The 282,382-nt window shown below is 36.5% G+C and overlaps 10 protein-coding genes across 29 annotated transcripts; 5 read left to right on the top strand and 5 right to left on the bottom strand.

The window, feature by feature from the left end:
- Positions 1-81,246: 81,246 nt before the first annotated feature.
- LOC117419795 (protein kinase C theta type-like) lies at positions 81,247-101,557 on the top strand. 3 transcript variants are annotated; one of them, XM_034032914.3, is made up of 19 exons: positions 81,247-81,386; positions 82,179-82,314; positions 85,925-86,067; positions 89,797-89,996; positions 90,356-90,416; positions 91,381-91,543; positions 92,150-92,181; positions 92,260-92,345; positions 92,784-92,913; positions 93,035-93,144; positions 94,273-94,393; positions 94,760-94,911; positions 96,163-96,336; positions 96,714-96,805; positions 97,387-97,449; positions 97,705-97,843; positions 98,039-98,227; positions 98,516-98,644; positions 100,573-101,557. In XM_034032914.3, the coding sequence occupies exons 3-19, from the start codon at positions 85,950-85,952 to the stop codon at positions 100,750-100,752; spliced, it is 2,139 nt and encodes a 712-aa protein (XP_033888805.2). In that variant the 5' UTR covers positions 81,247-81,386; positions 82,179-82,314; positions 85,925-85,949; the 3' UTR covers positions 100,753-101,557. The 3 variants fall into 3 exon arrangements, with proteins under 3 accessions (XP_033888805.2, XP_058841935.1, XP_033888806.2); XM_058985952.1 differs by having other exon boundaries at positions 84,295-86,067; XM_034032915.3 differs by lacking the exon at positions 82,179-82,314.
- A 20,580-nt stretch (positions 101,558-122,137) lies between these two features.
- Positions 122,138-138,410, bottom strand: LOC117420055 (6-phosphofructo-2-kinase/fructose-2,6-bisphosphatase 3-like). Of its 7 annotated transcripts, none has more exons than XM_058985951.1 (17): positions 136,216-136,357; positions 133,034-133,159; positions 132,498-132,591; positions 132,339-132,405; positions 132,023-132,097; positions 131,620-131,676; positions 131,177-131,301; positions 130,379-130,586; positions 129,955-130,101; positions 129,625-129,729; positions 127,966-128,095; positions 127,794-127,856; positions 127,518-127,582; positions 126,942-127,115; positions 126,612-126,634; positions 125,713-125,764; positions 122,138-124,564 (listed from the first exon to the last, which is right to left on the bottom strand). In XM_058985951.1, the coding sequence occupies exons 1-17, from the start codon at positions 136,220-136,222 to the stop codon at positions 124,514-124,516; spliced, it is 1,569 nt and encodes a 522-aa protein (XP_058841934.1). In that variant the 5' UTR covers positions 136,223-136,357; the 3' UTR covers positions 122,138-124,513. The 7 variants fall into 7 exon arrangements, with proteins under 7 accessions (XP_058841934.1, XP_033889453.2, XP_033889456.2 ...); XM_034033562.3 differs by lacking the exon at positions 136,216-136,357 and adding an exon at positions 137,953-138,410 and having other exon boundaries at positions 122,139-124,564; XM_034033565.3 differs by lacking the exons at positions 129,625-129,729; positions 136,216-136,357 and adding an exon at positions 137,953-138,410 and having other exon boundaries at positions 122,139-124,564.
- Positions 138,411-142,940: 4,530 nt separating this feature from the next.
- On the bottom strand, positions 142,941-148,801 carry LOC131697415 (uncharacterized). Of its 2 annotated transcripts, XR_009307253.1 has the most exons (3): positions 148,582-148,801; positions 143,437-148,470; positions 142,941-143,325 (listed from the first exon to the last, which is right to left on the bottom strand). XR_009307253.1 is itself a non-coding variant. In XM_058985947.1 (2 exons), the coding sequence occupies exon 2, from the start codon at positions 148,051-148,053 to the stop codon at positions 143,521-143,523; it is 4,533 nt and encodes a 1,510-aa protein (XP_058841930.1). In that variant the 5' UTR covers positions 148,054-148,470; positions 148,582-148,801; the 3' UTR covers positions 143,392-143,520. The 2 variants fall into 2 exon arrangements, 1 of the variants encoding a protein (XP_058841930.1); XM_058985947.1 differs by lacking the exon at positions 142,941-143,325 and having other exon boundaries at positions 143,392-148,470.
- Positions 148,802-149,783: 982 nt separating this feature from the next.
- Positions 149,784-160,360, bottom strand: LOC117419585 (splicing factor 45). Of its 4 annotated transcripts, none has more exons than XM_058985948.1 (13): positions 160,237-160,360; positions 158,948-159,091; positions 158,438-158,554; positions 158,021-158,187; positions 157,406-157,509; positions 157,162-157,218; positions 155,229-155,373; positions 154,706-154,857; positions 153,963-154,019; positions 153,399-153,475; positions 152,923-153,021; positions 151,440-151,512; positions 149,784-151,001 (listed from the first exon to the last, which is right to left on the bottom strand). In XM_058985948.1, exons 2-13 carry the CDS (start codon positions 159,068-159,070, stop codon positions 150,898-150,900), a joined length of 1,275 nt encoding a protein of 424 aa, XP_058841931.1. In that variant the 5' UTR covers positions 159,071-159,091; positions 160,237-160,360; the 3' UTR covers positions 149,784-150,897. The 4 variants fall into 4 exon arrangements, with proteins under 4 accessions (XP_058841931.1, XP_033888357.3, XP_058841932.1 ...); XM_034032466.3 differs by having other exon boundaries at positions 160,211-160,358; XM_058985949.1 differs by having other exon boundaries at positions 153,963-154,016; positions 160,211-160,358.
- Positions 160,361-162,837: 2,477 nt separating this feature from the next.
- On the top strand, positions 162,838-178,575 carry LOC117420067 (interleukin-15 receptor subunit alpha-like). Of its 3 annotated transcripts, none has more exons than XM_034033584.2 (8): positions 162,838-163,272; positions 166,573-166,761; positions 169,607-169,654; positions 170,260-170,475; positions 173,205-173,519; positions 177,461-177,508; positions 177,603-177,672; positions 178,449-178,575. In XM_034033584.2, exons 1-8 carry the CDS (start codon positions 163,179-163,181, stop codon positions 178,573-178,575), a joined length of 1,107 nt encoding a protein of 368 aa, XP_033889475.2. In that variant the 5' UTR covers positions 162,838-163,178. The 3 variants fall into 3 exon arrangements, with proteins under 3 accessions (XP_033889475.2, XP_033889476.1, XP_033889474.2); XM_034033585.2 differs by having other exon boundaries at positions 162,840-163,272; positions 169,607-169,666; positions 170,338-170,475; XM_034033583.2 differs by having other exon boundaries at positions 162,844-163,272; positions 169,607-169,666.
- Positions 178,576-178,879: 304 nt separating this feature from the next.
- fbxo18 (F-box DNA helicase 1) lies at positions 178,880-196,840 on the bottom strand. Of its 5 annotated transcripts, none has more exons than XM_058985945.1 (22): positions 196,549-196,840; positions 195,736-195,798; positions 194,674-194,835; positions 193,782-194,287; positions 193,268-193,398; positions 192,342-192,474; positions 191,672-191,862; positions 189,551-189,640; positions 189,231-189,322; positions 188,917-189,085; positions 188,365-188,590; positions 186,926-187,013; positions 186,355-186,441; positions 186,028-186,164; positions 185,841-185,937; positions 185,490-185,611; positions 183,596-183,671; positions 182,592-182,789; positions 181,690-181,815; positions 181,234-181,340; positions 180,833-180,967; positions 178,880-180,216 (listed from the first exon to the last, which is right to left on the bottom strand). In XM_058985945.1, the coding sequence occupies exons 2-22, from the start codon at positions 195,752-195,754 to the stop codon at positions 180,049-180,051; spliced, it is 3,060 nt and encodes a 1,019-aa protein (XP_058841928.1). In that variant the 5' UTR covers positions 195,755-195,798; positions 196,549-196,840; the 3' UTR covers positions 178,880-180,048. The 5 variants fall into 5 exon arrangements, with proteins under 5 accessions (XP_058841928.1, XP_033889471.3, XP_033889470.3 ...); XM_034033580.3 differs by having other exon boundaries at positions 193,782-194,281; XM_034033579.3 differs by having other exon boundaries at positions 193,782-194,335; positions 196,549-196,733.
- A 399-nt stretch (positions 196,841-197,239) lies between these two features.
- Positions 197,240-203,086, top strand: ankrd16 (ankyrin repeat domain 16). Its single transcript, XM_034033582.3, has 7 exons — positions 197,240-198,045; positions 198,381-198,601; positions 198,815-198,857; positions 199,384-199,492; positions 199,850-200,011; positions 201,732-201,810; positions 202,203-203,086. The coding sequence occupies exons 1-7, from the start codon at positions 197,639-197,641 to the stop codon at positions 202,361-202,363; spliced, it is 1,182 nt and encodes a 393-aa protein (XP_033889473.2). The 5' UTR covers positions 197,240-197,638; the 3' UTR covers positions 202,364-203,086.
- A 424-nt stretch (positions 203,087-203,510) lies between these two features.
- LOC117420127 (rab GDP dissociation inhibitor beta-like) lies at positions 203,511-211,975 on the top strand. Its single transcript, XM_034033673.3, has 11 exons — positions 203,511-203,707; positions 205,641-205,748; positions 206,204-206,303; positions 207,205-207,339; positions 207,714-207,912; positions 208,133-208,264; positions 208,368-208,467; positions 209,461-209,632; positions 210,005-210,149; positions 210,323-210,377; positions 210,920-211,975. Exons 1-11 carry the CDS (start codon positions 203,663-203,665, stop codon positions 211,070-211,072), a joined length of 1,344 nt encoding a protein of 447 aa, XP_033889564.1. The 5' UTR covers positions 203,511-203,662; the 3' UTR covers positions 211,073-211,975.
- Positions 211,976-213,796: 1,821 nt separating this feature from the next.
- On the bottom strand, positions 213,797-248,682 carry LOC117419802 (uncharacterized). 2 transcript variants are annotated; one of them, XM_058985942.1, is made up of 22 exons: positions 248,103-248,682; positions 246,759-246,907; positions 246,581-246,676; positions 246,361-246,433; positions 235,734-235,825; positions 234,207-234,344; positions 232,428-232,555; positions 232,306-232,325; positions 232,076-232,181; positions 231,499-231,599; positions 230,053-230,156; positions 229,835-229,907; positions 228,859-228,930; positions 226,818-228,704; positions 225,876-226,647; positions 223,647-224,208; positions 219,634-222,411; positions 218,752-218,877; positions 218,414-218,567; positions 217,905-218,010; positions 216,802-216,983; positions 213,797-216,131 (listed from the first exon to the last, which is right to left on the bottom strand). In XM_058985942.1, the coding sequence occupies exons 1-22, from the start codon at positions 248,137-248,139 to the stop codon at positions 216,043-216,045; spliced, it is 7,845 nt and encodes a 2,614-aa protein (XP_058841925.1). In that variant the 5' UTR covers positions 248,140-248,682; the 3' UTR covers positions 213,797-216,042. The 2 variants fall into 2 exon arrangements, with proteins under 2 accessions (XP_058841925.1, XP_058841926.1); XM_058985943.1 differs by lacking the exons at positions 246,361-246,433; positions 246,581-246,676; positions 246,759-246,907; positions 248,103-248,682 and adding an exon at positions 235,932-236,033.
- Positions 248,683-249,890: 1,208 nt separating this feature from the next.
- LOC117420102 (ankyrin repeat and SOCS box protein 13-like) lies at positions 249,891-256,585 on the top strand. Its single transcript, XM_034033623.3, has 3 exons — positions 249,891-249,918; positions 252,581-252,763; positions 254,576-256,585. Exons 1-3 carry the CDS (start codon positions 249,891-249,893, stop codon positions 254,701-254,703), a joined length of 339 nt encoding a protein of 112 aa, XP_033889514.2. The 3' UTR covers positions 254,704-256,585.
- Positions 256,586-282,382: the final 25,797 nt, after the last annotated feature.

Here is a 282,382-nt window from a genome sequence, read left to right as displayed (position 1 = left end):
TAACCATGCTTTGATTGTAACAGAGATAAATGGATGAATGAAACTGATGCTTATTTTAAGAGACTGCTTGTGTTGACATTTTTCTTGCATGCAATAGCAAATATCTTAAGCCGGTTTTCCTGTTACAAAACTGCAGTGCCTGTATCAAGCAAGACGCAAGACATGTGCAATGATTTACCAAATGAACTCCATGAATACCATTCCAAATAGTATTTGAGCCAAATAGTTTTTTGCAACAGTACTTGATGCACCGTGTATGCCATGCACTGACAAAGCACACAGTACCAGTCATGTGCATAGGCCACTAGACCAGCTCTAGCCTGTTACAAATGAATTACCATTAGAACATAATTTACAGTACAGTATATCCCCAAACTGATTTTTTAGCTTGTTCATTTAAGACCCAGGAATCATTTTCAATTATTTTTGTGATTCAGAATAATTTAATTAACTGCTAAATAGGGGGGAACTGTACCCTTTTCAAGACTTGCCAAGCTTTAAAATCTACCTTTCTGATTAATAACAATGTCAGCATGTTTATACAGTATATTTCTATTAAATATGACTTTAACTTTTATAAATACCATGATTAAGTTCTGTTACATTACCAGACACATGTTCTAAAAATATATTTTTAAGTAAATATACCTGTACATTAAGGTATATATCAGCATTAATGTTTTTCTTGGAGTAAATAACAGCTTCATAATGAGTATAAAGCTGCTGCTATTCTGAAAATCATGCAATGCAATACATATTTCACCTTCTTTGTTATTATATAAGGGCAAGCAAAATGTAACATAGGTTAAATCATGAGACTTTTACAACATGCTGTAGGAACAAATGAAATATCATATCACAGTATTTTGTATATATTTGCCTGTAACGAGTCAAAGTAATTTGATACATCACTGGGCCCCTGACATGTCATTCAGAAAACTAGACATGCATTTACAACAGTGTTAGTTCAACAGAGTTGCTAGGCAACCTTCATTTTTAAACTCTGGCTTTGCATAAGAGTTTAAACACCTGTGTCTCTCTAAACTGGTGAAGTTATGATGTTAGGATATAGACAAGAGAATGCTAAACAATTTGCTTCAGTTAAGATGTAAATACGCTTGCCGGGGCAGCAGTGTGGAGTAGTGGTTAAGGCTCTGGACTCTTGACCGGAGGGTCGTGGGTTCAATCCCCGTGGAGGACACTGCTGCTGTACCCTTGAGCAAGGTACTTTACCCAGATTGCTCCAGTAAAAACCCAGCTGTATAAATGGGCAATTGTATGTAAAAATAATGTGTAAAAAATAATGTAATTGAATGTAAAAAATAATTTGATATCTTGTAAGAATTGTAAGTCGCCCTGGATAAGGGCGTCTGCTAAGAAAATAATAATAATAATAATAATGCTGCTGATGACTTACACAACCACTTTAGTTCTTAGCGTAATGCTAAATGCAGAAAGCTTACACTGTGAAGTGACTTTGCATCAGTGCACAGGCCTTGACATTTCCCATCGGTAATGGCACTGTAGAATTGTACCTGAGTATAAACAAGGAGGGAGTTAAACCTCATTAGTTGGAATCTTAAGGGAATAACAAGAACCATTCTTCATACAGTGTATCTGTGGCTTCTGCAAGAGAAATGTCCTTCCAGTTTATTAAAACACTAATACTTGCTAATGCTATGCGTTGATATTTTCAATTACATTATCCATTAGTTGTTATTGTTTTTTTTTTACAATCAGGGTTGGCCTGTTGTGAGATATACAGTAAAACAATATAGAAAAATAATCACAATTAAAAACAAAATTAGAACATGCCATGTTTAAAATGAACTCTTATTGTACACATGAATGTTATCAAAGTAGTCTTGCATAAAAAAAATCTAAACATTGTTCTACCTATTTGTAAATGTTGTTACTTTATAGGTCTACATGTATCACCTTTAAAATAATGACAGTAAACTATATCAAACGCCATTTAAAAAAAGAGATTATTTTTTGTTGACATTTTTTGTTGCATCCCTGAGCTACCCTGGGAATGTCAATAATGCCAATAAACTAGAAACCCAAGTAGGCATTGATTTATGATATAGCAGCATGCACAAAGGGTGAATTAAGTGCTGTTGAATTGCATATTGCGGGACACGGCCTACTGAGCAATTTAGTACTGTTATGCACTTTCACAGTTATCTTAACTAATATGTGTTTTTCTGCTTAAGATTCACTTTGCATATAATTTTCCACTTAAATCATCACATTCTGGTTGCTTCTTAAAAGAATAAAGCTTGCGGCCTCAAATGTGTTCTGTCTCGAAATCCAGCTGATACCAGATAGAATCTTGTTTATTAACATCCCTTAATACATACTGTGCATAAATGTGTATTATAATTATATTTTTTAATTATTTATAACACATTTTCTGAAAAAAAAAAACAATTGGCCAGGAATACCATGAGCTTCAGGACTAATGTGAGTACTGTAACAACAACAGCAGTGGAATGCAGAATCTGTAATATAGCATTGTTCATATAATAACTAATAGTTGACTCCTTGCAGTACTACTGCTATTTTACTCAATTACCCTGTTTTAGATTATTGCTATTACGACCATCTGCTTATGCAAGTCTGAACCATGCATAAATAGCTGAGGAAATACTCTGGAGGGATTTAAATTGTGACTGAAAAAAAATGTCCTGATATTTTTGAGAATGCAGCCTGACCTACAACAATAATGCATGGTTATTACCTAATTCTGAACATCTCTCTCTCTTTCTCTCTCTCTCTCTCTCTCTTTCAAGGACTCCACTCCAATGTGCATCCACAAAAAAGACTATGCTTTCGGGGTCAGGCCTGCAGTAACTAAAAATAGAGTAGTGTGGTGGTGGAAATAACTCTGAGAGGTGTGGTTATTTACAATCGAAAGTCTGATGACAAAACGGCAGTAAACAATAACAATGAGAAACAGACATTACAGCGGCGTGTATTGCACTGTTTTAATCTATGGGTTGGTCCCGAAATAATAGACCCAATCTTATACACCCACATGTAACACAAAACACAAAGTCCACAGTGAGTGCTAAAGTGCTTGTGGTGCAAATACAGTTATTCGTGAAACAAAATGCAGCATAGTCCGGGTTTGTGCTGGCCTCTGGTGACAGCTCCGGATCGTGTTAGCCATCTAAATAACAATAAACAGTATATTTAGTAACGACAAAACAAACAAAACACTCACGATAATAACACACATATTTCCTTCCGGTTCAGCTTAACCATAACAAGGAATAGATCATTTCGCTACGTCCCCTTTGTACCGTCAATCATCACCCATTGGTTAACTAGTGCAACCGCTCCTCCAATCCGCAGCTGCCACGTCATTTCCCTTCGGGGTCAATGATTTAGTGTATCGTAGCTCCGCCCCCTTTCTAGATGACCAACTTCCTTCTAACCCTGGGAATGAATTCTCTGGCCATCCAGTCCAGGGCATTCTGTTCCCTTTACACAGCGCCCTCACAGGTCGGGAGAGAGATTTATCACCAAGAATCATTCTGTCTCTGTCACACTCCCTAACCCACGGGAGTGTCAGAACTAATACGATGCTCCCTTCAGAGTCCCCAGCAAACACTGGCCTACTTCCAACAGCCAGGATGCAAACCTGTGCTGTATGACCACACGGTTGTGCTTCTACAAGGTGAGCCACTCAGGAACCACGTATAGCATCTATAAACTAGACGTGTACCTGGAGATTATAAATTAAGAAAAAGCTTGTATAAGTTTGGAATGCTTATATGAATATCTTGATCTGTTTTCAGTTGTCCGAACCTCCACATCTATTCACTGTATCTCTTCTACTGATACAAGTGTTACCAGATACAGGTATACAGGTGCTTTTTTATTATTGTAACTGGAAAGGTTTAAATTGGCTTTAGTTCTGATGCTGTTATTTGTCCTATTTTTACTTACTCAAAGGGAACATCCTGTAACTTGCAACTAAGCAGCTATTGTGCCATAGGCATTTTCTACAAAAGCTTTCATTGTGTTTGATTTACAGTATATGACTGGAACCCCTAGTGCATTGTGAACAATTCCGTATCTGTATCTGTGTGTGGACTGATGGTACTGGTCCAGCATCAAATCTGTTGGCAACCATGCTTTTTGCAGATTTAGATATATAGCCAGGGGTGAAGGGGTGGGGTGGTGGGGGGGGGGAATTATTATTTTAAGTCAAAAGTAGAATATAATGGTTATACTTAAAGTATGAGGTTGGATTTCTGCAGCCCTGAAGTGCAACCTTCTGTCATGTATTCCATGATGATTCATCTGGCTTTTGTACAGAGAATGACTCAGTCAACCTACAAACATGCATGATGTTGCACCAGTGAACTTGTTACTAACCCTGTATCACTCTCAGCTCAATCAAGTGACCACCTCTCCACTGATGTCATTATTCTGAAAAAATTTAATGGCCAGAAAAGTCAATATTGACTTCAAAGTTCGTAGAGTACTTTGGCTTCCAGACAGCAAATCATGCCGATAGCAACCAGACGATCTTCATTACTCAAGCGGGGCTTGGTCGGATCTTTCACTGTTCTTGCGTTAATTAAAATCATGTCTTTTCGAATGGCTATTTATACAGATTCTTAATCAACTCATTTTGGCAATTTTAATTAAATTCAAATACCAAACACTGAGCACCTGGCGTTTTTATGAAATCACAGGACTTGAGCTCAGTATTTTGTTATCCTGAGGAACAATACCACTCAAACAATCAACACACCTATCGGCTCACTGTTTAAACGTAAATAACATTATATATTTTCCCAGTGAGCTATTGATGTAAAACCTAGACTGTTGCGTTTTCAGTGTGGATCAGTATAGTTAGCTGTGTATTAAATGTGTATGTGATACTTGTGTGTGTAATTTGTGTAAAATGATCGTATTTGATTAATATTAGTCATCATGAAAAAGTTGTGGTTCTTGAATTAAATATTAATTAATTTCAGGTAAACTTTATTTTAAAAATGTAGACTGTCTATATGTAAATAATACATATTCATTGTCTGCCATATTTCCTAGGAGATAGGAAATATTGTTTTGGCATATTTAATATCTGCTGATTTGCAGCACAATGTCAATCGACACAATCAACTAATTAGCAATCGTTAGGGAGAAGGCTGATTTCCTATGACAGAATAATAAAGATGGACTGATAATAATAATAGAATAATAAAGATGGACTGCTGTTACCTTGGGAAAGATTCTGTCAATATTCTTTGTATGTCCTTTTTTCCATGGTGTTAAATTTATGTTTCTACGTAAAGCCTGGTGCTGTAAGGAATATAACACATTGTATATTCTAATTATTAAGACATTTAACAATTAGTATTCATTACAGTACAAAAGTCCTTCATGATGTCATCCGCTGACATCAGGTATCAGATTTATGTGCATAACAGATACAGTACTTGATTCAAGTTCTGCCGTTAGGTTGATATATAAACAAGCTTGCAATTGAGACTATTGAGTTTTGTTTAAACAATAATGATTTATTCATACATGACAAAACAAACAATAAACAAGCATGAAGGCAATGCTTCATTCCTGAAATATCTGATTCCCTATCTAAGATATGTTCCACTATGTGACAAAGCAACGTCTATAGTATTACATATGACATTCTCAGAAAATGACTTAGCAATGAATACAATGAGTTACAATAAATTACAACGAGAACTCTTTTCTAGTTTCCCAACGACCGATTGGACTGAACACAATCAGATTAAAGAAGTACCTTAATTATTTCTAGAACAGCTTTTTCAACTAACATTTATACAGAAAGATATTTTTTTTTATCTCACCACATGCACGCAGAAATTGCAACTCTGTATCATGGCTTACATCTCCTTTTAGATAGTTTTAATGTTTTAACCTTATGTAATACTTGCATGAAATTTCCATTGTGTAGTTAGTATCCTGTTAGGTAAAAGCAGTAAGGACTTCTTAAGGCAACAAGACTGGGTTCCTCCTGGTACTGACAGCTTGAACAGCCGTTGTTGAAGACAAATTTCTATTGTAACGTCTCATATATATATATATAAGTGAAGGTGTTAAGGCTTATCCTGCTTATTGTTGGCTTTGGCTGGCTCCTGAAAAAAATATATTTTTCAAGGAAACCTTTAGTCAGGAGACTAGTCAGAGTGTATCCAATGTTGTATGTTATTCTAATTACTTAGATGGCTTATTTTCTGTATTATCAATGAAGACAGTATGGCCTACAATGCCAAGGTGGTTTAATGCACGAGCACATCTGGAACCCTAATTCAAGTCCAGTCTGAGGCGCTTTCATTCTGTTGCTCTCAGCATATGTTCTGGTGGATTCCCACCATCACAAGACTAAACTGACACGCACACACTCAGAGATAAGGATTTGGCAGAGGTCAGAACACATAACGGGATCATATAAATCTGCCCGTTACACTCTGATTAAACAGATGAAGGCACTAGCATTAACATTTGTCTGCTTGAGTTTGGGGTTAATTTGATCAATTTATAACACACTGAATTACTCATTTTACGGAACTGGTCAATCCCCTGTATTTCATCATTGTCACAAAGACGGCCGGAGTGGGTGGCGTCAGACCAGATGGAGGAAATAAATAAACAGAGAGATGTGGTTTGGTATAAGCTGGGCGCGTGATCGCGCTCAGCATTTAATAAACAGAAAATAAAAGGGTTTTAAACACAAAAACACAGGACACGGCACTTGTAGCCAAAATAAAAAGACAGACAAAACGGACTAACACTAAACAAACGGTGCACGGATAGACAAACAAACACGGTGAGAACAAACTTATCTTTACGATCTTTTATATTTACTTTACTCCTCTCTCTCTCACCCGTTCTCCTCTTCCGAACACCCAACCCTTAGTGCAAGAAACGTGCATCTATATATACTGTTGTGCTGGGATTCAATTACTAATTAATTACTCACTTGAATCCCAGCACGTGAATTCATTACGTGAAACCCCGTGTTCACATATTATATTTTAAATGCACGTGCGTGATGTGCAATCCCGTGCCTAAATACAAATATACAATTTAAACACACGTGAAACACAGACCCGTTTATATCCCGTGTACCAATCTATACACCAACATTTACACACGCAACATACAACACAAAACACACAATTGCACACAGGGGCGGGGCACATTGCCACAATCATTCATCTGTTTTTAGGGGTAACCCTTGGATAGCCATGGATATGTGTTGGATGAAACCCAGGGTGATTCCCCAGTGATGTAATACAAATACAGACATTGAAATTGTTAATACACTGACCAGTAGTTCATGTGTTACAGCAGGATTTTTGGGGGAGTATTTTAAAGCACAGGGGAATCAACCTGGATTGCATTAACCAACCTTTTGGATGACCCCTAAAAATAAGTAGTTGATATAATCTGGCTGGACTTCCTGTTGCTGCAAAGTGTTCTTAAAAATCCAGGTGTTGCTTATCTCACCAGGGTATAGGTTGATCAAATTAGGCCCTTGGTTTCTGATTAGCTTTACCTTTACGATTGAGTGCTTTTGAAGTCATGGATGAACCTCTGTCTTTGAATTCACTGCCTACAGCTGAAAGCCTTTCATCTTCTCTGCAGTTTCAAAAACAAGAATGTCCTTTTACCTACACATATTCTGCAAGTGCTTATTTTTAGTGTTTACATTTTACCCGCTCGTAATTTTGAGACCTATGTGTTTCCCTGGACGCTCTTGAAAATAAGCAGTTGAGCATTGATGTAAAAAGAGGATTTACTTGAAAAACATCAAAGAAAACCCAAATTAACAGCACTTATAGTAACAAAGTTCATGTTAACTGTTCACCTCTATTGACTAAATCAAATTATATACATACAGTATATACGTTCACTGATACCTAATATCTCTACAATGCATTTTCAGTGTAAAATTAGTTGCTTCCTCTTTTGAGTCGCTTAGAACATTTTAACTCAAGCTATCCCTTTGGATTTAGAAATTCATTAATCTGTTATGCTGCCTTACTCTTCTATTGAACAAAATATAACAAATGGCTTTAGATCTGCAATGGTATTTAGTGCTTAAACAGCATTAATAAAAAGCCAAACCCAGTTTGATGAACTATCACATGCATATATTCTTGGAAATCTGTCCTTTCTTTCTGCACAGTTGAAAATCCCAAACCAGTTTGTTTTCCTTACGGAGAGTTTGAATTTGATAAAATGTTTAGATGCAAACTGTATGATAAATTGTGTTTATTATTATTAGTAGTAGCCGTAGTCATAGTAATATTAGTTAATGACCCGTTAAGGAACTACTCCAGCTGTTGAGTGACAGCTGGAGAAAAAATAGGGTGCTAACAAATATGGGCAATTAACAAATTTGAACAAAATAAAGCTGCTAAAAGGACTGTAAATTAAATGTGAAGAAAAAGGGAATCAAAAAGGACAGGTACAGAGCATGCCATTTAGAGCCCACTGGTCGACAAAAGCTGTCATGTTGCCAGCGGACTCCGCATTAGTAGTCGTAGTAGTATTGAATTCTGGATGGCATCCAAACTCTTGTAATATCTTTGCAATATCATATAAGCATATGGTTGAACTACTTCTACAGTCTTTCTGATCAAAGCAGATTATCTTGAAAGGTATGAGTATAAGTATAAAGAAATAACCAATTAAGTTAACAACATGCTGTAAAGCACCAAAACATGTGTAACATTCTGAAATGAAACTATTGTAAATGCCACCACCACTTAAAAAGTAATTGCTTTTTAAAATATTTACATTAATGTTTTGGGATTTTTTACTGGAATGGTATTCCACCCACTAGTTATTAACACTTACAAATGTCTAGACCCATTAGAAACAGAAAGTTTCATGGTGAAAAAGTCTCTCATTTTATTTGTTTTCCAGAGTGGGTGTAATTTCTACAAAGACACACCCAAACACAGACCTGAATGATCTCAAACTGGTTGCAAACTAGTTATTTACAGTACATGCGTCTGTTTTCTATATTATGTTTTATATATTTTATATATATTTATATATATAGTTTTACAGTGTTATCTTAAACACATCTAAGAACCTGAGCTGTATTTGTTTTGCAGATTTGTTTTGTACAACAGATCATGCTAATAATAAAACATTCTTTTTGAAAAAAATTTCAATTCTATTCATGCTTGTGGAAAATATTTTGAGAGATACCTTCTCTCAGGTGGGTTAACCTCATAAAACAAGAAGGTGGTGCAAAAAAAAATGTGTTAAGATCAAAGACATTTTATGGAAGGATAATCCAATTGAAAATAAAACCCAACTGTTTCAAATCAAGCAACTGTTTTTGCACACAGTAAAGAGCATAATAAATCAGATCCCAGGTCTGTGATTGTTCCTGCTACCGTTAGGTTACTTACCGTAACCCTGGTTCCCTGAAAGAGAAGATAACCATCAACCAATACTTTTGGGATATGCCTGTCTTAGGTAGCTATTCGCTGAGCATTTTATGTCAGAGCTGCCGTTAGACCCCTCCATGGAGTGATGTCCTCGGTCCCGCATGCCGAGGGAATAAGTAGTCGCTCTGCGGAGCTCACTTCCTCTTTTGCATCCAACCCACGAATGCGTGTGATGCGACCTTGCAAGGTTTGGTGGTTGTCTTCTCTTTCAGGGAACCAGGGTTACGGTAAGTAACCTAAAGTTCCCTTTCAATTTGAAGACGACCACTAAGCAATACTTTTGGGAAAGTATACCAGAGCCGTCATGAGTGAGCGTGAGCGGACAGCATACGAGGGACGCTGCCAACTAGTGTTGGTGGTGTGCGCATACAACCTCAAGGACCCTTGTGCCTAATGAAGGCTTAGAGGGATCTACCACATTAAGTCGGTAGAACCTAGCGAATGTATGCGTCATAGCCCAGTACAAATGTCAGTCAATGAAGCTCCTCTAAAGAGGGCCCATGATCTAGCCACACCTCTGATAGAGTGCGCGGCCACCCTCCCAGGTGGGGATAGGCCGGCGTTATTGTATGCAGTCACTGCTTCGAGAGAGCTTGACCCAGGGTCCTTTCACCATAGCAAATGAAGAGCTGGTCAGACCGACACAGCACTTTCGTCCTATCCACATAACATCTCAATGCCCTCACTGGGCAGAGGGAATTCAGTTTCCTATTCTCCGCTGATCAAGGGGAGGGGGATGGAAGGCCTCTAGTTCCATTGATTGGTTCAAGTGGAAAGCCGTAATCACCTTTGGTAGAAATACAGGGTTCGTGCCCCCGCCGACGAGGTTTACTTGACAGCGGGGCAGGTTAGAACACAGCCCCGGTGGAAGACACACGGCTGACTTGTTGTTGTTGCTCAACGATGGGGCGGCAAGCCGAGCCCCGGTGGAGGAACGGTGTTCTCCCTGAAGGTGTAGGTTGAAAGACAACACACGCCCACACCAATACTGCACAGACATCGAGAAAATACGGCCTGTGACACAAGCAAAGCAGGCCGTGAGAAAGAAAAAAGACACTCAAATGAAGCCGCTGATTCCACAAGAGTGGCAAGCCAGCTCTCAGCACGAATGCAAGGGAACTGCAGTCGACTCAGAGAAGCTCTTTCAAAACACACTCAGGTTGGTGACACAGATTGCTTACCTTACTGTAGTGAGAGGCAAAAGAGGAATTGAGCTCCGCGCAGCGACTACTTATTCCCTCGGCAGAGGGGACCGAGGACGTCATTCCACGGAGGGGCCTATCAGCAGCTCTGACTTAAAATGTTCAGCGAATACCTACCTAAGGCAGGCATACACCAAATGTATTAGTTGGTGGTCGTCTTCGAATTGAAAACAAACATTATCATTTCTTTAAAAATGTTGTCATACTTAAGGAATATTCTGAGAAAATTGCACTTAAATAAATAGGACAATAACAATACTCAAGGCACTTAGCAGGAACTGCAGAACATAATTGAGTTGTTACCTTATTATTAAATCAAAATGCAGCTCTTCAGTAATTAGAAGTGTGCTTCCTATCCAGGCATCACTAAAATATACAGACCTCGGCTTGTCAAAACTTATAATATACTGATCATTTATTAACTTAATTATAGATAATATATTGTAACACTGAGCGTGCTGTGGGTTCCAAGCGGGAGGTTGGTTCAGCAGCGGCGATGGCGGTAAATAATGAGGCAGACAAGGTTTGAGGTTGAAAGGCATTTAAAAGCACAGTTTATTGCTCTTTTATGAACCCCGAAAAACTCAAAAAAACAACCCAAACAGCAGTGCTGTTCGTCCTAATATAGCCCAACTGGGCTCGGTCATTGGTCAACTAAGGTTTCCCCTAATTAGCATGTTAGCCCCCCAGTCCCCAACTAACTATACTCCCACCCAATCCCAGCTGTACACAGTCAGCACCCACGCACCAGTCAATCTTTACTAATATACTACACAATACAAGGCATCTAACTATGTGTTTCTCCCTCGCTCTCCCCCCCCCCAGTCCACATTATTATTATTATTATTTGTTTATTTAGCAGACGCCTTTATCCAAGGCGACTTACAGAGACTAGGGTGTGTGAACTATGCATCAGCTGCAGAGTCACTTACAATTACATTTCACCCGAAAGACGGAGCACAAGGAGGTGAAGTGACTTGCTCAGGGTCACACAATGAATCAGTGGTTGAGGTGGGATTTGAACCGGGGACCTTCTGGTTACAAGCCTGTTTCTTTAACCACTCGACCACACAGCCTCCACATCTGTCTTTGATAACCGCCTCACCACTATAATATGCTACTGTACCTATCATAAAGGAAAACTGTGAAATAAAGCTATTTAAAGCATTTTAATGCTATCTATTTGTCAGGGCAATACCTGCTCACATTTTAACTGAAGTATGAGTAGCTCAGTATATAACTGCACTTCAGTGGTTTGAAGTGGCAGTGACTTTAATTCATTACTGCATTGCTTTGTTTCCCAAACTCAACAGCACAATACTCTTGAAGAAACAATTGACTGTTGTAAGCAGGGACGAGGGCAGTAGCTTCTACACCTACTGGCAGTAAAAAATAAAAAACAACAACAAACAAAACAAAAACACGTAAAGCTTTTGTACTTATTTGTAATAACCACCTATGGAACAATACATCTTTTTTCTTCCTTTAACTCTAAAATATGCAAAACATTGGTGGCAATATTCAAAAATAGTAAAGGGTTCACTAGCTACTTTGCTTAAGCTAACTAAGTGTCCTTGTCAGGATAAGGTACAGACAGATTTTGCACCAATCCTACTGGACTGCATTTACTACTTATTTTTGGGGGCAATCCAAGTATAACTACATAACTACAAACAGGTGGTTTATGCAATCCAAAGTGATTCTCCAGAGCTGTAAATGCTCTAAGAAAAACAACTGTTAAATAATTGTACTTGCCAGTTCGTAATTTTACATTTACTGTTGTTTTTTGTTTTTACTCTTATGCAACATACTACAAGAGACCCTCATCTTTTTTAATAAGCCTATTGGGAACAACATTTGTTGTGATTTCTGGGAGAAAATTAGTTCCAGTCTGCAGGATTTAGAAATACCCAGGTGTGAAACAATAGCAGCTGTAGCAACTGCAGGGACGTGTGGAAGACAGACATCTGACACACTTCTTTTGGTGGGCTGTAATGTAACACAACTAACTTTAAAAAGTAAAGACTGAATTGACCTTCCAACAAGAAACTACTGCACATACCAATATGTACATAGCAAGAAAACAGCCTTCACCTAAACAGTTATCTGATTTAAAAAGATGCCTTAGGGAGGAGTTAGCTACAAATGTAGAACTCATGTTAAGATTGGGAGCAATTAGCCCAGATGTTTCAAATGCGCTCCTTGTGTTTATCGCACGCTGGTTGCACATTGAGAGAAAGATATTGCTCCACGTTTCCAAAGCAAAGCCATTCTCTGGACGTCTACAGATGGCATCCAGGGTCCAATCTATTGTCCCATGGACACTAAGAGAGCCTGCTCTGCCACAGAAACCCTGTTTAAGTTGCTGTTGCTGCTGTTGCCAACATGTTAAAAACTGTCATGTCATTAGCAAAGCAGCTGTTACCTGGTGCAAACACCTGTACTTCAATTCCTGTTTTTCTGCTGTAGATGGTGGGACATCCACAAATGTGATTGGTTTCTCATCTTAGTCACGTGATAATGTTGCTGTTCAAGATATGAAGCAGATCCCATATCCACCACCTCTAAGTTAGGATAAAGCTGGTGGTATCTGAGTCCGTGAACATTAGCCTTGGTTGAAGTCCCAGGGATAAAAAAAGTTAAAAAAAAACTCCTTTCCTTTCAATTTCATAGATCAATTTATGGTCTTACTTTATTCTTTTAAATACTAGTGTTTTTAGGTTTTTCATTTTGTAATGTGAGGTCAACTCCAGCACTACATTATCCCTTTCATCCTCTAAAATCGCAGCAATCCCTAGTAGCACATTGGGCACCATCACCATTAGTATAGTCTGAGTATCACTCCACCCACAGCAGATCTTTTATTTTAGCACAGTACCTGTTTGAAATAGGTTCCCACCTCCATTAGAACTCTTTGAAACAAATGGAACCACTTTAGACGGAACATACTCAACCCGACCACATCAACCCTTTGATTTTTGCACGGGGGTATGTTAATTAGGTACCCATTTAATTTGCATAACATTTCTCATAGTGCCTGGAATTAGGGTTTTTTGACTGTTCTCATCCTTCCTGGACATTTTTGATTTTTGCTCGGAACACGAAAACAGTTGGAAAGTTAAAAACCCACCACAAAAGCCCTCCCCGTAGGTTGGCAAAGCTATGATATGCAGGGTTATAATCTTGTGCGATCGATTGAAGCGAAACGGACATTTTAAACTGATAGAATTGTACAATTTATTTAGTGGTAGTAATGAGCAAACGGAAGCAGAGAAGTTCGGTTGAAGCCTTGAAAAATAGAGATAATCTTTCTTCTGATGACCCAGAATGCCAGAGGGAAAAAAATCAGTAAAATCACTGAGCTGTCTCTTTCTGACAGTAATGGTGGTGGGGCTGTAAGCGCCGAAATACGTTGGTGACATTGACTCTTAGTAGCACTGTACTGCATTATCTAAATTCTGCAGCTCTTCCAGCATTGATCATGGAAAGTGCACATTTATACAAGTTTCATTTGTATTTTAATTTTATCAGTGTCTTATATTAAAATGAATAATACATTTCCTAATCATTGCCAAGTTGTGTTATTATTATATTATAATAATAATAATAATAATAATAATAATTATTATTATTATTACTATTATTATTATTATTATTATTATTATTATTATTATTATTATTATTATTATTATTAGTCGTAGTCGTAGTGGTAGTAGTATTGTTCTTGATGTTTTATTATATAACTGACTGTTTTGTCACATTTATAGGCAATTGTGACAGAGACAGAATGATTCTTGGTGATAAATCTCCCTCCTGACCTGTGAGGGCGCTGTGTAAAGTGAACAGAGTGCCTTGGACTGGATGGCCAGACCATTCATTCCCAGGGTTAGGAGGAAGTCGGACATCTAGTAAGGGGGCGGGGCTACGGTACACCAAATCATCGACCCGGAAGGGAAGCAATGTGGTAGCCACGGATTGGAGGAGAGGTTGCAATAGTTAACCAAGGGGCTTGATTGACGGTACATAAGGGGACGTAGCGAGGTGATCTGTTCCTTTGTTTATGGTTAAGAGAATGCTAAAAAGACAAGCTAAATATTACGGTGAGTGTTTAGTGTTTGTTTGTTTTGTTGGTTCTAATTGTACTGTTTGTTATTTATTAGATGGCTAACACGATCCGGAGACTATTGGATCAGACTATTGGATTACAAATTAAAACCACCATTTCACCAGTACATTGTTGTCTGTCGTTATCTTGAACACTGCATCACCTCTACACCTGTGCACTGCAACACACTTTGCCACAGCAATGCTTAACTGTAGTAGCTGTTCTGTCTTGATGGCAGTGCTCTGTGTTTATTGATTTTTACAAAGGGAAACGGTGATACAATTTGATTGCGGTTTTCTATAGTGGCAGTGTAGGTGCTGAGAAACTCAGGAAAGAACAAAAATGCAGCACTCTGATAGGCTGAAACCCTATACAGCATCTTGATGCAGAGTCGTTATCGGCATGAGATGGGATGTCGGTGGGGTTCAATTTTGTGTACCATGTGAAAGATTTCTGGGGGCGCTCCAGACGCACATGTCCTTATTATTCTGCTAAATCTCCACAATTCAAATAAAATGACCAGGTCATTAGCAACACAATTTGGTATCCATGTTTACTAAGTGTTTTATATATTTAATTGTGTTTAATTACATATTTGTGTTTAAAATACCCATGAGAAGTAAACAATCTGCATATTTGCTGTTATTTGTCTTATTAAAACATGTCTGTGTTTTTATCTAGCAATCCAACTACAGCAGCTCATTTTATTTTACATTCAGTTCAATATTTATATTTTACCTGACATTACCTTTTCTACTAAATCTAATTACACTAAATGTAGGTTTTACATATAAACTTCATTGTAAATACACAAGCACATATGTAAATACAGTGGAATTACAATATACATAACTAGCTGCCCACATTTTCCATTTTTTAATTAAGCATGTTGTTGCATTGCAACTACTGCATGTTTAAGTACTGTGGTATTACACTGCAATTACAGTGTAGTTACAGACACTTACTACCCTTAAAATACATAAACTTGTAGGACAGGGTGGGGGAAATATATAAGATCTATAAGTCTGCCAACAGTTCCCAAGAATTCGTGTTTACAATAGGGCATTTATACCCCTCATGGATATAACCACATGGAAAAGTACGATACGGTGCTTATAATAAATAAGTATTTTAAGCACAATCTAAACAACATCCATAAACTAAACATATTATTCTGAAAGACTAATGTGAATCTTTATTGTCAGGGGTTTGGGTGAGTCAATAGTACACTCTAACCCCACAATTCAGAGTATTTTATCTAGTTTCATTGAATAAAAGAAAATATTAAAGAAACTGTAAGCAGGCCTGATTTAATATGTTTTCATAGCAACATATATTAGTGTCATCTTACAAATGAGGTGGCTAGACACACTCTCTGAACATTCCTAATGTGTCTTCTATATTTTTAAAACATAGGGAGTTTACTTTCTAACTCTCTGAACCATGAATTCTAATAAAAGTCAGTGCAGTCCCCGGAAATATCAATCGTGAACAATCGTGTGTGTCTATTTGTCCCTAACTGTAAATCAATTCCAATTGATCTGATTCTCCTTTTACTCCATGACTGTTATTCTTTACTTAGCTGGAAATATCAAACACAATCTGTCTGAAGAAAAATTCAATAAGAAAAAAGGGGATTCATTTGTTTATGGTTCACAAGGTTTTAGAGATTTCCATACTGTCTGTGTTAAAAGTTTTCTTTTTGTTAAATGCATATCTGTAGTGTCATTTGAATCAGTCTTCCATTTCTCGAAGGACACTTACAATAATCATTGTTGTTGTTTTCCTATGTGGCAGTGTGGCAGGGTGAAAGCAGGAGGTTAAATACCTCCCTGTCAGAACACGTGGGAATGTGGCTGGAGCCGTACATTGAATAAATGATAAATGATTAATTAGGGTCCAGTCACAGGTGTATAAAAAGGGTGATCACGGGTGTTAATGTTAGAGTTAATGTTGGTGATAGAGGTGGAGGTAGATGTTACTGTGCTGTGTTAATGTTTGTGAGTTTTGTAGACCTTTAGTTTTGGCCCTTGTGCTGTATGTTTTGTGAATGTGTTTTGTCTGTACTGTTTAGTACTGTCTTTGCAAATAAACGTGTCCATTGGCACTTGAACTGCAGCTTTCTTGTCTCTGAGTCTCTCTACCTGCCAGTAACAGCTTGGCTGTGACGCTACCCTGTCACACAGCTCCAGAGATATCTGTATTTTAACAAGGTGGGAAAAGCACTTTTCCTAAACATAGGGGTGAGACACATTTCTGACACACTGAATTAAAGAGCAAACAACCTGGGTACAATACAATACAATATAATGGGGGGGAAAAAAAAATAGAACCCTATGTGTTATATCCAACACTTCAAATTAAGCTTTACCTTTAAAGGCCCAAACAAAAATAATGGTGTGTTCTAGCTTGGATTAGCAATGCTATTGAAATATTTTGATGAGGTTTTGTTTGATCAGATATTCAAGGGCTTTAAATAAAGGTTACACATGTTCTTTATATAGCTGCCTTCTATGGAGCTGTCTTTTTCATTTTAGCTACATCCCTAAAGCAAATATAGAATTCAACAAAGAAAAAGCAATCCAATAATAAGATTCTGCATTCAGAAAAACACACAAAATGGGTACAATAAACACAGAATAAACATATTACCAATACCTAGTATATAATCATTTTGATGATGACATGGTACCTTTAGTAAATGTACACTATCAGAACTCTCCCTTCCATATCTCTGTATCTGACCGTTCATTTTAGTAAATGTACACTATCAGAACTCTCCCTTCCATATCTCTGTATCTGACAGAACTCTCCCTTCCATATCTCTGTATCTGACCGTTCATTTTAGTAAATGTACACTATCAGAACTCTCCCTTCCATATCTCTGTATCTGACCGTTCATTTTAGTAAATGTACACTATCAGAACTCTCCCTTCCATATCTCTGTATCTGACCGTTCATTTTAGTAAATGTACACTATCAGAACTCTCCCTTCCATATCTCTGTATCTGACAGAACTCTCCCTTCCATATCTCTGTATCTGACCGTTCATTTTAGTAAATGTACACTATCAGAACTCTCCCTTCCATATCTCTGTATCTGACCGTTCATTTTAGTAAATGTACACTATCAGAACTCTCCCTTCCATATCTCTGTATCTGACCGTTCATTTTAGTAAATGTACACTATCAGAACTCTCCCTTCCATATCTCTGTATCTGACCGTTCATTTTAGTAAATGTACACTATCAGAACTCTCCCTTCCATATCTCTGTATCTGACCGTTCATTTTAGTAAATGTACACTATCAGAACTCTCCCTTCCATATCTCTGTATCTGACCGTTCATTTTAGTAAATGTACGCTATCAGAACTCTCCCTTCCATATCTCTGTATCTGACCGTTCATTTTCCTTTGACAATTGACATTGCAGTGACATTGCAATAATACTTCCATTACACAAGGACTGGCACTGGGAATTAAATCATTATTTCATAGTATAGTGTACTATTTTTCTTCTGTTGAATCTGTTAAATTGGGAGTCACAGTAGTCACTGCAACAAATAACTTCCTATAAAGGACTGAGCTTTATGGGAAATACCACTCAAATGGGAAATTTAAACTATTAAACACTCAAAAGTGCTACATTTAGAAATACTGAAAGAAACTTAATACATCCAGTGAATGACACTGATGTAGAGCAACAGAATCAAAATAAAAAACTCAAGCCACGTTTGTTTATATAAAATAAAACAGAAGTTTGAGTAGACAGCATGATCTAGCTATCTGAAGCACTATGGTCAAGTCTGACATATCTGGATACATGGGGAACAGAGAAGTGACATCTGTACAAAAGCAATCAAGTTAGCATAAATGACCCAGCCATATAAAGATGCCATATTTACAAAAAGGACCACAGTTGGGGCAAACTTGGTCCCCACGTGTTTCCTTCATGTTGTTTAGTTCCTACTGAAAATAACATGGTGGGCCAGGATTGCCTAAATTGTGTCTTGTTTAACTTAGCAACTTGTATATTACATCTTTACAGGGCTGGCTCTTTTTTCTATATAACTTTTTTTTAGTCCTTGAAGATGGGGTCCCTTATATGTCCATCCCTCCCTCTGCCTGTCGCACTATACAAGGTGGACATGATAACTGACTTGATTTTGCTATTTATTTCCACCAAATTTTTATCATACACTCCCACCCTCCTTTAGCCATTTCGGGTTGCATTTGGCTATATACTTATAAAAACTGTCAATATCTAAGCCCCCAATATCATTAGACGCACAGATTTACAGTACTGCACGGTACGTGAAAATAAATGATGAAAAACCTTTCTATATCATGTAATGATGTATTTACGCTGGGTTCCAATGCAAAGTTTTATAAAGAGACACTATTTGTTGACACTGACAGGGATTGTAGGTCAGATGCTGAGAGTTCAATTGACATGAAATGCAATTCTTTGTGGTTGTATGTTCTTTGTTGTTCAGAATCTTTTATTTTATAGACGGTAGATATGTGTGTATTATAATTTCGTATTTATATTGCATTACATTATTTTACCATATGTTTGTCACATTGATCATGATTTCCATTACATGAGAGTAGGTGTTAAAAGTCATGCTGATATTGGACTATCCATCTGCATTTCCTTCCATCTGATGATGTAGATATCCTTCTGCCAGGTGTTGATGACTGAAGTGTAATGCTGGCTCCAGGGATCAGCCTATTTTGCCTCCCTGGCGGATCAACACACACAACGGCTGCAATGCTGGCTCCAGGGATCAACCACAGTGCGGCCTCCCTAGCGCATCAGCATGACAACCGTCTGGACTGAGCTGAGTAGGGTACTACTCTGGGGTCTTCAAGTGGGCATCTTCCATCCTTGGTGTTTCATCGATGAGCCCACAACAACTTCAGAGGGCTCAACAGTGATTCTGGCGTCCCAGCATCACCCCCCTCCATCCCCCACTCAGCTAAGCTCAGCTTACTTATCTTCCTTTACATCTCTACTGTGCTTGAGGTCCCCAACCAGAATCTTTCCGTCTCAACCAGAGCCAGTTGCTGCTCCTCTCTGCTGTTTCAGATAAGTTATTCACTGTACGTCGCAACTCTTGACCTCTGAATCCGATGTCTCTGAGAAACCAGGTTGTGGTGTGTGCCTCAAATCCTCGACAACCCACCTCCACTGGGTAAACCCGGACTCTCCATTCTCGCTGTTCCGCTTCAGCAGCTAGTTGAGTATACTGAAGTTTCTTCCTTTCATACACCTCATCAACACCATCCCATGGCACTGTTAACTCTACCAGGTGAACAAGACACGCTGATCCAGAAGAAGTATGCAACACTGGCATTTCTTTTCACTACTAGGCAACGTTTTTAGCAAAAGAGTTGCTCTACTTAATTTATATTAAAATACTTGCATAGTCCAGGCCTAGGGATAGAATAGTGTTCTATAAAGTACAGTATCTAGTATGATTTAGGTTAAGTACTGCTAACATTTTAATTATACATTTCATTTAACTATTTAACTGACCCGCATGTCTGTCTGTCTTGCACACTATATAGTGAACACGATAACTGTATTGATTTTGCACCAATATTTATCAAACTTTTATATTATTGTACACTCCTAGTCTCCTATAGAAGTTTCAGAATGCATTTCACTGTATTTTTTTGTGGACACTTTTTTGGTCTGGATGCTAAAGGAGCGTCTAACAGTAGATGAATAAAGAGCTAAAGTTGCCAAGTCCATGCAAGAAACAAATTGTTTTTCTGATTAAAGTCAACCTGATGACAGGCAGGAAACAGGAGATGAAATCAATATTTTTGAGCTTCAGTCACAGATATCGTAAGAATCTGGTGGTATTTTAGGATGTCTCAAAGTATAACTACACATTTGGTAGTTTGCAACAGAGTTATACTAAGTGTGGGATTCTAGGATGCAAAAACCCCACAAAATGTTTTAGCACCCCCACAGGAAACTTTGAAAACTTGCAAACCACCAAAGTGGGGGTGTTGGTTGCACAACTGTCACATCGATATCACATTATTTATATACTTGAATGGAGAACTGCTCATAGACAGTTGCCGTAAATTAATACATTTTTAAAAATCACAGGTGTGGCCATTCCCCAATTAGGAACCAGAAATCTTTTTTTTTTTTTGTTGGAGGAGTTTGGGATAAATGTTTGTGAACCAGTGAGTGGTTCAGTTTATTAAGGGTAGTGAAGGTGAGTGCCCAGCTTACTGATTTGTCTTTTGTTAAACCTTTTTTGGCCCTCATGCCCTGTTTGTTTGTTTTTTTTGTATTATTTGTTTAATAAAGTGTGCAACCGTGCTTTAAAACTGCAGCTTTCTCTCTCTGGGCCTAATTCCTACAGGTAAGCAGCCTGGGCCATGACGCTGGGCCATGACCCTGTCATAGTATTACATGAAAAACAGCATTGGTTAAAAATAAATCAGGAAAGATAGGGTTATATTTAAAAAAAGTAAAACAGATATACAAAACTGAACTCCTATCAGGTCGACGTGCAAAAAAAAAAAAAATAGTTCTCAGTGTGTTAATGACATCTCTAATGTGATATCTTGTAACAATTGTAAGTCGCCTTGGATAAGGGTGTCTGCTAATAAAGTATTAATAATAATAATAATAATAATAATAATAATAATAATAATAATAATAATAATAATATTATATATATATATATATATATATATATATGGTATAAGGAAGAATGCAGGTTTGGTGCATGACAAAAGTTGTGGGGTGTTGCACCCCAGTGACCCCACACCAACCAAATCCTAGTGCCACCACTTCAACATACTGTATATTATATTCTTGACTGAGATTACATTATCATATATAATGTGTGTCCTTTACAATGTTCTTACTCTCACTGTAATATAAATTTGTATTTTACTAGCATTATAATTGGGGCGCCAAAAAAGTATTCATACCGCTCCTGGGCATGCTGTAGCTTTAAATACATTTTTGCATGTGGCCAAGTCATTCACTAGGGGAAAAAAACACTAAAATGAATAATGTTTTCCCATTTACAGTATCACCCCGGTTCACCCACAAAAGCAAAAAAGTCTACTGCCATTACAAATGTCTTAGCTGATTTATTTTGTATCTGTCATAAATTCAATTTTTACTTTTCAGCAAATTCTGTCAATCATATGTTCTGCAGAGTTTTTTTTTTTTTTTCAACACCAACATACTGCTGCACAGTCTGCATTTCCATCAGTTCAGTAAAAAGCACAAATTGAGGTTATCAAAGCCTTTGGAATACCGCTTCTAGTTTAGATGTCTTGAGTGCTGAGGATACCTTGTTTTATTTGACATTTGAAAGATATAATTCAGTCCACATCCCAGTCTTCGTGAGAAACGGATTAAAAAACAAATTGTTTCTTTTTTTAGGACTAATTTTCTTCAAATTTCTACTTCAATCGTGAGTTTCCCTGTTCTTCTTTCCCATTTACCTACCTGTATCAGCAGTTTCTGAGTCTTGCATTTTTCTTGGCGATTTGCTTCTTTCTTGTGGGGATTGTAAATGCATGTTTATAAGTGTTTGGTGGCTACCTCTAATCAAGTTGAGAGCATATTTCTCACTCTTTGCTGTGTCAGGCCTGCAAGAGAAAGTACACAAACATATTATGTCATTAAAGCTAAATAAAATACAGAAGAAAAGCTGATATTAATGATATTAATGTCCTTAATCTGCTTTTATAGAGCCTGTTGTGGTTTAAACGTTTAGAATACTTTGTCATTTGACATTTTGAGTGTGAGATCTACACTCAGCGCAATTCTAAGTATAGATGCTGCTAATAGTTTCCAATGGTGATATTTGAGGAACTGGCTCAAGTGTTGGGAACACACAAAGGGGCATATTCCCAAAACATTAAGGAATGTTTTAACTAGTGTTTTTAGGGACTGTTTTTTTAAAACAGTGTTTTGAACATTTTAAATGAACAGGTTTCATGGCCTGCAAACTTGACTAAAGTAGGTCACAGTGTTTTGTGAATAGGTCCCAGAGTTACCACATATTCTACATGAAGTTGTTGCTCCCACTGATATAACCTGCCTGTGTCTAGGACACTCGGGTTGTTTATAGTAAACTGAGACAAGAAAATGTTTATAAACGAGACCCAGATCAAGGAATTTGTTATACCATTTTGGAAGATATTAGCTGTTGAATTAGCTCCCTTTTTGACCTCTTAGGTACAGTATAGAAATAATCCTTTATCATGGGACAAAGATTTTATCATTTCTATATAACCACCTCAGAAATTAATTATTAAATCCAAAGTTTAATCTACCACTATATGAATTTAAATTAAAACAGGTTGTACCTGTATTTAAATATGTAAAGTTTGAATTTGCAAAGCTTTACAGTTTTATTAGGAAACCTCCTAAGTGTAAATGTAAATAAAAACCCGACTTGGCAGTCTTGGATTACATCCTTGTTATAACGCACACATCTTGTATTCTACCCAAACACCACTGTGTATTATAACCCTACTGCTCCCCTCATATCACCTGGCATCTAAATGCCCCTTACAAAAAGGTTTTCCATCTGCTTTAGGGATAGCTGACATATTTCAATCCTACTGCAGGATATTTCCAGAGATTACTTTTTGGGGGTATATTTTATTTCACACAATGTAAAGCATGCCATGTAAATTCTGTATTTAAATAAAGAATGTACTTTTGTTACTGTCAATTATTAAGCAAGCATGACAGTGACCTTCATCCCACATTGCAGCTGTAAATTCAAAATTAGAGCTACCAATAACATGAAAATATAGATCGCCATGAACTATATCTACTCTGTTCTGATACTCTCAATAGGTTGTGCTAAAGTGTGTCCAGACCAGTTTTTATCACAATTGAGTAGCCACTTCTCTAGATAGATTTAAATATGTGTGAAATATGGACATGCAGGATGCTACCACGTGCCTCAAGATTTTGATCCTCTTCATAACTTGCTAAAGAATATCCTTTTCATCACAAAATGATAAGCGCTTCTTATTAGATATTTGTAAAAATGTGACATGCAGACAGACATACTGACGGACAGAGAAACAGGCAGACGACGTATGTCCCCCAGATCATAATACACTCTTGTGCTAAAATAGGCTCATCAATTACTTCTGCTAAAAAATGTCATCACAATTGGACAAGGGGTTCTGTAGGGGTAAATTCCAAACTCTTAAGTGTGAAATACCTATGTACGCCTTCACTATATCCTGGAAAGGGATCATAGTAATTTGCATGGGGTGCTATATATATATACTGTACAAGTTATGTGCATGGCTGACATAAAGTCACTTGGGGTATATCCTCACATGCTGTGACTTATCTAGAACTTTTGACTTGGCACAGAATTGCTCATAATGTGCGCTGTTGAAGTCCAAATCACATTGTTATTTAACTATGGCTGTTAACATCATGCTGGATGAAGGAGACTTGAAATAAATTTAATTAACCACATACACAAACTGTATGGGCTTCAACAGGGCACAGGAAATGTTGTCACTGTAATTTAGTCAAAAGTGTCACTACTGAGAAGATAATGGTTCTAATGCTGGCACGCTCAGTCTCATACTTGGAACAAGGAGGGAGCACTCTAGAATTTCAGCAGAATTCCTCCTTAGTCCTGAGAACAATGGATGATAATGATGATGATGACTTTCAGGAGCATAGCAAGTCTAAACTGTAAAGAGATATCTACTAAATAAACCAAAAATACATAACATAAAACAACCTTCAACACACACACGCACACACACACACACAATTACATCTTTTTACCTTGAAATAGAATGGATTATAATTATGGCACATGTTTTGCCATTGACATGAATATAAAATGACTGTGCAAAAGGACAAATGATAATGGGCAGCTTGAACAAAATAAGCTAATGGTTCTAATGCTGATAAATTATACAATTAAACGCTACAAATTGAATGTTTATATGCAGGTTCATGGATCAAATAGCTACATCCATGTCTGAAAGACTTTTAAAATAAATGTCAGAGTCTCCCACAGGATTATGGTATGATAGCTTTAAAAGGTAAATTACTTTTTACACATGTGTGCAAGAAGTCATATCAACTGACTAATGTATTTTAATGGGTTTCTTTTTCTTTTACTTTTATTTTCTTTGACTTGAGCTACTTCTGGTCTAAAAAAAGAGTTCAGTACAGATTGTGGGGCTGATGTAAGAATATGTGCAAAGTGATTTGCTGCTGCAAAACACCCATATTGCGTCCAAAATCAGCATTTTCGGACTTTAGCAGCCAAACTCAGCGCTTTGGGACTTTAATGGCCACTAAAAATGCGGCCTATGTAAATAATGTTTTTTCATCTGGCATTCTGCACCCGCTATCAAATTAGCACTTTGTCATCATTAAACCATTTAAATGGTATTGAAATGTATTCAAATGAAGAAAAAGAGCATAGAATTGGGCAGGGATCTAGAATACTAAGCGGGTGCAAACATTATAATGAGATCTAAGGATTTTGCCATGCACTTGGGCAATTGCTGACCCTCCAAAAAACACTGCACCTCCTTACAAGGTGCAAACCATTGTAGAAGCGAGTAATTAAGAGCTATATAAAACCACACACCTTCAGAGCTGTCATTGGCCTCAGGATGGCTGCTGTGGTACACTTCCTGATGCGACGACGCTTGGTTCTGGTTGAGGTCAGGCAGGAAAACCTTCAGAGAAGAAGGGCAAGACGGAAAAAACCCTGCATATTCAAACCCAGGGTCACATTGTTTGGTATGCTGGAGGATGTGGTGGTAAGGCATTATGGTCTCACTCCGCAGGTCATCCTCGACCTAATAGCTGAATTTCACCTTTTCATCACTTGGTTGACTGTCCTCCTGGTAATACTATAGAGGAACATATGGCCTCTTTGGTAGCATAACTGATGTTGGCTGAGGCTTTTCCAAATAACTCAATTTCATGCTGAGTGACCTTGGCCGTAAGGATTCTCAGCTCCTCAGAAAACGTTTCTTTTTTTTCCATGTGCCAAGAGGACTTTTCTGCCCTTTCTCTGACATATGTTTTTGTTTGGTTTGATTTTCGTACTCCACAAAGCTCATACAGTGTCTACTTCTCTCTGTACTCCTAACTCACCTCACCTCTGACCTGTATGTGGGGCCGCCAAATAACCCAATGCACAGGCAGCGCTCATTGCGACCCTCGTTATCATGATTTCAGCTCATTTATTTGTGCGTGTTCGGTAATTTGCATTACTCTTAAGCTTACAGTGAAAAATAATTGCCTGGCCGCTAGGCAATTTGGATTTTGTTCATTCCCAGAGGTTCCAAAGTTCCCAGTTTGAAGATAAACTCTCGTTCCTTTTGTTTCAGAGCAACATTTGTTTCATAGCACTGATTGTTAAGTGTAGGTATGAATGGTTCAAGAATTTAGAAAGCTTCCTAAACATTATTGTTTTGGAAATTAGCTTGAGCTTTCAACAAATTCATACTACTGGGTTTTATACCTTTTTTGGCAACACTGTACATTAATGGTATCTAACTATAGTTTAATTACACTGTAATAACATAGAAAGTGCATATAGTTGTGTGGTTACAATGCAACAACAGGTTTAAACAAAACAAATGAAACATTTTGGCAGTTGCTAGTGTCTTGTAAAAACTAAATATTTTCACATGTGAATTACAGTGTAATTACAATGTAGTTATAAGCATGATTTACCCAGGACAAAGAACCAGGTGCCCTCAGACGTCTAGTAACATCCCAGACGTGGATTAGTTTCCATTAAGGTAAGTTGGTAAATTCTAAATGAAATGCGATGTTGTGGCCAGAGAAGGCACTTTTGTGCATGATTTGTAAACAATGAACCGGGTATAAATAACTAATTCCATTGTACCTTGTTTTCCAAAGGCTAGAATAACCATTTCACCCTCTGAGTGATATGTATTTCCGTACATATCTTCAAATGCACCGTTCAAAGCATGCAAATTATGTTTTGTATTTTTGCCTGTCCCCAGTTTGGTTGTGCACTGCCGTTGTGTTTTACTGAACTGGAGAATCTCAGGGCAGTCATACCAATTTTAATTATATATTAGGGTTTATTGTAAAGGCTGATATTGCTTTGAGGTGAATACCCCGGAAATGCTATATCAATTCTAACATAACACTGACGTGGTCGATTCGCACAGGAGTAAAGGGCTCCGGACTCTTGACCGGAGGGTCATGGGTTCAAACCCCGGTCAGGAACACTGCTGCTGTACCCTTGAGCAAGGTACTTTACCTAGATTGCTCCAGTAAAAACCCAACTGTATAAATGGTAATTGTATGTAAAAATAATGTGATCTGTATAATGTGAAATAATGTATAACGTGGTATCTTGTAACGATTGTAAGTCGCCCTGGATAAGGGCGTCTGCTAAGAAATAAATAATAATTTTGCAGAAGGTCCTGATGTTCTGTAACTACATCAGAGGACCAAAATAAATAGAGGGTTCGCATGGGACTAAATGTCACCAGTGTCTGTAAAAATTCCGAAACCATCAGTTCGTGTGGTGATTTTATTGTCCCATGCGAATCAGGCTGTAGACACTTACGACACTTAATATAAAAAGCACAATGCTATCCTTTTGAGGGATAAGATTTTTGTTTTATGGTATGGCTTCTTTAAATTTAACATGTTCTGTTTTGATCATTCGTTAAGTTCGGTTCTTGTTTATATATTTTGAGGTTTTACAAAGTGTTATACAGAACTTTGTAAAAGGGATGTAATAAAAAAAAAAACATTATAAAGATAGTGTGAGTCTTACAGGCTGAAATACCATCTAACTTAACAAACCCTTCTTATAACAAGCACTATTTTTTACCGATCCAAGCAGCAAGAACAGTTTTTTTCAATGGAAATTAGCCCTATTAGAACGATCACTTTTACTTTTATCTACTCTGGATATGTTTTTAAAGACAAAGGGCATGTAATTACTGTACTTTTTTAATTAATTTACTGTTTTCTGTTAAATATACAGTTTAAATGTTAATCAATGTGAAGTCTTGAAAGAACTACTGTATACTGTATAAAGATGTTCAATTCAATGTGGGCGTTTCTTCATTATTCTGATAGAGCAAATTGCCAAACCCTATAATAGTGAACAACCTGATGTAACAAACATTTCTCCAGGTCCCAGGGGGGTTCGTTATAATGAAGTCAGACTGTACACAAAAAGAGAATGCAGCAGTCGACAGTGGCAAATGGATTTCAAAATGATTTGGAAGCACTCTCACCCTGGTTAGAAAAAGTGTATTGAAAGTACAATGTTAAAAATGGAAAGGAATTAATTCCTTGCAGGCCAGTTTTCTAGTGTTGTTATCTATAATGTAGTCCTTGATGAAAAAAAAAAGGTATTTACTCAACTACATATAAGACAGGTAAAAAAATATCATAAACTATAAAACTAAAACTAAAAATGCTGGAATCCCTATTTTATAGCCACCAATGGGATTGAGTGAAATGATCCAAGAAGGAAGATTTCCAGATTATTAGGTGCTGTTAAGGAACTGGTTTCATATAAAGCAGGTCAGAAGGAGAGTTTACTGTAGAACTAATTTAATAAAAAAAGATGTATTGTACTAATACTTCATATTTGAAAGAGTTCCAATGGACAAACAAGCTGTCAGTCATCCCCGTCTTAATTCATGAGGCATATACATTTTTGTGAGATGCTCCTTAAGAATTTAATAATATGTTCACTGCTATCAAGCCACATTTCTTGGTGATCTGTGTCATATTATAGTGATCCAAGTAGAATCTATTCAGAAATATTTTGTTTTACATATTTTAAATTATTGCACTTCAGGGACTCAACACCTTGGAGCTCAGTGAAATAATATCTATTTGAGCAGAATTGATTTAAATATAAAAGCTTATCATCTTCCACAGAGAGAAAATGAACAAGAGCCAATACATTTTTTTGTCAGTGTTTTGGAAAATCATTTCCACATTTCCAGTTCTGTACAGTGGTTAAGACATGTTCTTGGCAACTATCAATGTTCTTGTACACATCCAATCTGTTACATGAGCTTTTTATATATCTAGTGATTTTGGAGTCTTTGAGCTCCAAATCTTATGCAAACTATACCGCCCCAGCAATTAAAAAAAAAAGAAACGTTATCTGATTTTCACTAACTCTGCAGGTTTACCAAATTGTGTGGCTCAGCAGTTTGCTGGAGCGACTTCACTTTCAGAAGCGCAAAAGTACACCCACTGTTCACTGACAATTTAATTTACTTTCCACATGAAGAGGGTAGAGGCAGCCAGTATTCTGCTCCATCTGCAGGTGATTAAATTGGGATCTAGTGGGCAATTAGGCACGTCCAGTGGGTCTACTAAGGCCTTGAATGTGGGTATGTTATTTCCACTAGCATGGAGGTGTCGGTAACATTTTAGGTCATTTTGTTGGATTTTATTAATATGATGATTAGTTCTTATTCTCTGTAATGACTATTCTACCTCAGTATGTGTAGGTTTTATGTTCAAATTCATATGCAACTCGTATACAATATGGTAAACAGTCATTTAACATTAATCTAATTTAATAACATTAATATGAGATAATTAAGATTAAACAATAACATATCAAATAAGGAAATAGACTTTACTCGGTGTTCAAGGTTCATGCTATTAATTGTTATTCTAACAATTCATATTAATTCTATTAGTTTACAGTTGATAGCTTAATACAGATCGAAAGTAATATTTACCACATCTGGACAGATCCCCTTGCCAAATTAAAATAGTGCTTGTTGGTTGTCAAGAAATGCAATAAACAAATCCCTAATTTTGTTTGGGTGTGGTTTGTGCCTCACATTCCTGTTTTTTTGCCACACAGCCTTTTCCCATATATGGTCATTCAGCTTCCTACTGTTTCTCATGAGTTACACATACCTAACTTCCCTTCCCCAAAATATTGTTCAGCACACAGGGCAGCACCCAAACTGGTAATACAAAGCAGAGGTTTTACAAATTAATAATTGTACCAATGTGTTTTCAAACACAATCACACACGTTATATACAAAATAAATGTTATTATGAAAATATAGAAAATTAAGGTCCTATTGTAAGTGACTCTGCAGCAGCAGTTGTGATGCATAGTGCACCCCCTAGTCTCTAAAAGTGTCTGCTAAATGACTAATTACATTTAAAAAAAATTAAATTCTACACATTGCTTACCACATTTAAGGCAGATGAACCACATCCTCAAGGTCTGTTGGGCCTCATTTGTGTGGCTGTGTATAAATAACTACTACACAGTAAATTGAAACTAGTTGTATAATATAAAAATACTAATATGACTATGTTATTAGTTATTTACCTGGATATAGAAATCAATAAAGAAAAGCAATGAGTTTCAAGACATTCACGTTTTACAAGTAAATAAACATGTTTGCAGTAACATGTGCTTCTTTCAAAACTGCACATGTGAAATGCTGTGCATTGCAAACTGGTGTGCATTGACATGTACAATTGCTGGAATTATTGATTAAGCTTCAGCCACTTCAAACTCTATATTTTTAAAGGAGCACAAGGCAGAAATACTATGTTGTTATTGCCTCTGTCATTTTTGTAATATTTTCTTGACTTACCGGTATGTGTTTTGCATGAGGTTGTAGTCTGCTTACAGTATTCAAATCCATTTGCATAATCCGAACAACTATACACCAGACAGTACTGGGAATAGTTCAAATTATGAGCTAAGAAATATACGTGCATACTGATGAGTAACCTTTTTTTCTACAAGGTGAATGAATCTGTAATGTTCCTGTTCATCTTTCATTTGCTTGACTGAATGTTGGTTAATATTATTAAACTATGCCATCTACAGCAAATGTATCAAGCCATGTAAAACTGACATACGTTTTCTATTGTAAGGGTAAACATAAGCATCAAAATACAAACAAATAAGGTTCTTTCTGGTATTTAGCAAATATTTGAATGGTATTTTGTACACAAAGGTTTGTTTTTTAATTAAATATCAGAAGTATGTAGATAAGCTGTCTCCCAGGCAAAGCAAAGATTTATTCAAAGACAAAAAAATAAAAAATACAAATAAAACAGCGATATGCTGAAAAGAGACAATCAGATTTTCTGCAAATTAGATAAAATGAGTCCAGATAGAATAAGCATAATGAGGTTGTAAAAAGCTTAATTAAGATTGAGTGAATAGGTAGCTGAATATATAGACAATAGCTTAGGCAGGTCTCCTGATTGCTTACAACAACCCTTGAATAGGTTAATACAGAAGGATTTCATGTTGGCCATGTAGTGCAAAACCAAGACATACAAATAAGAAGCAACACACATGCAAGTAAGAAAAAAAAAGGGAGGAGGTCCTGCACGGAACTGCAGTGTGTAACCGGTGTGTACAGCAATTGCGCCAGTATTGCAGCTGGTTTTGTATGAACGGGTGGGTCTGAGGCAACAACCACTCAGGGCTCCTGCTGAGGCTGCTGGGGCTGGGATGAAGCCTGCTTTGGAGGCTGCCTGGGACGGTTCTTCTGGAACTGTCCCCCTGAGCACTGGTGCGCTGGGGTCCCACATCCAGCATTTCTTTGACCTTGCTGGCAGACCCAGGTATTAGCTGCCATGGAGGCCTGGAGGCGATCCCTTAGGTCACCCGTGGAGCAGTGAGGATTGGGACTGTCCGGGTTACCGTAGTAACTGCCGGAAGCCAGCGCTTTCCCCTGTCTCTGAGGCTCTGGTCACTGAGAGCACGAAGGCACCAAAGTAGTATGCAGGGGCTTTCGAACACCAAAGGTGTTGAAGCACCGAGACCCTCAGGCTCTGGAGCACTGGGAGGTGCTAATGCACCGAGGGCTCAAGGCCTCGAGGCACAGAGGATGCCGAAGCACCGAGGCTATAGAGCATCAGGGAGCTTAAAAGCGCCAAAGCTATGACATAAAGGACAAACGTACTTTGTAGACCTGTGCTGATATCATTGTCTGCTTTTTACAGACTTGCCCCATTGAGGGGTACATGTACTAATATGGGCAGCGCAAACACCGCAACTTGCATTTCTGTTGTAACAGTTTGCAAAGTATACATTTTGTTGTATGTACTAAGAGAAAATATATTAATAAAGAGTGCCACAATATACTAATTAAAATGTTTGTTGCTTCATCTTAGTGAGATCTCTAGCATTGCGAGTCGTGCAACATTTTTTCGAATAAATAATGAAAGGCAGTTTAATCCCATCAGATTCTGTAGTGGGGTCCCACCTTTACCCCCAAATAAAATAGGTGTTTCTATCAAAAAAGCTTTTCGTTATCATACAGTTGACCCTCGCTAAACCGGATATGTTTGTCCGACATAAGGAGGTGTTGGGTTTAAAAAAATACAATCAAATCTCACACACATACATTTATAGTGTTCAATGTATTTTAAATGTATAAATCATTGTGCTGAAATAACACTAATGTGTTTTGGGTAGGCTACACATTACATTATGAAAAAAATATAACTCTGTACAGTAGGCCTATACAGTATACAGTACAGTAGTAAAATCAAATGTATACCCAGCACACTTTATTTTTACTTTAGCCTGTAGGCTACTGGTAACACAAAATAAATCATGCTGCTGCATTGCACACATTGGTGTACAATGCGAATAAAAGATTATTTAAAATTGAAACTAAATGACTTTAGTATTTTTTAATTATTATTATTATTATTATTATTATTATTATTATTATTATTATTATTATTATTATTATTAACTTGGCTTACTTAGTAGCCTAGACAATTAACACAAAATAGATCATGGTGCTGCATTGACAAGTTATTATACTTACAGGAGGACAGTCAATTCTCATTAATATGAATTTCAAGAGACCAGCAACAAATTTTGCATTGTACTACTAATTCATATTATCATGAGTAGCCTATAAGCCAAATGTATACTGTCAGTGTTTATTTAAGTTAGTCAGTGGTGCAGTGATAAATTGTGCAAAATTACAAACCACCTGCATATTAATAGAATAGGTGTGTTTCTTATTCCTGTACAGATGCTCAGTATGAGCTGGAGGGGTTAGCAGCACATGTGTGCAGTTATTGCTCCCAACACGTTGGGGAAACCAGACCAGAAATTTGTTTTCAAGGCTTGTAAGTACACCCTGCTTTTAGGGAGAAATAGGTATTTGGGTGTTCGCATCAAAAATGCATTGAGCACAACTGGTAACCCCTGAGAAAAAGCGTACTGGGAAATGCCTTAAAACATGCTTTCAAAAGTTATTTGCAAATTGATGCAATTATAAGTATCGCAATTGCCGAACGCTTAAGTACAACTCATTATAATATTTGAGAGCCCTCATTTGTACTATCTCAGCCCCTTTTTTAAAATTTATGCAGGAACGCCCATAATTGCATATTCATCTAATGGTGAACAGCAAAGAAAAACTGCTGCTGCAAAGCATTCCCTAAAAGGCCGCTAACAGCATTGTGCTTGTTTAGTACATTTCACCCGAGACTTCCAACTCGTTTGCAACTGGTTGCGACTATTGCGACAGCCGCAACACTTTAGTACATCTACCCCTGAGTCTAGTTAAACCAGATACTAAGTTGGCTGTTCACTGTACAGTAGCCCACAAGATCTGTTCTGTTTTTTAACCATTTCTGGTTTCTGTTCTTGTTTAATCTGCATTTGTATGTGTTTCTTTGTTCTAATTTGTATGTGTTTTTTTTTTTCCTTTTCTTTCTGGTTTGTATGTGTTTTGCACTTCAGGGTTACCATAGATAACTCTTCTGATACCTATCTAGAAATTGGTTTATTAAAATAATCCATCTGCTAATGAAGATTACCTTTCTTAGTTTAAAGCACCAATTGTCATTATATTTCTCTAAGGGTTTAGTTTCATTTCTCACAAGCAACCAACAAAACTTTTTACAGTTACTGTAACTTTATTATTATTTGTTTATTTAGCAGACGCCTTTATCCGAGGCGACTTACAGAGACTCAGGTGTGTGAACTATGCAGCAGCTGCAGAGTCACTTACAATTACGTCTCACCCGAAAGACGGAGCACAAAGAGGTTAAGTGACTTGCTCAGGGTCACACAATGAGTCAGTGGCTGAGCCGGGATTTGAACTGGGGACCTTCTAGTTACAAGCCCTTTTCTTTAACCACTGGACCACACAGCCTCGAAAATAGTGCGTTTATAATCACTAGGCCCTCAAAATAGAATCGATCACCAACTGTCTCCCTGAAATCTTACCTTTGGAACTCGACAACTGGGTATGACTAAAACTGAGCGTACTCTATAACATTCAATTAAGTATGGCTTTTTAAAAACATTAACAAGTCTATTGAACAATTGAATTGCATCGTAGCTAATGGCAGGATTTAAAAATGAACAATTGAACAATTTGCAGTTGATTTTACAGTCAACTGCTGAACTCTTCTGTATCATGCTTCAGTATTTAATATCCGAAGGGCGTTTTAAAAAGTCTCCTTCCAGATCAGCTGGACCAAAACCCCAAAGCTGGAAGGCAATATATGGCCTATTCTGGCAGAAAAAGAGTCAAGGAGCAAAGGAAGTTGACACATGCCAGTGTCCTTGTTCTAAGGAAAGGCATATGGTCAGATATGGGAGCCAATTATCTTGACAGCTTTGACACAAAAAAGTACAAAACACTAAATGAGTCTGTGCCTACTTTTACAATAGATAGACATCACTGCCAAGAAGCACATAATATTTTGATCTTTGTTCTTTCCACTCATAATGAAACAAGTATTGTGTGTTAGTGGTTTAGGTGTCGCTGTATTATTACCTGCATGTATTTGGCAGTATCGTCTAGAATTATTATTAATAAAAAATAATAAAATATATTGTTCAATAATTAAACATTTTTTTAATTATTGTGAGTAAATACAATGATGAGGGTATTTCTGGTTACAATGTACACAGAAAAATGAACCTAAATAAAGATATACTTATTTTTTACTACTATTAACTACATATTTTTGCTCATCGGCACACATCTTACAAAAACAGTTTTTTTTTACACCACAGCACAGTTTGGTCCACTTTGAAAGAAAAGGTAAAGATTTAGTATGTTATACTAGTAGTGCAAAAGATGCAGCCAGAACTAATAGAGTTTGATCTTTATCCTGGACTTGGTACACACTTGTAAATATGTTTTAATGAACATAACAGATGATAGAACAGCATTTTATGAATAAAAAACATGAATGATGGTGGATGTGTTTATGTAATTACAGCTTAATGAATGGGTTATAAATACTACCTTAAAGTAAACTTATCAAAGGAAGTTTATTCAGTACTAAACAGTGTGTGATATATAAAGTCGATGCAGACGTGCTGGGGTGTTTCCTATGACCTGCAAATCTTACATTTCCTCTGTGGTTAAAGAGCAATGGCACACAGAACCTGGGCTCTGATCTATGCAGATCTTGTAAATTTTAACTGAAATTGTGTTGGCAGGCTTGCTGCCAAGTATTACCAAGGCAATTTGGCCTTATGCCTAGTAGTACTGTTTTTCTCCCTTAAAGCTAAAGAAAGCTTAGTTATAGATAATTTAGCCTGTTACTATACTGTATATACCAAAAAGAAACAAAATAAACACTATTACTTCCAGTATTTATCTGGTGAATGAAGGTAGAAATCAGCAATGTGGCTTTTTCTGCATTTTGAAAATTGCCATTTTGTTCATGTCACATGGTATTCTGTGAAGCATTTTCCATTTGTAATGCTCTTTGTATAAAGAAAATATAATACACACCACCACAGTATAATGTTCACCACTTTAAAAAAAAAAAAAGAACTTTTTAAGAAAGTATATAATTATCAACCAGTACCTCAAAAAGTGAAGTAGACAGTCTGAACACATGAAGTGTGATACTTCCTGGAATTACAGTTTTCCACCAACACATGCTCAGAACTCAAAATAAATACCAAAAAGATTGTAAAATATAAGGTTTTGTTTTGAGGTAATACTTATTCTTAATTTTACTTCCATTTGTTTAGTTTTGTTTGTTTGTTTGTTTGTTTGTTTTTATTTATTTTTTTTACTTTAGGTTCTCTTTAGTGGCAGCATACATTAAAAAGTGTTTTTTTTTTATAACTTGCTGTGTGTCTCATGTCTTTTTCAGTGTACACACACATTCATATACTGTATACATCGAAAGTACTGGAAACTGATATTGACATTAAAGTAACATGGAATATCTCATTTATTCTTTTATATTATTATGTCTTTGTACAAACTGGATTTCAGCTCCCTAATCCTTTTCCACTATGCAGATTGTTTTTGGCATTGTGGGATTTGAGGTGTGTGCAATCACGGAATAAATGTGACGGAATAAAAATAAGCATTGTAATAAAATACATTACTATGACCATTAATGGTCTGAGTCAGGCAGTGTGTGTAGGCAAGCATAAGGCCCAGGGCTGAAAATGCCCCATAGAGAGGAGGATGGTTGCTGACCTTTACCTGCATCCCTCACATGACATACATTTAAATCAGGGAAATGTAAATCTCATCTTCGGAAAGCAGTAACTATGCATAAGCTTATTCATTTATTCATGACTAATAAAGGCTGTAGAGCAGCAGCCCATTACAAGTAAAATACACATCATAAAACACGAAAAAAATCCAAAAGCTTGACAAACTATTCAGAAAAGACTGCATGTTATTTAATCGTGTTATTAAGAAGAAAACAATGATTAAGGTAAAGGAAAATGAAAAAGCTGTATGGCTCTTCGTGAAGATTAGTTATGATATTCTGAATTATTTCTAATACATTAATGAACTTGCTTTCAGCATGTTTTATTAACGTATGTTGATGTTGCTGGAAACTGCAGCTTTTAATGTACTCTGATAACTGCAGTGGGGACGCCAGAAATTGTGATCAGCCCCATACGAAATAGCTTAACAAAGTAAATACAATTTTGTATACAAAGTATAGATTAGTTCAATCAATATCAATCAGAATGCAGAGTTGTTCTACGTTGTCATTAAACATAAGTGTCACAAGCGTAGCACAAAAGCAAAAATTAGACTGATACAATACAGAATAAGACTATCGACATTTAGCATCCAAATTTAACATGACTACCGTTGGAAACATTTTGTTAGAGCCACAACATTGCTTCTCTATTGTAGATTTCTCTTTGAGGCTGCAAGAGGGTTTAATATTCCTTGTCCTCCAGTTTCATTTGAACACAAACACTCATTTGTGTGGGATGGATATATTTTGTTCATGGTAAGGTGAGTCATCTGTAGAATTTGCATTTGAATCACATGAGAAACCTACACAAGAGTTGCAACCTACACCAAACATTAATATAGGAAAGTAAAGTACCTTTTTAAAGAAATGCAACGTTCTGAAGAAGCACAGTTTAAAACCGTTGCTGTGCTTTGTGTAAAAGGAACATGCTATACAGTAAATACCAACAGGTATTTGTGATTTATAGAAAACACTAAGCATGTTTGCAAAAACAAGCATTGAGTTCTTGTTTGAAAAATAACTACACCTCCATGTACATAATTTTTCATTTATAGTGAATTACCAATTACCAGGACTTTTTCCAACCGCTAGCCCCAGGTCATGTGATAAACTATGACGCAAATCAAAATAATATATGAACAAATTAAATCTAAACAAATCCCTGTTCTTTACAATGTTAACATTTGCATAACAAAGCGACTACACAGAACACAGATTTGTGTAGGTCATTTGTACAAATGGATTTTAATGAAATCTACATTAACATAGAAGACTGAAGCATACAATAATACAAGATGACCTAAAGGAAAAATGCATCTGAAACAACATAATGAATTATTTACAGCTAGAATAAGCATAAGACATTTAGTTATCTTAGAAACCTTTTACCTGTTTGTGGGTTTACTTCTACTACATACCATATACAGTATATATTATAGGGTTGTAGGGCTGTATATGAGGGTCTGTTGGCATGAGTAGAAGCGGACGGATGCAGGTTAAAAAGCCAAGGTCTGTTTACATGCTATGAGTGTCGATATAACCCATCACTCCCATGATTTTGCCCTTTCAGAATGGCGCTCTCTGGCTTCTTCTGCCCTCACTTGTGAGCATCCTTGGATGCCTTACATTTTCTACCGACAGGCGATGTTACCACTGGCTCTGAATTTATCAAATTTATTCATTTTGACTGATTTATTCAGCCCGGTCATGATCCAACTTTCACTCTCTGAGATAATGTGCGCTGACAATTGTGATGCAAGCGTGATGCTGATTGGCCGATGGGATAAATTGCGGTTTGATGAAAACTGGAAATGTCCGATGTTGCGTTTTGAAACGAAAGCTGTTTTTAGCATTTTAATTACATGGCAGATATTGCATTTTGACTGAAAATGTGTACGCTAAGTGAAAAGGCTACTCTTCCCTATAATTGGAAATGTGTGGGATTGGCGTTTATCGCGTTTTGATATGCAACGCGCTCACCATCCTATAACTATTATATACTGCTTTAAAGTTACTATGTAAGTCACAAAGCTATTTCATAGCCAACTTTTATTTAGTTTCTCATTTTCATTGAAACGAAGAGAATCCAATTAAATGGGAGATTTACTCAAAAACAGGCATTTATAAAGACTTCTAGAGAAAACCTATGTTCTCTTCCCATAATGCATTATGGTGTCACACTTAACTTAAATAGATTTAACAGAAGACTTGAATAGCTAGTGGGAGATCTGACTCAGAGACTAAATTAATTTACAAATATATATATATATACTGTGGGCAGGTTTATTGTAAACCCTTCTAAAAATGCAAGTAAATGGACAAAGGTCTGACAATTGTGTAGCAGTCCCTTTTTTCTGTTGTAAACATAGCAACACACACATATATTTGTGTTAACAGTACTTAAATTTTTATTAAAAATGTGAGCAGTACATGCACTGGAATTTTTACATTCACTACATTGAGGCTTTTCAAAGGGTAATCTCGCTGAGATTTCAGTGCCAGATTTCATTCATTTGTTCATTTTGATAAGATGAATGGCTATGTTTACAACGGGGAAAATGAACTAGGACGCTATTGCCCTACCTTTGTAATAATGTAGATTTACCTACATTTTTAGGAGGGTTTACAACAAAATTGTCTGAGGCCTGAGATGGGTGTTATTCTATTTTAATTGAGGTGGGGCTATGCTAAAAGAGTTTAATTAAAGTTAAAATTAAAATACATTTGGGACATACAGTATATAAAATAAACTTACTGCAAAGTAAACTAGCATAGGTACCCTATTCTAACAATTCACTTTAATGGATGTACTGTTTATTTTTGTATCTGAGGGAGATCTCCCCATTCACTATTGAAAGTCTTCTTAATAATAGGCTGCATTCTGCCTGTGCTGTGAAGCCACGGTTTGTGGACTACCCAGTATTCGGTACGAATCATATCTCTTTATAAAAGTGCTTTTTTTAAAAACCAGCTGTTGTCTTTTAAAATACAAAATACTACCTATTGCAAAATCAGACATCCTCATACAGCAGGGGTATTCAATCACATTCACTGGAGGGCCAGATAAGGCAATATCCAAATCTTGGCAGGCCACAGGGCGCTCATGATATGCTTATGGGGGGGTAACCGCTTACAATGATACAATTTATGATTACCAAAGCACATATTTACCATTGTAGTGCTATTAAAACTGCATGCTAGTAAAAATTTGAAAAATTACTGCACAACAAGCATGCAAGTTAAGTAATGAAAGCACATCAATCAGTGGCGATGGCATGGCAGATTTGCCATGATAGACTTTCCATGATGAGGTGGAAGGGGGGGCAGAACAAAAATTGAGGGGGCTACACCCCACTTTGTGCGGGCATCCATAAAATACATTCAAATAATTTTCAGTGTCAGAAGTGGACTAGGGAGAACAGCGAGCATTTAAACAGCAAACTTAAGAAAATATGGAAGTTACAGGAGAGGAGTCATTATCTGAAGAAGTTAAATAATAGTAATAGTAAACTGTAAAAAAATGTTTTCACTGTTTGGTTATGGAGTGTACTGACACGAATGGGAATGAATGTGCATACCGAGTGTGCGACTAAACTAAAGTTTATTGATTGAAGGCAGCTTACATACAGTGTTGTAAACAAGGAAGGAGAAGGGTTATTACCAGATAAAGTGCAGTGATAATTTGTTCCTGTATTATGGCATGTTGTCTATAAATATTGCTTGGTAGGGGACACAAATACCCTGTAGATAGCGGAGACCTTTCAACCTTGCGTATCTGCAACTAGCATAAAGCAAGGACACTGTGTGGTCCAGTGGTTAAAGAAAAGGGCTTGTAACCAGGAGGTCCCTGGTTCAAATCCCACGTCAGCCACTGACTCATTTTGTAACCCTGAGCAAGTCCCTTAACCTTCTTGTGCTCTGTCTTTTGGGTGAGACGTAATTGTAAGTGACTCTGCAGCTGATGCATAGTTCACACACCCTAGTCTCTGTAAGTCGCCTTAGATAAAGGCGTTTGCTAAATAAACAAATAATAATGAATGATAACTACTTTTACAAAAACCTGCCTACATCTTCCTGAAAGAAACCATAATAAAAATTTTAAAAAAAATTAAAAGCATGGCCCCAGGACTTAATTTATCACTGCTGTGCACTAAGCTCTGTGCAGCTGGATGTCTTTGAGATCGATGCAGTTTGTGTGTTTTACAATGTCTTTGACGGTCTCAGACAAAAATCCACAGTGGAAATGGCCGTGTGATTTGCCACTAGAAATGCTAGTTTTAACTGGTCATTTTTTTTTTTTAAATTAACTGTGAACAAGTAGCTTTCTAATATATTAAATATTTCCTTTTTAGGGGTTAGTAAATATAACTTGAATATTATTATTCTATTTAGGATTGTTGTTTTTCGGTGTTTTTCCCTGACGTTTTCTTTCCCTTTAAGAATTCGATTGATCCCTGCTAGCCATTTAGTAATAAAATTGTTTTAATGTACGTGTTTTGGTGCATGCAGAATGAAGAAACTGCATGCTAACGTGGGTGCAACATTTTAATCTATAATTTTAAAAATAATGAATGCATGACACACTTTATTACAATCACTATTCATAATTGTATTAACATTAATAGAGACTAGTCCGTCAGGCCAGAGGGAAGCCTCTCCAATTGAAGAACGCTGTCATATAGGTATGCAGTGGAGGAAGGTTGCAGGTGAGATATCGTTATTAGTTTGTGTGGGCTTATGAAATACATCACCAAAAACAAAATGTGGGTGTATAACACTGATCATTATAACCCTATAAATATCCAGTTTTAACTTCCATTTTCAGGTACATTTTTGTACTATGCCACTGTTAGTGCTTTCTTCAAGAAATATAAAGGTTAGACAATACAGTAATTTAAAGATTATAAATTAGGGCTTTATTTCTGGGAGATGACATTTCAAGATGCTGGCTGATTGAAAGAGTTCCTCAAAAGAAAACAAAAATGTATTATCTGGCAACTCCATATTGGCATTTTTTTTTATAATGTATTTATTTATTTATATATGCATTTAAATAGTAATAGCCTAAAGGTAACAGTAAACAACACATAATTACATTTATAGATAATAATAATAATAATAATAATAATAATAATAATAATAATAATAATAATAATAATAATAATAATGTAAGCCTGTTCCTTGTTATGCCATGGAACACTTTATTAAAACTGTAAGTGTATTATATAAAATAGCCAAGGCAAGCAGTGATAATGTTTTTTATGGCACTTTTGAGTATTCCCAGAGGGTGCTCCTGTGAGGACCAGTGACAGTGTATTCATTAATGCAGAGACAGGCCAACTCATCTGAACCATAACCACAGTTAGATCTCAGGCTGACTGCAGGTAGATATATATTTTTTTTTTTATAGAAAACAATCATTTATATTTCCAAAAGCATGAAGCTATCTTATTCATAAAGTTTTCTATAAAGGCCTGAAATGCAATTTTTTTTTTTTCTACAAACATATTTCTTGAAGCATATTAAAAAAAAAATTCTGTCAGCATATTGGGGTATATACTTATCTAAACACTGCCGTTTTTTAAAGTCAGTATCACGTCCATATAATACATTATAACAATATCTGTAAGATGTATTGGACCTTTCTGTGCTGTTTTCTGTTCTCCCAGATCACTTGAAATAACTTTCAGTACTTTTTCGGCATTACGAACTGCTTTGGGCAACTCCGATCTATCCTCAAAGCTTGGTGGTATGTTTACATATATGACTTCAGTCCGATAATTACTGTTATCATTCTTCCCATCACAGTGCACCATGAAAAAGTCTGTCACAAGAGAGTTTCCCCATGCTGCTCAGATTGCTAGTATACGGTCTGTCAGGCTGTGTCATCTGGGATGAATGAACTCAATGGCTTATGCGTTTTTAGACATGTTTTATTTTTGTTTTTTTAGACACAAGTCTTGAAAACGTACCTCTTAGTAAATAATTTTCAAATGTTTATAACAAACATGATTTTAAGAACTTATATCACTACTAGTCATTTTAGAAAAAGCTAACTTGTGTATTATTCACCCCCCATGATAAGGTGGCAGTATTTGAATTATAGGTTATTTCTATTGTGGTCAGTTTCTAAGTAACACTTTGATGCCTGGAATTTAATTAACAGGATTTTATTTGGAAATGTATGAAGAAACCCAACAAGGAGCCAGGTTTCTCCAAAATGGGAAACAAGAGAACAGCAAAACACTGCATGGAAATGTTTTCTGGTAAGATAAAATTGTTTTTAATTGAACAACACTACAACATTTAAACTCTGATGCTTAGTCTTTAAATCATTAAAATAAGGGGACTTTGTGTAAAAAACAACTTCTCTAACATTAAACTTCCTCTTAAAAATGTAGACTCATACATTAAGCACAGTGAGACACTGCACTCTCAATCAAGGCTGAGAAGTGAGTCATATGTTTTCAATTGCTACAGTATGAATCAGGCATGACTGTCTACTTATGCAAAGATCTGGCCAGATTCTCTGAGCTTTACTTCAAATTGGCATGTTTATTTTAGTTTTATTTTCAGATGACAAAAATGCACCCGATAATGTTACCAAACCAGAAATAAACAACTCATGCATTTAGGGGCTTGTGAGTCACCTGAAGCTTATTATTATTAGTTTTAGAAATGTAAATATTGTTTTTTTTCTTTCAGACAAAAATTGCGCTAATGACAATTTGGAGTAAATAGATTTGAGAAGCCAGCCCCTCGTGATGAGTAAAAGGTTACTTCAGCCTTTTTTCAATTAATATTTTCCTTTTTATTGAGAATCTCAAGCATTTATATATGAAGACAAATTGTACTTGTTTATTTCAGTATTTCTGCATTTCAATGATGAAAACAAAGGTTTAAATCACCCTATAGTGATACATTACCACATCCAATAATATGATTAAAACCTTATTTGTGTTTGGTTATGAAAACTGAAATACATAAAAGTGTCTAAGCTCAAGAAAAATATGTGAAATTTGCATTCATTTGTCTCAAGGAAGAAAGTTAATTGATAATAGCTACTGCAGACATACAGCTTATTTTAAAGACTACAAGGTCAAATAAATTGTGTTTACTGAAGTTTATTTTATTTTGAAAGAAAGACAGAAGCCTTCTTTGAATTTAAAAATGTTAGGCACAGCATAGTAAAAGTGTCCCTCCTTCTCATTTAAAAACATAATGTTGACAGAGCTACTGTAAAATTCAAACATAATTTCAAGTACTAAACAGGTATAGCTAAACTGTGTGATACTTTAATAGTGCATGTTAAAATGGTGACCTATTCATTTGAAAAGCAAGGTTTATTAACCTCAGGTTAATTTGAATGTTTATTATTTTTCTCTTGCTAACACAGAAAATGTGTTCTGTGGTGCACTAAATGAGCACTTAGTTTGCACTGTAATCAAAACTAGATGTTAAATTATTATTTTTTTTTAAATTACATACACCTTCATTAGCCCAATAATCCACTGATTAAATAATTCTTAACCCCGAAGTTGTCAAAAATTGTAAATATTCTACAGTTACTGTAATTTCATTACTATAAGGTGTACCTGTGATAAACCTGCTGAACTAGAGTGGTCCTGCTGACACACTTATATTCTTTGTAGGATTTTAAAATCCCCAAACTATTCCCTTGTGCAGGAAAATAACAATGATAAACCTCAACCCCGCTTCCACACACAGTGGTCAGAAGTTGATGTTTTTTTTTGTTTTTTTGGGGGTGGGGGGTGGGGTTGTGCGTTCCACAGCTGACCAATCCCCAGCTGCCTGTAAACAAAACACAGCTGGCAGCATGTCACAGCATCTGGTTCTTTCCTTCAGATGCACACACACGCCCGAGAAGTCAGTGACGGTACGTTGTTCCTGTTACATACCCTCTCCCTCAGAATGGCACCACTGGTCCATTCGAATGTTCTACAGCTCTGTGCTTTCCTAAAGAAAATAATCAGCATTTTAGTGCAGTTTTCCTGCTCAGCGGATAACCCTGAAGGCATTGGGTTGCAGGACCAGGTACCACCTTGTGATTTTCACGTTGGTGTTCTTCATCCAGTGGAGCCACTTCAGAGGGGCCCCAGTAGGTAGTACCGGAGTGCCTCAACTGCATATTTTAATGCAAGACACTCCTTCTCAATGGGACTATAGTTTTTCTCTCAGGAAGGAGCTTCCTGCTGATAATCAGGATGGGCGCTCCTTCCCGACCACCTCCTGAGACAAAACTGCATTCAGGCCTGTCTCAGACCCATCTATCTGCAGGAGATATCTGCTGAAATCCTGGCTGTGCAATACTGGTTTATTGCACAGTCTAGTCTTTAAGGCTAGAAGACCCTGTGGCACTGCTTCATCCATTTTGAAGCATCTTTCTGGGTCAGGGAATTACCTTCCGGTAATAGGCAGGCCAAGACCAAAATGAAGCACACTTGGGTTTTCATGTTGTGGGTTGGGCAATAACCCAAGGCCTAGACCTTTGTAATCAGTGGTCTGATTTGCCTTCCCCCCCTATCAATATCTTGTGAAAACTAAACTGAAGTGTCAAACCTTAAGGGAACAGAATTGTTTATGTTAAATATTAGAGGAGCCCATTTGACATTGGACAATATACATATCTGATGAAGGTGTGTCGATATTCAAGAAATAAGCCCCTGGTGTCTACATTTAAAAAAAAATATCCAACCAAAATATAGAAGGCAGATAGAAACAGAAAGCAAAAACAACCACATGCTAACTCAAAGTGTTAATTGCATGTCTTTGTTTCTTTGCCTCTAAAGATCAGACTTCCACAGTCAGGTCAAGCCAGGTTTGAATTATTAGAAATGACTTCCCTTCAACTATTAAGGCTGCATGCTTTACTAGTGCATATGCTGCTAAAATCTCAAGACTGGGGAGATTGTCTGTGGTTGCTGAGGAAGAAAAATATAATAGCGCTTAAATCACAGCTGCATTAATTCATAAACATGTACCAGTATTGATCTGCAGTTTATAAATATGTAAGTTCTAGTATTTTTATTTATTTATTTATGTCTTTTTATCTGCATGATTCCCAGACCTCCATCTCATTTATACATCAGTTGCCTTCCCTTCTTCTATCTTGTGGTTTGCCACTCAGTGAAAATCTTTGCAGTTTCTCTTCACATACTATAGCAGGTCTTGTTAGAAGATATTCCCAAATCTGCCAGAGATTTCTGATTTGGACTGTAGGTGAACAAACTGCTGGCACTACAAGCTCTAAGAGTCCTGGTAATTTCCTGATTCTTATATATTCAAGAATGGAGGTGTCTACCTAAGCAGTATAGCACGACAGGTGTTGTGAGATATCACAACTTGAAAACACCAGAGGCGTGGCTTTATTGCACAACGAAACACACCCTAGAGTGCCATGTTGCAATTATGTAATGGCTTTGAGGTCATTTCAGATAAAAAATAAAACATATTTAGGGTTTCAAATCTGATGCTTCTTATCTGGAACTCATCATTATGAACCGAAATTTCGGAAAAAATGTATGTTGTTGAAAAAATTGTACATGTAAGTGTTTTTCTCTAACAATACTAATTGCAGTGGTTTTAAAATGCATACTGTGCATAAAACATGCTTGTATTCCTATCTTGTAACTGGATGTTTACCAGTGATAGGGGTAGTGAACATTGCTGCAAGAATACATTGAGCACTATTTTGTGATCACTGATCACAAACATTTTTTTCTAGTACAGTAAAACCAATGTAAAAAAAAATGTAATATGGAGGAGTCCCTGAGAAATCCTGTTTCATTATGGCTCTTATAAGACCAATATAAATGACATTTGTGCAATTCATGGGAGTCACAAAAAAATTCCTAGTTCCCTATAGAAAATGAAATGGACAGGGGCCAGATATGGATACATCTGAAAATCTAAATGGACAGAAATGGAATGAAGATATCCACAAAATTTAACAACAATACAATAAATTTAGGATCCTTACATTCTTCTATTATATATCAAATTCATATTTTTAACACAAAATATTGGTTGTAAAAATGATCTAATATGATTTAATATTATCTGAATGACTAATAAAAGGATCAAAGTCACAATGAATACAGAGATGTGTAAGGGAAAAATACTGATTTGTTTTTTTCTAATAATCTTATTGATAAACAGGAATTTAAAAGATTAGATGCACCCTGGTTATGCAATTAAAAGGGGGACCCCCAAAGTAGTCCTCTGAAGATAATGTTAAGTAGTCTGGCTTTAAGGGATGCATAATGTTTATGGTCTCCCATTCCCAAATTTGATACCCCAAATGTTCTGTTCAATGAAATGAGTTGACCTAATTAACTGCTGAATTCATTCAGCCAATTGTGTATTAACTCTGTTTATTTTTAAAAAGCATGTTTTCAGATATTGTCCACAGGACATCTGTTCTTGTTGACCCAGGCCAGTAGGAGAATGGGTACAGCTCTTTATTTCTGTGAGAAAAAATGGCATCTGATTTTCAAATACCCGATCAAATCCAAATGCAAGCAAAAATGCAAACATATCTTGAATATCTTTAACTATGTTAAATACTGGTATGTTAAATAACAAAAATAATAATCAGTGTGTACTATGGTATGCAATCACCCCACGAAGGTCACAAGCATCTCCTTCCATGTGTCCACAGTCACTGCACAATCTGTTGCCTGCAAAGTTCAATTTCAAACTTGAGAATTTTGACATGACTTTAATGAAAATGATGTACAGTACCAAGAATGTCTAGCACAGTTAAATTTACTCATGACCCTTTGGAATCTCCAGCAAACTTAAATATATCTCTGATAATCCACCCCCGCCCCCCATATCTTCATGCTTATCTCCTTAGTATTCTGTCTCAAACCGAAACTGAAACCGCCCTTTCTCTATTTACAGATTTCCATCAGAGAAGCTATAAACAAATCACCAAGGTCACATCACGTACAATAAAACTAGTCACTGTTACAAAGCAAATAAATAATTTACAGGGTGTGATTTGCTAGTTGAGGTACAGCCACTTCCGAATGGCATATGTCAACCTCTTTGTCTAAAGAGCCTAAGCATGTATTGATTAATGGATAAATGAGGATGAAAAGGGATTTTCATAACGGCTTTCTGCAGTCCCTTTATTATCTTTTCAACTCCATTTCAAATGCAGTACACATTCAGGCATTACTGTTGTTGGGACTTCCTTCATCTTTTAAATAAAGAGATTTCTGAATGAGACTATTATATGATGATGTCTGAAATATGTGAAAGGCTATGTAAAATAAAGTATTGTTTTTCTAAAAGGAGTGTTATGTTTCTAAGCATGAGAAACTTTAAAACATATCTCTTTACCCAACTCTGAATATGATGCTATAATTCTGTTTTAACTCAATATCAAGAAACTATTTAACCCACTCCTATAAAACAATGCCAATATTTTTTTTGCAGTGAAAGTGTGTGTGTGTGTGTGTGTGTGTGTGTGTGTGTGTCTATATATATATATATAAAGATGGAATTATTGCTAGTGTATACAGTGGTTTGATATGACTGCGGTACTGTATGCATTCTTTAAATTAATATGCTGCACTTTCCACCCAAATGAAGCAAAGTGGAGTCTTATTTCTTGATTATTTTTTTGGAAAGTTACTAAATGTAACTGTAAGACTAAATTATTTAAATATCTATAAATATATCCTTCAAATCCATCAACAGGTAAGATTCAAATATTACACTGTTACCAAGGTTATTGTGTCGTTTGATGAAGGTATTCTTTACAGGACTTTATTTGCTAAGATTCCACAGTTATTAAGGGTACAGGCGGGAGTCCTTTCATTAAGATTATCCTCATCCTAGTAAGTGCATTTTCACAAAGCTGTTATTTTGGAGCTTTGCCTTGGTTAACCCTATTTGTTTACCATGCCTTACCAATGTTTTTACAATGAGATACTGCAGTTAACTTATAGAAAGGTATGTGTTAAGTATTTATAGTGTTTTTTTTGTTTTTTTTTAACACATCTGTGTATTGCCTTGGGGCAACAGTACTCTTAAACATGGCCATTTGATGTGAAAAGGCTAAGCATTGTCTGAGATACAGTCAATTTACACAAGCAGTTCCAGGTTTGTGCTACATGAATGTTGTTTTAATATTGTGCATATTTTAATGCTGTAATGCTTCTATTTACAGTTCAACCTTAAAAAGTCTCTCTCTCTCTAAATATATGTATACGCAGTAGGATATACAATGTTTTATATGTGAAAACAGATCATTAAAAACAATTAATGTATCCTGCAATTCATTTTATTACATGTATTCTATTATATTAGATGTATTATATTCTTTTTACTGAACAAATCTGTCATTTGGTATGAATACAATAAATGATTGGGATGCTGAGGATTACGATTAATAATTCACCTTGTCACAGGAGATGTGTCCCCAAGCTATGCAGGAGAGCAGAGCTGAATTCATCACAGTTCTTCTTTCCCTGATGGAAATCCTACATAAGTAGATTTTTAAATGAAGTGCACTAACCAGGTTAATCACAGCCTTTCTTTGGCATACATGGTAACTGACAGCAATGCAATAAAGCAATGACTTCATTCATACCACATCTGCTTACATAAGATTTGTCAAAGCCTTTAATGCACAATATTGTTGCACTTGTGTCAAGCTTTATTAAACATTACGTTTGCCTGTTGAAAAGATCAAAGTCTCAGAAAGGGTATTGAAGACAAAAATTGCATGTAGCTGTTATGGTTTCTAAATAATTGTCATGCTCTAATAGAGAATGCAAATTCACTCTTAAACCTTACACAAGTTATAAGGTATACCCTCAGTCCTGTGTGCTTCCACACTGTATCATTGAACCCTGTTTGACTATGTAAACCTGAGAAATCACTGCCATGCAAATCATTTCACTAAATCATTTTGAGCCAAAAGGTACACCTGTATTAATCGCCTGAATGCAGTTGTCTATTCTTGATTTATGCTTGAGATAATTTGTTCACATCTGAGGTTGATGTGAAATTTCAGGTTTTCATTATCAAATTTAATGAGATGCACTTCTATGATCTGGGGAAACAAGTTATTTCAATGTATTAGTATACCTGAATATTAGATCATTATTTTTCGTAAATAGAAAAGGGCAAGTATTGGGAGTGTTTTATAACAATGTTTTATATTACACAATTCCATTCAGCCTGGTGTTATCACAAACATTTAACTGTCAAATTTTCCACTGATATAATTAACTTTAGAAATACACAAGGAGCATATGGGCTGGGCATGTGACTACAATTAGCTACATCACATGTACAATGCATGTGGGTTGGTTATCTGTTTATAGTGTACAAGTACTGTAGTTAGAACAGTGTGTTTAGTGAAGTACAGTTTGCTTAAGATTAAAGTCGACTTTTTCTCTGTCTTTTGACTCAAAGGTCAAAATTCTACAATCAGGGAGCAAACTTGTGTAAATGAAGAAATGCTCAGTGCAAAAGCAAGAATCCCACACTCTTTGCCTATGGTGCAACAGTTTCCATGGCAACCAAAATAAATGCATAATGTGCTTACTTCCTGCTGCATTATATAATAACTGCTACACTGCCTAGCTTTCTAAAAATATAGATTTTACAGTTGTTATTTATTTATTTATTTATTTATTTTTTAATGTAAACAGAAAATAGATTTGTCATTTATTTTCTTAAATGGAATTATATTGGGGGGGGGGGGGCATCAGTTTTACAAACTTTCATCATTGTCTAATTTTACATTGCATCATAAGCTAAGATGACAACCAGGTGAACAATATTCCTTTTTAAAATTTTAATTAGTATTCTAAAATGGGAAAGAAATTCACATTAATACAAACATGTATTTAAATGACAATTTTCTCTAACTGTCAAAATGGTTTTTCACTAAAGTGGTTTGGCACAACTCCAAGAAAGTGTCATGCATCTGGGGATTTCACCCAGGGGTCTAAATAATGAATCATGTGCAGAATGAATAATACAGCAACAGTATATCTCATCTGTTTGTGTAAGAGCATGGGCATTTGATTTAAGTATTGACTATACCCAATAGAAAATAGCTAAACATCTTCACTACATTTGCAGCGCATTACCTTGTCATGCAATAATTGTATTGAGCTAATTTATTTTTAATTTTAATTTTACAAACTGAGAACATTTGGGGTTGTGTTAAAATTAATACAATATGGCAACAAATTCATGAATATATTTCTGATATTTACAAAGACACACAGGGATACCTAGCTTCTGCATTTTGGGTGTAATGGCTCGTGGCATGCCATTTAATAGAAATTATGTTACCATTGTCTTAAGCTATTGTTCTTTGATAATAAAAAGGTTAATCCTTAAATACTGGAAAGGAGAGAAATGTCCAGCTTTCAGAGAATGGAGAAATCTAATGCTCTACCGGACAGATAAAGGAAAATTAAATTACTTCCTTAAAATGTGGGGCCCATTTAAAAATGAATTACAAAAACAGATATATATATATATATATATATATATATATATATATATATATATATATATATATATATATATATATATATATATATATTACTGTCAGTTTACTACAGTGACTTTTAAAAAATGTTTGTTACATTTGTTATTCTGCTAGTCCTATTATGAAATAATTATCACTGAAGGTATGGGTTGTGGGTCTAGATCTATACATTACATATTTGAGAATAAGTGTATTATAAGATTGCCAGTATGTTATTTAAAAATGTAATTACACTATTTATTTAAAAAAGAAAACAACTGAACATCTTTTCTACATTTGCAGTGGATTATGTTTTCATGCTACAATTGTACTGAGCTAATTTGTTTTGATTTGTATTTAACCAGAAGTATCCTTCCAATTATTGCTGTGTTTTGAAGTCACAGATATTTTAATAGATCAAGTAGCACTGACCTTTGGCAGAGAGGGTATGTATTTACATCTAATACTTGCTGGAGGGTAACACCAGTATGTATGTTTAATTAATACTTATATGATTTATATTACTGTAGTTATTACTATGCAAATAGGTAGCCTTACTACAGTGACTTTTAAAAAAAAATGGTTACATTTGTTATTGTGCTATTCGTATTATGAAATAATTATCACTGTTACTACTTTGTAATTACGTGGAATACAGTACCACGGGACAGGCCATTTCTATGTAATTGCACACATATTCCACCAGTAGTCACCATGTAAAGGAGTTATTACCATGTTATTACAAGGATCACTGTTATTTCAGAATCACTGTAATCTGTAAGGGTTTGGCAGTTCAAAATTGTGTTTACTGGAATGGGGAATAGGTCACATGGGACAGTAATTTGTTATGTCACATCCCAATGCATTCAGGGGCCTTTTATCTATCTCATTTTGTGCATTGCAGTGTGAGTTAAAAAAAAAAAATATTATCTTATTAATTGCAGTAGAAATCAGAATGTATTGTAGGAATGGCATTAAACAGGAGGCCCCCATGCTGAGTGAACTAGCGCAGTAAGATGCAAATATAAGTGATGTCGCTGCTTGCTGCTTCTAATTAGTTAATCATACCTGAATTTCGAATATCTTGATCTACAATGTCTGAGGCTACCGATGAAAGTGCTTTTCTAGTTTCATAGTACATCACATGTAGCCTGTGAATGTTTTTGGTGGTAATTTCAGTAAATGAAGCCTGGAATGCTATGCTTACAGAGTAACTAGCTGCTGTAATCTTTTAGCAAATATAAAAATAGCTGACTGGATTCCTGTGAGAATACTGTAAACCTCTCACAGAAAATTAAAGAGTAAGTCTCTCATAAATATTTTTAATACAAAAATACATATTTTTGTATTCCTGTTGGAAAATCTCCAAAGTTTTTATTGTGTAATAGAACAAGTGTCTTTTGAAAGATCTCTCTCTCTCTCTCTCTCTCTCTCTCTCTCTCTCTCTCTCTCTCTCTCTCTCTCTAAATATATCTCTCTAATATATATATATATATATATATATATATATATATATATATATATATATATATAAGTGGTGAAAATGTAAACAGTCGCTATCCGCCAATACTTGAAGATGTAAAAACTCTGAGAAATAAAAAAAGCAAGTCATTTATAAAGGAATTTAACTTGAAATGTTTTGATTTTGATTTGCATTCATTTTATTAGATAAACTGCTACTGGTAACATCACCTGGAAATCCTTTGAATTTATGCAATCTAATTTTAAATCCATTTTAATAATGGAATACTAAGAATGAAAAAATAAAGGTTTTGAAAGCAGTGTTTTATCTGTATTGGATAAAATACCCAGTTGTTAAAACAACCTATACAAGTCTAAGCATAATCAAACAGATAAAGCAGTGGTAAATAACACTGATAATAATGAATTAGCTGTGTTCAGTTCTTGCTCATGATAATAGCACAATAAAAATGTATATCATTAATTATTAGGGAGCCACTTCGACTATTATTGGCAATATTAACATTAAATATAGCAGTGCCAACTGTTCTGCAGTTTTATTGTTATTTCCATACATGACTGCATTTGTTTTTCCTGCTTTAAAGTGAAATAACTTACTCTTGAAAGACTACAGACAGACAAACACACAACCAAACCCAACCCAATCGACCCAAAAATAATCATTTTTGACAGTTTTAACAGTACTCCCTGTACTGTTTGCAATCAGCATGAACAGACTATAATACACACTTCCTAATATTCTGTTCTGTAAATATAATGTTTTGTTGGTAGTTCTCCTCCTCCTCCTGATAACACTAAACTGTTATATCATGAAGCATTCCACATGCATCACACTGTGATTAATTGCTTGACTGACGTAAGTCTTTTGTTTATGATGTTATTTGTTTATTTTTTATTATGATGGTATCACTTTTGAGAACTCAAAGAAGTACTTTAAGCAAGCTTATGATATTCCATTTGACATCACTTCAAATTAAGCTGATCAGTTCTTTATTCTTTGGAATTGCTGATATTAAAGATAGCTTTGGGTTTTTTAAGGGTGTTATGACAGGAAGGAAGTGGACAGGCTCAACTAAATATAACTTGAGTACAAGCCTAGAACTGTGTTGACAAGCTTTTATAACAAATTAGGTGATTGAGGGTTTTACTGTACCCTTTTAATTCATGTAATATAAGCAATTTAAATTTCTGTATAGTTTCTAATCAGCACTACTAGTAATCAATACTTATGTCCATTCAGTAGACCATAAAATGTTATTAATGCAATCATGTACTAGAGCAAATGGTTAAAACAAGTAAGATAGAATAACAATTATGAGTAAAGTACATTTTAGAATGAAGGCAGTCTAACGCTATCTTAAACAAACACATAGAAACGGTTAGAATTATGGTTGCTGCGGACATAATAAATTGAATTGCTATACACTGCAATTGCTAAATGGTGTAGAACAGCAGAGTCCACGACTGCAAGAGAGGAAGTCTGATACCACAGTAACATACATTGACAAAAATAACCTATTGCACTCTGCTCTGCAGATGAAAAAAAAAAGTTGCATCTCAGCAAATGCTTTTCAGCAAAAAACAACTAATGGAAGGGTACTGAGTACATTTATGTCTGCAGCAGAGAAGGTAAAAGCTACTCCGGGAGAGTCAATAAAACAGCACGCATTTAACATTTTATGATTCTGTCTTCAGAACTAGACTGGGCAGTCCCTCTTGGTTCATTTATAGAGATGTATTAGTCAATCAAAGTTGCCACATATTTTGCCATTTTTTCCACACAAAACGGTCTTATATCTGACCAATTAGTGTAAAACAATTTGGAATTAAATGGTGAAGTGGTTTGTTTTGCCCATACGTTTTGAATAAACAAACAGGTTGCTAATTTCCCTGAAAGTAAGAGTAAACAGGATTAGCACAGGATTAGTATTTTCCATTTCAGATTTTAATCAGTTTCATGTCACCTCCATAATCATCAGCACCATTTTTTACATTATTGGTGTTTGATAATCCAGGTTGTTATAGAAAAAAGAAAACAGTATTTAAGAACATTCGGCCCATCTTGTTCGTTTGGTTGTTAGTAGCTTATTGATCCCAGAATCTCATCAAGCAGCTTCTTGAAGGATCCCAGGGTGTCAGCTTCAACAACATTACTGGGGAGTTGGTTCCAGACCCTCACAATTATCTGTTTAAAAAAGTGCCTCCTATTTTCTGTTCTGAATGCCCCTTTATCTAATCTCCATTTGTGACCACTGGTCCTTGTTTCTTTTTTCAGGTCAAAAAAGTCTTTTAGAATTTTAAATGCTTGAATCATTGCGTAGTCTTCTTTGTTCACGACAGAATAGATTCAATTCTTTTAGCATGTCTGCATACGACATGCCTTTTAAACCCAGGATAATTCTGGTCGCTCTTCTTTGCACTCTTTCTGGAGCAGCAATATCCTTTTTGTAGTGAGGTGACAAGAACTGAACACAATATTCTAGGTGAGGTCTTACTAATGCATTGTAAAGTTTTAGCATTACTTCCCTTGATTTAAATTCAACACTTTTCACAATATATCCGAGCATCTTGTTGGCCTTTTTTATAGCTTCCCCACATTGTCTAGATGAAGACATTTCTGAGTCAACATAAACTCCTAGGTCTTTTTCATAGATTCCCTCTTCAATTTCAGTATCTCCCATATGATATTTATAATGCACCTTTTTATTGCCTGTGTGCAGTACCTTACACTTTTCTCTATTAAATGTCATTTGCCCTGTGTCCTCCCAGTTCTGAATGCTGTCTAGATCATTTTGAATGACCTTTGCTGCTGCAACAGTGTTTGCCACTCCTCCTATATTTGTGTCGTCTGCAAATTTAACAAGTTTGCTTACTATACCAGAATCTAAATCATTAATGTAGATTAGGAATAGCAGAGGACCTAATACTGATCCCTGTGGTACACCACTGGTTACCTTGCTCCATTTTGAGGTTTCTCCTCTAATCAGTACTTTCTGTTTTCTACATGTTAACCACTCCCTAATCCATGTGCATGCATTTCCCTGAATCCCTACTGCGTTCAGTTTGAGAATTAATCTTTTATGCAGGATTTTGTCAAAAGCTTTCTGGAAATCTAAATAAACCACGTTGTATGCTTTGCAATTATCCATTGTCGATGTTGTATCCTTAAAAAAATCAAGCAGGTTAGTTAGACACGATCTCCCTTTCCTAAAACCATGCTGACTGTCTCCCAGGATACTGTTACCATATAGATAATTTTCCATTTTGGATCTTATTATAGTTTCCATAAGTTTACATATAATAGAAGTCAGGCTTATTGGTCTGTAGTTACCTGGTTCGGTTTTGTCTCCCTTTTTGTGGATCGGTATTACTTTAGCAATTTTCCAGTCTTTTTTATATACTCTTAGAACACAACATAATATACAGGTCCATTTATTCTTCTTCGATAATGTAAATGTTAATGTATCTTCTTTATCAGGAAAAGCGAATTATAAATGTTTCTTTGATGTTATTTTATACAAGCTAGGCGCTTAGAGCATATAGTACAAAGACACAAAACGTTTTGAAAATATCAGCTTCTAGTAGCACCGTCATTCAAAAATACAATCAGTGTGAGCCAGAGGATAGAACTAGACCAGTGTTTGGCAAAGATCTATTCAAGAGGGTAATTGTGCGGTTTCACAATCTACCTTGCTGCTAAAAAATATCAGAACATTACAAATAATGGTTCAAAAAACAAAGTTCAGTCTTGTGACCCATTTATCAACAGAGCTAAAAGTGTTGAGGTTAATTTTGCTGAATAAAAAAAAACAGATAAATAAATAAGAATAAAAATCAATGCTCTAGAAAAGTGCCTAACCCAGGATTCAAACAGATTTTGCAGTCTGCACTACGAAAGTAATTGATCACCAATAACAGTACACACTTTACTTTTTTTAATAATTATAATTATGTTAATAGCCCTCTTTCTTGTCCCCTAAAATGTTATATTACGCTGCCACTATAACAGTCCAGAATTTGTTGTAATGTGTTACATTGTAACAGCAAATAGCAATACATGTGAATGATGGTTTAAATTGAATTTTGGAAGTGTGCTTATGTTGTGTCACTGTTAAGCTATTTTTCTAGTTATGTTATTTATTATATTGGGTTACGCCAAGCTTGTGTCGGATATTAGGTTTAATGTTTAAAAATCATTCAGGAAAACAGTGACAGCACAATAAATGAACTCAAAGCACATTGAAATATACAGTGCAATGTGCTTGGCAGCCTTGCACAATTACCTATTCAGGCTTTATGGAAACAGGGCTTTATTGCTTTTTATTGGCTTACAATGCAAGATGTATTACTTTGTGTAATGCATGCTGAATATTATGAATTGTATTGACTCCTATAAATCATAATGCATTTTTGCAAATCTCTAAATGTTACCAAATGTTAAGCACACTAACTTTTCAAATTGAAAAAAAAAGAAAAATAGTATTTAATCATTAAAACAAATATTGTAAAAAAACATTTTTTCATACATTCATAATAATAGATGGGCTAAGGCTGTGAATGCAAACACAATTTCATTAAGTAACCTTGTCTGTAAAAGTAGCAGATAAATGACTGATAGAACACTGATTACACAAATGCCTATTAAATGAATGAGTCGGCAACGATCATATCCCCCTTGGTTGCATCCATTCTATTTTCTTCTCACTTTTGAGTTGAAATGTATTGTATGATTTTACTATCATAAGGTACCATTTCTGCCAGAATGTAATACGATGTTCCATAGAATCATTTGTGAGGAAACGTTGTTTGTTTAACAGGAATCTCTTGATTTACATGTAAGTGGATCGATCTGCCATTGTGGTTTCCAGGGAACCAAGCTAAAGCAATGAATGCAGTTGCTACAATGATGATATTCTGTTGTTCTGGTGACCTTTAATAGTAAGAGGCTAGGCAATTGAGCATATTATTTATGGAATTTAAAAATGAGGCCTCTGAATTATCAGGTTTTTGTCATAAACTAAAAGCACTTTGTGATGAGATTAAACTAACAGTCAGTTCTGCATTACTCTGCAGTACACCATCTTATCACTTGAGAGAAGACCCCCATTTCCATTAACACAGGCTGGAATGAAGCCAACCCTAAACACATCACATTACTGTAGACACAATCATATTACTGTACTGGTGGAGTCGCGTGAGGTGCCTATCAAAAAGGGTATTAACCAAGGACCACCTAGTTGGGTATTGCTATACAGTAACCAAACCATATGACTCCTTGCGTGATTCTTACATTATTTGAATGGGAATCCTTTGGAGAACAACAATGGTTGCATTATTGTGTAAATTGATTGGCATTATTCAGTTGTCACAATGCTTTCTATCTGTTGTCTTCCCCTGTCACTTCTGCACAAAAGCAGATCTATCAGCGACACACTGGTGTATGGTTTCCCTATAAAGAATAAAAATGTGACTCGGCAGCTTTTTTGCGTAACATTGCTTCATGAATTTGCCTATTGCACTAGATGATAAAGAAAGGGGCCACCCCCTGTATTTGGTTGTATTAAAAATCAATCAAGATTTTTTTTTTTTTTTTTTATCAGTTAGTTATATAATACACCATTGCTTCAAGCACAGTATAAGCAAGTGTATAGTTTTAGTGGTAAACAGAAATAGATATTGGAAAACATTGTCATTACTAATAAATTGGTTTCTGGGTTTTACTTTGAATTGCATGACGCCTATGATTTTTATTACATGAGAGTAGCTGTTATTTACTTCATGCTAATATTGGACTTGGCTTTCGCCAAGATAAAATTAAAAAGAAAATGCTACACAATAGACTCTGGGACTGCCAAGTCATAGAACAGGGGTGGGCAAACTTCCTGACCCTACCAGAAAGGCTCCTCTAACCACTTTTAAGGTATGTTCAACAACCCCAGTGTGGATATTTGTGTGACTTGAGTTTGTTCCACTAACTTCTCTGAAATAAAAATAATAATCTCCTGGTTAAACTAGAGCACCCAAGCAGAGAAGACCTTGACTGGCAGATACTGTAGCAAGCCCAGTCCCCTGTCCATAGCATGTGATGAAGTTAAAATTGAAAGTCCCAATTAATTGAAAGGGCAAACCTTTTAAGATTGTATTTTATACAACACCAAAAAGCTTCTGTATACTGCATAAATATTTAAAAAGAATTCAATAATACAAATATTTCCTTATAACTATAGGAACATATCTACTGTATATATATATATATATATATATATATATATATATAGAGAGAGAGAGAGAGAGAGAGAGAGAGAGAGAGAGAGAGAGAGAGAGAGAGAGAGAGAGAGAGTTAATGTTAACAAATACATTATTTAAAGTTTCATAATGGCCAATTCATCCTAAACATTTACACAATAGATGATAAACTGCTCTATTAAAAAAAAAAAAAAAACACGCACACACACACACAGGAATTTATTTTTACACTAAGGCAGAATAATGCAGGTAGCAAAGAGGAATTCATTTTTTCATACGAGTGGCAAAACATTCCCCAGTAGAGGCAGACTACAATTTGCATGAAACAGTATTTGATGAAACATAATACTGTACTGCACATATAAAACACTAAATGTAACATATCCTGAAAAACTTGAAAAGTATGCCTGAACATTTAAAGCATGAAACACCAATGTGCTTTTCTTACGCATGCATATTTAAAATACACTTCAAGACGGCACAAAAGCAGACTTAGCCTAGGATTAATATCCAAGTTTTTGTTATTTGGTACTTTTTAAGAGCTATAGTTAAAATGTATTCCTAGGTTTAGCCAGCTTCCAACTTGTCGATGATTGCATTATGATGCTATTAGTCCAGGGACGTCCAAAGTTGGCTCTTCCACTCCTGGTCTTTGTTCCAACCCTGTTTTAAACTGTTTAATTTACCCCTTTTACCAGAATGGAATTGTTTGGTCAAAACCAATGTGATATTGTTTATGCCAAAGACGTAATTTGCCCATTTTAGGCCCTCTTGAAGTTCTATGTTCCCAAGTGGCATATAAATACATTAAAACCTGCTAGAATGTTAGGATGTACAGTGTTTAATCAATTATACTTAGATGAATTGTATACCACAGTTGAAAAGGGATTGAGAAACAAATGCATTTACAGTGAAGCAGGCCTCAACGGACCAAGAAATCCCATTTCAGTTTTGATACATAAGAAAATATATTACCCATGCTTATGCCTCAGCATCTTTTATGTCCTTTTCTTAAGACTGCAAGAGAATGTACAGTATTATTTGTGTTGATCATCATATTTTTGCTTACACAAGAATGCTCTAAACCCATTATTTTGACAGCCTACTTTTTTAAATGATTTTCATGAAAACCATACATTTTATCTATTAAGGAGAAGTACAACACAATTATGACATTTAAGTTAAGATTAAATGAACGTCGCAAAATTAGCTAAAGCTGATAGCATAGTGATAAATGGGAGTTTAGAGAATAGCAAAGAATATAAACAGCAGATTAACCCATCCTCTTTTTTTATTATAAACATTGTTTATAACATTGTTTATACAAAAAAATATGTGCTGGAAAAATGTTTAAAAGTGTGTATTAAAAAAATTAAATAATAATGGTGGTCTGTGAAACAGAGAGAGATCATTATATCTTCACACTAAGCAAGTGTGGGACAGCATGGTTTTTAATGTTTCCATTACTCACACAGGCTGTTATGAGGTGTTTGTTTGTTGACCACAGACTCTTGTTAAGTGCATGAAACATAATAAAATTGAAGTAGGTATGTGTTTGGAGAGCATTTCTAATTGGTACATATATAAGTAAACCCACTGCAGCTCATATAGAAATATTGATCTTTACATTCCCAGATTTTGCTCCAAGGCTAGAATTCTGGATATTTTGACAATGAACTATTGATTAAACCTCACAGTAAAATGATGTTCCCATATAAAAATAAATACTATAGTACCACCCACAACCATTACAGTTTCAATATTTGCTGCATATACTATAGGATAACCTATTATAATTTTTAAGGAATGCTATATACAATAGTAAAACGTTTTTGTTTGTTTTTTTAACTACAAAAACACATTACAACAGTGCAACTTAAGTGCCCCTTGTATCTATTTAATGATAAACTGCTAATGTTATAGCGGTACCGTATGTGTAATGCAGTTCTAATAATGTAATAAAAGTGAACATCAATGGCACTTAAAATGTAGTACAGCAATAATTTGAACAGCAGTCATTTTTTATTTGGCGCGCACATAGGAGCAGTCCCACAGTGGCTGCAAGGATACCCTGCAGCATGTTATTAATGACTGTGCACACATGTAGCCATGGTAGGGTTTAGCAGTTTCACACTACTGTTCAGATCACCCACTGGAAAAAATGATGAGGAAGTAAGAATGAGGCAGTTCACACTAGGAGAATAAAGATAAGCCTACAAAACCATTGAAGCTGCAACAGCCAAGAACGGTTTGCACAACAGTAAAATCAAATATTTTTTTATTTAGAAACAGTTTGGATTTCATTTGTAAGCTAATATATCTAGGCCTGGTAAACAGATAACCCCACCCATGTGCAGTCTTTGTTGGAAGTACAGCACATTGTAACCTAGCACTCAAACATTCAAATATTCTGAACTGAACTGCACATTATTAGATAAATTGTCTACATTGTGCCACATACACTTTTGTGAAGGTATAGACTATGCTATTTTTCAAGCATTTCTACTCTAAAGGGGTTCCAAAATGGTATATTTCTGTGTTACAAAAAATTTGAAGACAATGACATTTATTTGTTGTGCACTGATGCCTACTGGTGGAGCAAAAAGCTATTGCAACAAACCACAGCTACAGGTGTTATAAAGGCATTGTACTTGCATTTGTACTGTGTTGTGTTTGTTGTATTTTTGGCTATGTACTTTGATTTGTATGCTTATTTATAAAACAACTGACCCTTCATTTCAAAAGTCAAATGCCTTTGTCATCATCATTGCAGCGCCTGTCTTCATCAGTGTTTTGAGTTAATGCGTTTTTCATGTTGGTGTTTTTAAACATTGGTTTTGGTGTCAAGCCCCACCTTATGAAAATTAGGTGCAAATAGGACCCATAATTATAAAATGCACATGTGCCTGGAGGGGGCAGGTTAAGTACACCAAGGTGTGAAGAGGTGATGGTGGGGAGTAAAATAAGATTAGAAATGGCAAAAAGGAAAGCATTAGTTATAATAGTAAAGAAAATCAGCAATGGTTGTGGTAGCAGTAAGGAGTTAAAAATGTGAAAATATAGTACATTAAGGCCTTAATTTATAAAGGGGAAAAACCGAGCGCAAAAAGCCTTGTAATGTGCGTGTTCAGTACGGCCGCCCTCAGCGTCAAAATAACAACCTATTTTATAAGACTAATTAGGTGAAGCAGGCGATTCCGCAATCACAGTTTAAATACCCCTCACTGCAATTAGCGGTGGAGAATTACACACCTCTCACAATAAATAGCGGGTTTGGGTCAACCCTGCGTGTGTAGCCTACACATTCCAAAAGAAAATGAATGGCACACAGAGACCTTAGCCTGGTACAAGCCATAGTGATGAGGATGCTCGGAAGCAAAAACTGAAATTTACCAATATGGAAGTGGAGATTTTGGTACAATAGTACCTTCATGTGTTACAAGCTCAAAATACATCACCAGGACAAAGGAATAAAATATGGAATGTGTGGTGGCTTCTTAATAAACAAATGTACCACTTCAGAGTTTGTAGTCTAGGTGGCTTATACATTACAACACATCATCCAGTGACTGTGCTTCGCATATTAGTTCAACTTCTTATTTCGTATAGAATAATTTCAGGCATACAGACTTTTCAAACTTCAGAAACAATACATTTTATTTACTTACATCCATGGCAGTCAAATGGGTGGAAAATCCTTTCATTGTACAGCAATATGTTCAACAACAATAACTCTATACAGCTTCATACGAACAGTCTTCAGTTTAACTACGACTTATATCTTCTTAAAGTCCTATGCAGTTACAACTCTCCTATTTCTTATGTATGTCTGTATTTCTGACTCTATGTATGCATTTAAAGCATAGCTGTATGGTCTATAATATAGCTACATTATTCAGATGTGCCTACTACCAGCTGTACTGTATTTGCTCTAGCTACAAACTAACTGTGTCATCTGTCCCTCTGTCCTTTTTTGTACCGTTTTCTTTCAAACTCAAATTTAATAATATTGCCTGAACCAGTATTGTTAAATACCAGAATGCCATATTACAAAACATACATTCTGTAGGCATTACTAAAATAACAGTGGAGAATGAGCCCTCATTGTATTACATGTACAGTATATGAGACTTTTTCTTTAGTGCGCCTCAGAATATCGTTCCATCTTTTCTTAATCTCCTCCATCGTTCTTATAATAATGCCTTCACTCTAGTAGTAAAGGCTCTCGTTAGAACCTTGCTTTGCCACTGTGGGGAGACCTTTTTAAATACTTCTAAGAACCTTTTTTTACATGGATTCTATATTCTCTATTTGCAGATTTTCTTTTTTGTCATGTAAGCTATGAAACATGTCCTTCTTGCTGCAGACAAGTCTCCGACATCACCTTGCCTTTTATATAGCCTACTGTCTGTCTGCGGCAAATTAATGCCTGGTTTACAGAGTTCTTAAAATAACCAAGCAGTTTCAATAAATTAGACATAATATTTAATAGACCTTTCGTTCAGAATTACATATGCATACACAGAATTACATATACATCAGGGCTAAAGTGCACAGAGACATTGCCCCCGCAAATCACATCTTAATTGCATGTTTATGCCATTGCGTGTGTTTTATAAATCCCATCCAAGAATTCAGAACCCTCAGCGCCCGTTTTACGGTCGTAAAACATGCGCAATCCTGTTAATTCCAAAATGGATACCAGTCATAAACTGTGCAATTAGTTATTGTTGTTTTTTGTGGGGCATTTTGTACATGCTTTATGGGGTTAGGAATTGAATTCTGTCTAGAATTCTGTCCGCTAGAGAAATCTTCCTTGACATGCATTTCCAGCGCGTCTTTGTAAAGACTGACTCGTTCACAGAATCCTGAAAGTTCTGTTCGTAAAAGGAATTTTCTTTTCTGTTGCAATCCAGTACTCAAGCAGCAGCAATGACGCTCCCCCAGCTGGTTCAAGCCGCCGACATTTTACTCTGTCTGCATTACAGGATCCAGTAGCGCAGATTATCTTTCTACCCTTTTATAATATCTAAAGACAGCAAGCTTTAATTCAACTCTCAACTACGCCCTTCGGTGCACAATCGCCTGGAATCATTCATTATCAGCATTTACCAATTCTGTTTACTTTCTCGCCATTGCAGATGCTAATACAGCCTCGTCTCTCCACGCCCATATATCGGCAGTAGATCTCTCAATCATCACATTGCACTATTTCCATACAATCTCCCAGCTGCAGCGATCCATTGCTACTCTCTTTCAGTAAATGAGACACAAAATCATAATGGGTAGGACATTGATTTGATTCAATTCTCATTCAACTCGGGATCCCCAGCTTGTTTTGGGGGGGGGGGGGAATGTTACTCGTGGCGAAATTGTCTTGGTCTTGTATTTTGCAACGCATTCTTGTCGTTTACCCTCTTGCTTTCATGAAGTGGACTTATGCATGTTTTATCATAACCACTAGAGGGTAGTATGACACCACAAATTGCGTGTTTAAGCTACAGTATATATATCCTTGTGTAAGAACGTCCTGTATTTTCTAATCAAATAATTTATTACCCGGAGCTTGGTTTGAAATGTTTACTTTAAAAGGTTAATAATCAATCTGTGGAGCTGCCAGCAGACATTGAAGAACTATTAATATAATTGAAAGCATCCTTTTACCTCACGATGGACAATGCATTCATTTCAACAGGTTTTGCAGCAACCTCAGAGCAAACGCCTGCAGGGATACGATTCACCGCACACTTTGTATCAATCTGCCTAAATCTGCACCAACATTTGTATAATTTATCTCTCTTCAGCCCTCTTCACCGGTACTCTTTGTCACTGGTCATGCAACTTCTCTGTCGTCTAATATGGATTTCAGTTTCCAATCCATTTTATTCAAGGTGTCACTTTCCCGGTACTCATAATAACATGGCCAGCGTGTTAGCTCAGATACAGATATCCAGATTCCATCATAAAGTCTGCAGCTCATCCAACGCCTCTGGAAGCGTCGCAATCAAATCATCTATTCAACTAAATCTCTCCTTAGTAATTGCCTGGATTCAACCCAGGATACATGGCATCTACTCTCACCCTTCAACTAGATCATCCTACACCACTGGCTGGAGTACTTTTCTCAACAATTTCTATGGATTTCCTCAACCCCTTTAAATCAAGATTGGATTCTCGCTTTTTATTGTTCATTCCAAGGACTCTTTCACTGTCAAAGTCTACTTATCTGGAATCCAGCATCAGTATTATGTGATATCCATTCTTCAACACTACACTTCATTCCATTCCAGCTGTTTGTCTTCACCTGTGTGGGATCTTTAAGAGCCATCATCTACCTCTCTTGTTTGCCATTTTTTACCGTTCACAAATACTTAAATCTCTCAAGATCCAGTTTAGCCTCTGCAATTTCTAGGAATCATACTGGCACTGGGTCTTTTAATCAAGCCCTCTGTATCTAAACTCGACTATATTCGTTCCGCTATTCAGAACTTTCAGATCAAGAAACACGCACAGCTCTCTTAGCTGGACCATTTTAATTTGTAATTCGCATTTTCCCCAAGGTTGGACATTTCATATTTCGATTTACTTGCTCTTTCATAAACAGCAAAAAACTTGGATTCCTACATTAATATTTCACCAGAAGCTAGAAATTACAATTAAATGTGGTTGGCTCTCATTCAACATTGGGACGGCCAGTCTATAGTCTATGATGATTTCATTTCAGCACCTCTCAACCTGGCCTTATTTACGAACTCTTCATTTAAGCGATTTGGAGGATTTTAACAATTAATGGTTTTCTAGTTTATTTTTATTTTTTTGGTTACAATTGAAAACCTATTACTGCATCTAAAATCCACAGCTCTTCAAATATACCCAACAGTCGCAGCAGCACATATATGGGGTCATCTTTGATCAAAGAGATGAATACTTTTCATGTGCGAAAACAAATCTAAAGTTCATATTATCATTCCAGTTGACATGTTATTATGCAATTACTACAGCGATTTCCAGATTTTAGTCTGGTCCCTACAGCTCTGCCAACTCCAGCAATGACATCCCGGTTCAGCCAGCTAATTTTCAACTGAACATGTCCATCACTTGTTACTTCCATCTCCCCTCTTATTTCACCTGCTGGACCACCTATTGATGTTCTGTTCCCAAAGCAGGATTAATCTGACTCCATTTAACCAGAATTGGATCATGGCTTTCATAGTTCATGCAAAAGAATCTTTACATCTGGCACCAGCTACTATCAAATCCTATTTGTCAGGAATTAAACACCAATTTCACTTGATGTCTTTCACTTCTCCAAACATACTATGAATCACAGTTTGCCTCCTGCTCGCCTGGCTATCTCTATAGTCATTCTAGGCAACTTGATTACTTTCTCCGCCAAGGCTGCTTTTCTCCATTTGACGATTTAACTATGGAAATCATATGCCTAACAGTATTTGGTTTTTTTTTAGATGCTCCGAATGTACAGTTCCTTTTCTTTCCAGCTTTCCTACTCTAGGTATCCGCTGCAGTGACCTGAACCTCATTCAAGATTCCTATTTCATCATATTCCTTCAAATTTCAAAAACGGATCAGCTGCGGCAAGGACAATGTATTCAACTTTCAAAAATCAACTCTCTTCTGTGCCCTATACTTCCATACTGAAGTACATCGCAGAATGCAAGACCATTTCATCCTCTGACCCTTTGTTCTTCAATTCAAGTCGGTCCATTGTAAAAAAAAAACCTCTCCTCTATGCCCATATGCTTCCATGCTGAAATACATTACAGAACATAAACCCAAATCTCCTTCCAACCCTATTCATCAATGCAAGCAGGTCTGTTGTCTCAAGACATTGGTTTTGTTCTCAGCTCTCCACTTTGGTGTCCAGAGCAATTCTACATTCCGCATTCATTCAGAATCAGGGCAGCCACTTCAGCAGCAAGGGCAAAGATTAACCAACATCTAATAAAAAATATGGGAGGCTGGACCTCCTCAGCAGTCGAAGCTTACATTCATTCTTCACCAGCCGAAATAGCATCTGCCCATCAGTCTATTTCTAGTATGTCCGCAGTGGAGATGACCCATCCGCCTGGGCCACAAAAGGTTTCCTCCTAAAAAAGAAAATAAATAAAAATGAAAGGGGGTTTTTCCTTTCCACTGTGCGGAGAGTCTCACTTTCTCCAACCCTTTGTTAAGCGCCACTTAATTTACCTCTTAGAGGAGGGTTCTCCGTGAGTCAGAGGGGACCCCAGGTCAAACCCCTCCTTTAGCATGCATGATTCCTTGTCTTCTTTTTCAGGTACTGATGCCTCTATTTATGCGAGGGCCCTAAGCAGTGGAACCCTCTACTAACTTTGTTTTCTTTCCGGTTCACGAGCCTCTTCGTATGTCAGGTCATCTCAGAGACAGTGACCCCTCTTCGTATGTCAGGTCATCTAAGAGACGGTGACCCCCACTCCTATTTTTCGGGTCTCCTCAATGACAGAACCCTAGCTCATTACATTTTAACTCCTAAAACATCTTCTTTCAGAAAGAGAAGCCACTTTTGATAAAGCCTCTGCTATTTATTATATTACAATACTTCAGTTTATAACAAATAACCCCAAGGTCCAATTACCCATTTTTCAAGCCCTTAGGTAATCTTTGCAGATCATGTGAAGACAGGTGATGCAGCAGTCGCCTCTGTACTAAACTAAACATATCTCAATTTTCTTTCTTGCCTGAAAGTCTCTGGTAACGGCTAAATGACAAAGGTATTGTTTTTTAAGATTTTTAAAGCTGTGCATAAATCAAACATGTATTATTATATATTGCCTGTTTTTAAAATTTAAAATATATCCTATATTATAAATACTATGAGTTATAGTTTATAATATATTAAAGTCCATGCATTTCATTATACCTGTAAAATAAACGTATTCTACATTTTAGACGTGTTTTAGTAATTTACTTTTACAGCACATAACATATTATAACCCTACAATCAATACAACACAAAAGCATCCTCAATACACAGGTTGATTATAAAGTAAGGAAGCGAATTTGGCATGGCATAACAGCAAACATATTGATCATATGAATCTTCAACTTGCAGGACACAATAAGGGCAGCATGATTAGTGAAATCCCACAGGTGATGTATTTGGACATAGGAGTCACCACCTAAACACCCCATAGTCAGGTTCTATAAAATGAGCTGTTTATCCATCTTCTAGCAGCTGATCCTGGAAAATCAAGTGCACTTTAATTATAATGAAGGAAGTAATACTGCAGCATACTGATGGACTGTTTTCTTTTTCATCACCCTTCAGATTACAAGTATAGGAGCGACATAACTGCCTGGTATCAGTCCCTCTGCTAAAGAGCACAGTATATTAAACCTGGAAAATAGGAGCTAAAATGATTCGGCTAAAATAAATATTCTCCCCAGTGCATCCACCTCAGTATAGGACTCCAGAAAAATTAAAATATAAGGTTAGGCTATATTCGGTAATTCGGATGAACGGATGAACATATGGTTGAGATTTATCAGTGTTTTGGCTATTTGGTCACTAAAACAAATTTTAAACAAGGTTAAATAAATGATTGATTGGTTTATTGATTAAAGTTTCAATGTTTACTTTTTACCATATAACTTTGTACAATAGACCTCCACTGCCTCTTTGCTTAGGCAACTATAAACATCTGTTAATAATTGCCTTAATTAATCCACCCCACAGTTTTTTTTTGCCACTTTTGATTATCTTTTTGTCCAGCTGGTTCATTTAAATCTGTGTTGGCTCAAATCCTGGAAGGAGAAGCTTTGTCTTTTGATGTATATTCATCTGTTTTAGAGTTTTTACTTACTGGTTTATATGTGATGGAGTTTTTTTTAGGGACTAACAATAAATCAGACAATATAAAATACGTTTACAGTTCTGTGGTTAAAACAAATATGTAGGAGCATTGATGACAACTTGTGAAACCGCATGATTATACAAAGAACAGCACCAATAACAAGTGTGCATCATGTTGCAAACCCTGTCCTGACATGTTTAGTATCTGGAGATACCCAAAGAATTACAAGAAACACAATCACTTCAAAACCAGAATGAGGGCTGTTCTGAGCAGGGCACATTTTCTAACTTGGAGGGCCCTATTCAATAATATTTGGGGAAAATATAAGTTCATACTGTTAATGACACATATTGCTTGGTTTATTGTAAGGTATTTTATTTTCCTTACACACATGTTTCCAGATACAAAAACACATATTGACCAGTCACAGCTTTCAATGGCTCGATTTACATGCAGTTAAGAAACTCAAAATTATCTCTCCATTGTCATGAGAATATGACACAACACATACATTCCTCATGCTAGAGAAAGTTGCGGGCAAAACACTGTATGGTTAAAAAGAGTAAAGCAAACGGACTAAAAACTATGTTTTTTTTTTCATTGCTAGGGTAGGGTAGCCTTTCGTAGATTTACTATCAGTAGTTTAAAATGTACTGTACTAAACATTTTGTACTAAACATGATTTTTTCTATCATTAAGGTAGTGCTGGGATCTGTTCATAGACTACCATAAGGATCACAATTGCAGAAGCAGTCTTCTGTAGGGAACCCTGTATATTATATGTATATAATATTCATATAAATTTATATGCAATCAAAAAATGTTTAGTAAATAATGACTAAACTTTCATACAAAATGGTGATATTATTTATTTATTTATTTATTTATTTATTTATTTATTTAATATGTGTTATTGAGATCCATGGGTACTGGTAATACAATATTTGTGTAAATTAAAACAGCAATTATTTGACCACAGGATTCAATTTTTATCAAAGTCCATAGTATGATAATTGTAAAAAAAAGTAACTAATAATACAATCATTAACATTCTCAAACAAAATTCTAATTACATGACTACAATGTACATACATTTAAACACTTGCATTGCCTTGCCATGTGTGTTTGCATTCACAATGCCTGACCTGTTTTTATGGTTTGTAATTAGGGTGATCTATTGATCTAGGAAGATTTTTTAGCATTGCATTTGCTTATTTGATTACTAAAAGGGAAAGGTTCTAATACTCCTCTTTCGTTGCTGTTATTAATGTGTAATGTGTTTTACTACCACGCTATAAACTGTTTCCACATTCAAACATGCATGTGTGTCCGTTTACCGTTATAGTATGTATAACTAAGGCTGCAAGAAAATCGTGAATTTTTTTTATCAAGAAGTTGTGGCCACTGTGTATTAAATGTGCGGTTTTGGCATGGTCATAACTATAAACAGTGTGCACATATATATACTTGCTTTCAAGATGGATTTTTGTTCATTTGTTCAAAAATATCAATAAGAAAAAAACATACAAATAGATAACCAGAACATAAGATCTGAAGACTCCCTCTTTATCACCATTTGAAATAAAACGTTTTACACTGTGTTTCATTACAAGTTGCAGCTAACAATAATGACACATAACATACAGTACTTGCATAACAGTGAAAGCTCACTTGACTTGCTCATATGAATAATAGAAACATTGTAGTCACATTAAAAGTTGAGGCAACTATAAAAAGTTGTGGTTTGTGTTAAAAGCTGCGGTTTCTGCAACAAATTCACAGCCCGCGATTTTCTTACAGCCTTATTTATAACCCTAAAAAGACTATTCTATTTCTTACTTCATTAGAATTGATGTATTAGAAATAAAAATTAAGATGCCTGGATGTGCTCAAGTCTTCCTTTTTTTGTTGTGTCGATATAACCATATTGACCATCTTGTTGCCCAATGCAGTTGCCATTTTAAAGGTCTCTGTGGGTTTTTTTTTTGTTTTTTTAAGAGTAATTTTTTTGCCTTACTTTCATGTAGTCAGTTATAATTTACCTCAATTTTCTTAGGGGAAAAGAATGTCACTAGCTGTGTCAGTATGATAGTCATTAGAAGTAAGCAGCTGCTTGCTTAATGACAGGAAATGAAGACGATGGACAGAATTTCACTCTCCTGGTTCTATAAATTGTGCTTCTTTGGAAACCTCAGTGGTATGATTTATTGAATTACATAATTAGCTATAACCCCTTTAAATATACAATATAATTACAAGCAAGTTTGTTTAAAGCAATGATCTAGCCACAAGGTGGCAGCTAAGGCCCATGCTAAGGCACATGCTGAGGCACTTGCACCCACCCCTCTGTTTGTCATTGCTGAGGACTGCCTGTTGTGTAAACACAGTTCATTGTGACAGACACTACATCTCCATCTCCTCACAAGATATCATTTACAAAAACAGCTCCCTTGTTTTTTCACTTCTGACTTTCACTGTTAAAAAATTGCATCATAGTATGGTTACACTGTTTTTGGTTAGCTTGGGTGTTGTTTTTTGGGGTTTGTTTGCTTTGAAGGGTTTTTGTTCAGCCCTTTGTTTTGTTCCTGTGTTTTGTTTGTTTTGTTATTTGTGATTATTAAAACTGTGCCAAGGTGCTTTAACTGCAGTTTAAAGAAAACACAGGAACAAAACAAAATGCTGAACAAAAACCCTACACTCTTCAAAACAACCAAACCCCCAAAACAACACCAAGCTACCGCTATCCTGGGGTTTCTATTCCTTTTTATTTTCTCTTTTTCTTCTCTCTTTTACTCCTTTACAATCTCTCCCTTTAATACCATGTGGCTTGATTGATTTGTTCAATCATCCACTCACCACCTGCCCACATTCCACACATTTCCATTCAAACTTCAATCACAATTAATCAAACAATCAAACAATTAAACAATACCACGTGGCTGAGCAAGGGGGACCATCTTGGTTCCAGACTCCTTCACCAAGATGACCACCATCCAGCAAACTCTCTCACACACACACAGGCCTCTGCTCAGTCACAGACCCTTATACATTAAATTACAGTACAGTACTGTATATGTACAGTTAAATGTGAGGTCTTTGAGACTGAGACATATGTATGTATGTACGATTTTATTTATTTATTAAAATGTATGAATGTGTTTTTACAGGAAGTGGGTGAGATTTTTCCTGTTGACAGCTCCATATTGATAAAATGTAAAAAAAAATTACAACATGAATCAATATTTGTTTTAACATTTATTTATCAAACAAAAAACAAAAATAAACCATTGAGATTGCTATCTTATGTCCATGGGTGGTCTGGTCAAGAAGAGACTATACAAGCTCCATCAAAACTCACCCATTCACAGCCAATACAAGTTACAAAGTAATCAAAGTGCAATACACGTCAGGCTTAAAGAGGTCAACCCTTCAGGCTTACATCTCCCCTAAATGAACAATGCCTGGATCAAAGAAAAACAGTTTAATCTGTGGCACAGCAGCCTTGTAGTTACCAGCCAGAATAATTCTAACCATAAAGTCTATTATAAAATCTGTCATGGATGAGTGGCAAATTATTATTTGCTGAGTCAGAATTCCCACAACCCAGGAATGCCAGATCATATTTGAGGATATTTTGCTTGAAAGACAGAAGGCCAAGATCTTAAAGGACAGTACTGAGCCTGAATTGCACCTTCCTTATACTATATACACTGATACTAATTAATAAGCTAATATTATTACACATTACACATAGTTATTAAAAAGGAGGTCAAATGATGGCTTTGCATTTTTCCAGTAGGAATCACATCATGTCTGGCACCATCAAATTGGTCTCTAGGTGTTATATTATATTATACACTTGCTATATTATATGAATTAGCTTATACAGGAGCATACTGGAACATTTCACTCAATGAATACAATTAAGTAGACATACTTAGAGTTATGTATATATATATAGGATTTGTTATATTGGTACATATATTAAAACATTCTTTACTAATACATGTATTTCTTTTTTTACAGATGAAACACAGGAAACAGTCAAGACACATTCTGGCAAAACAGCACTGCTATATTGTCTCTATGGCTAGGTGGTGAAAATGTGGTAAAAGGTTGTTGAAATGTTTTATTTCCTATAGCTCATTCCCTGAGCAATGCTTTGTAACTATACCATTGTTAAATTGAACCAAAATAATATGAAGATACCGTACATTAAGTGTCTCTAATTACTGTGTATTTACATAGTAGTTACTTCTAAATAGATGTGTACTTACACATAATTACAATGTTATTCTGCATAGTTACAGTGTAATTAATATGTAAATACATGCATATTTTTTTTTTGCAAGATCTAACCCTAACCACCCTAACCCTTTTCTGATACACACTGATACACATTAATTACATTGTAACTATGCAGAATAACATTGTAATTATGTGTAAGTATGTATGTATTTACACATTAATTGTATTGTAACTATGCAGAATAACATTGTAATTATGTGTATGTATGTATTTACACATTAATTACATTGTAACTTTGCAGAATTACATCGTAATTATGTGTAAGTACGCATGTATTACAAAGTAACTACTATGTAAATACACAGTAATTAGGGACACCTATTTCAAAGTGTTACAGATAGCTGTAAGTGATATTTACAATTCTGCAACCACTTCAAAAAATTTAGTTGCTTTCCCTGGATTTTTGTATCCTAATGTTGACTTTCCTTGAGAATCAAGTTAAAGTATCTCAATATTGTTGGACCGCAATGTAGTTCAAACCAACATGCATTGATTTCTAACCTCTTAAACACAAAACCCTGACAACAAACCAAGACACTCTCTTTTTAGACCATACAGGAGGGTGATAGTAGCAAGCTGCAATGCTTGGTACTATAAATGAGCAGAATTTACTGCCTTCCATCAGCACAGTTTGCTCCTTGGTTCAAAAGTAATTCACAGTCTTGTGGTTTACAAGAGCATGTTATCTCTTGTTTTTAATAATTCATGTATTCAGTAAAATGTATTTTGATAACACATGTTGGGATCCATTTATGGCCAAATGCTATGTTGAATAGATTTTATATAAGCACTTACAACAGTTTCTTAAACTAAAGTGTAACCAGCATTTTAATTCCATCTCCACCTTAAAATCATTCAACACACAGTGAAATAGAAACACCTGTTTGAAGATACAGGAGTACTGTAGCAAACAGCTAGCTTAGCCAGTGCAAAATATTCCAAATACCATTCTTCTCCCCTGCAGGTTTCTACAGTCTGCACCCATCCCTGTAGAAAAGACCTTTTGAGCTGTCCAGATCAGAATCTGGCAATGCATTTCATCTTCACCAAGTATAGTTACAAGAATCAGACTTATGGGAAAAGTGTAAATTCTCTAGAGGCTTAGGGTATTACATCACTTCAATAACAAACACATTAGTCATTTCAGACTAAAGCCACTGTCTGAGGCTAGAAGTAACAGTAAATTAACAAGTTTTCTTAAAACTACGAGATGGGTTCTTGGTGGTGACTTATTATTGCAAGATGTCCTGAATTTGTTTTTCTTTAACATGACGAAGGCAGAGCTAACCGAAACACAAGTTGCTGAACACCAAAAACAGTCAATACGTATACCCTTTTTCTTACAATGTGGTTTGTTATATACATATGTGAAGGTGAATTTCTAACTGACAACACACCCAGTCTTAAACTCCCCATTTGCCAGATTTCTGATTTCCAACTCGAATATATATCTTATCATTGAAGCAGTATATTCACTATTTGATTTTGTGTGTTTATAAAACGCTTGAGCAAATTTGTTTGTAGAACGACGTAGAAGTGTAATTTTTACACAAAATGTTCTATTTGCATGGCAGTCAAAGGTTAAAAGAATGTGTCAAATGTATTAATTAATTACAAAAGCTATAAAGATAATATTTTTGTTAGGCAACATTTGAAAAAAGATTGTTGGGTTTAACATATCTTTTGGGGTATTCGTACCCCACAAATCCACACTGAAAACAGTTAAAGTATAGGTAAATACATTTAGATTCCTCGGCATTATTTATTAATAACCCAGGTGAAAAATGTCTTGTCTGAAGAATAACCTATTTTAAATCAAAATTAAATCCCACAACTTACAAATCATGCTTATTGCCTGTTAGCAAAACTTAGCTCATTCCTTCTTGTAGAAATATCTTATTAACTCAGCTTCCAGTAAAGAGAAAGTTTGTATGGGTGCAAAATACATATTATACATATTATATTTACTCACTAGTTTGAATCACTTATCCCTAGTTGGTGTTTGTATACAGTGTCAATCATATACTGACTAATGGCATGTGGGTCCATTATTAAGCAGCCTGCCTGGTCTTGTTTTGCATCAAAGACAATATCAGGGGGCTCCTGACTGGCGCATCTGGTAAAGGCACTCCTTGTGGAGTGCAGGATGCACCCTATAGCCTGGATGTCGTAGGTTCGAGAGGTTATTCCGCTCCTGACCGTGGACGGAAGTTCCCAGGGTGTGCTGCACAATTAGCCGAGTGCCACCCAGAGGGGGGGAGGGCTTTGGTCGACCAGGGTGTCCTCAGCTCACAGAGCACAAGTGACCCCTGTAGTCTGGCCGGGTGCCTGCGGGCTTGCCTGTAAGCTTCCCAGAGCTGTGTTGTCCTCCGACGTTGTAGCTCTGATATAGCTGCATGGTGGGCCTGCAGCGTGAAAAAGAAGCGGTCGGCTGACGACACACACATCGGAGGACAGCGTGTGTTCGTCTTCGTTGCTCCCGAGCCAACACGGGGGTAGTAGCGGTGAGCTGAGCCTAAAAACAATTGGGGAATACTAAATTTTTTAAAAAAAAAAGATCATATCAGTAATTTTTGATTGAGTTTGTCAAAAAACTACTACCCCCATAATGCACTGTGCTTCAAGCATGCTCCTTGCAAAAGAAAAGCCTAGATAACTGAGTTTTAATTTTGAGCAGTTTTTCAATTATTCAAATACTACATTTGCTTTGACTTTATAGATGGTTCGGTTAGTGTTTTAAACATAAATGTGGTTTGTATTTATCTTCAAGTTAACTGTCTAATTGATGTGGTTACTAGTCACTTTTTTCCACTGTTATAATACATCCTAACTGAAATTAGCTTTCTGGAAACTTCAATCTGCCTTATCAGGGACCACCTATAACCCTCTGTATCAAACTGACTTACAGAACAGAAGTTTTCCCAAGAAACCCAACAAGTTTTTAGGGGCCGTCCAAAATCATTGACATTTTCAGAAAGCGTACAAAGCACGCAAAATTATTATATTTTTATATAGCTTGAAATATTCACATGCCTTCATGCAAAAGATCTGTAGCCACCAGAAATGTATTTTTTTTGTCACATGATATTTTAATTTGGGGTAAGAAAAAGGATCCTGTTATGTTAGCCTACACAGAAGGCAATGGAGCATCAGTAAGCTCTGGTTATCTTTCTCATGTTTAAAACTTTTCTTGGGCCTATAAAGGTAATTTCTGATGCAATGCTGTTAGCAATATCAGTGTCAAGGGTGATCGTTTGAATGGTACAGAAAGACAGTACCATACAATTAAACCAAAATACAATTAATTGTTAAAAGGTGGGAAAATGTGTTTTTTATTTGTAACTGCACTACCCCAGTGTGCACAATTAATTCAAAAACATTCAATTATAATGTCTAAAATCTATTTCTCATACACTGTACCATACAAAAAAGCTTATTTTGAACAAAACCAAAAATATAGCTAGATTGAAAAATTGTGCCTGTCATGCAATACTACTGGATTTCATTGTGAAATCGGAATAGAAAACTTGTAAGCTTGCTGTAACTGATGATCATTTTGGATGACCCCTTATGATACAGACAAATGCTGAATTACACACAGTTGACATGTGTAGACAGATATGCCATTAGATACAGACTATAAAGCAGATAAAATGCTTGATGATAAACCTTTTTGTTATAAACACTTACATACGGGCAACATGAAAGACATTGGATAATCTTGCAATACTCAAAAAAGTTCCACATGAATTTGACATTTTCATGAGAATATGGCTGCCCTAAACACGGTGATGTCAGTGCCATCTGCTGTCTCTTACGAGTGCAACAGAGACTATGTCCCACGGATAAGAGTGTCCTGAAATAAAAGGAGTTTGGTGTGGAAGTGTTATTTAGTAGATGTTTCAAATTGTATTGACATGTATTGATTTGGACCAATCAAACATGTATTGATTTGGACCAATCAAAATACATAAAATAGCATGTGTTCTAAATAAATGTAAATGACCTACGTATTTTCTACGTAGGGGTCTGGTAGGTTTACAGTAGTACCTAGTCATGCCAACATAGTCGCTTGTAAGGACTTCATATTCACAGCGTAATTACAAGAGTAGCCAAACATCTTTGGGATAACATCTATTCAGACATGAAACACACTTAATCAAGAATAAGGTCAATTGCAGATATGGCAACAAAAGCTTTTCTTCTTTGGTGCAAATATAGATTTGCTGAGTGCTGCCGATTTAGAGTTACCAGGCATCCCAGGAAGACTGAGATTATCCTAGTTTTTTTGTCCTTGCTTTGTACTAACATTTTTAAAAAAGTATTGTACAAAACTATAGCGATGAATTGTTGTGATCTGCTATAATTACACCCACTGTTTAACTTTTAAATTACAAGTAGGTTATTATTATACAGTTATTTTAACTGCTTCAGAGTTGCTACAGATTCAATGAATTGAAGAAAAAAATATATGTCCCAGTTTTTCACTCTGGTAACCCTATGTCGAATTCTTGACACAGACAATGTTAACCATGGCATCATTCAGTTTGTATTAACAAGGTACCCAGACATTTTTTTTTAAATTTAATTATTATTATTTTCCAATTATAGTTATATATCGCCACAAATTGGGCGGAAATGGCAAAGCAAATGTAAGGCGATTTTTAATTGGATAATTTATTACACTTACTATTTTCTTTCAATTCAATGGCTCTTATTTCATTTTCAGAGATCTGATTCACCAAATTAGTATGTGTAATAATTAGAATTATATCACATACTAAATTAAAATTAGAGCGTGTTCTAAATATTTGAAGCGTGTCCCAGATTACGTGTTTTTGACCTGAATGGTCTTTCATACTTGTAGATACTTTTTTTTTATTTTATTTAGAGCAAAATGCAAGTTCTACTTATGAGTCACACTTGGAATGTGTATCTTGTATAATCAATAACAGATTAGGAACAGTTTTCTTGATCAGACCTCATTTATTTTTGCATACCAATTCTTCCCTTATAAATAGGCTGAATATAATGTACAAATGAGCTGCCAGACATACTTTAGTAAAAGTGAAGGGCTACATAATGCAATATATACACGATTTATACAAATACATACATATACAGTAAACCCTTGATGTAAGACACCTTACAATTAAGTCCACTTTTTTTTACACTACATTTTACAAAGTAAAGTCACCTGTCAGTATTAGGGCCACCACCTGTCATCCCAAGCCTGATTTAAAGTGATTTAACCTTTCAAACAGGCTCTAAACTACCAACCATTTTGCATAAATGAAAACTAAATAACTAACTAGAATGGTTAAAATAGTCAATAAGTGCTAACCAGATTAATAAATTGGCTAAGTAAAGAACTATTAAATAGTAGAAATCTTATGATATTTGTTATAAAAAAAAAAAAAATCTATGTACATGTAGTGTTAACGCTACCTTGATTAATGTCTGAAATATATTGAAATACAGTGTATATATATATATATATATATATATATATATATATATATATATATATATATATATATATATTGTTTATTTTGTCTGGCAAAAACAAACCTATTAGTATTCTGAACAGATAATTCTTGTTTTAACAAGTCAATACCCATGTTGTGATGCATATAGACACTTACTGGGCTGTCTAAAAAATCCCATTCTACATAGGCTTTCAAGAGGATTATAGTTGATGACTTTCTTTTATTTGGTTCCATGACTGACCTGCCTGCCAAAAACGTATGGAAGATGTGTGAATCTGCAACGAAAAGCAGGGAAACGGGTTAGACTTGGTATGGAAATATTTAGTAGTAGGTCAACAATAAATAATTAGATAAACATGAAATATATTCTGCCCTGCAATGCAAAAAAAGCTGTATTTACTACCTCAGTGTATGCTTTGCAAACTGTTAAATTGTATGCAAAATCCCACTGGTGCTGGCTCTTTCAAATGCCAGGTACAGTAATTGCATTTAGGAACTGTATTGTTTTACTGTTACAGTCAGAGGAGCAAAAATATAAACAAGAGTCATCAAGAGCACCAAACATACGCTGAAATGAAATGCAAATATACAAGGTGATTAGAAAGTAAGTTTACTACATCAATGATACGGTGCGTTGATGTGGTAAACTTACTTTGTAAACACCCTGTAAATATATAATACAAAGAACTGAACCAAGCAGATTCATTCCTTTTAAAAGAAGCACAGCAAATTGTTGCTTCACTCAAATTTTCAATAGAGTGATCTAAAGTAATATGTAAAAACTAGTGTGCACTTGGGCAAACAAAGCATTATTTTATAGATAAATAAAACAAACTCGGCAGACTCCAATAAGTGCAGCATCATTACTTTTAGTTTCTGGAATTTAGAAAGCAATAGTGATATGCAAACTTTTTTATTATTATTTATTTTTTTAAACAAAACTTAAATGTAGGCTTTAAAAGTAATGAAAATACCTTGAGATGCAGATCCTCTGATGTTTCTACATAAAAGTGCTTAATCAGTGTACATTTCTTTTAGTTTTCTGTGTGGGTGTACATCAGAGATCACACACAGGAAATAAAACATGATAAACCGAAGCAATATTTTCCAAAAGAGGTAGACTGAAAAGCTATATAAAGACTTTTTTCCACACCTCACCATCCACTGTGTCACTTAATATAAGGACTCTAAAACCGTTTAGGTATCATAGCACCCGTTCAACTTTCAGTGTTGGCCTCATATAAACATTGAACTAACAGAATCTTCCATCCGTAAGAAAAAATACAAAGCAAAACATGTTTATTATACTTCATTTCAGTTGTATTTTACGTGTTTCAACATTATAGATATTACCGTATTACCAAGCTTTAGTAGTTCAGTGTGAATAATGTAAATATTAGGGTTAACGGCATGTCACTTGGGTTTACAAAAGAGACTTTTGGGCTCCTGAATAAGTGTATTTATAATATATACTGTATATATCATGGGGAAATGTACAGGAGTTCTGTTGCTGGCATGTCACACGCCTGCTTAACATTCAAAATAAAATTGATAAAGTGTCTCCTGTTTAATTATTTATTTATTTTTAAGTACAGTTTATATAGTTTTGCTATTGGGTTTAAAAAGTACCCTGCTTTGTTGGCTAACTTTGATTGTAAAACCACAGTAGTGTAAAAATTGCCTAAGAAAAAGGGGTTTGGTGAACATAGGATTCACAGAATTGTATGAATTCAGTTCCAAAATGTAGTTAAGACAGGACTGTTTCACATATAATAGGTTATGAGTAAACCACGATGGCAAAGCACAAAATGTGTCGTTTTTTCTTTTAGCTGAGATTTAGAAATAGGGATTAGTATGGCCAGGCCCGACGGCAGAGTGTGCGCGACGGGGGGGGGCACCAAGTTGTTTTGGGGGGGCACATTGTGGAAAAAGTCGCCCGAGTCAAATAACTCACATTCACCACTACTACGTGTTACACTTCACTATGACCACAAATAAATAAATAAATAAATAGTATTACTGTGCGATACTGTGAAACACCCACACAGCACCAATTACTTGAAGTGCCACACTATACTGAAGGCTGCTTGTTTCTCAAATCGTTTTTCTTATTAACGTGCTGTATTAGCAACCCTTACTTCTGAGTTGAAATTAATACAATGAAAACAGTGTGCAGGCCCAAATATTACCAAATCAGCTGCAAATTACCAGTTGCATTTACATGCATTAATAAATAAACAAACAACCTGCAGGGGAAATGACAACAAACAATTCGCGCTGCAACATGACCCCACTCTCGAAAGGCACAGATTAGAAAACGTCAGACTGCGAGAAAAGGGGACCCTACAAAGAAGGTTGCTCATGAGGGGTATCACTGGGACTCATTTGTAAAAAATATATAACCTTTTCAAGAAATAACTGAAATTATAGTTAGATTATAGTGTTTAACTTCACTTTTATTAATGATGTGTCATACCTTTTTTTCATCTCAATGTGGGATCTGAACTGGGAGGGGGGTGGGGGGGCACTAGATCTTAACTGGGAGGCAAGGCCCTCTGAGGCCCACTCTGAGTTTTTAATTGTTTTAGTTTACTTTATGAAGCAAAATGTGTTATCTTGATGAAGACAGCTTTTTTATAATTGCTTTGGTGTATAAATAAAATAATAATAATAATAATAATAATAATAATAATAATAATAATAATAATAATAATCTGAACCAGGCCAAATTTACCGTTTCCTTCCTACTGAGATAGACAAACTGAACTGACCTAGGAAACAGATTGGTACATTGACAGATATAAAGATATTGGCACATAGACTGTCAGATATTACACTGGACCAAACTGCTGTGTTTTGTAAAATTGTTTAATAACTAGCAAAACAAATATTCTTTCTCTAGTTTCTTGATTACTATTTCTGAGAAAAACAGTCAAACAGTATCCCCCCCCACCCCCCCTCCTAAAGCTCAAATTAAATAGAGGGGCGTGGTTATATTCAAATATGGTGGGCGTGAAGTTCATAGAGCAAGTACAGGCATGGTGCAATTCTGAGCCGTTGCTCCTTGTGTATGTCGTGAGCATTTAAGCAAAATAAAAATCCTGCAACGACATTCATAAGGGTGACCTATTTTTTTGTGATATGATAGAATAGCGCTCTCTTTATTAGATAAGCATCAGATCCAAAGGTAAGATTTTTTGCTCTATTCTCTACAGGGCTTACTTTAAAAAGTTTGTTGTTTTATTTATTGCGCGTTTAGGTTGCTGGTAATAATAATAATAATAATAATAATAATAATAATAATAATAATAATAATAATAGTGCAGTACATAAGAAAAAAAATAAGAAAACAGTTTATCTACAACCTAAGCTGCATATCCCTGTTTAGCTGACTGCTATTGGTGTGTATTTGTTTCGGATATGGCTACATTGTTTAAATGTTAACTTTATATTTCAACGTTTTAAAAGAAGGCGATAGGTGGCTGTGTATTGATATGCTGATTGAAAATACAATTCGAAAGGGACCTAGAAGGCTACTGCACACAAATACGGGAACGGTATTAACTATGTATGTATCAGTTAGATGCAGGACAGGTTCTGTGGTCACACAGAAAGAAAACGCAGATTGCTACCCAATTTAGAAAGTACCTTTGGTAAAAATGTGTAAATAAGAAATCGATGAAGCCACTATAACTGTAAAAAAAATTGTAAACATGGCACTAAAAGAACAGTATATACTGAAAAACGGTGATCATAGCGTTTCGTGCTTGTATTTAGAGCAGGCGCCTTTAGTGGCAATAAAGCACGGTTCATTTTATATGAAAAAGTGTTGGATCGAAAACCCTCTGGTTCAGTATCTTTATGGAACTCAAACAAAATCAAGTTCAGTTTGACTCTGTTTTTTGTGTATTTTAATTTGTATTTTTGTAGATTGTTGTTGGTATCACACAATTTAAATTTTACAATCCTTGAATTACAGGGTATACCTGGATAGTACACCTGCTTTACAGACTTCAAATAGTTTGTCATTTATAAATTTTTTTAGGTACAGTATTAGATTTTACAGTACCTAAAACAGTAATATTTGGCACCATTTTCTGCTCCCATGATACCAGGTAAGGTTTCCTATGAAAAAGTATTTCATATAAACATATTTAGTTGATATATTAATTGTTAGTATTTAGATACATTTCTTGTTTTGTTTATTTATTTTATTTTAATATTGCAATGATCCAGCTGTAGTCTGTATGTTCATCTTCAGCCATTGCTTGAGTGAAGTGCAGCATCTCTTTTCCCATTTTGCAGCATCTTAAATATCAGGAACTGTTTGATTTGATGCTGTGTAACAGCAAACTGGAAAGCTGCAAACATTTTCACATCAGCCTTACATTTAGATTTAATCGAACACTACGACTCATAGTAGTTTGAGGTTATTGTATGAGTAGTACATACAATACTGTAACACTGTGCATCATACAATACTATAATACTGTGCATCATACAATACTGTAACACTGTGCATCATACAATACTGTAACACTGTGCATCATACAATACTGTAACACTGTGCATCATACAATACTATAATACTGTGCGTCATACAATACTATAATACTGTACATCATACAATACTGTAACACTGTGCATCATACAATACTGTAACACAGTGCATCATACAATGCTATAATACATTGCGTCATACAATACTATAATACTGTACATCATACAATACTGTAACACTGTGCATCATACAATACTGTAACACTGTGTATCATACAATACAATAACACTGCATCATACAATACTGTAAAACTGTGCATCATACAATATAACACTGCATCATACAATACTGTAACACTGTGCATCATACAATACTGTAACACTGTGCATCATACAATACTGTAACACTGCATCATACAATACTGTAACACTGTGCATCATACAATACTGTAATACTGTGCGTCATACAATACTGTAATACTGCATCATACAATACTGTAATACTGTGCGTCATACAATACTGTAACACTGCATCATACAATACTGTAATACTGTGCGTCATACAATACTGTAATACTGCACATCATACAATACTGTAACACTGTGCATCATACAATACTGTAATATGGTGCATCAGTCATATTTATTTTGTGTTGGTTCTTCATTGAAACATCATTAAAACATCTAATTGTGGCTTCATACATGATTCTCCTGATCCTTTATCCTAAATGTATTTGTGACCATGATATTGACCTAATATGGCTGTCATGTTCATGATAGCCATATTAGGTCAATATCATGGTCTCTTTGTGTTACTGGCTCTCACTGTCATTACAATTTGTATTCTATGATTCCCTCAGTAAAACTCCATTACAGGTCAATGATACAGATCCTTTTCACATATCCATTTTATTTTGATATTCTTCTTAGAATATGCCTCTGGGGATGTTTTGTTTCATATTCACAAACAAACCCTGTTTCTGGCTTTGACGCATTGGAATAATCTAATCATAGCATGCTTTTTTATAACCACTGGTGGCTATTTGGAGTGGTTTTTATAACACAGTTCTGTTTTGTGGAAAACGTTATGTAGGGAGTTCTGTCATTCTTTGAAGTTCAAAAGCCACCTTTATCAGGATGGTAGGGATCAAATGTAAGTTGTGGTGTGTGTTTTTAATGCATTGCAAGAGGCATTCCATTCCTGTGCCATAGCTCCTCCTATTCTCTTTGAAGGCATAGTGTACTGTACCTTTAAACAAAAATCATGGAACACATACAAACCTGTAAACCTTTCTCGTAATCTCTGGAATAAATATGTAGTCAAAAAGATGGCTGAAGAATAAAGCCCTTAAGCTTAAACGCCCTTTAAAAATTAGATTTTGATGGCATTATTTAAAAAAAAAACAACAAAAAAAAAACACGTTTATAAAAACAATTAGCTAAATGTTATATAAGCAAGTATAAATAAATAAGACTAAAATGGGTAGTGTCTGTTACAAAACCGTACTAGCACGTGTGCTTTTGTTTGTCTCATACATTCACATGCAAACCCCAATATTTGCTTTTTCTTATTTAAAAACTCTTGTCATCCAAAGGGTGGAAGCACTGAGGTACAATTTTAAAGCTATACAGTATCAACCTAAAAAAATGAATGGAATGTAACGGGAAACATTCCCTGTGCTCGAAGGAAGTGCTGGTTATCCAGGTACTGTAATAGGAGTCATTTTGTAGCATAGAGAAAGTGCAGTTTACAGGAATGTCACCCAGGTAACAGGACATATGTTTACTAGCCCTAGATAAATTAAATGTTTCTTTAAATTATTATATGAGAACATTTCAGCTTTAACAGGACATTTTTTTTAACAGAGTAAAAATATTACATAGTGGGTGTATTAGGTAGATCAACCAATTTAACTGTCTGTACCAAAAAATATCTGGAAAGTTAATATTTTAATTACTTGAATAACATTATTTAAATCTGACACTGTTTAGATCAATTGACTAGACCACATTATGTTTAAGAAATCTAAGTTGAAGACAGAAATGTGGGTTTTCATCTTCTGATCCAGGTCAACGTTGTGTAACTTACTGTATGTTCACAGAGGAGAGCCCACCTGTGTGCTTTTTAAAAGTAAACAAAGAACAGGAAATGTGGTTAGCATAACAGCATTCAACCTACAGGAAGTAATGGGTTAACGTACAAGTTATCACAGTAACAACTTAGATGTTCAGAGGTATATGATGCAACACAGCCTTAAAATCCATAATTTATGTATATGAAGGGCATATTGTTAGCTATCACTTGACATGAAAACTTTTAGTTTTATCCAGAAATGTAATTTTTTAAGGCCAATTGTACAGTATGCCAAAAACAAGGCCTTATTATTGAGTCCTCCCTATCCCAGAAGCAGAGTGTTCATGGGGGATGTTGCAGGTGAATTATATACTATTTTCAACCTACAGTAGAAACAGTGTACTAAGTGTTTTATAAGACATTTTATGGCTCCCCTGTCCTTTCAGTCATTTAACATACTGTAATGCCTGTCAGCATACCAGTCAAGAAAAGCTCCAGGGCTCAAGAAGCCCTCTGTTTATGTTAACAGTTTGGCACATAAAAAGTGCAGACTTGTCTTCGCATTCGAGTTTCAGGAAACCTAAAAGCTTCCACTACCAGAAATCATGCAAATGAGAGTTTCCATTGAAGAGGCTCAGTTATGACTTGAGTCGTGACTTTTCAAGGTGCAACATAAAACAGTGCCCACCTTCCCCAGACTGGTAACTATTACCCTTGAGCAGGTAAAATAAATACATAAATGAACTAGCCTGTCCTATTTGGCAGGCAAAGTTAACCAACAAAGTATATGCTTTATTTGTTTTTCTCTAAACATGTCAAGAATTTTAGAATTTAATAGAATTTTACAATGTTTTACATTATTTTAAGTTATTACATTATCCTGTGATTATTACATTATAGGCAACAAATTATTACATTATAGAGTATTATTACATTATCAGTTAGTTATTACATTAATGGTTGTTACAGAACTCTCACTTTTCAACCAGCTACACCCACCATTGGCTTAACCATAAAAAAGGAAACTGCCTGTCACTGTATTCTGGTGAGTGTTTTTTTCCAAATGTTTACTGTCAGTTAAAGATAAGATGTAAGTTATAAAAATAAGTATTTCCAAGTGTATACTCACAATGCTGTTGACTTGCATGCAGGGTGTAGAGGCTTGAAGCTACAGAGATGTCTCCCTTTCTTCGAATTGGCTTCTCAAACTTCGAGGGAGGACCCCTCGAAGTGACCCAACGGGAGGAGTTTCATCCTTACTGTGCTGTTTACATGAAAGAAGCTGTTAAAACAGGTAGGAAATTAGAGATGCAAGGCTACTGCATATGGCTAAGGTGTTTTTATTAGGCTTTGGCTATGAATCACTGGAGACCCCTACATGAAAACAACTGAAAACACATTTTACAATCTAAGAAGAAACTGTTGTGATCACTAGGACTTGAAGTCATTTTACATCATTCACCGGAGACCACTAGTGACACGTTTGTTTCAGGGCGATGTTGGATTTAGTGTTTCCTCACATTTTCTTACTGAAATTCTATTGTCAGGTCAGGAGAATGGGCTTGAAAAAGCTTTATACTGGGTTCAACCTAGACTAGCCTAGTCCAGTCAGCCTTGTGCATCGGTTCATTTCAGCACTCTGGTGGTGGCAGTATGGATTCCTCTGCTTAAGTTACTTGAACTGGAATAATTATTATTAGGTATAATCTTTCACTACTATGCAGATGATATAAGATGAAAGGCAGATATGATGTCTTAGTCTTAGTGAGGCATGAATGAGTGCGAACTGTCTAAAAAAAAAAAATTACACACTATTGGTGGGTTCTTACAAAGTCAAGTGTAAGAATAATGGGGCTTGTTATGGACCCTGATCTGTGTTTTAATTCCCACGTTACCTCTGTCTCAAAATATCCCTTTTTATCATTTGAGGCATTCCAAAATAAAGTAGAAAAGATGTTGGGGGTTATTACATCTTGCATATATTATTATTGTACTGCTCAAATCTTTGCACCTTTTAGTTTAGAGTTTAGTTTAAAGGTATGATTATTTCCTGTAAGACCCTTTGTGGTCTTGAATGTTGTTCTCTTCAAGATTCCCTATCTTCCCAGCTGGTCTTTGGGATCACAGAATGCTGATCTATTGATGATTCTAAAGAGTCGTCTAAAATCAGCTGTGGCAAGGGCTTTTAGTTGTTATCTCCCATCTTATGGAATTTAAACCCAGTTGAAATCAGGAAAGACAACACAAATTAGTATTTTAAATCCAGATTGTAACCATATTAGTATGAGTGTTCTTTTTGATTATAGTCACAAGTTTTTTAGTGATCTGATAGGATCTTTTTTATTTTAATGCACTCTTGGATGCCTTGGCAAAAATGTGTACAGTAGTGTCTGTATATTGGAACAGATAACACTTCGGCTAAGAGAACAACCTTGTTATGAAACAGATTTTTCCCATTGTAAATGCTCTGTCTAAAGGAACAGGAACTTTGCTTAAAAGAACACCATTTTGGCACCTATAGCAATTCATTTACAACTGATACAATACTGTTTTGTAACCTGATAACTCCTCTTCATCAAACTTAAATTAAAATGGTTTATTCAGTCTTTTCAGAAGTGACTTGTCATCACGAGAGTGTCTTGAGGTACACTCATTGCTTCATTGGCTAGTTTAGAATTCTGATTTCCACGAGTGAACTTCATCGCTGAATCACACAAGTCGCTGAGCAATTTGGTGTTTCCCGTTCTGTTGCTTCACCATTCTGTTAAATAATTTTGTGCATGTCTTAAATATTTTTCATATACATATATTCATAATGAATCTAGAGCTGCTGCTGCATTTAACGTGTGTTGGGGTGCTGTGTTAATTTAGTTTGACAGTTAAGGCTGCTACACACCAGACGTGATGCTGCAAGCGGAACTGTGCAGTGATGCATCAAAATGACTAGAACCTATACTTTTGATAAGTATCTTACACACCACACGCAATGCGACAGGCAACACAGGAGTGACACCAGGGCGGCACTGATTGAATCCTGTTTCTTGGCAGCAGTGTGGAGTAGTGGTTAGGGCTCTGGACTCTTGACCGGAGGGTCGTGGGTTCAGTCCCCAGTGGACACACTGCTGCTGTACCCTTGAGCAAGGTACTTTACCTAGATTACTCCAGTAAAAACCCAACTGTATGAATGGGTAATTGTATGTAAAAAATAATGTGATGTCTTGTAACAATTGTAAGTCACCCTGGATAAGGGCGTCTGCTAAAAAATAAATAATAATAATAATCTTGTGGTTTTACGTGCGTCAACTAGGGCATTGAGCAATCAGAGAACAGCTTCAGGGCACGTGGTCCAGCAGGGTGAAGCACCATCCAAAATGATGGAGAAAACAATAATACTTGTCGTTGAAAAATATCCAGAGCTTTATGACAAAGGGCATCACAATTATAAAGATACAGGTTTGAAAGATAATATATGGGAGTCCATTTCGAAGGAACTGGATAAGCCTGGTATGTATGATTTATCGCCATATGTGTTGAAATACCGTCAGAGAAGACACTCATAATTTCTACGTCATGTTGACAAATATGTACCAATTTTGATCATAGTTTTGAATAATTTTGAACAGTTGTATAGATCTGGCAGTTTTCAAACCTGTCGCATCGCCTTCTGGTGTGAATAGTCCTGTCGCTTCTGTTGTGTACGGTCATGTTGCTGCGAAAGTGTCTCGTCGGCAATTTAAAAATCGCATCGCGTCTGGTGTGTGGAGACCTTTACTTACTTTATTATTATAATTTAACATACACTATTGCTTGTCTTACTTATTATGTTCATTTCATATATTGATGCACGTGCGTCATGACAAGTAATAAATATTTATTTATTTATTGATTCATATTGTGTCTGGTGGGCAACTCCGTCTTAGAAAACATTTTGCTTGCTTCCCGAGGCATGTTCTGTTAGCCATAGACTACTGTGTTATATTGTATTGTATTATATTGTACTGTAAGTTCACAGATGGTGGGTTCATAAATTATTAGTAGTATTTATTTATTTATTTATGTATGTATTTATTTCTTAGCAGACACCCTTCTCCAGGGTGATTTACAATTGTTACAAAGTATCACATTACAGAATATCACATTGTAAAGTATCACATTACAGAATATCATATTACAGAGTATCATATTAGAGAGTATCATATTAGAGAGTATCATATTACAGATAAGAGCAGTTGTAAAATAAACAGGGCATGAATGAGTAAGATTATGCTTACAGTTTAACTGTTTGGGAATCAATGAGTTTCCTAGCTGTCATCATTTTTCAAATTGTATAGAGAGAAACAGGTATGTTAAAAATGATCTACATTTTTATCTTGCATGCTTGCATTGCATTACGTCCTGAGTGCTGGATGTGTCATTGGTGTTTTAGATAGCACAGTGCCAATAATACGATCTTATTTTCATTTTTGTCGTTCTAGCTTGCATTCTTGCTTTTTTTCATATGGCATGCAACATTGACCTGTATCATATTTACTGAACACTGCTGGTAAAAGTCTTATCAGTGTCATACTTGTATCTCTCATCATGCACATGACTTACAATGAATAGGACATCTAAAGGAATAGTCTTATCTCGTGACCAAACCTCTAACAGTTATGTGGTGCTGTTTAGAATTGGAAAAGTCACAGTTACAGCACATTGGTTCTTATTGAAGATGTGAGTTATATGGCTTTGTTTACACAAGTCAACACAAACATCTGTCACAGTTGTTTCCATTACCAGAAATGCAATGTATTCCACCTGATTGCATAAAAGAGTTTTGTGGGTTCCCTATTGGCACACCAGTGGCTCACTTAGTACAGTCAACACTGCTCAGGAACCTTCTGGTTTGAATCCCAGTCACGCTAAGTTGCTGATCTTGGCTTTTTCTCCTCTCCATGTCATAAGCAGCAATTGTGCGGTTTGTTTTAACTTGTGCAAACTGGAGTGCATTTTAAACTGATGTTTTGGGTGTCTTCTTTAACAGAGAAAGGACAGATTTATAAGCAACAGAAGCCGACGATGTACCCTCCCTGGGACACTACGTTTGATGCGCACATTAATGAAGGTCGGATTATGCACATCGTGGTGAAGGACAAAACCATGGAACTGCATGCGGAGACCACAGTGGAACTGAACAGCATGGCAGCAAGGTGCATGCAGCAGAATGGGAAGGTGGAGACCATGGTGAGAGTGTGAGAGTTTTATACTTCAAATCTCCAAGCCTTTTTCTGAGAAGTAGTGGTGGAATTAATTTAAATCAGGGTTGGTTTGTTTGCTTGTTTTTGAGACCTCCATGTGAAACATCAGTAATATGTGTGGTTATGTTATCAGTCCTTTAACAAAGTGTTTCTGATCTGCTTTCCTGACCTTCGTGAATGGTCTTGCTGCATGAAGAGTCAGCTGTCATATATAACAGAATACAGTCATGTATGGAGTACATATGTGCATGATTTCCCATCATCATTTTTGCGAATATCATTCAGTATTTAATAAGCAATGCAAAGTATGCATCTCTTAGCCCTGTCTTTTGTTTTTAAATCTAGCTAGAACTAACGCCATATGGACGAATGTTGATGAATGCTAGGTACTTTCTGGAACAGAGTGGTAAGTTTTATAAAATCTATTGTTTTTCATTTGATTCTGATAAGGCTGAATGTATTCAACTAGTAAATGTCCTGCATGTTAACAGCATATGAACCAGATATGTTTTAGAGTGAAATATATTTAATATAAATATAATTAGCTGTCCTATGTTCACCATCAAATCCTGTGGCATAAAATAAATATTAAAAAATACTGTATTTGGGGCTATAAAGCAGCTAAATAGTCTGCTTCATTGTATTAGAGCACATTTAAACAGCCATCCATAAATTGTATTTTTACTGACATAGTGTAAACTCTTCTAAATATTTCATTTACAAATGGTTTTGTTCCTGTTAATGTAATGGTATTTTCAGTTTGTCAGGATATTGGCAGCTTTCTGTAGCCCTTTAATCCCACCCCCCCTCCACAAATGTCACATTATTCGTATCACAGCTATGTAGCTATTGCAGTTGTCTGGGAGACATTTGAAGAACTGATAGTCAGTCATTCCTTGTACTGCATCACAGCAGCCACAGTTGAACTGTTCACCACTGGTCAATGACTTGTCTGGGACAGCCTCTTCTGGAAACAGTTTAGCTACAATATTTGTAGTTTACACTTCTAAAAATACATTGAACAACTTCAGTTGATCTGGAAAAAAAGTAGCTTGAAAACCAAACGATATGATACCCTGTATGTTACGCAATGTAACATAAAAAATCACAGCATGTGTGATTATAACAAATATATAAATTAACAAAAGTTGTGATAGCTGTATATACATAAAGCTGTATATATATTTCATTTTACGGTCACCCAGAAGCTTAGTGCTTGCATGTTATATGCTTTGTCTATTAAATGGGGCTGTTGAAATCCTAAAACATGCTTATAAGAGGTATTTTACCAATGTGGTTGTTCTTCAGGCAGTCAAAGGCAGCCCTGTGTTTAGTATTTCACCCCTGTATGTTTTTTTTTTCTTTCCTAGATGCTAAAGGTCAGTCTGAGACGGAGAGTGAGGGATTCTTTACGTTGCACCAGCGCAGGGGGGCCATCAAGCAAGCCAAGGTGCACAAAATCAGGTGTCACGAGTTCATCGCCACCTTCTTTCCTCAACCCACATTCTGCTCTGTTTGCCACGAGTTTGTTTGGTAATGTACCACACCTTTTAACATTTTCAAGTAAATACAAATTCATACATACCTCACCTTGAGCGCCATTATATCAACGTAAGACAGAAAAAAAACCTTTGAAAGCCATGGTTTATATTCACATGTGGACTGAAATCAAAGTAATCTTAATAAAAATTAATGTACATAAGTCACCACTGTGTGTAGTACAAATGATAAACTAAATACAGTCAGGTTATATATGATAGGGCACAGATTCTGAGGTGCCATATCATTACTGCATCCCACCTACAGCACATAAATTATGAGGTGTCCTTGCAAATTAATGAACACAAAGATGACGTTGGCTTTTGCTATAGTTTTTAAGTTAACAGCCCAATGAGCAATGTGATAGTGACGCAAGCCTGTGTTCATTTGTTCATGTGTTACAGCAGCTTTGGTTTTATTTGTGTTTCTAAATAAAATGATATGATTCTGAACTCATTTTATTCTTAGAACCTCAACAAGCACCTTGGTTACAATCCAGCATCCACTGCTGCCTCTGCATAAAGACACAGATATGAAACAGCCAATGATAAACTCAGATATGTGTAATAAAGTGTATGTATTGTTGTTTTTTTTTTTCAGGGGTCTAAACAAACAAGGCTACCAGTGCAGACGTGAGTAGATTATTTTAAATTAATATATTTGTTAACATAAAAAAAGACTGTTTAAGTAGCTGTATTTTTTTATTACAGAGTGCCATGCTGCTATTCATAAAAAATGCAAAGACAAAGTGATAGCCAGATGCACAGGGACTGCAATCAACAGCAAAGAAACAATGGTATGGATTACAAAATAGTAGAATTGTTCAAAATAATCTATCATTTCTATCTGGGGGGGGGGTCTAGAAGATCCACAGAAAGAGTGAGTTCTGTTTCATTGTGGACAAGTTTGTGGCTTACTTATATATTGCTAAAATGGATCTCTGTTTTGTTCTGGTTGTGAAATTAGCCGTATGCTTCCCAAGATTCTAGCACAACGGAAGTTCCTATACTAAATAGTTCCCCTCCTGGACAAATTACTGGAATATTCCTTACAAATGTGAACTGTGTTTTGTAATGGCGTTTTCATGTATGCCATTGCTTTTACTGACACAAACATTGTTTTTTTTTTTTTTTAAATCAACTGTAAAGTTATATTTTGTACTGAATCCTTTACATTGTGAATGCATTTTCTTTCTGTGTGTGCTCTTCTGAATATTTTAATTTTTTTTTCTCAGATGCACAAAGAGAGGTTTAAAATCGACATGCCTCATAGGTTTAAAGTCCATAACTACAAGAGCCCGACATTTTGTGAACACTGTGGAACGCTTTTGTGGGGGCTTGCAAAACAAGGGCTGAAGTGTGAAGGTGAATGTTTCCTTTTTCCAATGCATCTTTGACACATTTGTCAGTATTCTGCCATTGGTTTCTTATTTACCAGGGAACAGACATGCAGCTAGCTAACATCCCCTTCCTTTGTGCTTTATAGAATGTGGAATGAACATTCACCACAAGTGTCAGAAGAAAGTGGCAAACCTGTGTGGAGTCAATCAGAAGCTTATGGCAGAAGCACTAGCTGTGATTGAGAGTGCACAGCAGGTATGCATTGAACCCAAACTGTTCTGTATCTTACACTGATGAGGACACTAGCCAGAACTGTGTGTTCTTCATATACATTTTTATAATAAAATAAAACAAAGCAATGGCGTGCCATTTTAATGACCAATATAGTAATTTACAGACACAATGTGAAAACCATCACATACTGTATGAACTAAAGAAGTTGACTTATATTGGCAGCTGTATTTGTGAGGCTACTGACAATGATACTCCTGCTTTTGAACTTTCATGGTTAAACTTGAAACTGTTTAGTAATATCTAAATGGGTTTTTGACGAGAGATGCCAGATTGGTTGTGTACTAGTTACTGTCGTAACCATTGCGTTATTAAAAGTTATTAATGCTTTCCTGGGATATCTGTATGCTCTAATGTGCAATAGTGTTCAAGACCACTTGTAACTTTTTGTGAACTTGCCGCATCACAAACTTTTTGAACCTAGACAAGCCTCTGTAGATTCTCCAATCGGCTGTCAGTGTACTGCTGGTGATGCACTGTGGCTATCGTTAGAGAGATGCTGAGCAGTACAGAGATTAAGGTCATGTTAATGATATCACTTATCCATTTGTGTCAGAACCAGGACACTAGGACAGACAAGAAACAAGTATAGCAAATGTTATAGCTACATTTACTATCTGATTCAGTTTCAGTCTGATCAACAAGGTGGAAATGCAGACACAGGCTAACAATAAATGTGACCCGTAATATCCAGTATTCAGGAAATGTATGCTATTACATGAGAGAACATTATTAGAATTGTATTATTAGAGTTGTATCATTATCAGAATTGTATCCCCCTACACCTACTGTTTCAGGTGTGGATAGCATCTGGTTGTGGCTTTGATAAACACAGTAACATTCTTTATCTACAGTAGCACTGTTGATGCACTGCAGCATCTGATGCAGCATGTTTGTGACTGCAATAGGCAAATGTGCCAGCTGTACAGTACTGAATGTATTTCAGTTCCAGTTCCAGTTCCACACAGCCTGACTAATTAAGTACCAGTGTCCTAGACAAGGAAGTGTCTACTGCAGCAGCTAGGCTTGATCTTAGTTTTCAACAACACTGCCTTGCTATAAATTAAAAAGCGATTTTTCTTTTTTATCAAGGCCAGGTGTCAGCGTGACAGCGAGTGTATCACCAGGGAGGGGCCTGTTGACATCAGCCTACCAGGTATCCTCAGAGGGCCATCAGGTGTTTTGCAGGCACCCCATGAGCCTATAAAAAAAGGTAATACTGCACAAATACATCTCTACACCTGCTGTAGCTACATATAGATGTTGAAGTTCTGGACCAGGTTTTACAGCAGCACAGCTGTGCCTCTTAAGAGTGATATTCATCCTACTATAGATTTAAAAAAAAAATGATAAGCTCTGTTCCAAATATGTTTTGACTTTTGTAAATCTCTGTTAAAGATGGCTTGTGTAAAGGGCTGTCTGTCTCCAATGAACTCTTTTGTAGAACAAATTGTAGTTTTCAGCCAAGACATTTCTCTGTTGAATGCTACATCAGATGATTCATGCTGCTCAGATTGATTCACATGTCTTGTAAGTTTGGTCTTTTTTTTACCCTGCTGTTTGTTTTTTCTTCTTCCAGAAGTCCAGGGGATTGCATGGGAATGTCCCTTAGAGAAAAAAATGCCTGAACCAGAGTGTCCAACATACGCAGTGCCAAGGAAAGAGATGCATAAATATACAATTGATGATTTTACCTTACACAAGATGCTAGGAAAGGGCAGCTTTGGAAAGGTAATTACTTAAGCACTGTCAGTCTTCTTGTCAGAGCTGTTGTTTTAGTAACACTCTACCATCTGAAAACCCTAGGACTGTAGTTTACCTACAAGGCATTGTGTATTAATCTTAATGTATCGGAAAACAAGTGTTTTATATGCAAATTCCTAATTAACGCACATGCTTTTACTTATTAACCTATTTAATTACACAGCTAAATAGTGTCTCCATTCCACCACACTATCCAACAAAGTTGTGTCATAATTAATATTTAATGAGAAATGCATTTGTTCTTCATGCCATTTTCAATATATATATATATATATATATATATATATATATATATATATATATATATATATATATATATATATTGTATACTTAGCCATCTATTTTATGTTTTCAAATGCAGCAGACATTGAAACAACCCAGGAGTGGTGTTTAACCCAGCACACATGTACCAAAATGAATATCTATAGTTTTTTTCAGTATTTCAGTGCATAAATTACAAACCTTGAAACGAACTCAAAGAAAATGACCAAAACAAAACTGACTAAGGGTGCATTTTACATTTCCTTGAATTGCTAAAGTCCCTTGAACCAGTTCCTATTTTCCTGCTCAAAATGATCCTTACCTAGAAAGGATATAAGAAAGGAAGTTCAAATATGGTTGTGAAATTCATTGTGTAGTGTTGAACATCTGACTGAGTTTGCAGTACTGTAATTCAGCATAGTGAAAATATTTTGTTGGGTTTTAGATTGTATTTAAAAAATAAATGGGAAATATAAAATAACAAAATGAATTCTTACAGAGTAGTCCCTCGCTGATACAGACACCGTTATGCTGTACATTCTGACATGCAACATATGTCCCCCAATAATATCCAGTTAAGTGTGACGCTAGATCACTGTTAGTTGCATGATCCAAAGAAACACACTGAAAAAACAGCTGTTATACTGACACCAAAGGCAGGATGAAAGTAAATGGAAGAACAGGTACAAGTTGCCTATTTAAATTGACACAATGTGAAAACCATCACATACTGTATGAGCTAAAGAAGTTGACTCATATTGGTGGAGTACTGAGCTAAAGAAGTTGACTCATACTGGTGGAGTGGTCTTTGTGAGGCAAATGACAATGATACTCCTGCCTTTGAACAGTGTGTTGACACCATTGCCTGGTCAGTTTTGTGAGGTAAGCATGAGGTCCAAATGTGTGTGTCGCAGAACTTGAGATAAAGTGTTAACTGCTTCTCATTTAACATCGCAGGTGTTTCTTGCAGAACTGAAGTCGAAAAATCAATTCTTTGCAGTGAAAGCTCTGAAGAAAGATGTTGTGCTGATGGACGATGATGTGGAATGCACCATGGTGGAGAAGAGGGTTCTCTCTCTGGCATGGGAACATCCCTTTCTGACACACCTGCACTGCACATTCCAAACCAAGGTTGGTTCTTTGGTAGAAATGCACTGGACTGTATCATTTTTCCTCTAAGCAGCTTATTCATTGACTTGATACTTTGCTACTAACTGCTGCCCTCCATATAGACAGCAAAATAAGTAAGTAAAGAAACATGTAGTCTGCTCTGACTTCTTAATTGATGGTAATATGTATTAGATTTGATTTAATATTTTGTTAGTTTGCTGCCATTTTAACATTAATTTGCATTCAATTTAAATACTCTACTGTGTTCTATCTTAGTTGCAGTAATTGGTATGCAAGATGGCATTGAAACATCTCATTATTTCTGAGGATATTGATCCTGCAGGATTTAGTGTAGAGTAATAAATGTTAAGCAGCTAGCCAATGTCTTCCTTTAACAGGAAAACCTGTTCTTTGTGATGGAGTATTTGAATGGCGGGGATCTCATGTTCCACATACAGAACTGTCATAAATTTGAGATACCAAGAGCTAGGTAAGGAGCTCACATGTTTTTAATTTGCATTGTATTATTCATCTTGTGTTTAATAGGGAGTCGGGTATTTTCAATTAGTCTAAATGGCAGAGGATCGAAATATCACTAGTGTTTAAAATTAAAGTTATGCAAATCACCAGGAATTCAGCAGTGTAACTTTGTTAAATTACTTCTGTCTGTTAAACATTACAAGAAAAATGATTTAAATAGTATAAAGATCTGCTGCTGTTTAGTCCTGGTTCACTAATCAACTAGAATATTGCTGCTGACGTATTTTCACTACTTTACTGCTGTGCTTTCAGAGAAAATCTACAGGTTTTATTTAAGTTTCACATTTGTTTCTCTCTAAATAAGGTAATTCAACCAAAAGTCCTGTGGTGAGACACAAGCGTGCTGGTGGAAAACGCAATAGTTTTGCATGGGAACTACTCCAGGGGTAATCCCCAGATAATTGGAAATTGTGATGGTTTCTAAAAAGAAATTGTTGAACACAGGAGGCAGCCACTGTGGGCAACATTGTTTATTTCAGTTTCAGGGTTTCTCATTTCTGTCCTAACCTTTTACTTTATTTTTTGTTTCAGATTTTATGCTGCAGAAATTGTTTGTGGTCTCCAGTTTCTCCATTCGAAAGGCATAGTATACAGGTACAGTAGTCTGCGTGGATATGTATACAACTTGCATTCTTTGACTTTGAAAGCAGAGTTGATATGCAACTATTGAATTGGAAAACGATAAGTATATGATTCAACGTGGTACACATTTTTGGTTTTCAATGAGATATAGTTATGACTTGCAGATTAAAAGGTGGCACTGTAGCACCGGAATCATTAAAGGTACCTATTGCTTCAATGTGCTTCATTGATGGTTGTCATAAAATACTCCTTCTTGCTGTTATTCAGGGACCTGAAGTTAGACAATGTACTTTTAGACAAGGATGGGCACATAAAGATAGCTGACTTTGGGATGTGTAAAGAAAACATGTATGAAGAAGCACGGACCTGCACCTTCTGTGGAACCCCAGACTACATTGCCCCTGAGGTAAGACTTTAACTGAGCTGCTTCACTGCTTTACAGGGTGAGTACCAGGACAGTCATGGTTTTTGGTAGTCATAAAACAAGTAGAAGTACTGTTTGATTCTATAAGTTTAGATTTTTTGTATGCATGTATGTCAAAGACATTGTATAACACTTTTATGTTTTGTTTGTTTGTTATGTTTTGCCTGTTTCATGTAGATTCTTTTAGGACAGAAATATGGGAGTTCAGTAGACTGGTGGTCATTTGGAGTCCTGCTGTATGAAATGCTGATTGGTCAGTCACCTTTCCATGGCAACGATGAGGAAGAACTGTTTCAGTCAATCCGCACCGACGACCCTTTCTACCCACGATGGCTCCCTAAGGATGCCAGAGAGATACTAATCAAGGTACAAAATGAGGGGATGCCAAGTGTTTTTATATGGTGGTACTGGTTAATTAATATACAGTAACATATTTATAAACTAATACAAAGGTATAATGAAATAAAACCTGCTTTAGAATTCGGTTGCCATATCTTAACTAACCGTTAAAGATTAACCTGTTAGTGAGCTAGCTATTAACTTTTAATAAACTAAAACAGTGCCCTTTGAGCAGATTTAGTTAAAAAAAGTACTTGCCCACCCTTATTTTGTATTCAGTTATATTGTAATGTGTCTGCTGTGTTGTATTTGCAGTTATTTGTGAGAGAGCCTGAGCAGAGACTGGGTGTGAAGGGATCCATTCGCCAGCATGCGTTTTTCAGAGAAATCAACTGGCAAGCGCTTGAAAACAGGGAAATCGAACCTCTTTTCAAACCCAGAGTGGTAAGCTGCTAAATATTTCCACAGACATTAAAAAAGAAACAGCTTCTGATTTAGCAGTATGCATGATACAACTCATGAGAAACAAGGGGTACACATATCTCTAAAGCATTTCCTCCATTCTTTAATTAACTCCTGTTGTTGGAAAGAGGTAAAAACACCTGCTGATTTTATAAAAGTAAAACCAAACAACCAAGTTATATATTTCCAGTTCTCTTAAGCACTCTCAGTGTGTTTTGGATCACCTTGTTGTAACATTACAATGATTTGTTCTCCTTTAAAAAAAATAGGAGTTAATTAAAGAATGGAAGAAACGTTATTAAAAAATAGGCCCAAAGTGTGTTAACGAATATGGCTTACGGTTTAGGTAGAAGTGCTAGAAACTCCCATGAACTTGAGATAGGGAATTGCTTTCTTCATCAATAAGGTACCCAGGTCTCTCTGAGGTAAAACATCAAAGGCCAAAGTCAATACAGGAGCTCATGTAATCAGTTTGATGTCTTTGAAGAGTGGTTTATCTATTCAGGGATACCATGATTATTAGTCAACAAGCAGAGGTGTCCCACTCCCAAGTGTCACAAGCAGACAGGGCTGGTTAAGGCTGATTAGCTCAACAGTATACAGATATTGAAAAACATTTGAAAATGTCTCATAAACTGCAAGCTTGGTTTACTTAGTCAAAGTCAGCTTTAAAAAAAAAACACTCCTTAAAGTTTGTGTGGTAAACAACCAGCATTCATGTGAGAATGGGCATTAATGTACTCTGGTAGGCTGTCTGTGTTACAATCAAAAGGGTTTGCCTGAACACCATTTATATTTAGAATCCTGGATTTTTAAAAGCAGTGTGTGACATTTATCAGGATAAGGTCATTGCAGACCCAGCAGGACATAGACTATGTTCAATGTGCAGTGAATTAATTATTTACTTCTGTAAAGAGATGCTTGCTCAGCAGGTAGTGCATTTTCATCTAGAACAGAAGGTCACATATTTCAGCCCTGTCTGTGTACAGTATAACTTTTAGAATCTTCACTAACACATAGGGTGGCGAGCGGTGAGAAAAAAGCTGCCCCACAGCTTTTTTGTACCACTGGCATTTTAGTTTTGGTTTTCTAGCTTGTTTTGTAACTTGTATTCCCTTTTCCTGGGTCAATATGAACTGGGCCAATATATAATTTCACTCCTTCACCACTTGTATTGCCTTGGCAGAACATCTTCAGCTTCCGCTCACAATGCTGCAATGCCAAAAGTTACTGTCTGAAAAAGTTTCTCTCAAAGTTTCTCTGATTTTCTTTTTTTTTTTCAATTTCAACAATAGCCGTGGCTGTATGGGACTTTTATGTAGCTCAAAATATCGAGCAGTGTGCCATGAGTTTTTTTTATTATTTTTTATTATTATTTTTATTTTATTTTACTGAGACATCTGAAGCAATTATATTTAGTAAGAAAGAAAATAAAAAAAACACAGGCAAGGCACAGCACCATGTTAATGAATGTTCACTCACATTTTCAGATACTGCAGAATTGTAGATAGCTGCATGCTTTGTTTTCTGAAGCGTAAAATCCCATTTATTTAAATGCAACATTCAATTGAGAACTGTAATCTGTGAACTAAAAATGTTGGATTTTGATTAACAATTATCACCCTGTTCAGACATTACAAATAGTGTCTATGTACTGTGTAATCTGCAAAACAGACATACATAGTCGCATGCAAAGCAGAACCTAGGGTCACTTTTATGTAATCCAAAGATTACGATCTGTTTTCGTGGGGATGTGGCATCTTAATTCTTTAAAGGTGTAGGGGACATGCATTTTTTTAACGTATGTCTGAGAAGGTGTTTGATATGCAGATTCACATGGCATAGATGCACCAGAGGTTTGTTTGGATCGGCTGAGATTGCTGACTCTTGTTGTTGCGTTTGGTTTTCAGAGATCCCCAGATGACTGCAGTAATTTTGATACAGAATTCTTAAATGAGAAGCCGAAACTCTCTTGTGCAGATAGAACCCTCATCAACAGTGTGGATCAAACCATGTTCAGCAACTTCTCCTTTGTAAACCCCAAAATGGATAGGCTTAAGGTTCAACAAACTCCTGGATTACCGGAATAAGAGGATGAACATTTCTGACCACAGATACAATATTTGATACTTACTGAGGTGGAATAAAAGTGTACAGCTTCAGACCTTTTTTTTTTTTTTATCATTTTACCATTGCAGAGTGTACTATATGTAAATGCCATTATGTAACATAAATTATTTGTCATTGTGGTAAAAAAAGGTGCCTAAATGATATGTTTAAATCATTGTTATTTGGCAGTGTGATGGACTAAGTATACTTGCATCTTCACAGGGTTTGTATTTGATCATCTATTCTTGCTATTTAAGTATGTTGTGTTTGCTAAGAAACCATATATCGCAAGGCCGTATCTTGACAGGGAGCTATTTTGCTTAAATGAAGTTGCTTGATGTTTACAGCTTTAAGAATACCTCATTGTTAAGTAGAGAACCAGGAAAGGAAATATCCTGAAATAAACAAACACTGCAGATAGAATTTTTGTGTGCCTGCTGTGCCGCAGTAGAAATTGCACTTTTACATGGTTCTGTTATCTTTGTTAGAGTATTTTACAAACACACAACATCGAGAGAAAGCACTCAGTTACAACATGTACAGATTTGGAAGGGAAATCAGAACTCTGTAGCAGCTGGGGAGTTAATAACTGCGTGTGTTGTCGGTTTCAGAAACAGTGCTGTCAAATCCCAATCGCCTATACATATGAATATAACAAATTACAAATGACAATAACAAAATAATAACTGAGGTTCTACACTGTCGTGCAAGCGTTTTAGGTCATATTTATGCCAGTATTTCTGTGTGGAAAACTGAAAAATAAAATGCATATTTATAATATATGAAGCTGAAACTGTAAAGCATGTGAAAGGCACATTATATATTATTGACATTCTCCTAGAAATCTAAACTCTTACAGAATTTCTATACACTATACTTCCTTTGTTTTGAGGCACCTGGGTTAACACTGAAACCTGTTTATAGGTTATGGATCAAGAATGGATATATTTACAGTTTCAGATAATACGTGACTTGATTTGTGATAGCAGCTTTTATCTCATAAGTGGCAATGGCCTAATAACACACAATTTTTTTTTCTTCTTTTTTTTATGTCAGGTCATCTTCAAATGTGTGGTAAACATTATTAAATACTGAACCGTGCACTTGAAAAAGTAAACAAAGATCACACAGGCTAAACTCAAAGGAGCTGTTTTTATTATTTGTTTATTTAGCAGACAACTTTATCCAAGGCGACTTACAGAGACTAGGGTGTGTGAACTATGCATCAGCTGCAGAGTCACTTACAATTACATCTCACCTGAAAGACAGCACAAGGAGGTTAAGTAACTTGTTCAGGGTCACACAATGAGTCACAATGGGGACTTCCTGGTTACAAGCCCTTTTCTTTAACCACTGGACCACACAGCCTCCTCTTTTATGGTATCACTATGGTAACCAATCTTTATCTTCACTCTGATTTATCACACCACAAAAAAAAATGTTCTGCACTCCTGAAATTAGCTGTTTTTTTTCTTTAATCTTAAAAATATTCTCATAAAACTAGTCCTCTTGCATTGCTGATGCTGTTAAAACACAGATATTAAACACATAATATTGTATGGAATGTTAATGTGATTATGTTATACTACTAGTTACAGTATATATTTAACTGTTGTGTACATGGTATATGTAACACCCATCAGTCTAATTAGTACTACCAGTCCCACCAATCATGTCTTACGTGTTCTCACAAAATATAAACTAAATTTGTTTATGATTGTGATTTATTGTTTAGTTATAAATATATAAACTCTATAATATACATCCTATGATCATTTTCCAAGACTGCTAAAACAAAAAAATGAGAAATAATGGAAAGAATTCAGAATATGTTATACCTGCAGAACTTAACAAAGTTGAGAACATTGAAGTCAAGATGAGTCCATGAACCAAAAAGAGCAGTTTATTCTGATGACAGTAATCATGCTAATCATGATATTTTGTTCCTTATCACAGGTCAATTAATCTGCTTTGCACATTAACTGAGATCCTCAGCAACTCCTTATCAACCTGCTGTGCTCCCCTCATCACTAAAATATACCACAATCAGCCCACTCTTTAAGAAGCCAGGGATGGGGCTAAAACCCCATCATTGAAATCCATATGCAGACTGTAATCAGTTGAATAGATTATAGAATTGACAGTATGTAAGAATATAGCTGGTTGTGTGTGCTCTAAGATGCTGTTTAAAGTGTCAACACTATTGACCACAGCATCCTGCAGAAACGACTGAAGACGTTGCCCTCTAGATTTTAGATATTCTCTCTCGGGGGTCTCAGTTTATTCTTCTTGGAGTCTGCTTATCTACCACTACCACTGATTTCCTCTATTTTGGGTCTATTTTGGGTCTACTACTTTGGGCCTAACAATTAAATGCTACCGTTTTGGCCTGGTAATCTGCACATTTGATAAATGCTGCATCTGAACTATAAACATGCCTAAATGACACAAAACAGCGGATGCACCATATGTTTTGTCCACTCAATGCAGTTCTCTTAGTGTTCATATTATATTGAAGGCATAATTCTTGATTCCACCTCTCATTTGAATATCAGTAACTGAATTAACAAAATAAACTAATACTGTATTTATATATTTCAAAAGGGGAATAACACATACATCTGGATTTTCTGTGATCTTTGGGTATTATTCTTTAAGGAAGCGTCACTCAAATTACTTTCTCAAATGAAGGTTACCTTAGTCACAAGAGCCTCTTGTGGTATACTGGATGTGATGTCATAAGCGTAAAGTGCTTTTCCTGTGGTAAACCCCTTATCAAGGGGAGAGGCTGGAAATTAGTTAAAAATACAAGTGGTGCCACATAATATGACAAGATTATTATTATTTTCCACTACCTTTACTTTGCTGCCTCGCAGAATAGCTTGCATTAGTTCCCACACAGTGCCTGAATGTTGGGCATGTTGTTTAGGTATCTCTAAGTAGAGTGAACTGCTGTTTCTTACATACACACCTCTCCTGCCTTCAACCATGGCAAGGCCAGCTCTTTGTTTAAAGGTATTGTTAAAAGCAGTAGCCAGAATGAAAACCACACAGTAAGATTTTCTGGAAATGACATATACAGTTAGTAGAAGTACATTTTAACTAAGTTTCACTAATGTGTTAAGTAGACAAGTTATGCAAATGATTGGTCTCATAAAGAAACATTGTGTATGCAGGCCTATTCATTATGAAAAGAGGATAGTCATTACATATTTGTATAATCTTTGAAACATTACTACAAAAATACAATGATCTATAACATTTGTCGACAAACTACTTTTTGAAAGGCTGTATTAACTTTTTGGATACAGTTATAAGGTGACATCAGGGAACTGTATCGAAGCTAATTAAAATGTTAGTTAGAACAGTTTTTTGTTGAGTCCAACAGCATTCTGTTACCACTTCCTACATTCTAGTGCCCCCAAGTGGTTACTTGCTATACTAAAAGTACAAGATTATTATGAATTTCAGATCAGTATTAAATTGTATCTTGCATTTTCATTATCCTCAAATTCTTCAAAATGTTTCTTTTTCACTGCATCCTGATTGGTGTGTTACATGTACATTTGAGGCAGTCATCCCAGTTTTCAGTACAATAAACTTTATATGCAAAACCGCAGGGGACTGTTTGTGAAATACAATGTATAACATCATTTTCAGAAGGGGACAGGAACATAAATGCTTTAGAAAATGTACTCTCTTCAAAATTGTGCAGTATTTTTCCAAAATTGAATTTTTCCCACTTTTGGTGATGTTATGACAGCGCAGAGAAAAAGCATTCGGATCATTCTTGATTTCTGGGTTGTCGTTGCCATGGAAACGGTTTCTTTGTAGCTGCAGCACACCAGCAGTAATCAGTTCCAGCACGGTAGCACATTGTTTTTTACAGTTATAAAAGGGTTTGTAGTGTGAAGGTTACAATACGTAACATTTTCCCTGCACATACTCCAAGCACAAGTGCCTGTCCTTGTCAACATAATTACATTCACACCGTAGTATTTAGGAATTAGAATAACATTTTTGTACTCAGCACACTGAGGTGAACCGTGCTTTCAAAATACACTGAAAAAAATGAATTGCTTGAACAGCAGAAATATAAGGGCCTGTTCCTATTATCAGGATGGCCCACTGTTTGTCTCGGGGGATGTTAGTCATTAATATTTCTGTCTGATACCCCTCTATAACTGTCTTTTCATTCTGTCTGTCACATTTTTTTTTAATTCTAGCACAGCTTGAGATATTTAGCATCCAATGCTGATATTGGTCGAAGTTTACTGTCCAGCACTGGACAGCTCCCTGAACAAAGTTGTCTTCATAACAATTTTGGACTTGGGGCAACATCCAGTGCATAATTGCCTCAGTCCAATGTTGACATTGTATGATACACTGCATCAAGTTTGCATCATTTACAAGTTAAACCATGGGATTATCATTACTTATTACATAATGAATGGCAATGTTATCAATATTGTTTTTATTTATTAGTAGGCCTATGAATTAGAAACTTGAGGACTAATTGAAACTGATGTAACTGCACAATTGTATTTATCATGCAGGATTTATTCCTACACAAAAATGGCAAAAACCTTTGGGCTAAAACAGCTTTAGAATGTATTATTTCATTTACAAATCTGTGTGTCTTCTGGACTGAATCTCATGGATGAAATTATCTTGGAGAACATTTTTGATAGTAGTTACTGTTCAAGATAGATGTACTCTTAGTTAATTCATCAACAGCAATGTTGAATGGTAATTTATAATATATATATATATATATATATATATATATATATATATATATATATATATATATATATATATATACAGTATATATACCTAAAATAAAATAAAAACAATGGCTAATCTGTGAACCTATTTATAATGAAACGAATTCAGCTTTATTTAGATGAATCGGTGAATGGGGATACGTGTTTTCTTGGTGCATTTTGCCTTTATCCAAGGCGACTTACAGAGACTAGGGTGTGTGAACTATGCATAAATTAGTGATTTGTTCAGAGTATTGATCCTAATCTGTGCCATACAAAAAAATGTATTGTCTGTTTTTTCTTTATTATGTTTTTGATACATTTCGTCAAAAATACATAATAAACCTTTGAATAACAAATACTGAGCTTGCTATAAATGTTTTACACCTCTTATATAATTATGATATTGTAGCTTGGTTTCTATTAGCACACAAATTGCAAGAGTCTATTGTAAATGTGTAAATAGTAATAATTATTATTATTCATGCTGATAATCCCATTTTAAACACGGACACTGTGTGCATCCTTTCATGTGACGACTGGTTCATTCTAACCTTGTGAACGATATAGCAAGAACGAACTAAGTGGATTAGCATTCTAATGAAATTGTTCCACATAGAGGACTGAATGGGCTACTGTAGATGGTAAGATCCTGCTCAATGAATCGGCCTTTACACACTTTATCCACAAGAGGGAGCGCTTTCCTGACAGATCGTCATTAAGACGAAGACTCGTCTATGTTTTCCCCTTGCATGGGAGCAATGAAATAATACATATCAAGTAAAGAGCAGTACATTACATTGTCATATAAGTTTAGGTTTGAATTTAGGATGCAGGACAAGAGTCCCAGATACTGTACTACAGTACAAAGGTGTTTGTAAACCGCTGTCCTACTAAGCATATAACATTCTGGTTGACTTTTTTTACATCCAATATAGGACTTCATCCTTTTCTGGAATTTATCAGATTAAAGAAGTGAAAATTTTAGGTGGAATGAAATTGAGCATCAGCCCTTAAACTCCCACACACCGCCAGTGTATCTGAGCCCTGTCCTGAAAATACCTTGAGTCAGAGCAAAACAAACACCAATTACTAAGGCAGGCAATTGATTCGTGTGCTGTGGGAGCAGTACACTAAAATAACTGTTATAAGTAGGCAGAATTACCACATAATTGGGTGACTGTACAGAAACTTGTGAAAAAAATATGTTTAGAGATAATAATAATAATAATAATAATAATAATAATAATAATAATAATAATAATAATAATATTAATAATAATAATAATAATAATAATAATAATAATAATAATAATAATAATAATAAAAATTGTAGAAAAATTGACCTACATGTTTTGATTGCTATAACAGCCTTGTATTGCCTATCTAATTTTCACTTTTATCCTGCAAGCACTACCAGTTGCTAAACAACTTGGAATGTGAATAGAGCACAATTAAACACAATACAGGCCATGCCAACGAACCCTTACCATTGTGGTAGGTAATGTTTTTTTTTGTTGTTGTTTGTTTGTTTGAATTGATTCTTACAATGCAGCTATATATTATTGTCATATACAGTATTTCCATATAGAATACGCTGTCATTTTTCATATTCATATTTTCATAGTAATGCCATATTTTCAGTCATACAGACAGACAGCAATTGACTGCAAATATTGTACCTGCAGAACAAAATTGTATATGATACATTGTTATAAACCAAGTAAAGCACAAAATAAAACCAATCATCAACACTGTTTATTAAACATATTCTACATAGTAGATAAATCCATGCTGTGCAAATGCATATGCAATACTTTCCATAATATTAAAATGTAGGCATACCATACGTCTTTCTGAAATTATTTAGTAGGTACAAACTGCTTGGTACTGTTCACATGAATTTGTTTCTTGTTAGATTACTTACGACAATATATAAATACATGATATTTACATATTACCCTATATGTTGTATATACTGTAAGCTGTCCTAGTGATTACATATCCTGCAAGCCTTTTTTATGCAATATAATACAGTATGTAAGAGAACTGTATGTAAGAGATGACTCTGTGAATTCCATGCTGACTGTGTGGAGGATCTTGTAAGAGCAGTTTGATAACCTGGAATGTAATCTGGGTTTAACTGATATTTTTAGGTGTCAATGACTTTTCAAAGCTGGGATATATTTAAACCACAGCACAGAAAGTAGGATCTGGTAAGCGCTGTGCTGTACTGCTCATAAATATTGTAATGTTCTTTTGAGAAAGATGTGTGCGTAAGATAACGTTCACTTTCTGTCAAGCAATAGTTTAGTTCATCCATCAAACATTAAAAATAAATCGTAAAATTGTGTCGTAGAATTAAACAAATTCGAAGAAAGCTATTTATTCCAGATTACATGTCTGAGTTGTTTATTTCTGGTTTGCTAACAACATTGATTTCAGACTTTTTACTCAAAATAATTGTTTTTAATTAGTTACTCTACTTGAAATGTAACTGCATCATTAAAAGCTTTAAGATAAGATAAGGATAAGTCAGCACTCACATATCCGACCCTATAATATATATATATACTATTAATTTAATTTTAGTGTGCAAACCAATTGTTACATAGATTAATGGGTTTATTTTAAAAGATGTTTGATACAAAATGTATCAAACGTCCTGTCAATTCTGTTACCACGGTCAACTATGTTACTGTCACTTCAGTTATGTTACCTTTGAATTTATTAGTGTAAAATGTATTCAATATAGTTTAGAGAAAAGATAGCTTGAGTTGATTACTAACAAAATCAAACTCAATGATACAATGCCCTTCAGATTATAGAAATGAACCTTATATTAAGACTTTCATATAAAAATTGTAATACCTTGTAATCATTTCTGCAGATGAACAGTCTTAATATATTTTAAACATAAGTTCTTTACTTGTTAACCACTAGCTTTTTTTAAACTAAGATAAGGGACACATGAACTGCCATATATCCATGAATTAGATATTTAATAGTAGACACACTTTGCTGAACAGTATGCTACATGTTAGTAACAGAGTTGACCTAAAATACTGTTTACATGTGGATTTTTAGTATAAATCTTTTAAGTGTTTTGCTGTTGAGCTCTGCAAAGAGCAGTTTCTGTATATTTGAAGGTTTATTTTTTGAATAAAAAAAATATTTTGAAAAAATATTTACTCTTGTTTTTCCTTTTGTACCATAATGGTAGAATCACCCATATGACGCATATCTGATTATTTCATTTTGACCCGTTCCAACCCTTGTCCATTTTTTCAGGTAACACAAAAAAGATACGATATCAAAAATACATATCTGAAAGGACTGTGTTTTAAAATAATTAGGCTTCCATTTAGATGTCCTGTAGTTGGTTTTATTGTATATTTTCAACAGAAGTATTTTAATTCAGAACAATATGATTCTGAAAATATCACTTGACAAAAGAAACGACTGTGGACACGTGGACTTTAATACAGTACATACTTTTAAATCCGGTACATATTGTAGCATTATGTAAAATTCATGCACAGAACTGTGTAAAATGTAAACAGGCAATGCAATTTAGCAAAAGATAAAAAAAAAACAACACAAGTTTCCAGAATTAAAACAGTATTCAAACTCAGTATTCAAAATTGCAGAATATAGTGCTCGATAAGGCCCTAATGTCGATAAGGCAAATGAAAATGCACAAAAGCAACTAAAGATCAAAGATTTTAAAAAATGCATCACAGTATCTAAAACTGTTTAATGATTAACTTTTACATTATCGTAGCTGGTCTCGTTCGCTTTTTTGCTGCATTTTCGTCATGTGAAATTGGAGGAAGCGCAGTGTAACAGCAATAAAGACTGATTTGGCATGCATGAAAAAAAAAAACCTTCAGGCTGTGACAGATAAACAAGTACACTGTAACATTGAAGAGATGGGCTTTGTATCAGATAGGTGACGGGTAAGTGCATTAATTTGTTACATATATCTATACTGGGGATTGCTTTTATTCTTAATACAGGGGAGGTAAAACACGACTGACGTGTATCTGGGTAACGGTTATCCGAGTGCTGACTATCTAATACTTACCTGAGGAGCTACAGTATCTAGAAATGAAAACGTAGCTTCATATTTCATATTGGCAAGAGTATTTGGTAACTTTAGTCAGAGCTGGATCATGGCTTAAGTAACAGAAGCTCAGTTGTTCTATTCACCTGCATACATAACTGAATATCCAATAAAAGACATGTAATGGTATCTATCTATTTATAAAATGGTATCTATTTCTTAAAAAGAAAAAAAAGTGTAAGCTTATATAAGAAAGACTGGTGTAATTACTTCATAAACAAATGCTTTGTGTTGTTTTATATGCACTGTACTTGTATGCAATGCACTACACAACAAAGCCCTGTGAATAATAAAAAAAAAAGATTACTTTGCATTTTATTTTTCACAGCAGGTCTCTAGGTCAATTATGTCCCAGGATATGACCTTGACTTATGTTAACATGCACAGTGGGTGATCTGGTCAATGAGGCACTGAAGATAACCTGCTGTGAAATCACCCGCAAATGCAAATTGCCACCAGCATGAGCTGGGCAGTGGAATAGAAGCTAAACCAACAATTTCCTGCTACTTCCTATCAATGCTCTCCCTGTGAGAATACCACAGTGACGCTGCAGGAAAGCAGAGAGCTGCTGCGCCTTTAAGGGAAAGGAATTAATCTGCTCAGCTACAGCATCATCTGAGCATGACACTGAGAGCCTTCAATGCAATGTGAGGAAACTCACGTACACCTGAAAATTCTCTTTCAGAGCAAAACCAGGAACCTGGTGAGTGACAGGAACTGGCATGAGCACTGATGTGTGTAACAATTCGACAGTGCTGCAAATTCCACCGGGCCAGGGACCGGAAGTTAGCATATGGGTAACAGGACCGTGCAGTATTTTGATTATGTTTAAATGAAATGCAGTTTATGCTTTCTCTAGGCTGGCAAAGCTTTTGTCAGTTCCTTTCTACGGCATTCCAAAGCTGAAGGTTAATTGGAATTAGGAAATCCATTTAAGATATTTTTGTCTGCTTTAATTCTGTGCAATAAAACAACACAAATGCAGACTCTTTCATCGTTTGCATCTTTCAACACACGAGCAGACAAACACATATTAGAATAAAGAACTTATCAGTGCAGCATTCAAATATGTATATACATTTAGTGAATTAATAGTTTATTATGTACAATCCCTTATAAAAGTTTTCCCATGCTTTTCCCATGGTAATTTACCATAGTTTACTCTGGTTTTGCCATGCTTTTTTATGTTCTACCATACCTCTGGACTTTACCATGCTTTCCTTATGCTTTATTACACTTTGCCACACTTTTACTGTGGGAAACTACAATAAGGGATGGGAACTGGTTTCCATGTTAATTTATCTTACAATGTAATGTTCCAAATCTATATAAAATTACTGTGTCAGATCTAAATAGAAAATATGGTACAGTATTCTATGTAAGGTTCTATTTACTCTTATTGTATTACTTGTATTGTAACGCTTGAAATGTTTTTGCTTACGATTGTAAGTCGCCCTGGATAAGAGCGTCTGCTAAGAAATAAATAATAATAATAATACTGCAGTCTCCCAGAAGCACTGCAGGTGGTTTAGGCAAACTTTACATTTTAAGCTATTACATAAAATGTGTATATAGTTTGGATAACAGTTTGTAGGAGAGATAACATGCAAAGTAAAAAAAAAAGATTATCTCTATTTTTAAAAAGGTCCAAACTTTGGGATGGGTCAATATATTGGTTATTCAACTTTGTAGCATATAGGTGGTTAAAGGTGAAGACAATACTGCGATATACTGTATAATATAGGCCTGTTCTTATGAAGTCTTCATAAGCCTCATAAAAAAAAAGTTAATCAGTTCAGTGTCATTAAGTTTCAGAGAAAAAGGTACATCATACACATCCACAAGAGAATTAAAAACAAACAATCAATAAAAACATGATTAACTAATACAACACTAATTAGTACAGTAAATTATAAATCTGCAGTTCCAATGAAGGATTGTAGGCATTTGCAAACTTTAGTATTTAAGGGTGGTTGTAACAAATATCTGGGCTAGAATAGCCCTTGCTGTGCACCACTGGATTAGACATTGGTTTAACACATTTTACATTAAAGAACAGGGATTAAAACCTCTATATTTCTGTTAAAAGATATAATTATTATTACCATTATTATAATTAATATTATTGTTTTTTTTTTTTTAATAAAACCGAGACAGACTTAACACGCCCCATAATTATAATGTATTAACTGCATCATCTGGGTTCTGAACTCTCTCTGTTAATCCTATCCAATATGAGTAAAACGTCTGTTTAAGAATATGAAGTGCATAAACCCCATTGCACAGTTCAGATTAAAAAAAGAAATTGCATTGCATAAACATAGCCACTATGCACGTGGTCCAGGACAGGCTCCCATGGCAGCACTGGTGCTCCACATTCCATAATCAATAATGAAGTCTGGGAATGCTTAGTGACTCTGAACGCTTGCTTGCTGCTGCAGAAACTTCAGCCAGCCCCCCTCCCTTTCAGCACTGCAGCAGCACAACGTGAATAAGAGCACAGTCTGAATGGAGGACTCTCCTTTTAGCCAATGCAGCACTAATTACTAAAGCCTGCAAAAAATAATTTCAATTTCCAGTGTTGCAAAACTAGCATAGGAAGTCCTTCAGCAACAATACTGTACCTGTCCCATTGCACCTCAGTACTGTACCTGTCCCATTGTACCTCAGTACTGTACCTGTCCCATTGTACCTCAGTACTGTACCTGTCCCATTGCACCTCAGTACTGTACCTGTCCCATTGTACCTCAGTACTGTACCTGTCCCATTGCACCTCAGTACTGTACCTGTCCCATTGCACCTCAGTACTGTACCTGTCCCATTGTACCTCAGTACTGTACCTGTCCCATTGCACCTCAGTACTGTACCTGTCCCATTGCACCTCAGTACTGTTCCTATCCCATTGTACCTCAGTACTGTACCTGTCCCATTGCACCTCAGTACTGTACCTGTCCCATTGTACCTCAGTACTGTACCTGTCCCATTGCACCTCAGTACTGTACCTGTCCCATTGCACCTCAGTACTGTACCTGTCCCATTGTACCTCAGTACTGTACCTGTCCCATTGAACCTCAGTACTGTACCTGTCCCATTGCACCTCAGTACTGTACCTGTCCCATTGCACCTCAGTACTGTACCTGTCCCATTGCACCTCAGTACTGTACCTGTCCCATTGCACCTCAGTACTGTACCTATCCCATTGCACCTCAGTAATGTACCTCTCCCATTGTACCTCAGTACTGTACCTGTCCCATTGCACCTCAGTACTGTACCTGTCCCATTGTACCTCAGTACTGTACCTGTCCCATTGTACCTCAGTACTGTACCTGTCCCATTGCACCTCAGTACTGTACCTGTCCCATTGTACCTCAGTACTGTACCTGTCCCATTGTACCTCAGTACTGTACCTGTCCCATTGCACCTCAGTACTGTACCTGTCCCATTGTACCTCAGTACTGTACCTGTCCCATTGCACCTCAGTACTGTACCTGTCCCATTGTACCTCAGTACTGTACCTATCCCATTGTACCTCAGTACTGTACCTGTCCCATTGCACCTCAGTACTGTACCTGTCCCATTGTACCTCAGTACTGTACCTGTCCCATTGCACCTCAGTACTGTACCTGTCCCATTGTACCTCAGTACTGTACCTATCCCATTGTACCTCAGTACTCTACCTGTCCCATTGTACCTCAGTACTGTACCTGTCCCATTGCACCTCAGTACTGTACCTATCCCATTGTACCTCAGTACTGTACCTGTCCCATTGCACCTCAGTACTGTACCTGTCCCATTGCACCTCAGTACTGTACCTATCCCATTGTACCTCAGTACTGTACCTGTCCCATTGTACCTCAGTACTGTACCTATCCCCAGGCAAAACTTTTCAGTAGGATGGTTGTAAGGAACCCATATTACAGAGATTGTAACTTCACACTTATTTTAAAGAACAAATTACCTTTTGCACAACATTCATTTATATGCAATACTACAAAAAAGAGCAAAATGAAGGAGCACTTAAAGTACGCATCTTTCTGTTTTTATTCTTCATTGTGTCCAGCGTGCATTCCGTGCTGTAATAATCCTTAACTGTCCAGCTGGGATAGTCTGACAGGGTGATGCATTTAGAGTTCTAGCTTTTCTTTCCCTTTTTTTATCCAGATGAGCTATTGAAGGGAATTAAAAAGAGATTCAGTAGTACATTTGTGAAAAATGCCAGAGGCATGTATTTCTGTCAGTTACACTGTCACTACAGTAACAGTATATGAATAATGAATTGACTAAAGCTGTTATGTAAGGAACACTAAAAAGTTTAGTGCTGAGTCAACCAGTGGGGTGCCTTGTTTGATGGCTGGAGAGAAAGATATGAAATGCAAAGGCGTCTTAGGGTGACATTACAAGGAGGATAGGAGGCGAGTAAGAGCATGTTTCCAGTGTGTATCAACTCAAGAACATCGATTAAATTTCCTGGTAAAATAAACTGTTGATAGGCAACTTACCTTGAAACTGAGCAATAGACACCCGTCTTTTCAAATAATTGAATGTAAATCATGAAATTGTCCATGTTGTGAATGTTTAACATGTAAGAACATAAGAACATAAGAAAGTTTACAAACTAGAGGAGGCCATTCGGCCCATCTTGCTCGTTTGGTTGTTAGTAGCTTATTGATCCCAGAATCTCATCAAGCAGCTCCTTGAAGGATCCCAGGGTGTCAGCTTCAACAACATTACTGGGGAGTTGGTTCCAGACCCTCACAATTCTCTGTGTAAAAAAGTGCCTCCTATTGAAATATACTGAGACCACCTGAACTTACTTCACAGGGCCACCAATGGCCGCAATATTGAAGTTCAATTCAAACCAGAAACAGAAAGGTAAAAGGCTATACATCCCAATCCTCTTACTCATCAACTATTTAAAACTGTTTTTAGCAACACTTACTTTGTTACTGCTTCTATGCTATGCTGTAATTGCATTGTAATTTTACTTACATAGTAATCACCTTTTTTAATACACATGTTTAAATTCATTGTAATTACAAAATACCTCAGCAACTGTAAAAAAAAAATTTGGTTGTTACACATGCAGTTGCATTGTCACTACACAATAATATAATGACTGTTATTTAGTGTAACCATATGTAAATAGGACACATTAATGTAAAGTGTTGCCAACCTTTTTGTATAGAGTGGTGATTGAAATGTTCAGTATTATAGAATACACTAATATCAGTTTGATATAAAAGTGGCACTGTTCAGGTCACTGTGTGTGACAGTGGGACGTTTTATTGAGGGGAATGCTCTACTAAAGTGTGTACTGTGAGACTGAGACCAATAAAGAAAGCTTTGTGGTTAAACCCTTACGTGTGGTGTGGTGTTGCCAGTACTGTATTTGATCATTTAAAATAAGAATTAGCTATGCATTATTCCATCCTATTGCATATGCAGCAAATTTATTACAGTTTATATATTAAGCTTTGCTTTCACTTTTAAACAGCAGTAAGCAATATCAGATACATACTATATTGTGTGAATAAGGCAGCCAGTTTAAAATTACATCACAGTGGTAGATGTTTAAAATGACATTACATTTGTAGATGTTTATAGATGCATGATTTACTCACCCCCATTGGTTGAATAGTCCTTTCCCTTATAAAGATAGAAAACAAAAAACATTACCTTATGAGTTTAATGTAGCACAGACGTCACAGGTGATAACATGACAATGTAGCATGACCTTTATTCCTAATCTACGTATTCAGGTGAAATGCAAACACAGTTTGTGATTAACTTTACTTTTTGTTCCAACTCCACTTTTATGAGGTCTCTGGAAGGCGTTTGAATGTCTACACTTCCTTTCAGGGACATTATCAGAAATCCTGTGACCTTACCTCAAATATTCAAGGTGCATAAAAGTTCATTTGGCTTTCACGTGCCCAGATATAAGTGTGACAGTCTTGATTTCATAATATATTTTTAAGCAACCTTAAGGGACGTGGAAAGAAAAAATGAAAATTACACTGTTTTCATCAGCTCTTTCACACGCATCCTATGCCAGCATGTCCTTTCTCTTTCTTAAATTATATGTAAAGAAGTTATACTGAACCCCCTTTATACTTGCCAGACAAATTCATTTCATGTGTGACCTGAGTCAGAACTTCAGAAACAATTGACAAGATTTGAATACATTTAAAACAATGTACATATTTAACCAAAACAAGCTTTAAAAAAACAAATGAATGAATGAATGGATGAATGAATGAATGAATGAAGTGTGAATTTAAGTTTTATGAATATGACAGTGTATTAGTAGGACTGCAATTATTTATATGCAGTGCTCTTTAGAAAATGTAGCTTTATACAACTCCTTGTTCGGCCATGTTATATTTAAGTATTTGAAAGGTAAATAGTTTAGTTTACATATAACATATGCAAATGGTGTGTGCAAGGCACCTGCACAGAGACAATGCCACTATGCATGCATCTAATGCCTGCAGGCGTTAGAGGTTAAACTTTTCATTGAAATAATACATAACCTTCCGGGAAGTTCACAAACACTGCAAGGGCTAATGCTTGTACCCATGTAAATGACCTATGGCAGGGAGTCTCTTTCTTAGACAAGATGTATGCATTTCCATTGAAGTGAATCAAATATCCCTGAAAAGAAACGGATAATAAAAATATGGAAAGGCCTGTTTGATGTATAAAGCAAAGTTCGATGTTAATAGAACTGTCAAATGACAGTTAAAGCAGCAGACAGTTTTCTAGGACAGTCTTATTTTACTTATGCAAACACAGACTTTAAAAAACATTATTTTAATAACTTGTGAGTTGCAGTGTACCGAATAGGGCCCAAAGGCAAAGATTTAGTCTGAAATATCTCTGGCACTTTGCCTGGTAGCTGGTTTACCTTGTTTAAACTTTCCTTGACTCACTTCGTAGCTGTGACATCGTCGGAGTGACAGGGTCTCCCGCTGAGTCTGTGAGCAGCAGTGTGCTGCTGCTGCTGCAGGAATTGGAGCAGGAGATCATGTGACACCTGTGAAGAGCAGCTTTGGAGGACCTGAGTTTGGTCACATAGGCACATTGCAGAGCCTTAGTCAAAACCAACACTGAAACCACTGACTCAGACATTAAACACAGCTGGGAAATTTGGGTTGTGTGGAAGCAGACATTTGTGTTTCAACGCCATGTAGCATAGAATGTCTGTTTGGGCACAATCAATTGCCACAGCTAATATAAAACCATAAACAGCAAGGGAATAACCTGAAATAAAAACCTAATTAAGTGTGCAGTGTTTTAAAACAAAATTGGTAGTAATTTTTCTTTTTTTTTTAATAGCGACAATGGGTCTAGTTCAGTTCAAAACTAAAAAAGATTAATCAACTACATTTTCAGACTTTTACAAAACCATATCTGCATATCTCTCAAATCCCTTGAGGTCAGTATTCATCTGTTGGTTATTAACATTCTGAAATTCATTCACTGCAATTGGGTGAGTGGGCAATAAGATGTAAACCCCCAGTACAGCTGTATCTGTGTATTGCATTGGCCTCACATTTGGTAACTTTCTCCACCAGAGCGAGTGAGAGTGACCAAATTCGACCAGTCCTAACTGTGGCAATTCAAATCGGTTTGATTTCAGTCTGCTGCCAAGTTCAACAAAGAGCTCGATCCACTTTCTGCTCGATCTTAGTGGTAGATGGAAAAGTAGTATTTATTAGTGGTGAGGGTGACTATATGAAATGTTACTGTGGCCTTGAGACACCTCATCATCTTCAAACAATAAACCACATGACCTTAATTCAAGAGTGGAATATGTGCACAAACTTGAATTTTCATGAAATGTTCAAAAATGTGGACAAACGCATTAGCAAATGCTTTAGGGATTTTAGCTGATTATTGTTGTGGAACGGCAGTGGGTAAGGTCTCATGGTAATTTGGTATGATCTTATTCTGATTGCATACAAGATTATATAAACAGGACATGCCCTTGTCAGATTACTATGGGTGGCATTGAAACAAAGTATTTTATTGAACGAAATAGAAAGATTTCCTTCAATAAAACAGAATAATTGTCTTCCCATGTTCTACACCTTTGGATAGATTGAATTAATCTTAACTAATATCTTAGGCTTGGTGTTATCAGTAGAATCCAATCCCCTCTGTGGTTGTAGCTGTCAGAGTTCAAGTTTATTAACCTGAGATCCAGGAATGATGCTCCTTTAATTGTACAGAATCACTATGTGATGCAATGGTAAATGTAATTTAGAGGAGGCTGTGTGGTCCAGTGGTTAAAGAAAAGGGCTTGTAACCAGGAGGTCCCCGGTTCAAATCCCACCTCAGCCACTGACTCATTGTGTGACCCTGAGCAAGTCACTTAACCTCCTTGTGCTCCGTCTTTCGGGTGAGTTGTAGTTGTAAGTGACTCTGCAGCTGATGCATAGTTCATACACCCTAGTCTCTGTAAGTCACCTTGGATAAAGGCGTCTGCTAAATAAACAAATAATAATAATAAATTGACCATGGTATTGAACTATATTCAAATATATAACAGACACGCAGTTCAAAGTGTAGTATCTATGGTTTCATGGCTATTAAACAGCCATTTGTTGCTGCAAGTATTCGAGCACCCCTCAATCACCTGATAATAAAACTATCCAAAGTGATAGCTTATAATGCTGAAGACACCAATCTCAAGCTCAGGTGAGTTTTTTGTCATACACTGTGAAGCCACTTTGATCCCAATGTCATAAAGCATTACTACAGTATATTAACAATATATTTAGATTCAATTGGACCCTTTCCTTACCGTTTTCTGAGTTGAAACATCAGTCCGAGTCACTCCCATGTCAAAAAATGACATTATGGGGTAAGTGCATGTTTCTGCATTTTAGCGGGATGACAAACAGAGGTGCATTGCAGTTTATACAATGTTTTTATAAGCATTTCAATAACAAATTATTCAAACTGTGGACAAGCACTATCATGGGAGGCAAAAACATATTTTAAAGATGTTAATCTCCATGTGCAGTCAGTTGAAAGGAGACTTGCTTTGATAAACCTGCAACGCCTTGAAGCAGTCCTTTGTGTGTTGGTAGGCAAACCCTGGCTAACACTGTATGACACACAGGGGAATAATAGTCTCCTTTCAGAATTCTAAAACCATCATTGGAAAAGAACCAGTTGTCCAGGCAACCGGAATGTGCCCAGCTGTATACAGCCGGCTAGCATACCACTGATGGTTCATCCAACAAAATGAAATTAAATCTATCTTCTGGGTACAAAAAAAACATTTAAATATTATTTGAATACATTTGCAAAGCATATGTAAATGATTGCAGGAAACAATATGTAAACCTTCAATTCCTGAGGTGTGTTCTTGGGCCTCCTAATCTTTTTTTTTCTTTTTTTTTTTTACACTTTTTATTTTATTTTAATGTATGATTTTTATTTTAATGTATGATTTAATGTATGATTTTAATTTATGGTTTAAAATTAACAACACAGATGGTGTAACAACATTTTCAATGTGTATGCAATTACTCCAATACATAAATGTAGCCTTAGAGTATATAATTATGTTTGCCATGCCAATATTCTCTTAGTCATCACACACTGTAATGATAAGGGCACTGAAAATCACTTGTCCTCTGAATCATCATTTCAAATGTAGCCTTGGGTTGTCTGAAATGGAGAAGTGAAGACTGAAAGAACCTGACTTTAGTCACATAGGCACTTTCCCACATCATAATGCTTAAGAAAACGCTCACTGGAAACTAAAGCACAGATGAGTCTTCCTTGCCAGATGGCCTGTGGCTTATTTGAAAAACTTGAGCCAGTCTAGTATTTCTAGACAGACATATGACTTAATTAGGGGGGTGTCGTCATTACATTCTCTTTAATTGATTTCATATGGTTTAAACAATATTATTTTATTTCCCACAATATAAACAGCTTTTTGTTTCCAGTGTATAAAAGGTATACATCGCAAGCAGAATATTTTTTGCATTACCCACTTAGCAACACAACTTATTTTATTTACATCACTCTTTTTAATTAATAGATCTAAAGCCCATAATACACAAGGAACTCCTTTCCAGTTATATATTACAAATAATCCAGGATGTTTCCTTCTTTCCAGTAGATCTGGCTTTTATGTTTATGATGTGACTATGCAAAGTGGCAATTCCATCGTGTTATCATGTTGCTTGAAAAGAATTTATGAAAATGTTTCCTTGTGTATGCTTTGTGTGATAATACTGTAGGTTAATCTCTCTATTCTGAATTTTAAACTAATATCCAGGAGTAATTTAGGTTGGCATTTTCTAACCCTACAAAAAGTCGTCCTATTCACAAAACTAGGAGTGTATTGTCAAAGACCACTTTTATTAACCAAGTGTGCAGTTCATGAGACCTTTTAAAACTTTTTAGAGCAGGTGTATTGGCTTATTCTCATTTTTCAGAGCACTGTTTATCCTGAGAGAATGTCTATAAACTATTTTAAAACATTACATAAAATAGTCTTCAAAGTTATGTGAATAGGGCCCATTAAGTCCCAAACACCAGCCCAAATGTGACAGTGCGGCAAAGTAGTTTGCAGTGTGCCGATGTAGTGATGATGTGATTGTGAAACAGAAGACAGACAACAAAGTTCACGATCCAAACGTGTTTTATTGTTTTAATCCTGGGCTGGCGACCACAAAGAATAATCCCAGGTAATATATAGCAATGTGTATTGCACTGTTCCAAAACAACGGGTTGGAGTACCTCGAAATAAGAAGACACAGTTAGTAAATAATAAACACAGTAGAACACACACAAAGACACACGTCCAGAGGGATTGTTATTGTGCTTGTGGTGATTTACAATTTATTCGTGAACAAGGTGTAGTGTTGTCCAGGTTTAGTGCTGGCCTGTAGCGACAGCTCCGGATCGTGTTAGCCATCTAATAACAACAAACAAGTAGATTTTAGACACGACAAAACAAAAAAACACTCACGATAATTCCACCGTACTCCTTCCGGTTCATCTTCACCATTACAAAGGAACAGATCACCTAGCCACGTCCCCTTTTTGTACCTTCAGTCACGCCCCTTTGGTTAACTTTCTCCTCCAATCCGTGGTTACCACATTGCTTTCTTTCTGGAGCAGATGGCAGACTTCCACCTAACCCTGGGAATGAATTGTCAGGCCATCCAGTCCAGGGCACTCTGTTCCTTTTACACAGCACCCTCACAGGTCGGGAGGGAGATTTATCACCAAGAATCACTCTGTCTCTGTCACAGGCATACACAGGAAAAAGACTTTGGTCCAATAACTTGAGGACAAGACAATGTTATATTCCCTGCTGTTTAGAGGTAGTATATCTTGACATCAGTTATTGCTTGAAATTTAAATATCAATTCAAAGGAAATTGTTTGTTGTAAAAACCTTTATGTGGCTTCAATTTGACCTTATCTTACACAAAGGCCCAATTCTCTAAAATAATCCTTTAAGTTGGCACCTCAAAACCAGGGAAAGCCCTTTTCAGATACTTGAACACGTTTAGACTGCAGGCATTAAAATGCATGCAGTCTATTTTTTTTAAAATGCATCAACTCTTAAGCCTCCCTTGAGGGGAAGCTTTAACTAGTCTTAAGTATATTATAGGGGCCATATTGCTGTATTGTATTTATAAAAAAAAGAACAATAATCAAAATAATACTATATGAATCATAAGGTACACCAACTGTACATACGGCAAGACTGGTGACATCTTAATTCAGTGAGCCTTGACTGGACAGTAAAAGACTGATGTTTATTAAGAAATGAAAGCTCACCAAGTGGAAATAACAACTCAAAACCTCAAAAGCAGAAAACAAAACAATGAAAGAGTAAATGAGAGAAGAACTGGTTGCTTACACAGCAACACTGATGAGTAACTTGGAAAAACAAGTACAGTCAAACCTGCTTAATATATCACTTCAAAAGGGACTGGGCAGAAATAGTGACAATAATAAGTGCAGTTGACATTATCAGGAGTTCACTAATAACCTGTCTAATTAAGCATTCCTACCTACCAATAGTAAACTTTTTTTTTTTTTTTTTTTTTTTTTTTTTTAACAGCGCCAATAGAACTACTGTTTTATTTTTTTACTGGAGTAGGAGGGACGCTCAATGAGATTTGCATTTTCACATAAAAACAAAATGCAGGTTTATATTGGGGTGGTTTAAAAACCACTGCTTAGATCACATACTATTACAATTGTCAATGGAATTTAGATTGTGTGTGGACTACAGTGTACATATACTGGTTTTTGTAAGTTTCGCATATTTGCTGTTTTAGTTCATTCTTGTTAAATATTTGAATTAAATAAATAATTTCATAGAAGACTTTCGAAAATGGCAACACACAAAACAGTGAATTTAAGCTATTGGTCCTGCAACTGCAAAATATATACATTTCTGAAAGGCATCCCAATTGACTTGACACAGCCATGTTTTTTTTGTTTGTTTTATTTTATTTCAGGTATAACTCAGACAATTATATAGAGAACAGAAAACAAGTAATATGCCAGCGAATCAGAAAACAAATATTCCAGGCTGTGCAGGATACAAAAAAAGAAAAAAGGAAAAATTCAAAAGTACAAATAAGCACATAAATGCCAAAATTGCATGAAGTTAAAATACTTGCTTTGACAGGTCGAGGTTTCTAATGGGCTGTTGGATAACAGAACACAGTAATCCAATTTACTTTAAATAGAGACAAACCCAAAAGATCTATGGGCACAGAAGTGTCCCTAGTGAATATATCCTCACTGTATGACTTTTCAGCTTGTTCAGTACAGCTTTAACAAAGATAAATCTACTCTTCTGCAATTAAAACTAAAACGTTTACATGCAAATAAATAAAAATTAGAATCAAAACAGAAACACACTTTTTAAAACTAGTCATTAAAAAAAAGTCTATTTTTAAAATAGTCAAATAAAATATGCTGTCATTTAAATCAAGCTTGACATGCACCATCTCCTTAAAAAGGTAAATGTATTTGAAACATTGACAGTATATACTTAAGTGTTTAGGCCAATTTCAAAAATACATTAATACACAGATCTTTTCAGTTCTGCAATCAAAGATAAAGGAAATACAGGAAAATATTAGGAGAACAAACAATTACATTACAACAGTAGGCTGCCAATTGCAATGTTCAACAATTAGATATGGACCAAAGTTCCAGATGAATTGCTGCTACTTCATTTACAAAGCAATGTTTAATGTTTACTGTGCAAGACAGAAGCACTAGGCACTGTGGTTAACTTTTCTGAACAATAACCACTTGATGGCATATAGCATCTCTAAAGGGCAAGGTAATATTCAATACTGCAATCTCAAAGTTAGAAAAATATCCTGCTTGTTTATCCAGATTTTGCATGTTCAAAACTCATACATAGAGTGCAGTGACACAAAACAATAATAAAAAATATTGCTTCTTTTCAATTAAATACATTTATTTTTCAGCCCCTTTAAACTACAAAGTTTGGTGACTTGCATTGAATAACTCTTCCCAAACAAATAACAATTAAGGAACTCCTAGTTTACAAAAAAACAATACAAATTAACAGGGAGAAGAAAACAAAGAACTACAAACAGTAAAAGATAAAAATGAATACAACAGATTCAGAATTGCACTCACCCATTACAGCCACCCTTTACGATAAGCAGGCCCTTTGTTAGTGACAGGCTGGTACCACAAAAAAATGTTTTTGGTAACAATGAACATTTACATGTCATTTGAGTGTAAAGCTATCAGCAACCTGTTAAGAACCTCAAGAGATACTGGATCAGTCCAGTCTATTCCCAAACTGACACGTCCTCTTAGGGATCAAGACAACTCTACATTCAATTGGCTAGAACAATCTTATCTCACACAAAAAGGAATCTAGCATCCCATTCATAATAGCAGTTTACTGTTGGTAATGTTACAGAACTGGTAAGAAACTTTGGTGGAGTGCAGGGTATTTAAAATGTATTGTGCTAGTTTTGACTGTAAATCTCTCTTAAAGGTATAATTAAAAACACTAGTTAAAAAGCATTGATAAAAACAGAACCCTAGGAGTCAGACACATCAACTACTACCTAGAATAGTAAAAAAAAAAAATCAGTCCTAGAAAATACTCTTATATGGATTCACGAAGACTTCAGCTATACGGTGCAATTTTGAAAAATATCGGCGTTCATATGTAAAGTGCAATCGAGTAGATTGTGTAGAGTTTAGGTTTGCTGTAAACGTGAGTCACCAGGCATATTCACAATGGTGGCCCTTTTAAAACAATTGCTAAATAGGCAGCTTTTAATAGGCTTTCAGAATACTATTTTCATCAAGCACTGTGCTTACATTTTTAAAAGGACTTATTTGCCTAGAGCAAAGTTAGCATTCTTCTATTCGTTAGGTTGTATATACTGGACACTTAGGATCATGAGAAATAGCAGTCCTATGCACCAAGACTGTAGCATTTTATGAACAGCTTACCACAAACATTTTAGCTTGGTTTACTCTAACATTCACTTACACCATATATACACTATTTACAAATATCCAGCAAGATCTCTACAATGAGATTTTTCTTATTTACAAAAAAAATGGAATTTGTGTACTATAAGCACTTACAAATTATTACAATGGTGTGACATTTCATTTCGTTTATATAGATGTGAAAATGGTCAATGCATTTTGATATAATACATCCAGCCCAGTCCAGATGATCAGAAGATGCAACAAAGAAAAGCCCTGTGCATTCGTAGGGTTCAACATTAAACAATGTCCCAAATGAAGGTTGAAAGGTTGAATTACAAGCAGGTGGTTCAGGGGTTCAGTGGTAAGCCTGCGTTGCCTCGGGTAGGTCTGAAGGTCTTTTCATGTTCTGTGTAAGATATAAAGAAATGAAAAGGGTTTACCACACAGTAAAGCTGTACCGCTATACTACGGTACAAAATACAACATCAAGAACCAACGTGCTAAATGCACAGCATGCAAATGAAGCAGATGATCAAATTAATGCAAGTGCTCTATGTTGTCACAGACTACAAAGGCAAGGCAGACCATCCTGTTCGTATCTCCTTAGTTACGGTACAAAGCATTACTTTCCCTGCAAACAGAAACAAATGCCAACATGTAAAGATACAAAACTAGAAGTGTGACCAGTCAGGCACACCCATATCTAAAGCCAAGCAGGTTTTCTAGATGGCTGGCTGACTGTTCATTATTATTAGTCATTCTAATAAATTCACAGCATTCATACTCTTATTTGCCTCATTTATCTGTACCTCTTGTGGTACAGATTTCCAAAGGGGTTTACTTTTAACTTTCTTCCCAGTTTTTGTTGCTCTTCATGGTGGTGGAATTGCATTAGCACACTGACAAGCATCCCCTTCCTATTATGAAGCTTTGAAAGGAGTGGAAATCGCCCCTTTGTTCCATAAAATCTTGCGATTGCCAAAGCTGTCCGTTTTAAAACTACTGTATAACAGTATACACAAACTTACCTCTAAGAGACTAAGTTTAGGGTTTTATGGTCTCCTATATAAATAGCTATTTGTTTTTGTTTGTTGGTTTCATCCCTTTTCTACACCTAACTGCAGTTAAGCCAATGTTCCACTGAAAAGCCTTTTAAAAGAAGGCATGGAGTACTTTCTTACAATTACAAATTAAAAGGAAAATAGTACACTTGACTAATCTAAAATGTATAGAAACTTCACACATCTCCTAAAATTACAATGCAGTGAAAAGACAAATCATTCCTCAAGATTTTAATTGTGTAGTCCCTGGCACTTTCCATTTTATACCTCCTGAACCCTTCAAAATAAATACAATGTCAAATAGGCATAAGAGACACAGCTTCAGCTCCAATATGGCACACAATTACTTCATTTTAGGGTCGACTGCATTAATCTTTACTCTATTAATCTTCACTGCATTCTTTACAAATGGAGGCACTGTTATGTCAAAAGATTTGTCCATAGGATGGATCACTTAAGAACTAAACAAAATGGTAGCCAACAAGCCTTTTACCTTTGAAATATTAGTGAGGAGAAAACTTTGAGATAAAAGGAAAACTGTTCGCCTTAAACATGAAAAAAGGAAGAAAAGGAAAAGAATTAAACAAGAATGACTTTTGTCAGATATTAAGCACGTAAAACCTTATTTATGCAGCATTTAATGGGGTGCTAAATGTTAATTAACATTTGACTATAACATGTTAGTATTATTTATTAATTAGAAAGGGGATCAGATTAGTAAAACTAAAATCCTGCACAACAGAAAACGTTGACTTGCAAAATTAGTTATACACTTTGGGGTGGTTTCACAGGCCCCCTCAATTATCTTAAATTCAAGTTTTGATCTAAATTTTACAAAGCTCATTTATTCTGAACTATGTACTCTACCCTCCTCACAAGGTGGCTGGTATTTTCTTTCAGCAGCATGCACTGTTTGTACAGATCTTTAAGTGTGTAACCATGTTTGTCCTTAATTTAAAAAGCGAGTGAATTTGCTCATCAGCCTTTAAAAAGACAAATGGGACTGTTCAACAGATCTGCAGGGATAAGGATTTTAAAACCGTTTTACTTGGCGGACAGCTGCTGGGCTTTAATATTTCTATATAATGAATTGTTTTTGCTGATGGACATAATTCGTTTCTAAAGTAATACAAATGTGCAGATCAGAATAGTGAAGCTAATCCTTACAGATAGGCTTCAATACTGGTTCAGTCAGTTGCAGACAGTTTTATTAATCTCTTAATCAACACTCTACTAAACCCACGGGGGTTCACAGGCAGACCCAGAGCCAGCAGTGCACGTTACTTCAGTTGCACATTCGGTTGCACTCAAAAGCTATGTTGAACTGACATTCTTTAGAGTTTTAATGTGGTAGAAGGACAAGACTGAATAAAAAGAAAGTAAAGTACTTACAAGCAAGCTTTGCCAAGCCAAGGCTAAGAAAGAAAAGAATAACAAGATGTGGTAATCTGCTGACCACAATTGAAAGAAGTGTATTTTTTAAGATGGATTAATGTGGAACTTCAAAACCATGTAATTTACATGACATCTACAAATGTGCAATTTCCCTGTTCGTTTACATTTTCCAAAGGTAAGCCCATTCATGTAAACATCAAACACAATATTAAACAGAAATAATGACTAGTATATGACGTCTCATGCAGAAAGGATGTGTGGGTATTGGGGAGGGGGGGGGGGGGGGGGGAATTGAAATATAAAAAAAGGAATGAAATGAGAACTAACTTGTCCAGGTACAGAAGTGGGGATGTCAGAGGCGATGTGCACAGGCAGAGCAGATGAAGTCGATGATATATGATCATCTAGGCTGTTCATTCTTGGCTTTTTGGTAGGCTCAGGGCTTGCCAGCGGGGTAACACTATTGCGCCTCATTAAAGTGCTAGGTCCCTTCTTTATATCCTGCCCAAAGCAAAAGAGACAGAGAGAGAAAGAGAAAGAGAAAGATATCGAGAAAGAGAAAAGTTATAGCAAGTACAGCCTATGACTACAAAATATTATATTCATTACATTGTTATTGGGCTTGTTTCCTTTTAGGAAATGACTACAAAGACTAATGTAAAGATAGAGAAGTGGGGAGGGTATTAGCAAAACTTGAAGATTGTGCCAGTATTAACACAGCTACTGCAGAAGCAGAAGGACTGGGAGTCGTGTGCAAGGATACAGGGAAAGGGATTTCTACAGAAAGGGAATCTCCTTGGGCTGGTACTGTTCAATAACTCACCATGACTCAGCCATCATAAGCCCTCCCAGTAAATCTACAACCTAACTCACATTACCAAGAATTAGCCAGCAAGTTCTTACCTCTGGTCTGTCCCTGTGGGTGTTTACTGCATTGACATTCAAATAAATGGATTCAACTTTGCAGCCTTCAGGAAACAAGAAAATATAGTTTGTTTGCGATTGTCAGCAATTTTTATATTTTATATATATTGCCACCCAGACACTGGCATCCAAGTGTCACCTATCAAACCACCTTAGAAATATTATAGTCTGAAAGGTTGCAAGCTTTAAATATCTTTTGAAGCTGGATGTTAATGAATAGATGGATGATTTCGGTGGTGTATATTAAAGGCTTACCATATGCAACAGGAGTCAGTTTCAGTACTGTATGGAGAGGACACTTGAGGTAGGGCATCTCATCTGCAATATGGAACCTTGTGTTAAAATTGTACAAGAGAGAGAACTGTATAGATGAAAAAAAGGGGCAGGGTATTCAGTCAGAGATTAGGAAGCCATGTAGATATTGTACCTGCGCTCTTGTCCAGGAAGTAAGCCAGGAGACACCTCATGACAGCCTGGTGACACACCACAACAACATTCTCCTGTCTCTCCAGCTCCATGATGACCGGCTCCAAGCGCTGGACCAGGTCCTGATAGGACTGGAATCACAAAACACAGACGACACAGGCATCTTTAGTGAACTCATTCATCATCTACACTAGGATAGGGAAGGCTTGCATTTTTGCTCTTCATTGTACATGCCAGTATGAATGAGCAATTTAATAGGCATATCTTCTTGTATGCACAGCATGAACAATATTACAGTAAATTCAGCAAGGAAGAGGCAGTGAGATTGGTCTAAATGTATTAACTGGCCGCAAGTTTTATTGCAGCAATTACTTGGCTATAAAAAGAATGTCAATTGCATAGTTTCAAATAAGGATATTTTGATATGTTTACCTCCATTTTAAGTGATCAAATTACACCCTCCCAAATTAAGTGATCAAATTACACCCACACTGCTCTCTTATTGCCCCCACTAAATATGTTTAGCTCTTGTGAGTAATTCTTAAATATTTGAAGCAAGATAAAAAGAAAACTTCTCAAATATTTAGTTTTATTTTAGTAAGAACTTCTAATACACAAAAGTATAGAAAGAGTACACACAAATTACTGAAACTGCCAACTGCTGAACTAAGGATTCAGTTACTGGTAAATGAAAGACAAAAGTTTTCAATCTCAACAAGGATAAGTAGGGGACCAATATATTCAATTAATATTTTTTTCATATTGTGCAGCACCCTGAGACACCTTGATGTGAAGGGTGCTATATCAAAGTTATTATTATTATTATTATTATTAAAACCGTCCCCTCAAAATGCTTAAAGACTTTAGAATTTGCCTAAGAACACATGGAAGAGGGCACAGCAATTATTTATTATTATAATTTATTTCTTAGCAGACGCCCTTATCCAGGGCGACTTACAATTGTTACAAGATATCACATTATTTTGTACATTCAATTACATTATTTTTTACACATTATTTTTTACATACAATTATCCATTTATACAGCTGGGTTTTTTACTGGAGCAATCTGGGTAAAGAACCTTGCTCAAGGGTACAGCAGCAGTGTCCTCCACCGGGGATTGAACCCACGACCCTCCGGTCAAGAGTCCAGAGCCCTAACCACTACTCCACACTGCAATAGCCAACTCCTCACTGTTTTGAAAGATATGTAGATATTTCAAAGTCTACTGGTTGGTTTCACATACCCCAATTAACACTTATCTTGGACTAGCTAATGTTACATTGGGTAAGGTAGACCACGATTAGTACCAATCAAGGTCTGTAAAACCAGCCCTACATGCTTAACAGTTCAGGGATATAGGATCTCAGAACAGAGGGACCTGAAGCTAGGAGTAGCAGACTTCAGAAAATGTACACAGCTAAATGTTAAAGGCAATTCCAGCCTCCCTGGCTGTTTGAGTTACTACATTCATTCCTTGGCAGTTCCCCTCGAAATACCTCCCTTTGTGCCCATTAAATTAACATATCAAGAGAAACACTTCAGGGACCACTGCTCTGCCAATCTTGGAAAACAATCTAATCCACTATGTTTCAGGTATACTTTCATTTTCAAAACTGCAGAACGCAGAGATGGAGACAATTGCCGGTGATGGCATACCTCCCCAGTTGGATAGCGGTAATGATATTTGTCCTGATCACGTAAAGCGAATTCCTCAGGGTACCTCTCCTTGACTTCTTCATAATTCATTTCCTCGCACACCCCCTGGAGCAAACACATTATGTGTGTTTAATTAAACGTGACAACTCACAGATAACTAAAACTAGTCATGGCTTTGAGACTAGCAAAATAAAGTTCTGAAGTTGGTAGGAATGAAAAAAGTACATAGGGGCATCATCAATAGGCCAAAGTCTACTGTTGTATAAGGACATGCAGTGGGGATTTAAATAGCTAAACACCCCATTATAAATATACAACATGAATACTTACAGCGTCAATCTCGTTAAGTGCTTTCCATTGTTCATAAGGCATGTCCAGTGCCTCTGCAGTTTGGATGGTCCTCTTTAGCTGGCTTGTCCATACCTTGAGATTCTTCTGGTTCTGCTCCTTAAGATATCCTGACAGAGCCCTCGCAAACTGTGGAAATGGAAGCCAGCAACAACACTGAGCCATCATGCAGTGAAGGCATAATAGTACGTAAAAGAAAACACAAGAGATTTCTAGTTTGAGAGACTTTATTTTCTCTTTTACCTTTCCCCTCCCTCCTGCCATTAGAGCAGATTTTTCAAAGCAGTGTTATTTTCAATATCAACCATTGAAATCATGTTACAAGGTTTAAAATCAATAGTTTAATCCATTCACAAACACAAGAAGAAATGTAAGAGTTCTTCACTCTTTGTATAAGGAAATGTACCTTCTTCCCCCTGGGAGACAGCTCAGAGTCTCCCCCAAGCTGGCCCCGGAGGTTGTGCTCACTTTCTCCATGGCGACACAGATAAATGGTGCGAGGCTGGACATGCATGTTCATCAAGTAGTAAACAATTTTACTCTGGATATAATCCTGGATACGGTTCACCAAAAACCTCCGACCAACATCGATCACTTTAATGAAAGAACGGTCCCTGGGGTGGCAAAGGCAATAGAACCCAAATCAGTAAAAATGGTAACTAATAAATATCTGATCAATAAATAAAACTTGTCATACAAAAGGGTACAAACAATTACATTGATGAAACAGTGGCGAAGACAAACACACGCTGTCCTCCGAAATGTGTGCCATCAGCCGACCACAGGAACACCATGCAGCCACCTCAGAGCTACAGCGTTGGAGGACAACGCAGCTCTGGGCAGCTTACAGGCAAGCCCATAGGCACCCAGCCAGTCTACAGGGGTTGCTGGTGTGCAGTGAGCCGAGGACACCCTGGCCGACATAAGCTCCCCCCGCCCCATGGTGGTGCTCGGCTAATTGTGCGCCGCCCCTTGGGAACTCTTGTCCACTGCTGGCAGTGGAAAAGCATGGACTTGAACCGGTGACCTCCATGCTATAGGGCACATCCTGCACACCATGCAGGATGTGCACACCATGCGGAGCGCCTTTACTGGATGCGCCACTCGGGAGCCCCCGAAACAAACAGTTTTAAGCTTCTTTATCAAAGTAGCAAGCTAGACATTAGCAGACTTCAGCTGTCAAATCATGTGTGAATGTGCATACTTGTCATAGTGATCTGGCTCCAGAGGTTGATATGAAGCCCTGTAACATTCTATTCTCTTGAGGAAATCGTCCATGGCATCTGTTCTATTGCAGTCTTTGTAATCTGGACAAGACACCTTGACTTCCTGTATAGAAAAAAAAGACACAAGAAGCTTTGACCATCAAGGGGGAAGAAGTTCTCATCTCTGTGCCACTATAACAACCGCTTTTAAACAATAAGCACTAACTTGTTTGCAGCTGCTTGGTGCTTCATTGGTGCCATAGCTTTCAAATTGTTTTATTTTGTTTACATTTTTTTTTTGTAAAAGAAAACACCATCTAATGAAATTGATAATTAAAATATCTATGCAAGTATTAAATTTGTGCGATGGAACAATTTTATACATCATTCACTTTGTATGCATCATATATGCCAAGTGGTGAAATACTCTTTTGAGACTTACCATAATATTTGTCTCAACAACACTTGGATCTTCACAGACAGACTCAACAAAAAACACCTAAAAAAGGGGAAGAAAAGTTTGTGTCTTCTTAGATCCACATCAGTCAGCATATTAAACATGTATTCCTTAAAACATCTTCAATATTAAAAGATCCTGAAGCCTGTAACAGAACCATCACCAGTGCCTGCATTTTGCTTAATCGATTTGCTTCTTTAAACATCATTCATATCAGGTTTGTGTGTCAATTTAACTGACACTTTCCCTCCAGACCGCATGCTCAAATGATCAGGAGTGTGTTGTACTAATGTGAGTATTAAGCTGTAGTATGCCATGCCTCAGAGGCAAAAAAAAAACAAGTTAACATGCATCTTGGGTTGCTCGTAGAAAATAAACGTGTACTGACCTTGAATCCATTCTCTTTGCCAAAGTTAAGGATCATGTCTCTCCTCTCCCTTGTTGTGTTGGTAGCATCAAAGACCTAAAACAGCAAGAACAAGGCAAAAAAGCAACTTTCAGGCAACCTTTTCTGACAACTTCTGGTGCAACATTCTGGAAGTAGGCTTAATGCAAAAAAAAAAAAAAACACCACACACCTTGTCTATTTTTTTTTTTTTTTCTTCATAGAAGTTCTTCTAGCCAGACAATTTACAGACAGGTAATATTATCAATGCATTCCTTCAAATAACCTGTACTGAATGTAAATTAGTAAGATGACTTACAGCAAGCTGGCCACCTTCCTCAGAAAGGTAGGATCTGACATCTTTCAAAGCAGCTAAGGCACATTGCCTGCAAAAAACAAAAAATTAGTACTCTGAAATACATAGTATAAAATTAGGCTTGAAATTGAGGTGGGGGGGGAGGAGAGGGGTCTCACTTACTTTCTTATTTTCATTCCATCTTGATTATCTGGTCTGAAGAAGTCATACGAATTACAGTTGACTGCTTCTCTACGATATTCCCCGACATTGAACACTAGTAAAAAAAAATAATAATAATAAATAAAAAAGGTAAATCATCCATTACTTTAAAACAGGTGCCATTTGGACTTACATCTTGTTCCATAGAAGAGAGGTGGACAAGATAAATAGGTTACAAATACCAAATCTTTAGCTGTAGGGATGACGTCAGGCCAGAAAGAATCACACACACAGGCAGTACTTGACATGAATCGCAGCACGTGAACTAATCTGTGAAAACTCTGTGCTCACATATTAAGTACTTTAAATGCACGTGCAGTGAAGTGCAATCTCCGTGCCTAAATACAATTATACATTTTAAACACTCGTGCTCATTACCCACATTATATCCCGTGTACCAACTACAATACACCAACATTAACACACGCAACATACAACATATAACACACAAATGCACACAGGGGCAGGGCACATTGCCACAATATAACATTACAAACCTTTAGAAGGGACTCCAGTCCAGTTGAGGTAGCGTGTCAGTTTCTTTGCAATGTAGGTCTTCCCACGAGCAGGCAGTCCGACCATGACTATCACAGTGGGTGAGTTTGTCAGGTGGGGGCCACCGGCTGTTTTGGAGCACATAATATTCATTAGTATTAATTACTCCACACTTCCTTCTTGCCATCTAATTAAATGTTGGTTGACATTATGATTGTTAAAAGGTTGTCATTAGCGTTGTTGTGTCTGATTTTGTCAAGTATAAAATAAAGTCAACTGTAGGTTTAACTGAACTGCCGAGTGGCGCATCCGAAGTCATGACTTGTACGGCCCAGCTACAGGACGACTACATCCCTTTCAGTGTGCCGCTGCAGAGATGAATTTCCCATCTTTTAGCTGTCTTATTTCAGTATTATTTTGCAAGATTTGCATTGTACAAAGCCACATGGATGTTTATTAATCGCTGAATACAACGTTGCATTTTTCCCAAACAGTGGATTTAGATGTACCCTTTATAGCAATGGAAAGTTCCACTGCTACACATTCTCCTGTTAGTTTTTTTTTTACTCCACCAGCCTCCATATTTTTAAAAGTAGAGAATCTCTCCTTCGTACACATTTTTAACTTAACTGACGTGCGCGTTAGAAGTCCTTGCCACACATGGCAGCGCTTCATTCATGAGAGATATTTTTAGACAGGCAAAAAAGGAAGCAGGAACTGAGTTTTAGGAAGCACTTGCACACAGAGGAAGAAAAAAAATACTAAATGAAAAATGCCATAATCCACTCACTGATAACACACTGACCCAACCCAGCCCAAACTACAATATACAAATCAAACCCGACCCCGACACTTCTTGTCGGGTCCCATTGGGCTCGGGTCAGATAGCGAGGCTCTACATCATATATCATAACCACAATAAAATGCACATAGCCCCAGCAACCCTGTGCAAATGATACATTAGTCAATACTGGCACTTAGATATAAGCCACTTAATCTATGGTAGCATGAGATAACCATATCAATGCAGAATCATGGGCATACCATAGAAGATTTAAATCCTTGCATAGACAAAGTTACAGTATTTTTTTTTGTTTTCTTTCAAGATAAAATCCAGCTACCAAGAGTTTGATTCAGATGACACAAAGGGTTTATTAGAACTAATCGAAGTTGTCTCTGTACAGTATAATGACATAGGGGTGATCCAATGTAATTGTGTCGCAGAAATAAAAGGAAAAAAGCAAGTCGGCACAAAGGCTGAACTCTTTACTTGCCAGCAACCCAAATGAACATCAAGGTACAAACTGTAATAAAGAGAGGCAGATAATCCTAATATAAATCCCAAATCTTGACAGTGTACGTGAGGCACGAGGAGTATGTGCTGAATGTCAGTTCATAGTAGTATGACTAATACGGCTGCCGTCTCAGAATGCCATCTTTCTGTAAGGCAATGAATAAAATGTAATTATTTATACTGCCAACATTCAATTGTAAAAAAGAACACCTGGGGCATACTTATAACAGTCATGTCTGCTATAAATGCCTGCTAATAAAAATGTTTTCCCTTAAACTCATTCTTGAGTTTAAAAGGTTACAACTCACAGCATGTTAAAGTTACACAGTCAGCACTCGCATATCCGACCCTATATAATCTTGACTTCAGTGACGGTTAAACGCGTGTGACGCATATCTGATTATTTCATTTTGGCCCGTTCCAACCCTTGTCTTTCAGGAAACACAAAAAAGATACAATAGCAAAAATACATATCTGAAAAAACTGTTTTAAAATAAGTAGGCTTCCATTTAGATGTACTGTATTGGTTTTGTTGGTACAGTACTACATTTAACAGAAGTATTTTAATTCTGAACGATACGATTCTGAAAACATTACTTGCCAGAAGAGACAACACATGGACTGTAATACAGTACATACTTTTAAATCCGGTACGCATTGTAGCAGTATGTAAAATTTAACGACCCAACAGCAAAATGAAATCAAAATGTTACCCATGCACGGAACTGCGTACAACGTAAAAGGTAATGCAATTGAGTAAAATATATTAACTAAAGTTTCCAGAATTAAAACAGTATCCAAAGCCAGTATTCCAAATTGCAGAATATAGTTCTTGATAAGGCCCTAGTGTCACAATACACTTGCAAATGAAAATGCACAAAAGGTTTATTTGGGTTGCATTTTCATCAGGTGAAACTGGAGGAAGCGCCGTGTAACTGCACAGACTGATTTGGCATGCAGAGAAAAAAAAATGCGGGGTGTGTCGGATATTTAAATATATAGTAACATTAAAGAGATGGGTTTTGTATCAGAAAACTGGTGACGGAAATCGTGTGTAACGGGTAAGTGCATTAATTTGTCACATTACATATTCTTAATACAAGGGCGGTAAAACGCGACCGACGTGTATCTAGGTAACGGATATCAGAGTGCTGACTCTAGTACTCATAAAATATCCCAAACTAGAGCAAATATGTTATCCTGACAAATCTACTTGCCATATGCAGTGCTCTATATGACATCACCTATATGAAGTAATCAGATATTAATATGTCGTTCTGTAAACTACTGTATAGTGGGATGTTGTCAGTATCAAATGAAGGCAACGAGTCAATAGAGTTCCTATGAAACTAATGTCTGAATTGTATAAAAATCATTATCCTGCATACCAAATTATAACTGAATATATATACAAAGAAATTAAATAAAAACACACACTTATATTCTGTCTGCTTTGAGAAGAGCTTGTTATGTCATGAGATTTATTTTACATAACTGGCAGATGCACTGTATACAGCAAAACCAACAAACTGTGAGAGCAGACACACACATGCATCAAACTGATAAGTAGGGTTATGAACCTGGGCATGCACAAAGGATTTGGACAAGAAAGGCAATTCAGAGGCACCTGCATCCCATTACCCCACTAACACCCCTCCAGTTAGGTTATACAGTACAGTATGTATGCATTTGATATAATTCGAAAGCTACAGAAATTCTAATACATAACCCCCAGTGACAGTATATACATCTGCTGAGCATTGTAGTTTCTAATTTGCACTTTGCTGGAAGTCATAATTTAGCAGGAAACCAAATAATTTCCACCTGTGTTCTACAGTCCTGTGTCCCCCCCGTCCCCACTCTGTTATTTGAGGAGTAGTCTGCATCTACCTTCCATCTGCTGATTGCCGTTCTCAGCCTGATTCTCCAAATGTCCTCTCTGAAGATTATCTGGGACTGGTGTGTATGCACAGCAATCCCTCTCCACTGGGCCCTGTTCCAATTCCTTATATTTTCTAAGGACTCCATTGAATCAAAGGGCTATGATACCACTGCCTGTAAGCCGGGGATTCTCAATGGTTACTATAGCAACATTTGCTACATCCATTCACTGTGCAGTGATCTACCTAATTTGCATTCAGGACTTGGGTTTGTGACTAAGCACTGGCTGACCACTGTAGACGCCTATTTAAAAAGGTACTGCTTGCTGTGTTTCACACAATTTACTGTGTAAATTATGTGTGAAACGTTTCTAGTCAAGCTTCTTGTTGTGCTCACACCCTGTGTGGGGTTTTCTCCTTTAGTTCCATTATTATGCACCCAGCCACCACAGCTAAAGTACAAATGCAAATACTAGAGGCTGGCATTACAATTTATAATTTTGACCCAGCAGACTGCTCCATCCCCCAAAAATAATTTCATGTCAACTCATTATCAATTTAGCCTATTTAGCCGAAAAGGTTACCTTTACTATAAAAATATATAACACTTTCAAATACCTTAGTCGGTTTAGTTTTAGCATGTCACAATATAGCTCTGCCACAGCATATTTTGCACAGACCCGATTAGACAATGTGTTCACGTGATATAACGATTACCTTGGAAATAACCAATAAACCGAAATTGGCAATTTAATTTGGATCTTCCAGTTTATTTGTTTATTTTTTATTTATTTTTATTTTTTAAACTATATTAGATTAGAGTACCACACACTGCGTCGTGCCTACCAGTATCTGATTTAAAGTGTATTTAAATTTGCTTATCTTTCCAGTTGTATTTATTTAGGAAAACACGGAATATAATCGGACTATGGTACTACAGCCAATGCTCTGGTCTTCAACAAACTATGTTCCTTAGCAATAGCGCAGCACCGCAACACTGCTGTTAACGGGGTTGGGTATATCGGCACCCGAACTGGAATTTCTTGACCGGTAGACAGTCGGTGGGTGGGCTGATCATGAGGAGTCACAGCAACACCGCAGCCAGCAATAAAATCGAGGCACAAATCCTAATTCTGACAAATAGTGTAAAGAGAAAAAAAATCTTCAACAGAAACAACCCCATCTATTTTACCTATTTTTTTGGCTTTTGCGTTTGATTTAAAAAAAACAAAAAAAACGGTGCATTATATATGTAGGCTAACAGTGGACAATGCGAAGCAGCCTACGTGTGTTTTCGCTACACCTTCCCAGCAACGGATTCGTTTGTACACCACTTTCTGGTATGTCGATCACAAACTCACAACAAAGTAAAACGTAGTGCTTATGAAATGACTGTAAAAACGTATGAATGTAACTGGTTCAGAAGCGTTACATGTTTATTCCTACCGAACACGAATGTCGTAATTTTAACACAATATATCAAGATTAAAATCGTGTTCTGTGCAGCAAACCCCGTGCGATACGAAGCTGTTCGACTTGAGATGTCTTTGAATTCCAGCTCAGTGAATGACGCCAGTAAAACGCAGAGTGAATCTACAATAATGTCACTACACATTCATGTGCTGTGTACCGATAAATTACACCGTCCTGCGCTATGCAATCTATTTAATAATAAAACCGAAGAACCGTACATGTTGAAAAAAACACACACTCATATAGCAGTTTAAATACAAACTACAATACTTACAACTGCAAGGTATAGCGGGTTTATCATCCCTTGAAGAAATCCAGATTTTTTGGATTCGATTTCGTGTAAGCTCCCTGGGCATCGCGGTTTAAAAAAAACCAAAAAGTTTCAGTAACTGGGGGATTTAGGCTATCACTATAAGACGCGTTTCGAAAAAGAATTGTAAAATAAAAAGTTACTAATCACAACGCAGATATAATATATATTGCAACAATGTTGAATTCTCCAATGCCCCCAAAAAATGTATAAATTAACACGGGGTTTTAAAGTACTCCTCCAGAAAGCGTCGATATTTACATTTGTTAATCGATAAATAAATTGTTAGTCCCAGAACTATACCGGCATTTCAATCTCCACTATGTGCGCCTGTTCCTGGATTTAAAAGGAGACAAGCCGGCAATGTAACGTGACTGAGGTGACGTACGTGACAAGGCGTGGTATTGTAACCCCCCTTTGACAAGTGCTGCTTACTGCCGCCTTGTGGGACGAAACAGTTGTCTTTTGTTTGTTTTAGTTTTTTGTTTTAAAAAAGCCCCTTATTACCCAACAAAAGGTACGGCGCAACTACAAACCCACTAATATCAATTGTAAATCGCGTGTGTGAGTCTATCTATCTATCTATCTATCTATCTATCTATCTATCTATCTATCTATCTATCTATCTATCTATCTATCTATCTATCTATCTATCTATATATATATATATATATATATATATATATATATATATATATATATATATATTTATATATTTAAAAAACTAAGAGGACTTCCCTTTTTTCCACAACTGTTTTTTCAGGAGATGTGTATGCAGAATGTCTGATTCTCTTTCCTCAACGCAGGTGATTATTTTACATAGACATGAAGTTTGAAGAAACTGTAGTATGTACAGATAATTATCGCTGGGTCAGTGCTCTGTCCATTGTCGCCTGCAGACACGTACTCCACGTATTTTGCAGACTGTGGCTTGGCCTGAAACGTGAGTAAACCTGAGGAGGGGGAGGGATGCTAGACTCCTTATAACGGTTCACTGCTGACACCTTTCTGATGCAGCAAATGTTCATATTCTTTACAATTGCACATGCTTTGCCATTCACTGTCCGTTTTATAAATTTACATTTTAATTTTCAATTACTTACAGTGTCTATATGCTCCATTCATATAAACAATGTTAAATGGAGTTTAAGGTAAAATCGAGCATGATTTCTGTGTGAGTTTTATTTACAGGATGCTGTCATGGTGTCCTTGTGTCTTTCCACCTGAATGCTTAATCACCCAAGACATACACATAAACAATCTACTAATTATATTTCAAACATTAGATAGTGGTTGCACATTATCCATAGTGTTTACTCAACACACAGGGGAATTAAAATTTGGTAAAACAAATAGAAATAAATAAGACAGACAGGCAGGCAGACAGACAGACAGACAGACAGACACCAATACATCAGAATCACAATACTTAACGTGCAGCTATCACATATCAAAACAATGTTGTTGGCTGCACATACATACACTGCACACAAAAACATAATTTGTCATACATACTGTAGTTCTCCATGGTTATGTAATAACGTGAAGACATCTTGTCAAAGGAATTCACACTTATGACAAGTTGTACTGCAGGGGGAGATGTATTTGTTCAAGTATTTGTTTTCTTTGGGTCAGCCAGGCAAGTTTAAAGCCATGTTAAATATATAAGGAACACTAAAAAGAACAACTGAAGCATGTCTTTAAAAAAGACACCAAAAAAAGATACCAAAATATTGCTGGTGGAAGTGTCTTGTCTTAGATTAATAATAATGTTAAAGACAACAAACTCTAAGGTTTTATATCCTATTATATTACAAGTGAAAACTCTCTGCTATTCACTTTCATTGGAATTCCAACTCCTGTGGTTTAGATTGCATACACAAGGTTCCATTCACAGCCACCAAACAAGTGATATCAAATTCAGACCCAGTGTGGAAGTGGATGACTAAAACCTGGATTTTTTACTTGGTTCAGTTTGAAAGCATTTAGTCCAAGATTAGTGTTAATCAAGGTCTGTGAAACCAGACGAATATTGCATTTCCTGCAAATTTGGTTCAGTTAAAACTGATAATATACAAGAGGTGCATATATATCCTTTGCTAAGTTTGCAGAAAATGCAATATTCGTCCAGTTTCACAGACCTTGATTAACACTAGTATTGGACTGATGTGTTTTTAGGTACGGTAGGTAGTCCAAGACCAATGTTAATCGGGGTCTCTGAAATCTGCTGATTGTTATACAAAATGCTAAATAACCAGCAAGAGACAACTTGGGTTTAGGTAGAAGCAGTTGCCATTTTTATCCTTATCAAAGAACTTTGCATTTGCCTGAACAGAATTAAATTTGGGCCCATTGTCTGTGTTTCATACATATATGATTACATTAAAACAATATTGACTACATCCATGGCAGTTTCCTACTCCACTAAAATCTGTTCATGCAGAACAAGATATTATGAAATCGCTCTAGCATATTTCTATTAACGTGGTAGATATTTTTTACAGTTAGAAAAAGTTGAGTTACGTCAACAAGTATCAGCGAGTATAATAACTGAAGCAGAGGCTATCACTGCATGTTAACCGAGATTGAAAAAAATATTTCTGTTTGCAACTGTTCTATTCTAAACATGTTGAGACAGCCAAGCCATTTTTCTGCCGTTTATCATGGAGGCAGCTTCTCGGGGCCTCTGCCGACGCAGTGGGCATTCAGTCTTCACATGCAGGGAGCATGGCATAATATTTACTAGTACTGCCTGCTGCGTGGACATTTCCAGGAATATCATTCCATCAAGAGAACCAGCGTCACCAAAGATTAGCAGAATTGCAACTAATTATATACAGCATGTGGACATGTTGTAGTCAGGAGTTCCCTCACTTTTTTTTAAATATTTGCATTCATTTTCAATATGTAAAGGCTCCTGAACAAATAATTTGTTCAATTTTAAGACATCTTTTAACTTAATATATAGAAAGGGGCAGCATGTTTTAAGAAGTTCAGTGCCTTTTTTTAAAAATCCAAACCAACATTGTAAGTGCCAGCCAGCATTCAGAATATCCTTTTTTCTTTACTGTGGGATGGAGACATACTTAGTTTGCTTTTTTAACAAAAAAATATTGCTTTATTTGTGGGTGAACTTGCCCTACTTTTCTCTATAAATTAGCTGCAATGAGTGCTAATGTTTCAAAACCATACACAAAGTGTATATGATCTTAAAAACAGTGGTATTTGCACTAATAACATTTGCTGTGTATGGGTGCATGTGATTGGATAAACACATAAGCTGCACCCAATCAGAAGGTTGAAGGGAACACTAACATTCCGTTAAATCTCAGTCGGTAGAGTACAGTTTTATGGAGTCACAAAAAAGCGAACTACAAAAAAACATAATAGGCAGTTAAAAAGTACATCACATTTAATTTAATTTGTTTCATGAGACGACCGGTACGTTCAAATGTGTTCTTTGATTTCACAGTATGTTTAAATATAAATTAAGAAATTAACAGAATTCAAAACTAGAAAGCCAAGTTCATTAGGAATACATTACATCCACTGAAAGACCAGTAAGCTGGTATAAACACCAAACTATTATATATTATTAATACATACATACTGTATATTGTAATGACACTCGGAGAAGAAAGCAGAAGACAGACACGTTGCCAGGGTGCAATGCATAACCAATTTATTGGTGAAATTAACACGGTCCTTGTTCGGGCCAAGACCACACCACAAAACAATAAAACCCTAACTCCTTCCTTCACTCACTCTACCCCACTTTCACTTTCTCCCAGGCCCCTTCCTCTTCCAGTCTCCCACAGGCCACCTTTCCCCAGGGCTCTGCGGGCTAGGCTCCACTCTACCTCTCTTTCATTCATCTTTCTCCCTCACTCTCCCGCACAAGCGGTACTTATACCCTCCCCCCCCCCCACTACTCCCGCCCACTTCACCTAGATTGACCAATTGGGTCTGTCCCTGCTCTTCTCCCATTCTAGGTGGTGTGGTGGCCCCTTAACAATACATGTAACACATACACAGGACAAGGCAGACAAGACAAACAAATGGGACAACATAAAAGTCCAGCAGACACAGAACGGTGCCCGGGTCGCTACACAGCCCCCCTCTTAGTCCCTCGTCTTCGAGGGAAAGACTATGTTCCGAAAGCGACCCGGGAGGCGATGCTGTCTCTGCAGGTGTTGACGGCGACAGACAACCACATTTTCCAGCGGCGGTGTTGCTTTGTTGTTGTCCTGCCAGCCATCTTGGAGTGACGTTGCTTCCTTCTGTTCACACTCTGGCGTACTTGCTGGCGCGGTGTGCGGTGACGTCACCTTCTTCTTCCCAGAGATGTTCCTCCCACACTCTGTTCCACATGGCATCCGCCATTTTGCTCTCATGGTGAGATGTGCAGTGCATCTTTGTTGTCTCCCATTGGCTGGACGAGCCCTGTCACTCTGCACCGCATGCCGTGCTCCCTCCGGTTCTTCTGCCCTGCCTACCATTCTGCCTCTGACTCTGCTCCCCTTCCAGGACGAGCCCTGTCATTCTGTGCTACATAGATCAGGAATCATAAATATTCTTCATTCTATTATTTTGTTTAAACGCTGTCTTGTTTACAACTGGAGCATGTGTCATAATGAAATTTGTGAAACTTAAAATAGGCCTAGCTATTGCAGCCTACTATTAGTCATAAAACACCCTTACGGAAAAAAAATGTATGTCAAAATATGCACTTGTATGACTACCAACCACTTATCAAACATATTAAATAAAAAATCAAGTAATATAACATAATGTTTTATATATTGTGCAATATAATTAATAATATATTGGTATATATTGTAGAATACATTTTGTAACCTTCACTATATTGAAATACATTAATCAATACATTTCTCAATATATGTAAATATATATTTATTTATTTTTTCAGTAAGGGCCTGTGACAGGTTGGCTGAGGGTGTGGTGTAAAAGATCGCTAGACCAGTCCAGGTTTGTTGGTAAACTCCGGGTTTTAATCCACAACACGGGAAAAATCCAACAATAATAACGCCGGGATACACAGCAATGTGTAACCCGGTCAAACAACAATAATAATAATAATAATAATAATAATAATAATAATAACAGCGCCGGGATACACAACAATGTGTAACCCGACAAACAAAGGGAAAGAAAGGGGTTGCAGTCCCAAATGAAAATGAAACCAAAACGCAAGGACAATCAAACAAAAACACAGTCCGTCCTTCCTCACTCCCCCCGAGATGAAGTACTGCACACAGTCCGGCACTTCCGGGTCCGCGCTCCTCCAAAGTATTCCCGGAGCGTCCCGTCAGTGCTCTTTAGTAATACGATTGAAAACACCATCAACCAGGCCCTCCACACAGCAGTCAAAATGCGCTCTCGCTCGCCTCTCTCTCTCTCTCTCTCTCTCTCTCACACACACTGTACCTTGCCAGAAGGAACAGAACCCTGGGCCACGCCCCCTTTTGTACGCCCCGTCTCGTCCCCATTGGTCAGCGAGGGCAACCGCCGTCAGCCAATGCGCGATTGCCACCGCGCTTCCCGACCGGGTCTGTGACGTTGCGCACCGCGGCTCTGTCTGCTCCTCCTCCCCAGTGTCCTCACCGGTCGGAAGGGAGATCTAAAACAAGAGTTCACTCTCTCTTTGTCACATATCCCACCGCTCAGAGTGGAGCCGAAGGAACACTCGGCCAAATCTACCATTCCCATTACTCCCCCCTCCCGGGAAAAATAATCCGCATTTTGGTGATCTTTCCCTGCACGATGTACCATATGATACATATAAGGCTGCAATGCCAAATACCACCGAGTTATTCGGGCATTGCTATCCTTCATAGTGCTTAACCATCTGAGTGGGGCGTGGTCCGTGACCAGATCAAATGAATGTCCCAGCAAGTAATATCTGAGGGAGTGGGTGGCCCATTTAATGGCTAGGCACTCTTTCTCTACCACCGAGTAATTGCGCTCCCGAGGAAGCATTTTCTTACTAATGTAAAGAATCGGGTGCTCCACCCCGTTAACTCGCTGAGACAAGACCGCCCCCAAACCAACCTCTGACGCGTCGGTATGGAGGAAGAATCTCTTGCTAAAATCTGGTGATATTAGCGCAGGAGCCTGACACAGTTTTTGTTTAATGGTCTCAAACGCTCCCTGACACTCTGCTGACCACTTAACTAAATTTGGTGCACACTTTTTAGTGAGGTCTACCAGGGGATTGACCACGGTGGCATACTCGGGGATAAAGCGGCGGTAATAACCAGCCAATCCCAATAGTGACCTCACCTGGGACTTGGTTTTGGGGACCGCCGCGTCCACCAAAGCCTGGACTTTGGTGGCCACGGGTTTCACCCGTCCATTTCCCATGATAAATCCTAGGTACTGGGTCTCTAATTTAGCAAACGCACATTTCCTTAGGTTGGCTGTCAGCCGGGCCGCCCTTAGAGACTGAAGGACGGCTGTAAGTCGAATTACATGCTCTCTCCAGGTGGAGCTATATATAACCACATCGTCAATATACGCTGCTGCATACTCACGATGGGGATGTAACACCTCGTCCATCAGTCTCTGAAAGGCGGCGGGCGCACCATGTAGCCCAAACGGCATGGTTTTAAAATGGAACAGCCCATCCGGAGTTGAAAATGCCGTTTTTTCACAGGAATTGCGGGTCAAAGGGATCTGCCAATATCCCTTCGTCAGGTCCAGAGTTGAGATAAACCTGGCCGTTCCCAGTCGGTCGAGGAGTTCGTCGATCCGAGGCATGGGGTAGGCATCGAACTTGGCGATAGCATTGACCTTTCGAAAGTCCACACAGAAGCGATTTGTGCCGTCCTTCTTAGCCACTATAACAATGGGACTGCACCACTCGCTTCTGGAAGGCTCAATGACCCCAAGTTCAAGCATCGCCCTCACCTCGTTCTGGACGCCACTCCGCCGGCTTTCTGGGATCCGGTAGGGCCTCTCCCGAACAGTGACCCCTGGCGGAGTAATAACAGCATATTCAGTAAGGTTAGTTCTGCCGGGCACGTCAGAAAACACATCCCCAAATTTCCCAATCAACTTACGCAATTCCACCTGCTGATCCGGAAGTAACTGTTCCCCCATTGAAATCTGGCTGGGGCTAGGGGCCTCTATGCAGGGTCCTAAGTCATCCTCCATCTCGCCTGGGGCTATGAATAAGACCTCCCTTGCCTTCCAGGGCTTTAATAAGTTGACATGGTAAATTTCCGTTTTATTTCGGCGATCAGGCTGTCTAATTTCGTAATTCACTAATCCTACTGCCCGTATCACTTCATATGGCCCCTGCCATTTAGCACACAGCTTTGACTCCAACGATGGAAGAAGCAGCATTACCTTATCTCCTGGCCGAAAAGTTCGAATTCGTGCATTAGTATTGTAATGCTGCTGTTGCCGATGTTGAGCCGATCTAAGGTTGTCTTGAGCCAACCGACCGATTAAATCAAGGCGATCCCGCAGTAGGAGCACATGCTGCACTACATTTTTAGAGGAGCTTTTATGTTCTTCCCACCCTTCTCTCAACAGATCGAGGATGCCCCGTGGCTGCCGGCCATATAACAGCTCAAAGGGGGAAAATCCCGTTGAGCTCTGAGGCACCTCTCTCACTGCGAAGAGTAGGTAAGGAAGAAGAGTAGCCCAATGTTTTTGCTCCTGACTCACAAACCGTCTCAACATGTGCTTCAATGTTTGGTTAAAACGTTCCACCAGACCATCCGTTTGGGGATGATAAACGGACGTCCTGATGGGACGTATTTTTAGAATTTTATACACCTGCTGTAGCGTTTTGGACAAAAAGTTTGTTCCGTGATCAGTTAATATTTCTTTTGGGATCCCTACTCTAGCCATAATCTGACTTAATTCTTTCGCAATTGCAGTGGCACTAGTGGACCGCAAAGGAACTGCTTCCGGGTACCGCGTCGCATAATCCACCATCACTAATATGTGCGTGTACCCGGAATCAGAAGGCAGCACTGGCCCCACTATGTCCATTGCAACGCGTTCGAAGGGAGTGGAGACAATAGGCAGTGGGACCAAAGGGGCGGGGCGCACTCGACCCGGTGCTACTCTCTGGCATTCCGGGCAGGTAGCTACATATTTCGCCACTTCGGTGTAGAGTCCGGCCCAATAAAATCGAGCCAGTATCCGGTCCCTCGTCTTGTCAACACCAAGGTGTCCTGCAAAGGGGACGTCATGCGCCAGCCTCATGACCTCTGGTCGACAAGACGGGGGAACCATCAACTGTTTGACAGGCTGTCCTGTGCCCGGGGCTGGGTTTACCCTATACAGTAAGTGCCCCTCCACCACAAAATGGGGATATACCAGCGTCCCGATGCCGTCAACATCCTTACCCTCAATAGACCGAACCTGTTCCCAAGCGTGCACCAGTGTGGGATCGTTGTTCTGCTCCCACACTAGGTCCGCGCTTGAGGCCCACACGTCCGGGATATTGACAGGGGCTGGAGCAGTCTCTACCCTCAAGGGTCCAGTAACCTCGCCCGTCCGGTCACACTGGGTGCCCACCCCCTTCGATTGGCGTTTGGGACCATCACAACCTTCCCCCGCCAGGCCCCAACCGTGTCGGATCGATGCGCCCTCCCACTTTTCCCTCCGTCTCTCCTTGTGCGTTTTCCTAGGACGAAAAAGTGGAGAAAACAGTTCTGCATGGAAAGGGAACATGGTGCCAATTACTTCCTTTTCCCGGGGGTCTGCCGTGCCTACACGTGTGGTCGAGGCTGCCGATATTTTTACTAAATCCTTGTATCGCGGCCAGTCTCGGCCCAGAATGATTGGGTGTGGCAACTTTTCGGCCACCCCCACTACTAGGTGGCGCTTTATCGGTCCTACCGACAGATATACTTTTAGGGTGGGGTATGTCGCCGTATCTCCATGGATACAGGAGATCGCCACCTGACCTCGTGGCTGCCACGACATACCGCCAAGGAGAGCTGTCCGAATCAAAGTCTGCTCACACCCGGTGTCCACTAACGCGTGGGTTTTCACCTTCCCCAGCACAACATCAACAACACACGGGCCCTCCCGACCATTTCCCCATTCCTTACCTGTCTCTGATGCCAGATGACACGCAGCCACGTCGCACTCCATGGCGGCCGGGCAGTATCTGGCGATGTGTCCCGGCTGCTGGCACCTAAAACAGACTGGTGGGGCAGAGGGCAAGGGCGGTACATACTTGTCCCGCTGCTGGTATGACAGCGGGGCGGGGGAAACCATTCTACCCCAGCTGGGAGCCAACCTCTGCCTCCATGGTAAGGAGCTTGGATGGCCCAACGGGGCCGGTGGTCTGGCAGGTCTTGGTCCGGGGGGGTTTGGTGGTGGTCCCTTAGTAACGGAGGAGGAGGGGTAGTTCAGCAAGGTGGTCTGGGCGGACATGAGGGAGTCCTCGAAGTTCTCGGCCAGTGCTACGGCCTGGTCCAGGGTGGTGGGGTTGTGCCGGCGTATCCAGGCCTGCGTTTCGCCTCCGACCACATGGCAAAACTGTTCCATGACAATGGCTTCCCCCATCTGAACCCCAGTTTTCTGGCTGGGGTTTAGCCATTGCGCCATGTGGTCGCATAGCCGTTGGGCCACCACCCTGGGTCGTGTGTTTGGTGGCCGCCGGAACTCCCTGAATCTGACCCGGTGGGTCTCCCCCGTGATGTTCAGACGGCGGAGGATAGCCTGCTTCACCAAGTCGTACTGGGCCGCGTCTTCATCAGTCATAGCCCGATATGCGGCTTGCGCCTCCCCAATCAAGCAAGGGCCCAGTTGGCTCGCCCAGTACTCCCGGGGCCAGGCTGCGGTGGTGGCCAGCCGCTCGAATGCCACAAGGTAGGCTTCGGGGTCATCCTCCACCGTCATTTTCTGGGCCCGGGCCTTCGGGGCAACCATCACGGGGCCCGTTGTTGCTGCTGACGTCATCCCCATCCCGACCCTCTCGATAAGGGCCGTGTATCGCTCCTCCCTCCTCCGTTCCTCAACCTCCCTTCGGCTGTCCAAAGCCTCCAACACCGCCGCAAAACTGGCTGGATCCATCCCGCTTCTGACGCCACGCGTGACAGGTTGGCTGAGGGTGTGGTGTAAAAGATCGCTAGACCAGTCCAGGTTTGTTGGTAAACTCCGGGTTTTAATCCACAACACGGGAAAAATCCAACAATAATAACGCCGGGATACACAGCAATGTGTAACCCGGTCAAACAACAATAATAATAATAATAATAATAATAATAATAATAATAACAGCGCCGGGATACACAACAATGTGTAACCCGACAAACAAAGGGAAAGAAAGGGGTTGCAGTCCCAAATGAAAATGAAACCAAAACGCAAGGACAATCAAACAAAAACACAGTCCGTCCTTCCTCACTCCCCCCGAGATGAAGTACTGCACACAGTCCGGCACTTCCGGGTCCGCGCTCCTCCAAAGTATTCCCGGAGCGTCCCGTCAGTGCTCTTTAGTAATACGATTGAAAACACCATCAACCAGGCCCTCCACACAGCAGTCAAAATGCGCTCTCGCTCGCCTCTCTCTCTCTCTCTCTCTCTCTCTCACACACACTGTACCTTGCCAGAAGGAACAGAACCCTGGGCCACGCCCCCTTTTGTACGCCCCGTCTCGTCCCCATTGGTCAGCGAGGGCAACCGCCGTCAGCCAATGCGCGATTGCCACCGCGCTTCCCGACCGGGTCTGTGACGTTGCGCACCGCGGCTCTGTCTGCTCCTCCTCCCCAGTGTCCTCACCGGTCGGAAGGGAGATCTAAAACAAGAGTTCACTCTCTCTTTGTCACAGGGCCCCGTAGCGTGTTTGAGAATTCATGTGCCTGTTTCAAAAAGACATTAACAGTGCGTTTCAGAAATAAGTTGTCTATTGGGCCTACTGTGTCATATACCTGTACACAATTTAAGATACATGAACTGTATGAAACGTTAATTATTTTCTTCTGAAGTGGGAAACTGTCCATGGTCTTGATATAACCAAGTTTTTATATTGTTCAATGGAACCTATATGTTCAACTAAACAGGTGTTTTACATCAAGAGTGGCCTTTTTACTGTTATTTTATTTACGGTTGTGTATTCACAATCTACCCTTTAAAATACATCATTATCAGTGGCGAATTAACTATTTTGTTTCGGTGCATAAATATAATAGATACCAATGGATCCTTCAGTTTGTTAAAGGACTGCATGTCTAACTTGAATTGGTATCAGGCCTTCTCTCGCTGGTAGTTGAAAATGTGATATATCACTGGCTCCAATTATGCATCCAGTCTGTGTATTTCCAATGTTAAAATTACCTATGAAGACCATTTTAAAATGATCCCTTGAGCAGTCGTCAGCAGTGTTGTTTTCCAATACTTTTCTCTGAATGGATTTATATTAAGTATACCAACCCCCACTGCGCAAACTTTTAATTTGTATCTTGTAATTATCTTAATGGCTGTGCTAAAATAAAACCCACAAGAGTTTTTATATAATTCTTCTCCACCCATGTGACATCATTCTGAGTGTTTCCCTATCCCCAGGAGAATACTGTAATTTGCAAATCTTGCATACCGCCTTAGTATTGAAGCCACATTACTTAACTGCTGTTCAGGGTTTTGTATTTTAGGTATTCAGTATAAAGCCATTATATATCAATATCTAAGCTGAACAGTTACCGCTCTAATAGTTAAGCAATAGTATATCCATTTAATTTCCATATTTGGGGTTTTAGGTTATTTTGATACCGTGTCATCATTTAAAAGAAGAAAAATTGCATCACCAATGACTTGCCATTTTTATATATTTGTTTGTCCAAAAACATTAACAGCCTGTGTTTACATTCGTAATACAAGTACACTACTACTAAACTACAAAAGCTCCAATACACAAAAAACAGAAATCTCTGATTTAACATAAGTGGAATACACAACTGTTTTTTTGTTTTTTTAATTATTATATAACTAGACAATGTGTGGGTGGTATAAAACAGGTCAGACAAACCTCGATATACTTAAAAAATGTTTACTCCACCATTTGTGATGTGTAAAACGTGATGACCCTATCTCAAGGAAAAGGTTGTCATTTGCTTTGCAACACTACAAGAGGACAAAAATGATAAGGAATACTTCATATCATGTTGTAATAGTTATAGAGCAATACAAATATATATATTTTAATCTCAGCAAATATTACTGAGGTCATATGGCTTTCCTTAGACTAAGTCAAGGATACTGAATGTTTAAGACTGATGGGCATTGGCTCATCCACTACTGTGAGTCAGTTTAACTAATTAGATAAGCCAACACCTGGCAATGGGGCTGTTAAATAAATAAATAAAACACAGCAAAGATATCACTCAACAGGTAACAAACTTGTTAAACAATTCAACAATACAGGTTTCCAGAAAGAGGAAGAACAAAATTCATTTTACTTACATGTTTACATTATCATCATGTGTGATAAAAGCAAGATTGAAACTTAACATCAAAGTATTATACAAAGTATGAAGAAAAAAAATGTTTATTTTTTTGACAATATTTAATGGATTTTATTTATAAATGACCAGATGTTATAGTTCAATATGTTTTCACCTTTGTGAGCTGGGATAGATTTGTGTTACAAAGCGAAATCAAGATAAACAGCACATGTTTGCTCCATCTTTTTATAAAAACAAACAAAAACAAATTGAAAAACTGATCACAACACTACACTTCAAAGCTACAAAAATAAAAAAAAGTAATAATTACTTATATTTGTGGAACAAATAACCATAAAAACAATAAACTTAGAGTTCTTTAAAAGTTTTTCCACCACTTCCTTCCAAGCTTGGGATAGTCCATATAAAATGTATCGCTTCATGGTGTAAAATAAGCAACAGACTGCTGAGTGGAGGTTGATCACATCTGTTCACCAAGGTCCAAGACTCTAAATTTATCCAGGTTGTAGAAACATGCTTTGACAACACGTCCTCCAAAGTATCTTCCATTTAAGTCAACGACAGCTAGAAATCAAAATGTTCTATTTCATTTCATACATTAACATACTTTTACACGGCACACAATCTTGTTTAATATTTTGTTGTAAATAAGGATACTGATTATTTAAAAGGGTTGTTTTCAGCCTCTACACCGTTTTGCTCACAGGTTTTTCTTATTATACTCTTGCTTTTCAAATATTCCTATACTATAGATTCCTACACCACAGCTCTGTTATTGGAGCCATATTTTGAAGTCCTTACCTTTAGCGAAAAAAGCTTCCTTTTTTTGTTCCAGCACTTAAGAACTTCTGCTCAGATCACAAATTGCAACAAGCGACCATGAACAAAATCATGTTAATATCAACAAAAAATGGAAGAACCTTTTTTTATTTTATTTATTTTTACAGTAAATAAGGTTCTTTGCTCCTGAATTATAGATGTTCTTAAAATAAAATGCCTCACCTTTTATGGCAGACTCCACCCTTTCAAATTCTAGGAATATTCTCACAGCTGCATCATCATTTACTCCAGGAATCTGTAAACAAGAATTCACATAATTGATATTATGCTTGTCTAGTGTCATTATCATTCTGCTGGCTCCTACCTTTAGGGGCACAGTTTTCAGAGACCTCACAAAAGCTATTAATGCATTTGTCCAAATGTAAGCACATGTCAAGTTTCAAAATCAAGGCTTGTATCATAAGAAATAATGTTTAAATGTTCAAAACCTTTTTTCTGTTTAACAAAGAAATTGCTTTATGTTCAGACTGATTAAACATGCTGAATCCTCAGTAGTAGGCACCATCAAGCTGTTTTATTTTATCCCTAGTTTCTGAACTTTTGGCACTGTTGTCAAGATTTACAGAGCAGTTGTACTATTCTGCACGGCAGACTGCTACAAGATAAAGCTTTCAGTCTACACGCAGGTATTAAGTAGAGATGTGCGAACCGGTTCCTTTGAAACCGGGTACCCAGGTGCTGCTTTGGACCGACAAACCGGATACAAATATCAGGGATCCGGTTCCAGCAAGTACTATTATGTTTTTAATAAAACTGATTATTAAACATTAATTTCTGTCTAAAATACATTTGATAACTATAATTGACATGTTCACAAAAAGGGTATTTAATATATTTATTACAGCATTAACAGTTTTTTTTTTAAAGTTTTTTTAAAATTATTATTATATTTATTTCCCTGGAGAATAATTCAGTCTAGGTTTTATATGAAGGGATGAAACTAGTCTCACTTTGACATGAAGGGATTATCGGATCTTCTTCAGATTGGCTTCGGGTAAAGTCAATTTTCTGCACCTCGATGGGATAATTCGCACGCCAACCTCAAGCCAAACACGACAAAATTTCGGCTATCTAAAAATGTAATTTAACCCCAAGCCGATGGTGCTGTATTTCAACTTGGGATCCTAACATACACTGACCTGTTTGCACATACCATGCAGTTAAAGACTGTTTTAATTATAAGATTAGTGAAACTTGCAATTAACAATGGTTCATATAAAAAGCTCACAATGGCTTTCACTGTTGTAATAAAACTGTTACTGTGCAAATTGGAGATTATTTTGTTAACTTTAATTATTCAGGGCAATTTAATAGATTGCACAATATTGTTGGTGCATCGCCAGAGGCTGTATCGTTTATGAATCATATCTTATATGAACAGTCTCTCAAATACATTTCCTTTGCATAACTTCTAATGTATCCTCCAGTTTTCGCAGTCTATTTTTTACCCCATCCCCCTTCCACTCACACATTGATATGCAGAAGTGTTTTTTCTAAACAGTTTTGGAACAGGAATCGGTTATCGAAATACCCGGTTCCAATAAATCTCCTCAAATGCACATCACTAGTATTAAGCACAAGTAGAAATTAGGTGAAAAAAAATCATTTTTGCATAAAGTGGCAGCACAGTTATTTCTATTCTCACCTCGAAAATAACACATTTCACAACTTTGCCATATTTTTCACATTCCTCCTTGGTTTCACCTTCCAGGTCTTCATCCACTTCTCCGCTGCCCACCATATTCTACATAAAATGAAATAGTAGAAATCTGTATTGAGAAATTGCAGTACTGGCTATTTAATATTATACTGCCCGGAGCGGAGCAACTGCTTGCTAGATGACTACAAGACGAAACAATACTATTGGTTTGATTTTACACAGCTAATGACAATAATTATATTAATGACACTTAAAAAAGCATGCAAATGATCTCTAATACTATGCTCGCCAACAGACTGCTTCAAAAAGTTAATATTAACCAGATTGTACTGCAATACAATAATGTTTGGCAAATTATATTTGTTCTTTAAAGCATTTATGTTCTAATGCAAAATCTAATATAATAGAAATGATAGCTGTAAAAAAAAGTAAGTTTCAAATCAGGAGGGAGGGATCCTTACCCTCAGTAACACAACTTTTGTAGGGAACTTCAAGATCTCTGTTAATGGGTTACTATCTGATTTTTTAGATGCATCCACTGTAAGCAATTATAACAAAGAAAAGAAAGAACATTTAAGGCAGAAAGCATGTATCTGCTGATCTGAAAATACCTAAGTTCATTCAGATTGCAGTATCATCCAATAAAGGCATATTCAAAATGTCAAATTAACTGTATTACAAATTGAAACTGCTATAGTGGCATAATTATTGAAAATAAATAAAACATTTCAGCCCAGTTTTTCAATTGATCAGTAATTTATTCATAACCCTTTCTTCACCCATATTTTACATATTTTTGGCCTAAATAAGGTCTAAAAAAAACTTTGGTTTCTGGTTCCCCTGCAAACTCTAGAATAACACCAAGTTCTAAGTACTGTGCCTTGCCTGTCAAACTTTCACACAGATATGGGCAAAAATATCAACATGAGAATCCATTCCAAAAAATGTACTTAACACTCTCACACTTAACGAAATATATTAAATAACATATAAATAAAAAATGGAAAATGTTAAACCTTTAGTACCTGTATTCCACATGTTCATTTCGCTCACAGGCACTATGGGCTGACTTGCTGCTGCTGCTTTGGGACAAATACGCAAGCGAACATCTTAATTCTTATACTTTATAGCACAGACTTAATATTCATGGAAACCTCTGTATTAAGGGGCAAGTGTGAGTTGAAGGAAAGAAAAAGGAAGAGATGTTTACAAAATTCCTTTATCATGTAATCAAACTGTAAATCAGTATTTCGGGAGGGGAGGTGTGTGTGTGTGTGGGGGGGGGGGGTTATAGCATTATCAACTATCTTGCATTTATTTCTTCTTCAACCCGTTTCAGCAGCATAAAGTCTTTAAAAAAATGACAAAAACATTATGAAGCTTGTCACAAGCACACATGGAAATAGTACGGAAACTAAGCATAATAAACACTCAAAGAAAAAAAAAAAAAAAGAATGTATATACTTATATGTAACTACTTGTTCTACTCCAAAACAAAATTTCTTGGAACCAGAAACCAAGAACATTTTATTCTAGGCCTCAGCAAATAAACTTCAAAGGAATGTCTAATTCTTTTAACACCACCACCATCCATTTACTTATTTTTGATGAAATCTTAACAAATAAAAACTGTACAAATGAGTTACCATGGTTAACTACCTTCTTTATGAAAAATGCTGAGGATTATTTTTTCTGGAAGCTTTATAACATTTATGTAATACTGGATTTAAATAATCAATAAAAAAATATATAGTCTGAAAATAAGTACACTTGTCTGCAGCATCCCCGACGATGATCTTTCCTCCTCTCTTGCTCGTTTTCTCTACAGAAAGGGCAGTACTCAGACCCTGTTCATGTTTTCCAAGACCTTGACCCTCTCGGAAACCATATTTCTGCATGATTTTGTGGGCAACAGTGCCTCTGCAGAGTACCAAAAAAACAAAAAACAAACACAACACCCAAGTTATAATGGAACCTGTTCCCTGCATCAACTACCCACCCCAACCTGTGTGTACTGCTTCACAAATCTATACGAAGAAAAACAAAGACTGTGGATAACTAACTAACACGAATTACTTCCAGGTGAAAGCAGTACTGTATGTATCTTTAGTTTAGTGATTTCCAATTCTCCTAACAGTCACATTCACTCTTGTAAACATGAAGACTAATGATGACCACCAACATTAGGCTAAGATGCAGAAAATAAGTTTGTTTGATGATCTCCAGCTGGCTGGCAACAAGATATGATCCTAGGACTGGTGCGTTCTGCAGCGATATAAGTTCACACTTACCCCATGTGAGCAAGAAAGGAATTGGTGGGCCCTGGTGGTGAGCGGGGTCTCTCTGGTTCATCATACATCGGAGGAGGAATTGCCGCTTTAGAAGAGGGAATACGAGGCCTGACCTCTTCTTCATATGGATACGTTGCAGCAATAACTGTAAGGGTTATACAAAACAGCTTAGAGAAAATAGCACCTTTACTTTTTCACAATGTTATCATGTCTTTGAGTACTTGGTGAGAGAAACTTGTAGTATGTCAGACAACTAACTGTTTGTTAGAGACTTATTTAAAAGCAGGGATTTGCTAGAAATTCATACTTGCATATGGAATGGTGATATTTCTGCCTGGAATTAAATGAAAACCATAGGTTGTTTTATCCATATGGTATTGGAATGTCAGCAACAGGAGTTTTCCAATTCAACTGACGCAATATCGTTTCAAACAATGTAGCATAGACTAGATTGCGTAAAGTGTTATAAATATATATATAAGTATATCACAAGAAAGAATAAGAAAATAATGAGATATTGTTAAAATAATGACATCAGTGCTGATAAGGACTGCTTCACAATTCAAAGATCTGTTTTCCAAGACTAATGTAGAATAAAATAGATTTCATCAGACTTTTAAATACAATTGAAATATTGTATTGTAGTCATTGCCAGGCATCTCTCTACTGCATGTCTAGTTAAAAAGAATGGAAAATACCAAGCTAGCACGACATCACTGAAAACATGTTGTGACACTGTTTAAAATACCATCAGTAGAGATTGCATAGGTGATTTTTTTCAGGGTCATTTACTGTTTGCTTGTTGATTCAAAATGCTGGGCATTAGAAGGATCCTGACACAGCAGCATACAGCAATACAACAGGACACGCCCATTATCCTTGCTGTGGGCTGTTTTGGTCACATGCAGTACATTCCTGAAATTTTCCATGTGAAATTCTCAATAAAAGGAGTGCTATATTATTGGTGTACACTTGTAATACGATTAATAATTTCGATTGACCTGCTTTTTAGGAGGGTTTACAACTAAACCTGTCTGAGTGGGTGTCATTATATTTTAAATTGGAGTAGGGCTATTCTAAAACGGTTTAATGAAAGTTAATATTAAAAATACATTTCTAACATACGGTAGAGTACGTTTTTTTATTTTTAAAAGTACTGTTAGCCATAGCAAAGCAAGATACCACAGCACAGTCTCTGCAAGTCAGCAACTGATGCAGAAAAAGTACAGACTAATTTACTTTCTTTTATAGCAAATATGGAATTGTGTGGTGCACTTAACAGGTTAGCAGACTTTGATAATCCTTATAAGAGATATTTAGTGTAATACTTACTATTTAGTGCTAGTCAGTTAAGCTTCTGTTCAAGGTCACGCAAGAGAACTTCACAAAACAAATTTATAACCCCGGTCCTGGAGTGCCACAGGCACTTCTGTTTTTTGTTTTACCCAAGCCCCTTAATAAATTAATTGATTTAATGATTGGCTCAATTGTTTAGAATTACCATGTGTTCCAGGTATTTAGCAATTGACGATTAAGAGATACCTACAAAACCTGCAGGATTGTGGCAGTCCAGTACCAGGGTTGCCTACCCCTGTTATAACCTACTCCAATATCAAAATCGTGCTGTAGTGCACCTCCTAGTGTTCAACAATACATACTGCACCATTTGAATTCTATATTTAACCAATGCTAACAATTAATAACTACATTTAATGCTCTAAAGCAGTGTTCTCCACAGAACTCACTCACTGGTGGGCCACAGAGTGATACAGTAAACATTTCCCCCTATTGCAAAACTCATCCAGCATATTTGTAGGCTGGTCAAACTAAAAGATCTGCAAACTAAACATGACAACAATTGTACACCTGTGTCCTGCAAACTGTATTACAAAGTTATCCAGCACTGAAAAAATATGCATTTTAAATCACTTACGTTCTCTGTCCTTTTCAACCAGGGATGTTGGTGGTGCGATTGCTGCTCCTCCCATACCTACAGAGAAGAATACAGATAACCATAAACAATTCAAATCAAATAAAAAAAATTCAACCAACTACATTGTGGCACCACTTGAAACTAGAAAGCAGGCAATGTCAGCCTGTAGTGTTAGGAGGGATCCTGTTTCTCCTATAAAAAGCAGCTAGTTACACCTAAAGAACGTGGTAAGAAAACAGCCTACCTCTTTTCTGTCTTTCTCTTTCAAAGTCCTCATCTTCGTCAGATTCAGGATCAGGCCTCCTGGAGAATCCAGTGGGAGTTGCTTCATGTCTGTCTTTCCGCCTCCTTAGGATTTCCCCAAATGAAAAAAGTGCCACATTAAATACTTGACCTGGAAACCCAATTTTAAGAAGTGACTATGTTTTATAATTCTGTTTCTTACATCTAAATATAGTCAAATATTGATATAAGGATATTCTAAATGGACAGCACAAAGCACTGAAACGATTTCCATTATTTTTTAAATCATCAAGTGTTGGAGGTGGTAGGCTGCTACAAATAAAGAAACTAATGCACACATTTGCAGGGGGTACTTGTAATCTCAGACTACATTGATCTATTTTAAAAGATGTATAAGATCAACAGTTTATCAGATTATACCCAAATGGACACAGGAGTGTAGGATTCTATGATAAAAGTTTAAAGATTTGTAAAACTTAAGTAAGTTCGCCAGCGTGGCAAAGAGACCAACACATTGGTCTATGCACAAGTGCAAAAGAGTTCACATTTTGAAAGACCACCCTAAAAAGGAACTGGTCACTTGCTTGCAGCACATTACGTGCTGATGTTTCCATACTTTTCTCTCTCTTCAATCTCTTTCTGTCTCTCCAGCTCTCTCTGTCTCTGCCTCTCCTCTCGATGTCGTTTAACAACCTTCTCGTAGTCGTTGGGAAACATAGGGTCATATTCATCAGCTAAGGGGATCAACACCTCTCCTGATGAGAATCCACTTGGCACAGAGTCCTGGAAAAACAATGGCTAGTTCAATTCCCAGAGCTTCTACATTTTCCTCCCTTGTTAATTAAAGAAATTATCACATATATAGTCATAATCAACACAACAGCTATAAAACTACCCATGTTACAGTAAATATTGTCATTTAGGACGATAGTTTAAGGCTTGCAGTACTCCACACATTTACAAACACACACACAAAATGATCGTGTTTTGTACACTGGCACCAAACCATAAAATGTAAATGCTTGGCACATACCTTTAATCCAGCAGCTATGTGTGGAGGAGTATCCTGAATCTGTCTGTCATCACTGGAGCTGCCTCTCTTCAAATCAATCACTGGGGCGAGGACAGAACTCTGCTTTGTGCGCTGACTCTAAACAATAATCAAGTGATGCATTTGAAAACACGCAATATCTTTATTAATAAGACAGTAAAAAACAAACATTTAAAGCCCAAATGGTATATTTGAATATAACTGACCAAAAGAATGGTAAAAAGGCCACACTGCATTGCTATATTTCTTAAAATATGTTCACAATATATTCAACTCTGTATAGTCTGCTTAAGGAAACTTTAAAATGTATATTGTACATAAGGGTTCTTCACAGAGGTCACTGGTGGTATTTTGTGCAGGTCTGTCTTTAATTTAATATCATTCACACTGAACACATGTTTTCACAAATATATTCAGTACAATGTAGATCCCTTCATAAGTAAAATTCAAAAATAAGGGTTGTAACCTTTGTACAACTGTTGTTTTACATACCTTTGCCTGTGTGAGTGCTGCTTTCTTCACCTGAAGCTGGGACTGAAGCAGTTTGAAGTTTTTGGACCAGCCTTCAGTTTTTGAATCACTGGTCTCAACTCCCAGGTCATCATAAAGGGACATTTTCCTGCAGTTCTGAGACAGCTTTAAACAAAACAACAAAAAAAAAAAAACATTTACAGAAAAGGAACATACATTTTAATCAACTTTTAAATGAGTGGTTGACTTGAAACCATTACCACATGTGTCCAACATGTGTTTACTTCTAGATGTTACATTAAAGTTAGTGACTGCTAGGTATTATTTTGATCAGGTTCACTTAATAATTATTATTAATTTCTTAGCAGACGCCCTTATCCAGGGCGACTTACAATTGTTACAAGATATCACATTATTTTTACATACAATTACATTATTTTTTGCAAATTATTTTTACATACAATTACCCATTTATACAGTTGGGTTTTTACTGGAGCAATCTTGGTAAAGTACCTTGCTCAAGGGTACAGCAGCAGTGTCCCCCACCTGGGATTGAACCCACGACCCTCCGGTCAAGAGTCCAGAGCCCTAACCACTACTCCACACTGCTGCCCATTGTCAGATAGACAAGGATAGGCTAGTCTATTTTTGGATACCGCATACTGGCACTAAGTTAAGTTTGATTCCAGTGACACTGTCATTTTAATTTTAAAGGTACATATAGGACCGCTTAGGAATGACCAGACCCAGTAACGCTGACTTGACATACTACTAGCTACTGAAATGACTATGATCAGTTCAGAATACAACAGATTCAAATATACTAATGCCTACCTGAGTATCCTACCTGCACAGCCTACGTACTCATTCACAACTAAATATATTTAATTTGGTTTCGCACCTACCAAAACATACATCTAGTCTATAAACAGTAAATCACTAACTGTTGATAAATAAAGTAAGACTTCTAGTGCAAGATGGAATATGGCGCGGGTGTTAATCGTTCAACATTCATAAAAAACAAACACGATTAAATGGGAATGTCTATTGTATAGTTGTACATTATAAATAACGCAGAAAACATGAATGAAAAATACGTATTACTGAATTGGCAAAACAATCGTGGAAGCTCAAGTCTGATACAGCAGGGAGATCATTTCTTATCACTACCGCCACACAGGAACCGTAGACCAAACCGTCCACCGGCGCCAGCTTCCTACCCACAGTACTGTTCAAAACATTATCAAAGACACTGTTTCTTTTTAAACCACAAAGCACTCATACCTGGCTTAATAAAAACACACCCTTACAGCATAACTATGAAGACATGGACTTCTCGTGCCCTATTTTCTGTTGGGTAAATGTGTCGCTCACACATTCAATAAACAAAAGCGACGAGTCCGAATTGCAAGGAGTTAGGAAAGAATCATTACAAATAAACAAAAAAATGTACTGACACCATCCCGTGGAGGACCGGTATTACAATTGAAATCATTATTATCTTGCCACCAGATGTCGCGACTCGCTTCATTACATGAATACTACAGTTATATTAAAGCGGTCCCGACGGGCACTTTCCTGTTACTCTTATTGCAAACATTCTTAGTGAATGTTAAATCAGATTTAGGTCACACATGGTCTGGCTGGGCGTATTTGACAGGAGTGGAAGTACTTCTGCAGTACAGTCTTTGCTGAAGGTGGTGCCTCTGTACCACTTTATGATAGAGCAAATGGCCACACTATAACCCGATCATTCTGTATTGAAATAAATAAAAATAGTGCATGTGAAGTTTAAACATATCAACTGTACATATTCAAACTGTTATCCTATTTTCATGTTTTATTCATGCTGTTTGGTTATTGATTTAAGAACCTTGCCATTATTATAAAGGTGTATTTCAGTTATTTTACAATATGATCACCCATGACTTGTTACCCATAACCAGTGGCAGCTGGTGGCCAAAATATTTGGGTGTTCACAGCTTGGATGCAGGTTTGGTTGTGGGGTCCAGGGGGCCAACCTCAGATGTAGAAGCACTGTCCAGTGGATCTGTTTCTTTTTGGAAGCAACTTTTGCGATTACTTTATTATTAAAGTCGGGAATGTCGGCAATCATGTGTTTTTTCAATTGATAACATGTCTAAATTATTATTATTATTAATTTCTTAGCAGACGCCCTTATCCAGGGCGACTTACAATTGTTACAAGATATCACATTATACATTATTTCACATTATACAGATATCACATTATTTTTACATACAATTACCCATTTATACAGTTGGGTTTTTACTGGCGCAATCTAGGTAAAGTACCTTGCTCAAGGGTACAACAGCAGTGTCCCCCACTGGGGATTGAACCCACAACCCTCCGGTCAAGAGTCCAGAGCCCTAACCACTACTCCACACTGCTGTGGAGTAGTGGTTAGGGCTCTAACCACTACATCAGTTCAAACATATTTAATGCATTGTTGGCCATTTCTAAAAACTTCTATTTCATACACTGTTTGCAAGTCAATACGTAAGGAAGTTTTATTAAGCATTGGCTTGAACTGTTTCCTCTAGCACACTATCCGGAAAAGCTACCTGATATTCATCAAAACGGTCACTGTGCAACAGCTTTGCAGAGACAAGGGACTTTCTGAAGGCAAACCGTTCCTTTGCGTGGGAGATGATGATGTCACAAATCTGCGAGGCAGCTCTGTCATAAGCTTTTGTAGTGTTTGGGCTCCTTCGTCTTTTTGAGTTACAGCTTCATTTGCAGCAACATATATAATATTCCTTGCCTGGACAAAATATCCAGCTTTATCATTATGTTTTGGAACAAGTACAGGAAGTAAACTCTCTGTCCATGAGACTATGGCAAAAACCATTAGCTTCTCACAGTCAAAGTCTCATAGTTGTGTGAAAACACTCTCACAGGTGATTGCACTGTTCAAACACTGTCCTTACTGCTCAACTACAAAAATTCCACCTTGTTTGAGGAGCAATTGGTAGTCTTTTCCAGGAGTCGGCACCATATCGAGTGTGACAGATTTAAAAAAAAAAAACACACACATCTTGGCTGTGGACAAACAAAACGGTAGTTCTATATAATTATATGCGTGTGTGTCGGACGTATTCATAGCCACTGACACATAACTCTTGCCACGGATATGAGTGTCTGTGTATGGACAAGTTTCCGACCCCTGGTCTTTATGTACTTCATCCAAAACAGCAGTTTTCTTTGAAGAGCGAGAAAAAAAGTTGAAAAACCGGACAGTGTCTGGAAAAATATTCGAGCCTCTGAAGCTGGACTCGCTGCTTGTCCTATTATTCGATTTAGTTGATGTGCGTAGCAATGGAAATTAAATGCGCATAACCCAGAAGGCACGCTCGCAGTTCATTAATAACGAAAACTGTAATCGGCTGCATAAACCAATCAATGCTAGCTCAGCTATATCTTTGCAAGAACTGAAACTCACCATTTGAATAGTTGGTGTTCTATTTGACCCTGAACTTCCGACTCATAGGTGACACCCGCATTTGCTTCTAGAACCCTCAGACCCACATATATGTTCTAACCCCTTAATAACGTGAGTAAAGAAAGCCGCTGATACCCTTTCCCATTACAAAACCTGAGTTTCTGTTGAAAGTAGTGACTCCATTGTATCAAGGCAAACTGTTTGTCCTTGTGCAAACTTTTTTATTTTTTTAATATAGCTGTGATATGATTTTTTAAATCTATTTGTTAAATATTTTGTATTCATAACAACAAAATATACCTGTGAAAAAAGCAAGACATTTACCACAAAAACCTATCCTAAAATCTCAGGGGCATGAATTAATTTTATTGGAGAGACGACTCTCTCTTTTTTTTTGTATTGGTAGGTGTGTTCATACAATTTTGTTTTCGTTTTTAAGTTGTATTGAATCGCTACATTTCTACTACGCACTTTAACATTAGGCCTGATTAAAAAGAAGGTGAGTTATTTGAAGCTATGCATTGATTCATTGATGTTTGTCAGTATTAACTAAATCGAGTTATTAATCAAATTGATAAATGTTGTTACGTAATTGATTCATTAAAATGTCTGGAAATACTGTTACTTGTTACCAAAGCGAAAGTGAAAGAAAAGGAGGGCAGGCTGCAATCAAAAACAACATAAAAAAAAGTTTAGTGTGCGTGTGCGTGATCCCTTGAACAGAAACGCAATGGTGTTTTTCACCGTCTGTAACACCCGAAGAAAGGTTTCTAAAAACAAGTCACTGAAATGAACTACAGGCCAGTCGCGTTCTTGTTGCTTTTCTCCTTTTCAAACTATACTGAGCACGACACAGTTTGGGCTGCGGATAAGTACACCACTGGTAAGTATTTTCTTTTCTTATTTAAACATTGCATTAGTATACATTTATATACATATAAACCAATTACATTGCATTTTTAAATATAACTGCATCAGTCTTCAGCAAGTGACCAATGACAATCAATTGCAAGTGTGTGTTATTTTTTTGATTTAACATTAAATCACAGGTATTTAATTAAGTCAGTCACAGCGTGTGCTTACTCAACAGTCGCAGACCAAAGTATGTGGCACCCTACGCCTATTATACCATAATTGAAGGTAACAGATTAAGGACAAGCATTTAGTAAACTTTAACCACTTTTTATTAAAACAAAAACCAAAACACACAATTTCAAGTAATTTAACAAATAATCTTTATCTACAAACAAACAAACGTATTTAATTCAATGTGCTTACAACACTGCAGCCAGTTTGGAAATGCCGGTCAAGCTAACAGACACTTGTCTCGCACGTATGCGGATTTGCACCTAAAGTAGTAGAAATAACTTCTATTGGTCCTCCCTAATCAGATGTGTTGTCCTTCTCCAATATATAACATTTTGAGTTCATTTTACTGCAGCTTTTTTACTTACTACTACTGTAGGGGCAATCTGCATAAATACCATATTATAACGGCTATAGGGTTGATATTGGGCTTACTGTAAGTAAAAAAAGCTACAGTACAATAAACTCATATATTGATATATGAGAGAGGGACATGTACACTACACATCTGCACTGAAATTAGGGAGCACCAATGGAAGTTTTGTTTTTATATATATATATGTCTGTTCTCAATAATTTAAACAAGAATCGTCCTTTGACTGTTTTGCAATAAACTATTAGTTAAATTGCTTTCATACTTATTAAATATTAGGTGTTTCATTATTTTTGAAAATGTATGAAAGTGTATTTCATCGCTCGTTTTATTCCAGTGCAGTTCTAAATCTCTCAGAGTGAAGAATTACACTGGCTGAAACAGGGAAACTATCTATACAAGTTAAGCGTCTGATTGCGAGATAAGTGTCTGATAGCTTGACCGGCGTTTCGAAACTGGCTGATAGCTTGACCGCACAGTCTTACAAGTCTTCTGTGATCAGGTGTCTTTGTGCAGTTCTTTCATGCACTATTTCTCCTGATGCTTGTAACTCTTTAAGTCCTTGACTGTTAATCTTGGATTTGTTTTAGCTGATTGGACGATTCTCCTACCTGCTGTAGCCGCAAATGTCTGAATGTCTTTCAAGCGTTTCAGTTGAATTTGTTCTTTGGTACTTCTTGATTATTGCTCTGATTGTGGTATTCTGGTAGTTCTTTGATAATGTTCTCTAACCATTTCCTTTGTTGTAGTTTGCTATGAGTGCTCATCTCAAATGTGACTCTCGTTCATCTGCTGTGCTGCCAAAACGTTCTTCTTCAACAGATTTTGGAAATAATTACCTCTTTTTCTGGCTATTGACTGTAGAATGCATCTTAGTTATTCTGTAATGGTTTTCAATCAATACATATATTTTTAATTGGTTCTATTGCATTCTTACAGACTTTTAATGTAAAGGTGCCAATACTTTTTGTCATCAACAAATATTTTAAATTGCTTAAGTGCTTTTTTTAAATTTTTATAAAGATTATTGTTAAACTACCAGAAATTGTGTATTTAGGTCTTTGCCACATTAATTATAATGTTCACTAAACGTTTGTATTCAACACATTTTCTTGAATTATATCTTATGTTAAGTGTAGGGTGCTTATACTTTTATCTGTGTTTGTAAATCATATACATGTTTAAATACAAAGGTTTATCCTTATACATGTTTAATTTGCTTTTACATTTTTTTAAAAAGTATTATCTTAAACAGTAATTCAATTTAAATACAACCAAATAAAGTGTGTATGTATGTATATTAAGTATTATGTATATATATATATATATATATATATATATATATATATATATTTACGAATTTATGGAAATAATAACTTGTATTTAGTGATATAAACAGACAATTAGGTCTTATTGAATGATGGTTTATCAAGACTATTTTGTTACCAAGTAGCTTGAAAACTATATTTATGATTCTTCGCCCTAAAAACAGGCCTAGCTGCTTATTTCTGTTTCATATTAGTCATTTTGTCAGCTAATTGGAACCTGAGCTCACACATTTTCCGTTATGACCAGTTGATGACAAAGTTGGCCCATGAATAATTGCGTGGCACAGTAATTTGGTTGTTTTAATGCCACATTTATTTAAGGTGATAAACACATTTTGAACCCAGTGGTTAAAGACAAGGGTTTATTTACCAGGCGGTTCCTGGTTCAAATCCCGGCTCAGCAACTAACTCTCTGTGAGTGAGCCTGAGCAAATCACTTAACCTTCTTTTGCTCTGTCCTTTGGATGAGATGTAAAACCAAGGTCATAGTCTTTGTAAGTCGCTTTGGATAAAAGCGTCTGCTAAATGACTAATTAATAATAATAGCTGTGTACTGAATTACTGTGATGCAAGAACATATTTATATATTCTAAATTGGGGAGAAAATTGTAATAAAATGATTGGATAAAAATATACCATTATGATGTTGCTATATATTTACTTTTTGCATTTTGTTTGTGGAACTCATTTACAGTTGTGAACATGAGTCAGTCTCTGTCTTGAAATGGAATCGCCCAGAACGAAGCCCTTATTGATCACATTTTCATATTATTATTATTATTATTATTATTATTATTATTATTATTATTATTATTATTATTATTAGCAGACACCCTTATCCAGGGTGACTTACAATTGTTACAAAATATCACAGTACAAAGTATCACATTACAAAATATCACATTATAAAATATCACATTACAGAATATCACATTACAAAATAACCTTTTATATTCCTTGAAGAAAGCGCTAACAACACTAATGTACCCAAAATTTGAAGTTAAAATGTGATTGTTTTCTTAACATGGGGTTGGAAATAAGTTACATGTGCACACTTTTTTTTTCAATGCCTGCTATATACAGTTGTAGTCAAAAGTTTTGCTTTTGTGGATGAGGAAAAAAATTACAAGAAATAGATATCTACAGTTATTTATTTCAGCAATTTTTTTTGCAAAACTACAAAAATGCAAATTCAAAAGTATTCAAATGTATTGAAAATATTACCGTATTACAAAGGTGCGCCAACAGCGTGCCATTCCTATGTTTTCCATTGAAAACAATGTGTATGAAGAATAGGAATTGCAAATACTTTCATACTGTATTCAAATGCACATTGCCTATTTTCTTAAACTAGGTAAAAGTAAATTCAGTTTTCCATTTTTTTTAATTGTTCCAGATAGGTGTGAACATCCTGTCCGGTTGCAATTTACAGATGAATTTGAAGAACATTCCTTTCTTGTCGGCAGAATCTATCGCTATAATTGCACACGTGGTTACAAAAGAAAAGCTGGAACCTCCTCTCTCATCCGCTGCATGAATGAAAGTGGGACAGTTCAGTGGTCAGTTCCCAACCTAATATGCATCAGTAAGTGCTTTACAAGTATACTTTCTAATACAGACGTGCTCAAATTTGTTGGTACCCTTACAGCTCATTGAAATAATGCTTCATTCCTCCTGAAAAGTGATGAAATTAAAAGCTATTTTATCATGTATACGTACATGCCTTTGGTATGTCATAGAATAAAGCAAAGAAGCTGTGAAAAGAGATGAATTATTGCTTATTCTACAAAGATATTCTAAAATGGCCTGGACACATTTGTTGGTACCCCTTAGAAAAGATAATAAATAATTGGATTATAGTGATATTTCAAACTAATTAGTTTCTTTAATTAGTATCACACATGTCTCCAATCTTGTAATCAGTCATTCAGCCTATTTAAATGGAGAAAAGTAGTCACTGTGCTGTTTGGTATCATTGTGTGCACCACACTGAACATGGACTAGAGAAAGCAAAGGAGAGAGTTGTCTGAGGAGATCAGAAAGAAAATAATAGACAAGCATGGTAAAGGTAAAGGCTACAAGACCATCTCCAAGCAGCTTCATGTTCCTGTGACAACAGTTGCAAATATTATTAAGAAGTTTAAGGTCCATGGAACTGTAGCCAACCTCCCTGGGTGCGGCCGCAAGAGGAAAATCGACCCCAGATTGAACAGAAAGATAGTGAGAATGGTAGAAAAAGAACCAAGGATAACTGCCAAAGAGATACAAGCTGAACTCCAAGGTGAAGGTACGGCAGTTTCTGATCGCACCATCCGTCGCTTTTTGAGCGAAAGTGGGCTCCATGGAAGAAGACCCAGGAGGACTCCACTTTTGAAAGAAAAACATAAAAAAGCCAGACTGGAATTTGCTAAAATGCATATTGACAAGCCACAATCCTTCTGGGAGAATGTCCTTTGGACAGATGAGTCAAAACTGGAGCTTTTTGGCAAGTCACATCAGCTTTATGTTCACAGATGAAAAATTGAAGCTTTCAAAGAAAAGAACACCATACCTACAGTGAAACATGGAGGAGGTTCGGTTATGTTTTGGGGCTGCTTTGCTGCGCCTGGCACAGGGTTCCTTGAATCTGTGCAGGGCACAATGAAATCTCAAGACTATCAAGGCATTCTGGAGCGAAACGTACTGCCCGGTCATGGGTCCTCCAACAGGATAATGACCCAAAACACACAGCTAAAAGCACCCAAGAATGGATAAGAACAAAACATTGGACTATTCTGAAGTGGCCTTCTATGAGTCCTGATCTGAATCCTATCGAACATCTATGGAAAGAGCTGAAACTTGCAGTCTGGAGAAGGCACCAATCAAACCTGAGACAGCTGGAGCAGTTTGCTCAGGAAGAGTGGGCCAAACTACCTGTTAACAGGTGCAGAAGTCTCATTGAGAGCTACAGAAAACGTTTGATTGCAGTGATTGCCTCTAAAGGTTGTGCAACAAAATATTAGGTTAGCGGTCCCATCATTTTTGTCCATGCCATTTTCATTTGTTTTATTATTTACAATATTATGTTGAATAAAAAATGAAAAGCAAAGTCTGATTTCTGTTAAATATGGAATAAACAATGGTGGATGCCAATTACTTTTGTCAGTTTCAAGTTATTTCAGAGAAAATTGTGCATTCTTCGTTTTTTGTGGAGGGGTACCAACAAATTTGAGCACGTCTGTATGTTGCAATGAAAGTTGTGTAATGTCATTTTAGAAAACAGACATTTTAGAGAATATGTATATAACAATAAGTAAAGTATATTTTTTATAAGATGCATTCATCCATTCTATACATACTGGAATTGCTTAGGAGACAGGAAGAACTCTCCTTTACCAATAAACCCTGGTAGTTCTGCTGATGTTTAGCAGTCTCACTGTCATTGCATGTTCAATGATTTGTCCACACTATTCAACACTGCAGTCACATTCAGTCCTTCTTGGTCCTTCATTTTATGCCAAGCAAAGTCAAGCCATACACCTGGTAATGCCAGGGCACCAGCACACCATGACAATGTGACAGTCACGCAATTGTGGCAGAAAAATGTTAGCATCTTTATTGATCAATTTTGCAACGGGAATTGGTTTTCTTAGATTTCTCACAGTTGATAAAAAAATCCCTGGTATCCTCCTGATGTGAAGTGGGAAGTTGCCGACTGTAGTGCTAGAATTATTTTTGTTCATTTTAAAATACCCTACACACAGAGCCTTAAATAGATCATAAACTTATCAGTAGTTAGGTGTCGGGGCTTTCCACAGAATTACTTATTCTAAATCTTACAAATTAACTTTTAACTTCAATAAACATATAATAAATTGAAAATCTTCAAACTTTTATCCTTTTAGAGCCATCTGACAATTTGCGTGACTTTGGTACAGTTGGATAAAAAAGAGCAGCTAAAAAGCAGCTGTTCTTTCAGACTACAGATTGAACAGCCTCTGTTCAGTTGTGTTAAAAAATAGAAGATTCTTAAGAAAAACAAGGGCATTTTATACTGTTTCCCCCCTTGGACTTTTGTTTGTTGTTAGCTTTCTGGGTTTGATATCTCATCTCTTATAAATGTTTACTGCAGTACAGAGATGTCTTGTAAGACCTCAATTGCAGTTCTGCATGCAAACATAATCATCATCCATGCTACTATAGTCATTTAGTGAATAACAGGCATTTTGAGTGTGATTTATTGTGGCATGACCTTGATTCAAGTTGTATTTCAAGGATTCTCCTTGCAGTGTCATCAGGGATTGTTATGTCCAGATCTGTGTGGTGATTATTCAGTGGTACTACAGTGGCATTACAGCAATGCAAGATTTAAAAATGATACTCTACAGAAAGTGGCTGTACAGAGGTTCTGGAGAAAGATTGTGGACTGAATTTTTATTTTCTTGTATCAGGAGACCCAAAATTAAAAGGAGCCACAGATCCTCCACAAATTAATAAAGGTATTACTGCAGGTGAGTATGGGAGTAATTAAGGACTAATTTGATTTTAAGTGTAGTGTACAAGGAGATAAACATTCCAGATTCTAATGAACAACAAGGCCTGTTGAGTCATTTAATTTAGGATTTGGAATGTTTACCTCCTCGTTTACTGCACTTAAAAACAGGTCATCGTGATGATACACCATTATACAGTAGCTTAAACATGTTCCATTAACTTTTTTTCTGATACCCAAATACATCTGGACGTGTTTCCTTTTTTTCCTTCTGCAGTAGTCTGCATGGTTGCTGTGGCTTAAACTAGTTCCATTTCATCCACTACAGAAATCAAACGATGTAAATTCATCAATCCTCATTGGATAACAATAGTGACTTAATGGTAATGTTACAAACAGTTAATATCAATATCCTGGAATTAGCAGGGTGTCTTATTCACTGTTTAAATTCACAGTTAGATGAATATGTTTAATAAGAGATTTTAAAAGCTATGTTAATAATAGCGCCTTCTGTGTTTATTATGCTGTTTGTCTGCAGAAGATTATCGGTAGGGGCAAACGTATTGTAAACGTACGAAAAATAAACAGCTTCTTTTTTCTGTCATCTTAAAGCAAAGGGGCTTTTAAGAACATTAACAGATCCAGTCCCAGAAACAACCACATTACCTTTTACTACATTCACACCATCAGCACCAGCCCAGCCGGAGACGAAAGCTACCACTACGAGAACCATAGAAGGAAAAAAAATAGCTTTGCCTGAAACGCCACCTCCCAGCGTACCAACTACTGAAAACAGAATGTCATCTCAGCCCGTAATTACAGGGCAAGGTCAGTTCTAAAATTGAGATTTTCTGATATTTTTCTTGAAACCTGTCTTTGTAGTTACAGTCGCAGACAAGAATATTGGTACCCTACACTTAATGTAAGATAATTCAAGAAAACATGTTAAATACAAGCATTTAGTATTATTTATTTCTTAGCAGACGCCCTTATCCAGGGCGACTTATAATTGTTACAAGATATCACTTTATACATATACATTATTTCACATTATTTTTTACATACAATTACCCATTTATACAGTTGGGTTTTTACTAGAGCAATCTAGGTAAAGTACCTTGCTCAAGGGTACAGCAGCAGTGTCCCCACCTGGGATTGAACCCACGACCCTCCGGTCAAGAGTCCAGAGGCCTAACCACTACTCCACACTGCTGCCACGCTAATAGGAAACATTAGCCACTACTTAATATGAGAAAGACCAAAATACACAATTTCTGGTAGTTTAACAAATAATTTAAATTAAATAAACAAAAGCAATTTCAAATATTTGTTTATGAATAGAAATAATTAAAATATATCTTTATTGATTGAAAACCCTTACACAGTAAATGAGCTGCATTACACAGTCAATAGCCAGAAAAAAGGGGTAATTATTTTCAACATCTGTTGAAGAACGGTTTGGCAACACAAAGGAGTTGGATTTACGTTTGAGAAAAGCACCTACAGCAAACACAAGAAGGCAAGTAGCAACAGAACAGTATCAAAGAAATATGAAATACAAAAATCCACAATCAGAGCAATAATCATGAAGTACCACAGAACAAATTCAACTGAAACGCTTGAAAGAAGTGGATGTCCAAAGAAAATTATAGGTACAGCAGGTAGGAGAATCGTCCGAGGAGCAAAAAAAATAAATACAAGATTAACAGCCAAGGAGTTAAATACAAATACAATGGTACCATCTGCTCGTAGGCGGATTGGCAGACAGTTGATCTTCCATACAGCTAAATCAACTGGAATTCTTCGCAATCACCAGATCTCAATTTAATATAAATGCTTTGGACGGATCTGAAAAAAGCTGTAGCCATGCAATGGGTATCCAATCTGTCCGAGCAGGAAGTAATATGCAAGTTAAGTGGTTAAGAATTATCATAAATGTCTAAAAGCCATAAAGAAAGCAAAAGGAAGACACACTAAATACTAAAGCAGGGGTGCCAATCATTTTGTCATGAACAAATACTTTTAATGAAACAAGTTTGTTTGTTTTTTGATCAAGATTATTTGTTAAATTGCTATAAAGTATGTATTTAGCTTTTTGTATTATTAAAAAGTGGTTAAAGTTTACTAAATGGTGTTAACATGAATTATGGTATAAAAAGTGTAGGGTGCCAATACTTTGGTCTGCAACTGTACATTGTGTAGATACATTTTTCTGTAGGTAACAAAGACAATTTGTGGTTAATCCTTGTCTAATCTGTCTACTGAACCGTTGTGTGGTATGTGGCTTTCACAGTGCTGACAAAAGTGCCTTTTGGATGAAGACACTAAGTTTTGCAGTCTCTTAGTAATGTTCATAACACTGAAATGTGGCACATTTCTCAAAGCAATTACCTACACATTCCTTACAAGTTCACACAGAACCCTGCTATTTGTCAGTATCACATGCAGTATCACATAGAAGAATGTGTCATACTAGGCACTTCAGTTTCTTCCCTGGATCTGTTTGACCTTTGAAGCCTGGATTCCTGAGCAGGCTCTATAAATCTAGGTCTTGAAACAACTTTGTTAAGCCCAGTACTGATTCTCTTTACAATTCTAAACATTTTCTAAATAATCAAAAAGTAATAAATATTGAAAAATGTTTAAGGCCTAATTTGTACTCTGTTGCGGCTATTGGATTTTTGAAAGATAAAATCAGAAGTTATGGTTACGTTTTAGTTTGAATATATTTCAGGCTTCACTATTTAGTGCCTATTGTACACAACTGTGTGTGTATAATATTATTATTATTATCCATTACTGTAACCATGTCATATAACTGAGGCATGTTGCTGTACACAAACAGATCAATGTTCTTTCCTTTGTGCTCACTAGAGCGTATACGTTTTTCGGCCTTATTATCCATCAAATAAGCTGACCTGTAGAGTAATTTAACAATAAAAAATTAGACATCTCCAAGACCTAATTTTTCAGAAATATCTTTCTGACATATTTTTACCTTCCAGAGTTGTGCCAAGAACATACTTCAGACATACACAAGTTAAAGAGGATGAATATTTGGGTACATTGCACACCCCTAAACAGTTTTTTGTAGATTTGGGGGTTATGCAACAAAGGTAGTGAAAAAGTCTTTGAGGAATCCTCTAGTAATTACTTCTAAATATCTTTTTAAGGAATCTGTTAAGTAACACATTCAAATCACAATTTTTAATAATAATAAAAAAGATGACTTAAACAATTAGCATGGTTTTATAGTCATTTTAAAGTGGCCATAGTTAGCCAAATAATTCCATAAATCTTACCTGTCATTCACTCTGTCTTGATACAGCACCAGGAATATGTTTTACAATATACATAGATGCGTAGCATAATATGTTTTTCTTTCAAAACTCCACACTTTTGTATTTTATAAGCTACAGCCACTTTAAAGTACCTATCCTGTTAAATGCTTACAAAACTGAAAATCTCACTTAATATTATTAAGGATTACTTAAAGACTATTTCACTGGGATTACATTTTGTTCCTCTGTTTTTCTTTTCCATGCCTGAATAAATAGTGCTTGAATATCGAACTGCGACAAAAGCCCCAGAAACAGCAACTTCCACAGAACTGTCAACCATCACTGTCCCCTATGTAAGCACAGCAGAGGCCTCTTCCTCTTCAAAGTCACCACCAGCTCTTACAACTCTAATGCCAGTGCCCTCAACATCAAGGCCATCTCAGCACACCACAGCTGATATTACGGCAGGCATTGTTGAGACAACCGATAGAGAGAGAACTCCACAAGCTTCAGCCTCACTGTCTCCCACTTCACCAACTATTCAATACAGAGTATCGTCAACAGAGCCTATAGTTACTTACAAAGTTCCAGGTCAGTCACAGTTACATGTACAGTATCATGCTGTTGTTACTCCACTCATCTCACTAACCAGATCACATTATAGAATGCATTTTTATACAGTCATTTATAAGTACCAGGCAAATTGCTATTAACAAAGCGTTTAAAATTAGATTTCTTTTTTTTGTGTTCAGATTGGTCCTCTCTCTATTAGTTTACCCTAGTGTATTGCCATATCAATCATCTAACCTCATTCCATTTCATTTGTGTTTTTATGGAGCCACTTCAGATCAACATTGTTTATTAGGAAACGCTGCTTCATGTTCAGTGGGTTGTGGATTGTTTGCTGCTGGTCAACATGTTGAGTAATTATATTGAACCTTGCCAAAAAGAAAAGTGATTTGTGTTTCAAGTGCATTTCAGTGACTCAAAGATTCCTCCTAAACATTCCTCCTAAACATTTCAATATATGGTTTGGATTGCTTTGTAAACAAATTGTAATCATTGTAAATGGTGATTCAATATTATTTAAGTCGTACTGCATATCAAATATAGGAAAAAGCAATGGGAAGAAAGACTGAACATGAGGTGCCTGCAGCGCATATAAAAAAAAGGTTAAAATGGTGAAAATAAAATCTGCTCTATCAGTTCCTTTAGATAGAATTATGTGTCTCTTTATCAATTTGCATGCAAGGTTTGCTTTTTGTGATACTGCTTCCTAGGTATAGCTTCACCTCATGTCACTTGGAAGGAGTAGACAGGGATAATGCAGTTTATGCTTTGATCTTTGAGTTGAGCACCAGCTTCCACACGCTCTATTTCTTTCAGGCTTTATCGCTGGTTCTGCCATGGTAGTATTGGTGTCTGAGAGGTACAATGATAGTCTTGCTTTTCATCCTTGTCGTGGCTCACCTAGGGTACTTACTTAATGCTTTCTTAAATATCCCTCATTAATATTACACCTTTCAGACATTACAATGCCACACATAATTGGTAAGAAGCAGTAGCTCTCTTTGGTTCAGGTATATCTCATCCTTTGCAACATACTTTGCTTGCACCTGGGAGCTGGCACGGTGTGCATAACATAAGTTCATGTTATGAACTGATAATTGAATCCTGAGTTCCACTTCATGGTAATTTCCCAAACGTTGAAAGTAACTGCTGCATATGAAGATGCACAGTCAGTCTGTGTTAGTTACGATTCAGATAGTTAACACTGGCAAGAAAGATATGTTACAATAGAATCCATATAAAGAATACAGACAATGTAGCTACCTGGTTTGTTTCCATTAGTAACCAATGCCACAAAATTAATAACAGATTATGTTCCCAACATATGCAGTGGTTGTTGTGAATGTCCTTATTATACATTAGAAGTAGCAGGTAAACCGCACACACACACACAAAAAAATTCCAACTAAGAAATACAGAGTGAATCATATCCTGTGGTGCAGCCAGCATTCATACATAAAATAACAGTTTGTTCTAAAAATAGTCAATAGTCATGAGCTATTATTACCATAAAATGTCATAAAATGTGTAAGTAAAACACTTGCAATCTCAGTAGACAGTCCAGTATTTAAAGTCTGTGTTAGAGCATTGTTACTTATAAAATAGATACAAATCTTCAGTCCATTTCTGCATTCTAATGGTGTTGCGCTCTAAAGTTATATCTTTGATATTACATCGATGGTAAAGTTAATTGAAACTACCTTATGCCAGGAAAATGACATCCAGACAGTATTGTGCATTTTGACATTGGCAAGTATGCAGCTTGGTTGTATAATATGTTACCATTCTTAACCCATTAAGTACTAAACACATTTTCCTTTGAAAAAAATCAGAACACAAGCTGTATTTATGTAACCTGACACATTCTAAATCTTTATTTCTTCAAAAAAGTAAATCCTTCGTTTTGACTACAAACTGCTGCATACTTATTTTGAGGACAGACAACTCTTGTGCGCTCTGCAGGGTAACATTCAACTGAACAGAAAGCTGATTTTAAATATTTGACTGGCAAACAATTTTTGAAACATCTGTAGCTTTTGGCTGCGTTTAAAATATAAATACTGTGAGGCCTTAGTAAGAGGTCCATGAGTAAAAGTTCCAATAGTGCACAACTCACTTACACATCAGGTTTTGAAGGTTAATAATTAATAATTAAGAGCTTATTACCTGAATAGAGGTTCAGTGGGTTCATTGAGGTAATTACGTGTGTGCTTGTAACAAATATCTGGGCCAGAATGGCCATTTACTACAGTAGAGTCCAACAAGAAGATCCCACGTTTCAAATAAAGATTGCTTCACCGGCACTACACAGTAACCTTTATATGAGACCAATGGACTCACCATTGTTTAGGAATTTATGAATGAAATAATTCTTTAATTATTATTTTTTTAGTTCCATGTATTCCTTCAAGAGTTGATGCAACTTTGGTTTGAAAATTCACCACAGTTCAATTGATTCAAGTGTACCTAATCGTCAGGAGCAACAAGGGTTGTCCTATGGACTCAACATGTAGAAAGAATATCTGCAATGAAAATTCAGTGCAAGTACTATCCAAGCATTCCGAGGCAGTGAATTCAATAGATTTCAATCACGTTTTGCCTGCAAACAGACACATGAAAACGACACTCAAGATTAATGCAAACTCGCACTCACTTGCTGTTGTTATATTTTGTTACATAAATAAATATTTCCTTGCGTTCCTTAATCTCCATATTTGAAGAGAAATTCAACCTAGTTACATAAAATAAATAATGATTTAATGTTTGTAGGAATTTGTAAATTGAGACCAGCTTTGTTCACTGCACTGCAATGTCTGAAGAATCCTCATATTTCAGTGACTCCAACTACATAGCTGTAATGAGCATCAAAATTCATAATGCATTTATCAAAGGGTCCTATATGAGACTTACTGGAAGGAACTTGATTAGATTAGCTGCAAGTTTCTTTCTTCAAGTTCCTGTTTATCAGTAAGAAATCTTGAGGTTTAGAAAAGATAAAAATGATCTAGTTAGCCCAGTTCAATTACAATGCTGCAGCCCACATCCCATTGCATCAGTGGCTTTAATGACTCCCATTACACTTAACATAGACCATTACGTTTCCAAAATTTCTTAACTTCTGAACATCAGCTGCTTTAACTTTTTCATTGCCTTAAATCTAGTATCATTAACTGTAATATTCTGCCTCCTAACATGTTTTTTCTATGGGTGTGAAGCTTTTAGTCTTCTGTACTAACACGTATATCTCTGCAAAAGGAAACATTTGAACAGGTAAAATCCATTGCCTTACCCTTTAGCAGCTTCTGTACATTTTTCACCAGTCCACTAGTCATTGTGCAGTCAAAATATAATTTCTTGAAACTCTCATTTATATAAAGGGTATTGCTTTATTTTGTCTGACATCAATTATTAATTGATATGCAACCAGTCATTAATTAGATGTTACTAAATACCAATAGCTAGTCAATATGTATTGATATGCACTAACAAAACCAATCAATGGTTTATTTAAGATACATTATTTTACAAGCAATACATTAATAGCCAATAAGTGGTTGAGAGAAACCTGAAGTTCAGGAGACTAAATTGATTCTTCAAACTAGAATTTGTCAACATGTTACAGACACTTATCAATTAAAATGTAATTATCCATTCATTAGCATTGATTTTGTAACCACATTTCAATTAAGTAATGATGCAATAATTCGTAGGACTAAACAATAAGAGTGACAGTGAAATAGGTTCCGAAGCTAATTAAGGGTAAGAGAATGGATTTTAAAACTTTGGTTACTAACCTTTTTAGAATGTAGGATTCTGGCAGAATTAAGCTAGCTTTACATGACTTTCATATTTATATATATATATATATATATATATATATATATATATATATATATATATATATATACACACACATACACACACACACACACACACACTCTAAATGTTTCTATGTTTCATAGATATTACAGAACAATCTAGTGCTGAAAGTGTTGGTGCAATGGCAGGAGGTAAGTAGAAATTGTTGAACTGTAAGTAGCAATTGTAATACATTTGTATCCCCTTGCTAGTAATGGTAACATGTATTTTATATTCATTTTTCAGTTTCAATAGCTGCTGTGCTGTTCGTTATTATTCTTCTTGCTGTTGTGATATGCAATCATAAAAGAAAATGGTAAGTAATTTTGATTAGTGTTTTAGTATCAAAGACATGAAGGCCTTTTCTGAGTTTATACAACTCCTGTTTTAGCCAATCAGAACACAGATTCATTCATTTTTTTAACGCAGCAACAGAAGAAAATCCAACACAAATCCTGTTAAAAAAATACCTTCATGTATGCAGTCATAACACATCCCCAGATACAACTTGCATCACAATTGAATTAGACATTTACATGTCGTGGTTCAGTCCTAACACAGCACACATCTCAGTTACCAAAGTGCCCTTGCCTCCTTCAAGCTGAGCTCAGCATCTATCCTTTCTTAAAACAATATCCTAAGTGTTGCATTAATGAAATGATTGAGCAGCACCACGTTAAGCACAAGAGTGATTAGACAGGGCCTTTGGCTCATGCTTGCTAATGCTGGCCCGGTGGAAATATCCAGACAGAAACCAGACTCTTCAACTGCACAGATTAAACATTATGTATGTTTCTAGTCAATTGATAGAAGAGTCGTTTCTACACAATAAAGTTTGTGGAAACCAGCCTGTCTGGTACCAGTGATACTTGCCTTTATACTTAACCCTCCATCAGCTGTAAATTGCCTGAGGCTAGCCTCTGTTTAAAGTTATGGTCTACATTAGGAGTTCCCAAACTGGGCAGCACATATAGAAATATTGTCTCCCAAGCAATGTTTATGGCAGACAGGAAGCAATAAAGACAAGCAGTTCCTGTTGATGTAACTTGTACTAAAAGCATTTTAACAAGCAACCTCTTTATTATCCGACAGGGGCAGGAATATAATTGTAACTCCAGCATCAGAACTGCAACCCATGACAAATCCAGAGCAACCACCACCTGATGTCATGTTAAGTTTAAATGTGCCAGTAACTGAAAATGGAGACACAGTGGAATGACATTTTAATCAACGCGAAAAGCCTTAACAATGATTTGTTTCTAAAACGTGTTGCAGCTAAAAAAAAAAAACAACAAAAAAAACCCAACAATTATTCACTTAATATACTGCTTACAAGGGATACCTTTTTGATGATACAGCTTAAAATACAGCTTTAAAACTATATTTGAAATATACAGTACAGTGCAAGAATGCAGGACTCCTATTATCCTGTCTGCTCCCCCAGACACTGCCAACTTTTAGATATGAAACTAAAGGCCTTTGGAGAAAATAATGTACTTGACATATCATGACAGGCAGGAAGATGCTTTCACTAAATATTTAATAAAAAATAAAAAAAACACACAACACAGAACAAATACAAATCAAATGTCATTGAATGCTTTTCTGATTTAGTGCTACAGACCACTCCTAAGACAACTGAAAACTTCACAAATTCCGTAGCTATACTGCAGTCATGCCACAGCTGTAAGTCTTCAAAAACAGGAAGCAAAAACGTCAAGCAATAAAAGGCCTTTTGTTCTGGTCAATCCTGATTAACTGAATTTAATTTGTACATATTGCATCTCCAGATCAGATGATAGTCCACATTCTTAAAGGAGTGCTAAACAATCAATTTTCCATCTGGCTGTGGCATGGGACAGATGCAGATGTTATGAATTAGACAAAAAAAAGCTGTTTGTGAGTGTTCCATGAAAATCTGGTCATCTGCCTTGGCTCTGAACCCACTTAAAAGAGCAACGTGTTTGTGTATGAAATTATCTTAAACTTTTGTATTATTCTTGATGTTTAGTTTCACTTTGAACATACTTTTCTGTTTCAGTCACCACGTCCTCGTTAGTTTTGAAACTTGGAAGTTTCAAGCAAACCCTGTGGAATTAATACAGCTCTCAAACATGTCTCGCACCCTGCTACATCAGTTTGCAATCATTAAGCTTTCCCCCTGCAAACACTGCCCCAAGTGGACGTAAGAAATAGCACATTTGTTCTATGTTGCATTTCATACTAGAGGCAGTGTTGCAGAGGGACAGATTTATGTTAACTCTCACAACAGACAGTCCCAACCCCACCCACTTACTGATAAAAACAATTCGGAACCCATTGGCCAGACAGTCTATGCGTTGAGAGTTGTAGACATTGGTACACAATTTTTTTGTGATGTGGGCTTTATATGCCCAATATACTGCTAGGTTATGTAATGTGGGCTGTATATACTTAATGCACTGAAAGGTCTTGTGATATAGCAAGAGAGTCAAATATAGGCAATAGAGTAAAAGAGGGAAGCCTTTTTGTCCAAAGTCTTGGACCCATATTCGTTTTATTAAGATAACCTTTTTATATTCTAACCCTATATAAGAAAATATATACCTTTAAATCTCCCCATGTATTTGCTTACGATTGTAAGTCGCCCTGGACAAGGGCGTCTGCTAAGAAATAAATAATAATAATAATAATAATAATAATAATAATAATTCTAAATCAGAGCAAGCAACCGGGCTATGTTTGCTGGCAAGTCTACATGCTCCACCGTATAATCCATGGATTTCACAAGCTCTGCAGAACCTGTGAGGTATGTAATTGGTCCCAGGCGTTGCTCCACACAGGTAGAGCAGAAAGAACCGCCCACATCTACTTTGTCACTCTGCAAAATAAGAAAAACAAGGCATACATTACATTGTTTTATTTAAAATCAGTACATCTAACCATATACTTTTTAAGCACACACACACACAGAGGTATGTCGTAACATACATCCCCCACCGTGACTGTATTACAGTCATCGGTATGAGATAAGAGCCATCAGTATGATGAAAAGGTTTAGGACCATGACATATCAGGAGTGTTACAGAAGAGTATAAAATAACAATTAGCAATTTGATAACATATAAACCAGATTAATGCAAAAATATGTGATCGAATCCGACACGCAATAATTTATGCTTATAATGTTACTGATAAGCGATTCTCCAGATTAATGCACAAGTGTGACTTACAGATAGATGTACGGACAGACGCCCCGTATTATCTTATTCCTAAATGGCATTTCGTAACAGCTATCCTATAGAGTGGAAATGTTACATTTAAGGAGCCTGTGTAGTTCTTAAATAGTACTACAAAAATGTGCCCTGTGATGACTCTGTGTACACTCGGCTGACATCTAGTGGCAAATGTATGCCGACACTGTACAAGCAGAGGCTCCCTTGTGTGTCAGTCTTAAATACAGCAGATATAGGTCTTAGAAAGAGTGAAGTCCTCACATATTTTATGGGCACTTTCTTCATTGTGAGAACTGCTTCCTCTCTCACGGTGTTGTGGCACTCCCTCACTGTGCAGCGAGGCAGCTGGCCCTCTGTGAAGAGGTTGCTGGTGAGTTCTGACCTCAGGAAATATTCCTGCAGGAGAAAGTTTACAAAGAACTGTTAGTAGAACCCTTTGGAATACAGTAAAACTTCATATACTCAAACGCTGACAGCTCAGTTGCATAAATATGCCATTTGCTGGGTTGAAACTATTGCCTAAAAAATCCTGTAATTTAATTTAAAAAGCTAAAAGTAACAAAGGGAAACAAGTGCTTTACTTCTGCATTTATTCACTTGCTGCAACACTTCTTGGAGGCTAGGGTATATTAATTCTACAGTCAGTGATGTCTTCCGCTTACCCCTGCCAGTGTGAGGAGGTTTTCAATGGATTTGGTCATCACCAGAGACTTTTTAGCTCGCGTCACTGCCACATATAGCAAGTTCCATTCATCGTCAGGAACAGACCCTGCAGGGAAGACATTTCAGCACGAACTAACTTCATAGAAAGGAGAACTTAAACAAATTCAGTGTCTTATACTGCAAAATAAATAATGCACATAGGAGATAAATATTTGTATATCAGATAACTTTATACTGACTAAACAAAGACATTTCTGCATGTATATTTTTGTAAGTAAATAAATACAGGAAAAACATACATTTTTTCCAAAAAAAAAGTTACAGGATTCCTGCATGAAGTTCTTGAAATTCACATTTATTATTATTATAAATAATTGACATTTAACTACCATAGATAAAATATTATGCAATTTATAGAGACAACATATTTCCAAATTCTCCAAACCAACACTTACCAAGATTAAATCTGGGTAATCTGTGAAGATTATGTCTGGCACATGGGACTTTAGCAAAATCATCAGTTACTTCTACTGTATCAAACTCGAGTCCTTTGGCTTTGTGGACAGTCCCTAGAGCAATATCTAGAAAAATAAATACAATACATGATCAGTTTAGTAAAAGGTGTTTTAATAAATGGTTTTATAATTGTATCTTATTTTAATTTCTCCAGTGGTAAATATGGGAAACAAAACTTTTAGCAGAGCCATTTTCTAGAAAAAGTAAAACAGTAAAGTTGAATAACTTTAAATAAATCACAATCCTTTGGCACTAATTTGTTAGCACTTCCAGTGGTAAGGCCACATATTATTATTGTTACTCCCTTGACTGACATTAATAGCTAGGTTTCACTGTATTCAATATTCCACTGCTGCAAAGCCAAAACTACCTTGTATGCACACAGGTTCAAGTGATAGTATTATTGAAAGCAACATCAGCTTTGTGGTTTGAATTCTCTATGGAATACTGATAATACCGAGACACCACTAGATAGTAAAACTGTTTAGTTACAATACAGAACATGTGAACTGTACATGTATGTCCCTGTTAAGAAGATCAAGTCCTTATACAGAGCAGAAGAACGTAACAGAAGGTTTAAAACAGACTTGCCCACTACACCACAGAAGAACGGCCAATATGAGTACTTAAAGATGCAGGCTATGTCAATGCCTCATTTAAACTTAACCCCATAAACACAGATCTAGTTATAGTCAAGTACTATTTATAGCAGCTGCAGTGAAGGGTCAACCCATGTGTTATCTGGGAAATAAACACAATGTGGTACTTCTCCTTGGACTATACTCAGCTGGCATTATCCTAAGATTATGTGCAACTTCCAAATGCTCAGAATTTAGCCTACCTGCAAATGTAACATCAATGACAGAACAGTCTTTTATTCTTTGTACCAACTCAGGGATACGGAAAGTATATTTCTCCACCACAGAAATCTTCCCTTCCAGCTCCCCATCCTCAGCTTTAAAGACATATTCCTTAAGGCCTCTGTAGCCATCCTTACGAGCAAAATAGCGGATAAATTTGTCCACTATTTCCAAGTTCTCTGCAAAAAAAAAAAAAAGGAACTTAGTTGCTCATGGGAAGAAAATCTACATTGGGTATTGTAACAGTAGGCCAGGCAGAAGTTATTGCAGGGCAAACAAAGTGGACTGGAACAAAGCCTGTCTGCTGTTAAGAACCTGAAAAAAAGACTGCAGGGAGCTGAAAAAAGTTGGCAAGCCACAGGTTAAAAAAATAAATGTGTTCAGGTTAATTGGTTAACTGGATCATTGTAAAATTCCAGAAATTTGCTTTCAATAGGAAAGGTGGGGAATTCAGTTAATCACCAGGTGGGAGGATATAAAAAAAGAGTCTGCTCAGACAGATTTGGAGGCCATTTTGTTGAAAGGAATGAGTGACTCTGGTAATGGTGAGAAAATGTAAACAGAACATACTGTGTTAATGTTGTAGTAAAAAATTGCTGTAAAAGGTACTTTGGGAAAGCTTAGTGAAGATAAAACAAGTATAGTGAGGGAAATAGCTATACTTATTGTGTGTGGTGGTTACTGTGTTCAAGCCACATTCATCTTTGTTTTTCACAGTTATTGTTTTCAGTTTTTTTTTGTTTGTTAAATAGAAAAAATCATTCCTTTGTTGTGAAACAAAAAGTGGGGAAAAGAGAATACAAAGGAAACCACCAAGTTGAGCTGGAACATTTCTAATAGTGTCCAGTCTATATTCAATAAAATTGTGCCAAACCGGCATTTCAACCCAAAACCTTTAGTATTCAGTGTCTTCTTGCTCTCCAGCCCCTTTGCTCCTGTCACAGGCATAAAAACAAGAAACAGCTGCTTAAAAGTATCTATATACTTCTCTTCCGTTCCTCCTCGGGCTGCAACAGTATCCAGATATCCAAGATTTTTCTTAATCCAAAACTATCAACACCCTGCAAGACAAAACATGCATTCGATTTAAATCGCAGTTCTTGAATCCAACCAGTATTATCCATATACTTCACACACTTTTCAATTTTGTGACTTTATAGCAAAACCTCCTCTGGTCCTATGTTCTGTGCTGTGCTAAAAATAATGCAAGGGTCAACTTTGTCACCTCTTTTAAGATTATAAAGATGTAAATAAATTATTCTTTGAACTAGGCTAAATAATTCAGTTCCCTCAACCTACCTTCATAGTTCATTCCTTTTAGCCCTGGGAGTAGTCTGGTGGCTCTTTGTTGGATTATCTCCAAAGTCACAATGTTCTTTTGGTAATTTGGTGACCAAATTGAACAAAGTATTCTAAGTACATTCTCACCAGAGCGTTATACAACCTCATCCTTTCATTTGTACTTTACACTTTTGACTTCATACTCAAGCATTTGTTTGCCATTTTAACTGCTTTCCCACACTGGTTCCTGAATCTACTTAAAATCCGAAGTCTGGTGTGTCTGTTCTAGTTCTATACCAGCCATTAGGTATCGGAATCCAACCTATTTGTGACTGGTGTGTAACACTACATTAAATTTAATGTATCATGTTTCTGCCCAGTTCTGTATGTGGTCTAGATTGATTTGGATTTCCTGGATGGCTTAAAATGTGTCGGCCGCTCCCCAAAGCTTTGTGTTGTCTGCACATTTTACAAGCTTACCAATTATTATTATTATTATTATTATTTAGTCATTTAGCAGACACTTTTATGAACTATGCATCACAACTGCTCCTGCAGTCACTTACAATAGGACCTCAGTTTTACGTCTCATCCGACAAACGGAATAATGATATCTTAAGACGTAATAACCTTTTATTATTGCTCTATAAATATTATAGTAAAAGTGGCATGGTGAAGACTGAAACTATACACAGGACATATACACATTAACTAATCTAGAGCTTTGATAATTAGGACAGCCTATGTTCACTACTGAATTTCAAATGCAGAGAAAAGCTGACAGAGTTTACCTAAAAACAATCCTGTAATTAAATGTTATAATTAGGGCTTCTGTTTTTCGGTGTTTATTCATTTCATTTTTCAGTGCTTATTATTAGCTATTTTCGAGTTTTATGTAAATCGTTCTTTTCAGGGCTTTTGTTTTCTGATATACTGTATGAAATTAGTGTTTTCAGTTACTTTCCAAAATGCTTGAGCGTTCTTTTTCTGTCAAAATATTTATAGTAGTAACTCGACAGTACTTGCACACTTAAATTGTACCTTCTTTCCTTTGCGGTCTTCCCCAACCAAATCCTTATTGTCGCAGGCACATTTTTCTGGGGTTTTTGTGTGTAGGCATTTATTTTACATTTCACCAGAGTTTGCAATTCTGTTTTAAATCCTCTGTATCTTAACTGTAATACATCTTTAAATCCTAACAACCCTCCATTCCTAATTGTAATCTCGTTTTAAATCTCGCAAGCGGAGTCTCCAATAGAAATGTAGGAATGTGCTGTCACTCAGTAGATGGGACGGGTTTAAAGTATTCAGAACGAATCAATGACAGATACAAGGCAGGAAAGCGGGACATTGCTCAGCTGCGCTGGGAAATATATTTATTTGTAGAAGGTTTTATTTTTTTTTTAAATGGGTGAAATCAACGTGAATTGATTAACCATTTCCTTTTTCCGATGGGTTCCAGTGTTTAATGGCTATCCACCGATTCAATTTTTTTGTATTGGGGGTGTTTTATCAGTTTTTAAAATCGGTTAAAACCGAAAATCAGAAGCCCTAGGTCATAAAATATTACAGAACAGAGAATGCTTATTATAACTCACGCCAATAATGTAGATTTTTGGAGGCGTCTCTCTTTCAGTCACCCTCACTGCTTCATCAAAAACAGTGGAGTTGCAGCGGGATAAAATGGCAATCTTCCCCTCTGTGTTTCCCCTTACGTTACCTGGTACAAACATAAAGGCCAGGTTAGACAGACTCCTAGTACAGAATAAATACATTTGTTTAGTATCATCTGTGCCAGTCTTTAAAGGGTTAATAATTATGTTTACAAAAGTCGTATAGCATTTTTCCTATGCGAAAAATCAGTGACCGAGGACTCAGGTATATGAATAAGAAAACATAAATAAAAGTATTCAACCGTTTCAGATAAATTATAAGAATATCTATCTTACCTTCCTGATTACCTCCCACCAGAGTCTTCTTCACTTTTTTGCAAACATCTAAAAGGGTAGCTCCAACATAAGCAATTTCCGGGCCAAATCTGAAACTCTATAGAAAAACAAAACAGCCTGGTTAAATATGGTTTAAAATAAAATCACTAACTGATTCAGCTGTAAAACTCTGTAAAAGTATTTGTACCTGTGTTAGGTAATAGATGTGGGTATGGGGTACTTCATACAGGGCGTTGACTGCGCCTCTGAAGGTGTAGATCTGCTGGTGAGGGTCTCCAACCAGGATCTTCCCACAAGCCTGGGAAAGAACGATATCCATGATTGCTGAAAGAGAGAAATCACAAGAACAATCACATATGTTGATTTAGTTCTAAAAAAAAATAAAAAATAATAAGAGGTCGTGGAAAAACAGTTACTAAAAGACTGAAGATATTTTGAATCACACAGCAGCATCTGCAGGCTGTACATACCTATTTTCTTTTTTTTTTTTTTTAAGCAAAATCTGTTACAGTACCTGGAGTGCAATCTTGAGCTTCATCAATGAAGATGACATCATATTGACTGAGGCATGGCCTCATAAGCTGCCAAAGTTTTAGATATCCTAGAAGGAAAGCAAGCACATACATATACACATACATATATATATATAGTGCAAGTAGCTTTGGAGTTAAGGTGGGAGAAAGCAGTAACTATAGAATTATGGGTAACCAGGATATGCAAATATTAGCATTACAAGAGTCAATCAAATCGCATGAAAGTTGCGATTTGATTGGCTCTTGACAATTGCATATATATTCTATACAATTAATGTCCTGAGCTACAACAAAAGGTATCTCAAGTATGTCAAAAATTAAACAAAAGCACTGACACTGACAATAATATTATTAAATATTGAAACAAAAAAAACACAATCCAAAGCTTTGGCAAGTCTAGGCAAATATATTTAGGAAGTGTTACGCAAGAGCCAGCTTGATCAAAACACTGAAACAATGTTAGATGACAATAACATATGAAGTGAAAACACTCATTTCCAAGCAGATAAAAAAAAAAAACAGGATCCCATTACTGAAAACATGATTCTTTACCGTCATGTGTCATGTGGTAGCTGGATTCTTTTGTTTCTTTTAACAATTTCATCTTCTCCCAGAGTCCATCTGCATCATGTGCAATTTTCTACATAAATAAATAAGATTTGATCACATTTACTGACACCAAAATTGTATGCTTGGGTGTCTTTTTCCACTCTTCTCATTAGGTCATTTTCAACAGCTCAGTACTTGACTTTAAGGTCAACTCAATCCAGCAATGCTCATTTGCAATCAGAACTAGAGATTGTAGTGTTTTCTTTGAATTCAAATAAAAGGATGCTCCACCTTGCCGAAGTGAATTAAATCACACCAGACATGTAAGAAATTGTTTGATGTCAGTAAAGTTGTAGAACACATTGGTAGAACAATAAAAAGAAGACAATTATGTTGCTGGGGTGTAATCATCAACCTTATACATATACACAGTGTTGCGCGTTTCCGGTTTATTCCCAATTTTAACGAAACACTACAGGATTTTTTTTTTTTTTTAACTGGACGTTGTTTGTTACTGATTAATACCCGATTTGTGTCTACTATTCAATATTTTCCCGGTACTATTTTCTAGGAAATACACAATATTTTGATTAAACTGCTGTTTTATCTTGACTCCGACATTGTAATAAGCAGCTCTACATTGTATATCCTAGGATACAGCAGATGTTTAGACGTCAGAGGATCAATAACGTTCAAATGTGGTTCTCTGTCTCTTCACAAACACACTATCACCTGATTATGTTGGCCAATCAAAGTCTGATTATTGTGGCAATTGCTGGGCATAGTAACTACAAGCTTGATCAAAAGCTAAATTGAAATACTTACACTAAAATATAATATTTTTAGTGGTTGAGGAATTGAGAGAAAACATAAAATGTGTCTTCGACTTACACAGATTCTGCTTCATCACACATGCCAGGGACATTATTAATCAGAAACCACAACTGCTACGCATCATACTCCACATGTAAAGTGTGTTTTTTTCTGAGATTTTTTCCGATTTTTATCCCTATTTTAATGTAATGGAAATCATTATGGAAAATAAACTCTGAAAAATTCCTGGAATTTTTTTTAAGATAAAAACTGAAAACGCAGAACACTACTTATACAGTACAAGACAGCAGAACGTGTGTTATTCAAATGGGAAATGACCTCTCTACATTCAGGGTTGTTGCCACTTTGGGCACCATCCAAAACCCGACCTTGCCTTAAAATTCAATCAAAGTCAATATAAATTGCAATAATACTGGTGTTAAAAATACTAAATAACATTTAAAACACAAATCCTTAAATTAAATTATTCTGTACATTTTTATTGGTCATCATCTTTTTAGGCACCCATGAGGTCCTTACTTTATGAACTTATCACCCCTCCAATTTTGAAACAACTTCAGTACTATTTTTCCCCCCAGAATAGTCTGATGCTTGTGGATTGTGCATACCAGTTTCTCTGCATGTTCTACCAGCTCCATTTCTCCCCGTGTGTTTTTGCACTGCATTGGGACATGGTCTTTGGTGATTGTACGATCTGCAGAAGCAAAGAAAGTCTGCAGGGTCTGGGTGACAAGCTTGGCCCTCACAAACCCCCCCCTTCCTTCAGGTAGAACCCATGCCACTGAGAAAGGCTTCAGGCAACTATTCATGTTCAGCTTCTTATACCTCTTATACCTAAACAAACAGAAGGGTTCATTAGATCTGCTCATCTGTAATTTAGTCATATAACCAATAGATATGGGTCAATGTACAGTAATTAGCAATATTTAAATAATCAACCACATCATTACTACTATTTCCCCATGCGATGCTAGGTTTACGATCAAGCAAAGACATCTTTTTTTATATATACATAAGTTTTCCTACAAATGAAAGCCTTGATTACACACTTTATCTTTGTGTGACATCCCCTGTGAATTACTTCAGGTCCTGGACAGTGAAGAGTGAGCTATAGCTCTGCTCTGACTACCAAGATTAATTGATTCCATTTCTGTACTCACATGAAGCCAACCTGCTGGTAGGCCATGGAATGGATGGTCTTACAATCCACATTCGATGGGAACATTCGTTTGGCTTGCACAGCCACGGACTTGTTGAAAGCTGCATACAGGAAGCGTAGGTGGGGTCTCTGTTGTGCATATTTTATAAGAGTGGAGGTCTTCCCTGTACCTAAAAAACAAACAAACATATTTTAAAAGACTGTAACCTATATATTAATATTACAAGCTTTAGTGCTTAATTGACCAATATTTAACATCTAGCCCCAAGTACAGTTAGTATTACCTATTTCAATGACATCACTTTTATTACTTACCTGCAAACGCCATGATTTTGACTACATGCCCCTTAGTGATTTCATGATTCAGGATCTGTTGCTGTTCATGAGTAAGATTTATTTCTGCCACACTGAATAAAAGAATGAAACAACATTTTAAAATGTAGCTAGCAGCACTGTGCTGTCTGTCAATCAAGAACACTTCTGATCTTAAGTACTGTATAGTAGCAAATACTAAATCTGCTTGCCAGAGTTACAAAAAAAAAGAGTTAGCCAGCCCTAAAATCTTTCTTCTGACAGTTGTGTGACATATTTTTGCTGAACACTCAAAAGGTATAGTATAAATTTCAAGGGCTCACCCAGATGCTCCCTTGCCAGACCCTTGTGTTCTTGAGATCGGGGTACAGTTCTCCATTAGATGCAAAACATAAAACAGGTTGTAATGAAACCTGTAGGAAAAACAGTAGAAAAGTTGGAATATTTAAAAAAAGTGTTAAAATTAGTTCTAAAACCGATAATCGGGAGTCTATCAGCATGGCACTGATATAAAGAAAAAAAAAAAACACAATCGGCTATCTGCAGTTTGTGTTATTTTAGCCGATAACTTACACCGATATTCATGCTTGAATTTAATGTTTGGGCAGACGCGCTTACTAATGACGCAAGAACAAGACAGTAATTTTCCCAGTGCTGTGTAATGCGCGATAATCCTGCAGTAAATAAGTCTCAAAAGAGCAGTGTTTGGATTTTTTTTTTTATATATCTGAAGACAACAATAGGATAGCGAGTTGTGTGCAGCAGAACAGACTTGATGCTACATTAAATCCAACGATGAACTGTGAGTAGAATATTATTCTGATGCTTTATAAAAAAAAAAAAACACAAACATTGATGGTTTAAGTTATTATTATTAGTAGTAGTACTACTACGACTACTACTACACGATGTACTTCAAAATTACCTTTGTTTATCTTAATCTGGCTTGACCTACATTGGTTACGGATGTATTCAGTGGCATTTTTAAGCAGGAATTGATTACTGTGCCATCTTTTGCAAGTAATGAATTCAAGTTTGACTGAATTTTGTAACCGGATATTTTTATGACATTTTTGATTAAGTGAACAATTTTAGTTGTGCTGCATTTTTAAGCACTGTATGCTTAAAATAAGAATATAACTAACATTGTTGTAGTTGACATTGCGTAGGCTACATTTTTCTTTTCTACTACAATATAGATTGAAGTTATAATACGCAATGTTTGACACTAAGTGGCTATAAAAGATAATGTCACATTATATATTTATAAGTGTTTTACTAGTACAAATGCAAAGTGTTATTTGTGTGACTATGTTGTAAAACAAATGTATAAATTGCTGTGAAGCACACAATGTATTATACGTTATTCTTTGTATTCATATTCTGAAGTAAATGCAACAAGTAAACAATACCTGTTCAAGTAAACGTTATCTGTTCATTTTTAACATTCATAATTATAAAACAGTTTAAATATAGGCCCTATGTCTTGTCCTAATAGCTTACCTGTACTATCTATTATTACCGGTATATGGGCAGATAACCTTCGGCTATCAGTATCGGCCAAGAAAATCTTTATCGGTGCCACCCTAGTTAAAATGTAGAAAACGTTACTGCACTGTTTTCTAAATGTTGTGATCAAATCAAATGTAATGCCATCAGAATGCAAAACCCCATAAACTGCAATGCCAAAACATTCAGTAACACTAATGCAAAGTATAACAGTGTTTACAGTCATTGAAATCCTATGTGAATTTCATCACAATACACAATAGTAAAGTTTATAAATCACAATTGAGAAATCAACCAATGAAACATAAAGTGTAATTTGAAGATTGTGAAAAAGGATTGTGGGACAAGATCGCAGGTCCCTCAATCCCTTTTGCTCTCATCAAATCACACATTGCACCTGTGTAATTTACATGTGGTATGCAGTTCCATGCATCTCTCCTGGTAGATGAAAGCATAAAACACATTAAACTGTTGTGCATAGCAACTCGTCAGTCATAGCTACCAATAGTATTTTGAAGCAAAACTCTGAAATGTGGAGCAGTACAAAATTAGCTATAGACAGTATTTACAGAGGCATGCTCAGTTTTCTTTACATGCTTACAATTTACGTAAACCTTCTAAGCCAATCAGAGAGCAGGATTTATCTCCATTGTGATTGAATCACTATTAAGTGATCTGTCAAAATCTTAAACTTGGGGGGGGGGTCTCATTACGTGAAACTTCATTTTGCACAGTAGCAGAGACTCTGCGGGTTCAAGTGCCAAGAGCAGTTGTTTTATGGGTAATGAGTGGGTACTTCTATACTGTATGTGCAGATAATATGTAGTTTTAGTTTTCTTTCAGAAACCACAGACATTTTTACTAATCCTGGCATCTCTATGAAAGCTCACACTTGTCCAGCCCTGCCCTAGCGCTCAGTCAATGTGCAGTCGTACCTGCTGCTGATATTGATTCCATTCTCCCTCATTGCAAAAAGCAGCACTGCCATGCAGTGCAGCATTTCGGAGATCTCAGAGAGCGACAAGGTGGAGCTTGGTCTTCTAAGGGAAGTCACTAGATTATGAACGTCTCTCAAACCATCTGAGAGAAGCACAATCAGAGCGAAGGCAGCCCACACATTCACAGCCTTACAGATAAAGGAGGAGAAACGGTTGGTAAGATTTTTGCTTGTTCATTTTCACTATGGTACAATTTGAAGCATTGACATCCCCTTGACTTTAGGAGGGCTCAATAATCAAAATCAATGGAAATGGCAGCCTAATATTGTACTTGTGATCAGCTTTTATGTTCTAACAATCCTACCAAGACATTTTGGGTCCTACAGTGTTTACATTTGCACACAATATTTTCTTTTTTTCCCCCTAAAGAAATTAATGGGGTTTGAATTATTATAATAATCCAGTTCTAGAAACACAAACGCATGAAGTCCTGCATGTAACACATGGCTATTTTTATTATGTACTATAACTGCAAAATTGAGGAAATAATCAATACCACAGATAAGAATATTATATGAACATATTTTAAACTTAACATACTGTATATTTGAAAACATTTATTCAAATTCCTACCGCAGTGATTTTCTTTTATTGAAACGATACATACCCCATCTATTTTTTTCTCTGGCATTCTGGTATAAATACACGCTTCAGCCTGAGGGTACAAGTGGTGATCTTTCAAACACTTCAGGACGGCCTCTGGTTGTGTACTTCGGCTGTGTTTAAACTGAGACATGTACCTATATACATATCAAGCAGAAATAAAGACACCAATTAAAACAAGGCATGTACCATGCAGTTACCAAGAAGAAGCAGGTCCCCTGCATGTAGAATAACACAGCATAGTGATCAAGCACAGCTTCCCTTATAAAAGTTTACCACAAAGCTTTAGCAATTTTACCATGCGTTTCCCATAATTATACTATGCATTTACCGTAGTGTACCCTGGTTTGCCATGTTTATTAATATGCTTTACCATACCTCACTATTCTTTAAGATGCTTACCCAATGCTTTACTGTGCTTTCATGCTGTATTACACTTTGCTATGCTTTTACTATAGTAAACTTGTATAAGGGTTATAAAATAAATAAATAAATATAGTTCCCAAAATATAGCTTTCAAAAGCTCAGCTAATCAGGTGCCAGAACTGTGAATCGGTATGAGTTCTTGTCAAATATCCTACATGTCCAATAGTGGCTCCAAGCATTCGGAGTGGTTCCTATTGCCTATTGCAGAAACTCACGTATTGTGTTTTTTGGTATTCCTGTGCCGGTACACAATATCTGTTCACTAGATGGAGCTGGCTCTTCAAACTATACATAAACTGGCATTTAGGTACATCTATGTTGAAAGAGACTCTGACAACTGCATCTCAAGAACAGCTCCTGAACTATGAGCATCTTAACACCGAGTATATAAAATAAATTAAAAGTGGTTTCAAAGATATTTGACAAACAAATGTTCATACCAGAATTATATAAGCGTTTCTCAAGATACAAAAAAAATATGTGACAGTGCTAGTGGCCACTTACTTCACCAGATTCATCACGCACTGCTGTTGGTTCTCTGTGATGTCATTGTCTGAGAGAATCTGCTCAATTTCTTTTACAGCCTGGCTCTTTCCTTTCCTGAACTGAAAGTACAGCTTTTTCCAGGGGACAAACTAGGGAAAAAAAAAAAAACACACAGGAATGGTTAACTATTGCTTTCACACTTACACAGTAAAAACATTACATTCTACCAGTCTCCAGATAGATGCAAAAATGAAAGTGTGAGATACAGATGGACTGATAGACAAACAGACTAACACCCCCTATAGCTTTGGAATCTGACACTCAATCACTTATGCTAAATCATTTAAATACCAAGTTTCATAACAATTGGATTATCGGATCTCCAAATATATTGTGTGAAGTGTAACATAAATAATTAGACGTAGGTATATTTGTCCATTTCCACTATATGCCCTTCGTGGCGGGATTCATCCCCAAAGAGGATAACAAAACTACTAAAACTAAAAAAAAAAAGAATAGTAAAAGCACTCACCAATGGGTCATTAACTATGGCTCTCCAGCGTTGGCAGACAACACTGATGTGTTGATAGAGATCTTGAGCAGGGAGGTGACTGAAGATTGACATGAGGAGTTCTTCTGGAAGGTGGCTAATGTGTCCCTGGGGATCCCGCTGAAACTGACTAGTTCCCAAAAGTCCATAATGAACATCAGGAAGTGGATCAACAGGAATTTCCTCTTCCTCCTCCTTGGATTCAAGGAGCCCACGAGCTCTACCTTCGGACCAGGGCTTCTTAACCCAGTCACTGAACTCTGCGCTATGAGAGTCCTGAGCGTCTTTAGAATCAAAGGATCGTTTCCGACTGGCTGTCAATACAGCCTCTTTAGATGCCATTTCCTCGGCAAAGTCCTCCAAAAAGAAGTCTTCCGGGACACTGGACAGCAGTTCCTCCTCCTCAGCAAGCACGTCTCCATTACAACTGTCTTCCTCTATCATCCCTTCTGCCATTTTATGAGGGCTTATTGTACAGTGACCTGTTACTGGGAAGTAGTCTGTAATGCCCCTCTGTTTGTAATGATCATTTGCACCTATGTACACCAATAACTTTTGCTTAAAAAAAATACTACATTTACCCTGCGATAGCATCAATTCTGACAATCTGGTCTTTCTAAGACACTGCAATTAGGAATCTTGGAACTTACCCACATATTTACTAAAAATGACTCTGGAGGTGCTTAACATATCAAATATATACTGCTTGTATATTGCTTCCTGATGAATACATAAGATTATAATTGCATTTCTATTTTCTGATCATAATGCTATATTGCCTGTTTTTTTTAGCTCAGGAAAATGCTTCAAATAAAGCTTCATCCTTTTCAAGAAAATGCTTCAAATAAAGCTTCATCCTTTTCAAGTACTGTACCTGGCTTCCCTCTCTTCCTTGCAGTCCGAGGGTAGAGGCCCCTGTTTAAATCTCTGCTGCTGCGGCGGCTGGTAAAAGGCTGGGTGAGGGAGGATGTCCCCTCACTGCTGCAGCGCAGAGCCGCACAGTCATGGACACTCAGGTGTTTCCTTTTAGCGTTGCCTGTCCAGAGAATAGCATGGAAAGTAAGTTAAAAGAGAAACTGTCTTTATCTGTCTTCATCAAACTTCACAGGTGTAGAATTGAATAGGTGTTATTCAATTAATCTAAACACTGCCACTGAAATCATTAAAAACATATCAAGGTCATGAAAATCAAGTTTCTACCACTGTACGTCCGTCTCTTTAGTTCATTTCTGTCCATAAAATATGTGAAATGTGTCCTATTTTGGGATTTAAAGGATGGCACCAATTAGATCAATGTCAATACAATCCAATATTAGTTTGATGTTAGGCTTTGTATTTAGTTTCTGAGTGACAGTTGCTGGTCATCTCCCCAAGGTCTACACTGACATCTTCATGGTGGCTGTGGATAGGCAGCAGTGTGGAGTAGTGGTTAGGGCTCTGGACTCTTGACCGGAGGGTCGTGGGTTCAATCCCAGGTGGGGGACACTGCTGCTGTACCCTTGAGCAAGGTACTTTACCTAGATTGCTCCAGTAAAAACCCAACTGTATAAATGGATAATTGTATGTAAAAAATAACGTGTAAAAATACAAATGTAATCGTATGTAAAAATAACGTGATATCTTGTAACAATTGTAAGTCACCCTGGATAAGGGCGTCTGCTCAGAAATAAATAATAATAATAGGGTGACCTTATGGCATCAGGTTCACCAGGACATTATGAGGTAGTTCCTCTTTTCTCCTTTTTTAAACTCACCCACTGATGATTTTAGGTACCTGCAACTTGTCTCTAAGAATGAACAGTGACTGTAAACTGAACTGTACAACTGAACCAGAGCCACAGAGTTGGGTGATTATTAGTCCAGATGTTGCCCAGTCACATTTCACAACAACTAAAATAAGATAAAGCAATTAGAAAGTGTTAAAAAAAAAAAGTACCTCTAAATGCAGTTTCCATGACAATGCATGACGTTGTTAATTATGCCAATGAAAATGACATATCTGAAAAAAAGTTCATTTTTTATTAGAATTTTCTTCGGATTTTCAAAATAAAAGATGACTCACTTACGGTGTGTTAATATAGCCATTTAAACAGTATACACATATTGTCTGGAATATGTTATAACCATTCCAACAGATCCCGAGGGGTGGAGTAATTTGTGTTTTAGATCGCATGGTTTGCAATCAACCCACTTGGGCTCCAAAACAAAACGATAGTGGCAAACTTAACATAGTATTTATGCATTCATTCAATAATATTTTATGAACAGATGTTTGTCAATAGCATGTTATGCATTTACCTCACTGAGTGAAACTAAACAAAAGTGAAACTATAAATACCCGCACACTCCACTGCAGACGAAGAAGTACAGAATGTCCAATTCCTAGATCTACTCAAACCACGTTATTCTTTCTTTACATATATAATCACTGGATGATACATTTCAGTTTGTTGTTTCCAGCGCACAACAATTACTGAAGCTGCATCCTATTGTACAATACATTATTGTCACGACAAAGGCAGAGCATCTCCAGGATCAATAGAACTGACAAATACATAGCAAGAAAAACAAATTGTGATTCTGTATTTGGATCACTGAAATACAACAACCATCATGCTGTACTGGCTACATTATTAAATTGGTATGATTAATTATTAATTACACAGCATTTAGATCCGTATAATCGCAGCAACTGAAATAAACACACAGATCATGTACACGACTTATAAGCAATAATAAAATCTCTCACCTATTTTGGTACCGTGGTACTGTTAAGTTTTTGTTTAGTCAACAAACAGAGCAGGCCAAAAATATCAGTTTCCACTTACACGTGACTTCTCAAGCCGCACTTCACCCTAACTTGAGAATGACGTTACGAATTAGTCGCGCTTAGCCTATGGTGTAGGTGACAGCCATTTTTGCTCCACCCATCCTTAGCCTAGCATGTTCATTTATGTGACTGTATGTATGTGCAGGTAGCGTAAAGAAATATCCCCTAAAAAGCGTCCCGAGGGCATCAGATGATTCTGGGGCATTTCCCATTTACTCCCACCTTTCACTTCCAGAGCTCGGCAACTCTAAAAAATCAACCCACCCTGTCTCTAACCCAACCGCAACCTTAACCTTAAGCAACACCTGCCCTAAAAAAAACCTAACCTCAAACCCAAGGTGGGGTGTCTCTAAGTAAATCTAGGTGACTCGTGTTAAAAATGCCATCGTTTTAAAAAGAGAAGGCTTGGAATAGGAAATGAGGCAGAATTTACATCATAGATAGGGTAAAAGTCGCTACCGGAACTCTTTGGATTCCCATGATGCACCGCTTAGGCACGGACGGAAGTTCAATGTTAAATCAGCGGAGCTGACCATCGTGTATATCTTTGATGTTATGTAAAAACAGTGCCTAAATCTGCTGGATGACCATGATATTGTCCTGCATTTGTGAGCAGATAGTGTTTTAAAAAATTATCATCTTTTTTTTTTTTTTTTTTAAACCTATTGCTTTGCATTCTACTGTAGGTCTACTGTTTATTAAAGAACAACGACGCCGTGGCGATTTCATTTTATATATATATATATATATATATATATATATATAAGCATGAGAGGTAGGATAGGATGTAAAAAATATGAAATTGGCAACCCAGGGAAAGACTCGTTGACCCTTTAGCCGTGTTGTTGAAGAAATGTGATACAGCAACATCCAGATGTGAACTAGCAAAGCTTATGGTGTGGTGTAAAAGTTGCACGTAGGTGACAGTTGTAGATAGTTACAACAGCAGTGTCGTTTATAGGTATATTTATATTATAACTCCGACACAATTGTTGCATAATGCATTTTGATGCACAGGGGCAGATTAATTAAAAAGTTCTACCTAATGCACTCAATATTTAAAATAATAATAATAATTATGGGGTGGGAAGATAAACTGAAGTATCTGGTAAAACTAACCCAAGAAGGACAGTTTGCTGTTATTAAGAAAGAACTTACTGAGGAGAAGAATCTTCAATGTTTGGTAAAAAATAAACGCTTTGGGAAGTCAGGAGACACGTTGCTACACTATGCAGCCAGGCACGGGCATTTAGACTTGTTGAGATACTTCATAGAAGAGTTGGGATTGGATATAGAATTATTTAATAGTGATTACAAGAGAGCCCTACACGAAGCAGCTTCCATGAGCCAGAGGGACTGTGTGCAATACCTGATTTCCAAAGGGGCCAAGATTGACTGCTTGAAAAAGGCAGACTGGTAAGAACATGTGAAAATAAAAACTGCAACAAAACCAAGAATATACCCTTTATAGAATATGGGAATTAAAAGAAATCAAGATTTTTCAGACTGTTAACTTGTAGCATTTACATGGTGTGGCCACTTTAAAAGAACACTGTACATAGTGCTTGGACAGTATGCATCCAAAAATGTATGTAACCTTTGCTTGTCAGATAACCTGAGCTGCCACAGCACACGTTGCAACCAGAACGTAACATAGTTGGCTAATGCTACACTTTAACCTGATTAGTCAATGCAATAGGATGATTTGTCTGCCTTCATAACTTTATCTTTATTTTTTTGTTGTTTTTCAGGACCCCTCTTATGATGTCTTGCACCAAGAAAAACCTTGCCATTATTAAAGATTTAATAGACCATGGGGCTAATGCTGCTCTGAAGAACAAGGACGGCTGGAACTGTTTTCACATTGCCTGTCGAGAGGGAGACCCCTATATTATACAACACCTGCTTGATGTCTGTCCTGGAGTCTGGAAGACAGAGAGCAAGATCCTGAGAACTCCACTGCATACTGCAGGTGAAAATATCACTACATGCTAAGGTGGTGATAAAGTTTTCAACTGTCATGAAATAAATTCCATGTTAATATGTATTAGCATGAAGAAAATAATGCATCTATTAATATAACCAGTCTCACATACAGATGCTTGACTTGCCTGGCACCCACTATCGTGCCTCTTTGAAACGTGGCTCAGTCTTCGTTCACTGTATTTCAATGCATCTTTTTCAGCTATGCATGGTTGTGCTGACGTTGTGAAAATACTACTGGATAGGTGAGTTTGGTAAATATCTTCAATTATCAATCATTAAGTTCCCTCCAGTCTATCAAAATATCTGATTCCAATACATCACTTAAGGTATAGTAGAGGAGCGGTTCCCAGTCGCCTACCTAAATACTCATCTTCCATAAGAGACAGGGTCAACTGTACATAGAAACTTATAAAGCAAAAGCATTATTTTACTTTCCTTAGCTAATCTGCAGTATTAGGTCTAGTGATATGATGCTGTACTGTGACCCAGTCTAGACAGCCAGACAGAGAACAGAGAAACCATGTGGGCCAGGACAAAGAAAGTGACAGCAGAGTAAGCAATATTTTGCTGAAAAAGACTTGGCTACCTCAGAGAGGATTGTGAATGGAAATCTAAAAAATATATACAGCAATATGAAGAATAAGCAGATTTACTGTTATTAAGTATGACTATTACTATAGGTGTTATTTATTGTAATGAACTCCTTTTGTTTCTGCTTGCATATGTTGAAACTTATTAATTATCAGGTAATTCTAAAACATTTTCCAGATGTCAGTATGAACCTGATTGCAGAGACAGCTGTGGAGTTACTCCTTTCATGGATGCTGTCCGAAATGGCCACATTGATATAGCAAAACTTCTGATGGAAAAGCAGCAGGTAATGGTGAGAGTGCCAGCTCATACTGTTGGTTTCCACAGACCCCATTTTGCTCTATTTTGGACTACCTAATATTACTTTCAGTACAGTGGTGCTAATCACAGTGTGGATAATAAACAGCTCCACTCTTGTCAAAGCCATTTCAGACATATTTATTGTAACTCTATTAACACTCAGGCCTGAGAGAGGAAAAAAGTCAATTCTTCATACTGCTATAAATAGAGACAGCATCCCTAGAAACCTGGAAGGGGTAAACCACTGAATCCTGTAAAAAAAGATAACAACACAACCGTCAAAGACCCATATGTAAAAATAACAAACATTTATTTTGTATTTTCCTCTTGTGTGGGTTGCCAGGCTTCTTTTACAGCTGCTGATAATCTAGGAGCAAAGCCTTTACACCAGGCTGCAGTAACTGCCCAGGATGAAGCGATTCGGTTCCTTCTCAAGGATCTTGGAGGGGATGTTAACGAACCTGCCACAGATATCAAACTCACCGCACTACACTATGCAGCTAAGGTCAGTTTCAAAGTGACATAGTTTTGAACTACAGCCATTGTGATTAAATTATTGTAGGATATCTGGGCTCCTGCTTGGCTGAATGGGAAAACTCACAAGCTGTCTAGGAGGGTGGACTTCAGAGGGTCCCATTGTATTATGGTTTGATAAGGTTTATGAAGAGCCTAAAACGCCACTCTCAAAAAAACAAACAAAAAAAAAATTGCTTAACCAAACCGCAACTGTAAAAAATAGTCTTAGCCACAAAGTTGAAAGGTTAACCAATAAAATCAATGAATATAACAGTATAGATAAATTGTTTCATCTGTATACCTTTGCTGAAGGTTGCATGGTCTGCTCTTATTGTAGCTAGACCATTTCATTGAACTACAACACATGAAGTGCGTCTGGTACCAAGAAGCAGCAGCAGCAGCAGATTTTTTAAGTATAAATAGTTGCAAAGAATCAAAAGATCTTCAGATGAAGAAAAGGGGTTGCAGTACTAATATTGATGTTGCTCATAAGAAGGGATTTTTAAAACTTGGGTAACACTTTCACTGCTGAAATATATGGGATAGAGATAGTAGATGATTTTCTTTTACTTGGAGGATCGGGGGAACAAAATAAATTAATCAACCACGTACCACTGTGGCAGGCAGCGTCTTTGCATGGTTTTGAAATAAAGACTAGATTAGGAAGCAGATGTGTTAATTGAAAACCTAAAACCTGTTTTTCATACGAAAAATGTTATTATAAGAGCAGAAAATATTTATTGGACTCTTACTGCGACCAAGTTAAAAATCCTATAGTATTCTAAAGTAGTGGCCAAAACAATATAATATACTATAGTTCTCCATATACAGTAGTATACTGCAGTAATAGTATTTTTTACAGTTTAAATGTAAATTAGTTTTAGAAACCATGCAGTTCCTCCGTATCAACGGTGCCTGATTACTGTGTATTGTTAAAACAAACAATAAGCATGTGTTTTAAGCACAAGAACGTGTTCCTCTCAACTAATTGAGGCTAGCAGATGAAACATAAAAAGCATTACTATGATTAATTATAAGCTGTGTTGAGCCAACATAAGGGATATACTACAGATACTACTGGACAATTAGATATATAATTTTTTTTATTATTATTATTTTGGATCCAGCATAGCTGAACTAAGATCTACTGTAGCATTGTCTTTCTACTAAGTCTTTGTAGCTTGCAGGAGGTTGGTTGAATTTTCTAAGGTCATACTGTGAGTGGCTGAGATGGGATTCAACTACAGTTTTCTATTCTTAGTACTTTGCTTTCTAACCTAATGACTAAAGAGGCAAAAAATGTACATGGAACTGCCAGGAAATAAAAAATGGTAGAAAAAGAACGGCTAAATTAACTGGGTTAACCACACCCAGTAATTTTCCAGTATGAATTGTGCACAGAACAGATTGAAGCTTTAAATGCCAAGCAGCACAAGCTGTGATTGGAAGGCTCTTTAAAACAAGCTTTTTACCCTTTTGTGATGTTTGAAAATGTTCTTGTGGTGTTTACCACAGATTACCCAATTTATTCTTCTCTGTAATATCAATTCCTCTTTGCTTTCGAAAAAGTCAGACCCGCCTTCTAAACCCATTCCTTTCATTTCCTCTTTTTGATGCCTTAGGTGCTATATTCAAAAAGGAGGAATACAATATTTTTAAAGGAATTAAATACATTGGACATGAAACATGATAATATTTTTATGTTACAGGAAGGCCATGCGTATACAATCCAGACTCTCGTTTCATTAGGAGCTGACGTTCAAGCAAAGGATGCAAAAGGACGATCTGGTGAGTGCAGTGCAGCTGGTCACATGTACCAGTCCTTTCAGGCGGAGGGCGGGCGTGAACCTGGGACCTCTCGCACTAAAACATAGCGCCGATACCGCTGTACAAAAGAGCCGGCTCCCTTTCAAGGAGCATATATCGGACTTATGTCTTTGTGTGTGATTATGTCACCTACCAGCCCTACTGCTGCCTTCCCCCGAGCACGCTACACTTTCATCAGCGTAATGCCACATGAAAGCGCTGGCCAAAATGTTTGTTTGGGGAAAAACAGTTAGTCTGTGTCTGTTGCTTAAATAAACATATTTGTGTTATTCTTTTTATTTGGGGACATATTTGGGTAATGGTTTGATTTAGCACTCGTGTTTATGAAATTGTTGTATTTTTTTCTCTTCCAGCTCTCCACATGGCATGTGCAGGGCAGCACACTGGCTGTGTGAGAATTCTACTTCAAACTGGCCTGCAGGACTCAGCAGACAACATGGGAACACTAGCAAAACAGTTAGCCAAAAAACAAGAAGTGGTAAATGTTTTTGAAGAAACACTTGCTTCCCAATAAACTACAGAAAATTAAAGTCTTTATTTTGTTTGTTTTTTAAACTACTGTTCATAAAAATCCATAAACAGTCTAACAAACCAAAGAAACAGAGCTGCCGGGCTGTCCCTTGACTTGGCACGCAGAGGACTGTCCTCAAACATATTTTTTATTTAAGATATGTTATTTAAAAAAGTTAAATGGGGTTGGTAATTAGTTGTATTAAATATGTTTCTAATAAGTAAATACAATTTGTTATGTTCCACATTTAAATAAACCATAAGGGTAAGGAGGATTTTGAGGGGGTATTTTGATCACTTTCATTTTAGGGATGTGGTGTAATTTTAATTTGGATGGGCATAATTTGCTGAGTGCACAAATCACAAGATCTAAACAAAAGCACTGTATTTTTATCTGCCAGTAGCATCACATCATTGGTGAGGAAACTACTACGCTAGCATGTTAAATTGCATCTTGCGCATGATAAAACCAGTTTACATGTGGCTTAGAACTTTATGTGATGTTTTATTATTAACACCCTGGCCATTCATGGTCTGTATGTGGTACTGTATGTAAGAATTGAAGGTGGTATGGGAACCCGGGTTCTTTACAGTATTTGAAGTCAGATGTGTTTATTTAATCTTATAAACTGCATTGCTAATCTGTCATTTCACCATACTAATAAAGTGGAATATATTTCTAACTTCTGCTAACTGCTAAGAAATAAATAATAATAATAATAACTTGTATGCCTTTGTCTTCTGACCTTATTCACCTTATTTTGAAATTTCAATGTGTTAACAGGTAGACTATGTACTTTGAGTGAAGTAAGCACTTTGAAAATATAAATCAAATTAGTCTTCTTCCCCATGATATACTAAGTTTCATTATAAGTTTCACGTGAAATATTCATCAGCATCAATGTAAAGCGAACCACCCTGAATATATAATACTTATTTTACAACTGTAAATGTATTTCATGAAATCAAACCAGATCTATGTTAAATGAACACATCATTATTAATGTTGTGGAGTGATTTCTTAGTAAATCAAAACAACATCCATCAGCAACACTGAATATATTCAGTTAGGTCCTTTTGCAGCACTATCTGTGGTTGACACCTCACAGTTTTTCTCGTCCGTTCTCGTCCGTCCACCGAGTTCGCGTTGAGATTGACAGTATGCTGGCTCCTCCCATGCGGTCGGGCGGACCGCTTTGACGTAGCCTTGTGCCTTTCACTTACAGCTCCGCTGTTCTCCATTTTCTACAGAATTACCAGCCACTGCGAGAGGGAGAAAAAAAGAGAAGAAAGCACAGTAAAAATGAATGAAGAATATGATGTTATTGTCCTGGGAACTGGACTCACGGTGAGAAAAGAGTAAAACAAAAAGGCAATTAACCGTGGGTTGAGCGCAAATGAAAAATTAAAGTTATGTTTTGAGGTGAAGCGGTTGCACCTATCTCTAGCTGCAGCAGTGGATACTGCGGCCTGGGCAGAGGCAGAGGCCTTTATTCTCGTTCTGATCTGAGTCAAGCTTCCAGTTTTATCTTCCAGGCTGCTTATGATATACAGCTCCCGTCCACTCGTTTGTAAACTTCAGTACTGTAAAGGAGTGACACAGTAAACGTTGCTTTTATAACGGATTAATGTCGTAGCTAACGTTAATTAAATTTGACTGATTCTGGTGGCAGGAGGCAGGGACGAGGCCATATTATTACACTAGCGTACAGTAACTGAAATGTTTCCTTTATTAATTTTGTTGCATGGATTTTGTTGGCATTTTTAAACAAGAAAATATGTGCACGACTTTAAATCAACATGCACTCAAATACTGAGATGCAAAAAAGAAATAAATTGGTGTTTTTTTCTGTTTCTTTGCTTGCTGCTGCTAGACAGGCCGTGTTTTGGGTGGTGGCAGGATTTGTTTCCTATTTACTTTTCAAACAATATATAGCATTGTGTACTGTACAGTATAGTCAGTGAAAAAAAAAAACAGGTCTAACGCTAAACACAGCTGATGCTAACAATATCACGGCTTCACAGTGTATTCTTTCAAATTCAGATCATTTATGGACAGTGTATTTCTCTTATATCCTTGTAAAACGCTACATAATGTACCGGTAATCATAATAAACCGAATACTGCGATAAAATTAGTGAAGGCAACACGAATAAAAGGACGCTCCTATAATACACATACTTTTTATAATGTATTTGAGCAATCTTTCACTTCTCTTATCTGTTTATGTTTACTGAATACAGCACATCAACCGTAAATGTAACATAGTTTTATGCAGTACATACAGTACACATTTAATACAGGGACCTTTTTTTAAGGGGCAGAAAAAATGGCTATTATTTTCATTTAAATAGTCATGTTGAATTTAACATTATTCAGGGGTTGATCTAAAAACCTCATTGAATTACCTATAAAATAACAGTGAACTGGAAATGTCTTGTTATGTAGGCCTACATAGTGGTTGTTTTAGGTTATCTTGTAGCTGCCCACCAAAATTACAAGGCAGCATTTTAAGGAGTATAACTATGCATACAAAAAAATGAATATTGCTTTCCTATTGAAAGACAAATGCAGAAACTGAGCTCTTTGTCCACTTGGGACCGCTGCATTTTAATGGTTAATGAAGACATCTCCCTTGGCTGAGTCCATCTGCCATTGTTTGTGACTGATGACCATCAGGCTTGAGGTTAGCATAATCACGGCTATTGTGCACTTTTCACTTTAAATGGTTTTGACATGTACTGACATAAAAGGATTTCGGTTTTGCTCTTTAAGGGTCTCTTTTATCTAGCCAGAATTAGTTGCTTTGGTTGTATTATTTGATTTATTTGGTTGGGTCCATGAGGTACCACATTAAGCTAAGAACTGTCTGACTCATGCACTTTGAACCCAGTGTAATCCAAGAGAGAGAAATATTAACAGGTTGGTAAAATCTTGGTGCAGGCACTTTAAGTTTAACGTGTAATCCTGTTCTGGGTCTGAATTCAGTTACATACACCAGACGGAGCATCACCAGTGCAAATTTTGAGATTAATAAAAAAATAAATCAGTGGTTTATTTATTTAATTGTAAAACACATTCCTTGAAATCAAAAAGATTAATTGTTGAAAAGTGATGGTTCTGAAAATCCTGGCAGGAGTGTACTCATTCACGTGACGTTAGCAGTGCAGTTCAACACTGAATTTTAGTAGGATCAACTTGAATATGAAAGTTGTGTTTTTTAATGTTTGTCAACAGTCTTTTAAGTTTGAAAAAATAATTATTTGATTGCCTTCCCACAGGAATGCATCCTCTCAGGTATAATGTCTGTGAATGGAAAAAAGGTGCTGCACATGGACCGCAACTCTTACTATGGAGGTGACAGTGCATCCATCACTCCCTTGGAAGATGTAAGTACTGATGATGCTGTGCTTCAACTGTGGCTGCCAACAATTCAACCAGGAAACCAGGACGTCATGGCTTTCTACTACGTTGCTGCTTTTTTCTGTTAAATGCCTAGAAATGGGTAAAACTGTTCTTTTAGAAACTGAAAACCAGCAACGACATGGTTGTGAAGAGAAGATATTTTGATACCTGCACCACCTTTCCTAGTGATTTATGAGCTGCTGAAAGTAATATGTACAGTTTTTATCTGCATACCCTAGTTGATTATTGACTGGTCATGTGAATATAACTACCAAAACCTGCAACAAGAAGTAATAAATTGTTCTAACGATTACTTTGTTCTTCAGTGCTTTTTAAGAATTTACACACGCAACTAAACATGGAAAAAAATTGCATGATTCAACTTGGTGAAAAAAAGTAACTGAAACAAAATGTTGATTTTTTTTTTTTTCTTTGCTAGTTCTACAAAAGATTCAACATCCCTGGTACCCCACCAGAGTCCATGGGAAAGGGAAGAGACTGGAATGTGGATCTTGTCCCCAAGTTCCTTATGGCTAATGGTGAGGACAGCTGTGAAAACTTGTTTGCAACTTTATAATAGGAAACCAGCTGTGTGCATTGGGACCAAAACAAATGGTAACCTTAAAGTCTATCAGAAAGCACTGCCATCTAGGTGTGATTGATAAAGAAAATTGCATTACAGCAAGAATACCAATGCTGCTTCCAAACTGGACACTCGCTCGTCAAGATTTCAAGCAGTCTTGTTCAGTATTTTATACACTTAAGTGTAAACTGTAGTGATAATTATTTACTTTAGGGAGTGTAATGTGTGATCATTGTCTACCATTTGCATTAAGGGTGTTCCTTAATTTGTCAAATAAACCCCTAAAAACATCTTGGGGCTGTGCGTTTGTTTTCCTAGCTGAATGTTGTATATATTGTCATTTCTATTATATCAGAGAATAATGTCTTGGAAGTTGCGAACCAAACCTGTTAAAGTCCACTATTTTAATGTAGAGCTAGTATTCTTATAATCTGTTCTCATTAAGTTAGACAAATGTTTTGATAGTAAGTCTGGGTAGAACCGTTTGTCTAAACTATTCTTTAAGTTTATTTTTATTTTAAAACAGTAGAGAGCAGTACATGAATGCAGCATTCCTCTTACTCTCCTGTTCCCAACTCGGTGTCATTTTTCATAGTCAAAGAAGAAACTATCAGTTTAACCCTGAGGTCTGTACTGTGTTGTGTATTTTTTCATTGCAAATGGTACATAGCTGGATGTGGAGATGATGTACTAGGTAGTAGGGATGCAGGCTGGTACACATGAGCATATCCATCTGCACAATTCACACTTCCTGTTGTAGCATAATGTAAGACAGGTTCATAGCCATGTTACTTTCCATTTCCATATAATTTGTAGTATACCAGTTTGGGTTAAGAATTCTAAAACCTGTGTTCCAGGTCAGCTTGTAAAGATGCTGCTGTTTACTGAAGTGACCCGTTACCTTGACTTCAAGGTGATTGAGGGAAGCTTTGTATACAAGGGAGGGAAAATTTACAAAGTCCCATCCACTGAAACAGAGGCCTTGGCATCCAGTAAGTACACATTACACTTCTTTGTATTTTATAGTAGCCCAATAACTCTCTCAATATATGCATTTACACCAACATATGGAGACAAACTATTTTATTAGGAACGTTTTCAAAACAACAGAAGCTGCATAAAAGTGATTTTTGGCACTGTATTGTGTTGAACATGTAAAAATTGGTCAAATAAATACCATGATCATTAAATCGGTGAAATCAAACAAAGTATTGTTTTAGTTTTCCTTCTATTAATTTCATTAGCCCACACACTATGCTATATTTAGTGATTCAGTAACTGGGCTTGCTTTTCTTTAAATTACAATTTCCTTATGCTGGAAATGTTTATACATTGACCTATTAGCATGACCATTCATTTCTCCTAGGTTTAATGGGGTTATTTGAGAAGCGACGATTCAGAAAATTTTTAGTTTATGTTGCCAACTTTGACGTCAACGATCCAAAAACCTTGGAAGGTGTTGACCCCCACAAGTCAACCATGCGTGATGTGTACAAGAAATTCGACCTGGGCCAGGATGTAATTGACTTTACAGGTCATGCACTTGCTCTCTACAGGACTGATGAGTGAGTACTTCAACTTTTCATCTTTGCCACCACCAAACTAACCAAACGCATCACCATAGATATTAGTTGACTACATTTAGTAATGTTACTCAGTGTATTTCATCATCTTTTGACAAATAAAATAACTTGGAGCATGCATTATTTTCTGTTTTTGAAAATTAAAAAAAAGTTTGAGAAGCCTGTTGCTAATGGATGTTTTTTAATGTTTTATTGCCTACAGTTACTTGGACCAACCATGCCTAGAGTCTATCAACAGGATTAAGCTTTACAGTGAGTCTCTGGCTAGATATGGAAAAAGCCCTTACCTTTACCCTCTGTATGGTCTTGGAGAGTTGCCACAGGGGTTTGCAAGGTAAGACTAGTTGTCATGTATACATCTAAATTTAGAGAGGCTCAATGAGCTGTACCCCTATTCCTAGACTAATTTACTAATAGGAACTTTTTCTCTCTTGTAGATTAAGTGCCATTTATGGAGGTACCTACATGCTGAACAAACCTATTGAGGAGATTGTTATGGAGAATGGAAAAGTGGTTGGAGTAAAATCTGAAGGCGAGGTAAATTGCTTAATTCAGCATACAAATTGTGGTTGCAGGATTATGTCTTGATTTGTCAAAGGTAGGTACAAAATATGGAAACAATCCATTCCCACCTTTTAATATTAATTTAAAAAATGTATCTAAAGCTTGCATGTACAATGTAGTATTCCTTGTACCCATTTAACCCCAGATACATTAAAGGGCCTTTCATACCTAGTTCATTTGACTGTTTGATGCGGATTGAAGTGCGGTTTGGTTTGTTTGGAGCTATATGTGAACTTTCTGACAGTGACGTAATTGCACCAGGGTGCGAATCAAACCAAACTAACCAAGATCGCTGGAAAAGGTGGTCTCAGTTCATTTGAAAGCAAACTCGGTACGCTTGCGATATTGCTCCCCCAAAACTTTTTGCATTGTGAAAGCAAACGCATTCAGGTTCACTTGGAAACAAACTGCTCCAAACAGCGAACCAAACTGTGAAAGTGACGTAATTGATCAAACGCCAAGGAAGTGTCCAGTCTTTTCGTTCAAACACGTTTGACAAACTACTTGGAAAATGTCTTCGCGAGGGATGCTCTAGAGTAGTGCTGAAACAGAAGCTTTGCTGATGTATACATCCAGGAACAACTGGAAACAACACACAAAAACATATGTTTTCCGAGTGCTTAAAAAGCACCAAATAATGCACAGGAAAAGCAAGAGCACAGCACATACAGTACCAGTATTCTCCATGATGGAAAATGTTTTTCTACAGAGAACTTCTGCTCAAGTAAACGGCAAGAGAACCGAGCGCATTTGTAAAGGTGCAATGTGAAACCAATAGAATTCTTGTCTGTGTGTAGCAGCAAGTGGACTAAACAAACTTGAATTCATTTACAAATAAATTCAAGTTTGATTGAATTTTCCTGGTCTGAAACGAACCGAACCTAAACTGAAAAAAATGTGTGCCCTTAGTTGTGAAGGTACAAACTGGAGTTAAAGTTCATCTTTTTGCTGTACTTCTTTTGACAGGTTGCCCGCTGTAAGCAGCTGATCTGTGATCCAAGCTATGTATCTGATCGTGTGACAAAAGCAGGACAGGTGATCAGAGTTATCTGTATCATGAGCCATCCAATCAAGAACACAAGTGATGCCAACTCGTGCCAGATCATCATTCCACAGAACCAAGTAAACAGGAAATCTGGTAGGTTGCTTTGTGTAGCACCATAAAGCAGGTAGTAACCTTCAATTGCAGAGGTCTGAACTCTATTGATTTCATTTGGTAAATAGGTTTTTGTTTTAGTCTTTCATGCTGTTACTGATATACACATTTATATTTTCTCTGGAGGTTGTGGAGGCTTTTGGTATGTGCAGGGGCTGTCATTTTATCCACCCATCTATCTATATAGTGGGGACTGAACACTGTTTTAAGAAGCAGTACGTAGGAAATATTTCAAGCAAAGGATGTATTTAGGTATTCTTAGTAACATTTTGTAGCATTGATCTGAATCTAAGTATATTTGATTTCCTAACAGTTTGTCATTTTATTATGTATTATTTTTTTTAATCTCTATAGATATCTATGTCTGCATGATTTCCTATGCACACAATGTTGCAGCACAGGGAAAATATATTGCTATTGTCAGCACTACAGTGGAAACCAATGACCCAGAGAAAGAGATCAAACCTGCTTTGGACCTTCTTGACCCAGTTGAACAGAAGTATGTGTTTGTTTTTTTTCTTTTTAAATGATAGGTAAAGTTTATGTGCCCCCCTGGTCATTCTATACTTGGATGGGACCAGCTTAGTGGAATTTTAAATTCACAGTATGTAACTGTAATCTATAGTGAAGCAAATTTTTAACGCAACCTCAATTTTAATGTGTTGTTTCTAGGTTTGTCAGCATCAGCGATCAGTTTGCTCCGACTGACTTAGGAACAGAAAGCCAGGTTAGTGTGGGGTCTCTTTTTTTCCCCATCTGTAAAATTGTTGGTTGGGATGATTTACTTTATTAGTTGCTTGTGGCAAAAAGAGTTAATTAACATTTTGACAAGATTCTACACTTTTGTTGAATAACAATTCCAGAGTGCAATCTTAATTTCTGTGAATTTATACATTGTGCACCAAACTGCACAAGATGGCATGGTTTTGTTACTGTATGAATGTAATGTTGCCTTTTGCCTGGGAAGTCAGATGTTATGTCTCAGGAGAAGTTCTCTCCTAAAATCTATTTAATAAATTGAATTACAATAGTCACATGTACTGTAGAGCTATGTAATAATCTGAAGTATAAAGCACATTTTAAAGGTGAATAAATGTCAGCTGTAATATTTTGGGGTCCTATTTTAATTTAGTTAAGCATATTGTTTTCTTGAATTTAAATACTTTGTAGCAAAATGAATGCAAAAGCTGAAGTCTATTTCCATTGTTTAAAAGCTCTATATAGCTTTTACTTGGTTGTATTTCTCAAATTCTTACATGTTTTTAACAGATCTTTATTTCCCGTGCTTATGATGCTACAACTCATTTTGAGACCACTTGTGATGACATCAAAGACATCTACAAGAGGATGATGGGCACAGAGTTTGACTTTGAAGAAATGAAGCGCAAAAAGAGTGACATCTTTGGTGATACTGAGCAGTAAAATTAAAAAGAAAAAATCATCACTCCCAAAATATCAAAAGACCATTATATAAAAATATTGGCTGATTTCAACATTATGGTGTTGCCATTAAGGAAGTTAATGAACACAGCATAGGTTTGTATTGTGGGGCCTGCTTTTTATAATCACATCTTGACAAGTGTTGCACTGATTATAGGTTAATGCCCGTCATTTTGTTTTTGACCATCATGTATACATTTTTCTGACAAATGGGGGGGTGGTGCTGTCCAACTATGCCAGACTTATCAGTGGTGATTTAATATACATATGGTAATTTAAGCATATTAAGTTTAAAAAAAAAAAAAAAAAGTCCTGTGCAAAACTTGAACAATACCACTGCCATGTGTAGGTAAGTGTTAACAAAGAATAACAGTAGAAGAGTAGAAATAAATTGTTATTTTACTGTTCGTTAACTTTTGAGTAAAGAATTTGAGGGGCAACGCTATGTATTGCAAACAGACTGCCAAATTACTATCGAATAGTTAAATACATTATTGGGCAGTATCTCCTGTAGCCTCTCTGAATCCTTCATCTTAATTGTTGGTCTATTAGAGGTGCTGTACCCTGATCTATTGTAGCCAAATAAAGTATACAAACTAAAGTGCAGGACACAGCATTAAATTGAATTTTAAACTGTTTGCAGCATTTGGAAAACAACATTGTACCCAAGGATCATTTTCTTTTCTTTTTAAAAAAAATAAAACGGAAAAAAGCAGGCAAGATGTGACTGTATTCTATGTATACTTAACTAATTTGAATGGACCAAACTGCAATGCAGTATTGATATGATAGCCTTGTATAGTATTGACAAATTTATAAACTATGCTTCTAAGGCACAAAATGATTTCTGTACTGCAAAGTAAAGTTAAATTTCTGAAAAGTCAAGCTGTGTTTAATTACTACTGAATTTTAGTTTATTTGTCTATTTTCTGTGTTGTCTGGTTGAGATATTTTCTGTTCATTATAGTAGTAGACAGAACATATAATAAATATACAAACTGACTGGAGTTGATACATATAATGGTAAACTGTTTCCCCTGAAGGCTGAAATGTGAGGCTGTGGATTAAAAAGACCAGAGTTGCATGCAATATATTATATATTCCCACTATATTGTGAAAACTCATTTAATATCTGTTTTTTTAAACTGTTACATAAACTCACTGCCACTATTACCTTTTAATCTTCCAGGTTAGATTTTCTTTTTATAAGATTAGTTTTTTTTTATTTTATTTTTTTAACTTGCTTATAAATGTATTATCAACAAGTGATAACACAATGAAAGTATTTTTTATTTTTTTATTGTACGCTTAATAATTGGGACAGAATTCTGTCATGCCATGACTATTCTACTTCCCTGAACAGTAATAGACAGATACATGGAAGAAATATAGAACAGCATAGCATGAACAATAAAATTACATACCTCAAGAAAATGGGGGTGGAGGGGAATGACAAAACAAATATTATTATATTTTTTTTGGTAATTATGCAGTTTCTATAGAAAAATAACCCTGACATGTGCCCAATTTATCATTCTAGATAACAATTTAATTCAGAAAATCTTATAATTTGTATTTACTTTGATGCCTGGATTGTAGGAAGGATTAGAGCAGGACGGGAAGCAAATATTGTAAATGGTAAAGTGTGCCACTGCCTCTTCTTTTTTAGCACTAATCTGTAGTAAATACATAGATTGATTTACAGAAAGAGGTTGTCTACCCACCCAATGCACCTTTCTGCCCTACATAAGAGTGGGATAGGTAGCCCAGCCTGTCCATGAGTTGAGTGGATGGCAGCAGCATGTGAAGAACAAAGACTACATTTGTGGAAAAACCACAGTAAAAACGTACTGAAGTGTATCTGTATGTCCTGGGTTACATGAGTTTGCCCAACATTATAGGTCACATGGCTGAAAAAAAAATTTATGTGTGTACTAAGGATGCAAGCTATAGCTTGTGCGCATGCCATTCATGACTCCCAGAAACAAAACATTCTACTTTTTTTTCCCCAAAGGTTGGGTATGTTAGGCACAGATGTGCTGTCCCATATGAAGCCTTAAAATGATTTATTGTATAATTTACGGGTGGGCCTTGCAGTTCACTTGAATTCCTAAAACATACATTTAAATGTACTACAGTGCATGATTTATCTATGGTTATGCAAGTCCCTGCAGGCTAAAGACTTTTCCAATCAAAAAAGTTCCGAGTTGCAGGTGGAATTGTTTAAAGAACACATTGTAGCAGTGCTCCATACTGTATGATCACTACCTTTTTATTTCCCTGTGAAAAGGATTAATATGGATGGCGTTCCACGTGTTTATAAATTCTTTGTATTGTAGATGCTTTCATCTAGCATTTATGATTTTAAATAACAGATTAGAACAGACAAACCTTTATATGCATCCCACTGACAAAACCAAATGCAAGTTACTGTCTAAACACAACATCATTTCCCCATTTTGTCACTAGGTACACTTAGCAAGAACAATTAATTTGATTTGAAAAGCGTGTTAAATTGTCATTTATCTAGCATAAATCGCAAGAGCAATTTATTGTGAGTAAACTGATTATATTATCTTTAAAAATGTTTTGAAAAACAAACCCTTTTGCGCTGCATCTGTATCACTGGTATAATAAACCACACCAATCCTTTTCTCAATGGTTCTTATACTTGGTATAGTAATAAAAAAACTAAAAACTCCAAAGTTAGATAGTGATTGCAGTCAGATATTTTTATTAACAGCAGCACGGTGTGTAACATTGGATCACTGAATTACAGAGGAATATAAAAAAATATTTAAAGTACATACAAACTGTAAGACAATGGTATTCTAAAGCTATTGCTGTAACTATTTGGTTAATAAGACTTGTGCAACATACATACATTATATATATATATATATATATAAATAATATACACACACACACACACATACATACATACATACATACACAAACACACATACCGAGCATCAAAAGAAACCTATCACTATTATAACATTTATTTTAGAAAAAAAATATGGTATATAAAATGATGGACATTGATGAAATGTTTTTGGTTTCTTTTTAATCACGCGATCATTCATCCTTGACCATGGCACGCTGGAGTGACTATGACTGAAGCATATGCACTTAATCACCTAATTAGTGAGACAGTTGATTGGACACTGGATATGGAGCGATTTCAGCTGTTGAATTGCAAGCTTGAATAAAAGCATTAAAGAAAACTGCAGAAAAAAAACAATATGCCACGTCTGTCAAGAGAGCAGCACCTTCGTGCAATCAGCATGTTGGAGGCTGGACTAGGGCAGCGTACTGTGGCTCGCTGTCTTGTGGTGCTCACAGCCAGCAATTTCAAACCTGGCGAGATGGTATAACCAGACACACTCTGTCAATGACAGGCCACGAACTGGGAGACCAAGAGTCACAACACCTGCCCAAGATCGACAGATCATTTTGCAGCATCTTCGTGATGTCAGTTGTTAATCAGCACAATAAAAAGTCACTGCACCTGCTCTAAAACAGAGTTTGTCATTTTTCGATCACATCTAGTGAATTTTATCCAAATATAAGCGATACGTTTCTTTTGATGCTCAAATGTAAGTGATATATTTCTTTTGATGCTCAGTATATATATGGTAATTGTTACAAGTCAAGTGTTAATTGGAACCATAAAGATGTTCTTTGTCAAAAGTAAACTGTATCCCTGTCTTTGGAAGTTCTTGTCATAGCAAATAGAATAGACCTGTGGCAAGGGACATTTAACAATCCAAATCTCTATGGAGAAGAAATCTTGGTTAGGTAAAAAGTGGAAAATGACATTTTGTTTTATTGAATATGTATGCAAAGGCACTTTTGTGAAGCCAAGATAAATAATTTGCTTTGCTTATTACCTGTATTTTGGAGGATTCTAAAAAACAGCCAGCCAAACTCGGTACTAAAAGAATGTGAGCTGCCATTTTTAAAAAGTTAAAAAATTAAATGGCTGTGCCTTTTATTTATTTATTTTTTAAATGTACAATACATCTTTTATACCAGTTTTTTTGAACTATAACAAACTACACTTCAACATGTAGGTGTAAACATCATTAAATATAATATCTACATGTAGCATTATAAAAACATAAACAATACATTGTACATAGCACCCTAAACAAACAAATAGTACCACAGACATTAATGATACATTAAGAATAAAAATCTACAAAATATTTTACAAGATAGTTAAACTTGTCTGAGCTTATAGGTATTTAAAAAAGAGTTTTTCTTTTTCTTCCTTATGAAAAATAATATGTAATACATATTTAGTGTTATTTTAGCCTAGTACTGTACAATAAAACTACTCACTGCAAGTAGATCACCTGCTGTATTGGTCATGTCATTGATGCAGGGAATTCATGCAATAAGATGGGGCACCTCTCCCTACTGAATCACCTGACCCCACCTTATTGCACTAGTGACAATAAAGGAAGAGTACAGTTGAAAGACCCTTAAATAGTTTTTTTTGCATTTAACGTGTTCCATACTACTATCATGACAATGCATGTATTAGTTTTCTAAAACAGTGCACCTGGTACAACACTAGGTTAAAAGATACCTCTGTTTGCATGTGTTCACTTTTAAGTTGTCTTGCAATTCTCCTGCAGAGTGAAATTGCCTAATCCACCTCAACACTTTTTTTCCGGTCATAAACCAACCCTAAGCTTCCCTTACTAACATGCTTTGCATCTAGTAACATTCTTCTTAACTTCCAAAACTGCAGTGAAAGCTTCCACAGATAGTTACGGCAATATTAAAATAAGGTCACCCTGCTAAAGCCAGGAAATCTAGCACACTTCTCTTTAAATCATAACCTGTTTTTGCACAGGGGAAGATTGATTGGAAATTACAATTTGCTTAAAGATTCCTGGAATGTACCTCATGTTCAAAATGGTCTTGAATGTTTTCTCCATTTAGTATTTAAATGTTTTGAAATGTGTTAAAAACGTGTTTATGTCCATGGCTAACAAACCATTGTTTCCATACGTTTCATCTGCCTCATCTGAAACAAAACAAAACAGAGTAAATTTAAAAAAATACAACTATATAAATGAAATTTATAATCCAGCATTTATTTTTGTTGTTAATGTTACACTACTGCAGTCCTTTGAAGTATTAAAATAATTGGATATAAAGATGTGTCCATTTTAGCTTTGTAGTGGGATTTGTCATTTAGATTTGCATCTTGCCCCATTTAAGGTATTCTGAACTGTATTGGTCCATGCAGCATCCTAACTCTACTGGCTACAACAAATAGACATGATAATGGAGGACCATATTAATCAGCTGTAATTCAAAAGCACTGTAGAAAACTACTCTTTCTACAATGCTATAGTTATAGTTATACTATACAAGCCAATGCTAGTGATGTTAAGGAACGTAAAACAAATGTATTTTGCAGTTGATTTACAACCAATGTTGTGTGGTTAAGATTTTCAAGAGATTCTGCGACACTGTATGTTTAAAACTATAACGGTGCGATACAAGACTACGCAGGACATGGCAAAGGGAACGTAACATGTTTCTTGTAAAAACACTGCAGGGTGTTCTGCAACACTAAGATGCTTGTCTTACAACTGTAGTATAAACAGGTTATTCTGCCTGTTACTCTAAAGCCCTTTCTTATTAATTGAAAAAGATATGATCAGTCAATAGTCAGACAAAATCCTTACCTGTTATGAAGACAGCAAACCTGGCACTGATGTGCTGAACTTGTAGACGCAGCATGCAGTTCAAATATTCCGGCTTCCCTTGGGAAATGAGGTCACATTCATGGTATGGAAGAACTTCCACAATGCCTGCTTCCTGGCAGCAATCCATGAAGAACTTCTTGGCATGGCCTGGAGAAACTGTTCTGTAATATTAATGATAAAAAAAGAGTGTGATACAGATGTATAATAAATTATGCAAAATTACACTTGGTTTTGACAACAGAATATAAAACACAATTTCAAATGGAAGACATGTAAAGCATATTGTTTCTGTTACACAATTCTAGGAGTATTTTTGTTTTTATATCAGATTTTTTTTTTTTTTCTATAGGGATTTAAAAGAATACTCTGGATTCTTAATTTTCACTCATCTTTTGGAGAAGTGTTTAAGAGCCAAGTGCTTCGTTGTAAAACCTGTTATTAGGAAAGTGAACAAGCTGGATGGAAAATATATCCATCACCTTTCAAATAGAACCCTTGCATATTCAATTTTATTTTCACCCTTCATGTAGAATTTTAAACACAATATTAAAGTTCAGCATTACAAACAATACTGTTTTATTTATCTTCTGTGTCTCTTATGAGTCCAACGAGGCAGGTGTTAGACGTGATCAACCCCTAGCTTGCCTGCTTATCACCTTCGATGTCTCTGCCCTACTACACTCCACAATTAGACTTTGCTTCAGCTGGTCAGACACAACAAACACATTTAATATTATCGCATTAAGCCTCTGCCTTTAACACAAACTTGTTGTCACAATGAAAAGGTTTTAATTATTTTACTCAAAAATGTTAGTGTTGTAGCATTAGCTAAAGACAGACATGATCTGAAAATGACTGTAGTAGGGGGAAATCCCAAGTGTTATTTGCTATCACTATTATCAACTACTTAATTGGCACGTACATAAGTATAGTTTGCACTGTCTGGGAATCTCATGGCAATGAATACACAAAAATCATCTATGATGAATTGTACTTGTTAAAAATGCCCATCATAAATACGCAAGTACAATAAAAAAAATAATAAAAAAAGGTTTTAAATTTTCAAAGCTGACAAAAATGACCTTCCATTTTCCTTGAGCATTTTGCTATCCTTGTAGTGCAGCCACCACTTCCACTTTCCCTGCTGACTTAGCTCTTCCAGTACATTGGCTATTTCTTTCAAATGCTCTGCAAAAATTAAGAAAAGAACCACAATGAAAAAAATAATACAACACACATTAAGAAAACTATTCAAGTCCAGACTCTCCATAATATTTACAGTATTTGGGATTTTTCAGTGTTTATTTTTTCACCCAAAAAATGTATTATGGGCACTTGTTAATAAAACACTGAAATGATCCCCCCCCCCCCCCCCCCCCCCCCCCCCCCCCCAATACTGGACTTTCTACCGAGTTGCAATTACTGGTAATCTTGCTTAAGAACATTATATTTCTATAAACTACTCCCCCATGCACAGATTTTGCTCATAAAATAAAACAAATACATGTGTATTTGAAAGTGAAAGTGGTATAGTCATTATTTCATGTTTCAAATGAACATCTGGATTCATTAGTGCTTAATTCCTGCATACCTAGTTCTAGTCTTTCCAGTACAGCACCATCACAGACAACAAATCCTCCTCTGTTGAAAAGTTCTTGGTAGTTGAAACTGAGGATATCATCAATGCTGTCAATACCAGCAAACAAAACACTTGGCACCTTCTTCAGATCCACCAAGTGCGGAATCTGATCAAGAAAACAACAACATAAAACACAATAACCATGCAATATTCCTTCTCCTGCTGCATTCATTACAAAGCATCACTTTGGAAGACTATCTTTTAGAGTTACTACATAAATAACATTTTACAGACAAAATGCTTAACGATTTAATGAATTCTATTTCAATGTTCTCATGCTCTAAACTTACTCTGTGCACATGTGTAGAGATATCTTCATTCCTAATGATAATGATCAGGGGGCCCGACGGACACTCATCCGGCTGATCAAAGTACGATAGCTGCACTTCTGCATGGCCGCCTTTCTTAAGAATTTTCTGAGAGAGCATCATTTTAGATATAAAAAAATAGATAGTAAATTTGTGAGCAAGTTCATACTTTGCAAGCAAACATAACTGGTACAATGTTGGTCCTAAATTGAATTTGCAAAAATATATGCATACAATAAAATAAGTTCAAGTAAAAGCATCAGCAAATACAGCTTTCATCAGCTCAACCAATTTTGATTTCACAGTATATGAAGTAACTTCCTTCAACAAATGTGAGTGGGTCCAAAAAGCCTTTAATAGCCTGACCTACCAGAATGACTTAGATTAACAGAATGCATATTAAGAGAATTATTCCAATTCAGAGACAATATCTGAAAGTGTTTGGTCTTTATGATCAAGTAACCAAAATGTCACAGGACCATAGGAAAACCGTCCATTTTAATTGGACAATACCAATAATCAAACTTAACCAAGAGAATTATAAAACACAGTACTGTACCAAAGATGTTGGTCTCATCTCTATCATTCAGAAACAAAAAAATGCACATGACTGCAATTTGGTACCATTCTTGGGAAGGATAACAATGCAATAGAATGCCACCATGTCTTATTTTAGTTTCACTCAGCCTTTTAAGCGTGTGTGTTGATATAGGAATTTAGCTTTAATCCAATGTTTTGTTTTATAACTCTGCTGAATTTTGTTTGTGTTTAAAAAAAATAAATAATAATAATAATAATAATAATAATAATAATAATAATAATAATAATAATAATAATAATAATAATAATAATAATAATAATTACCTTTACGTTCTCAAAGAATTCATCAATCTTTGTTTCAATGATGTAAAACTTGAACTTGGTTTTAAATGACTCCTTTACTACAGCATTCAGATTTTGGTGGAGGCTGGTACATAAATGATCTATGACACTCTGAAATGGCAGAGGCTTCCTTGTGCTAGACTGCAGAAAGTCCTTATTTCTCTTCTGACTGTCTGTACTGGTAGTACCCAAATCCAGTTCTTTCCCCTTTCCATTGCAAACACGATTCATTGATAACATATGTGAGTGAAAACATTTGGTTGTGATGTCTGAGATCTCACACTGTTGTCCTCTCATATCCTGGACATAGGTTAGTTTCTTAAGATGCGGAAGTGTCACGTTGTTACCAAATTCATTCATTTTATTAGCTTCTTGTATTGCGGTTCTTTGAGGCATATCCACTGTTATTTGGTGATTTCTTAAGGGTAAATCAGTCGTCTGAAGTAAGTCATCCGGTACAACATCTAAATCTGAAAAAGTTATGGTTAATGGACTAATTGCTCTACCATTTACATGTGATGCTTTTGAAAGATCAGTGTGCTTATTCCATTTGGTGATTTGATTCAGTTTATCAGAAAAACACAAGTATTCTTGGTCTAAAGTATTCTGAGTAAGATCGGGTTTAGTGTAATGCATTTCTTCCCATGCTTTTAAGAAGTTAAATCCTTTAAGTTGCCAATTCTCCTTCTGTGCGTTTTGAACAGTTCTAGCACATACATTATCTCTAGGTTTAACTATTGAGAAGTTTGCATATGTTTTTTGGTTGCCCCAACAATCGGTGATATGAACAACAGAAGAAGTGGGCAGACTATCCACATCCATCATATTTTGCAAATATGTTCTACTAGTGTGTTGCTTCCCTCTGTTTGAGATATGTACTTTTATACCGCCTTCTTTTTCTTGTTCTACATTTCCAACAAATTCAGTTTGAGTCTTTGTGAATGCTGGATTCTGGTCTAAAACTTCATTGCAGACAACACCGCTTGCTTCTTCAGAGTCATCACAAAAATCTTCCTTTCTGAAGTGGCCGACAGGTACACAATCTTTTTTAAATTCAGAGTACCAACAATAGCCTCCATAATCATGAGCTGGTTTATTTGATAGTTGTGAACGTTTCTCTTTACTATCCACCACAGACTCATCTGATGAAATATCTTCGTGTACTTCCGGGTCTGACAATATTTCTTCCCTTTGATTCTCATTCCTATCCAGTAATTCTTTTATCGTTGGGCTTTGCATATTGATATCTTCTCCATTTTCGCTGTGCACAACAGTCACTGCCCCCCCTGATTTTTCTATATTTTCTGTGAGTTTTGAGAAGATGTTGTCATCTTCTTCACTTCTTGGAGCTGCAGTTAAACTCCAACAGCTATCATTTTCTTGGCACATGTTTTGTTCCACCACAGACTCATCTGAACAAAGGCTGTCCTTGACTTCAGTGCCTGACAATATTGCTTCCCTTTGATTCTCATTCCTCTCCAATAATTGTTCTATCACTGGACTTTGCATACGGACAGCTTCTCCATTTTCACTGTGTAGAACAGCCAATGTCCCACCAGAATCTGTAATAGTTTCCGTGAGTTCTGAGATGACATCTTTTTCACTCCTTGGTGCTTCAGTTAAAATAAAAAAACTCTCATTTTCCCTGTGCATTTTTTGTTCTACCACAGACTCATCTGGTGAAAGGTTTTCCTTGCCTTCAGGGACTGACAAACATTCATCCTTTTGATTCTCCTTTCTATCCAGTAATTGTTCTAATGTTGGGCTTTGGATATTGATATCTTCTCCATTTTCACTGTGCATAACAGCCACTGTCCCACCATAATTTGTAATAGTTTCTGTGGGTTCTGAGACGTTGTTTTCTTTTTTTCTCCTTGGTGCTGCCGTTATAATCCAAGACCTCTCATTTTCTCTGCAGATTTGTTGTGCCACCACAGACTCATCTGATGCAATGCCTTTGTGTACTTCAGGGACTGACAATATTGCTTCCCTTTGATTCTCATTCCTATACAGCAATTCTTTTATCATTGGGCTTTGCATATTGATATCTTCTCCATTTTCGCTGTGCACAACAGTCACTGCCCCGCCTGATTTTTCTATATTTTCTGCGAGTTTTGAGAAGATGTTGTCATCTTCTTCACTTCTTGGAGCTGCAGTTAAAATCCAAGAACTCACATTTTCTTGGCACATGTTTTGTTCCACCACACACTCATCTGAAGAAAGGCTGTCCTTGACTTCAGTGTCTGACAATATTGCTTCCCTTTGATTCTCATATGGACTTTGCATAATGACAGCTTCCCCATTGCCGCTGTGCATAATAGCCACTGTCCCACCAGAATTTCCAACAGTTTCTGTGGGTTCGGAGATGGCGTTATCTTTTTCAGTCCTAAATGCTACAGTTAAATTAGAAGACTTCTCATCTTTTTTGCACATATTTTTTTCTTTGCCCTCTGGATCGGTTGTATATATGTGAACTAGTTTCTCAGCTTGCATACAGGTTATCTTTGTAGTTCTTTCATTAACAACTGGAACAGCCACTAAGGCAATTCTCTTCGTCCAGTCATCGATTAACGTCCTCTGTATTCCATTGTAGGGTTTCCCCTTAGCAATACACAAATTTGTTGCTTTGTTACATAACTCAATGTACTCCTTATCAGTATCCAAGAATCTGGTCGGGTACATATATGATACACCTGTGTTATCATCTTTATCCTCCTCCTCGTTCTCCTCTTTATGTAGCCCCACACTGGCTCTGCAATCCTAAAAAGGAGAGACAAGGATTAGTTTTCCATGGACAAAAGGGATGATATTTAGAATTTTGGCCAACAGTTTTTGGTATGCTATGGAATCTATTTTACCATGTGTATTGGAACTAAATTTCCTAGGCTATTAGAGGAAAAACAGCCCTATAAAAGATATTACCACCTCCATGCTTGAGAGTAGGTAAGGTGTTCTTTTCTTTGTACGCCTCACCAGACTTTCTACAAACCTTTCCTTGGCCTGTGACCATTGAGACCTTCACCATGCAATACTCAACCTATGGTTGAAATGGAAACCCCAGTCCCACTTGCAGCCAATTCACTTTTAATATCTTTGGCAGTCAATCTCAGATTGTTATTAACCTTCTCACAATTCTTCTACTTTTTCTTGGTCAAAGAACCTTCTTTCTTCCAGACCGAGGGAGCGTTGTGACAGTACCTTGAATCTTGTACTTCTTGATAATAGAAACAAAAGTTGAAATTGGGATACTCAAATGCTTGGAAATCTTCTTGTATCCTTCTCCAGCTTTATGACAATAAATCAGGTCTTCAGATTGCTCTTTACATTTTCCCAATATTGACTTATTGGTAATAACAGCAAATCATTTTTTGGAGTTTTACAAAAAAAAAAGCTGTAATAAATAATTCTAAAAATCTATTTCTTTTAACTTTTTTTCCTCATCCACAAATGCAAAACTTTTGCATTCCTAAATTTCTTTGAGAAATTTCTAGAAAATTATAAATTTCCATTAGGGTATGTAAACTTTTGACTCCATCCATCCATCTATCTATATATATATACACACATATACTGTTTATCTATATCTATATCTATATATAAAAAAAGAAGAAAGTTTGTCTGTCTGTTCCTTTATGCATTTGGACCCCGCAGAAGCCAGTGCAATCAAACTTTGCATGGCCTCCTCTTTCATCCAGGGGAAGGTCGAGGGCTACGTTTGGATCCAAAATTTGGACCCCTGGGGTACTTTATTTAGTAACCCCATTGCTGGATCACTACAGTAGCCATGTATCTCAAATTAAAGAAACCCACAACCAAAAAATAAACAAAAATAAAAAATAAAAAATAAATAAAAAAAAGTAAAAATGGCAAAAACCAAAAAAAAAAAGTTAAAAAAGGAAACGGGGTCCAAGCGCATTGTCCTTTGTTTTTTTTGTTAAGGTAATCTTGGACTTTCAATTTTTATAAAAAAAAATAAAGTAAATGTTGTGTTTTACCTTATCTGAATATTCGCCAGCAGTACTCCAGGCTTTGGCGGTGGTTGTATCTTGCAATTGTGTATAATTTACATTTTCATTTCGGCTGTCTGAGTAATTACTGACCCAACTTTCCTCTGGAGTTTCAGAAGGCACCAGTTCACTGGTAGAGTCAGGTACCACGTTCTTTGTGTTTTTTGGAACAGTAAGATCCAGTGCTTCGTAATTGGTCTCAGTGAGATCCAGTGCTTCGTAATTGGTCATAGTGAGATCTAATGCTTCATTACTTTGTTCCCCTCGATCCAGTGCCTCCATATCTGGTTCTTTTACAGCTTTCTGAATAACAGATGGCACCTGAAGACTTTGGGGTTTAATCTGAGAGCCACAACTGCCAGCTGGGGGTGCTCTCTGAGTTACACTTTTAGAAGGAGAGATCTGGAATACACATTTCGATTCATCACTGCTCTGAACTGTATCTGTCTGAAAGAACCTCAAAGTAGACTTGCTGTAGAAAAGACCAATCCACATATGAAGGATAAGGTGCACTTGCTCAAATGTTTCCTCGATATTAAAGTTCCATGGTCTGAAAATGAGAAATTAATACAATGAAGGTTGATACAAGCAAATAGAATCTTTCATGTACATTGCACACTTTTCATGTATAAGGTGCTCAATGCCAGTAATATACAGTACTGTGCAAAAGTTTTAGGCAGGTGTGAAAAAATGCTGTAAAGTAAGAATGCTTTCAAAAATAGACATGTTAATAGTTTATATTTATCAATTAACAAAATGCAAAGTGAGTGAACAGAAGAAAAATCTACATCACAGACACTCATTCGTGTACCGCTCTCCAGCCCTTCGGCGAACAAACTGCCTTCTGCTACAGCCAAATATTTCAAATTTTGACTCATCAGTCCAGAGCACCGGCTGCCATTTTTCTGTACCCCAGTTCCTGTGTTTTCGTGCATAGTTGAGTCGCTTGGCCTTGTTTCCACGTCGGAGGTATGGCTTTTTGGCCGCAAGTCTTCCATGAAGGCCACTTCTGACCAGACTTCTCCGGACAGTAGATGGGTGTACCAGGGTCCCACTGTTTTCTGCCAATTCTGAGCTGATGGCACTGCTGGACATCTTCCGATTGCGAAGGGAACTAAGCATGATGTGTCTTTCATCTGCTGCAGTAAGTTTCCTTGGCCGACCACTGCGTCTACGGTCCTCAATGTTGCCCGTTTCTTTGTGCTTCTTCAAAAGAGCTTGGACAGCACATCTGGAAACCCGTCTGCCTTGAAATTTTTGACTGGGAGAGACCTTGCTGATGCAGTATAAATACCTTGTGTCTTGTTGCTGTGCTCAGTCTTGCCATGGTGTATGACTTTTGACAGTAAACTGTCTTCAGCAACCTCACCTTGTTAGCTGAGTTTGGCTGTTCCTCACCCAGTTTTATTCCTCCAACACAGCTGTTTCTGTTTCAGTTAATGATTGTGTTTCAACCTACATATTGAATTGATGATCATTAGCACCTGTTTGGTATAATTGTTTAATCATACACCTGACTATATGCCTACAAAATCCCTGACTTTGTGCAAGTGTACCTAGAAGAATTGATGGCTTTGAAGGCAAAGGGTGGTCACACCAAATATGGATTTGATTTAGATTTTTCTTCTGTTCACTCACTTTGCATTTAGTTAATTGATAAATATAAACTATTAACATGTCTATTTTTGAAAGCATTCTTACTTTACAGCATTTTTTCACACCTGCCTAAAACTTTTGCACAGTACTGTACATGGAAATGCAAATTGCAGATGTCATAGCCGTTAATGTCTGAAACTGGTTAAACCTTAGATTCAGCCCACAATTAACTTAATACAAGAATTAACTGGATAAGTCTCAGAGTATTCAGATGCAGAATATAGATACCAACTTTCACTGAATCTTGTCAAGAATAGAAGTTGATTAAATGACTATACAATGTGTGATTCAAAATGGTTGCTGTGTTTGTCAAAAGCCTTTTGACCAAACGCAACAGCTGGTGAGTAATTATTTTCAAGATAGAGCGTTCTTAATCAAATACCTTTCACATGTAGCAAATAAGTGAAGATGGCTCGCTTTGATTCCAACATCCTCATATACTGTATAACACTAATGTAAATTAATTTTTAAAATGTACAAACTGATGCTACTATTTTAACAGGCAACACTGGATGGAGTTGCAAATACAAATATATTGGAAAAAATATACATACTACCTACCCATGGAGGGCCCGAGTCACACATTTATCCAGAGGATCATTGCTGTATTTGCTATCCAATGCAAACTCATAATTATCTTTCCACTCTCTTGTCACCTTAATAATTCCATTCACTTCAAAAACAACCCGAGACAGGCCTGCTTTTACACAACTTGATTCCTGCATATTTTGAGAAAAGGATGAAAATTTTTTGGATTTCTGACAGTCATAAAAGGGTTGCTGCTGATGTATGAAAGGTGCAACTCTTCCAACTAAGGCAACTTCATTCACATTTCCCGATTCTCCACTGTTTGTGGAGGCCAAAGGTGACTGATCTGTTAAATCCATCAGCACCGATGAAGGTTGTGAATAGGAATGCTCTTTAACTATCACATCAAGAATCAGCTCTTCAGTAACTGGAAGACCTTGAGGAAATTTACTGTTCAACAAAGCTTGCCGCAAAGTTTCACAATTATCCAAACTTGTAGGGCTAAGATTTGCTTCACAAACTAGCACTGTGTGGCTTTGTACATGCTTGTCGGTCATTGAAACATTTTCCTGACAGGCACTTGTATTCATGTTTTTAGAAACATCTGAGGTCTCCTTTGATTGCAATGCAGGAGTAGTTCCTGAGGTACTTGAGCCAAGAGCCAAATCAGCCAGTAAGTTAAGTGCATCCGAGGGCTGACTGAGCCTTGTATTTCTTTCAAAATCAAGCATGGGTTGCTCTGATGGACTAGATTGTGTACTTTGATTCTCTGAAGAATCTGATGACGTTTCAAAATTCAACCATCCTGCAACAAAAACAATGCATTAACACACAAAAACAACAAAGCAAACCAATACATTAAGCATTATAGTGTAGTATCCTTTGTTTAATGTTTGCCCTATGATGAGTCTACAATATTTTCTTAATCGTTCCTAATGAAGTACCTACATCAATAATATTTGCTAAAATACTTACCATTTTCTTTCATGTATTCAGCTATCCTGGTCTGAAAATTGACTCTTTCTTTGAACGCTTTTACAATTCTTTGTTTGGTTACTTGTTTTTTAGGCTGCTGGATACTTGGCAGAGGACTGAGTCCATCTACAATGTTATCCTCAATTGGATCAATCACAGAAACCTTCTGATCTGCAGGGGCCAATGGCTTCTTTCCCCTTCTGCTGCTGATCTTGGTTTCTTCCATTGTTTTGGTCGATTTGGAGGAATTGGCTTCTCCAGCTGGCCTTTTTCTTTGGTATGTTTTGGTTTTAGGCCTCTCCTCTGACCCAATGGTAGGCTCTATTGATTTAGAGTCAGTAATCAATGCTTGCACACTTTGTGGACTGACTGATTTTCTACAGTTGACACCAACATTTTTTAACTCACAGTTTTCTCTGTTGCCATCGTTTTGTTTTTTCCTTTTCCGTGAACTTGGCTTATCTGTAGTGGGTGTCTCTTTAGGATCAATCAGAGCAACCATCTGATCTGCAGGAGCCAGTGTTTTTTGTTTCTTTACACTGTCCGCACATCTACCTGCATTTGTTTTACAGAGAGGTAGTTTCTTTAGAGCATCCACTAACTCATTTTCTTTAACCTGTGTATCCTTGGGTTGCTCACTCTCTTTCTGGATTTCAGGTTCACTTGGAGCTATTCTGTCTACTGCATTGTGGAAACTTTCTGTCACTGACTGTGTCAGTTCTGAATCTGCTCCACTAGCCAGACTGTCTTCTTTGCACAGAGTTTTACATACACCCTCAGCTCCAGTGGTTTGTTCAGTTGGTATATGATCTGTATGCAACACCTTTGAACCATGTGGAACAAAAACTCTACCACAATCTGTTATAATATTTTTTAATCCATACTGATAACTCTCCCCTTTCATTTTTCTTTTTGGCAGCTGTAGCTCATCTCCAGTGGTTGTCTCTTTTGGGTGAATCTGATCATCAGAATCCAATGGCTTCTTTCCTTTTGCACCACTGGTTTTTGCTAATCTTTTACTGGAGCGTTCTTTTTTATCTGCACCTTGCTGATCCACTGAAGCCAAAGGTTTATTTCCCTTTTCAATGTCGTTTCCGTTAGAATTTTTACTAGGGCCTTCTGTTTTAGGACCAGCAGGTAATAAAGGCTTCTTTCTTTTTCCACGACTGTCTCTGCTGCTGCCTGAAGGCATTTTATTGTCTCTTGTTTTTATTATTTTGGATCTGTAATTATTGGACAAAACATCTTGTTGATCTGTGCCTTGAGCCCCTGTTATCTCCATTATTTCAATATCTGCTCCCTGGGCCTCCTGAATTGCCATTTCTAAGCCCTTGCCTTCCTTGTCAATATCATGCTCATGGGAGGATGTATTTCCACTTTCTAAAGTTCTTATTTGATCATCAAGGTCACCTTCATTCCAGCACATATGCTGTTGTGCCTCTGGTGAAGACACAGGAGAATAGTAGATAATCTCGCAGTCATCATCTGCAACTTCACATGCTTCATCCTGATATACAGCCAGCAGCTCTAAAGCTTTTGATACTGGTAGCATATAAGTGTCTGATCCACTGAAGTAGGACTTCAAGTTTGCAACTGCCGATTTAGGGCATTTTGCAGTTCTGTAGAGGTGTTTATCCACTCTGGACACATCATATTGCTCAGCCAATGAAAACAGATCTCTAATGGGACTTGAGTCTGTGATCCCTAGCCGAGTTAAAGTTGCATAGTTATGCAAGTGTTGCTCCACCAACTCACAAGGAGGAGTTTTCTGATCAGTTTGGAATTTTTCAGCTTTCATTTCTGCATAATTAAGGGCAGGCAAAATCCGCATTACATCACGAGAAACCAGATCCTCAGATTTTCGTACAAAATAAGGAGCCTTCATATCTGTAAAAACATAAATAATATACTTTGATGTCATTACTTTTTAAATCTCAAATACTTACAATATTGTACCATATATTATTACAAACAAGACACTGACAAAAGACTTATTTTTTTTTTTCTTTAAATAAGCATAATTAAAAGAAAATATACATACCCTTTGTAACTGTTCTTGAGTTCGGAAATACAAACAACGCCTGTAGTGCATGATCTTTCTCATAGGTATTTTCTGCAATGCAAAATTGAGAATACAAATTGTAATTAAAAATAAATAAATAAATAAATAAATAAATAATATATATACACACACACACACATATATTATATATATTATCGCTGTTTGTACTACAGTGCACTCTGTTTATAAGAATCACATCCATGTTTAACGGGCAGGGGCAGCAGTGTGGATAAGGGCGTCTGCTAATAAATAAATCATAATAATAATAATAATAATAATGGGTTGACCACTAGATGTCATGAGTTCCCGCATGTATGCACAGGGACCACACAAAGTATTGTTTAGTTAGTTCTCCAACTGAAAGCAAGGTTTATTTTGTTTGTTTGTTTTATTAGCAGTTGTTTCCCCACTGCACTAAGAAAAATAAAACCAACACCGGTTTTAAACTGTAAATCAAGACTCCAGCCTGATCATTTACACATGCATCAGCAATTTAAATATAGTATACAACAACTTGTTATATGACCACGATTATGTTTACTCAAGGCTGCAGAATCCTATTTTACTACAGTATACTTGAGAAGCAATCGTCTCGTGAGGGTGCCTAGTTTAACTGCCCTGCGGTGTTATGTGTAATGGCCTATGAATTAAAATGACATTACAGTACAGTATTTTACTGTCAGGACTACCACTGCATTTAAGCATCTGTGGCTTACTTATTTTCTGTTGCAATGCAAATCTCACACAATCTCACATGCAAAGCTCCGCAATCTTATATATCTTGATTCTTATATCAGTGAGTCTTACAAACGGAGTGCACTGCATATTTGCATGTTGCACTTCAAATAATTTGCACGGAAATCGAAACACAACAATAAAGGACTCAGTCCATTTAAAATCATGATACATCAGAATAGCCCAGTGTAAAAGAAGAACATTTTTCACTTCTACTTACCTTCATCCAACTCAAAAGACGATGAAGCTAAAAACAGAAGTAGTCCGTGATCATTTAATTGCTGAGCAAGTGCCTATTTAAAATAAAAAAATAAAATAAAAAAAGATTAGGCAAACCTTTTAATTGACGTTTAAACTTTTACTATAGTGTTTATTAAAAAAAATAACAACAAAAAACAAAAAAGGTTGGAAGCTTTCTTAACTCAAACTTTATCTTACCAAGTCTTTTTCTTTTAGTTCTTCCCTTAACAAATGAAGCTGGCCCTCCTCCTCAGCAGAATTTACCACCTCATACAAACTGCAGTACATTCCATCCAAGCAAACTATTGCATCAAAATAAACATACCAATTAGTCATTTCATTGACAACAGCCGACCGCTTTTTTTCACACTGTGGACTCACCATGCAGCCACCCAAGAGGACAACGCAGCTCTCGGGCAGCTTACAGGCAAGCCTGCAGGCGCCCGGCCAGACTACAGGGGTCGCTGGTGCGCGGTGAGCTGAGGACACCCTGGCCGACCTAACTCTCCTTCCCCCCGGGCAACGCTCGGCCAATTGTGCGCCGCCCCCTGGGAGCTCCCGTCCACGGTCGGCTGTGGAGTAGCCTGGACTCGAACTCGCGACGTCCAGACTATAGAGCGCATCCTGCACTCCACGTGGAGCTCCTTTACTGGATGCGCCACTCGGGAGGCCCCCCTAGTACTTTTTTTTGCCCAGCACTTACAAGAATGTATTATTATCTAGCTTCTGAATGTTTTCTTTGATTACTTGAGCACTAATTTATTACTCAAGTGCCCGAAAAAATGTAAATAATATCTCTTCATGAATGCAAGTACAATATATTGTAGCGACCCGGTCATTTCAGGTTGGCAGACTTTTGTTCATCTGGTCCTGTGCATTCACATTATCTGTATTGTTCTGGGGTGGGACCATACCACTAGTTTCGGTAGTGTGTGTGTGTGTGTGAGAGCCGCTTTCGGGTGCGGACCATGTCATCTAGATGCCCTTGCTCTGCCCCCTCATTAAGAGTAGTGGTCTGCTCTCTTCTGTGTGTGTGGGGACTGATAGAGCCAGAGCCTGTGTGTGTGTGGAATAGAGCGAGCACGAAAGTGAGCAAGTTTTTAGGATAGAGACAGGAGGAAGGATTTATTGTTTTTGTAGTGTGGTCCTGACCCAAACACAGACCCTGTTTGATTAATAAAGTAGTTTTGTTAGCGCCTGAATCCCGTCTCCTGCTTTGAGCTTTATTCACGTATACCACCTTAACACTAGCCACGGAAGTCATTTTGATGGGTTGAGGTTTTCAAATTTAAAATCCTAAATAAATAACCCGACGGCGTTTGAAAGGCAGGATCACGAAAATAAGGAAGTTATAAGCCTGCCCACCTAGCAATAAAGCCGAAATTTTGACTGACTTTAACACATTTTTATTTTGAATATAACCTACAATATTCTTTATATATATTAACTTATTTTAACATGTGTTAGCTCTTGCGTGTGTCATTTGGTGCAGCACAGAATCCAGATTGAGCTGCTGCAGCCTGCAGCTTTGTAGTTTTCTGACCGAAATGTTTCTGCTGAAGTGTTTGTACTTTAACATACAACAATACAAACTGTGATAAATCACATCAAACAAAGGTTCTAGGGAGATTTATAACAGCTTACCTTCACTTGTACAGTAACTTTCTCTTTTAAAGGCCGCCTCTGGTAATGCTTTCTTCAAATCACAAACTTTCATAACACTGTCAATTTTTAGTTTCTCTGGTCTAGAAAAAAAAAATTTACAACAGTTTATCTGTTCACCATCAGAATATGCTTATCCAAAGAAAGTTGCCCCTTACAATTAGTAGCAAGCTACATCAACAGTACATAAAATAAATAAAGGGGGGGGGGGGAGATTGAGAAAATGGTCTTACAAAGCAATATAAATCATTATTCCTCTTCTTTTTTTGTTGAACATCTATTGTTACTTTATAATTACATTTGGAAACCACAGATGATATTTCAAAGACAATGCTACAGATACACTTGCTGCTGTTTTCTTGTTATGTAATGTAAAGCAATTTCAAATTCCCTGAAATGATCTACCTGCAATCAGATCATGGGACCTTCAGCAAATGTACCACGATACATTAACTTATGAAGCCATTACATGGTAACATCTTTCTATTTTTTGATAGTAATTCATTATTTAATTCATTAAATAGCCAAACAAATGAACAAACAAACACATACAACTTACAGCTTGGATGGGATTACTGCACCAGTATAAGACTTGAGAGCTACATGATACACTGGGGAGTGGTCTTTGATCCTGATCTGGCCTCTCCAAGTACAGTAGTGCGAAGCTGCACACAGAAAACGCATTATTATTTCAGCAATAACTGCATGCACCTCACTTCATCTCAAAAATGGTTGCCTGACATTTAAAAAAAAAAAAAAAAAAAAAAAAAAAACACAGCATCATCCTACCTGTTTTGTCTCGAGTAGCACTAGGGAAGGAAATAAAAACAAGAATTGGTTTAATTTATTTTATAAAGGTATAGGGTGTAATGTTATCCTTACCGACAGTAGGGGTACACTATATGACTTACTTTTTTCCATTTTTCAACCCTGACATACAGGATTTTGATTCACTGTATAGAAAGCCTACAATGGCGAATGGACAAATGTGTCTGGGGCAAGAAATGGCGGCACCGTTCTGTAACTCGTACAAATAATACTGTAAGAGAAAAAGACAAAAACACACCATTAAAAGCATTCCAACATACATGCTTAATTTCAATTAATAACATAACTTACTGTCTGGTAAATGAATGTAAAAAAAAAAAAAAAAAATGAAAGCACCCATCTGACATTAAAAGGTGAACAGAATGATGTATAAATTGCTTAATAACTTTATGTTTCTATAAAAAAGCTAACGAATTGTCATTTGTATTCAATCCATTATGTACATGTTCCCCTGTGTTGTGCCAACTGCATGGGTGGAAATGGCCAATGATAATTCTGACTGAAACTCCTGGGTCAAAACCAATATTTTGTCCGGGGGTCTGGGAGCCGTTTAGGCCCCCCAAAGCTCTGGGGTTGTACATGCTCTCAGGTGTATTCTGACCCATTTTGGACCACTTATAGAAACAAATTTAAACTTAACATTCTTACAACTTGTCATTTTACTTTTATCAACCTAATAAATCACACAAGGCTAGTTATCAAACACTGTTTTTGAAATGTTACTCAAACCTTTTACACGTATGCCCGTTTCACATATTAATTTTATAAAACCTCAGCTGCAAATAATATACAATCTCTGCTTAAAATAAAAATATAGCTTTTGCATTAACAGTTTATTTAACTGTATAATAACAAAAATCTAAATTACACTCACTTTGAGTATAGATAAGCTTTGGACCAGTAAACAACTTATTCAGTAACACCGAGTCAGTTTTGGTTCCTATAGGTGAGTGTTTCATTCTAAAAGCAGCACAACAATTCAGTGTTTTAATCAATGTCAGAAGCAATAGTCCAAGAATTTTTGTGTCTCAATCATAGGTGCCTAACTTTGTTAAAAAGTGGGGGACAAACGAAAGGATTAACTACCAAGCGTAGAGAGGTACATTTATTATTATTTTACAATTAAGGAGCTCTAAGAAACCAAGCAAACCTTCTGAAGTTACGGTTTTAGTAATTGCAAGCAGACAAAATTGGGCAGGTGTTTCAGCATAAAATGTTCAATATGTACTTAGCACGCATTAATTACAAATACATGCAAGTAGCACCAAATGGCTCAACCAGTACCAATGGCATCTCTGCACATTGATACACCTAGAATTCCCACACGTGTAGTTTATTAAAGGAAAGTGTTAAACAAACAAAGAAAAGCAAGTACAGCACTGTTGTTTTGTAGGTAAGTATTCCCTAATTAAGGCAACTGAAAATACTTGCCATGTAAGAAGCACTAGTTTACTATATAAAAAACTGACTTCATTCTGCTGAATAGAACATTTTCAACAGTATAAACGTAGTTGCAGGAAGGACCAGTCATGTGTTGTTTCTTGTTTTATACCATTAAAACTGTTTTATACTTCTAATAAATTGTGTCTCTGCCTTTGTGCTTGCTTCTAAATATGGTCCATGGAGTTAGAGGGCAGAATTTGCACATAATAAAACAACTTAAAAAAAACAAAAACAAAAATGTAACTGCTGCTAGTTATTTCTTGCTAGTTTTAAAATATAAATGCTCAAATTTAAGCAACATGGTAAAAATGCCCATTTAGATGACCTTTGACCATGAATGTTAAAATTGATGCAATTCACTGACGTAAGAGGTTAAGCTGGTCAAATTGAGCTGGAATGACCCTATCAGCTGTTCTTACCTGTGTGCTTTCATAGGCTTGAAAAGAACTACTTGTTGAAGAGATTGTCCCAATATTTTCAGAGACATGGCAATCATAGCCAACAGATGGTTTTGGAAAATTAGAAGTGTAGTTTTCTGTCACTGCTTTTACTTTGCCCTGTAAAGAGATTTAAATCAGAATGTATTTTCATTATGTCAAGAAAAAAAAGCAACACTGGCATTAGGGATGTGCTTTTGGTAAATTTTTATGAATATTTAAACTGTTTGCAATGCCAGCGTTTAAACCATATCTACATACACACACTCTTTATATTACATTCCGATACTGACAGCACTGGGCAAATAAACTCTAAATAAGCAAATAACGTTTTAACATTGCTTAACTACAAAGTAAAAAAAAAAAAAAAAAAAAAAACCTACACAAAGTATATATTGAAATGTTTATATTTATGGTTGTAATTAAAGTTGCTAATAAAGATGTAACTTTATACTATATACATATTGAACACATTTTCAGATAGTGTAATGTTTTTAGAATCGTGTGTTTCTTAAAGGTTCATTTAACAACAACAAAAGAGGAACCTATTACGTTGTTTTTGTAGTTTTTTGTAGTAACTTTGCCCCAAATGATATGGTTTAAAAAACCTGGAAAAGGTAATTACCAGGGATAAAATAGCACAACATTTTGGAATTTTAAAGTCTGCCTCAGAAATTTAAAAGTTTGCAGTCTTTGATAGTAGGGGTGGGATTTTTGAGATCTACTGCTCGAGACGAGTACTTGAGCGTTACAAATTCCGAGTACTCGAATCAAACACCACTCTCCTCTACATACTGTACTAGTATACATAAACCTCCCAAACATTGCCACAAGTCCTATTTTAAATGCCAAATTAACACACAATCAAGTAATATATTAAGTAATTTGCTCAGAGATGCCATTTTAAATATAGAACCAACTCAGAAGAAAACGTTATCATTAACGTTATTACCCAGCCGTGGAATTGATACCATACCACGCCTACTACAGGCATAAACACACACACAGTGCACCAATGAAACGCCAGATCGACCGAGAATAAAACCCGCCTCACTGTCAATCTTTCTGTTGCACCAATTAGAAAAGCTACTTGGAGGCAATTGCCAAACCCTTTCCTTTTTATAATATCCGCCCTTACTGTGGCACTAGAGCAGTCTGATACTCGACAGACTAATGATGATAAATTACTAAAATTAATGCATAAAAAAATATGCGTTTGGTGACATTTGTCATGTGACCGGTTATACGTCTAGCATATTATTAAACATTTTACCACTTTATTTAGAGTTTATACATTTAAAATGTTTAAAATTCCCATCCCTATGGCACTGCTAATCAATTTTACAGGCTCCGACTTTTTTTTTTTAATCTGACTTACACATACAAAAAAAAAGCATTATATAGTAAAATATAGTACCAGTACAATTGGCCTAAACAATGCCTAACTGTGAATTAATTAAATATCAATGGCGATATGTATGTTTAATTTAATGCTCACTTTTACCATACCTTAATAAGTCTGAAAATGACAATGCAGCCAGATTTTCCATTGTGCCACGGCTTGAGGTCTAGGCAGTCAGAATATTTAGAAATATAAACACCTAAGGAAAAAAAAGGCATATTTAAAGTATTGCCAAAGCAACCCAACAGAATGAAGCAAATCAAGGACTAATTAAATGTATTCAATACTTTCACTTACATACTTACTTCTTTCTGCTGAGCATTTTAGAATAAATTGAAAGCACATTCCCAAAATGCTTATTTAAAAAAAAAAAAAAAAATAATAATAATAATAATAATAATAATAATAAATCCAGCAAGAAAAGAAAATGAGAAAAGCTAAATGTTCCACCACAACATATTCAGTGCATTTCCTCTTTCAGCTGAGCTACTCTGGCTATGTGCTAGGCACAGGATTAGTCACGTGCTGGTTAGGGCTGGACAGGCAAAGGAAACAGATATCTTCTTTTCTTTATGGGTTGTTTTTGTTGAAACAGGCTCAGGTAAGGCACTCCTTAAATTGGTATGTGCAGAAACCTCTTAAAATTGGTGTGGATTTCAAACCAGTTTATATATATTTTAAAAACTTTCTTGTTTTCTACCAATTCGTACAGTACTAATATGCAAAACTGAACTCATTGGCAAAATTATGTTTGTTAACGAAAAACTAACCAATTAAAAAAATGTGACATTTCGAAATCTAACGTGAAAACACACGATTTTCTGAAAAAAACATACCTTGACATCTGTTACTCAACTACAAGTAATCACAAGTGGACAATTAGAAGTGGGTAACAACAAGATTTAACCTATGTAAGTATGATTTTTACATCTTGTAACTTCAGAGCAAGCCATGGGGACAAGCCATACCTCCTCAGAAACACACACAGCCACCACTGCACTTCATAAGGAAGGTTTTAGCCGTCATCAGATAGCCAACAGAGGTTATGCCAGCCAAAGCACAGTATCTAGGATCATCCTGAAATGTATGAAGACCGGAATGTGTAAAGCTGCCCCTAGGTCTGGAAGCACGAAAGTCAGCATTGCTCATCAGGCTCAACACCTATGCCATTCACGTTTGAGAGATAGGTAGGGCAGTAGTGTCCACTGCAATGAAAAGAAGTTGGAATGAAGGAGTATGTGCGCACAGTGTCTCATGGAGAATGGTTTGGTGTCAGGGAGGCCTGTTATAAAGTCTCTTCAGAGCAAGAAAAACATCAGAGGTGACCTAAACCTTTGTCGCACATACAAATACTGGACCAAAGATGACTGGGACAAAGTCATTTTCTCTGTGGAGTCCCCCTTCAGCTGTTTTGGAAATCAAGGTGGATTAAAAGTTTGAAGGCGCAAAGGAAAAAGATATGCCAGAGTGTACTGTCTCAACAACGAAGCATCCGGAAACAGTCTACCTCTGGGGGTTTTCTGCCAAAGGCACTGGATCCCTACACATTTTACCCAAGTGGACAGCTATGAACACGGACTGGTACCTGAAAACACTCCAAGACCACCTCCTCCCTACAGCTTAGAAATACTGTCCCCCAACGGTGATTTCAACTTTCAAGATGACTGAGCCCCTTGCCATCGAGACAAACAAATGAAGAAATGGTTAGACTACAACAGCATCACGCCACTTCACTTCTGGCCTGGGAATTCACCGGATCTCAATCCTATTGAGAATGTTTGTGGTCTGATCGGACAGGAAAATCAGGAAAAGTCACCATGTAACCTAAACAAACTGGAATCAAGTGTAAAGTCTGCATGGAGGAATCTAAAGGATAACTCAACCTTTTAACGCCTCACTGAGTCCATGCCTGAGAGGATTAAGGAAGTCTTAAAACACAATAGAATGCACTGCAAATACTAAGTACTACTATTCTGGCATCTGGTAGACTTTTGCAATATCACTTTGTAGTTTCTTTGATTACATGACGTTCATTAAAAGACGTAAATTATGTTAATATATATATATTTTTTAAATGATGTCTTAATCCTAAAATTCTAGGATGCTGCAAAACTTTTGGCCATAGCTGTAGGATGACAAACATCTGTGCATGGCAGAATATCAGCACAAGAAGTGAACAGACAGAGGCTGAAAGTCAAGGTCTGTTTAAGTGCTACAATAGCTCAAAGAAATAGAAAAAATACAGGAGGAGCTAAATACTAATATTGTAAAGGCCTCTGAATTACCATTTGTAACTGGGACATTCTGAAGACTACCAAACCACACATAGAATTCTGAGCAAACTGATTTACTCATGGAATATGGAGAAACATGTTTGTATTCATTGGCAACAAAAACTAGTGCTGCATTAAATCAGAAAAAAAAAAAAATATTTTAAATGCAGCCATTTTCTAATAGCAATAAAACCCTTGTAAGAAGGCTTTACCGTCTGGTAAGGCCCTTCTTGTTATGTTAAATGCCCTTGTCTTTGACGCGGGCCTTACCAGATGGTAAAGTTCTCTTCTTCATGTTCTATTGTTTAATTATTTAACTTTTGGGTTATATTTGAAATGTCTGACTATCTAAGAGACAACCAAACTATTCTCAGCTCAGTAAAAGAGGGCTGATAATTATGTTAATAAACCTAATAAGAGATAACAAGTTAACACTCCTGAAATTAATTCTGCTGTTGACCATTTACAGGGATATTGTGGAAATCAAATGTAAATTTCCATGCATATTTTGTACAGTAGCTTCAAACAAAAAGCTATACAACTAAAAAAAACATAAAGATACATAACTGAACTTCAAAAAACAATGACACATTTGTGAATTAATCTTCTTATACAGATTGATGAAACGAGTTAATGAGAGCACCAGGAATATGCCTACCGAGAATGTTGTTTTCAGAGCTCTCTCTCTTTAAATACACACTCAGCTCATTTAATTTCATTTTCCTTTAAGAAAGAAAATGAAACCAATAAAGACACTGCTGAAAGAACAAGCAGGGTAAGTTTTTACTACCGATCTATACTTTATATTTATGAAGACAAATGCAGTAAAAATGTATATATGTTTATTCTCAAATTGTAGTCAACAATTTAAATTTGAATAGAGCGCACCTTTCATTGAATATTTACATTTTCTTTGCTTTCTTTCCAATTACATCTCCACATGTTTTGTTCATCTGTAAATCATGTACTGTAGTTGTTGTGATACAATTTTCCTTTATAATTAAAGTGTCTAACACTAATGTTTCTTTTTCAGCCTAGTAACGAAGACTGAAACAGTTACTGGTAAATCTGAGCAAGAAAATATAGCCAAAACAAAAAGTAAGTAAGCTGTTGCTTTTTCAATTTTGCTTTCAAAACAAAGAAAAAACAAAAGTGAAACCATAAAATGTACTCGCTCAGGCCTAAAGCCTATCTAGTACAACTTGAAATGTATTTGCTTATGATTGTAAGTCGCCCTGGATAAGGGCGTCTGCTAAGAAATAAATAATAATAACTTCCCCAAGTGCCTTAAAGTATTTTCATGCAAGGCAATGACTCTTCTACCTCTCTCAGCTGCCAGACTGTGTTTCTGAGAAAGGGGCTGAATGCTGTGCAAGAATTGTTTTGTGGGTTTCTGCATTATTTCACTGGAGCAATGGTCACAAATAAGAAGCAAACCTCCTCACCATCACCTCCAAGGCTAAAATGCGCCAATTTTTCGCAGTAACTGGCAAGAATCTTCGCACTCAGTTTGCTAACTTTCGCAAGTTATTATCATACATGTCAACCTTAAAATCGAGACTCCAACATCTCGAGTTAAACCTTTTCAGAGCATTATTGCAAAGCATTGATATAAGCATATTTGCATCTGTCTTGCAGCTGATTCTCTGATTTCCCTCTGTAAAAACGCACTTCGCTGGGGATGGGTCGGTATGCCGGTTTTTCAGTTTACCGCGGTTTAGGTACATTATGGTATTGATACCATTCCTTTTATTCTACACCGCAATTATCGTAATTAATTTATACAACGGTTAACGCATTTTTCAACTGCAAACATGCTTCTTCTAAATCAAGTGATGATACTTGCAGTGTTGGCAAAGTGTCTGACGAGGATCTTTTTGTGAACTGATACTGTATTTTGATAATGGTTTTGAAAGAAACTGTCGACACGGAATACACGTTTCAGTGGTTGCGTTCTTGCTACGCCGGCTGCTCTTGGCTGTTGTCTTTCTGACATCACACACAGCTTCTAGCGAAACGCCTTCTCCAAACCTTGCAGCGCAGCACACATTTAACGTCCTATATTTACATTCGTCTGGATTATCAACCTATACAGAGTCAGTCTGAATTAATTGATTAACATTAACTTTATTGTAACATTATACATCCCTTATTGTTTTGCATAAACTCCACGTTAATCATTAGTAACAAACAGCATTGGAAGCTTACTGCCACAATGCAAGCTCACTGTATATATCGCAAGCAGCATCAATTACATGTACATGAACAACACATACTTTTATTTAAATTATAAAAACATGATTACTGTTCTATATAACATATGTTTAAACTACATGTGAATGAATGTTTTATTCCATTTATATAGATTTCCTGTAAGATAACAGCGCTTGTTAATTTATATTTTTTAAACAAAAAAAGTTCCTGCAAACTGTAAAACGAGAGGTTTATCTGTTTGTGGTCTCTTTTTTTTTTTACAACTTTTTTTTTTTTTTTTTTTTAAAGGGGCAGTGCTCTGTAGGCTACTCAAACAACCAATTTCAACGTCTTGTTCTTATTATTGAAGAAAAATATATATATACTGTTTCATTTTGAACACGGTAATAAAAACAATTATTTGACATGCTGATTTTGTATATATACAGTGCCTTGCGAAAGTATTCGGCCCCCTTGAACTTTGCGACCTTTTGCCACATTTCAGGCTTCAAACATAAAGATATGAAACTGTAATTTTTTGTGAAGAATCAACAACAAGTGGGACACAATCATGAAGTGGAACGAAATTTATTGGATATTTCAAACTTTTTTAACAAATAAAAAACTGAAAAATTGGGCGTGCAAAATTATTCAGCCCCTTTACTTTCAGTGCAGCAAACTCTCTCCAGAAGTTCAGTGAGGATCTCTGAATGATCCAATGTTGACCTAAATGACTAATGATGATAAATAGAATCCACCTGTGTGTAATCAAGTCTCCGTATAAATGCACCTGCACTGTGATAGTCTCAGAGGTCCGTTTAAAGCGCAGAGAGCATCATGAAGAACAAGGAACACACACCAGGCAGGTCCGAGATACTGTTGTGGAGAAGTTTAAAGCCGGATTTGGATACAAAAAGATTTCCCAAGCTTTAAACATCCCAAGGAGCACTGTGCAAGCGATAATATTGAAATGGAAGGAGTATCAGACCACTGCAAATCTACCAAGACCTGGCCGTCCCTCTAAACTTTCAGCTCATACAAGGAGAAGACTGATCAGAGATGCAGCCAAGAGGCCCATGATCACTCTGGATGAACTGCAGAGATCTACAGCTGAGGTGGGAGACTCTGTCCATAGGACAACAATCAGTCGTATACTGCACAAATCTGGCCTTTATGGAAGAGTGGCAAGAAGAAAGTCATTTCTTAAAGATATCCATAAAAAGTGTCGTTTACAGTTTGCCACAAGCCACCTGGGAGACACACCAAACATGTGGAAGAAGGTGCTCTGGTCAGATGAAACCAAAATCAAACTTTTTGGCAACAATGCAAAACGTTATGTTTGGCGTAAAAGCAACACAGCTCATCACCCTGAACACACCGTCCCCACTGTCAAACATGGTGGTGGCAGCATCATGGTTTGGGCCTGCTTTTCTTCAGCAGGGACAGGGAAGATGGTTAAAATTGATGGGAAGATGGATGGAGCAAATACAGGACCATTCTGGAAGAAAACCTGATGGAGTCTGCAAAAGACCTGAGACTGGGACGGAGATTTGTCTTCCAACAAGACAATGATCCAAAACATAAAGCAAAATCTACAATGGAATGGTTCACAAATAAACATATCCAGGTGTTAGAATGGCCAAGTCAAAATCCAGACCTGAATCCAATCGAGAATCTGTGGAAAGAACTGAAAACTGCTGTTCACAAATGCTCTCCATCCAACCTCACTGAGCTCGAGCTGTTTTGCAAGGAGGAATGGGCAAAAATGTCAGTCTCTCGATGTGCAAAACTGATAGAGACATACCCCAAGCGACTTACAGCTGTAATCGCAGCAAAAGGTGGTGCTACAAAGTATTAACTTAAGGGGGCTGAATAATTTTGCACGCCCAATTTTTCAGTTTTTTATTTGTTAAAAAAGTTTGAAATATCCAATAAATTTCGTTCCACTTCATGATTGTGTCCCACTTGTTGTTGATTCTTCACAAAAAATTACAGTTTCATATCTTTATGTTTGAAGCCTGAAATGTGGCAAAAGGTCGCAAAGTTCAAGGGGGCCGAATACTTTCGCAAGGCACTGTATATACACATTTACACCAGACGCGCACAGAGAAATCGTAACACAGTTTATTTCAGACACTGTCTGTTTCGCTATGTGGTGTGAAAGTCTGCATCGTACAGTATTCTATATAAAAAAAAAAAGAATAATGTTGTGTTGGTGTGAAAGGACCTTTAAGTTTTGTACTCAAAAGGAACATTTAAACTTGCCAGCAGTCAAAAGCAATAGTCTTTATATTGTTGTTTTTTGTGTACTATTTAAAAGCTTGTGTATGTTGATGTAGCTAAACCTACATTATTTGGTGGCTTTTCTGTGAATTCTTGTTTTTTTTCCGCAACTCGTCTGTGAAATGTACTAAAAATCACCGTGACAAAATTGTATCCTTAATCATTAATGAACATTTCTCTACTGTGGGTGTTGTTGAGTGATTGAAAACATTTTGTGTTTGAATTGAAAGTGGTCTCGAGGAGTCGAATGGGTCAAATTTCAAGCATAGTTTCCTCTAGAGGAATTAACATTTTGATGTCACTACTGTGCTATTATGCCTTTTTTTGAATGGCTCCAGATGCAAATATAGCCTTCATCCATGTATTTCATATATTATCTGCTTTTATTACATCTAGCAGAACCTAAGACCCTGATTAGAATAAGTCGTTCTGAATCTTGTTAGAGGTACCCAAGAATACTGCGGCTATGGACAAGAGATTGCTTAACATGCTGTCGTAGTCACAAATCAGAGAAAGCAATGCCACATAATTACCTCTGTTTGAAGAATTGGTGCCTTCATCAGTTCAGGTATTTGTGGTGTATACTGTACCTCAATTTTGTTTCTGAGAAAGTTCTTAAATTGATTTTTTTTTTTGTTATTTCCAAATTTCTGTTAGAGTTCGAAATGAAGAATATTTTTATTTTGTACATTCTAAGTAATTCCACAGTTACCTCTATTTGAGGAATTGGTGCCTTCATCGTGCCCTCTAAATGCCAGTTCTTGCTTGCCAAGGTAAACAACAAAATCAATCAAGCGCTTAAGAACCTCGCGATTTGTATTTTACTTGCTCATTGCAATGCATTGTATCTCTATGCTTCTGCTCATCCAGTTGAACATCACATCAAGTTTGTCCAAAAGTTTTGATGACTTCTTTTTTTTTTAATTTGTAAAAAGCAATTTGAAATATTACTTAGAAGTTCTCAATATAACTCTCAATAATGGTCTCTATAATAAGCAATATAATGCGAAATTCAGCTATTCTTACACCCTTACCCTAGCATATTTATGTCCCGCCTGTGCTCACCAATGATTGGACAGCTGCAAAACCAGGGCAGATCTTTGACTTTCCCATTGGTTGACTCCTAAGAGTTTCAACTGAAACGGAAATCAACTGTTTATGTCCCGCCTCTGCTCACTCATGATTAGACACCTGCATAACAAGGGGTAGATCTTTAACGCTCCCATTGGTTAACACTAGCACCACCATAGCTGCTTTTTGAACGGCTTTTGCAATTGAAATTTAAATATCTCCGCGTATGTGAATATCTCATGCATGTCCGTTCTTACGTGCTACTAAATATTTGAATTAAATACCCATACAGTGTTTCAGCTGCAGAATCGTAAAAACGAATAAGTTACAAGCACTTGCTTCTTCAACCGCCAGACCTGCAGTTTATTGTGGCATATAGAAATCAATACAAAATAGCTGACATTTTAGTCTGGGCTTTGTAATAAAATCAAAGTCATTGTGAAAGAATGTATTATATACTCCTGTCAAGTGCTGAAACACTAATGAAAGTCATTCTATATATCATATTATTATTTATTTTATTAGCAGTTGTCACAAAATATACACATTGAATCACAGTACAGTGTGATATAGCTATGCTACTTTTTTCTCGTCTGCCTGTCCTCTGAATCAGCTCAGCACTGTCCTTTGTAATTCAATCTTGAGAATATTGCAAACCCAGGTGTTGTGATCAATGCCTTGATCAGTCACCTCTTGATCATGTATGCTAATTATTTTGTATTAGGTGTAGGGCTGGCAACAGGCTGGCTGGTGTTAGCGTTTATTAGACTCTGCTGCGGGCACTCCAATTCATTATTATCTGTATACTGACTGAGAATATGGCTCAAAGACGAGTACCGAATACGGAAGAAGTGCTTGAACTGTTAAAAGATTTGGCTGAAGGAGATTCTGATGGCGGGGTGAGTGATACCGACAGCGACGCATCCTGGGCTGTCGAAACCAGCAGTTCCGACAGTGAAAGTGAGGACACCGAGACGGATTTACCTGCAGGGCAAACACAACAAGGTCGTGGTCGTGGCCGATCAAGATCCAGTACTGGAGAAACAACCGCTGTCTCTTTGGAGGAATTACAAGCTTTCATTGCAATCCTGTATGTGCGTGGCGCATATGGGGGCAAAAGCATTTATGTGGAGAGCTACTGGTCACAAGAGTGGGGTCTTCCCTTCAAGGAAACAATGTCACGGAATCGCTTTCGGGAAATCCCGAGACTCATACGTTTTGATTTGAGTACAACAAGAGCAGCCCGACTTATTATAAACAAATTGGCCATGGCATCAGAGGTTTGGGACAGCTTTATCACAAATAGCATTGCCTGCTAAAAGCCTGGACCTAACATCACCGTGGACAACCAGACAAGTTTGGCATCAAATTCTGGCTTGAAGCTGACGTGGATTCCAAATACCTTGTAAATGGTTTCCCCTACCTGGGAAAGGACAAAACGCGCCCTGCAGGGAGAGACTGGGAAACAGTCTTGTGCTGAGGCTGACGGAGCCATACTTGGGCAAAGGACGAAATGTCACCACTGACATTTTTTACTTCTCTCTATTTGGCCAGGGAGTTGAAAGAAAAAAAAAAAAAAAAAACACCTTGGTAGGGACTGTGAACAAGGCAAGATGAGAGTTACCACCAACAGCTCAAGCCGTGCGAGCCCCCCTGCACTCCGCTACACTCCTCAGGCAGAACGACTGTGCCACCCTGAGTGTGTACAGGTGTAACAAAATAAAAAATGTGCTTATTCTAAGCTCTCTGCACAAATCAGTTACCATTGGGACTGATACTAAAACGAAAGCCAGAGACTGTTGCATTTTACAATGCAACAAAGTACGGTGTGGATATACTGGATCAAATGGCACGGCTGTATTCTGTCAAAGGTGGTACTCGCTGGTGGCCTGTGGCTGTTTTTTATTATGTTTTGGACCTGGCAGCCATCAACGCTTTGGTTTTGTACAAGGAGTACACCGGCAACACAATCACTCGGAGGGACTTCATTTTGCAGCTAGCCCTGCAGCTACGGCAGAAACATTTTGATAAGAGACACAAAAGCCGGCTGGCAAATACCCCTCAACCTTCAGCCAGCGCTGTGCCCACTGGCACACAGAATAAAAGAATGCCAGGTTGCTAAATGCAATAAAAACAGAATTTTTGATGTCTGCGTCTGTTGTGAAAATGCAGTCTGTGGCAAATGCACTGGTACAGTTGAAAAGCGTGTTTTCTGCATAGATTGTACTTAGAAAGCTGTAATAGAACTCTGAACAGACAGAGCCTTTGAACTCTGTTTCACTTTTCCATAAGCGCTTTCACGTTGCATAATGATGTTATATTTTTGTTTTATGCTATTTTTATAACTAGTTATTTGTGTTTTATAATTTTATATGTGCACACAGCTTTCTACACGTGTTTACACAAAAGTTTATTGCATAAAGTTTATTTTATTACAGTTTTTCATGTTTATGTATGTGCTCTTTTTGAAAAAAATAAGAAAAAAGTTTAATTTTCAATGTAAATACGGTGTTTCTGCTCTGAAAATGTTATGTACGATGTTCAGAAATAAAAATATTAAGTTGTATCAGAGTGTTAAACCTAAAGAATACCTTCAACTGTTTATGTCCCGCCTCCAATCAACTTATGATTGGACTGCCGTGCAGAAAATACAGTTCTACTGGTTGATTTTATTTTATATTAAAAAAATATAATTTGGCACAATTAAATTGTAAAAAAAAAAAAAAAAAAAAAAAAAGATCTGCAATCACCTCGAGTTGATTAATCTGTTAATCGGAAAAGCCCTATTTTGTTTTTAATATTATATATATATATATATATATATATAATATTTTGTAACAACCACTGGATTTAGAAGGTGTTGTATGTATAAGGTTTTTTGTTTCCTACAGTAACATTAGGTTAAAGATCTTACCCTTTGTAGGATCTCCTAGTGTAGAGCATGAACTATTTCCAACTTTCAAACCAGTTTCACAGAGCTGTTTTGCCTTGAAAACAAAATTGAAATGGGTTAGGATATTATTATTTATTTATTTCTTAGCAGACGCCCCTATCCAGGGCGACTTACAGTTGTAAACAAAAATAGAACAGATCTCTTCTGAAAAGCATGCTATGTTGCAATATTTAAATTGTACCTGGTTTTCCTGCTCACACAGAAGGAAGCCGAAAGACTCTTCAAGCTCTTCAGGCTTATAGCCTTTTTTCTTCTTTTCTACATAAATGAAATTAAACTGAAAAAAGTGATAAGAGGATTAACTCATTTGAAAAGCTTAATTTATATGCATTTTAGTTTACATTGATACAGACTTTTACCTTTTCCAGAAGAACATCATTTTTTACTAGATAAGCATAGTTATAGCTGAAACATTTTGCAGACTCTGGGTTCATGTAAGAATTGTGCAGTACAGGAAGGATGTTCTCTATATAGCCACTTGACCCTGGGGATATGCTTTCAAAAAGATCTAGAAGAGAAGAGAAACAGAACGCATTTCCAATTAATAATCACTCTGGCCCCGGTGCTCCGATAGAGGACGTTACCTAATGAACTTCTATTACAAGTCTTATGACAGACTTCTGGACTTTGAATTAATTGTAGTTAGTATTTATGATTATACAATCAGGAATTAGATTAATTAATTGACAAAACGGCTGGATTTAACTGTAGACTGTTGATGGATGCAGTGATACAGAAGAGATTGATATTGGAACAAGATGAGATCAAGTTTTATGGTTCAGTTTGATTAATGGGGGGAGACAGGCATGAAACATCAATCTGAATAGAGTGTAGTGGATTGGAGATGAGAATTATGCACTAGGTCTGAGGACTTGTTACATCTGCGTTTTAGAAATGTATTGCTGTCATTTTTTGTGTTGTGTAAAATTCTGCATAAATGCAATCTCTGGTCATAGTTGCCAACACATTTAACATGCAGTGTTTATATAGATCTATGTCTGCAAATACATACTGTAGTCAGCAACTCAAAAGTACCGGTACAATAGGGTTCATTTTTCTTAAAAAAAAAAAAAAAAATCACATAAAGCTGCTGTGTACAAAATATGAAGCTAATATAAAGGAAATTGTACGATTTGGCAATACTGTTTCACCAACCACATTCATTCTGCAATACTACCAGATCCTGATTGGCTAAAACAACCCAAAAGATAAATGAGACTTTTAGGCATCATGACATGACACCGAATTGGTTTAGGAACCACATGTCCAATCTTGATAGATCTCTGCATAAATTTACAATTTGTTAAGAAATTTTATTCCACATGTTGGTGACACTCCAAATAACTAATTTGCTATGTCTGTGGTGTTATTTAGGCTAATATCAACGCAAAACATTAACGTTATAAATAATAATAATAATAATAATAATAATAATAATAATAATAATAATAATAATAATAATAAACAGGAATTTAAAATCTATGTAAATCTAGCCAATATGGAACACATACAAAACAAAGAAAAAAAATGTAAGTTTGCAACTTTGCCACACAGGAATAAACGAGTAAATAACACTAAAAAAAACAAGTAACATAAAGAAAGGCCCAATTGACATGTGATTTTAAAATAAAAAAGTCTGCCACAAAGTTAAATTAAACGATTGCCCAGAAAGGTGTATTGCCTTCAATCTACTATCATCTCACCTGTGGACGGCACAGAACTGTTTTTCTCATGTTCCATTTTACAGAACTTTCTCTGTGTGTCACTCAGTCAGACCATTTTTTTCCATTGAAAATCTACATTTCTTCCGACCTTTGTTTGAAAAGACATTTTGTATATTTTAATTAACAAAAAGAATACGTTGTAAGAAAAGCTAGTAGAATTCCATTATAACTGTGAACGCCAAACTCCACGTTTTTTAATCCAGTTACAGCGTGATTTTTCAATGTCAGTGTATATTTCATTAAAAAAATGATGTCAAAAACCAGGAAGAGCTTGGTGGTGCAGTCAAGTCACAAAACCCTCCGGCGTTAATCAAAACTATTTTTTCCCCCCTCTAATCTACACCTTTCAAAAAAACGCAATGGATAGAGACACACGTGGAACAACAATAAATCCTTGTTCACTGAGAGGAAGGTGTTGTGAAACAGAAAGTCCAAATCAACGATCCATTTTGAGTAGTGTGACGAAGTATGTTGTGTTTTCTGAAAGCAGAGGATCTATGAACCGGAAAAAAAAGCAGCTGCGGAACTACTACCGGTATCACCACAATCTTTCCAAACGTCAAACTGCATGAGTTAAAGCGAATAGTACAGCTGCGTTATTAATTAAAGATAATATAATCGTTGGTAGAGTTACTCCTTCAAATTTTACACTATAGGCTTTTGTTCCCCGTGACAATAGGTTTCTGGAGGTTTCAATAGTAACATGGAGTTGAATATATATTCAGAATAACCACATATGTTGCAAAACCCCGCACCTGTGCTGTTCACTGTTTGCAGTCCTATTCTCCATTCTGACTGTACATGCAACTCTGCACCAGGCCTACTCTGTCTAGCTTGAGTGTTGAGTGCTGGGTGTTCTGTTTTGGAGAGTACTTGCTGAATTGCTATTTGACCCTTTAATGCAAAATAAGAGTTGCTGCTTTGGAAGATACCTTCTTTTTTCTTTGTTCTTCACTGAGTTATTACAATATTTTATTTGAAAATGTACTGTAAAATGCACCTATTCATTTGAAGTGTCCTATTTTAATTATACACAAAGATAGAATGAAGACACATGTAAGAAAATGCCTAATCTAACATAGCTTTAAAATGCTTATTGAAATATGGAGCACAAGAATGCAGCACTCTTCAGTTTAACCCTGAGGTCTGTCATAAAGTTGGGATTAGCTGATCCCAAACTTTGTTCCCTGTGTTTTTTCGTTTCAATGGGTACTAAGAGCATGTGATGCCCTGCAGATAGTATCTTACTAGCTCAACTAGGACTAAATTCAAAAGTTCGTTGCAGCTAACCAATTGTGCCTTCAATGTGGAAATCAAATTACTTTTTAAAAAGATTGATAATATAGAAACACTGTTATTTAACACAATTTATAAAAATAAAAACATTATAAATAACTAACAGTATCTGCAGAGGTGTTCTGGATAATTGTATACGCCTAGATCTATTACGTTTTTATAAAATGATTACGATGGTATAAATGTTATATCCTAAAACGCATGCCAGTGGAACTACACAATGCATTTTAAAATAACTACAAATCCCACAATTCTGTTGCATTGCACATAATTGCATTGCACGCACGAAACTAAACACGTGAGGCTGGTTAAAACACCACAACAAACATTTTTACCTGTACGGGACACGTTTTTCTCGACATATCTTCAATATTTGTCTGTAGAATGCTAGATTGAGCAAGGAGACTGGTGAGTTTTTACTGATTTAAAAAAAAAAAAAAAAAAACACTGCTCAGTGAGCAACCAGAAAGAATGCAGAGATACAATGTCAACAGATTCCGTATGTATGGATCGCAGTACATCTCTCTCTCTCTTAAATTTATGTAAAATATTTTTGAAAATGTAAAATTGTGCTGAAATCAATACTAACAAGTAACATAATGAGAAAAGGATCATGATTTCTCACACAGTGAACATAAACTGTGTAAATTGGTAACATGAGCATCTTTCGTTGACGACAACAAGACAAGAGTGGGACTTGTGTTGCCATGTGTTGTGACTTGTAGCACGTTGGCCATGCTGTCAACAACCCGGCATTTCTGACGTTACACCAGCAACGCGTTGCCAGTAGACTCAGTACAGTTTAGTAGGGCACTGTTCTATTTTGCTGGCGACACAACGACAACAAACCCAACACTAGCAGATCATATTTCATAGTAATGTCATGTCACATGGTAAAAAAAAAATGCTTACGCTTTGATATGAATAACACGGCGTCAGTAACTCACATTTTAAAATGAAAGCATAATTTGATATGATGTTTAGAGTGGGCTATTTAAAATGATACAGCAGTTACACTCATTAGCAGGATTGGGTTTGCCTATGCAGGCAGTTGCTTACAATTTTCCTTCATCGCATATATATATATATATATATATATATATATATATATATATATATATATATATATATTAGTTGTTTTTTTTATTGTTTATTTTTTTTGTTCCTGGTCGTTGCAAAAAAAAAAAACATCACAAATGTCTGTGGTCAATTCATGCTGGTCTCAGGAGTAGATGTACTAAAGTGTTCCCTCTGTTGCAATAGTCGTAAATCAGTTGCAAGCTGCGGTAGTAAAGCACTAGTAAAGCTGCGGGCAATTGCTATACTTAAAATTGCATCAATTTGTTAAGAACTTTTGAAAGCATATTCTAAAAAGTGGCATTTGTTACTGACATTTCCCAGTGCGTTGCCAGTTATGCTCAATGCATTTTTGAGGCAAACACCCAAGTACCTAATTTTCACTAAAAGCAGGGTGTACTTACAAGCCTTGAAAACAAATTTCTATGACATTTCTGGTTTCCCCAACGTGTTGGGAGCAATAGACACCACACGTGTGCCACTAACATGGACCATGATCTATTTTGTGTTAATTAGGCTACTAAGTAGGCCAAGTTAAAAAGAAAAAAAAATGCTAAAATCATTTAGTTTCAATTTAAAATAATCTTTTATTCGCATTGTACACCAATGTGTACAATGCAGCAGCATGATTTATTTTGTGTTACTGGGAGCCTACAGGCTAAAGTAAAAAGAAAGTGCACTTAGTCCAGCCCTTTCCCCAAAATGTGATAGCATTTAAATTACTTAAATAGTAAAAGTCAAAGTAAAATACTTAAATGTGTAAATTTAGAGACAGAGGACCCAGCAACCAAAACAGGATAGAAAAGGTGGTCACTGACTGAGGGTGACGATGCCGACACATCTCAGGGGCGAAGGACCCAGCGACCGAAACAGGATAGAAAAGTGGTCACTGATTGAAGGCGACGATGCCGACACATCCCAGGGGCAAAGGACCCAGCAACCGAAAACACATACGAGGGTTATGACTCAGGAAGCCGCCCCTTGAGAGGAAGTCGGTCCCGGAAGACCGGGACACGAAAGGTGCTGAGAGAGAGAGGTACCCAGCATCTGAGACTTCTGTAAAGGGGTGCTCGTTAAACCCCCGATTGGCCGAGACTTCACGCTGGCTTTGACCTGAAATAAGGACAAAGCATAGCGGTTAGTATGGGACTCGAGCACGAGGGCCACGTCCTGAAAGAAAGGCAGAATAGAACAGAGCCTCGAGTGAGGTAAGATAAGCGCAGGAGCTGCGACAGGACAGAGTATGGCCGGGGGTCTGCTCTGACTCACATGGTGAGAACCCCCCTGAAGGTAAGGGAGGCGGATGCCTAGCCCTGAGGTCAGGGAAGTGAGACTCACTTGCCCCCCAGAGACGACCGATGTGAAGGCATGTATGAAAGGTGGAGGAGGAGAGGAGGAGGAAAACGAAACACTAGACAGCAAAGGTGCAAGTGATCAGGGCTTAAATAGAAAATAGATACTAATTAACAGGAAATTAGAAGCCCCCAGCTCCACGCCCCCTGAACCACGCGGGCTAACATTTAAAACTAGTAAATATTGAGTTCTAGTCTATTAGACTCAATATTCATTTTTTAATTCACAGATTATTTTACATACAACTTGTTTATTTGCAACTTTGTTACGTGTGATGGATTATACACGCTTTTGGTTGCTTTGTGTCAAGTGTATATTTTAATGTCACTGAGTACAATACAATAATAGGGCAGCAGTGTGGAGTAGTGGTTAGGGCTCTGGACTCTTGACCGGAGGGTCGTGGGTTCAATCCCCATCGGGGACACTGCTGTTGTACCCTGGAGCAAGGTACTTTACCTAGATTGCTCCAGTAAAAAAAACCCAACTGTATAAATGGGTAATTGTATGTAAAAATAATGTGATATCTTGTAACAATTGTAAGTCGCCCTGGATAAGGGTGTCTGCTAAGAAATAAATAATAATAATAATAATGCTAAAATATAGTAAAATCCCTTATTTTAAGATTTTTTCAGCATATTTTATTGTTGTTGCACAAATTAGCATGAAAGAATCCTTGTTTTATTCAATTACGTAAAAAAGAAGACATGAAATCATTTAATTTGCTTTACAAGGTGCAAAGGTGAACGCAGCAAAGCTGCACGAGACGGCCCTTCATCATGCAGCCAAAGTAAATAATGTGGACTTGACAGAAATGCTGGTTGAATTTGTAGGGAACGTCTATGCCAGAGATACTTGTGGTAAAAAGTACACCCGAGCTGGCTGTCCTCCATCACTGTGCCTGCACTTCTATGAAAGTAGGTTTGCTTTTGGTATAGTGGAGCACATTCACCCAACTTGCACATGGACTTTATTTAGGATACCGGTACTCTAATGTTTTAATGCAAAAATCAGTCATTAATAAGTTTAGTACAGTAGAACCTGTCATATCCGATCCTGTAAGTTACCCTCTATTAACCGATGGACCTCTAGCACATGTGCTACCAACTGAACGGTACTGATGGAAGCTGATCAATGTACATTATATTATGGGTCTAAAACAGTAAATTCATCTCTTAGCAGGACAGAATGAATTCAGTTGCAGTTAAAAAAAAAAAAGATAATAGATAATAAAAATGCAGCACGTTTGGGAATTCAGTTTCACTTTTTACCTGCTGTCACTTCATGTAAGTGCCCAGTTTAACCATGTTCAATAAAACAAGAAAGCAAGGGATTAATATAATTACTGTACCTTTAAAAAGCTGAAACAGGATTTCCTCAGCGATGTCCAAAGCCAGTTTGTGTTTGTGTGCACACTGCTTTCTTCTTGTTGTTTCTGGCTCGGGTTACACACAGTGCAAAAAAACCTGTCTGATTACTTTGGCATAGACAGGGAAAGCACGGTAAGAACTGTTTTGGAATGCTATTTTGTAAATTACCAAAGCCAGTATTATAGTGCTTTATTTTTCAATAATTTCCTCAGATTTTCTTTGTATAGTACACATCCAGTATCGTACTTTGGTGTTTTAGACACACTGATGCACCTTGTTCATTTATAATACCCCCATGTTAATAAAACAACTACAGTGTAATTTAATAACTCCCTCTGAGATGATATTTTCATATATCCGATGGACACCTGGAACCAATTCGATCGGATATGACAGGTTCTAATTTATATACAGTACACTCTGTTTATAAGAATCAGGTCCGTCCCAGATGATTTGATTCGTATAAGCGGTTGATTCTTAAAAGCGGGCCGATATGATTACTGTGGTGAAGTGCTGCAGAATCAATATGTTAGTTTGAGAATGAAAGCTTTGTTCCCTGCAGTGTAAAGGGTTGACCACTAGATGTCATGAGTTCCTGCATGTATGCACAGGGACCACATAAAGTATTGTTTAGTTAGTGCTCCAGCTGAAAGCTAGGTTTATTTATTTTGTTTGTTTTAAAGACTCCAGCCTGATCATTTACACTGCCATCGGCCACGTCACATTACAATTAGCAAAAGTTCCTCCGTGCATCAGCAGTTTAAATACAGTATACAAATGTCAATGGTGCTCAATCACGATCCACGCTGCGTACGTGCCTAATCAAGCGAGATGTGATCAAATTCAAAAAACAGGTTTATTGGCTGTACTTGTCATTGCACTTGATCAAGTACCATATTACATGTAGTCAGTTTGCCCCGAAATTATTCTTATAAATTGATTGCTTGATTCTTACAAGCGGATTATTTTACATTGGTTGGTATAGGAATGATTTTATCCCAGTGGTTTTGATCACTATATGCGCTTGATTCTTATAAACAGAGTGCACTGTATTAGCTTCAATTTGTTCTTTGACCACTAGGTGGCACTTGCAAGCCTTATTTTCCAAAAAAATCTTGCACATGTAGTTGGAATAGACTATTTAGTTTATTTTAAATGAAAACATGCAGTTCAGTCATGATGAGGCATTGCCACAGCTAGATTTTAGTTGTTTTTTCAGCAGTGCAGCTTTTACAGAGTATATAAGATCACAGCCTGCAGCCTGAGGCTGGCAACTATAACCTATACATATGTGGTTGTGTATTTTATTAGCGTTCTATATGGAATTATTACTTTTATTGCCTCCTCCTCTGATTCCAGCAGTGCCTCTGAGTTTGCAGCAGCAGTGCAGAGTCTTTCTGAGGAAAGCCCTGGGGACCAGAGCATTGGAAGTCGTGTTGAAGTTACACATTCCTCCTGGAATCATCAACTACCTCTCATATCAATGAGCAGAAAGAAAAGGGGTGGATTAGCAATATACTTGAACATTGATGCAATATCATTTTTCAAATCAACACACTCCTGTCTGGAATAGTGTATGCAGGTCAGCCACATATCAACCGCACATGTTTGTGAACAATGATGGTATGCCATAAGCAGTCTGTCTGCTTGTGTATCAATAGGCAACAACAAACAAAAATCAGTAGCAGAAACTCAGTTTAACAGGAATTCAAGAAATGTAGACTTACGTCTTAGTAATCATAGGCCAACTTTATCTTAGCGGGACCCCATCATTATTCCCCAGATGTTTGTTTAAAAGTAAAACAGTTTGCTTAAATGTACTTGCACCTGTAAATACTTGTCTAATGAAGGCCTTTGAGGCCACAAGAATTAACTAAATATATTTGTAGATGGATGACAAGGTTAACAATGTATTTCCAATAGCACTTTTATTTAAGCTTGGAAGGCTTTTAACTTTGTTTCCCTTTTCTGTATATTTCCCATATTGTATTTTTTCGCCTCATACTAAAGTCAGCAGTCACAATGGCAAAACACTGTATTACAATTGTTGGGGGAGAGTGTCGTGTGGAAATACAAGATATCAGACTTAGCAGAGTTGTAACACTTCTGTTTTTTTTATTTATATACACAAATAGGTTGCAAATTTTTCCAACGCAAAAGTATCACAAAACGAAACTGGCTTCTGGCCTTTTACATATACAAAACAAAGGAATACAAAAATCCTAGAGAACCCTATTAAACAATAGGAGGAGGTCCAGGGGCCTACTTACCATCCCGTTTTAGTGTGGACCGTCACACACCCATTGATTCCCCAGCTATCCACCCAGGAGTACCATGTTTAGATAAGTAAATGAAACTCCTCACTTGGGTCCATATTCCAGAGCACTATATCTCTATATGTTTATTTTACTGTACGTAGGGCCTCTGTTAGACAGCACACTCATTGTTATTGTAATCATAACACATACTGTAAACATAACTTTATAAAAGGTGTGAGGATTAGGAGTTGATAATGTGTTTTTTTATTTTAGTTATTAATTCCCCCTTTAGGTATGCAGGTTATATCCGGAGCTGCCACTAATGTAATTGTGTTTAATTTGTGTAGGGAGTGTTTGGCAGCTAATTCCGTACCTGGCTTTTGTAAGAGCCAAATACATTTTTTACTGGCAAAAGCTATGGCTACAGCTGACGCAAATGGATTGCTTGGTCATTTGAACATCATTTCAAAGACAATCTCCAGAAATTGCTTGTCACAAGGTGTTCCTTTAATATATAACCCAACAACAAACTAATGATGGGATAGCACAGAGAATGTAGACACTGAACTCCAAGTGTCAGCAGCACTCCCTTCATTAAAGTGCAGTTAAATCGCTGCTATAGACCGTGTTTATATTAATTGTCCCATAGTAACCATTCATTATGGTAAACTCCTGTGAGATAATTAGCAGGGTTTGCTATTTTAGTTTTGTTCCTCCACATCGTATTACTTGTCTGTGCTTTTCCTCTTTATTAAACAAGATGCACACAAATGATCAAGAGGGGAGTTTTCTTATGGATGCAGTTGTTTCACAAGCTAATGACCAATATACAGTGTTACGGTGGAATACAATAGCAAAACTACAAAAGAGAAGAGCGTAATAGTCCCTTAGAAAATATATCAAGTTAAAATGTGTGAAAATTGCAGCCGAAAAAAATACTTTTATCCTACAAACTATTGCTATGGCACAAAAGCAAAAAAGCATGAGAGACATCCTTTAAATGTTGCTTCATAGGACCTTCCTTCCTCTCTTCTAGTCTTTATATGGGGACATATGGAAGATGCAAATGAATGATGACCTTATATCAGGATGCAAAGTTTTACCCATGTAAAGCAATAGGGGAAAAAATGTCAAAAAATAAATTATGTGTCCAAAATTACCCCAGCTATTTTCAATATTTCATGAATGAAAGGGTTAACTACATGTATCTCTGTGTATAGCTTTGACTAATTGTGGTGTTTCCTTAATTCTTCTCCATCAGCCAGCACGTTGGCATGATATATGCAGGTACATGGCTGTTAAGTGTGTCAGTGTTTGGATGGTAGATCAAAGGCCCATTTGCTTTGCTGACACTGAAATTCCCCGCGGAAACAGAAGTATTATAACCCTGGGGCTCCACATGAACATTTCCTTTCCCCAAGCGAGTACAAAGGTCATTTTAACAACAGTCTAAAAAAAAACAATAATGATAAAACATTAGCATTTTATTGACTTATGAGTTAGTAAATAAAACGAAAAGGCCCAATTTAAAATAATTAAAATAATAATAATAATAATAATAATAATAATAATAATAATAATAATAATAATAATAATAATAATTAAGCCAACATACAAGACTGTAAATTAAACGTATGAGTTCATTTCTGGTTTGGTAACTTTATTGTGTGCATTTAAAAACATAAATACAGTAATGATTTGGAGTAAATGGCTTTGAGAATCTAGCCCTATATGTTATAAAATACCTTACAAATACATCTGAAATGCTGTACAGAGAGGGAAGTTTCATACTTTCAAACAGCACACAACTTTAATGTGTTCTGTTTTAAATTAAACCTGTTGGTCTTTTGAGTACAACTATTTTAGTAGCATGTTTTCTTTAATTTCTCAGTTATCCTTATTATTAAAGTTTGGGTGTTTCGTTTTGTTTTTGCATTCACTGTGCATTGATTTTCATTCTGTATTCACAGAATTTGAATGCGCTTTGATAATGTAGCCTTATTATTTATTTGAGATCCTCCATTTATTTATTTGTGTGGCTGTTTTAGCCTTGCCTCTAGGGGGTACAATTGCTCCAAAGTAAAAGAAAGTCATCAGTTGTCAAAACTACAATAAACTGCATAGGCTGGCTAAATTCAATCTAGAAAACTTTCATTCGCCCTTTGATACAGATCATAAATTTATCCCGTAAAGTGTCAAGATCATCATAACTACGGTATATTGCTGGTGCATAAGACCAAATCTAAACTGACCACATAAATAGCAAAGGGAAATTGGATGGCCTCGTGCTTCACTACACACCACAGCCTACACAACCAGACACCTAAACTAGGGTCATCTGCTGTGGACACGACCTGCTGCAGTTTCACGTAAAATGTAAAAATTCCATAAAGAAGAAAACAAAAACTTGTTTGTGTGTGTGTTTATTTCCACCAAATAAACATTACATAAAATACATAATACAATGTAAAAATAACAAGCGCTTCATTTTTAGTTATCTTATTACATATTCAATGTTATTGTTATAAAATCACTTCAATGTGCTCGAGTAAAAGGCACTATGCAAAATAAATGTATCATTAATTCATGAATAATGGCTACTTCTCAAAAGCAATGATTCTGTGAATGATAAATGCTGCCGAGTGTATGTGTTATTGTTTATATTCTCTTTGACTTTAGTATTCAAAGCCACACCATTTGCAATAAGTGGTAGAAGTTGGAGCATAAATTCACTGATTGATGGCATCACCATTCAATATGTCATCTATTGGTGTCTCAAGGCGCTGGACAAGAAACAATAATAATAAATTGTACATGTAGCAGTTGTGGGGTATCGTTAATACCTTAATTATTTAAATTGCACTTTGAAATGTATGCTCTGTGTTTATTTAAAGTGCTGTAAAGTACATTGTAAATACTCACAAGGCTCTTCAAAGTCTCAGAAAGAGGTTAACTCAGGAAAATTGTGGGGATTTTTCCTCTATTGTTTACTAAAGTCTTTCCGCAACATGTCTGTTTCCTTGACTTTTCCTACTGGAATGTGTTCTCTGTTTCCTTTAAAATACCCTGAACGTCCAGTGGCTTTGTCAGGAATCATAAGCCAATTCCAGTTAAACAAAACTAACATTTGCCAGTGTAATGTTTTTTTTTGTTTTGTTTGTTTTGTTTTTTTGTTTTTTTTTTATAGTCCCATTATTATTCTGTCTGCATACCTTTTACTTTGGATAATGGTATATAATAGGCTGCTTTGAGTGTGCCAAGGTCTGTATGCAATTACATACCCATGAACATTTAAACCTTCAAGCCAAACCCAATCAGTATTGAGAGGCTGAAGCCAGTGAGCTGGGCAGGAGGAGTGTATTTGGTTTGCAACAACCCACTTCTTTATAAACAAGAGTTTGAAGTCTCACTATAATTGACTTCAAAGCCCCAGTTCAGGTCTGCTAAGCCCCTAAAGCGAGAGTGTAGCCATGAGTGTTGCTTTCAAATACATTGGATTACATCACTTAAAAATGATTCTTTCATATTGTGAATCGGGGAGGGGGTAGAATTATGTGAATTTCACTGACACAGATGGGCTTTAGTCATCAAACTTAAACTCACACTGGTAATGCCTGTCTTAAGGTATATAAAAAAGGGGGTTGGGATTTATTTATTGTGTTTTCAAAAAATAGGGTCAATTAAAGCATAACACAGCATGTATTCATCATAAACAGACACAATGTTGTTGTTGTATTAATATTAGTTTGCAATGTAAACCTGTAACTCTGCTAGCCAGCTGTATTGAGACACAGGGTGTAACACATAGTTGTTAGGAGGGTAGTGGTGAACGTAAGTCTAGAAGTTTAAAGTTTAGCGCAGTTGGCATTCAACATCTATGTATTTGTTTTCCATAGTGTGTAGTAACGATTGTTATATTAGATAACACAGCATTGGTTTACAATAATTTGCTGCGGAATTACAGTAAATGAAGGTTGCATTCCATTGCCCTTTCGTAATCTGTATATACTTTGTTTTGTCGTTCAGCATGAAAATAGATCTTGGCGGGTTTTCCCTTTCTCTGGTCAAGGTCTCATGATTGATATTGCTACTCCTAACGCTGAAACCATTCTGAGCTCTGGGTTAATCACCACCAGACTTGTTCTGCTGAACTAAACCATCTTTTCAATTCTTCTAATTAACCTGGAGTCAGATCAGAATGTCCAGCTGTTTGTTGACTACATGTTCTTTCCAAACCTGTAATTATGAAAAGTTTAACCAGCTGTAATGATAGTGATCCATTTAATGACATCATCCAAACTGCCAAGGCCTTCGGGGGTTGTCATTCCAAAGTATTCTTCATAATAGAATGTGTAAGTAAATATGCTTGGTAACAAAGCTCCTGCTAAGAAGAAGACAAGAGTCTCTAGCAGTTGAAGGGCATAGAAACTTATTATATCATTGCCAAGTGCAATAAACAAAGAACACCTTAAAAGCATAGGCAGCAAGTAGTGATACACTACCAGGAGAGTATTGGGACACTGACATTAAGCATCATCATATGAATTTTTGAATATTTTATACTTTTGTGGAAAGTTGAGTTAGGCTTTAGTGATTTAAAATACTAGTTGATTGATTCATATACAGAACACAGTAGATTTTCCAAGCAGGCTGCTGCACATCTTTACACTTTTGATGGCCTTGATTTGCTCCTGACTTCCCAAGAGTTGCACTGTAAAAAAAAAAAAAGAGAAACATATGTAACTTATTTTGAGGTAATTCGGTAATACTTAAGCTATCTGTTAACTATGGCATTATACCAGGGTTGAAATTCTAGCTTCGTTGAAAAACATTGCTTTTCTATCATTTTTAGATCACCTCATTCCTCCTGGCTATAAGAACTGCTTGTGACCTACATTTTCACAATGTGCATGTGCATGTGTGCTATGTAACTGCACAGAGGTGCTAATGGGTAATAAAGGTATCTTAAATGACAGGTGACATGTGCGGCCATATGGTCAGTACTACACTAGCTCCTGTTTTTGTAAACACACTTTGAAAAGGGTGCTACTGGTCTGTGACCCCCCCCCCCCCCCCCCCCCCCCCAGGAAGCTTGCCCACAGAAAGGTCACAAGGGCCTTCTTCTGAAGTGAGTTTATGGGCATTAAGACCTCTTTGAACACTCAGCTGGTAAAGCCATCAGCTCCAAATACCTGTCAGCAAGCCCTACATTTTTCACATATTTTGTTTAGCTAACATTGTCCAGGTTTCGGTTGAAAAGCTTGAATAACTGTTAATAGTATTAGGCCAGCTAAATGATAATGGAGACAAGACAGGCTTATTAACCTGGATAAGTGTCAAATGATTATGTAAAAATGTAAAGATCAAAATGAAGTAGTATTAGTAGGATTTAGAGACTGAAAGGAAAAAAAAAGTGCTTTTTAATGAGCAAAAAATTACTACCATACTTTAACAGATAAGATTGATTGGACTTTTAAAAGCACGTTATAACCCATAAACATGGTGACGCAAAGCAGTCATTTATTATTCTTAATTAGAGATGACTAATAGAAAGATATGCCTTCACGTCATGCAGAAGCATTCAGTTTAATACTATCCAATATAACAACATTTTCTTCAGCATTTCTTCCTCTTAATACTGTTATTGGATTGCAGGATAAATTGTACACTGAAGAAGGCATTAGCCGAAAGGTTTGTCTACCAAAATGTTTGCCGACTTGCTTACTTATACATTTTACCTTAGAATTTTTATTGAGTGTTTTATGGACTAATGAACTTTAAAACACATATTAATCTCCTTTCCAAAAAAAAAACAAAAAAAAAACTAAAGGCTAAATGTGAGTTTTATCTTGCAAACTAAGCAAATTTGGATTTCTGTTACCCTTGTGCCATTCATTGATTATGGGGATATATATCCTCTTTATCAGTAATGCTGCTTTAAGATTTACTTTCACTTTACTTGACTGCAGTTATAATTCGACTACATGGACTTCTGTGTCCACATGCAAACTTTGTTCATGAAACAGTTCTGGGTAAATAATCTCAAAGCCTGACGGTAATATCCAGCATTGTTCCAGTTCCTACAGTGCACAATGAAAAGTGTAAAAGAACAACCAGTTATCTTGCTCCTTGCTCTTTGAATATAACCCACAAAGAGTGAAAATGTGCAATTTCCAAATGGCTTTACTTTATATTAGTTATTATATAATTGATGACTACCTAACTTATATACACTCTTGTTTCAGTTAATTGCTTTCTTTAGATTTTGTGAACTGTAGACTCTAAATATGTTTTGTGTGGTGATGTGCAATTTATTTTTATGATTTCATCTTTACCTGTAGCCTTGATAAGAATATTTAAACAGCTTCATTCTTCCTTTTGGAATTCTAATAACAAAAAAATTCACATAACTAGCTGTCCTTATTTTGTATAAAAGTTGCTTCTTTCACATTTTAATGTTTGTGTTTGAGGTTCTGAAATATATATTCAATTTGATAAAGGGAAATCTAAAGTTTGTTTACCTGTTTTTTCTTTGAACTTTATGGTCATTAATCGAGATACCCATACTGGGGTTTGCTTTTTTAGCAAGGGTGCCAAGGTCCATTCCACTCGATAACCTTTACAAGCATAAAGCACCATAAGATCTGTAAGCAGCTGGGACTTCAGTTTTATCAAAATCCGAGCCCCAACTTTAAAAATTCACCACCACACCACACAAAGGAGCATTGATTGTGCAGACAGGTTTTCCTCAGACAGCAGTCAAGTTTATAACCTTTAGTTTTGTGTAGGCTAGTCTGGGTTTTGAAATCTGGCGTAGGGAGGACTGCTGTCTTCCACCTGTAACACACATGTGACAGGAAACACAACAAGGTACAGCAGTATCACAGGTGAATAGCTTTAAGTAGATTTGACAGACTCATGGTACCTATTAACTAAAAATTATTCTTTTTTTTGTTTTCAAATAAAGCTTATGGCATGACTTAATGCAGTATACCCCTTTGTGTAAATAATTCACTTTCCCATTTATTTTAAAAGACTTGCAAACATTTAAGTTTGACAGGCTTTCAGTTTTGTAGCTTGTTACCATACCTTAGAAATGCTCTAGAAAAAAAAAAAAAAAAACCCGCTGGTAGTTTAAAAGTCTTTCTCAGACATGTACAGTTTGTATCAGCGTGCTTCAAAAATGAATCCTTCTGTAACCAATAAAACAGCTTAATAGTAAATCATATATTATGTAATAGCCTCCTTCAATTTGTCCCCAAGTTTGTAGCAGCATGGGGAATCTCCATCTATATTGTTAAAAGAACTAGGCCATGTTTTGTGCCAGTTTGAAAACTCTTGCATACTGACTGACTGACATATTATCGGGAATGTATTACCATGTCCAGGCTTCCAATTTAAACCTTGTGCTGCTAATAGAGCCGTTAAAGGCTTAAGAGTAGTCTGTTGAGAGGGTGCTATCCCTGTGTGATCTGTCAGGGTGATGAAGGATCTTTTTGGGTTGTGTTGTAATTGAAATTAAGAGACAGGTGTTGCAATGCAGCCTTCATATCCAGGAGCAGAGAGGTTAGAGGTCACATACCAATAAAAAGTCACTGTGAAGTCAAGTAGACACTTGTGGGTTTTGTTGCAAAGCATCTGTCCTGCTTTTTTTTTTTACATTTCTTACTAATTTAACAAAACTCTACAAGTACAGTATCTAGGAAAGATAACCCCACTCAACATGCCTGATCAATCCTCACTAGGCCCTCACAAATGTTTTGGCTAAATACCTGTAAAAGAAATACTGCATTTGAGTGGCTTAATAAATTAATCAATTAGCCAATAAGTAAATTAAACCAGGATTCTCCCAGTCATAAAAAAGTGCCTGAGCCAATATTAAAACCACTTACGCTGTTAGACCAAACAGTGATAGTCCACACAAAGTGTCCCAGCCAATCAGGCTACAGGTCGCAAATTCATTTTGACCCTGTTCAAAACAGAGTTATAACATGTTAGAAACATATAACAGATATAAAATAAAATCAAATATGACATCTATATTTATAAACAGCATACATTACAAATGTATGCAAATCCTACTTTACATACAGAGGTATGTGTACATTTCTGTGCAAGGCTTTTACTTAATGTACTGGACTGAAACAGTTTTCCTTAAAGTTACTATTAAATGTTTAAAATAATAAAAAGCACATTTATTTAAGGTGTAATATTTTTGAACTCAGGTCATTGTAAATGTAATTGATGAGAAAACCTCTCCCTTCAGCTAGTTAATCCAGCAGTCACCCAAACCTGCAGCATGCTAGCCGATCTAGTGGGAGTGTATATGTGTAATTATTGCTTCCTGAATTCCCTTAGTCCTGCGCTCCGTCTGGTATTTCTCCGGAGTTTAGTTAATAATGAATACCATATGGTAGACTGTTTGTCTATGACTTGAATAGCTGACTAGCCACTCTTTCAAATACTGTACTGATTTAGCTATTGCAGCAACTGAGGCGTTAATCCTATAAATGTTTCTGTATCCTTTTTTATATTGCCGACATGTCGACATTCAATCAAACTTTTCAAAGCTTTAGTATATGAAAGTTAAGTTTTAGTCAGTGTCCTTGGAAGTTTGATTCAATAGCACCATAGAATTCCGAAATAAAGTGGTTTGAAGATCTGAATTTAAATGAAAACCAGGAATGATGTCACCTGAGGTTCCCACAGTAAATTTTATATTAACAAAACAAAATCAAAACAGGTAAAACTGCAATCCAGGCTCTTAATATTAATATTCTAGTATTAATGCTTCCCAGTGAATAATTGTGGTCACATTTGTAAGTGCAGAGAGCACTAAGCAGCATTGTTGCATGCTTCTTGGTAGAACCAGCAGAAGTAATACTTAAGAAGGAACATAAGAACATAAGAAAGTTTACAAACGAGAGGAGGCCATTCAGCCCATCTTGCTCATTTGGTTGTTGGTAGCTTATTGATCCCAGAATCTCATCAAGCAGCTTCTTGAAGGATCCCAGGGTGTCAGCTTCAACAACATTACTGGGGAGTTGGTTCCATACCCTCACAATTCTCTGTGCAAAAAAGTGCCTCCTATTTTCTCTTCTGAATGCCCCTTTATCTAATCTCCATTTATGACCCCTGGTCCTTGTTTCTTTTTTCAGGTCAAAAAAGTCCCTTGGGTCGACATTGTCTATACCATTTAGGATTTTGAATGCTTGAATCAGATCACCGCATAGTCTTCTTTGTTCAAGACTGAATGGATTCAATTCTTTTAGCCTGTCGGCATACGACATGCCTTTTAAACCCGGGATAATTCTGGTTGCTCTTATTTGCACTCTTTGTAGAGCAGCAATATCCTTTTTGTAACGAGGTGACCAGAACTGAACACAATATTCTAGGTGAGGTCTTACTAATGCATTATAAAGTTTTAACATTACTTCCCTTGATTTAAATTCAACACTTCTCACAATATATTCGAGCATCTTGTTGGCCTTGTGTTGGCTAATTAGCAGGAAGCAAGTACATAATGTTTTACAATGGATGTCTGTGCTTATTCTTTCTTTCCTGAGTTTTACTACACTTTGCAATGCTTCTATCATGATCAGACCTATCAACTCTCCTGTTTTCACCGGGAGTCTCCTGTATTTTGGACCCTTCTCCCAGACAGATCCTGTATTTTGCTCAAAACTCTACTGTTGAACCCCTTATGTCAGCAAACCTTTAATGTCTGCAAAAATCATGGCAGTGTGTGGTTACAGCAATCCCTGTCTGTACCTAGCAGGGTTTAGGACCCAGGGGAGCCCTGTGGCAGGCATGCATTCAGTGCGTGAGGCAAGCCCACATACATGGATTGCACCACCCACTCCCGATTTTGCATTTTCAGAAGTTGACATACACTGAAATACACTTTTACAAGGGCAGAAAAACATATATGAGGCCCTGTTGGCCTTAATTGTTCAATGACTAGCCAGAAGCAGCTGAGAAGGGCTGCTGAAATTATTTCATTTTTATACTTATTGCCGCTCTGTGCTGAAGTGCTGCAGACGCCAGCTTTTGTTATTTCTTCCATGAAGTCTGTCTGCAGTCCACACAGTGCTGAAAAGATAATCAGGAAACCAGGCCGTAGACAGGAACCCAGCAGGAAGGGCAGCCACAATGCGTCAAGGAGTTTTCCAGGAGAGAGAGCACATAATCTCTGCTTTTTCAAAATGCAAAAGGTTTAAAGGTGCAGCATTGTTTTATTTTCAGAAGGCTTGTCAGAAGTTTACTTGACAGATATATGGTACTGTAAGCAGTACAAGATTTTAAACCTTTTTTTAAAACATTTACCAGGACATTCATTAAAAAAAAGATATAAAGCTTACTGTCAAATAATTTCTGATACATTTACTCATATACTCAGTGCCACATGTTAATATACTTGTATTTTCCTATTATGCATATTGTGTAATGCAGACCTGTAGAATCTCTCAGGATACTGTAAAGTGTAATAAGCATCCACTATATAGACAAAGTACATAGACGTTTGGCAAAAGCATGGGAAAATTAAGAAAAAAACGACCCTGAACATTTTCCATGGTAAACTGTTTTCAAATTGGTTCATTACTGTGCTATTACTCTCCAGAAATGGAATATGCCTCCTCCAACACTGTATCCTGAGACTTGCGTAACATGAAACATTTCAACATAGAGTATATTGAGATGGCAGCTGCTTTTCTGAATAGTCACCCATTTTGAACAACCTCAGCAGTGTTTTGTTGTTTTGGAAGAGGGGAAACTGAGAACCATTAAATAAAAATCAGCATTATGGAGTCCACTTTAAAAAAAAAAAATGCCTGCCATGATGAAAATAAAGAAAGGTTATTTGACTGACATGCTTTCTTCGGGCGAGACCTATGGAGAGAACAAAAACGTGTTCACTTATGTTAATCCCTTGTCTTAAAAACTGTATTTTGAGAAGCATAGCCATTGAGGTTTGGATAAAGGAAAAACAACAAAAAGGGGTTTAAAGGCTAAAACAAGTATTTGGCTTGCCTTTTAAATGGTACTGTCTGAAAGAATTATGTTACAACTAAAATGTACTTACAGTGCTCAAATCTCCTCTGTTGACTCATTTACTAAGATATTTACAATATGAAGGAAGAAGACAGCCCTGCAATTTCCACCACCAGCTTTTTAACTATTTCTTCTCTCTCAGATGTATTAGGTTATCCTTTACTCATTCAGTGTGCAATCTGGATTCAGACCTTCCTTTTCAGATAAAGAGCATTTTCTTATTTCGCAAACTGAATCTTGATGCTTCTCTGGTGGGTTTATAGACAGTGAACCTTGTCTTTTCCATTGAAAGTCACTACATTACCTCATAGTTTGATGGCCAATATATATATATATATATATATATAATATACACATGTGTGTGTATAGATCAAAATATTGTTGTTTTTTGGGGGATTGGGTGTTATAAACCAGCAGTGGAGCTTCGGAATGATTGGGTGTTATAAACCAGCAGTGGAGCTTCGGAATGATTGGGTGTTATAAACCAGCAGTGGAGCTTCGGAATGATTGGGTGTTATAAACCAGCAGTGGAGCTTCGGAATGACTGGGTGTTATAAACCAGCAATGGAGCTTCGGAATGATTGGGTGTTATAAACCAGCAGTGGAGCTTCGGAATGACTGGGTGTTATAAACCAGCAGTGGAGCCTCGGAATGATTGGGTGTTATAAACCAGCAGTGGCGCTTCGGAATGATTGGGTGTGTTCGTAAGACCATATTCAGCAACTTGTAAGAATTGTTATTGATATTAAGGAGTCTGTTGCAAAACACATAATTTACAGGCTTTATAAAGCATACGCATTAGGAAAACAAATCATACACATAAACAAGACCACTGTCTACTGCGTGATATTGAAAGGCAACATGATCTGAATTATGATCATGTTTTTTTACACTTTCAGCTTAAAACAATTATTATTTTCTCCAATGTAGTTCATTCCCAAATACACTGTACTTTCTTATGTTTAATGGTATACTTATTTGTTAGTGTTTGAGGCCAATACTGGTAATTACTCTGCCGAAGTATGACACGCTGTGTAAAATGTAAAACTTGTTTGCACCTTGTAGATTCAGTTTAAAGGCTGCGACAGCTTATCTGGTTAACACAGCTGAATAGTTGTTTTTACTCCTGCTTCTTCACGTTTTCTTTGCCACGTCTAAAATAGCCGGAGACTGGTGTAAACTGATCCCCAGCAGCTTTGTCTGGAATTCAAATCAGCTGTAGCTACTCTGGTTCTTTTTTCACTTTTTTGTTTTTAAAACATAAGCTGATTATAGCAGCACAAATCTCAATACAGAGTGGCCTATTGGATTTTTTCCCCCCACTTTATAAAACAGCATAATCTTTCCAGTATTCAGAAAACTTCAAAGAAGTCTGTTTTTTTAAAATTCAGACTTTTATTGGTGTTTCTATTTAATGGTGTTTTGAAACTTTGGGTGGAGTTTTGAAACTTTGGGAGGAGGGACAGTCATCATGACCTGTCTCTGCCCCTGGCACTACTTATTTTCCAAAACAAAAGGAGGGGTCTCAATTACCTATTATTATTATTTGTTTATTTAGCAGTCGCCTTTATCCAAGGCAACTTACAGAGACTAGGGTGTGTGAACTATGCATCAGCTGCAGAGTCACTTACAATTACGTCTCACCTGAAAGACGGAGCACAAGGAGGTTAAGTGACTTGGTCAGGGTCACACAATGAGTCAATGGCTGAGGTGGGATTTGAACCGGGGACCTCCTGGTTACAAGCCCTTTTCTTTAACCACTGGACCACACAGCCTCCTAGTCCAATGGATAGACAATAGTTGACTGGCCAATTGAGCTTAAGGCAAAAATGAAATGTAATAATCCACAATCTATAGTATGTATTCATTTCTCAATCACTCAAGTTGTGGGTTTGCCCTGATCTATTGAACTGGCAATGGTGCGTGACATAAAACTCTGTAGCCTGGTGGATTAAGGTCAAGCTGTTAAATGCACAACAGCCAACCTCAGTTATTATTACAGTTAAATTATAATGCTCATTTACTTTACTAACTGACTGTATAAGTAAGGTTTTTAAATTCAGTGTATGACTGTGCTATTCTTTGATGTCATTGTTTCCTGAGGGTACGCAATCAAGCTTTTGAATGTGTAGCAACAGCCAATCATTTTCCTCAAGGGGTTATGATCAAATTGTAATTAATACATGTACTTCTAAACTCCAACTGTGTACTCCAACTGTGTCTTCTTTGGTAAATAAATAATATACTGTACATTAAAATGTCACCAGTCCCCAAATGCACTGAACATATCTGGCTGTCCAAAACAAGTGGTTGCTTTTTCAAAGTGTCTCTCTTGTCTCAGTGTTCTGGTGTTTTCTGGCTGGTGACTGCACATACTGTTATTACTGAAGTCTAATTTTTATAATATTATAAGACCGATTAGTGTATACTTTTATGAGATAAGCAGAGTCACTTGTTGGGTTGGTATGTAAACCCACTCCCAGATCAGAGGTATTGTTCTGTACTTTGTGACAGGTCCAGGTAAAATGTATAATAATAATAATAATAACTGTAAATGTCCACTTCATAGCTGTTTACAGCACTTTTCCACAGGTTCTACTGTTTCCCTTTGGTTTCCAAGATGTTTTTGTTTTTATGTGAAGTGTATATCTGTCATAGTCATTCATATCATGTGTGCTTGACGGCCAGCTTGTTTTGATGTTGAGCAGTGTTCTCACAATAATAAGAGTGCTGTGATTTGTGCAAAATTGTAGAGATCAGAATTCTATTCATGTGACCACAGATTCTCTTGGTACACATCCTTTACATAGATTAGGTTGCCAGCCTCCTAAAACATTTTTTTAGAGCTAAACGTGTGTTAAGATTTCAAGGCATCTAACTCCAAAATATAAATAAGCGATTTTGCAGAGAAGTACCTCAGGTCATGTACTTCTCATTCATGGGTCAAACATCCAAGGTGTATCGTAGCATTGTAAGTGCTGACTGAACTCCAGATTGTAGTGCATAAAAAGGGATTTGTTCTGAAACCTGCCTGCAGCATGAAATGTAATTCTATTACCTTTAAATGGCCTTGTTTCCTGTTGCAAGACAGGTGCAGTCACATGAGCTAAAACAGTAGAAATCATAGAGAGTTGTCAGTAAATATTTGGTTGCCAGGTCCCTCCCTATCCAGGCTGCACAAATGAAAGATGTTTCATGAGGTACAGTCTCCCAAGCTCATGTAGGTCACATGCTGGTGTCCATCAATACAATTTAAACACCTTGTAGACTTACCATGTTGAGTCTTATCCTGGCTGCCCATGGTGGCCCAACTATTAATAGTGTAATGGCTGGTGTCTTCTGTGCAACTTAAATTAGTGACAATCTATAGTCAACTGCAAGTGAGATGCTGAAAGGTATTATTGTAAACTGGTGATGTATTAAAAACCTTGTGTCCCTAATCAGTGAAGACCAGTGTAGATAGACCTTATCTTCCAATCTGCTAGAAACTCCACCTCGAGAAAAGTTGCAGCATCAAGTCGTAAATGATTATTTGTTTACAGGAGTAAAGAACAAATGACCTCTCTGTACTGGTGGTAAAGATGTTAAATAATAAATCCAGCACTTTATCTATCAAAAAGCAAGCTGCAATCTGACATGTTCTGTTAACTATTCTCTCAGTAATTACTGCAATGTAGTCCATCAAAGGGCCTTTTGTGGTAAAACCTTTATACAGTTTAACGTGACCACTTTCTACAGCTGTTCCATGTACAAATTAAAAAAAAACCATTCTAAATATTGTCAGAATGCTCTATGTATTTTCTAATTACTGCACATTTTTCCAGTGCTGTAGAATAATTTGTAGTACTTTTATCATGTACTATTTGTGAGCTTGACAAGATAAAGGTCTCCCAGCTGCACAAGAAGAGCAAGATACAAAGTATTGTAAACATGTACTGTGTGAATAAACTGGTTCAGGTGAACAGCAGGTCCTGATAAGGGTTTCTTTTCCTGTATGCAGGTAAGTTCTCTTAAGTACCTAATTTCCAGGCACATACTAGATGAATGAGCAACATTTAAAAGTAAACATAATAAACACAGCCCCTTATTGTATTCTGCTTGTGCAGTACTATTCAATACTGTGGGGCTAGGAGTCATTTCAGTGTATCCTAATGTTTAAAACATCCAAAAAAAAGGCATTGTTATTTTTTGAGATGGCGGATTTAAAAAAAAAAAAAGTGATTCAATCTTTTAGATATGTTACTAATATGTAAGAAATGCAAAAAGATATTGTATTAAAGGCCAGCATTTTCAGAAATGGATTCCCTTGTCAAAATAGAGGCTCTGTGAACTAAGCAGTGGCAATAGGGAATACTGTAAGGTTTTGTGCAGTTTTTGTCAGGTACTAATATCATTTCAAGTAGAAAGATTGATAATGAAGATTGTGTGGCAGTCATCATCGAGAAAAACGAAACATCCACCAACATCTTTGATAAAAAAAAGTTCCCCCCAAATTCCCAAGAACATGAAAGGAAGCTAGCAAAACATAAATAACCAAAACATAAATAAACATGCTCTCTCTCGCTCTCGTTATTTTCTGTAAACCTAAGGGGATGCACCATGTAAAATGTAAAACATGATTTTGCCATGTAATTATTTTCTGCAGTTATAGTAGAAACATTATAAATAAATGCTAACCCGTGCAGTTTGTTCTACTCTTATTAGTAACACAAATGAGTCAATACTAATTAATTATTAACAATAGAATTACATAGTGCAGTGACAATTTATTTAATATGGAGTAAACATTAAATCCTGCTGTATTACACACCAATTAATTATTACCCTTTAAAGTGTTAGCAACATTCCTTGACGTTATATTTGCAAATGTCTCTCACATTAGTCAGTTGGTGAATGCTATAGTCACCATTTCATCTTATAATAGTCGTATTGTGCCTTTCTATGTGTAGCAAAGTGCTTCACAACTAATTTATTGTTTTCTGTTAAAGCAAAGACGCTTGACCTTTACATATAAGTTCTCACAATATGACATACAGATAAACGTGAGCAATTGTGTTGAATAAGAAATTTAAAACAAAGGAGGCAGCAATATCAGCATTATAAAAAACAAACAGTGTTATCATACTACGAAGACGTTTTAGCGGGGGGGGGGGATCTTTTTTACAAAATATAAATTCATGAATCAATTAACATTTAATTCATATCAATTATATGATTTCAAACATTTAGTCGTGTTTATAATATTTTTTTTAATGGAAGCTTCAATTAAGTGTTACTCACTGTTATGTTATGCACTGTATTACAGTATTGAATTAGTTTCAAATGACATACTGTATTGTTAAATATGTTTACCTTTAAAAACCCACAGTTATTTTCATCTGACGTAACTGGTTTACTTGAGCTCCTTTGAAAATGTTTTCAATACACGATTCTATACTCTGTGTACTCCCAATCATTTCAAGAAAAACAAACACATTCTGTTTGTTACAGTAACTCTACCTAGTCTGCCATTTCACAGTCAGCTCCTTTATTTAGTCATGTGGTTTATTTCTTCCTCAGGTTGGCAGACCACTGATTTTTGGGGGCACGCTGCAAGTTATTCTACAAACAATAATATTTATTTTGTAGTGGCCGCCATCTTGAAAGTGTGGTGTGTTTTGGCAAATTGATTTTTTTTTTTCTTTTCACTTCTGTTTAAAAATAAATATTTATTTTCCTAGAACAAGTGACATCATTGTTATCAAATGTTTTCTCCTACTTTCAAAGGTGCCAGACAGCTTTTCATTCTCCATTTTCTTCCCTGGACTTAATTGCTTTTTAAATACAATGGGAACAATTTTCCAATAAATATATATTTTTTACTCCAAAGTGTAATTTGCACCATTTTGTTTTCTGTTTTCAAAATGAGGCAATAGTGTTACAATGTTATTAAGAAGCCAAAGAGCACTTCAATTAAAATGTCTATGTTGTTTATTTCTAGATTTGTACAGTAACTATAGTTTGGTATTTTTCCCCTATAAGGTTCAATTACACTTTAGAGTACCATTTATGAAAATAGCTCCCTGTGGCGTTTTCTATACTCATCTATGTACAAAGCCAAAGATGAAACCTTAAAGCTATCTATCCTAATGCCCCCAAAATCCTTAAAATACATTATATTAGTAAACAGCATACTTCTCTATTTCTTTTGTTAGTATTGCTGATGAAAAGGCCCTGGATTCTATCAGTTTCACTCAACTGACCCGTCACTCCGCTCAGCTGTCTTCCAGCAGAGAGAAATGCATTTTAATTAATTTCTGTCAGCATAATATGTACTTAGGCTCTAATTTTACTTTTCAGGGCAAAACTAAACCATAGACACAAATATTTTTCAAACACACACTGTACAATGTGTTTAGAAAGTCATTTGCTCCATCAATACAAAATCTACTTTGGGTCATAGTGAAACCAGGAATGGCTCAAACTGCTACACAATGGGAGTCTTATTTCCATTCCTGTAATTATAATAATATATTTTTTTTATATATAGTGCCTTTCATAGTGGGCCACCATCACAAGGCGCTTTACAGAGGTAGGCTGTGAGCTGTGAATTATTTGCAGAGTCACTCACAATAGGACATTGATTTAACATCTCATCCACAGGATGGAGCACAAGGAGGTTATGTGACTTGGTCAGGGTCACACAGAGAGTCAGTCAGTGGTAGAGGTGGGATTTGAACCAGTGAATGTCAGTGGCAGAGGTGGGATTTAAACCGATAACCTTCTGGTTATAAGCCCTGGACTTTAACCACTGGACCACACTGCCTCCTGCACCATTTAAAGTGTCATTTAAAGCTTAATTCTGATTGCATTAACCATGGGCAATATCAATAAAAACTAGCATCTTAGATAAGGTAGAACAATTCACAATGGATAAAATTGGAATGACAAATTATGTTGCTGAATTATTACATGTATGTGTCAGAATAATTATACTAATACTGAAACCTTCCCTTTCCTGCCAGTGAATGAATAGTTTACTGCTGGCCCACCTCTAAGTTTCATATTCCTGTAATGAATGGTAAAACAAAAAAAAAAAAAAAAAATCCTTTTCACCGTTAATATGCCAGCTGTCAAATATTGCAGCAACATCTTCTCAGGAAGTTATTAATCATACATTTCTTCACACTCTAAAGCCTACACATTTAATGCTTAAGACAAGCAATTTTATTAACAGCTGCTGCTGAAACAAGGATAAATGGGCATATAGAGTATCATGTTTTGTTTCAGTTTAGATATACTAGAGTATAATTTAATAAGCGTCTGTTTTTTAATGTTTCAAAGGAACATGGATTTAAACTGATCAAACATTTATGTACACATAAATATACATAAACCCCACTTTTTATATAAACAATAGGATTATTTTGGGATTATTGGGTTGTATTCATTGGATACTCATAACCAAAACATTTTTATATCAAATGATGTTACTTGCTTATATTGACAGATTATTCCTATCATCTTTTGTTTGCCATGGTTGACTGCAGTAAACTTTCATAAGGGTATGAATGAGGTCATTGGCATTATTCGCAATGCATGCAAGTCTTGTCCTTGCTCTTTCCTGGAAAAGAACTTCACAGTTTCTTTTTTCAGAGAAAATCATCGAAAAATACCAACACAGACTTGTGACTGACAATATTCCATATACCAGTATTTCTGATGTATTATAGATTATAATCTAAACAAGTGTAACCTCCAAAAACCTTGTGAAAAGTGTCACACGAAGCAACTTTAAATAAAGGGCAAAGCGTGGATTACATGACAGTTATGGTGGGTGGCGTTAAACATTATGTAGTCTCTATGTATCTATGTAAGTACGTAAGCGTGTGTACGTGTGTGGGCAGGTATTACTATCAATGTGCTGACAAAATTTGAGAAAATGTCCCCACAAAGATAGTGACTCCTGAAAAACCGATGTTGGAACATCTCCACTTTGTAAAAACAAGTTTTTAAGAACTAAATGTGCCTTCAAAAAAAAAAAAGGGCCAAGATATTTAGTTTGTTGTCGACTTTTACCCTGTGTGGAGTTTTGTCTGACTGGAGTTAGAAATAGTAAATAAAAATATAGTGAGAGTCAATGAGGAGTCCCCACAAATATAGGAATGCAAGTGTGTGTGTGTGTGTGTATGTGTTTAGGTGTAGTATGTATGCTTGATTTTCTGAGGGATTAAGAATATACCAAAAAAAAGCATTTTTATTAAATATTATACATACATTCACAGCAAAAAAAAACATTTTTATAATGAAAATACACTTTTACCTCGGTGCAATCAAGCCTTACATATTTTTTACATATTTTTTACATATAGTATAAACGCATGTATTGAACTTCCAACAGGTGTTAGAACTCTTAAACTGACATACAAATAATGAAGTCTGAAGATGCTAAATGTTTAGTATTGCCATTCCTTATTTAGTTTTTCTGAGTGAAGAACCCTGAGCATTCAAATTTAGAAGCAATTGTTTTTAAAAAAGATCTTAGAGTAGATTATACAGTAGCTCTGATCTCTCAGCAATTTGTACTACCATAGTTACATAGTTCTTACATATAACATTTTTTCAGATAAATAACATGTAAATGTCTGTGGCAAAGTGGTTAACAGTGTGTAGGTGAAGATAATGCAGCAGTGATTAATAAACAGACAGACAACGATAATCCAGGTGCAATGTTGTTTAATGGTTTTTAAATCCAAAGGCCTGATGGCAAAACAACAGCAAATAGTAATAATGGTAATGAAGCAATACAGCAGTGTGTTTTGCTTATTTGTAATCCGCGGGTTGGCCCCGAAATAATAACAGTCCCGTTTCAGTTCACCCACACGTAACACAAACACAAACATAAACACCAGTCCACAGTGCGTGCTCTAGTGCTCGTGGTGAATACAGTTCTTTAGTGCAAACAAAGTGCAGTGTTGTTGATCCGGGTTTAGTGCTGGCCTTTGGCGACAGCTCCGGATCGTGTTAGCCGTCCAAATAATTACAAACAGTATTATTAACGACAAACAAAACAAAACACTCACGTTTCACAACACAGGTTCTCCTTCTGGTCATTTAATTTAACCATTCACCAAGGAACAGATCACATCACTACGTCCCTGTTATATATTGTCACCCATGACCCCTTGGTCAACAAGCGCATCCGCTTCTCCAATCCGCGGATGCCACATCGTTTCCCGTCCGGGTCAATGATTTAGTGTACCGTAGCTCTGTCCCCTTTCCACCTAACCCTGGGAACAAATTGTCGGGCCATCCAGTCCAGGGTACTCTGTTCCCTTTACACTGCGCCCTCTCAGGTCGGGAGGGAGATCTAACACTAAGAATCATTCAATCTCTGTCACAATGTCTCACCAACACCAACTAGCACCAGTACTTGTACTTGTTTTTAGTATTTATTAAATATTTGTAGCTGCATACAGCTGCAAGTGCAAATGATAGTGACCAAATCCTTCTTCTGATCCCGTGTTAGGTTACCATGTTCTGTGAGAGACCTGCTTATAGTTCAAGACACTTAAACTGCTCCCTGAACGTTTTTTTTTTACATGTATGGAGGCAAATCCTTTCAAGTGAGAATTTGAGCCTGCATCTTAATAATTTAGTACTAAAGTCAATGTTGACAAGCTGGCCTTGAGTCCAATGGAAACAAACCCCCAACTAATGGTCTGGCAGAAAGTCAGAATTTTCTAGTTTTCCATTTACTAGCCATACAACCACAACCCTATCAAAGACTTGTAGAACCAGCATTTGGACAGGGCTTACATAGTGTATTTTATGGCCATGTAATACTGTATATTTATCATTATTATAGTTCATTTAGTAGTTTTTTTTTTAATTAGGCTTAACAAGCATGTTTGGAAAGTGTACTTGATTTGTTGTTTGAGGAAATGTCTTTGAAGATGTATGCTCTGTTTGAGCTTTTTTTTTATGAAACTGTAAACTAAAAATAAATATTTTGCTGTTTAAAGGATATCATGTTTGTTTTCATGTTATTGCCCCAAAACCATACTAATGGCAGAATAACTTAACCCAGAAGAAAAATACAGTTTGTTGTAATACCAGTGTACAATATTATGTACGCATTGTACCTTTGCATGTCCTTTTCTTTAGTGAAAACTGACAGCTTTTTTAACACGGGTTGAAAATACAAGCCTGCCCAATAATTTGTTGTTTAGTGTAATAATACTAATGAGTACAAAGATTGTGTTCCACTTCCAATATGAAAGAAGATACATCATACAGGAACTTAAAATAGGAACTTCAAGACACTTCTTACACAATCTCTCATTGTTATAACATAAACCGAGTAAATCAACAGGTTTTTTAATGCATTAATAAAAAATAAATAAATAAAGAAAGAAAAGATTTTTCTGTCACTTGGAAATTATTTTTTTCCACAAAGTAAAATATGTTATGATACAGGTACTGAGAGATTTTCTTATTTTGCAGCATGAGACAAGAGGGCTGGAAAAGTGAAAGCTTCAGCCCAGACTCGGAAAGAACGCTTCCTGCTGTGGTCGAGAATTTTACTCTTGGTTCTGCTTTCAAACTAGGCCTCAAGCAGAACAAAGATTGTTTGTGGTGAAAGAAAGGCTTTAACTGTAAATTATTTAGATCTATTGCTTGGACAAATGGCCTAAGGTGGGGAAATTATATCCCATCCGATTTTCTTGTGAATTTGGGTGGATGTTTTTACCTGTACTTCACCATGACATTACATGTTCTTTTTTCTGTCAATGTATCCAAGCGTCATATAATCTATTTACTTCTGGGGAGTGTGTACCAATTTCTAACAGGTAGATGTACCAATTTCAAATGGGTAGATTAAAAATATGGTACTGGGTATTGAGTTCAACCCTAAAAGAGACTGCACATGCACTTCTGCACATGAGTTCTGATTAGCAGGACTAGAAAATAACAGAACACCAGTTATTCTTGTTATTTATTACGATACATCAGTGGTAACTACTTCATTTAGTCAAGAGCCAAGTTTGAAGAGTGGGATTAACTAGTAAACCAGGCTTACTAAGAGCAAGGTTAGTAAACCTTCGTAGGAGAGACTGATACACAGTTATTATTGTAATGAACACCTCCCTGTCTATTCTTTGTACCAGTTTCATCATGTATCTTTCTTATCTCATAGTAAATACATTATTAAATTGCCTTCTTATTGAAAAGCACCGTACAGTGAAGACATCAAAACAAATAATATTGTGAGTGAGAATGAGGGCCAAATAAAGCTCAGCACATGCTATATTTTTCACCACAGCTAATTACCTTAAATGTGAGTTTGAACACTTTGTTCTGCTGTGTAAGTCACGCCCTGAGTCAGAAATCATTCAAATACCCACCCAGTAATGGTCTGACAGCATCTAGTTTAAACCCTAAAGTCATGTTTTTCCTACACATGAATTATGTGTCCAAGCCCATTTAATTCTGCCCATTACACATAAATCAGACAATCCACACCTAGCAAACTTGGCACCTGTCCCTATTTCCTAGCTCAGTTTTATCTTGGCTGCACAAACATGTTTAAACAACATTTTTAATGCCCAGGATTTTTTATTTATTTTATAATGAACTAAGTGCTCATGATATGGGAGAGACATAATTAAATTTGATCCCTGGAGCTACCCCACCCTCTTGCAGAACTGTAAAATGACTTCATAATCAAATTTCTTCCAATTTATTGCTGTGATGTTGTTCAACCATTTTGTTTATTGTAACTAATATTGTAATGGCTTTGATTAATCAAGTAAATAAGGCATTAGGTTAAAGAAGACACGGGCAGTGCAGGCAAATACCGGGGTTTGCATTCATAAACTGATGGAAAATCAAAAGGTAGTTTTATAACATACACTCGATCATTAAGATAGAAAGCAGTGTATATTTAAAACATTGGAGACACTAATAAAGACTTCACATTGAATTAGTTTATTATTTCTGGTTTCTTTTTAAGCGATAGTGCCTGTCAATTAAGTCCCTACCGTGTGGTAGTTGACCGACTTTGGAGTTAACTGTCCCAAGCCAAAGGCAAGGCCGCTAACAAAAGTCAAATGTATTCAACAAATAACCTTTTCTTGTAAGAGTTGCTTATAGTTTATCTCAACAGTGCCAGATACCTGCATGCAGCAATATTACTGAATTTCCAGTGTTGTGGTTTGTTGTTGTTAAAAGATGTTGAGCTCCAGTCGAGCTAACAGGCTGCGATTGGCTGGTACAGGACTGGTTGCTTTCATAATTGCAAAGTATTGATTGGCTGGTTTTGATGGATAATAAAATACATCTGGACTAATTGTATCTTGTTTAGTATTTGCTGTCCAATAGATCTGAGCTTTCGTTATAGCAAGTCAAATTGACACTTTGATTCACAGTTGATGCTGTGACGTATCAGCGGGCATCTACCATCTAATAGAAGCCCGCTAGAGTTGGAAGCTGATTGGCAGATAGTATTGACTCGTCTTCTAATTAGTTTTATAACAAAGCATTCAAAGGAAAATATACACTATACAAATATACTATACTATATAATGTTGTTATTGTTTTACAGCTTTTTTTAAATAAAACTTTCAAAACTGTAAAATACCTAAGGCACCATTAAAATAACTATGGCATGTAACTGCTTGAAAAACTAGCCTGTTCATGATAGTGTATCGTTACATATTGAAGTTTGAAAAGCTGGGATCTATCTAGTTTTGGCTACAGGCTATATTTCTGTATGTGGAATGTGTAAACAACATAATACGCTGGAGCCCCACAATTTTGGTTGTTTTACAAGCAAGACGATAACAACTAACATATTGGGGTGTTTTTGCTTTCCTTGCTGAGGACTACAATTGTGATTCATGCTGACAGGGAAACAATGGCTGAAATAAAAATACAGAACTATTATCTGAGGAATAAATCCATGCATACTGTACATATGGGGGCTATTTTTAATGATCCTTTGATTTTTATGCTGTACTAAAATAACATCTTTCTATTAATCAGTGAAGTGCTTTTTAGTCCAAAGTCCAAAACTGTCTCACAGAGTTTAAAAACATACACTGCTGGCATTGTGTTCACAAATGAAAAACGTATAGTTATTTGTCTTCTGAAGTGCTTTTTAAAAAATATTGTTTTCAAAAGGGCAAAACATACACAGCTGGCATTGTGTTCACAAATGAAAAACGTAGTTATTTGTGTTCCAAGAGTGCCTTTTTTCTTTGTCCTAACTGTACAGCGTTCTGGGATAGTTATCATTCAAATAGCACTGCCGGTATCTTTCAGAGCTTGACTATGCATTAACAATAAAGGTAAACCCTAATCATGGCTTATAAGTTTTGAACTAAAGTCAGCTATCAAAATCGGTAGAACTATCTAACTTGGTTTCAAAATTTACTGAAAGCTTGAAAGCTTAACAGAGTATCTTCGTGTTATCACTGTTACTTTTTTCTTTTTACCTAATTTGGTTTCAACATTCTAGAGTGATGCTGTTTCTATTTTAATGTAATTGCAAAAAAAACTCCACTGTCCGCTTCTGGGAATAAGTACAGTTTATTCCAGTAGTGCTTGTCAGCATGGTGATGTTTCTTTTAAAATATGTTCGATTTTTCTTTGTGGAGGATAGTCCTTCAGACTGCAGCAATTACAAACAAATTGACATTCTTTGCTTCAGTTATGAAATGGCTGTTTATCAACATATAAAGACTTTATGAATACCAAAGCGTACTAAAATAATCAAAACAGGCTTTAAATAAAGTGTGTGTTAAAGTTTTGTTAATTAACTCAACACTACAATCTGTAAAATAAAGGTACATCTACATTTTTTTTTTATTATTTTTTTTTTTAACAAACTTTACAAGTACCATTTAAAGTTCAGGACCAATTTTGCTTTATCATGGGAAGAGTTTTCTTAGAAAAAGAATATTTCACTTTTCTAAGCTCTTAAGTAGTGCTCTAGAGATTATAATTGGTGTAAATTATAGCAATCAGTTCATGTAAATTACATGTAATCAAATGACTATAAGGGAGTGGCTTTAGAAACAGTTTTCTATATGGCTAAAACACAAATGACCCTTGTTAGCTTAAGCAATATATTTTCAAATGTCATTACACTTTGGCATACCATTTTAGACATTTCCTGTTTGGGAAGTGATTTGAAATGAGTGTTATCATTTTGCACAACCCATGGGATAAACTGTAGCAGTTTGTTGTTGTAAAGGGCTGACCAGGCATCCTAAGAAGTGTTCTTGACACGGGAAGCCATGTTTATCAAGGCATTGGCTAAAACCATGATGTTGACATTGGCTTGTGCTTGGTGTGCTCTAAAGGATGTGGACCAATAAGAGCAAAGTGCTAAGTGAGTGGGTAAGCGGTAAAGGGAGGTGCATTGTGGGCCTTTTCCCGTAATATACAGCATGACTCAGACTGAAAACGAGCAGTAAACTGTTTTAAATAATAATGTATTGACAGCAGTATTAACTTGTAGATGCCTTTTTTAGATGCTAAATACTACATCCATGTTCAGAAGTATTATTTTATAGTAACTGAATAAAATCGGTGGTCAGTAAACCTAGTTTCCTATTCTGCTTTTCTGCTGGACCAAAGTGGTCATTGATGCATGCAAAAAAAGACTTCCTTAGAATGTGGCAGCATGTGGTTCAATGTAGTTGTCTTAGACTTGTGTGTACCCTGAGAAGTAAGTCTGTATAGCAAAGAAAGGTATATGTTTCTACAGCAATCCATCAATGGATCAGTTTTGGGTGTATTGCATTGCCTTAGCTGGCAGGGCTCTATTGGTTCTGCCAGAGGCTTTTAAAAGGAATGCATGGAAGAGGATGGGGGTCTTGGCAACTGACAGCATATTGAATTGTACACCCCATCTCTTCTGATCTTCCACTGGTAGAGCAAAAGAGCTCTTCTGGAAAAGGTTTAGAAAAGCTGGATCAAGAAGACTCTACTGCTTGTCTAAGGAAAAGGGATTGCATGCGAAGTTGGTTAGGCGGTCTAGAGCTTTGCAGTGGAAAGGTCATTTCATTTGTTTCACATGCTTTTTATGGTTTTACTTAACTTTTTTTCAGCTGATTTTGAAACTTATATTGCAAGACGTGGGTTTTTGTTTTACTAATATCCTTGTCTGTAGTAATAATATGGGATGTTTTTATTATACATCTTTGGTGGCATTCAAGTAGAGCATGCCTAAAACAGTTCTAAGAATCCCCTCAGCAACAGACAGTAGGACACATGGCAGGTTTTATGTTATCTTTTAACTGACTGCTTCCTTTTTTGTGAGCAGGATTCTTAAATGTGAGTTCAAACCTCTTTTCCTCTTTGCTGTTCTCGGCATAAACTAATGTATGCACTTCATACCTTTAATTGGAAACCCTCCCTGCTGCAACAGAACAGAGCACATTTCCTTGTGCTAAAGCCCAGTGCTAGCTTACCAAATCAGATGATATCATAACAAAACACACATATTAACTTTCTGGATTACAAGTGTCTCTGGATGTGGTTTATAGTTAAATAAAACAGTAGTGAGACTGGTTTCCTCATCCTTTCTGATTGTGTTTGAAGTAACAGATGGTTAAAACAGAAGTTATTTGTCACTTTGCAATATTTTATTTGTCCATCATGGTTTATATAAAAGTATATCCAATACCTAAACGGTCTTACTTTTCTTTTGTAGATTTTGTTTCAGTGGATAAGTGCCTTTGTCAGTCAAACTTGCATTACTGATTTACAATTGATGCTTGGTAATAAATGGCTGATTAACTGTTACAACTCTTTGAAGACTGCACATGAAAGTTTTCTGTCAATACCTGTTACATTATCTAGCAAC

Source organism: Acipenser ruthenus, chromosome 14 (genome assembly GCF_902713425.1).
Source record: "Acipenser ruthenus chromosome 14, fAciRut3.2 maternal haplotype, whole genome shotgun sequence".
NCBI lineage: Eukaryota > Metazoa > Chordata > Actinopteri > Acipenseriformes > Acipenseridae > Acipenser > Acipenser ruthenus.
The sequence above is the reverse complement of the archived record's forward strand: the minus strand, read 5'-3'. Positions and strand labels throughout refer to the sequence as shown.

Bases quoted from the DNA above. Each gene is read 5' to 3' on its own strand.
- ankrd16 (XM_034033582.3), top strand. From the start codon at position 197,639: ATGCACAGGGGCAGATTAATTAAAAAGTTCTACCTAATGCACTCAATA. The intron at 200,012-201,731 runs GTCAGTTTCAAA...TTTATGTTACAG, and splicing joins CACTACACTATGCAGCTAAG to GAAGGCCATGCGTATACAAT. The intron at 201,811-202,202 runs GTGAGTGCAGTG...TTTCTCTTCCAG, and splicing joins GGATGCAAAAGGACGATCTG to CTCTCCACATGGCATGTGCA.
- LOC131697415 (XM_058985947.1), bottom strand. From the start codon at position 148,053: ATGGATCCAGCCAGTTTTGCGGCGGTGTTGGAGGCTTTGGACAGCCGA.
- LOC117419802 (XM_058985942.1), bottom strand. From the start codon at position 248,139: ATGGAACATGAGAAAAACAGTTCTGTGCCGTCCACAG. The intron at 246,908-248,102 runs GTGAGATGATAG...CTTCTCTTCTAG, and splicing joins CAGTTCTGTGCCGTCCACAG to ATCTTTTTGAAAGCATATCC. The intron at 218,011-218,413 runs GTATGCAGGAAT...TAATTTTTGCAG, and splicing joins ACTGGAAAGACTAGAACTAG to AGCATTTGAAAGAAATAGCC.
- LOC117420127 (XM_034033673.3), top strand. From the start codon at position 203,663: ATGAATGAAGAATATGATGTTATTGTCCTGGGAACTGGACTCACG. The intron at 206,304-207,204 runs GTGAGGACAGCT...CCTGTGTTCCAG, and splicing joins CAAGTTCCTTATGGCTAATG to GTCAGCTTGTAAAGATGCTG. The intron at 209,633-210,004 runs GTAGGTTGCTTT...TAATCTCTATAG, and splicing joins CCAAGTAAACAGGAAATCTG to ATATCTATGTCTGCATGATT.
- LOC117420055 (XM_034033562.3), bottom strand. From the start codon at position 138,034: ATGCCCAGGGAGCTTACACGAAATCGAATCCAAAAAATCTGGATTTCT. The intron at 130,102-130,378 runs GTACATTTCCTT...CCATTTCCACAG, and splicing joins TGTCTCCCAGGGGGAAGAAG to TTTGCGAGGGCTCTGTCAGG. The intron at 127,857-127,965 runs GTACAATATCTA...TCCATATTGCAG, and splicing joins CTTCCTGGACAAGAGCGCAG to ATGAGATGCCCTACCTCAAG.
- LOC117420102 (XM_034033623.3), top strand. From the start codon at position 249,891: ATGCAGAGATACAATGTCAACAGATTCC. The intron at 249,919-252,580 runs GTATGTATGGAT...TTGCTTTACAAG, and splicing joins ATACAATGTCAACAGATTCC to GTGCAAAGGTGAACGCAGCA. The intron at 252,764-254,575 runs GTAGGTTTGCTT...CTCTGATTCCAG, and splicing joins GTGCCTGCACTTCTATGAAA to CAGTGCCTCTGAGTTTGCAG.
- fbxo18 (XM_034033579.3), bottom strand. The intron at 188,591-188,916 runs GTGAGTACAGAA...CTGTTTGTTTAG, and splicing joins TACCAGCAGGTTGGCTTCAT to GTATAAGAGGTATAAGAAGC. The intron at 186,442-186,925 runs GTAAAGAATCAT...CTTTCCTTCTAG, and splicing joins CTACCACATGACACATGACG to GATATCTAAAACTTTGGCAG.
- LOC117419585 (XM_058985948.1), bottom strand. From the start codon at position 159,070: ATGTCCCTTTATGATGACCTGGGAGTTGAGACCAGTGATTCAAAAACT. The intron at 158,188-158,437 runs GTATGTGCCAAG...TTGTTTTTCCAG, and splicing joins ACATAGCTGCTGGATTAAAG to GACTCTGTGCCAAGTGGATT. The intron at 157,510-158,020 runs GTATGGAAACAT...GGAAATCCTAAG, and splicing joins GAGATTGAAGAGAGAGAAAA to GAGGCGGAAAGACAGACATG.
- LOC117420067 (XM_034033583.2), top strand. From the start codon at position 163,179: ATGAACTACAGGCCAGTCGCGTTCTTGTTGCTTTTCTCCTTTTCAAAC. The intron at 166,762-169,606 runs GTAAGTGCTTTA...TTCTTGTATCAG, and splicing joins TCCCAACCTAATATGCATCA to GAGACCCAAAATTAAAAGGA. The intron at 173,520-177,460 runs GTCAGTCACAGT...TATGTTTCATAG, and splicing joins AGTTACTTACAAAGTTCCAG to ATATTACAGAACAATCTAGT.
- LOC117419795 (XM_034032915.3), top strand. From the start codon at position 85,950: ATGTCTCCCTTTCTTCGAATTGGCTTCTCAAACTTCGAGGGAGGACCC. The intron at 90,417-91,380 runs GTAAGTTTTATA...TTTCTTTCCTAG, and splicing joins GTACTTTCTGGAACAGAGTG to ATGCTAAAGGTCAGTCTGAG. The intron at 98,645-100,572 runs GTAAGCTGCTAA...TTTGGTTTTCAG, and splicing joins CTCTTTTCAAACCCAGAGTG to AGATCCCCAGATGACTGCAG.